Source organism: Panicum virgatum, chromosome 9K, assembly GCF_016808335.1.
Source record: "Panicum virgatum strain AP13 chromosome 9K, P.virgatum_v5, whole genome shotgun sequence".
NCBI lineage: Eukaryota > Viridiplantae > Streptophyta > Magnoliopsida > Poales > Poaceae > Panicum > Panicum virgatum.
Genome location: NC_053144.1, coordinates 17,615,545 through 17,823,333, shown reverse-complemented (window position 1 = coordinate 17,823,333; position 207,789 = coordinate 17,615,545). Strand labels below are relative to the sequence as shown.

At 46.5% G+C, this 207,789-nt stretch overlaps 19 protein-coding genes and 3 long non-coding RNA genes across 26 annotated transcripts; 11 read left to right on the top strand and 11 right to left on the bottom strand.

The window, feature by feature from the left end:
- Positions 1-3,601: 3,601 nt before the first annotated feature.
- LOC120650528 lies at positions 3,602-7,382 on the top strand. The gene is made up of 2 exons (XR_005665648.1): positions 3,602-4,248; positions 5,772-7,382. It is a non-coding gene; the product is annotated as an uncharacterized LOC120650528 (long non-coding RNA).
- A 2,045-nt stretch (positions 7,383-9,427) lies between these two features.
- On the bottom strand, positions 9,428-13,389 carry LOC120650527. Its single transcript, XM_039927678.1, has 2 exons — positions 10,164-13,389; positions 9,428-10,031 (listed from the first exon to the last, which is right to left on the bottom strand). Exons 1-2 carry the CDS (start codon positions 13,324-13,326, stop codon positions 9,694-9,696), a joined length of 3,501 nt encoding a protein of 1,166 aa, XP_039783612.1. The 5' UTR covers positions 13,327-13,389; the 3' UTR covers positions 9,428-9,693.
- Positions 13,390-19,375: 5,986 nt separating this feature from the next.
- Positions 19,376-21,888, bottom strand: LOC120647778 (la-related protein 6C-like). Its single transcript, XM_039924621.1, has 9 exons — positions 21,526-21,888; positions 21,082-21,163; positions 20,871-20,965; positions 20,710-20,781; positions 20,527-20,606; positions 20,315-20,405; positions 20,090-20,137; positions 19,735-19,989; positions 19,376-19,603 (listed from the first exon to the last, which is right to left on the bottom strand). The coding sequence occupies exons 1-9, from the start codon at positions 21,886-21,888 to the stop codon at positions 19,376-19,378; spliced, it is 1,314 nt and encodes a 437-aa protein (XP_039780555.1).
- A 1,497-nt stretch (positions 21,889-23,385) lies between these two features.
- Positions 23,386-25,742, top strand: LOC120650524. The gene is made up of 2 exons (XM_039927677.1): positions 23,386-24,171; positions 25,034-25,742. The coding sequence occupies exons 1-2, from the start codon at positions 23,515-23,517 to the stop codon at positions 25,391-25,393; spliced, it is 1,017 nt and encodes a 338-aa protein (XP_039783611.1). The 5' UTR covers positions 23,386-23,514; the 3' UTR covers positions 25,394-25,742.
- Positions 25,743-26,051: 309 nt separating this feature from the next.
- Positions 26,052-29,662, bottom strand: LOC120650523 (disease resistance protein RGA2-like). The gene is made up of 2 exons (XM_039927676.1): positions 29,202-29,662; positions 26,052-29,040 (listed from the first exon to the last, which is right to left on the bottom strand). Exons 1-2 carry the CDS (start codon positions 29,631-29,633, stop codon positions 26,182-26,184), a joined length of 3,291 nt encoding a protein of 1,096 aa, XP_039783610.1. The 5' UTR covers positions 29,634-29,662; the 3' UTR covers positions 26,052-26,181.
- On the top strand, positions 28,843-29,976 carry LOC120650526. The gene is made up of 2 exons (XR_005665647.1): positions 28,843-28,988; positions 29,248-29,976. It is a non-coding gene; the product is annotated as an uncharacterized LOC120650526 (long non-coding RNA).
- A 2,182-nt stretch (positions 29,977-32,158) lies between these two features.
- LOC120650521 (galactose mutarotase-like) lies at positions 32,159-37,671 on the top strand. Its single transcript, XM_039927674.1, has 5 exons — positions 32,159-32,740; positions 32,835-32,884; positions 34,779-34,905; positions 36,629-36,733; positions 36,813-37,671. Exons 1-5 carry the CDS (start codon positions 32,320-32,322, stop codon positions 37,433-37,435), a joined length of 1,326 nt encoding a protein of 441 aa, XP_039783608.1. The 5' UTR covers positions 32,159-32,319; the 3' UTR covers positions 37,436-37,671.
- Positions 37,672-38,222: 551 nt separating this feature from the next.
- LOC120650522 lies at positions 38,223-38,942 on the bottom strand. The gene has a single exon (XM_039927675.1). The coding sequence runs from the start codon at positions 38,808-38,810 to the stop codon at positions 38,469-38,471; it is 342 nt and encodes a 113-aa protein (XP_039783609.1). The 5' UTR covers positions 38,811-38,942; the 3' UTR covers positions 38,223-38,468.
- Positions 38,943-57,025: 18,083 nt separating this feature from the next.
- LOC120650520 (molybdate transporter 1-like) lies at positions 57,026-57,648 on the top strand. The gene has a single exon (XM_039927673.1). The coding sequence runs from the start codon at positions 57,052-57,054 to the stop codon at positions 57,412-57,414; it is 363 nt and encodes a 120-aa protein (XP_039783607.1). The 5' UTR covers positions 57,026-57,051; the 3' UTR covers positions 57,415-57,648.
- Positions 57,649-57,873: 225 nt separating this feature from the next.
- On the bottom strand, positions 57,874-61,958 carry LOC120650519 (protein FATTY ACID EXPORT 5-like). 2 transcript variants are annotated; one of them, XM_039927672.1, is made up of 4 exons: positions 61,800-61,955; positions 61,553-61,769; positions 58,524-58,611; positions 57,874-58,130 (listed from the first exon to the last, which is right to left on the bottom strand). In XM_039927672.1, exons 2-4 carry the CDS (start codon positions 61,749-61,751, stop codon positions 58,058-58,060), a joined length of 360 nt encoding a protein of 119 aa, XP_039783606.1. In that variant the 5' UTR covers positions 61,752-61,769; positions 61,800-61,955; the 3' UTR covers positions 57,874-58,057. The 2 variants fall into 2 exon arrangements, with proteins under 2 accessions (XP_039783606.1, XP_039783605.1); XM_039927671.1 differs by having other exon boundaries at positions 61,553-61,958.
- Positions 61,959-66,929: 4,971 nt separating this feature from the next.
- On the top strand, positions 66,930-68,760 carry LOC120650518. Its single transcript, XM_039927670.1, has one exon. The coding sequence runs from the start codon at positions 67,008-67,010 to the stop codon at positions 68,415-68,417; it is 1,410 nt and encodes a 469-aa protein (XP_039783604.1). The 5' UTR covers positions 66,930-67,007; the 3' UTR covers positions 68,418-68,760.
- Positions 68,761-68,904: 144 nt separating this feature from the next.
- On the top strand, positions 68,905-72,879 carry LOC120650517 (4-coumarate--CoA ligase-like 1). Its single transcript, XM_039927668.1, has 6 exons — positions 68,905-70,555; positions 70,769-70,961; positions 71,169-71,311; positions 71,968-72,035; positions 72,144-72,246; positions 72,463-72,879. The coding sequence occupies exons 1-6, from the start codon at positions 69,545-69,547 to the stop codon at positions 72,577-72,579; spliced, it is 1,635 nt and encodes a 544-aa protein (XP_039783602.1). The 5' UTR covers positions 68,905-69,544; the 3' UTR covers positions 72,580-72,879.
- A 12,581-nt stretch (positions 72,880-85,460) lies between these two features.
- On the top strand, positions 85,461-91,345 carry LOC120650515 (4-coumarate--CoA ligase-like 1). Its single transcript, XM_039927666.1, has 6 exons — positions 85,461-86,477; positions 89,241-89,433; positions 89,788-89,930; positions 90,627-90,694; positions 90,807-90,909; positions 91,116-91,345. The coding sequence occupies exons 1-6, from the start codon at positions 85,461-85,463 to the stop codon at positions 91,230-91,232; spliced, it is 1,641 nt and encodes a 546-aa protein (XP_039783600.1). The 3' UTR covers positions 91,233-91,345.
- A 1,159-nt stretch (positions 91,346-92,504) lies between these two features.
- LOC120650516 (purple acid phosphatase 18-like) lies at positions 92,505-96,669 on the bottom strand. Its single transcript, XM_039927667.1, has 5 exons — positions 96,294-96,669; positions 94,002-94,670; positions 93,286-93,474; positions 93,077-93,165; positions 92,505-92,985 (listed from the first exon to the last, which is right to left on the bottom strand). Exons 1-5 carry the CDS (start codon positions 96,531-96,533, stop codon positions 92,766-92,768), a joined length of 1,407 nt encoding a protein of 468 aa, XP_039783601.1. The 5' UTR covers positions 96,534-96,669; the 3' UTR covers positions 92,505-92,765.
- A 728-nt stretch (positions 96,670-97,397) lies between these two features.
- On the bottom strand, positions 97,398-103,542 carry LOC120650513. The gene is made up of 8 exons (XM_039927665.1): positions 103,474-103,542; positions 101,308-101,534; positions 100,891-101,190; positions 100,645-100,770; positions 100,375-100,557; positions 97,801-100,273; positions 97,602-97,688; positions 97,398-97,514 (listed from the first exon to the last, which is right to left on the bottom strand). The coding sequence occupies exons 3-7, from the start codon at positions 101,073-101,075 to the stop codon at positions 97,626-97,628; spliced, it is 3,030 nt and encodes a 1,009-aa protein (XP_039783599.1). The 5' UTR covers positions 101,076-101,190; positions 101,308-101,534; positions 103,474-103,542; the 3' UTR covers positions 97,398-97,514; positions 97,602-97,625.
- Positions 103,543-108,456: 4,914 nt separating this feature from the next.
- Positions 108,457-111,003, bottom strand: LOC120650512. 3 transcript variants are annotated; one of them, XR_005665646.1, is made up of 6 exons: positions 110,986-111,003; positions 110,587-110,668; positions 110,422-110,512; positions 109,917-110,061; positions 108,921-109,033; positions 108,457-108,688 (listed from the first exon to the last, which is right to left on the bottom strand). It is a non-coding gene; the product is annotated as an uncharacterized LOC120650512 (long non-coding RNA). The 3 variants fall into 3 exon arrangements; XR_005665645.1 differs by lacking the exon at positions 110,986-111,003 and having other exon boundaries at positions 108,921-109,832; positions 110,587-110,972; XR_005665644.1 differs by lacking the exon at positions 110,986-111,003 and having other exon boundaries at positions 110,587-110,937.
- A 4,748-nt stretch (positions 111,004-115,751) lies between these two features.
- Positions 115,752-126,619, bottom strand: LOC120650511. Its single transcript, XM_039927664.1, has 9 exons — positions 126,111-126,619; positions 124,059-124,351; positions 123,917-123,986; positions 123,515-123,570; positions 123,135-123,210; positions 123,009-123,045; positions 122,570-122,684; positions 121,316-121,583; positions 115,752-115,972 (listed from the first exon to the last, which is right to left on the bottom strand). Exons 2-8 carry the CDS (start codon positions 124,340-124,342, stop codon positions 121,373-121,375), a joined length of 849 nt encoding a protein of 282 aa, XP_039783598.1. The 5' UTR covers positions 124,343-124,351; positions 126,111-126,619; the 3' UTR covers positions 115,752-115,972; positions 121,316-121,372.
- Positions 126,620-128,508: 1,889 nt separating this feature from the next.
- LOC120650510 (pentatricopeptide repeat-containing protein At1g09900-like) lies at positions 128,509-130,761 on the top strand. Its single transcript, XM_039927663.1, has one exon. It carries the CDS (start codon positions 128,533-128,535, stop codon positions 130,483-130,485), a length of 1,953 nt encoding a protein of 650 aa, XP_039783597.1. The 5' UTR covers positions 128,509-128,532; the 3' UTR covers positions 130,486-130,761.
- A 1,604-nt stretch (positions 130,762-132,365) lies between these two features.
- On the bottom strand, positions 132,366-137,687 carry LOC120650509 (RNA-binding protein L-like). 2 transcript variants are annotated; one of them, XM_039927662.1, is made up of 8 exons: positions 137,483-137,684; positions 137,326-137,449; positions 134,898-135,375; positions 133,661-133,716; positions 133,445-133,575; positions 133,030-133,126; positions 132,769-132,939; positions 132,366-132,692 (listed from the first exon to the last, which is right to left on the bottom strand). In XM_039927662.1, the coding sequence occupies exons 1-8, from the start codon at positions 137,623-137,625 to the stop codon at positions 132,690-132,692; spliced, it is 1,203 nt and encodes a 400-aa protein (XP_039783596.1). In that variant the 5' UTR covers positions 137,626-137,684; the 3' UTR covers positions 132,366-132,689. The 2 variants fall into 2 exon arrangements, with proteins under 2 accessions (XP_039783596.1, XP_039783595.1); XM_039927661.1 differs by having other exon boundaries at positions 137,326-137,687.
- Positions 137,688-157,695: 20,008 nt separating this feature from the next.
- Positions 157,696-159,988, top strand: LOC120648554 (tyrosine N-monooxygenase-like). Its single transcript, XM_039925303.1, has 2 exons — positions 157,696-158,827; positions 159,051-159,988. The coding sequence occupies exons 1-2, from the start codon at positions 157,820-157,822 to the stop codon at positions 159,711-159,713; spliced, it is 1,671 nt and encodes a 556-aa protein (XP_039781237.1). The 5' UTR covers positions 157,696-157,819; the 3' UTR covers positions 159,714-159,988.
- A 24,060-nt stretch (positions 159,989-184,048) lies between these two features.
- On the top strand, positions 184,049-186,006 carry LOC120648553 (tyrosine N-monooxygenase-like). The gene is made up of 2 exons (XM_039925302.1): positions 184,049-185,144; positions 185,249-186,006. The coding sequence occupies exons 1-2, from the start codon at positions 184,125-184,127 to the stop codon at positions 185,879-185,881; spliced, it is 1,653 nt and encodes a 550-aa protein (XP_039781236.1). The 5' UTR covers positions 184,049-184,124; the 3' UTR covers positions 185,882-186,006.
- Positions 186,007-193,881: 7,875 nt separating this feature from the next.
- On the bottom strand, positions 193,882-196,965 carry LOC120647777 (protein DETOXIFICATION 40-like). Its single transcript, XM_039924620.1, has 7 exons — positions 196,960-196,965; positions 195,638-196,133; positions 195,477-195,534; positions 195,148-195,386; positions 194,816-194,934; positions 194,636-194,722; positions 193,882-194,146 (listed from the first exon to the last, which is right to left on the bottom strand). The coding sequence occupies exons 1-7, from the start codon at positions 196,963-196,965 to the stop codon at positions 194,072-194,074; spliced, it is 1,080 nt and encodes a 359-aa protein (XP_039780554.1). The 3' UTR covers positions 193,882-194,071.
- Positions 196,966-207,789: the final 10,824 nt, after the last annotated feature.

Sequence of the window (207,789 nt, the reverse complement as noted above, 5' to 3'; positions counted from 1 at the left end):
ACGGAAAAGAGGTGGTTTCCGGTAGTGTGTATGGCATCTGGTTTCATGACAGGGAATGTTTAGATGTAGTTAGGGGTGGTAAACGGCCGTGAAATTTGGCATAGATAATCTAAGGGCGGGACACTAATCCTATACAATTTTGAACTAAAAAAGTTAAATTGGGTTGTGAAGTGACCACTAGGGCCATGACCCATTACCACCCCTAGATGCAGTAATGATAACCATCTTTCTACAGTTATATAGCCAAATTTTTGGAGGTAGTGGTGTTCCCGCTTGCCGGAGAGGATATACTGTTCAATTAGTTGGAGGGCAATAAATAAGATATCAATATAGGTATTGAAAATGAAAACTAGTTAAATTCAGGACCACACGGGATTTTTTTTCTTGGAGGGGTCTGATGCAACTCAAATTAATTTATAAAATGGTACATGGCGGAAATTTAAACGTGTGTCACTTATATTTATTTAAATGAAGTACCTAGGCGAAATTGCTTTCTCCTTGTATGTACATTGACGTAGGGTGGCTCGTTGTTTCATGTTACGGCCTCCTCGCTCGCACAGCTTATCTCTTCCTTAATTTCTAAGTTTTTTTTCTTGCACAGTTTTGTTATATGTATTGTATTTGTTTGGGTTCATGACATGCATAATAACCAAGTGGCGAGGATTGTCAAAGAAATCACTGGGGTCATCTGACCATGATAGGTTACAGTGTCTCCATCCTGGAAAATCTATTCCACGCACGTGGACGGGCGAGCCCGAGGTGTTGGTCGAGGCGGCTTAGGGTTTCGGGTTTTCGGGGCTTCAATGGTCACCGGCCCTAGAGGAGGAGGTCGGCGGTGGCGGCGGCCCGACAGTGGTGACTCTTTGGCCGGTGGCGGAGGCGAGGCGGCACTCCAGCACCGCCGACTGCTCAGGGCCGGATATCCGGTGCGCGGTGAGCCAGCGGTGTGGGCGAGAGAAGGTCGGAAAGGGAAAGGTGGGTGGTGGGTCAGTGGCGCGGCGGCGAGAGGCGCCAGAGCCTGGGGAGGTAGGGAAGGTTGATAAGATAATAAATTTATGTAGCACCATCAACTTTGTGTTCGTTCACCATGCTATAATTGTGCAAGATATTGATTGTCCATGTTCCAATTAAGATTTCGAATGATTTATTCATATTCCTATTAGGATTCCGTTTGATTTGTCCGAACTCCGATTAGAATTCCGATTGACGAACAAAGGAACACTGCTTGCTTTTGAAATAGTAGAGATAAAACAACATAGCTCCATAGCCTACTATGAATCTTGCGGGAGATAAAAACAACATAGCTCCATATAATTTTTTTGGTAAATTTATGATATTTGGCCCAAGGCCTACTATGAATCTTGCGGGAGATACTTTGCCTGCACATCACGTAGCTCCATAGCCCACCCGCTTCAACGGTGATTGTAGCCCATCAATAATAAACTACAACACAGCAAGCTATTTATTTCTTTTATTATTTTTGTTTCTATTTCTTATTTCAATCTTTATAACTACTCGTGTCTAATGGATTATGATTTTGTACTTGATTCGACAATGTATGAAACCTAATTAATATTTTGGATAAACTTGTTCATCATTTTATGTTGAAATGTTGAAAGAACATATCCAGAATGTTGACATGTATATTCGAATATTAAAATTTTACATTCCAAATATTGATTTTTTTAAAAATAAATACATTCATATTAGATCTTATTTTGTTGCATTTGTTCTAAACAACATGGTGGACTAAATGAAATCCAAAATGGGAAAAGGTGCATTTCAAGTTTGAGAATTAATTAATCACACATACATTTCCTCCAATAAAAAATGTGCCAAATGCATGCTCATTGGCTTATTACCCCCACCACATCTCAACCATCCATTTACCATAGCACTATCAAACACTATGGTATTGTGGCTGTTTTCAACGTATATGCAACCCACTTGGTGGTCCAATGGGTTTGTTTATAGGCCTGTATAGGAAATGGAAAACTGTAACAATGAGGCATTGACAAGTTGTAACTAAAAAAAGTTAATTGTAAGGCCATTTGAGTCCCAGTTTTCCAAAGATGTCAAAGTAAACCTGGTTTCATTAAAGCACAGACGCCATTTTATCATCCGCGGTGACCAAGCCATCCGTTCCAAAATCCCAGAGGGTCCATCACATGTCCGCTGCTTGGAGTCCCAGCACAACCAAAAGTTTTTGAGCGTCTTCCCAGTTCTTGTCCCCATTACCTTCAATCCAACCCATGCAAGTCTCTAGACATGTAAACCATTCCTCAATTATGTTGTCTCTTAGCTAGATTATCCCATATGTTTAATAATTATGAGATATAAACAATAAAAAATAAGAATGTAAGCAATCGGCCATTTTCAGGTATGTAAGTAGGCACAAGGCCTACACCATAGGCTAAAGTGATAAAACTGAATAAATGGCTATACATAGTAAACATACCACCCCTCCCAACCCCCCCCCCACCCACCCCACACACACAGTGTAACATCCCGTATTTTCACGGAATGTTATATAGTGCAAAAATGTGAAATTTCAAAAACTTTTTGTGTGCATGTGTAATTAGGTAGACATAATGTAAGGTTGATCTCTCCTTCCATCTCGAATTCCTAGTAAATTAAAAGCAAAACAAATATAAGGATATAAATGTTAGTGTGTTATATTTGGAGTTGGAGTTTATTCGTATCTACCTTGTATAAATTTTGGTTTGAATGATTTTTGTTTAAAATTGTGTGGTGATTAATTTGAATTAGGCCATTCAAATTAATCACAAAAGGCTAAACAAAATCCAAACCTACTAACAGGCCTAAACCTGCCCAACCTCTTAGCCAGTCCAAACCCACATGCCCTTTCGGCCTGCTTCACCAGCGGGATTTTTTTCATTTTTGTATTTAAAAAAAATTAAAATTTCAAAAATATATGGCGATTTCGAAAAATTTTAAAACTATACCCCTGTCGCCTCTTGCCTGGGCGACAGGCCTCTGGCTGGGCGACAGGGCCTAAATGTAAAAAAAAATTACATTTAGGTCCTGGCGCCCGGGACGCATTAAACAGCGAACTTGTAAAATAGATATAAAATCGTAGCAAAATCTAAAAAATACAAACTCAACTGTTCTAGATTCTATGAAACAAGATCTACAACAAGATCTGCAAAATTGGTATTTTTATAGAATCCAGAACAGTTGAGTTTGTATTTTTTTTATTTTTCTACGATTTTATATCGATTTTACAAGTTCGCTATTTAATGTGTCCCGGGTACCAGGACCTAAATATAAATTTTTTTTACATTTAGGTCCTGTCGCCCAGCCAGGGGGCGACAGGGGTATAGTTTTGAAATTTTTCGAAACCGCCATATATTTTTGAAATTTTAATTTTTTTAAATATAAAAATGAAAAAAAAATCCTCACCAGCGAGCCCGACCAGCCTGCCCGGCCTGCTAACCCCGCTCGCGCGGCCCAACCCGTCGCGGCCCAGCGCTACCACAGCACCAGCCCAACCCAGCACCCCGCACCTCACCCTTTCGCCACGCTCGCTGACGCCCTGGGCCCGCACGTCAGCGGTGCCCCTGTGCCTTTTTCCTCTACCTCGCGACGCTGCTCTGCCCCGCCTCCGCTTTTCGCCTTTACCGCCGGCGCCGATGCCAGCAACCGCGCTCGCCGCCCCGCTTCGCGACAAGGCGCGGAAACCGCCCAGCCGCGCGCCTTGACCACCCCGAGACCCCAAAACCCTAGCTACCACGTGCGCCGCGCCGTGCGATGGCCGCCACGCGTCCACGCGCGCGTCCCCGGGCCGGACCGTCGATCCTCGACGTCCGTGCCCAAGCTGAGACCTAGAAGCGCCTATAAAACCCCCCAATCGACCTCTCCAAACCCTAGCCTCCTATCCTCTCGCCTCAATCGAGCGCCGCCGCCACCAAATCGAGAAAACAGAGGAGGGCGGAAGGAGAGCAGGAAGAGGAGAGCTCGGAGCCAAGGAAGAAGAAGGGGATAGGAGCTGAAGAGGAGGACGACTGCCGCCGCGGCCCGACGACGCCGGCCAACACCAGGCCAAGGAGGGAGGTGGAGACGCCGCCGCCACCACGTCAAGCGTGCAGAGGAGGAGGACGCCATCGCCGGGGGCTTCCTCACACCTGCGCCGAACGACGACACCGGCGCAGCGGTTCTCCCTGCACTGCTACGAGCCACCGGCCTCGACTCACCACCGCGTCACGCCTGACCTCCACGAGCCTGCCGGTGAGCCACCGTCGCGCCGCCCTTTCTCCCCCGTCTGCTCGCCTTGCTGTCCGGCCGCCGTACGCCGCCGATGAACCCTCCTAGTGAGCCATAGGAACCCCGTTTCCCCTTTCTTGCAGGGACCCGACGACCGTGCCAACACCGTAAACCCCGCTGCCCTACCGTCGCTCCTGCCCGCCGACCGGCACGCCACGACCACGCTCCGACGTGCGGGCTTGGACCACGGCCAAAGGGCCGCCCTTTTTCCTTCGCCTAGCAAACCTACCCCAAGCCGGCCACAAGGCCAAGGCTTGAGCCTCCCCGGTACCGCCACCGCGGTCAAGGCCGCCCAGACCTTGCTCGCACGAGCACCTTTGCCTCACCGCAGGCCCGTCCCCGCTCTGGCCTCGCCACACTCCGCACGAGCACGCGCCATGCTGTGCCGTCGCTCCGGCGTGCACACGCGCACGAGCCCCGCTGGCCACAAGGCCGCGTCTTGGACCTCCCCCGGGTCGAAACCGAGCCTTGCCATGACCGTGCCGTGCACGTGGCCGCGCGAACGCGCTGCACCATCCGTGCCCGGCCTCGCCGTCGCCCTGACGCCCCGTTCCGCCGCGCCGTGGCCACGCCACGACGCGCACGACCTCCTGCACGAGCCAAGGCCCCGCCTTTCGGGCTGGCCGCGCGCTCACCACCTCGCTCGTCCTGCCTTGCCGCCCTGCCACGTCGCCGCCGGTGCGCCGAGGTCCCGCCGCGGTACGTTGACGCCGTGACCGCGCCCAGCCCCTGTCCACGCCGCGACGTCGCGGCGTGGTGAGCAACCAGCCGTAGCGACGTTCTGTCGAGCACCTGCAGAGCACACACCACCCACACACCCACGGACGCCACGCGATCGACCACACCGCACGAGAGCCGCACCGGATCTGTCTTGCCGCACCAGATCCGCCTCTCCACTGACAGGCGAGCCCCGCTTGTCAGTGGGCGAGGGGAACCCTGCCCCGTGGGCCATGCCTGTAAGTGAGAGAAGAGGGGAGGAGGTGCCGACTGGGCCGTGGCCTCTTTTCCAGCCCGGCAGGCCGAGCCGCCCTGCAGGCTGTTTCCCGAGCCGGCCCATTTTCCTGAGCCGTGATCCGAGCCGGCCCGTTCCTAATCTGAGCCGAGCCCTTTTCCTTTGAGCCCAGCAACCAAGCCAACCCTTCCCTTTTTCCTTTAAACCCAGCTGACACGCGGGTCCCACGTGTCATCCTCAGGGTGAGGCTGACAGGTGGGACCACTAACCTGTGGACCCCGCTGACCAGGCGTTGACCGTTGACTGTATGTTTTTTCTTTTTCTGAAATGATTTAATAATTTCAGAAATAGATTTAGGCTTCAAAAATTTATAATAAATTAACCGGAGCTCTAAAAATTATGAAACCAATTTCATAATTTTTCTAAAATCATGATCTACCCATTATAGTAGGTTTTGGTGTGATTTGGATCTTATTTGGATACTTTTATGCACTTTTGCACTTTAGCGCCCTTAGTAATTCGTAATTACAAATAGGCCCTTAGCGAGGAGGAGCTGATCGACGCCTCAGACACCCAGAGGACCCAGGAGGACGTCCCGAACTACGAGAAGACTCCGAAGACCTAGAACGACTATGAGAAGTCTCAGGTTCACGCCCATCTATGATTTGATTACCTATTAGACATTGCTTGCTAGAACTGCTATCGCTTTATTACTGTTATGAGATGAACCTGCATAGCCAATTGTGTGCCCTTATTCCTTGAACTCCTAATATAAACCATGTTGAATGGTTGATATGCTTGCATGTGTATGTGTGGGATTTCCTCGTGATATGATAGTCTTGGCGTGAGTGGAGATCCACCATATCAGGAGTTGGTGATTAGGGTTTTTAGCTGGGGGCGAGCAAGTTGACTTTGCTAGGGGTGTGTGTTGGGCACACCCTATGAGCACTTGTTGCGGGTGCACGTTGGTGTCATTGGACACGATTAGACTCTTGAGGTGTTTTGTGGGGCCTTACCTGTAATGGGTGCCATTCGCGGACCGTTGCGACGGATACGCATGAGGACGGGGATGCTCGCCCCGGCATATAAGGAACCGGTTGGTGTAGCTATGATTAGTGGGACTTTGTGAGCGTGCACACCACTTATCCACTATGCGGGTGGATCCAGTTCGAGGCTAGTAAGTGTGGTACCAAGCCTGTAGGCGGATGTAGTATCGGTGCAGGGGGAGCAGGTGTGGACCTGACGTTCCCCGATTCGCGGGATTCATGGGAATCCTATTCTAGATGGCTTCACAGTCTCGGGGCGACCTCTTGCGAAAGAACGAGCCCAAACCCAGGAAAGCAAGATGGTGCCATGGCTACTAGTTCTTGTTCTCAGTAGACCGGTGTCTCGTTGTCTGTCGGCTGGCCTCTGGCTGGCAGTGATTCGAGTGGGTCCAGGTGTACAACCCATGCAGGGTGAAATCTATACGTATAGCCACGTACTCGGCCATGTACATTCCTACTCTTCCGTTACTTCCATTAGTTAGTGTGCCTTGATACTTTTCTACCTCCCTCTAGTCTACTTTCCTGCTTGGACAGCAGCTGAGGTGCGAGGAGAGGGAGTTCTCGCACCGACTTGGTTGGATATCAGGGACTTGGGTGAGTCTCGGAGGTGTGAGTTGACCGGGAGTCTGAGATGCCGGAATGGAGTCCGGGATGCCGGAATGGCCCGCGTCAGGTGACTTGGCAGATGCTATACTTTGTTGATGCTACGTTTAGGAAACCTTAGCCTTATCCGTTGGCTATTTCTTTATACCATAATGCATCCACTTAAAAGCTTGCATACGGATGGTGACATGAACCTATCCCGTCTTTGGGGATAATTTGGTAGATACAGGATCCGACTCGAAGATCGACGACGACTTTGAAGGAAGGACTAAGGACGACTCGTGCTTCGCTCAAGTTTGCCTGTGAAGGAAGGACATCAAGATGGAGGTTGCCCCAGAAGTCTAGCTACCGCTTCCGTGTTCTGTTTGTTTCCTTTTGGCCCAATGGGCTTGTATCTGAATCTCATACTACAATCCGCTGGATTATGTAATAATTAAACTTTTATTGTGTTTAAACGCGAAGCATGACTATGATATGTAATTGAAATGAGTTCTGTATGTGATAGCTATTGATCCAGGGACTATCACGACGATACAGGGAGTCGGGTTGTCCGTTCGACAACCCGGTTCGTTTCACACAGACACACTGCGCCGTGCATGGTAAAACAGTGGGTCATATGAGAAACAATTTCTTCAGTAGTCCATGTTGGGAAATTAATCACAGATAAAAGATAAACCCAAATGCTAGCAATACTTCACAAGAACTAATCTGCCTACGAGAGCTGGGCCTTCCTCTCCAAATGGGTACTCCAGTTTTGTCAATAACAGGGTGTATATCCCCTTTTCTAAGCTTTCTATGGTGGAGAGGAACTCCAAATTAATTCAAAGGAAAATGACTAATCTTACAACAGAACAGGAGGCAAAAGCAATAGCATTATCGTAACTAACATTGACGAGAATCAAATCACATTTATCTGATAACTGTTCAATAGACACCAAAATCTAATTTAAGTTTTTAGCATTCTACGTTAAAGCCAAACAATATTTTCAATGTCTAATTGTGTTTTGGATAGTTTGCTTGTGGTGATAATGATCTCGGATGATCTGTGTGAGCGGAGCACCAATGAATGCATCAACAAATTTTGTACCAAATTTTACAATGTGGGAAAGAAAAACTCCATGAGCATCCTCCAACAACTATAATAAGCTTTTAAAGCCCGAGATGCAGTTAGGCTTCAACAAACTTTCAAGCATATCTATCAAATATTCAAATTTACATGATAAATGCATTTGCATATACATAGCATGTTGCAAAAACATGACCCGCAGAAGTCTCAATTCTAAGAGAAAATAACATACCGTACATAAACATCTTCATTGGATAACATCTTGCGCAGAATTATAAATATACCTTGGCATTGTACTTGCATTTTCCTTTTTTTTTATCTCAAAGAGTCATCAGGAAAAACTTCATTGTAGGACAGGAACCCTATGATATCACCATCCTGCACTGGGTCTATGCCTATTAAGAACTCAAGCTCAGATTCAGGTTGCATGAGATTAGTTTAACAGCTTCTTGCAATCTTCATGGCATGCATACCGGTAAAGCTCAACAATTAAGCTTAGATTACTGATCCACACTGAAAAGCTGCAGCCTGAATGCATCTGACTTATGGCAGTCACCAAAAATGTGAAAGGGGTTCGATACTTGAATATGGACAAACCTAAAATTTCAGATTTGATACTTGAATATGGACAAACTTAAAATTTCAGATAATGGATGATTATATGAACTCATTCAGGTGCTTAAGGTTTGAGATCCTCTGCAGTCTTGGAGGCTGTGACTTTGCCACTGACACGAGACCCACATGTCGGTAACAAAGCTACCATGAAGTCAACTGCAGAGGAGCTTCTCCCGGTGCTTAAAATTCTGCAATTCCATGTTTTCTGGGAGATACTTGGCAGTTGCCTGTACTGTATCAAATGCTAAGTTCAATAGTTACAAACCACCCTAGACCCAAGGTTCAGAAACAGAGCTACGAACTAAAGTCCTAGTCCGAAATAAAACATTGAGAAGAACCTCTAGTACTGAGGGAAAACATTGTTGAAACATGTTCATTTGTGTAAACAGGAGACCAGCAGGATTGTTCAAACATATTTCGGCCGGTACTGTTCTTTTGGCATAGCTGGAGTCCCCAGCAGGATTGTAATAACTTTGACACGTTATCGCTTTCTTTAAAAGCAGGATGAGTTCTTGATAATAAAAAAAGTTCATTTGTGTAAACACAGTGTGCCACTTTTTATGCAAAGGCAATTTCTTCTGCTATTTTATTCTCATCACCTTAATATCAGGTGATTATGCAGCAGAGGCCATTCATGTGTCAGAATAAGCAATTAATCCAATTATGCAAATGGTAGCAGAGGCCATTCTTCACCAAAGTAAGCAACAAAAAAGCTACCTTATATCAAAAACTATTTGGTGTTGATTCCAGGTTAACATCAACATTAGGTTAATAGCTATTGTAAGACTTGCTGCCCAGGAGACCAGCAGATCATGAGAAAGGTATATTCTAAAAGTCAGAAGAGATCCCGAGAAGACCAAATCAAGAACAGTAGCACTTCTATTCCATATATAAAGGCAGATCACGTAATTAATTACTATTTACTAGTCCGTCCATCCTACGAACTAGTAATAGGAGCCTAACTGGATTGAAGCGCTGCTGTTATTTCAGTACTTGGATCCTTGGACAAAGTCGACAATCGATAGCTACAGTCCACAAAAGAGACTAATTTCACCAGCAAGGCTAGCCTATTCTATTACTAAACTTAATCATCAGGACACGTTTAGTGTCTTATAAATAGCAATATGCTAGTATATTTCAAGTTGTGTTTTTCTATTCGGGGGCTCCCCTTGCCCAGCTCCCTCTAGCACCAGAATCTGTTCCTTCAAATTATGAATCTTTTTCTTCAACTCAGCAATTTCGGCATGTCGAATCGCAGATGCCTTTTTTATCATTTCCATTGTACCAACTGCTCTCCTTGGCAAGTAAACATCTTGATCGGTGCCTGTACTATTTGCATCTTTGTCCCAAGCATCTCTCACCCGATCAAACCGACTAAGATAGTAGAGCGTTTTAGTGCAAACTTCACTGCTAATAAGTTCAGTATTTCCATTTAACATCCTGCTAGAGGACCTCTCACTGTCTCCTGCAAAAGAAAAGGAGGCAAAGAGAAAGGAGACATTTCACTGTCTCCTGCTAGAGGACCTCTCACTGTGGTATTTGATTTCCATTTCAAATAATTTGGAAGGTAGGTCTGCTGTTTCAGAAATTTTTATACCTGATCCATTTCTGTTGGCTCCTGTGAAATCTTCCATAGGAGATTCTAAATCTCGGTTTGACACTAAGTTACCTTCATTTCCTTTCTCGTTGCAATCCAGAGAACCATTTTTTTCCTTGGACACCTTGTCTGTATTGTCAAAATCTCCTGTGGCAGTACATGTATGCAATTCTTCAGTTGGTCCTTCTAAGAGGCCATCATTGATTTGAATAGTAGCGGCATGAGTTAATAAATCTTGCTCTTGTCTGAGAGTTATGTTATTTGGAACACTTGCAAGTTCACAATCACGCTTGTTTTGCACTGTAACTTCCTTCACTACTAGGTTGTCCTGCTCATCGTTTGTTTCGCCAACCAGCTGATTTTCTTCATTAGGTTCTTGTAAGATGGACCATGTTGCTTCTATCTTGGGGCACTTCAGATGCATATCCAATCCATCTTCCTTGCTCGTTGCTTCATCGAATGCCATATCTTCCTTGCCCACTTCTTCATCAAGATCATCATCACTGATTTCCACAATGCTAACATGATTTGTTTGTGCAGCCATTTTCTCCACAACTTGGCTGTCCTGCATGTCGTTTCTTGCATCAGCAAGCTGGTTGTTTCTGTTTCCCACAGATTTCACAAGCATTGCATTCACCTGACATTCCTTGCCATTTGATTTATCACACTCTTCATTAGGTTCTTGTAAGATGGACCATGTTGCTTCTATCTTGGGGGACTTCAGATGCATATCCAATCCATCTTCCTTGCTCGTTGCTTCATCAAATACCATATCTTCCTTGCCCACTTCTTCATCAAGATCATCATCACTGATTTCAACAATGCTAACATGATTTCTTTGTGCGGCCATTTTCTCCACAACTTGGCTGTCCTGCATGTCGTTTCTTGCATCAGCAAGCTGGGTGTTTCTGTTTCCCACAGATTTCACAAGCATTGCATTAACCTGACATTCCTTGCCATTTGATTTATCACACTCTTCATCATCACTGATCACCAAGCAGTCTTCATGTGTCGGCAGCATATCAACTTCAGTCCTAGCTCCAGTAACTTCACTGCTTCCAGCACTAACTGCACCAGGGATGATATTAGGGAGCAGGACATCACAATTCTCTATTTCATTATTATTCTCCTCACTGGAGATATTAAGATTCTCCTCTCTACTTTGTTGGGAACATATGCCCTGTGCCTTTTTAGTAACTGGCCCATCGGACGATCCACCAACTACATCAGCCAAAGCTTGCCCAACATCTTTGTGTAAAACTTCCTTCTTTGATCCAACACTTGCAGATCTTGGTTGCATGCTTCCAACATTTTGCTCCTGGTCACCACCCTTCACCAAACATTCTGTGAGGTGCTGCTTAGGCATCTTAGTAATGCTATTGAGCTTTTCAGAAAGAGGAATGTGATCAAGCGGATCACTGGATGCATCTGGCGCAGGCTGAGGCATCCCAGTGGCAGCAGTGGCGGGCATTGCTTTAAATCTTAGGTGGGGCGGACAAGCACGGAGAACAAACCCTGGCATTGCCGCAGCTCGCCTTCTTGCTGCCTGGCTGGCTGAGGAGTGGGATGGGTAGACATTAGAACCAGTCAGTATGTGGGGCGGCCGGCCCCGGGTGGCAGGGTCCACATGCCGCTTTTTGCCTGAATTAGCTGCAGGAACCCCTTCTGTTTTTCTTTTCACCGGAGTAACAAAATCACGGCGATCTTTCATCTTTGCAGCATCAGAAACGGCAGTGCCACATGCTGATGAGTAAGGCTTCCACCACCGTTCATACTGAACCGTCACACCAGGCTCGTGATTTGGCACGATAAACTCAGAACTTTCGGCCTCTATGTTGTATGTATCCCATGCTTTCTCCAGATCTGAGCTTGCGCAGGGAACCATCCTGGGAATGTCCTGATCGAAGCCAAGCTGCCTTGCAACACGATGAGGACTGTACAACTCAATGCAGTTCATGCCGACAAGCTCACAAGCATGCAAACACCGCGCAAAGGACAAGAGCGCTTCACTTGTTGCAATATCCTGGCTGCGGACCCAAGAGCCACTGGTTTCTGGCTGCAGAGCAAAAAAACTGCAACTTCCATAGGGCCTCCACTCAAACTCCTTTGGTGACATGAACACTGCGTGCGCGTGCTTGGTGCTAAACCTTTTGACAACATCGTGCCACCGGGCAGCCCTTGGCATGTCATGGTTGCCGGGCGCAGGGGAGCTCACCGGTTCAGGGCGAAGCTGGGGAAAACGCTCCCAGACCCAAAGCTGGACGATGTGCACTGGTGCCGAGGCCACAAACAGCTCCTTTTCCTTGCCCAAGCTTATGTGGCGTTTGAGCGCGGAGAGATCATGGTAAATGCTGGCGAGCGCGGCAGGCGCGAGCGCGACGCTCTGGCCGAGCGCGAGGCGGGCCGCAATGGGGAGCACCTCTCGGCGAACCACGTTGAACGGCGGCCCCGGGAGCACGAAGAAGGAGAGCCACATGGCCAGGAACGCGCCGTGCTCGACCAGCTCGCGCGCCTCCCCAGCGCCGCCGCCGACGCCCGCGTCCGCGGACGCCGCCGCCTCCTTCTCGGGCGCGCGCTCGAGGAAGTGCTTCACCCACCCGCCGTAACTTGCTTTCTTCTTCTTGCTCCGGTTGAGCACGGCCAGGACGGCCTGGATCGCGCCCACGTCCTTCTCCAGCTGGCCCGAGACGGGCGCGCGCAGGGGGCCGCCGAGCAGGGGCAGGCCCGCGAGCGCGGCGACGTCCTCGAGGGTGACGGTGGCCTCGCCCCAGGGGAAGACGAAGGTGCCGGTGGCGGCGGACCAGAAGGCGGTGAGCTGGAGCAGCGCGCGCTCGTGCTTGCGCCGCCGCACCCGGCACGTGCTGGCGAGGACGCCGCCCAGGATCCCGAGCTCCCGCCACAGCGCCTCGTGCCGCGGACGGAGCCTGCCCACCCACTCCCGCCACCTCCGGGGCACGCACGCCCAGCCCCTGAGTTCCGCCTGGACCCCGCGGACGCGGGGCGGGCCGGAGCCGGGGTCGCCGGGCGGGGCCGGGAGAGGGGCGCCGAACCCGGCACGGGGCCGCAGGAAGAGGGCCGGCCGGACGCGGGGGCCGGAGGGGTCGGCGGCGGAGGCCATGGGGACCGTGGATTCCTCGACCAAGGGGTGCTCGCCGGCGGCCATTGCGGTGGTCGGCGCCGGCGGTGGGGTTTCGTTGGGGTTTGGAGAGCGAGGGGGGGAGTGGGAATGGGATCGGGGAAGAGACCACTTTTTGGGCTTCATTAAATGCCACACGGGGCTTTGTTATGCTGACCGTTGATTGTTGTCAACCACACCTGAGACTCTGACGATTCGTATTTTAAAATTTAAATCGCGGGGGAATTAGCTTACAGTTCAGTACTAGTACTACGAGTACAAATTCCGTCAGAGGAGGGACCACAACAACTTTCTATTCTTTCGCAAAAAAAAACAACTTTCTATAGATGCGGAAGGAGCCAGACTTGAAAAACATTTTTTTTGGGGAAAGCTTGTAAAACAATTTGTTTTGATGCGAAACATAAATATTGGAGGAACAAGCGGCCGTCGAATGTGAAATTTGACTTCACCATGTTGAGTAGCTCGCCAAGAAGATTGCAATGGACTTCGGGTCACTTGATTTGAAATCCGAATACAAAGTTATAACATTCACGTGGCACAAGCTGAAAGATGTTGATCCGCCGGTCCAAAACTTTTCACCGCCTAACTTGAGAAGGCTCACCAAATAGCACCCAAGTATTTGAGAAATGAGATCAGCGGAGAGCCTAATCAAGTTCAAAAGCCCGGTCGATCTTACATCCACGCCGGCTGTCTCAACAGCTTCATCAATCTTGGTCGGCCTTTCTAATACTAACACGTGAAAGAAGCACAACTCGGGACAGCACTAGGTATCTTTCTTTACTGAAACCGCGTCGCGGTGCTGGCCAGGGAGATGGGCCACGTAGGCCGGAAAACATCGGCCGTCGGATCGCGACGGCCAGAAATAGATAGGGACGTAAATTTTGCAAAAAAAACCCGAGCTTTATTAAAATGAACACGGAGTCCATCAATTTAATGGAAAACCCCTCGGACTTTATGGAGCCTTACTTTACAAAAAAACCCCTGAACTTTTAGTAATCGTGACGTACTCCGTGAATTTTGTAAAAAAACCTGGAATTTGTTAAAATGATTCTGAAGTCCATCAATTTTATGAAAAACCCCTTGAACTTTTCAGTAATCGACCGGTACTCCGTCGACGCCAAATTTACCAAATAACCCACGCAGTCTACCAATTTTACGAAAATCCCCCCGGACTTTTTGCAGTTCAATTTTTTAAAATAAAACTGAACTGGAGGGCATATTTCTACGCGGCAACGCCGCACAATGTTCTAGTTGGATTGAAAGCCGGTACAACGGAAAGTTGGGTGGCCTTTGTCGCATGAACTGCACAACTTATATCACCCGCTCCTAAACCTATCCACACATGGCGAGCATCCGCCTTGCCAGAATTTTTGTTTGCTAAGTTGAACATGCCATTTTCACACTGTATGTATGGTGGTAGATTTGATGAAGTGCAGAAGATACATCAGTAATTTTTTGATGTTTTAACATAGGAATGTTTTAGAAAGAAAAAAGTCTAAATTACTCCCCTCAACTATAGCCAAAGTCTAGATAACCCCTTAAACTATTGTTTGGTTCATTTTACCCCCCCCCCCCAAATTATACCATTTGGTTCAAATTACCTCTAATATAATTTATATTTCTTATTTCTCCATTCATAGGTGGAGTTTTAAGTTGAAATTTTGCAACATAATAGTACATACCATAACGCATATTAGAAAAATAATCATATTTTTTTATTATTATTTTGATAGGTTAGGATATTTCATAATAAATTAATCATTGGAATTCAAAATTATATGAAAACTAATGGCAAAAAGTTATGAAACTTTTTTCAAATATGCATTGTGATGTCCACTACTACCCTACAAAATTTAAAATTAAAATTCAACTTGTGTATGGAGAAACAAAAAAGATAAATTCTATTATGGGGTAAAATAAACTAAATGACATAGTTTAGAGGGTAAATTGAACCAAGTTATAGTTTAGGGGGTTATCCAAACTTTAGCTATAGTTGAGGGGGTAAATTGAACTTTAATCTATAACATCCCAGTTAATGTTAGATGGCTTTCAAATTTTAGGAAAACTTCACAATCCTCAAGTTATATTATATTCCCTCAATCTAAAAAATGTAATCCTAAAAAATTTCGGACAAAATAACAAAATGTGAAATAAACTTTCTTGTCCCTGTTATTATTCATATTTAATGCTAAATGCTCACGGCATTGCACTTACGCGTAATAAAATGGGGTAACAATGATAAGAACTGTAGGACAAGTTTCAAATCACACAATGATTTCTTTTTGAACGGAGTGAGTATGCATAGAAGCAACGCACGGCCTGCACAAAAGGAGCATCGCAAATTCTAGGTGGCCAAATTAAGAAAATGCCAATAGTAAACCACATGGAAAATGAAAAGAACCGAAACCCGAACTGAAGTTTCTAGATGACGATTGTTTATGGCTGAGAAACGATGAACAACACGTCTGTTTAGGTTCTTTCGTTGCTTGTCAGCAAGCCTTCTAAAAATTATTTACCCGCGCAAATTAAACGAGCCTCAACTGAAATCCCCAATTAAAAAACAAACCAGACTTCATGAGCAACCCTTGCTCATCCTATTACCGTATCATTAGTATATACTCCCTCCATTTCAAATTATAAGACATTCCAACAATCTTGGAGAGTCAAAGTTTTTTATATTTGACCAAATTTATATAATACAATAATGACATTTATTATATAAACTAAGTACCATTAGATTCTTTATTAGTTATATTTTCATAGTACATTAATTTGATATCATAAATTTTTATATTTCTCTCTATAATTTTGGTCAAACTTGAGATTGTTTTGACTCTCCAAAATTCTTGGGATGTCTTATAATTTGGAACGGAGGGAGTATGCATTATATTGATGTGCAGCGGTCTAAATATAGACTCCGTGTTTGAGACTTTGAGCCACACAACTTAACAAAACAAGTGTCCTGCACACCTTTATCTACAATAAAATAGAATAGACTAATGTACACCAAGTGCTGTGTACTAATGAAGGATCAAAGAGAGCTTTAGCTCATTTTAATAGTATAATTTCGAACATTCCAATAGTATAATATTTATTTTAAGAAATTTGTTTCTTATTCTCTTTTATTATGAAACACATAATACAGACGCAAACGATGTACGCGGACTCGGTCTCATGCGTACAGAAGGCAATCTAACCTCCTATAAGCACCTTTTCGTAATATCTATCCTTTTTTATTCTAAGTCTTCTTCTTTTTTAAAAAAAGTTCTACTTCCTCTATTCTCAAATATAGCGCATGGTCAGAATAATAATTCTTTTGAAACGCCTTAGGCCATTCCAACCCATAGTGTCCATAGATGATGTCTAAAGAAAAAAGAAAGCAAGAAACTACCTATAAACACTACCTTTCCAATGCATAGTTTTTATGATCCTGTTTGGAACATTAGCTTATGGCTAATTTTGAGAGCTAATATTTAACCTTAAATGGGTGGGCTAAGAATTAGCCCAGAGTAGGTTGTTTGGATCCGTTTGGATGTATGGGCTAATGCCCACATTCTCTCTCCTATTCTCATGTCTAGGTGTGTGTGCATACTCACATTTTTGAGGGACTATACAAAATTAGCCCTATTATCACCCCTTGGAGGGCTAAGGATTTAGGGAGGAATAATCCACTTTAACCCAAAATTATCCCACCTATTTGGATGCATGAGGGATAATTTGGGGATAAAAGGTGAGGGATAACTATTATCCCTATGTATTCAAACAGGTCTTATGGTGAATGAAGAAAATAAATCTCATCTAATCCTCTCTCTTATCTCTTATTGCCTCACCCTATCACTCTTGTCCATTCTTAGTTCTTGTGTAGACATGGTGTCTTCATGTCTCTTTTTTCTCATTAACTCTCTTACTATGTCATAAAATTGCTTATGTGGCAGCCTCATTAATACTATGGAACCATCCTACTAGGAGGGTTTGTGATGATCTCAACGATTCCAACTTTATTCGGGTTTGTTTACCGGCATTGTCGTTCGTGTAATTAGGGCGCGTTTAGTTCCCAAAAATTTTCACCTCCCCTTTAAACACATATATGAAGCACTAAATGTAATTAAATAACAAAACTAATTACACAGTTTGGATGTACATGACGAGACGAATCTTTTAAGCCTAATTAGTGCATGATTAGTCATAAGTGCTACAGTAACCCACATGTGCTAATGACGCGGTCAAAGGCCTCAAAAGATTCGTCTCGTGGTTTCCAAGTGAGTTCTGAAATTAGTTTTTTAATTACTATCCGAAAAGTCTTCCCGACATCCGGTCAAAGTGCTGATTTGACATCAAAAAATTTTTGGATGGAGAACTAAACGCACCCTTAGTCAAACTGGACACTTCAGTACTTCACCCGCCACTAGCTGTAGCCGCAGTCTTTTTCCCTCAGCTTGTCCGAACACATGGGCCTTGTTTGGCTCTCTGGTACTAGCTGTATTAGGAAATTTTGACCATTAATTGCTGGTATTAAGGTTCTGTTTGGCAGGATTCTGGCTCCTCCAAAAACGGCTCCGACTCCTCTAGTGGAACGGCTTTTCTGATGGAGCTGGAGCCGTTTTGGAAAACATTTGGCAAAACAACTTCACATGTTGAACTAATATTGTAAAATGTCTAAATTGCCTTTTTTTCTTTTCTTTTTCTCTCCTCTCCTTTTTTTTCCAACTCTCCTCTTATCCATTTGCCCGTCTCCTTCCTCGCAATTTAGCCAGCCCCGTCGCCTCCTCCTCCTTCAAGCGGCGGCGGCCCGCGCCTCCTCCACCCGCTGGCGGTGGCCCGCGCTTCCTCCTGCTCCCAGCGCGGCGGCCCGCATCTCCTCCTCCAATCACGGCGACCCGCGCCGCCTCCTCCTCCTCCTAGAGCGCCGGCGGCCCGCGCCTCCTCCTTCCTGCGGCTGCCGCCGGCCACCTTCTCCCCACGGCCCCTACCCGCGGCTGCCGCCGGCCCCCTTCTCCCCACGGCCCCTACCCGCGGCGGCTGCCAGCCACCTCCTCCTCGGCCCCGTAGGCCAGACCCTACACCCGCAGCTCCGCCAATCTCCTCCTACGCCTCCTCCTTCTGCTGCCAGCACCTCCGACCGCCGGCCGCCACCGTGAGCTCCCACCGGCCCTACACCTGCCGCCACGAGATGGTGCGAGGAGGGCGCGTGGGGGCAAAGGGGGCAAGAGACATGGAGAAGCTCCACGGAGCCGGACGGAGCCACCTTTTTCTAGCTCCGCCTCCCCCAAAGTGCTCCAGAGAGCGTGTTTTTCGGGGCTCCGGAGCCAGAGCCGAGAGCAAATCACCCGTTTGGCAGGGCTCCGGTCGGAGCCGGTTTTGGAGCCGCTCGTGGAGCCCTGCCAAACCGGGCCTAAATGAAGACAGTTTGCAAAACTAAATCTATAACCATGTGCTACTTCATGAGAGCAATCTAATGAGGCCTTTGACCGCGTAATTAGAGGATGGTTACTATAGTATCACTATAGCCAATCATTAATTAATTATCATCATTAGATTCGTCGCGAAAAGTTACACCCATCCTTGAAAAGGTTTTGCAAATAGGCTTCATTTAATACTCTATGCATGCGAGATTCTTTTTTTCGGAAAACGTGCATGCTAGTAACTAGCGTGATCCAAACAAGGCCATGAGCAGTTATAAGAATACACCATTTATTCATCAAAACAAAATCAAAACTGTTTATTCAAGGGCAAAAGGAAAACGAAAGAAAAAGGCAAAAAAACACTGTCACTTGCATCCTCTCCCCCGAACCAATCAGAGCAAAGCTTATAAAGTCACCTGCTTGCCGACGAAAAGAAGTTCCAATTCAGTTGGGTACTGTGTTACGTATTATTCAATAGCCGTGGCCTCCTTTCTTGCACGAAAGCGACAGCAACCAATTGAGAGTGGAAGCGGCGCTGGCGGGCCCAAACAGTGAATCCATCCGCTAAATGTTGGCGTCTAGCCAGATGACGGCTGGCTTCTCTCTCATACCTGCTCTCAACAAACGCTTTGAGCGGTCAGACGACACCACCACGGAGCCGAACAGCTGGCGACCTACACGACCCGGACAGCAGCCGCCGCCGCTGCCACGGCCAGCGGCGGCCTCCCCCGCCCCATGGTGAACCCGCGCGTGCCGTCCGGCATCCTCGGCCCCTGCGCCGCGTGCCTCGGGGCCGCGGCCAGGGACTCCAGGTGCGCGGCCGCGCCAGCGGCGGCGGCGGCGGCGTGCGGCCTGCCGCGCCCTCTGCCCCACGGCTTCCTGGCGCCGGCGTGCTGGTCCTCCTGCTGCCGCCGAGAGGTCAAGGAAATGGCACGGCAATTAGTTAAGCGGCATGCATGGTCGGTCGGTGATGTTTCATAAAAAAAATGGTCGGTCGGTGATAGCGTGCCGGGGCGCGGCGGGTTGGGCTTACGCTGTGGTCGGGCGAGCGCGCCGCCGCCGGCGTCGGGGAGTCCGGCGAGCGCTCCTCGTCGGAGGCGGCGAGGTGGTCCAAGTCCGGCCGCTTCAGACGTGTTGCCGGCTTGTCCTGCAGCGATTTCAATGGCCAGTGATCAGTCCAGAGATCGGGCGACAGCTGATGAGGGGAGGCTTCGGTTACCGGCCGGCGCAGCACGGCGCGCACGCGGAGGCCCTTCCTCCAGTTTCTCCCGTCGTTCAACTTGTCCACCTGGCGAAACACAAAAACAGATTCCAAAAGCACAAGTGGAGTGAGTCACGGGAACTGGAAGAAAAACTTTCGAGTTTCTTCTTGCCTGAAATTGACTTACTGCTCTGTCGGCTTGCTGCGAGGTCTCGTACTCTATGAGGGCATGCAACTGTGACAGAACAGAAAAGGCAGTATTTTCAGAGGACGAGATGAAAAGGAAAACTGAATTTGGAGTAAATTAAAGAACGGCTTAGAGAGTTTTAGAGGGCACCAATGTCTGCGTCTGCAAAGCGTGTCAGTACTGAAGTAAAAAAGAAAAAGTGTGCGAGTGCTGACTGGTGAGTACCTTGTTACTGACCAGCAGTGGGTTCGCGTCAGGCTTTGAAGATCTGGAAGAGCTGGGCTCCTGCGGATGGCAGATCCGGATGTTCTTCACACTGTAAACTTGTTGCATCGCGTGTCACACGGTTAGGCGACGGCACATCGCATACATACACTGTACACTACGACAAGTCGCATTGAGATCAGAGAGGAGCTGTTTGTTCCGAGTTTCCTGACCTGCCAATGACGCCGAAGATCTTCTCGAGACTGTTCCTCGTTGAATCGTCTGGCAGATTCTCCGCGATGACCATCCGGGACTGCACGAATCAGGGTTAGTCTTTAGATGGCTGATGGTGCAGCAGTCTCCATTTCAGGAACCAGAACCTTGCCATAGTTGTCCATTGCGAATTTACTACTGACCTGCAGCTCTTCTTTGTGTCTCTCGGTGAATGGCTGCGCCCGCCGCACTCTCCTGCCGTCGTCGCTGACAACCTGAAGCCAAGAAATCAAACTCGAAAGTGTTTCATGATACTGCATATGGTTACCCTTTTTTCGCGAGGCGGTAGAGATGGCCGGCTTACGAGCTTCTCCGAGGTCCGAAGAGCCCTGACCAGCAGTTGGTTTGTCACCCCCATAGCCTTGATCTTCTTCCATGACGAGATCACAGACAAAGGAACTGGCCAAACGGTGAACACACATTCAGTTTTCTGTTGAGACTTTTCTTCGTTGATCCTGCATTTAGCTAGGGTCGTATATAATCCATGTGTGGGGAATTTAATTGTTGTCCCTCACCATAGCCCTCAGGATCCTTGTTCATGATCTTCGTCAGGAAATCATTCGCAACCAAATTAGTGTCGCTGAATTGGTACTCAACCTGCACAAAGGCCAGCCACTCCAAAATCAAGAAACAGAAGGAACATCGTGAGGAAAAGAAAAGGTCAACAGCACGATCTGCACAGGTCCGAAAATCACGAGGATTCGTCTGATAACTGAAAATATCGTGAAGACATAAACAGCAGCATCAAAGGTTTCGGATGAGGATCAAAACAATCTGCCATGAATTCTAAGGCCATCTCCCTAATCTGTTGGCACGGAGATGAACTACATCATCATACTCTGCATTTTCAGTTTCTGTCTTTCAGGATCCATGTACATCTCTGCACGCCTTGATCCATCGGCATCAAACAATGGATAATTAATGTACACCGGAAAGAACAGTGGAGATAGATCATCTACGGTTTTCCAAACCTGCTTGATGTCGGCCGGACTTGCGCCCTTGGGGTGCCCGGTGATGCCCGCAGCACCGGCGATCTCGGCGTGTCCAAAGTCCGGCAGGAAGAACGTGGGGTCCGGCTCGGCGAGGAAACTCCAGTCCGCCGCGCCCAGCCCAACGCCGCCGCCGCCGCCGCCGCCGCCGGGCAGCTGCAAGAACGGCGGGTAGTAGCCGGCGGCTGCCAGAGCGCCGGCGCCCATGGGTCCGGCCGCCGGCACGAACTCCCGCGCGTGCACGTTGAACCTGAATGGCGTGGAGCAGCCGCTGCTGCCCGCCGACGCCGATGACGACGCCTTACTGGAGCTCTCGCAACCGTCTTGCGCCATTGCCAGTTCGGTCGGCCGGTGCAGAGTTGTGGTGTGCCTTGCGATCTGGATTGCCATGTGAATTTGTAGTAGTATCCGGAGGTTGGGGGATGGGCTGTGTCCATGTGTAAGCCTGTGGCTTGTCTGACCGCTTCTTCCCAAGCGTTTGTGTGGCGGGAGTGTTTCTTGCGCAGGTTGTTTCGCTGTCATCTCCCGTTACGTGTAGGGGAAAGTCGTTGACCACAGTGCAAATTACTCAGTCTGTGAACCTGCTAGAGTAGATACAAACAGGCGTCACCAAGTTATTTTCAGCTAATAGACTTTGCGACCCACGACCAACAATGCTGAGGGATCTAAACAACTTCGAACTTTTTGTTAGCCAACTTTCTTTATTAGCTAGTACAGCTTATAAAAAGCTGAATACTACCATGAACCTCTTTACTTGCCAATATTTAACAATTTTGGAAATTTTCATGGAGACCTTTTTTGCAGTTTTTTTCTTCAAAAATATTCTCTCATAAAAGTTTCCAACATTTTTAAAGTAGGGGGTTTCAATTTTTGAAAACACAATTTTGAATAACTTTGGGGAATTTTTTAAGAAGAGGAGGAAGGTAACATATGACAGTTTTGGGCCGAGTAGGGGAGAAGGTGACGTATGACAGGTTTGGGCCGAAAGAAAAGGTATAGCGAAACCGGCCCACAAAATGAAAAGGAACAACAGTTACTTCTCCTCTCTCCAACTCTCTCGCCACCTACAGTTGAGAGCAGGAGACCGCGAGGCGATATGCGTCCGGCGCCGATCTCCGGTGGCCGGATAGGCGCCGGAGAGGACGGGGGAATGAGGAGTGAGGTGGTCGGTGTACAGGTACATATCTACTATAGATAACTCAGCCTAGGCAGCTCTAGCACGGTGGAGGCGGGACTGTAGCGGCGGAATAAGAAACTCCGACTTCTTCTCCACCTCGCTGGTGAGTCTTCTGATGTCAGTGATGAGCCGGAGTGGTGTGTGTCCCCTGGATCTGGAAGTTCCAGGTCTCGTTGGGTTCTTTTGTCCCTCTCTTATCGTCGTCGATTTAGAGAGGTTTGCTTACCAACCAGAGATGAAATCGGGTTGGTTGCTAGTTACCACCTGTCTTGGTGGTTCAGTTCCCTTTCGGGGTTCTTCGTCGTCCGGCGGATTGAAGGTTCTGCAGGTTCTTGGGGCGTCAGGTTCTCCATGGTCCGACGATGTGTTGGCCGCCGGTCATCTTCTACAGCCGGATCATTCAACGACAACAAAGCATGTTGTTTTCAATATGCTGCTTAAGACGACAACAACAAACTTTCTTTCTTCGCCGAGGAGGAGGCCGGCCTCAGGTCGCAGATGCCAGTCGCTGGTGGCGAGGAAAACCGGGAGATGGTTATAAAAATTGGGTTGTAATTTCTATTTCTTTCGAGAGTATCTTTGTAACATGGGCTGTAATCACTAAGAATATAAATGAAATATCAACCCGGTTTTTCAAAAAAAAGAAAGAAAAGGAACAAAACGAAAACTAGAAATCCCGTATCAGGTTGCGTCACCACCGGAGCAGCAGCGCAAAGCCAGGCGCCGATTTGCTTGCTGCCCCGCTCACCGCCGGTGGCTGCTCCCCCAAACTCCCTTCACCAATGCCGGCGCTGCCCGCCTCGGCGTCGTCCAACTCCTCGTGGCGCCGGCACGCCAGCCCCGCGTCGGCGGCGCTGTCATCCACCCCCAAATCCCTCCTCCTGCTCCTCCCGGTCTTGCTGCTCCTCCTCTTCGCGCTCTCCAGAGCCCCGGATCTCACCTTCTCCAGCGCCTCCACGGACGTTGTCGCGGCCGCCCACTCCTCCTACTCCTCCCGCCACCTCCGCCCCTTCGACTGCTACGCCTCGCCGCAGGCCTCCCCGGTCGTCGCCAACCTCGTGGAGGGCGTGCCCCGCCCCTTCTTCTACTCGCTCGCCGACATGGGAGCCCTCCCCGACCGCCCCCACAAGAACATCGCACGCCTCCTCAAGGGCAAGCGGTTCCGCAAGCCCGACATCTCCGAGACCGTCCAGGGGCTGCTTGCAGGGGAGGTGGGGAGGGGCGGGCCGCCCGGCGGGGTGGTGGTGGACGTGGGGGCCAACGTCGGCATGGCGTCGTTCGCGGCCGCCGTGATGGGGTTCCGGGTGGTGGCGTTCGAGCCCGTGTTCGAGAACCTGCAGCGGATTTGCGACGGGGTGTACCTCAACCGGGTGCGGGACCGTGTTGTGGTGTATCACGCGGCGGCTTCAGATCGGGTTGGGAACATTACTATGCATAAGGTAGTGCTTCTAACCCTAGCTTTTATAACCTACTAGTTTTAATGGCTGTTTCTTCAATGGAGTATATTGTATCATAACTGCCTGTTGTTTCAGTTTGTTGCTACCGCAACTACGAGAACAGCATATAGATTACTTAAGACAGTGCAGAACAATGTTTCATTTCTGAAACCATTACATCACTCCTGAAAGGATCAACTGAATATCCATACTTTTTTCTGGTCTATTATGGGCATAGAGGAGTATCTTATTATTGATGATGGTGATAGACACTCATATGCAAATAAGTCTCCTGTTTGATATACTGAACTTGTGAGCTTGATTTTCATTTACACATTAACTTATCATTAGAGTGTTGAACGCATTCATCTTCTATCGCTGTGCTATAATTGCTACATGGAGTCACTTGGAAATGGAAAATGCTACGCATTTTAGGAATGAATGGGCACCTTTTTCATACTGACCTATATAATTCTGGTATTTTTTCTTGTTCTTGTGAACAAGCTTACATAAATGTCATCTAACTGATGGAACAAGTTTATATGAAAAATCAATATTCCAGAGTCATACAGTTATATTTTGATTTTATTAAAATGACACAATGAACTTTGCATTACATGATTACCATTTTTCTTGGTAGTTTATAGCCTGTCTATTTTTTAAAACGTTCATATGGAATAATTAGAGGAGATATAAGTGTATAAAAGACTATGCATGCACATAAGATGTTACCGCTTGCCAGTTATTCTAATTCTTATCTTCATGAGGTTATTGATATTGTAGAAATCTCAGATTCCTTTCTATGTGTCTGGATAGTGCTTCTATCTTGCCTTATACACAACTTATGAGTATTGTTGTAACCTAGGTGATTGGCCGACTTGACAACAGCGCTATTTCTGCAACTGGTGCAAAGTTAGCATTTAAGTCTAATGAGGAAATTGCTGTTGTGGTTTCCACAATCCCATTGGATGATGTCATTCCAGATACCGAGCGAGTTCTTATGATCAAAATTGATGTTCAAGGTTGGGAATACCATGTACTGAGAGGTGCATCAAAATTGCTTTCAAGGACAAAAGGTGAAGCTCCCTACCTTATATATGAAGAAGATGAACGCCTGCTGCAGGCAAGCAACACAAGCTCACAGGAGATAAGGGCATTTCTGTCTAGTGTTGGTTACAATCACTGTACACAGCGTGGCACTGATGCTCACTGTACAAAAGAATAGACAAATTGGTTTCTGAATGGTGCTCTGATGCTCCTAAGCTCAAGTTGATCAGACCAGGGGTTTAGAAATTTCATGTGTCCAATAGTTAGGTTGCCTTGAGTTCCATGGTACTCTTTGTTCTTTTACCTTTTAGGTTAGTTTGTTAATTGCTGGGTCTTGGTATAATAGCAATTTTAGCCATGATTATGTAGCTTATTTCGTTAAATTTACACTCTTTATAGAAATATATGTGGTCACATTGAACATCATGAATCATAGCGGATGTTTCCAGATGCTAGGGCATTTTTTTTATCATGACCTTGGAATGTGTGCTAATTACTGAATATTATTAATATAGATGTTTCAGTTATCCAGTGTCTTAAGAAGCATCAAGGAGTTTTGTCTAAAATTGAATAGCCAAACTAATTTATATTAACTCACTATTTGGCTTACCACACATTTCCTTTTAATTTGCATAGGTTACCCAAGTAACTTGATCATTTTGAATTAGATTTGACATCACTTTTACCTTAATGCTAAGATCTGACAAGCTGGATTTTTTTGTCCTGAGAGGACAGCATGAATGAATGGTTAAAAAAAATAACAGCTGCACTTACCTGATTCTATCATTTTCAGAAGTATTATGATAGTTCACATATTAGTACTTCTTCTGAGGCTCTGAGCTAAACTAATCTTTTTTTACTTTTAGAAGTATTTGGCTCACCAAATTCCTTTCCTAAAATCAAAGTAGCATCAACATGACAATATCTATCGATATTGAATTCTAAGTTTCAGATCGAGAAAATATACTATTTTCCTATTTGCAATTTCTGCTGCAGAATTTCACCATCTATTTCGACCCAAGGAATGTGTGCAATCTTCGGCCAGTCAACGCCATGTTCTTTTTTCAGTCTCTCCTTGAGCAGTGGGTGACAGAGTGCAACTTCAATCTTCCTAATGGATAGTGGCAGTGGTTCCTCTGGCAGTGATTCCAATGCAGGGCAGTTCCATAAGACCAACTTAGACAGGGACTTTATTCTGGAGAGGGTTGAAGGGAGTGAACGCAGAGTATTGCAACCACTGATACATAAGCTTTGGAGTGACTTTAGCTGTAGGAGAATATCGTTATCGTCTGCGCTGAAGGAGGTGATTTCCGAGCAATCTTGGATATCTAGGCTCTCAATGAGCTCAAGCCTTTCTCTCAGAAGAGGACACTTGAGTATTATCATTTGATCAGTGATAATGCTTCTAAGTAACCCAAAGCTTGCAGTGATTTCAATGGTCATTGGTGAGGATAATCTTGCAAGTAACAAGGGACAGTTGAATATGCAAAGAGATGAGACACTGGGTCTAGCAGTGGTTGCAGGTGCAAACTTTACATCATGGTGGTATGGCATCCAGTACCCCTTCCTTGCTGTTGTTATCTCTGTAAGGTTAGGAGGTACTGGAGGCAGTGCTTTGAGCTTACTGCAATCCTTAATCACAACGTTATGTAGATTCCTCATTGTATGGCCACTCCACAACCACTCATTGAGTTCTGACATGTCATCAAGCACCAGCTCTTCCAGCAAATGGAATGGCTCCTGTTGGCTGCCACTGCCATATGCCTCTGGGCCTATCTGCCTTAGCATTTTCAAACGCTGCAACCAGATTGTTTTGATGGAGGGAAGTTGACCAAGTGGTGGAAGCTGCTCCCATGCATTGCAGCCACTTAGGAAAATATGCTTAAGATTACTTAGCCATTCGTTCTCAAGCCAACTAGGGGATTTGACTCCCATCCAACCCATGATGTCTAATCTCTTTAGATTTTCGTGTGGTTGGAGAGCTTCTAGCACATCCTCTTCCTTGTTTGTATTTACCTCATCTAGATCAGGGGCCCACATTAGCTGCAGCACAGATAGTTGGCCTTTCTTACAGAGCATGGCTTCCTTTGCCTCATCAGGAGTATTGATATTCTCAAGGTTTCGGATCTGGAGGGATCCTTGGAGCTCTAGTAGATACCCAAGCTGAACTATGCTTTGTGTTTGCTCTCTGGTAACTTTAAAAATGGGCAACCTCTGAAGGTATTTCAACCTGCCAATGTCTGTTACGGAGGAAACAATTTGATTAGCTGCTGTGAGATGTCGTAGATTAATCAAGTTGTTCATTCTGGATGGCAATTTTCCAAGCCTGCAACCTGCTAAGTTCAGAACCTGTAGGTGGTAGAGTTTGCACAAGAATTCTGGTAGTGTGGTGATCATAGTTGATGAGATATTTAGGTACCGGAGATGCACACATTGCCGTATGCTATCAGGAAGTTTGTCTATCATGCATGGTGATAAATCCAACACTCGGAGGCTTCTTACATTATTGAGAACCACTTGAGGGATGGAAGCTTTGATTGGAGCCACTGTTCTGCTATTGAGGAAAATGAGAGTGCGCAGATTCTTGTATGGGATTGTATCATCAAGTGCTGAAAGGCTATCTAGATGCACTGACAGATGGCGTACTGATGAGGGGATTCTTATCCATTCATCATCTCCTATTCTGAAGCATTCTTCTGCTGCAACTGATTTTGCTAGCTTATAAATTACAGGAGGTATCACATAATAGCTGACAAATTCTTTCTTCTGAACTGTGAAGAATGACTTCTTGCACAGATTATTTATGTATTCCATCCCAATGTCCTCCACTCTCCTGCAAGCATCTGGGCGTACAAAACCTTGTGCTATCCACTGGAGAATCAGCTGCTCAGCTTCAAATTCCCAGTCCCTGGGGAAGATGCTGCAATATGCAAAGCACTGTTTTAGGTGTGGTGGCAGATTGTCATAGCTCGTTCGTAGAATTGGCATGATTTCTTCCCATACTGCATTTCTCTGCAAGACTTGTTTCCACTCATCTACACTGTGTTTATGTTTCAGGTGTCTAGCTACAACCTTTGCAGCAAGAGGAAGACCACTGAGTGTCTCAGCAATTTTCCTTCCAATGTTCTCCAATTGTGAGTTGATGTTGTGGCTTGTCTCATCAAACATAGAGGACTTTATCAGGGACCAGCAGTCATTAACTAGCAAGGCCTCCAAACTAATTATATAGGACGATTGCAGCATCTCAGCCACCATACTTGACCGAGTTGTCAGAAGTATCTTGCTCCCCTTTGCTCCATCCTTTAGGGGGGCTAGCAGCTTCCGCCAGTTCTCTTCTTCTATTGCTATTGTAGTGTTGTCACTGTTCCAAACATCATCTAGGACAAGGAGGAACCGTTTTGAAGCAAGCCTTGCCTTGAGCGCCACTTGAAGTCTATTGAAACTTGTTGTGCCATCATGCCTAAACCGACTGCTGGAAGCTGACTCCAGCATTTCTTTTGTGATCCTCAACTCGTCAAAGAGATGAGTAACAGAGATCCACATTCTCACATTAAAGTTCTCAGTTATTCTAGTGTCATTGTACACATGCTGTGCTAAAGCAGTCTTGCCTATGCCACCTACCCCAACAATAGAGACAACAGACACTGGATTCTCGTCCTGAGAGCTTGTTAGAGTGGTTACCAACTGTTGGGCTTTGAAGTCGCGTCCAATGATTTTCCCAAGGGCTATTGAGCTAGTCATGATGTTGCGATTGTTGCTCCTGATGTTCCTGGGTAGGCTGAGTGCTTCACTAACTCCACTTGCAACCTGCTCAATACGCTCCAAAGTTCTCAAGGCGGTAAGGCGGACGCCTAGCAAGGTGGGGCGTCTGGACGCCTAGGCGGAGCAAGGCGGGCGCCTAGGCGAGCAAGGCGCAAATCAGTGGACGGCGCCTGGACGCCTAGGCGTCGCCTAGGCGACGCCTTGAGAACAATGATACGCTCCAATAGATCTACCATCTTATTCTTTACCTGGGTTGATCTATCCCAACAGGGCTCCGGGCTAGAGGCTGGGGCACCTTGGTCACGAAACCGGGAATGCATGAAGGCGCTGATTGGGCTACTGCTGCTCTCGTTTGCACTGGATTCTTCCATTTCATGATGGAGGCGGTTGTACTCAAGCTTGTCTAGGAGATCCTCTGCATGATACATGACATCTCGGAGCTCCTGCATCCATGGAAGAGAGCTGTGGGGGAGTGTGGGCGCCAGCTCAGTTCCATGGAGAACTGACTGTGTGCGAAGCAAAGCAACACGAAGCCTGTCTAGCTCATGGTCGATGCCACAGTTGGCTGCCCACCTCCGGAGCTTGTAGGAAAGATACTTGTCGAAGATAACCTGGATGAACCAGCCACCTACAGCCAGGTAGCTGGAGATGTCCATACTGCTGATTGTTGAACTTGCTGTTTTTCTTCTTAAGATCAATATTGATATTTGCTGCCAGGCTACCAGGTCAAAGTCTTCCACCAAGTCTTTGTGAAGTTATACCAGGGGCTAGTGGAATCTATTCATTTTCGAAAACGACTCATTTCTCAGCTTTAATGATTTATTACGTCTCTATGAACTTTAGTGCACTCTTTTAACCTAACCCTTGTTGCTACATTGACCTGTTGTAACTTTTTATGTTAAGTATTCAGTATCTAGTCCTAGAATTTGTTTGGATGTTAGATAGGCCTCTGAGTATCACCAATTTACTTTTAATGGAATTTGGGACAAATTCTTACAATTACAAGTGGTCGCTGCGGTTCAGACATTATGTTGTATCCAAACGGAAAGAGGAAGACATATCAGAGACATTAAGGTAACAAACAATTATAGTTCTGTCCATATACCACTAGTTAATTCATATGATAAATAAATTGTTGAGATTCAAATTTCCAATGAAGAATCGGTTCTTTACCAAGTTACAGGAAATTCTAACTGTACCTATGAATAATCTGTTGTGACTATTGGATACTTTGTTACGAAGATAAGCTGGAAATACTAGCTGCATTTTTGTGGTCACCGATAAAGTACATAGCATCTGCCTTTTCAGTTCTTTCCATTTTGTTGAATTTGTGTGGAGTACATTTTCCAGGAGTTCTGGTTTGGAGACTACAAATTTGTTTTGGTTGACTTTCTTCACTGGTGGAAATACCAGCATCCTGCAAGGTCCAATTGTCTTCGGGCTGGTTCTGCTGCTATTAGTTGGCCCTTTGGAACATGTTGGGCCTATAGACCCTGCTGCTGCGTATACAAAAGTAAAAAACTTGTGTTGTTCTACATTACTAGGCCAATAGCGCGCTTCGCCGCGCCGGCTCTCCATCCACTCACCTCGGCTCTCTCCAGCGGCGGAGGGCGGCGGTCGGCTAGCCGTCAGCGCAACCCTCTTCCCTTGCCAGCCTCCAGCTCCCTCCCTCCTTCCTCCCAGCCTAGAGCTCCCTCCCTTCTCCCTCCCGACCTCGAGCTCCCTCCTCCCTCTGCAGCGTGGCGATGGCGGCGGCCATGGCGGCGCGGAGGCGGCACGACGAAGGCCCGCGCGCGGCGGCGGTCCGGTGGAGGCCTGCCTCAACCTAGGCCGCCTCGAGGTCAGCCGCTTCGAGCTCGGCAGATCTGCGAGCACGGCCGGCTCTGCTCCCTCTCTCGCGGCGGAGCCGGGGCGACCGCGGCGGAGCTCCTCGGCTGCGGGAGGCAGATCCGGGCCTCCCTCTCTTCCTCCTCTCTCACGCCGGCCTCCCCGCCCGTGATCTCCCCGCGCCACCGCTGGACCAAACGCCGGCGGCCGAATCCAGGCGTGCCCGGCCGGATCCAAGTGCTGCCGGTGCCGGTCACCGCGCGTACTTGGGTGAGGCGTCCCCGAGAGCCGCGTCCAGGAACCGGCGCCTCCGCCTCCGCATCCAGGAACCGGCACCTCCGCGTCCAGGAACCTACGTCGTTGCCGGCCCTTCCCACCTGCCCCTCCGCATCCACGGCTGGCCGCGGCACTCGCCCAACCGTGCCCCCTCCTTGGCGCCCGGATGCGGCCGCCGAGCTCCTCTCTCCTCCGATGACGGCGAGGTTCCCAGTGGAGGGAGAAGATGCGGCGCCCAGTGGAGCTGGGTTGAAGGGGTTCAAGCGGGTCAAGGGGGCCTCACCTGTGGCCACACGTGCGAGAGGCGTTGGAGACGGTGGGGCCAAGTCGCCGCGGGCCCGGCACGCGGTGACAGCAAAAGGACGCCCCGCGTCGGGCGTCCCCTCCGACAGCGGCACGTGTCGACACCGGGTGAGAGGAGCGCCGAGAGGGCTTCCTCTCCACGGTGTATAGAGTATAGAGTATTACTACTCTTCCAGGACCAGGAGAACACATGATGGAAGCCATACTAATAAAGAAAATATATTACACCAAGTGATGCAGAATCTAGGTCCCTTGAGGAGGGATGGTAATATTTAAATATCCCTGATGTTATGGAATCTTGTTAAACCGTTCTAATTTGTACTGAATAGTTTGGTCAAGTGTTATCTCTTTTTTTTGAGATTACACAGTACAACTCAGACACTTACAACGCACGCACAATTACACCCCTATGAGCATATTTGAAGATTGAGCTGGTAAACTCTTGAGATTGACGAAGTCACCATAGACGCCTCGCTATCGATGAGAACGTTGCTTATCATTGAATGTAACGCCGTTAAATTTTAAAATATTCGCTCTCACGGGGAGTCGAACTCAAGATCTCATGTGCTGCCTTATAACCACTAGACTATATGTCCTTTCGCGTCAAGTGTTATCTCTTGAGAAAGGATTCCTTTTGGACTGTAATTTTATCAGATATGGAGTTTCCCTAATTAGCGGCATCGGATGGCTATTTTCAAAGCACAGGTCAGCAGCCAAACTCCTTTTTTTTTTCCTTCCCTCACTCAAAAGCATGTGACGTACTGACGTGCCCCCACTGCAGTTGATTTCTGAGCCCGTGGAAGAACACGGGGTGCGCCAACGGCGTTCGCTCCAGCGCCCTCCGTGTCCCCTTGGCGGGCGCCGGCCTCGCCATTGGAGATGATCCGGAGCTGAACCCAAACCCCCGGGAATTCGGGACGCCGAGCGCCGGAGCAAATGGAGCAGCTGGTGGGGGTTCACAATCACCACCACCACCACCACTCCCTCTCCCCTCGGACCCCTCGCACCCCGACCCGCGCGCAGCCGCAGCCGCAGCCGCTCCTCCACCACCTGCCGTCCAACCGGTTCCGGGATCCCCAGTCCCAGATTCGCGCCGCTGCCGGCAGGATCCTCCGCGCCACCCCGCCCTTCTTCCTCGTCCTCCTCGCCGCCGTCTACCTCCTCGCCTCCGTCACCATCTTCTCCGCCCCCACGCCGCTGCTCCGCCTCCGCGGGACCTCTCCCAGGCCCCTCCTCCTCTCCATGCCCGCGCCGCCGCCCGCGCCGGAGTTCTTCGAGCTCCACGGCGGGGGGCTTCGGGTCCGCCTCACCAATGTCGGCGCCGCCGTCACCTCGCTCCTTGCCCCGGACAAGAACGGTGCGTTTTTCCCTCCCGAGAAGTTTCTGCTTGCTTTTGCCGTTTGTGGTCCTGAATCTTTTGGTTCACGGTGTTCTGCTTGTTTTCTTCCCAGGGGTTCTCGCTGATGTGGTGCTTGGGTTCGACTCGCTGGATCCGTATCTGGTGAGTTCTTGATGCATGCATTCCCATTTACAGCCATTGATCAGCACATTTGGCTCATTTCTCCGAGATCACGCCGGGACTAGAGTTAGGACTGCAAGAAGATATTTTCTTGGTTTCGGACTTTTGGAAGTCAACTTGTGCTATAGCCTTGTTTTTTCTGTATCCAAGCACTGCATTTTTTTTTGTTAGCTTGTGTAAATGTCCCTGCGTTTGTGCTAAGGATCTCTTTCTTTTTGTTTTGGCTCGTAGGTTACTTCAGTTAAAGCCTGCGTCTTGTAATAGTTAAGTATACTGCAATAAGATAAAGTAGTAATTTTAGTTTTTCTCGCCAAAGTGCAGCAAATTCATTGATTCATGTCTTGAAATTTAAATTAATGTTAGTACCTAGTACCTACAGTATTATAATGTAAATCTTTAAAACACTTTTGCCAGTAATAAATGCTTTAATCTCTGTAAGTTCTACTTTTAGCATCTGCTGTGTTAAGTCAACTCTACTAAAACATTTGGTCATTCCATTGCCGTGATTAATGTTTTTTCCCCTTCTCTTCTCTTCTCTGTTTTTATTTTTTTTCTTGAATTTTTCTTCATGGTCAAAACGATGAGTGGTGAAAAGGAATATGGTGCAGGGGTAAATGACAAGTGTCATTTTGTAGAAGTAGATGTAGATGCGATAATAGAGGTTTGTTCAGTGGCAAAAGGAAAATCTTCTTTTGAAGTTGAAGTGTAAAAGGTAATTCTAAACGTGAACCTCATTTGGTTTAGATACGCCTCACTCTTGTATCTTATAGCACTAATAATACATCGTGAGTTCAATGATTATGCCTCTGGCATCATAGTGCTATAGGCAACTTTGACTTCCTATGATCTGAATTCTAGCACCATTTTTCTTAAAGATTTAACAATTCCTTAAGTAACATTTCAACTTCCCAGTATAAGTTTAGTCATAGCGTTTAATTTGGAAATAGCATTAAAATAATTCAATGATCAGTCACACTTGATTATTGTTTCAATATGTGTTCATTACTGTAGCTTGTTGTTGGAGTTTTATTCAGTGACTTTTAAGTTATTGTACATATTTTCCTATTTCTAAAATCTTTAAGTCTTGCATATTACTTAATGGTAGTATGATTTGGTGCTCCAGAAGCTACTTTCGAAAAAACAGGTGGAAGATTGTGGCTGTGTGACTCTTCCACAAACCGCACCCTTTTTTCAGCTTGAGACACACTTTGCCAAACTGCATTGTGTTGGCCAGCTGGCACTACTAGCAAGGAGTCAACATTTTGTGTACTTGCTATAGAAGTAAATGCTTTTGATTGTTTGGTGATAGAAACCAGGAAATAGTGTGGTTACAGACAGAACTGAATTCTGAAGTTTGTTTTAAAAATACTCAAATTCCTCATAAATTTTATTGAACTGTATATGGAAATTCCAGTAGAATGTAGTGGTCAAAGTGCCCATCAAATACCATGCCATGTCCAAAATGTCTAATTTTCTGACTTGAGACAGTACTTTGCAAGTCCACTAGTCTTAACCTTTTTTTTGTTTTTATCTTACTTTTCAAAATCTGTACATTTAGTTCTTCTAGTTCAGGCTAACTTGTATTGCTTTTAAGTGCTGCAGTCTTAATTTTCTTGATGTCTAGATCACTGTGTGTTGTTGCATTCTTCTGAATTGTCACTATGAAGTATTACATATCTTCAAGCAGTTACCTAATTTCATGCTAAAATTTTCTGAAATGAGTAGTTCTCTATTGACCACTAGCTGTCTTCAGTTTAAATTGGTATTTACATATATCTCAGTGATCAAGAATTGCTTTGGTGCTAAGAGAGGAAATATCAAGAATTGGTATTTACTTTGTCCCAAAAGTAAGACTGTTGTTTATCTCTTTGATCAGAACGGAACTTCACCTTACTTTGGCTGCATTGTTGGTCGAGTTGCAAATAGAATCAAGGATGGAAAGTTCACTCTAAATGGGGTGCAGCACAATCTGAGTATCAACAACCCACCAAACACTCTTCATGGTAAGACAAATCTTGAATGTTACATACTTACATTTCATTAGCGAAATATTTAAATTTATTTCAGCGTGCAAGTATAACTGATGATGAATAATTTCTTACAACAATCCTGATACTAAATGACTGACAAACTGGGATGCAACTGCTATGATTGTTGTATAACAAAGGCTAACTTCATATCCACGTTGTGTAGTTTGTACAAAGCTTTCAATGGGGATAGCTTCTTATTGGTGGTATTAATTGTGATGGGCATAGCTTTTTATTGGTGAGCTATTAATTGTAGCCATACAAAGCTTTCAATGTCCACACTGTAAAATTTTCATTTCTCATCAAACACATTGTTGGTTTACCCTTAGAATAGGACAATTGTGCACTGTTTTTTTGGTAATCACTTATATGTTGAAACTGTAAATTACTATCATGGATACGGTCGTAAACCAAGTAGTAAAATGACAACAACAAATAGCAGCCGCGCCACCAGGACAGGATAAGAGGAGGTTGGGACTTGTTTGATATTAATGTATGCTTGAATAAAAACATTGTCTCATGGAGGCCTACAGAGGCAAACCACTCATAAAAAAAAACCTTGACCGGTGGGGGAAAGACTGCCTCCACGGCATTGCACTAAGAAGAAATCTCAGCCAAGCCGGCCGAGAAAACACCCGAACCCCGGCTTCACCCTATATGGCTGCACCGAACCTGGGCTAACCATGACCCATTGGGTTGGCGACCACTGCAACTACCCCTTGGTAGGAGGGCCCAAACCAACCACAGGTGCCACAGGCCGGCGCCTTGCCACTATTTTTTGGGTTGCCAGCGAGGGAATTTTTTGCTGCCACCAGGATGAACCCTGGTTGGTGCCTTCCTCAACTGGGAAGCTTACCACTACACTACAGGAGTGTTGGCAGGCAAACCACTCATAACCGGCCTCATGAACGAAATAATCTGTAATTAAAATCTGAGAGGGTTTGATGGACCCAAAAATAGTTTAGCGGGGAATAAAATGCTGTTGCCTTGATACTTTTTTTTGCTTGCTGAATGACAATAACTGCTGCCCGTTCTTTTTGGATCTAGTCTGTAGGCATGGCCATAAGAATTGCACTCTAGAATTTCCCAAACCACATATCAATTGTTTAAGCTGATTAATAACCATGGACCCAAGCCAGTCATCAAATACCAAATGTTCTAGTCAAATAACTAATAGGATATGCTTTCAAAGTAGATAACGAGGCTTATCTTAGAAGTAGATAGGATGGGACACAAGTAGCAATTTACCTTAGGTCCAGTTGAGGTAAGGGATTGACATTTTCATTTCTATAGGCAAACAATAAGAATGAATCGACCTACTTGCACTTCAATCGTCAGTCTGAACCTCCTTAGCATGAGATTGAACACTCTTGCAAGAAGATGGTTATGACAAAAGAGAAGGCTGGGGGAAGCGCATGCCAGCGCTGCTGTAGGCAGCTGCTGCCAACTACAACAGCCATGGTGCTAGCAGTCTCTGCTTTTCCGTTGCCCACTACTGAACTATAGGCAGTTAATATGTGTTTATTATCAGATACTTTCTGTTATATGTTCTCTTATTGATATACCTATTGCGTTGGGGATGCTTCCTAACCTCGATCAGATGCATGTTTGGATGTAGAAAAAAAAAATGATATCTATGTCACTTCAATTATTTTTGCTTCCATGTTCCATTCACTGATGCATGCAATTCCTTATTCAGGTGGATTTAAAGGGTTTGACAAAACTGTATGGGAAGTTGCGGAATATAACAAAGGGCACAACCCTTCAATCACCTTTAAGTATTATAGTAAAGACGGAGAGGAAGGTACTGTGACAATTAACTTCTCTAAACAATTACTGTCTAAATGTCTTAATATGATGAATATTATTGCTTTGAAAAACAGGTTACCCAGGTGATGTTTCTGTTACTGCGAGATATTCCCTTCTTCCAAGTGCAACACTGAAGCTTGAGATGGAAGGCATACCATTGAAAAAGGCCACACCCATCAGTTTAGCACAGCACACCTATTGGAACCTTGCAGGCCACAACTCAGGAGATGTGCTTTCGCACTCGGTCCAGATATGGGGCTCTCAGTTAACTCCAGTAGATCAAACCTCAATACCTACAGGCGAGTTCATGCCAGTTAGCGGTACTCCCTTTGATTTCTTGACTGGGAACATGATTGGAAGCAGAATTGATCAGGTCCCTGGTGGTTATGATCACAATTACGTGCTTGACTCTGGTGAAGTGAGGTTAGGCTTGCGACATGTGGCAAAAGTAGCAGACCCGTCAAGCTCAAGAGTCCTAGACATTTGGGCAGATGCACCTGGAGTGCAGTTCTACACTGGAAATTTTCTTCATGGCATTGTGGGCAAAGGAGGTATGGTCTACGGGAAGCATGCTGGCCTTTGCCTTGAGACGCAAGGTTTCCCAAATGCTGTTAATCAACCTAATTTTCCATCTATTGTCATTCACCCTGGTGAGAAGTACCAGCATACGATGCTGTTTGAGTTCTCTACCGAGTGATGTAGCCCCTGTAGATATACACCATTTTTCTTGTGTTTTCTGCTTGTCATTAGTTATAAGCTATGGTGCGGCAGTTGTTAAATTTATTCTTGATAGGGCTAGATATATAACAGAATGTAACAAAATTAGTAGGAATGGGGCGAATTTGCTGCCATGAAAGTGTAGGTGTTTCCATCTCATGTGAACCCTGTACTTACGAGTTAATGATAGTTCATCCAGGATTACTGGATTAACAATTCTTGCATGGAGTAGGTTAAAGTACCATTTTCTATCGAGGAAAACTAAGTGAAACATGGGCTATCCTAATATTATAAAACCACCCAGAAAAGGAAACTAAGTGAGAAAGGTATCTTTTTTTTCTTCTCACAATTATAACCGTGACTCAAAATTGAAATGATTCATAGCTGGTCTTCTCCATTATGTTGTTTGTGGATCATAAATGTATTAAGCACTCTGTGAATCATGTCTGATGCACAGGGACTTGTATGCATCATCTCATCATACACCTTTCTGGCTTTCTCCATTCGCAACACTAAGGGGTTGTTTGGTTCGCGGCCACACTTTGCCTGCGTAAAGTTCGGCAAGCCACGGAGCCAAGGCAGCTGTTTGGTTCAGCTTTTTGCTGTGGCTGCCACAACCCACAAGTCGTTGCTCTCGTTGCTTCTTGCTCCTGTCGTTTTCTTTCTTATGCTCGTCGTTTTGCAGTGTGGCAGATTCGCCGCCACAAGATGCATGGCGAGCGTGTGGCAAGGCTAATGATGGCCACGAACCAAACAGCCACTAACACTTGAGAACTGAAGATGGTCGTATGGACCTGCTGTTATGCAGCCATGGATACAAGTTATGAGAAGCCATACATGATCCTCTGATCTACTAGTTGTAAACAGTGAAGATATGGAGGGAAAACCAAAAGAAATACACTGAGAAAAAGCAAGAAAATCACCCAGTACCCATCGGCACATACACTTCTCAGGATCTGGCGCAGAATGCTCCACCAATCCATCCTGTATGTCCTCTGATCAGCAGCTGCCTGCTAGTCCTCCTGAGGCAGAGCGTCCCCTTCCTCCCCGAGAGGCCGGTACCGGACCCTCGCCGGCCGCTCCCTCCGGCCGCTGCCGCTGCCGGGTTCCTCCGCCACCTCGGCCGAGGAGCACATCCTCGGCAAGAACGACCCGCTGCCTGCGCCGCCGCCCTTATTCTTCTTCGCCTGCTGCTTCTTGCTGCTGCTCCGGGGGCTGCCGCCGCCGCTGGCCGCGACCTTGCTGCTGCTCTTCTTGCCGTGGCCGCCGACCTCCACCCTCCGGAAGTACTCGACCTCCCGGAGCACCAGCGAGCCCACCGTGCCCCGCGCGCCGACCTCGACCGGCGCCGCCATGCCTGCCGCGCCCGCCGGCGCAGTACGTGCACTAGCCACTAGCTAGCAGCCTACCACCACTGCTAGCTTATGGCTGGCTTGGGATTATTCACTTCAGTGCGAGGTCTGCCCACAGAACAGAACAGTGGTGGTACTTGGTGTAGGGAAACGGGTAGTCTACGCTAGCATCACTACCGCATAAACCCAAGATACTTGCGAGTAGAAGATCATAGATCGTTACCACTAGACGCGCAGCACAGCGGAAGAAATCGCGCGTCGATGTAGAGGAAGTAGTCGATCACGTCCCACGAACCGAGCTCCTCGTACTTGATCCCAGCAGCCGATCAGCGCAGCAGTCGCAGCAGCGCCTCCACGGAGTCCACACGTACGGGGATGAAACGCCGGGCGTCGGTGTGCTAGCACCGCACGCACGGCAAGGGAGGCGGCCGACAGAGAGGGAGGGGCGGCGACTAGGAAGGTGGTGCGGCTCAGGTCATCGCCCCCCCTAACCCCTCCCTCATATATATAGGGCGTACTAATGGGCTTCTATCTCATAGGCCCATTAGTAACCCTAATCCCTTTTGGATCAATATCCACTTGGGCCTTTAAACCGTATTGTGATGATGGGCTCTTGGGCATATCACCAACAATCTCCCACTTGCACTAGAGACAATCATACATGCAAGCTTTCCAACATTCCAAACCCCTTAAGTGTGTGACCCGTTAGTTTCATGTGTAGGTGGTCGTGATCGGAAATCATTTCCGAATCACAAGTCAATAGCGGCACCTAGCAGGGCATAGTGACTCACAAATACACATAAAGATCATATCGGCCGAACCATAAATATACTCATACACCGATCCCTTTGCCACACGATATCAGTCAAGCTCAAAGCGAGATGCGTGCCACCTTTGTGATAGCTCGACCATTCTCTCGATCTAATAGTGGATTCTATTCATAACTAACCTTTAGTCATCATGATTAACTCTTTAATCACTTTGGCATGGCCATGCACTTTCAAATCCAACTATCTCGAGGGGCCCAGAGATATCTCTCCCGTTACCTAGGAGGGGCAAATTCCATCTTGATCCGCTCACATCCCATTCCATGTTTCATGACATACCTGTAAGCTGCTTTTGTAACTACCCAGTCACGGAGTAGCGTTTAGCAGCCCCAAGATGCACCACTACACACAGTGAGAAACAATGGCGATCTCAGGTCTAAGGATTCAGTAGGTATAACACTCAAGAACAACTGATGGCACATACAAAATAACAATCCCAACATTGTCTTGGAGTGGGTCAATCCAACACCATGTTCACCAACATGTGTCCACATCATTAATCCGATATCTCCATATCCATGATCCGTGAAACATGATCATCAATTAATGCATGTGCTAGTCTCAACGTCGTTGTTGTCCCACACAACGACATAAACTAGGAATAATTTAGAATCATATCATTTTCAACAAAGAGTTTCACGAACAAGTCACAAACTTGATAATCAATGTAAAATAATCATCCATGGAATAAATAACAATTATTTATCATTACATAAACATACTCATGACACAAAATCTCCCACGCACACTAGAATCACTGATGTAAGTATCTAATACCCATAGATCTCATGTGCGCCTCATGCTTTGGTTGTGGGAGAGGCTTCGTCAACGGATCAGCAACGTTTGAATCCGTGTGCACCTTGCAAACCTTCACATCACCTCTCTCAACAAAGTTACGGATGAGGTGATACTTCCGCAGTATATGTCTGGACTTCTTAGTTGTTCTAGGCTCCTTTGCTAGTGCAACGGCACCACTATTATCACAATAGAGGTCCACTGGACTGGACGCACTAGGAACAACACCCAAGTCAGAAACAAACTTTCTGATCCAAACAGCTTCTTTTGCAGCTTCGAAAGCTGCAATATACTCGGCCTCTGTCGTCGAATCAGCCACCGTATCTTGCTTCGAACTCTTCCAGTTCACTGCCCCACCATTGAGGCAGAAAACAAAACCGGATTGCGATTTGGAGTCATCTTTGTCTGTTTGAAAACTAGCATCGGTGTAACCCTTTACAAGGAGCTCATTTTCGCCTCCAAATATTAGGAACATATCCTTAGTTCTTCTCAAGTACTTAAGGATACTCTTTACAATTGTCCAGTGAGGTTCACCGAAATCTGACTGATACCTGCTCGTAACACTTAGAGCAAAGGAAACATCTGGGCGCGTGCAAAGCATAGCATACATGATCGACCCTATGGCTGAAGCATAAGGAATCGTACTCATCCTCTTTTACTCATCAGGTGTCGTAGCACACTGACTCTTGCTTAGAGTAATGCCATGTGACATTGGCAAGAAACCTTTCTTGGAATCTTGCATATTGAACCGATTCAATATCTTGTCAATGTACGTGTCTTGGCTCAATCCAATTAGCCTTTTTGATCTATCTCTATAGATCCTAATACCCAGAATATAAGCCGCCTCTCCTAAATCCTTCATCGAAAAACTCTTTTTCAATGAGGTTTTAACGGCTTCAAGCATTGGAATATCATTTCCGATCAGTAATATGTCATCCACATATAGGACCAGAAACACAAGTGCGCTCCCACTAGCCTTTTTGTAAACACAAGGCTCATCTTCATTCTTGATGAAGCCAAACCCTTTGACTACTTCATCAAAACGAATATTCCAACTCCGAGATGCTTGCTTCAATCCATAGATGGACCTCTGAAGCTTACATATTTTCCCAGCATTTTTAGGATCGACAAAACCTTCAGGCTGTGTCATATACACATCCTCACTTAGATGTCCATTAAGGAAAGCGGTTTTGACATCCATTTGCCATATTTCATAGTCATAATATGCGGCAATTGCTAGGAGAATCCGAACAGACTTTAGCATTGCGACGGGCAAAAAGGTTTCATCATAGTCAACACCTTGAATTTGTCGGAAACCTTTCGCCACCAATCGTGCCTTATAGATGTGAACATTTCCATCCATGTCTAATTTTTTCTTAAAAATCCACTTACAGTCGACAGGTCTTACACTGTCAATCTGATCGACCAAGTTCCAAACTTGATTATCATGCATGGATTTTAACTCGGATTCCATGGCTTCAAGCCATTTGTCGGAGTCGGGTCCCATCATTGCTTCTTTGTAGGTCAAGGGCTCATAATTTTCCATCAATAATACATGGCGCTCCTCCGTAATAAGGAGGTTGAGCTTGTCAGTAGCGCGACGTGCTCTTATAGACCTTCGTGGGGCTGGTGCCTCAACTACGGGTTGTGCAATATCTTGCACATCCCGTGGATCTTCAGTGGGTGCTGAAACAGTTTCGGGTGTTTCTTGAATTTCTTCAAGTTGCACCTTGCTCCCACTAAATCCTTTTGAGAGAAACTCCTTTTCTAAGAAAACACCATTGCGAGCGACAAACACTTTGCCTTCCGCCTTATTGTAAAAATAATATCCTTTGGTTTCCCTAGGATACCCCACAAAGAAACATTTGTCTGATTTTGGAGTGAGCTTATCTGATATCAAACGTTTGACAAAAGCCTCACATCCCCAAACTTTGAGAAAAGATAATCCGGGACGCTTCCCAGTCCATATCTCATATGGTGTCTTCTCAACAGACTTACTTGGAACCCTATTCAGTGTGAACGCAGCAGTTTCAAGAGCATAACCCCAAAATGACAATGGAAGATCAGCTTGGCTCATCATGGACCTAACCATGTCCAACAAGGTTCGGTTCCTCCGTTCGGATACCCCATTCCATTGAGGCGTTCCGGGCGGAGTTAGCTGCGGAATAATTCCACATTGCTTCAAATGATCACCAAATTCAAGGCTCAAATATTCTCCTCCACGATCAGATCGCAGAAATTTAATTGTTTGCCTAATTGATTTTGTACTTCATTCTGAAATTTTTTGAACTTTTCAAACGATTCAGACTTGTGCCTCATTAAGTAGATATAGCCATCTACTAAAGTCATCAGTGAAAGTAATGAAGTACTGAAAACCACCTCTGGCTATTGAGCTCATTGGTCCACATACATCGGTATGTACAAGTCCCAACAAGTCGCTCGCCCTCTCACTCTGACCAGTGAAAGGCGCTTTGGTCATCTTTCCAAGCAAACAAGACTCACATGTGTCAAATGATTCAAAATCAAATGAGCTTAACAATCCATTTTTATGTAGTTGTTCAATGCGCTTCTCATTTATATGACCTAAGCGACAATGCCAAATAAAAGTGGGATTCAAATCATTTGGTCTAAGTCTCTTAGTATTAATATTACAGACAGATTTATCCTCAAGATTAAGAACATATAATCCATTCACCAATGGACAATGAGCATAAAAAATACCATTGCAAAAGATAGAACAACGTTTGTTTTCAATTACAATCTTAAAATCACCAACTTCTTCCAAACATGAAGAAGAAACAATGTTCTTACTCAAAGCAGGAATGCAATAACAATTATTTTATTCCAAAACTAATCCGGAGGGTAGAGACAAGTGGTAGGTGCCGACCGCCAACACCGCAACCTTTGCGCCATTGCCGACCCGAACGTCCAACTCGCCTCTTGCAAATCTTCTAGTCTCACTTAGACCCTGCAACGATTTGCAAGTGTGAATCATCGATCCAGTATCAAATACCCATGATTCACTAGAAGATAATGCAATATTTATTTCTATAACATTTATACCTGAAGTGGAAGTCTCACTTCCCTTCTTCTTCTTCTTTTCTTCCAAGTACTTCTTGCAGTTCCTAGACCAATGTCCCTTTTCATGACAGTGGAAGCATTCATCTTCAGAAGTAGGGCCAGATTTGGCCTTAGGTGCTGGCTTTAGCTTAGAGCCCGAGGACTCACCACCGGAACTCTTTTCCTTGCCTTTACCTTTGGGATTAGGAGGCGTCCAACGCTTTCTCTTTTTGTTCCCCTTCTGAATCATCATCACATGATTGGGATTCTTCTTAATGCTCTCCTTTGGTGTTTTTAGCATCCCATGCAACTCACTCAATATTTTATCCAAACCATTCATCTGAAGTTCAGAACCAAGTCTATCCAAAGTCTCAATGTAACCAACCATTTTAATCACATGAGGACTGACTGGGCTACCTTCTGCCAGCTTGCACGCAAACAAGGACTTTGAGATATTGAATCTCTCAGTCCTGGTTTGGTTCTGAAACATCCCACACAGCCCCTCGATCATGGTATGAGCATCCGCATGCTCATATTGCTTCTGCAGATCAGGGGACATGGTGGCGAGCATCAGACAGCTGACATCAAGTGAGTCATTGCAGTGCTTCTCATAAGCTCTGCGATCAGCAGCAGTTGCATTGTCAGGGAGATCATCAGGATATGGCTGCTCAAGAACATACTCCTTTTTCTCTTGCCTGAGAACAATTCTCAGGTTGCGGTACCAATCAATAAAGTTTGTTCCATTCAACTTTTCTTTCTCAAGAACAGAACGCAAATTGAAAGCGGAATTGTTATTGGCAGACATGATCTACAACATTAAAGTAAAGCAAGATTTCAGCACTAAGTTTATGTAAAGACTTTCATTAACTGATTTAACAAAAGACAACCTACTATATCAAAGTCATCTTCCCTCTAATGACATATAGTGGTTCAAGATCCATAATCACTAAAATTCTAGTGAGCTTTAGCATCACGGCTAGAAAAGTAGTGATACAGGTAAGTAACAAATTACTAATCACATCTCTATGCGACTCTTGTTTGTTGGGTGGCATCCAATGCCCCGGCCCCAACCCTATGCCTTAAAGCCCAAAACTGTTTTGATAGCTTTGCTGAGTAAACCATTACTATGCTTGTGAATGTCCGACATCCACCCTATACAAAAGTGATAGCTGAGGGTACTCTACTTTGGTAAACCTACCACACAACGATCAAAATTTATAGGTGCAGCTATTGGTAAAAGGCATCAAAAACTCAAACTTTTCTGAGGGAAGCTATTCTATCATGATTAAAGCATCCACCATATGTAAAAGCATGAAAGAATAGTATGACAGGAAAATAAACATCACAGGCATATAATCATATTATATTGTGAATAGTATGGCCTCTTGCATCACAATGGGCTCCATCGCCATGGCTCCAAGGTGACCTCCATTGCCATCCGTCCTGTCTTGTGGTGATCATCATCGCCATCATGATTGAAACCTCTATGAAAAGATACTAAGCTACTACATCTAATAGCTAGTGAAATAATTACATGAGGATTCAAACATCACAAGTCGACACGCAGGTCGTTATACAATAATGGTGCAACCTCAACCCGGTTGTGTTAACTTGCGACACGCAGACCGCACAAATCATCACATACATCATCACATGACATTGAGGCCATACCATTCACATCACACCCTGCAAAAACAAGTTAGGCGTACGACGTGTTCTACCAAAGTAGCGCTTGGGAAGCCGCTACAGCGAGAAAGCAACAGCGAGAAAGCAGCGCCCTGAAAACCTCACGGAATTACACAGATCGCATTTATGGAATCCCTATGAAAATCTCATCAGAGTGATCGCATCACCTCAAATCCGAGCCATTCATAATGCCTCAATTTTCACTAGGTCAATCACCTTGACCGTGCAAACTTTTCACTTGAGAAGACTGCATCTACACATGACCTTGATCTGTTGGTTCAATCTGCTGACTATGCACACAGTTAGTCCCGATGGTGATTCCAGCCGGTAGGGACATGTCGTATGCATAACAGAGAAAGAACACAAACTAATCTTTTGTCACATGCCGCGCAATCAACTCGCTCCAATTTTAACCCCTTATGACCAATTGATCTAATCAAACCGTGCAAAAGTAATAGATCCAATCTACTACAACAACATATCACCTATATGCAAAAGATCCAGACAAAAAACTACGCAAGATGGCTCTGGTACCACTGTAGGGAAACGGGTAGGCTACGCTAGCATCACTACCGCATAAACCCAAGATACTTGCGAGTAGAAGGTCATAGATCGTTACCACTAGACGCGCAGCGCAGCGGAAGAAGTCGCGCGTCGATGTAGAGGAAGTAGTCGATCACGTCCCACGAACCGAGCTCCTCGTACTTGATCCCAGCAGCCGATCAGCGCAGCAGTCGCAGCAGCGCCTCCACGGAGTCCACACGTACGGGGATGAAACGCCGGGCGTCGGTGTGCTAGCACCGCACGCACGGCAAGGGAGGCGGCCGAGAGAGAGGGAGGGGCGGCGGCTAGGGAGGTGGTGCGGCTCAGGTCATCGCCCCCCTAGCCCCTCCCTCATATATATAGGGTGTACTAATGGGTTTCTATCTCATAGGCACATTAGTAACCCTAATCTCTCTTGGATTAATATCCACTTGGGTCTTTAAACCGTATTATAATAATGGACTCTTGGACATATCACTAACACTGGCAGTGCCAGCCATGGTCCTCTAGCGGCGAGCTTTTTGGGCGCATGCTGGACGCTGGAGGTGGAGGCGTGGACGCTACTCCAGTACCCGACGATCTGCACGCGCGTGGTGTCAAGCGCAAGTGGTTGGCCCCCCCGTGGATGCATTCGTTGGAGACAAGCAACCATGGGCCATGCGGCCATTGGAGGACCGACGCCCAGCGTGTGGGGATCGTCGTAATGAGGCCCGCCGTACGCCGGGGCCGCGGTGTAGGTGGCCAGTGGAGGACATGCCCGTGTGCTTCCATGTGGCAAGTAGTTCACGAACCTGCCTGGAAGGGATCCAGCTAAGGGGACCATGGCCATAGCCCATAGGTTGCCTGACCTTATGTTTCTTTAATTTTTTAGACCAGTATTATCCGTGCATTGCTACAGATAATATAATAGACCTACATAATACTATTATTCATTTACTTCTTGTACAGGCGGTGCTAGGATTATACGAGACATTGATTGTTTGTATTCCGATTGGGATTCCGATTGATTTGTTCGGATTTCTATTAGGATTTTGATTGATTTGTTCGGACTTCGATTAGAATTCTGATTGATGGACTAAGATAATATTGCTTGCTTTAGAAATAATTTTTTGGAAGTAGTGTTGTTTAATTTGTGGCGAGTGTGGCACGCCACACTGTATAAATATTTCGCACAATGGTAAGCTAGTCAGGAGGTGCCATAAATCGGAAGCCCCAACTTTGTGTTGGGAATTTTATAACACGTAATTTTGTTGTAATAGGTATGAGCTGATGTTGTAGCGAAAAAGGCATTCCAACTTCAATAATGGTTTTGTTGCAAGACATATGATAATGTTGCAGCCAGAGTTTAAGTTGATTACTAATAATATTGCAGCAGTAGTTTCAATTAATTATTGATGTTGCAATAACTATTTTATGATTGTTCAATGGGTTGATCTACAATGTTGCAGTGTTCATTTTCAGTATGTTTGAGATGTGAGATGATGTTAAAAAAATTATTCTAGAATGTTTCATAAATTTATTATAGATATGTCGGTGTTCCGTCCCGGGGTCCGGATCCCAACTAGTAAATGCTGCGTGTTTCCTCGTCCCAGATGTTGATGCAAGAGGCAACACAGTAACGCACTGGTTTATCCTGGTTCCGGCCACGGGGCCGTACGTCCAGCAAAGGAGTATGCGAGGGCACTGTATTATCTTGCACCCGGAGTGATTGTAGTAGGGGGTACAAACAAGGCGAGAGAGGGAGGGAAGCTCCCAGGTCTCTGCTAGAAAAGGAGTTGGTTGAGATGAGTGCGATGATCGCGAGTGTGGATGACTGTGTTTGCTGATGTCCAGAACGTCCCCCTTTAAAGGAAGCCCGCCTCCTACTTTTATAGTCACAAGGAGGGGCGGTGTACATGAGTAGGGGAACGTAAAAGTCGTCGTCTTTCCCCCGAGTCATGGGGGTGCAGTGGTCGAACACTGTGGGAAGTACACTGTGGGGCATGGCATCGGGCGTGGCTGTCGTCCTGGATGTCGTCCGTGGTCTTGCGGAGATCGTGCCGGCGTCCTGCCAACTCCAGCAGGGGGTGTGGTCGTTACTGTGGAATGTTCAGTCCTCCAGATGTGGCGTTCCGTGGGTCTTGCAGGTCAGGGCCCTGCGTGTTCCAGCGTTGGCGGGGCACGCGTCGGTCCCGGACCCCCTAGGACGGAGTGCAGGCGTGCACATCAGGAGATCCGGGGGACACGTGGAGGTCCCGGACCCCTCGAGGGGGGAGGTCCGGGACTCCAGCTGCGTGTGTTGTGTGTCCCTCTTGGAGGGGCACGTGGCGTCGCCGGACCCCTTCCCAAGCAGGAGGTGGGTCCGGGGCCATACGTGTGATGAGGTGGAATCCGGTCGGCCGGAGTTGGCAGAATAGTGCAAGAAGCAGTGCCGAGCACGCTGCGTCCCGCGTCGTAGGTCCCACAGTGCTGCCGCAGAGTCCGGGATGGCGGAGCAGTGACAGGAGTTGGCGGATGGGACTCCGGTCACAGCCACTGTGAGGAATGGCGGCCTGACGCCGTCTGTCCTGAGCACTGTGGAGGATTGGTTGGTTTTCAATGCTTTCGTACGGCGGGCGATTGAGCGGCGGGGCCGTTTGTCCCTTACGCCAAGGGGTGGCCTCGAGCGAGACGGAGATGGGTTACCTGCTCGAGGGAGATTCGCTACCCTCGAGCGAGGCGGAGATGCGGGGCGCAGTCGAGGGTCCTGATGGGAGCTCTCGACTAATGCGGAGATCGTCCCGTGGGCCCGAGAGGGGTGCGAATGGGCCGCATGCTGGGCTTCTTTGAGTCTTTTCCTTTCTTCCAAATGGGAAGGAGGCTGTGGGCTTCCGTGGGCCCAGTTGTCTTAACACGTGTTTGTGTTTTCTAGGGTGATCTTAGTACCCCAATTAGGGTGTCCCTAATTGTGGTATCCGACAAGATATTTTAATAGTTGATTTGCTATGTTGCACATTTTAATCTAATTGACTAATTCAATTTATTTTATTAATTTTCCAACAAAAATATATTTTTTAAAAAATAATTTTTGAATATTGCAGTTGTAATGAAAAAATATCGCAACTATAATGTTTAAATGTTGCACTAGATAATTATTGATGTTACGGAACTCTATTTTTGCATATTATCGTTCTTATTAGATGTTGCATTAAACATAATGTTATGTTAAGTTAGAAAAAAATTCTTTCTACACTCGCTTTTAGCTGCTCGAACATGTGTATATCATGATGTAGGACCTATTTGACTCTATGAAAAGTATATACGCGCGAGCCTAGATAATGTATGTCTACATTTATATTGCAAGTGGTGATTATATTTTAACTGTTGCAATAGTTGATTTATGATGTTAGCTGGGAGCATTCGACGGAAAATTTTCTACCAGGCGTTGTTCTCATAAATTGTAGGGAAGTGTTTCTAGTAACAACAAAAACGTTGGTAGGCGAGAACGGGCACTAGCCCGATTGGTAGCTGGCTTAGGTGGGAGCGCTACCCGCCCGAGCTCGATCGCTGGGATCAGACCTGGGTGTCTCACCGTGTGGTACTGTTCATATGAATAGTTACTCCTTAGTATTATGTGCGCATTTCTCCCACGCGTGGAACCACAGAGAAATTACGACGCGTCTATCGTCTACGGAGTTGGTGGATTCTGGTGATCCCAAGAAGGACGCGGTTTAGATCTGTGTGTAGTTTTAGATTTATTTGTACACGAGTGGTGTGTGTATAATGTGCGTGTGTATAAGCAGATACTACTACAACTGTACCTAGATGAGAGGCACTAAAAAATGTTGGTGGGCTAACGATACTTTGACGCATCTTTTCCATAGGCTCGTGTTGGACGTGGGAGCTGAAGTGGAATGGGGTCGTAAGCTGCAGTGGAATGGGGCTGTGGGCTGAGCAGCAGGTAGCTTGGTTGGGCCAATGAGGAATATGTGACAAAAATGATATACGTAAATCTTAAAAAAGAATAAAAATTCCTCTTTACCATCCTAAACTACCACAAAAGTTTGTTTTCCCTTCATTCAACTACAAAACAGGACATAATTGCTCCCTCATCTCTTTAAAACTGGATACATGATCTCCCTAGTTGTTTTTCTTTTATGTTTACTTCGGTTGAATCTTTGAACACTCATAGTAAATCATAAAATGAAAAACCCAATTTTATTGAATCTATGCAGTGAACATATGCTATGGTATACTTTAGTACAATATTTTTGCTGTAGCTTTAGATATATACTTTTATGTAATTAATTCATAGCTACAGTTTTTGTGTTCTAATTATGGTGAAATTTTTTATGGTGGGCTAATTATTATTTTCTTGAACTTTAGTAAAAATTTCATGCTCACTAGATCATATATGGCCAAGTTATAGATTTGTCTATATAAACCTAGATAAATCTATTCATAAATCTATAACTCATGCATACCTGATCCAATGGGTATACAATTTTTTCTACAGATAAAGTATGTAATTATTGTTCCACCATAAAAATTTCACCTTAATTGGACCAAGGAACTATAGCTATGAATTAATTACCGAAATGTATATACCTAAAGCTACAACAAAAAAATTATACTAAAGTATATGATATCATATATTCATTTCATAGATCTACTCATGTGGAGTCCAACAAATTTATACTTTTTATTTTTTTGAATTTTTTTGTGATTTATTATGATTTTTTAGAGATTCGGCCGAAATAAACATAAAGAAAAATAGAAAATCCATTTAGAGAAACCAGTAACTATAAATCATGCATAAATTTTTTACTAACGCTCAAACATATAATGGTTAGCACACCATAAAAATTGCACCGTAATTGGACCATGTAAACTGCATCCATGAATTAATTACAAAAAAATATAGATTTAAAGCTACATAAAAAATTTTATAATAAAGTACATCATATCATTTATTCACTGCATAGATCTACTCATACGGAGTCTACTAAAATTGGATTTTCTATTTTATTATTTTTTATTTACTATGATTTTTAAAGATTCAGCCAAAGTAAACATAAAAGAAAAATAGAAACCACTAATAGCAAACGGCCATGGAGCTCATGTATCCGGTTTTAAAGAAACAAGGGAGCAACTATATCCTGTTTTGTAGTTGAAAGAGAAAAAACAAACTTTTGCGATATTTGGGAGAGGTAAAGAGGACTTTTTCCAAAAGAAAATGATGTCTCAACGCCGACGCTAGGAAAAAAGCTAGAAATCTTACATATCAGTATGAAACAGTAAAAATTTAGTCACCAAAGTGAGAGAGATTAGGCTAGTTGGTACGTGTGGTGAATAAGATCCTGTTTGTTTTCAGGGGCTAAAGTTTAGTTCCTGTCACATCAAAGAGAATCTTACTATTTAAGAGTATTAAATAAAATATGTTTACAAATTTTTTTGACGGATAAGTGCCAATTCGCGAGAAGAATTTAATAAGCCTAACTAATTCATAATTTGCTACAGTGATACAACAGTAACCATCTTCTAATTATGGATTAATATATCTCGTTAGATTCGTCTCACAGTTTAGCCCCAGGATTCTGCAATTATTTCTGTAATAAGAATTTTTTTAATATCTCAAAATAGTAATTTTTTTGATATGATAGGGACTAAAGTTTAGTCCCTGGATCCAAACAACCCCTAAGGGCAGCAATAGCCTGCTGTAGCATCATCATACAATTTACCTGAAGGAAGCTGCTAGCCGACAGCCTTTTCTTGACTTGTTAGTCGTATGCAAATTACCCTGCAACCTGTAGTTGACGTAGCTTGTCGAGGTCGTTGTCTACTACCAAGCTACCAATGCACACCGAGAAGACGATCACTAGAAACAAAAGAACTGCAGACCTTACCAAGGCGTTTAGTGGTTTGAACACATGAACTTTGATGCTTCAGAATATAATTATTGTAGGACCCTTTATTAGAGCCCCTCCAAAGTCTAAACCTGGTATAGCAGTAGCTTAACCTTGATGTATACGGACCATGTGTTTCAAAAGCCCATCAACACACTACTACAAAAAACTATTTATGGGGATACATTTTTCAGGCCAATCACACTTCGGGGCCAGCCTTGAAAATAATAATCAAGTAGACCCTCCTATCGACGAGGGTTTGTTCGCATATAGAGAGAGAGGCAGGTTTTTCCATTTAGTGATTTAGACATCAAATTAGCTCAAATTTTCAAGCAAACTTATTTCAAATGAGTATATTCACAAGATTTCTCACATTATTATGTAGCAACAATGTCAAGTTTTTAGGCTCTAGAGGTTTGCTATGAAGACTTTTGATCTAACATTGAGGGGTGGTGGTGGTGGATGATCTACACTTGAATGGGAGACTAGTTAGACTATAGACTAGACCTACAGTTAGCCCAATAATAGGCCATGTAACACATGCTACGTTCTTTTCTTCTTCGAGGAACCTGACTGCCACGAAGTAAAAAAAGCAATGGGCACAGCTAAGTAAATGGGTCCAAACCGACGAGGAAGGCCGAGAAACTTTAGTAGTTGTTTCCGAGAAGCTTTAGTAGTTGCTTCCTTCTTCTAACATCTTCTTAATGTGAATCTTCTTTTTAATATAATTAGCAGCTCTTCTCCTGGTAGTTCTTGTTTTTTTAAAAAAAAGGCATGAACAAAACTGTGTGTTACGCGCATACACATATATATCTTCTTAAAAAAATATGTCACTCATATGGTGTTTGACTTCCATCTTGGTGGTGGTGTTGATCACTCATTTTCATGGGCCTTGAGATGCGTGGCGGCAGATGCCATTCCCTACTCTTCAGCAGCTTCCTGCTGCCACTTCAATCACTTTCTCGAGACGGCGACAATAGGCAGTAGGGCTAGTGTAAGGAACATGGCACTATTTATGCCATTTCGAGTGATTTTGGTGATCGAATGACAACACAACACTTGGACTAATATGATTGTTAAGATGATCATTCTCAGGCTTTTAGATTCAAGTGATGACAAACAGAAAGACAAAATAGGCGTAGCAAGGCCCGAAGGGCAGCCCCTACGGGGGTTCCGCTACCCGGTTAGCGGACGGGGGTCGAGGGGGAGCCGCCCCTCGCGGGTCTCAGGGCAGCGCCCTGAAACCTCTTCGGTCAGTAGCACCGGAAGAACCGACGCCATGGGCATCGGAGCATCCGATGGTAGTCGGAAGAACCGACGTCATGGTAATTTGGTGCAGAAGGGAGTCGAAGCCAAGTCAGCCTATAGGCACCGGTTGAACCGACGGGTCAAAAAAAGGCATCGGTGCATTGGGCGTCCTATGTTCCAGAGACGATACAAGTCGCGCAAGAGACAAGTCTTCAGCACCGGTTGAACCGGTGTGGCATCGGTGCATACCATCGGTGTAATGACGCCAGCGCACAGGAGAAGATCCTTAAGCACCGGATGAACCGGTGATGCATCGGTACAAAGCATCGGTTCAACCGGTGGCAACTGTGTCAGCTGTCACAAGTTCAACGGCTACTTCGTGTTATGTGTGACCGGTTGAACCGACGCTACCCCTGCCAGAGGCATCGGTTATTCCGGTGATACGCAGATTTTCAGCTGACCGTTGGAGCAACGGCTACAAGACTTGGTGGCCTATATATACGCCTCACCCCGGCCATTTGAAGATTGCTGGAGTCCCAAGACACCTCATACACATTCAAGAACATCTCCAAGCCATACAAGAGCTCATAGATCATATCCTTAGCTTATAGCACTAGCTTTGTAAAGTGTGAGTGCTAGATTAGCTCTTAGTGAGTGTCATTGCAAGGCCTTGAGTCTTTGTGCTGTGGTTCTCTAGTGAACCAAAACAAGAGCTTGGTGCGCCGGCACCTTGGAGCGTGAAGCTCATCGGCAACGTCATCGACCCTCCGACTTGGTGTGGAGCGGCGACGACATCCTTGTGCGGGGGACGTGGAGACCCCATCCTTTGTGGAGAAGCTCCTTAGTGGAACCCGGGGCCAAGGTGACCGTGATTGTGTTCACGGAAGAGACTTGGTGGCCGAGTAGCAATACTCTTAGTGAGTGCTACAACAACGTGGATGTAGGTGTGCCTTTGTGGCTAACCGAATCACGGGATAAATACCCGCGTCAAGAGTTTGCTATCCTGATCTTTAAGCTTCCGCATTTCATTCTAGCAATTTGTGTGCCTTTACTTTTATAGAATAATTTCTTGATAGGAAAGGCTATAGGTTGCTAAACTCTTTTGGGGTAGGGTTTTCACACTAGAACAACGTAGTTGCACATCTAGATAGCATGTTTTAGTTTAAGTTTTGTGCAAACTAGTTGGAGCTATAGGTCTAAATTTTTAGAGTGCCTAATTCACCCCCTCCCCCTCTTAGGCTAGAGCACCCGATCACTTTCAGCTAGCTGTATGTAGCATGATCACAGCCCAGCAGAAGATTTGGAATTCCCTTGCCGTCTCGTCCCTTCCCTTCCTTTATTTCATTTCCACCCAGAAAAAGACACAATACTCCTCCTAGTATTTGCATCTGCTTATTAACAGACGGACGGCTCGTAATCAGTCTCGATCTGTTGCGGTTTTGGCATCGAATCCAATCGATGGAATGGAATGTGTCGTCGAGCCTTTGCATTGGTGCTGCTGGAGTGCTAAATTTACATCCAATCAACCTGTCTGGATCCCCTACAGTTTCAAAAATAATGCATGATTATATTTTTTTTGAGACTACACAGTACAACTTAAATTTGAGGTGCTACCGAAGATCTCGTAATCATAGGTCTGCTTGGCGGCGGCGGCACCGGCACCGGCGGCGCCTTGCCTGCCTCTTTGGGTCATTGCGCCCCCACCCCGGTGGCGGTGACGCTGAATTCATGGCCAGTGGGGCCAGTTTCGGCTTCGCCGGAGGGTCCTGTTCCGGCTTCGTCTGTGCGGCCGGCGGAGTTAGCCTGGTGGGAGGTAGGTTGCTCAGCTGGCGGCCTACGGCTTCAAGCAGACTGCTGGCTTGGGACCGGCAGCGAGCAGGGCATTAGCTTCGGCGATGGCCAACTTTTTACGCTGGCGTGCGGATCTTTGCTTGGTGAGCGCAAGGAGAAATCTCAGCCGGCGTCAAGCCGCCCAGCAACGGTACTGCTTGTTACAGGGCGTTTCTCGTTGGAGGTTTGTCGATGTGCTAACCTAATTGCAGATCCGTAAATATCGAGTGACATGAGAAACCGTTTGAGGATATTTTATCCGGCGTAGCGCTGGTGCATTGGTGACACTATTTGGTGCCATTTCCTCCTTAGAGGCGATGTTGATATATCATCCTATCCTTGCGCCAAGGGAAGGTTTATGTGAAGAGGATAAGCTACAGACCATTCGGATATCAAGCTTCTAAACTCGTGATTACAGTGCAAGATTGAAGCGAGAACGAAGAAAAAATTTGAAGCTTAGTCTTCTAAATTTTTTTCTTTATTTTATTAATTTTTCTTGTTTTTTTCTAAATAAAATAAAACTACTTATATTTATGAGAATTTCTCTCATCAAAATACAGCTTGCCGTAGCCGTTGCTACAAAAGGAGGAAGATCGCTCCGTGGACGACGTTGTATGCCTGCCTCTTAGGGGTTCCCATGGGGCACTGCGCGCATGCTAACTACTTGCCCATCGTCCGTTCCTTGCAAAGTTGTCTTAGCATTAATTCTCTTCTATACTAGTACGTCATGAAGTTGACCTGTACTCTAGCAGTATAAAAGTGCATATTCCATGAAGGATGCTGTCAACTGAGATGAGGTGAGATAAGGGAACACCTACACTGGATAAATTCATGCCTTCGATCTGTTTTTTTTTATATATATATATAAGCATCCTGTCTTCTGTTGTGTGTTAACTTGACAGCATCAATCAAATTGTATACGCGCTGCGTTGGGAGGATAACATTGTTGTCTTCTGTACTTGGAGTAGTTTTATTTTTGGGTAATAAATTGTCGTCTCGATGCCTGGAACCAAAAATGAAAAAAAAACGAGAGAAACATTCTTCAGTTTTCACTGATGGTAGTACATGTCTCAGATTTTTCTTTAGGTGGACGCATCCGACTCAGAGACTCCACACCAGACACCACCAAGAAAGAGCTAGTGCATTAGGGTGGTTATTATTAGCTTTTTTTTGGTCTTGCCCTTGTTAATTTGCAGCTTAGTTGAATGTGTTTATTTGATGCATACTATCTTCTCTGTTTGCCTTAAAAGATCGTATTCCCTCAGTTCCAAATTATAGGTCGTTTGATTTTTTAAACCTCAAGTTTGACCACTCGTCTTATTCAAAAATTTTATGCAAATATAGTCAAATTTAAGTCATTATTTGAAGAATTTAGCCACAACTAAAAAAAGTGATATTTTATACAAATTTTTAAATAAGACGAGTGGTTAAATTTGAGGTCAAAAAAGTCAAATGATTTATAATTTGGAGCAGAGGGAGTATGAAAAATCCTATCTACTGACGCCAACAACAAATCCCAGGTGGCTCAGGTCCGATCACTAAAATGGAACATATGGTGATGTCAGAACAGAATTAGAACAGAACATGAACCAGGTGCCTTCACCTCTTCTCACTTCCGTGTATAGTCATCATGGTTATTTGTTCAACCGAATCAATCCGTCGTTTCTTTTTTGTTCTCATGCTCGTCAAGTTCTTCTCCACTGTTTCAGAAAGAAAAAGAAAAATATATAAACGGCAGGTTTTTTTATCATATTCAGTGACGTGGCCACGTGGGTGAATGTATATTCGAACTGAGCACACATTCTGACGGATAACCATGTCATCAGGCTTTGACTTTTGGTGTAAACATGAAGCAAATATAAATCCTACACGAAGGATCGCAGTGCATTGTACTCCTAGCTAGTCACGACGATGCAAACAAAAAAATCGTGAAAAAAATGGTCTACGCTTCAAAGATCGAAAACAAAAAATTGATCCGCGTATCATAAAGGAAAATGAATATGAACTGAGGGAGTGCGTGAAAGCGAACCTTGGTGAGGCGAGCAAGTTAAGCCGATAATCGATCAAGACGAGCTCAACAAACCGCCGCCTATAAATCCTGCGGCGTCGCCGCTATTTCGTCTCATCACCAGGTGATCAGAGGCGAGGTCGAGCCATGGTGACCACCGTGAACCCTGACCCGGAAGCGGCGGCCGCTATTTCTTCCCGCGGGAGGCGTGGAAGCGGGGGTTCCTCAAGGGCGCGGTGCCGCAGATCCCGCTGTCCGTGCTCAACTCGGTGGTGGCGGTGTGCAAGCTGACGCGCGACCTGTTCCCGGAGAAGGCGGCGTCGGCGACGTCGGTGTCGGTGACGACGGGCGCCATGAACCTGGTGGGGTGCTGGTTAGGCGCCATGCCGTGCTGCCACGGCGCCGGCGGGCTGGCGGGGCAGTACAAGTTCGGCGGGCGGAGCGGCGGGTGCGTGGCGGCGCTGGGCGCGCTGAAGCTGACGCTGGGGCTGGCTCTGGGCGGCTCCATGCTGCGCGTGCTGGCGGAGTTCCCCGTGGGGCTCCTCGGCGTGCTGCTGCTCTTCGCCGGCGTCAAGCTCGCCGTCGCTGCCAGAGACATGGCCTCCAAGGCCGAGGCGTTCGTCATGCTGCTCTGCACTGCCGTGTCGCTCGTCGGCTCCAGCGCCGCGCTGGGCTTCCTCTGCGGCATGGTCGCGCACGGCCTGCTCATGCTCAGGGCATGGGCGATGGGGGTCAGGCTGAGCTAGTCACTAAGCAGCTAGCGCCAGTGATCCTCATTCAGGATCAGGTCGTGTGTGTTGTAAATTGTGTGTGAATTGCTCTTACTATGATTGTGAGTGATTCTGTGTCTGCATAATGTCCCAATCCTGTCACTTCTCGTTGACTGGGCAATTTCATCTTCAACAAGGTTATCACTACAGCCCTCTCCATGGCTGAATGAACAAGGGTGATGCTTCTTCCGCGGCTGCACATCGCCGCCTCTTGCTCTCGCTTTGTGCTTGTAACATGAAGCTCCTAGCGTGCTGCCTTTCTCAGGAGAATTGGATATATGATATCTGAAAAGGGTTCTTCTTTCTCTGCTGCCTCCACAAGGGCAAGGCAGAGAAAGATAGATTACTCGGGTCACAGCCCCGACCCCCACAAACAGCTTCCACGGTTTCACCCACCACAAGCAGCAGACACCATGATCAATCACACGCGCCACGTTCGTTTTGTGAATCACATCTTTAATCTTTATTTCTTGTACAAAGTTCAGAGATCCATGGTACAATCTAACAGAATTACAAATGGAGAGCATCACTAGTCCCTCAAGTTACCGTGCAACTAGACAACACAATCGGTCGTGATCTTTGAGTTCAATCAAACATATATTACAAGTTAAACATTGGTTTACTCTTTCTTTGGTGGGATGTGGTTGCCGCCAGTTGCAATCTTGAATAGATAGAATGCAGACATCACGGCGCTGCAAGGAAAACATCACGTTAGCTCAGTGAAGCTATTTTTTATTTGCAGGAGGAAAACAAATGGCAGTGTGTAAAAAAACCCAAGTGTTGCATCCAAAATGTCCTCCTGAGGCGCCGGTGCGTAGTGGGGTTCTTGAGCAGGTCGATAATGTAAAGAGGGGTAGAGGTAGACCTAAACTGACTTGGGATGAGTCGGTTAAGAGAGACCTTAAGGATTGGAATATCTCTAAAGAGATAGCTTTGGATAGGAGCGCTTGGAGACTAGCTATCAATGTGCCTGAACCATGACCTTTATTTGTTTTGGGTTTCATCTCTAGCCTACCCCAACTTGCTTGGGAAAAAAAGCTACGTTGTTGTTGTTGTTGCATCCAAAATGTCAGGGCTGACATTACCTGAGACCAGCAACAACACCAGCTGGCATTATCTTCGAAGTTTCTAGGTATCTCTGTCCCATAACGTAGGTCAAGGCGAATGCACAAACTGTTTGGCATAAAAAAAGTTGCAGTTAGCACAGAATCGATAAGCGTCAAAGCAATTTGCAGGCAGGCGCTGAAAGGTATCTCATTCGTTCATTATGCACTCAGCAATTGATATTTCGTCTAAGAGCACAATGCCTCAGTGAATCCTAATTATGGTTTCTAACAAAAGTTACCATGTTAGGTAACAAGAACTGACAATCTTTAAAATACAAAATATGCCCAAAACATTTGAACACTAGCAAGATAGGCAATCATAAATGTGGTGCTAAGGTAGCCATGTTGCAGTCAATGCTTTTAAAGCATTATTGAATCCAACACAGCAGGGGGCATAATCTAATAATGGGCCCTCTTGTGAGGCCTCGGGACTTCAATTGAGATTAAACTTTAAAGATGTGGATGATCCTATACAGGATTCCATATGCAATAACTGTTCGCTACGGAGGATTCAGCCCTGGACTAGGATTTTAGATCCCCCCTCCCCCTATTTCAATAAGTAAGTAATTCTGCAAACTTTCGTAGACTCAAGAGAACATGAAATTGTTTTGGCAGTTTCTTGGGATGAATCACAAAATTGCAAAAAAAGGAAGAACTGAATTGTCCAACAGAATTTTATAAAGGAATAATTAGGGACTCAAAATCAAAATGCTCATAAAAATGCTTGGCCAAAGACAATTAACACAAATTAATGGGGCAGTGAGCAGAATCTGTTGACATCCTTGCAAATGTAACACATATAAACTATAAGGGTGTTAGCCGGACATTTAGTCAAATACATTTCAAGTAACAGAGGGCGACGTAGCGGGTGCAGTTATATGTCACTTAAGATGATATATAAAGGTTGTGAGGTGTTGTTAGTGTGCTGAAACAATTGGACTGGAGAGTCAGCCATAGGAGGGACAATAGTTACTATTCTCTTCAGATAGTTGGTGTACTTCTAGGACTGAAGTTATCGATCTGTCAAAGTTTAGATGGAAATGAAAATCTGAGAAATGCAGAGTGGGCAAAACTATTTAAAACTGAAATAATTTTTTTTTTCAAAGCAGATGTTGTCGGCTGTGGACTTTTTTGGGACAGATAAGGTCCAATTTCAAAAACTTGCAAGTGCAACTGTACTCATGACAAACATGAAGGCCCTATGTGTTCCTGCAAATTCCACTTAACTGCTAGTAAATTCCACACACTTCTAATTCCTATACATGCAGGTTGCGTGGTGTTGGACTGTGAATAGAACTACAGGAGTACATGTATGGATCTATCCCTGTTCATACCACGAAAAGCAAGAATATTTCGCTTCATGTCTCATATCGGAACAAAACTGTGTGAATGCTCACGAAACTGGCCATTAAGAAGCCGTTACAAACCTTGAGTTAAAAGATAGTAAATAGTATGTCCGCGGCATTGATGATTTTCTACTCTATATACCAGTCAGTAATCAGAGGATGATTTGATATACTAAAAGAACTGATATCATGCCAAAAGCAATTGATATACCCAGATAAAGCATCAGGAGGAACCAAATGACCATTAAGTTGGCATTGACATGGCATAACCTATTGGTATAATTCAATGCAGCATTTTAAACAAACTCACTCCTATCAGCCATGAGCACACACCCAGTGTGTTGCTATGATTGGAGCCCAAGGAGCTTTTAGCTATGAAGAAACAGCTGATGTTGCAGCAAACTAATGTCCTCATGTTCCGAATGAGGCAACAAGCAAGAGGCTCTGACGATGAGCAATACAAACCACACTGAAAGGTTATGGAGCTATTGGCGGCGGAGGTGCAATCACCCACTGTGTAGACCCTTTCCACACCTGTACTATTGAGACAGCAGCAAAAGGAAACAAATTTGCAGGGATCCCTGAGACCACCGCTGCACCGCATGGTGTTTGAACTGTCAGCAAAAGGACAGTTGTGTGCATTTCTCATACTTTCGACACAACCGACACGGGATATCCGCGAGCATTTCCGACTGCTTAGGCTTGCTCCAACGGCACCCTGTAAACCGCCCCCCACCGTATGTAGGGGGAGCTTTGGGGGGAAATTCCCTCCAACGGTTCCCCCCAAAGCTCCCCCTATATACAGGGGGAGTTGAAACTCCCCCCATATATAAGGTGAGTTCCAACTCCCCCTATATATCTAATCACACCGTTTCTTCGCGATATTAATTCTGTTTGAGCCCCTGTTATTAAAACGACGTTTTCACGACGTGAAAACGACGTTTTCACGAGAAAACGTTCATGTGAAACGGACGTTTAAACGTTAAAACGGACGTTTAAACGTTAAAACGTCCATCGTTTCATTAAAATCTACCCTCCATTCGTTTCAACGTTTTATCGTGCTAATAACCTTGGTTTGAGCCCCGTAACATGATTATTATGACAGTATAAATACTGTATGATTTTTTTTAAATTCAAAAACGATAAATAAATAGTTAGTTAATGAGTGATAGTATATAGAGGGAATAGATATGGGGGGAATGGTTGGAGAGAAGGAGTTATAGGGGGAGGAATCTTTCGGAGGAAGGTAGTAAAATATAGTAAATACTACGTTTGGGGGGAGTTGGATGGGGGGAATGGTTGGAGATAGCCTAAGGAACTCTGAAATTTGGATCCCATAAGAGGTTCCCAAACGTGTCGAGCAAGGAGGAAACCCAGAGAATACTATACTCGAACAAATCAAATCACTACACCTACCGAACAAATCAAATCGCTAGCTTATTAGTTGCCAATTTCAACAAAGAAACCGCACATCATGACGATTCGGCGTCGCATAAACCCCGCAATGGCTGCCCATCCACGACAATTAAGCTAGCGATCCGCCGCCCAATTACAAGAATCAAGTAGGTCCCTCTACTCCGAGGATACGGTCGCACAAATCAAGAAACGTAATAAGCAAACCAAAATGCGGGGCCGGGAGTGAAGCGGGGGCGCGGTGCGTACGGGTCTCGAGCGCGAGGGCGAGGTAGGAGTTGCGCCGCTTCTCGAAGGCCTTGAGGCTGACGAACCCCGCGAGGAGGAGGAGCGCGCCGGCGCCGGCGCCCCCCGCCAGGGACGCGGTGCTGCCGCGGCGGAGGTAGCCCAGCACGCCGCCTGCCAGCACGGCGAACCCGTAGGGGATCGTGAAGCAGAAGTCGTGCATCTTGCGGGGGCCTCTCTCAGTCTCTCTCTCTCTCTCTCTCTCTCTCTCTCTCTCTCTCCCAGATCTCGCGGCGTGGCTTTCTTCTTTTGGTTTGTTTTCTCCGGGGGCGCGAGGTGGGAAGGGAGGGAGGGAGGGAGGAGGAGGAAGTCGTCGTCGACCGGCTGGGTGCGCGCGTGGCGGCCCGCGGGGTTGCGGCGAAGGAGCGGGTGGCGCAGCACAGAGGCGGAGGGGCAGTCTGGTCATTTTCGGAGGGTTGGCGACCAGAAAAGTGTGCCCACCACTCGCTCGCACAGCAACACGGCACTAGCCAAATTAAAAATCCAACGTTCACATGCTCGTGGAACGTTCACATTTTATTTTTATTTATTTTTGAAGGAAAGAACGTTCACATTTTACTTTAACGAGTTTCGTTACCAACACTGCCATTCCATACGAGTTTTTAAAAAAGTTTTATGAAACTCGCACGGAATGACTTTGTTATTTTGTTAATGCACTCTTGTTTATCATTTTGCATAGAATAACTCCCTAACTATTCATGATGAACTACTCTGCCCCCAACTATAAAACCGGATATTCTATCCCCTGAATTTTCTAAAACCGGTCAAATAACCCCCGAGGTGATTTTACTACAGTAGCACAGTTTTGTCTTATTTTTTTCCTTTTATTTATTTTTTGAAATTTTAAAAAATCATATTAAATAGCAGAAAAATTATAAAATAGAAAATATAATTTTGTTGGAATCCACATAATTATATCTACACAGTGAACATATAGTATGGTATTTTTTAATATAAAGTTTTTACCATAACTTTAAATCTATGCTTTTCTATAATTAATTAAAATAATTCATATCTCCAGCTTCTTTGGTTCAATTATGATGAAATTTTTAAGCTTGGCATATTATTGTATGTTTGAACTGTAGTAAATATTTCATACTCATTGGATCACATATAATTTAATTATAGATTTATCTAGGTTTATGCTTGTTAAATCTATGCTTTATCTATAACTAATTGTGACATCCTGAAAATTCACTAAACAAATCATGCGCTAAGTTGTTTTTCGTTGAGCTCGACTCCCCTTAAACCCTGAACCCAAGTCCCAGAGATTCTCTTGAACAACCCGACACCCGGTTTCAATTCGCGTTCCATCCATTTTTCTTCTATCCGACGCGATGCGCCGCGACCGGACGCCGCGAATCCCGCCCCCTTCTTTTTTCCTCTCTCCCCTCCGACCGCGTGCCCCACCTCCCGCAGCCGCACGCCCTGCGTGGCCGACCGCGGCCGCAGTCGCCGCTGGCGCGCACCACCCCCCTCCTCCTTTCTCCTTTCCCTCTCTCTCCCATTTTCTTTTTTTTTTCTCTATTTCTTTTTCCCATTTCTTTTTCTTTTTTTTCCTTTCTCTTTTCTCTCTCCTTCCTTCCTTTCTCCCTCCTCTGCGTCGCTCCCGAGCCGCACCCCGCGCCACCCCTCACTCCCTGCTCCCTCTCCGGCCTGCCCCGCCCCCCTGGCCGCGACGCCGCCACGCCACGGCCGCCAGCTCGCGCTCCACCCACTCCCCGCGCTCACACGCTGCTCCCCACGCACGCCTACGCGTGCGCACCCACGCACACCCGCGCGCGCTCGACGCATCGGGGCACACCGAGCGGCGCACGCTCGCCCGACTCGGCGCCGCCGCGCACGCGCGAGCGCCCCTGCACCTCGGCCACCTCCACCACGCCGCGCACCACCCAACCCTGCCGCACGTCTCGCCTCGTGGGCGCGCACGCGCACTGCTGCCCTCGCCGCGCCAGGCGCTGCTGCGCGCACGAGCTCGCTGCCCCGCTCGGCGCCGCTCGCGCGCACGCGCCGCACCGCCTTGCCCTGCACGCCACGACGCGGCCACCTGACCGGCGCCCCGCCATCACCGCCCCGCCGCACGCCGCGACGCCCGTCGCTGGCGTCTCGCCCCGGCCCCGCTCGCCCTGTGCCCACGTGCAGCCGCCGCGCCGCGCGACGCCTAGCTGCAGTGCCGCCGCAGAACCGCCGCCTCGCCGCTCGCGCCGCCGCCGTGCCGAACAGCGCCTCCCCCACGTGCTCGACGTCGGCCTCGGCGCCCACGCCCTCGCCGCACGCCGCGTCGCGACGAAGGAACGCCATTAATGGCCGCCGCAGAACTCGCGACGCCGGCCACCTACCCCGCCTCTCCACCGGCCTAATCCGGCTATAAAAGGCCCCCACGACGTCGCCGTCCCTCCCCAAACCCGGCCGCCACTCCCAGCACCCCTCCCTGCTTCCCTAGCACCGCCACCAGAGCCGCCAAGCGCCGCCGCCGCCTGCCCTCGTGAAGCCGCCGCCTCACTCCACCATAGCCCGAGCTAGGTAGGGGAATCGGAGCTCCTCCCTCCCCTCTCCCTTTTCTCTCTCTCCCCGGTCGCCGCCGTCGCCCAGGCTGCCCGAATCGGGCCGCCGCCGGCGAGCCGACGCCCCTCCCCTGTTCTGCGATGGGAGGGAGGGGATGAGTGGTCATTTTGCGTTTAGGCCCTCCCTCTCCTCCCAATCTAATAAGGACCCTTTTTCCATTATAACCCTTTTTCCAAAAACACCCTCCCTGTTCTCATATTTTGCAAACAAACCCTCCATTATTCAAACTTAATAATAACCAGACCCCTACACTATTCTAATAAGCCCAAATATTCTTAGAAAATCATAAACAGGCCCCGGGTTCTCCCGAATTAATTACAAATAGGCCCCTGACCCCTTAACCGACCCACAAACCCTTATAAAACCCATCATTTCATGTAACAAACGACCTCTGTTCAACCCGAAACTTCACCACGCCTCTCATAACTAAGTCTTGGCCATGCCTTTAGGAAACCATTCAAAGATGTTACTTCTATCTCCGTATTTTATGCGTTTCCGATTCGAGCTCAACGATAGGTCTTTGTATTGATTGGATGCTTGTTTGTGTGTGCTGAAGACCGCGGAGTGAACGAAGGAGAGCCCGTCAACGAGCAGTTCTGTGAGCAGGAGAACGAGGACCAGTTCCGCGACCCCGAGCCCGAAGGACAGGACTTCCCCGAAGGCTACGAAGACGGCAAGTTCAATCCCATCCTTTGATGCATGTTTCTGTCCTAGTTTTTATGAACACAACCCAATGGCCTGTTTTATAAAGTTGCATATGTTTTACTTGCATGAAAACACGGTTGGATAGCCACCCCTTGATTTGTGTTGACCATTCCTTGACCACCTAGATTAATGTCTGATTTTGCTTGGACGTTAATCGATATTAGAACGCTTAGGACTCTACTCATAATATAATTTATTTGATAAAGAAAATGTGTGCGTGTGGGGAGGGAATAAAATGTGGATTTTCGAAAGATGAGTATGGGCGAGATGGACGGTATTTCTGCGTGATTTGCCGATTGGTGTGCTTGTGCCTGTGTGGCAAGGCAAAGAAGGGAGATATCCATCTTGTCGCGTCTAAGGACCGAGTTGGTGTGTCATCTCACCTAACTCCACTATCGTGCAAACCACTCGACCGTTGTATGGGCAACGGCGTAGCATAAATCCCACTAGTTGGTGTGGTAGCCATCAGGAGAGCTGAGAGCAACGGGTGACTAAGGAAAGGGATAAGCCCTGAGCGACTTATGCCCGGTTATACCTGAGTGAACGGTCGATGACCCCTTGGTGCATCCCGTGATGGCTAGTCAGGCTTAGCTATGGTGGGTAATGGCGATGTTGGGATCTACACCGACACGACGGTGTTCGAGTTGTGGTATCCTACTTGTGGGCAAAGTTGCACACCTCTGCAGAGCTATGAATCTATTCGAATAGTCCGTGCCCACGGTATTGGGCGAGTTACGGTGTGGTCACATAACTAGTGTTTCTTTGGGATGGGCTGGTGTGAGTTGTTTTGGATTTGTGTCCGGCCGTTGTGCCGTGTGCTACGACGGACGGGGAGTCCGGTGGCAGATTTAAGATGTGAATTCCGTGTCGCTACAAAAACCGGTTTCCTAAAGGGACTTTCTTTAAAATCAACCCTGCTTAAAATATCGTTTTTCTGTAAATTAAACCATAACCTTACCCTTGATTTACCTATGCATATTATCCTGTTTTAACCCCCCTCCGTGGGTGTGGTTGGACTTGCTGAGTACGTTTGTACTCACCCCACTCTTACTTTTTACAGAAGAAGACCCGGACTTCGTACCAGACGACGCCGAGTAGGGTTATCGTTCTACACCCAACCTTGCCTGTGGAACCGGCCCTGTTGAGATGCCTCCGCTGTCGCAGTACTCTGAGCCCGTAGTAGACCCTATGTGGTTCGCGGTCTGGTGTTATGTCGTAACCTGGTTAATTATTATTATCATCTGTATCGAGTGTCCGCCAAGGTTTGTAAGGTTTTGAACCATCTGATGTAATAAATGTGGCATCAGCCTCCTGGGACTGATGTTTTGTATCACATTTAAGTCTTCTCTTATGAGGGGACGCTTCACTAATTTATATGTGATCCAATAAATATGAAATTTTTACTATAGTTCAAGCATAAAATAATTTGCCAACAATAAAAATTTCAGCACAATTGGACCATAGAAGCTCCACCTATAAATTGTTTTAATTAATTATAGAAAAGTATATATCTAAAACTACGACAAAAACTTTATATTAAAGAATATAATATTATGTATTCACTGTGTAGATCTACTCATGTGGAGTCGAACAAAATTAATTTTTTAATTTATAATTTTTCTACAATTTACTATGATTTTTAAAACATTCAAGGAAAATAAAAAAAAGATAAAACCATTGTTATGGCAAAACCACCTTCCAAAACCATCTAGGAGGTTATTTGATTGGTTTTAGAAAGTTCAGGGGTAGAATATTCAATTTTATAGTTTGGGAGTGAAAGTAGTCCAACTTAAATAGTGGGGGAGGAAGGGGTTACATAGACTTTTTCCTTTGCATATTTACTCAAGTCTATGATCAGATAAAGTTATGAGATCTATAGGAGCATTATTTGTTTTATTTACTATCTTCCAAATATTAAGAATAAAAATATAAGCATATAACTATCTTTCATTTTTTTAGGAGAGCCAAATCATACAAATTTGAATTTCCTTGCTTTCCAAATCTTTCATAAATCCAAACAAAAACATTCCCCAATACTGTATCTTTGAGGCTCCAAAACCCTAAACTCGGCCAAGCGCCCAAACCCACAACAAAGCGCCGACACCTCTCCTCACCCGGGCGGCCGCCGCCTGTCCCCTTCAGCCCACCCATGGCGGCGGCGAGCCAGAGTGACGCGCCCCGGCGGGAGCCCGGCCAGCGCCGTCCCATGTGCGGCGTCTGCGCGAAGCCCCTGCGCCTCTGCCTCTGCGGCCGCCTCCGCTCCCCGCCGGTGGACACCGCCGTCGGCGTCACCGTGCTGCAGCACGCGATGGAGGCCCACCACCCGCTCAACTCCACCCGCGTCGCGCGCCTCGGCCTCCGCAACCTCGCCGTCGCCCAGGTCACCGACGTCAACCACCGCGCCCACTTCATCCTCACCACGCTCGAAGCCGGCGGCGCCACGGCGTCGGGTCCTGGAGGCGGTCCTTTAACCGCCCGTTCCGGAAATCTTGCATTTCCTCGTGATGGGGCTTGTGGGAAATCAGATGGACAAGTTGGTGCGAGCTGCGATTTTGAGGAGCCGTGGTTGAAACCCTCTGGTGATTTGGGTGTGGAAGACGTCAATTTTGGTGGTAGTGCTACAAGGGACACTTTGAATCTTGGGGACGGCCATGACGGGATCTTCTGTGATTTCGTAGGAGAGGTTGATTCTCCTGATTGTGCCCACAATGGATTCGAGAAGATGAAGAGTGATGGACAACCTGCAGATCTTGAAAGGCCTAGCTCTGCTGCAAACCAGATAGGGAACTCTGCTGTTGATTCCGTTAAAGGTGAAACCAATCATCGAAGTGAGGTGGGGGTGACATCTAAGGTAAATGGTAATTTGCATCTTTCTGTAGTAGCAAATGGCTCAGAAGTTCATAGGATGTCCAATGATTGCAACGGTATAGGTGTAGAAAAAATTGAAGTTGGTACTGATATTGGGCAAGATTGGACCAGGAAAAGCATGGATAAGTGCACTATTGCATTCACAGACAAGGAACTAAGGATTGATATTGAGCGTGGTGTGAAACCAAAAATCAGATGGTTATCAAGAGGCCCGCTTGGTGAAGCAGCTGTCTCAAATGGTTTTGTTGTGACAAAGGTACAAAAGAAGAAATGTAAACTCACTGGGGAAGTAACAGAGTTTGAGGAATTCTCAATCACCATACCGCCAAAATCAGCTCTGCTATTTCCGTGCCAGCGGGCAATCAGCGTTGATGCTTCAGGTTGTCAGGTACAGCATTTGATTGTGCTGGATGGCACTTGGGCAAAGGCACAAAGGATGTACCATGAGAATCCATGGTTACAACTTCTGCCGCATGTGAAGCTGGAGTCAGATAGGGTTAGCTTGTATAGTGAGGTGAGGCATGAGCCAAGGGCTGGGTGCTTGTCTACTATTGAGAGCATAGTTGTTGCCATGAGGAAACTGGGAGAGGATTCAAAGGGATTGGATGATCTCCTGGATGTTTTTGAGTCAATGATTGCTGATCAGCGGCGATGCAAGGATGAGAATGTGAAGCAAAAGCTGAAGTCCTAATCGTAAAAACAGGTCCTATCGGTAGCCTGTTGTCTAACTTCCTGATGACCTCTGGATGCATTTTTCAGTCCAGATGGCATATATTTGTTACTTCATACTGAGAACTTTTCATTGCTACAAATTCATAGGAGATGTTTTTTTTATTTAAGCTTTATCTCCATTTCCTGGATACAGGGCAGAGCATATCATTGTTGTTTTAACCTTACCTATGATCAGATGTAACTCTTTTTTCATTACTGCTAAGCTGGCATGCTCAACTACGTTGTATTAGAATTGGACCGATGGTACTCCCTTGAACGGGATGATGATTCATCATATATGTAATGTGGCACTGCATATCTTCTACCTTTTTTTTTCTCCTGTTCTGCAAAAAGTTTAGCTGCTTACATCAACATCTTTGTGGATGGTGATTTTTTCTATAATTTTTTTATGAAAGTTAAATAAGTTTGATTTAGGACAAAACTAAAATAAACTATATTTTTTTGCAGAAGGCTTTTTTCATTGCTATGAAATAGAAATAAGGCTTAGCCACATTCAAAGAACAAGATAACATATATTATGGTAGAAGAAAGGGCCAAATGAACTTCAACTATCAATAACATTTCATATACCCAAACAAAACCTTTAAGATTTGTCCAAATTATAGCTCGCTTTAGATTTGTCCAAATTCAAACTTCCTTAACTTTACTAAGTTCATAGGAACAACCATAAATACTTGCTACATCTAATTTGTTTTATTAAATTCACCGTGAAATATGTTCTTATAGTGCATTTGTTTCGATACTATAGATGTTATTACTACATTTTTCTAAAAACTTCGTAAAAATTAGAGCAGTTTGACATAGGATAAACTTAGAATGCACTACGATTTACAATGGAGGGAATAGAAATCATTGTTTAACAATAATGTTACTATCTTATTGTACTTCTCACAAATAAAACACGTAAGACAAAGTTAATTGCCAAATTGCATAGAACAGACCGTAGATCTCGCTGTCCTTTTCTGACCATATGACCGTTTAGCGTCAGTCACAGACCAATAAGATCAGGAGAGGAAGGAAGGCAAACCGGAGCTCCATCCCCACACTCTCTCTTGTCGCAGCACACCAAGACAGAGGCAGGCAACCATGGCGGGCACGGCGTCGCCGGCTGCGGTCTACGGCTCCGACGGCATCTACCGCTCGCCGCGACCGGTGGCGCCCATCGCCGCCGATCCGGAGCTCTCCATATCCGACCTCGTCCTCCGTCGCGCCGCAGCGTGCCCCTCCGCGCTGGCGCTCGTGGACGCCGCGACGGGCCGCGCGCTCACCTTCGAGGCCCTCCGCTCCGCGGTGCTCGCCACGGCCGCGGCGCTGTCCTCCCGCGCGCGCGTCCGCCGCGGCGACGCCGTGCTCCTCCTCGCGCCCAACTGCGTGTTCTACCCGGTCTGCTTCCTCGCCGTCACCGCGCTCGGCGCCGTCACCACCACGGCCAACCCGCTCTACACCCCGCGGGAGATCGCCAAGCAGGCCGCCGACGCCCGCGCCAAGCTCGTCGTCACCGTCTCCGAGCTCCTGCCCAAGATCGCAGACCTCCGCCTCCCCACCATCCTCCTGGACAGCGACGGCGCGTCCCTGCCTGACGTGACCCTCTACTCGGACCTCATCGCCGGGGTCCAGGAGACGGAGTACCGCCGCCCTCCGACGCGGCAGAGCGACACGGCGGCGCTGTTCTACTCGTCGGGCACGACGGGGGAGAGCAAGGGCGTCGTGCTCACGCACCGCAACTTCATCGCGGCGGCGACGATGGTGACGTCGGACCAGGACCAGCTCGGCGAGGGGCGGAACGTCTTCCTCTGCTTCCTGCCCATGTTCCACATCTTCGGCATGTCCGTGGTCACGCTCGGGCAGCTGCAGCGTGGCAACACCGTCGTCGTGATGGCCCGCTTCGACGTGGACGCCGTGCTTGCCGCCGTGGAGCGGCACCGTGTCACGTACCTCTTCTGTGCGCCGCCGGTGATGATCGCGCTCGCAAAGCACGGGAGCGGCGGCAGGTACGACCTCAGCTCGCTTAGGTGCATCGGCTCCGGCGCCGCGCCGCTCGGCAAGGACGTCATGGAGGCTGTGGCCGAAAAATTCCCCAACGCCGAGATTATCCAGGTGACCGAGCATTTGGAACTGTGCAGTTTTAAATTTAGTAAAATTCTTAAATTTAGTAAAATTCTTAAATTTAAAACTTTGCATTAGTACACCGGCAGTGTTTCATACTCTTGTAACAGTAAGACAGTTTAGACGCCTAAGCTAGCAGAGCACTTTTTTCATGACATAGCGGCAATACTTTTGTATCATGGGTCATGATGCGACCTCTTGCAGGGTTATGGTATGACTGAAACTTGTGGGATCATATCGTTGGAGTACCCACGAAAAGGACGTACCCGTCAGTTTGGTTCAACTGGAGCTCTTGTCACTGGAGTTGAAGCAAAGATTGTCGATGTGAAGACAATGAAGCATCTCCCTCCGAATCAACTAGGAGAAATCTGTCTTCGTGGACCAAACATAATGCGAGGTAAATTAGCATAATGTGAGGAGAAATTTGGCTTTCTGTATCAATGGGTAGTAATTGGCATGTTTAACAAGGACAAGTAGCTTTTATATCAAGATACTTTACCTACAAACTTGTCTGACATGAGTTACTGTATCTACATTGTTGTTCACCGGGAACTGGCCAAAACACCTTGTCAGAGTTTCTCCTTACTTGTTTGCGCATATATAGGATATTTCAACAATGTGCAAGCTACTGAATTCACAATCAAACAAGGGTGGTTGCATACCGGTGACCTTGGATACTTTGATGAAAGAGGCCAGCTTTATGTTGTCGACAGGCTTAAAGAGCTGATCAAGTACAAAGGCTTCCAGGTAAAGACATTCATTTATTTTCTGAAACTACTTTTCAGTATTAGTAAGTCCTTTTTATAATTATGCAAGGGAAAATTAAAATTTCCTTATACCGAATTTTGGCCCATTGTTCTAAGTCTGTTGTACTCATGCCATGTGTCCGTTGTAAGCATTATTGAAATATCATACACCATAGAAACATTCGCATGACATCTACATATATAGCTCGGTATCAACAAAAGATTTAAACAATGTTTCTTTATTCTTGTTGTCAAAATATCAGGAGTTTCATTACATCTATATGAGTATATGACATCCTTCTGGAAACAAACAGGGTAGTACTACTTTAGGAATATTTGTAACTGATGGAAATCTCAAGTGAAACAGAATGTCGGTAGGCTCACTCTTTCAGTAGAACCATGGCCTAAAGAGAAGTTTTATAAAAAAAAGAGCAAACTCAAGCATGGTAAGCTCAAGACGAGTTGAATAAGTCAACAAAAGGATGTAATAATAAACGAACAACTTGAGAAGATATCACATTTTTAATTATAAAAACATTTAACTGTATGAGGTACATTTGGTCAAACCGTCAACCTTCAGTGAAACTTCTTATATCTTTTGTAACATATTAATTTTATCATTTAAGGAAGTTTATATCTTTCTTTATTCACTGGCAGATTGCTCCTGCTGAGCTTGAAGGATTGCTCCTGTCTCATGCAGAAATTCTTGATGCTGTTGTCATCCCGTAAGCTAAAAATCTTAGATTCTATTGTTTATAGCTGCTTAAGGATAAAAAAAGTCTTCAATTTTGTTGTTTACTTGTCTCTTATTATGGAAGTCTCCTTTTGCCCAGGTATCCTGATCCTGAAGCAGGGGAAGTTCCCATTGCCTATGTTGTTCGATCACCTAAGAGTTCACTGTCCGAAGTTGATGTCCAGAAATTTATCGAAAAGCAGGTAAGGCTGGTTAGAAGCCTGGCTTAATTGTGACCAGCAACTAGTTTAACTCTATAAAAATATTACAATATCTCTCCCACTAGAATGAAATATATATAATTCCTGAATGGACGATGTTCTTTACCCTCCATTAACTGATTGTTGTTGTGTACCCCCACATCATCTGAATGTGGCACTTCTAACACTGTAATGATATTTTCGTGAACTACATTTCAGGTCACATACTACAAGAGGCTGAGGAAGGTTACGTTTGTGGACAGTGTACCAAAATCTGCTTCAGGAAAGATTTTGAGAAGAGAGATCATCGCCCAAGTCAGATCATCCAAGTTATAGCAAGTTAATCTTCTCAATTTCAGAACAGTCTTGTCACTAGGTTCCGCTAGACGATTTAGCACAGAGTTTAGATATCAAGTCACTATGAGGAACCATACATCCAGTATAGATACGCACTAGGTACTAAGGTACATGTCACACCCGGTTTTTAAAAAGAAAACCGAATGCATAACTATATGTATGTCAGAAACAAGTTCCGTACATATAGTGATGTCATAATGGAATAATGAGCAACAATGTCATGTAAAAGAGACTTACAACACTAACCGACTATCAGAGATGTACAACTTCTCCTGGAAACGAAGGCTCCACACCAGGTAATCGACCGGGGGTTGCGTACGCCTAGAACACAACAATATCTTCAACTTCATTGCAACTTTCTTCTCTGAGCAGTGTTGGTATAGCAAGAGTGAGTACATGTCGTACTCAGCAAGTACATTGGAAATAAATGACATGAAAGACTTAAAGCAAGGATATAGGCTGGCTGAATAAAGCGGTAAGCATTTTAATTAACAGTTGAGCATTAAAGTCTAATTACTATTTATGAATGAAACCATCCCATATTTATGAAAAAGAAATTGATAACATTATCATATATCAACTTGGAACATTAAACAACTGAATTAAAGTTATGATTTCAATTAAGTAGACATGTGAGGGTCCGAGCCGCTCTTAACCATGAGCACGGCTGATATATCAGTTTTCACTCTGCAGAGGTTGCACACTTTACCCACAAGTCGCGTAAAAGTTCAAAAGAACTTTGGACCCAACCATGTTGTGCTAGCTAGGCACAATACCATACTTCCTTAGGTGTGAGTGCATAGGGACACTACGAGGTCTTTATAAAGACTCCCTAACAAGTAGTAGCCCGCTAAAGTTTCAGCCGCTAGGCGAGTGCACCCTCCCCCAAAGCGAGTGTACCCCGTAGGCGTACCAACCCCTTTGGCAGGCCGAGTACCCCTCTTAAACCTAGTCCCCCTCTTGCGCCTTTCGGTAAGCTACTAACAAGTTAGAGAAATCTAATTAATCAGCCAAGACCAGAGCCATGTAGTCTTTGTGGTTGCGCTATTTTCCCGGGTGGTCGCTGCATGATTGATTTTAATCAAGTTCACAAATTCTTCATCAAATTGTTCCAAAAAGTTATCAAGTATAGTATCCTGTCTCAAGAATTATTGTTGTAAACCACCCATAACCATTGTTCAGCAGCTAAGCAAACTACCCAAAAGATTTTATAAAAGAAACCCGGCTATTCAAGGACATGGATAAACAAACATGATAATAGGTACCCATCAATTTAATGCATGCAAGCATAAAGTAAATATTATTAGGACCAAATATGATCAAGGAATATACTTACCTTAAATCTAGATAATAATTGCTCAGAGTCTTCAACTCTTGCTCTTGCAACTCTTCATCTTTATAGCTCTCGAACTGCGTTCCTTTCTACTCGCGACAAGCATCGGGACAAACATACAAGAAACAAGTAAAACAAACACAACTAAGAAAAGAGCACTAAGTAGAAGAAAAGTATTACAAGAACACTATAGGATAGGGCTAGAAGCTACTATCACAAGAGCGTAGGAAACATTAAATTCAGACTTAAAATGAGGAAGATATAAAGGTTTAGGTAAATCTCCTCCGACGAGAAGAGTATTTTAGATATTGCATGTGAGATGATGGTACAAGGATAAATCATTAGAAAGACATGTGCACATTAGAAAGTAATATATCACTTTAATAATCTAATTTCATACTGCGGTATAATGGCATAGTAATAATTTGATAATTAAATACTATACCATGGAAGCAATACAAAGCTAGTTATTAATATGATATCAATCTGTAGTGTCCATGTAATACTTAACAATGAAATGATATTAGAAATAATAATACCACAATATGTTTAGGAGAAAAAGTGGTATCAACTAGTGTTTGCATCCAAATTCTAGAGTGAATCCTTATTTTCTCAATTTTAGCCCCAAATTCTATATATTTAAATCATCAACTAGTGTTTGCATCCTCTAAGCAATCATAGCAACATTGAATATTAAATCAAGATAATCAGCTCCAACCATCACTTAAATTCCATAACATTACTACGATGCGGTGCTGCGATCAAGGTGCTCATAACCGAGAGCGACTGACGGTGAATCGATCCGATTTAACCTTGCAAGGTGAACCTAACCAACACGGCACGCAACAGCCCCGTCGGACCCCACGCACCAACATTTCCCCTTCCCGCCTCGAACTACAGGAACCAGGAACCAGCCCAATGACATATAGTCAGCCGAGCCCTACGTGAGACCACTAAAAGTAAACATACGCAACCCCTTTCTCCGCGGCCACTCGACTACCCTAGGAGTTGGGTGCGGGTTCCTGTACTTTCGAAGCAAAGCAGTACTCGGCTTACCGGTTTCGACTACCTCCTACTCTCGGCATGCAGTTAGTACAATTCAAACTCGATCACAGGGCCAGACAACGGACGGTCCTTAACCGACACAGACGGGGCTAACCTTTCCCCACCCGATCTCCAAATTCTTTTCCTTTCCCGCATAATACAATATTCCATATATCCAAAATATAGAGGTATCATATATCTCGCGAGTGACTAGAATCACTCGACTTCTACCGGGATCTATTAAGCATAGCATTTCTATCATCCCATACATACTAGTATAACTCAAGGGAATCTAGGGATCATGCAACTAGGGTTCCAAACAACTCCTAAAACTTAATGCACAAGTAATAGATACATATATAGATATCATAAATTTAAATTAGTAGTTTGTGCATCGGGGCTTGCTTTGAGTCTGCTGCTAAGCACTAGGGTCAGCTGGGCCTTGGGCCGACTCCTCACGAACCTCCTGCTGTGGGGCTTGCCCCTGCGACTCCTGTGGCTCCGCAACCACCTCGTATACGACCTCCTCCGCCGCGGCTGCTACACGTGTGCATATGCATGTGGTATCAGAATGCATGCATGATTTATAAAAGTAACAAGTAACCCATAACTAAACTAATTTCTACTACACGCACTAACTACCACTGATTTAACCCTGCTCAGCCCCTGCTATACCGGTCAGACCGGTACACCCGACCGGTCAGACCGGTACACCCGACCGGTCAGATCGGTCCCATATAACCTAACCAATCTACCGGTGAGACCGGTCCATCCGACCGGTCAGACCGGTCCTACCCAGACCAGCACCTAGAATCCATGTCGCGGTGAAATCCGCCCACCAATTCTAAAACCCTTCTAGGAACTAGTTCAGGGGGTGCATTTGGACGTTTTTGACCAGAGGAAATCACCTAAGATCATCTAGAAAAGGAAATCGATCCACTCCTAGCTAAAATACCTTGGATGAATCCTTTCCCCATGAATAACTTGGATCCACGGCTCCTCCAAGGAGAGAATCGCGAAGAAGAAGCTTCCCCACGCCGGTTTGATCCTTCCTTGGCCTTGAAATCAAGTTAAAAGGGAGGATTTGGGGAGTTTAGGGTTTGGGGCGGGATGAGCTCGAGAGAGAGTGAGAGAGAGAGAGCTGACGGTGAGAGAGTAGGAGTGAGAGAGAGTGTGTGGTTTAAATATTGTGGGGCCCAAAACGGTTGAAATCAGCTCAACCGGTCAGACCGGTTGCTCCGACCAGTCAGACCGATCTGGCCCGGGCTACCAAGCAAAGTTTTGGTTTTGTGGTTTGTCGCATGAACTGGGACTAATGACCATGATTAACTAAATTATGGAATGATTAACACCTAATTGTTACACCTGGTGTGCGTGATAGCCAGCGTGGGCAGAGGGGCTACCCAGCAAGCCAAGGCACGCATGACTGCTCGACTACCAAAAGCAGCGGCAACAACGAACATGGAGAGACAAAATAGAGGAAGAGAAAGTCATGGAGGGGTTCTCACCGAGATGCTACCGAGTCGGAGTGGTGGTCACGAGGAAACGGTTTAGCTGCGGCAGCACCGTGGGCGGCGGCGGCGGCCGGCGATGAAGGGCCGACCAAGACCGGCAAAACAGGTTCGTCTCGACGAGGGAGTCGTCGTGGTGGTGCTGGATTGGTCCGGCGGCCAACGAACGTGGCAAATCAGCGGCGAGCACCGGTTGACTGCAAGCTTGCGGCGGCGACATTAGGGCGTGGAGTCGAGGGCACGCAGGGCCGGCAGCGCGGCGCTGGATCTGACGCATCTGGTGGCGGCACAAGCGGCGCAAGGAGACTCGCGATGTTCCCGGTGGCTGCTGGGGCTTTCCTTTGCTGGCATTCAAGAGCACGAGAGATCATTGTGAGATGGGGAAAAGACAGAGGAAGATGAGGGAAACTCGTTCAGGGCTAACCGGCGGCGGGGGTCCTCGGGATGGCCGGAATCGAGGCCGACGGCAGCGGCGGCGATCTGTTCCGTGGGTGACGACGTTCCGACACGGCACGACAGGTGATGGCTTCTGTTCCTGCTTCCTGGGCGGTGGCGCTTGCTTTGGCGAGATACTGCAGCGGTGGCCGGCGATGGCTTGTTTCTGTTCGAGTAGAACTAGCTGGCGGCGCTGTGCAGAAGGGCGATGGCCTCCTGGTGACGGCGCTGGGTGGGACGTGGGCATGCATGCAAGGCTGGTCTCTTTGCCCCTTTTTTTTTGTATGCGTGGTGCGGTGGTGCAGGGTTGCAGTGGGGCACGTGGGCAACCTAGGCAGGGCCCCTTGTGCCACGCGAACACGACGAGAGAGGAGGATGCGTAGGGTTATGCAGAGGGGCGTCGGCAGCAGGGAGTCGACGGGGAGGCCTGGTGTGCGTCCCGTGGTCGAGTCGGGCTCGACTCCATGAAACGGGTTCGGCTAGTTGGGCTCGAACATCTTGCAGGCCTGTAAAAAGAAGATGGAAAAAGAAATTGACCACGGAGAGAAGGAAAAGGGACAGAAGGGACGACATCCAAGTGGGCAAGATTAATTTAGGCCTATGCATAGAAAGCTGGTCACAATGAGAAAAATAAACAGAGAGGGAAAAAGGCTAGGCACTTGAGGTAGATTGATTTGGTCTACGGCTTTAGAGCGATGGTCCTAGTCGGAGGTGAACGGGCTGTTCGAGAGAACGAAACAGAAAAGCGAGAGATCGGTCAAGATCGTTAGCGGTTACGATAACTTAGCATTGTTAGAACAACACCGAAAATGATCCATGCAGCATCGTTTCAGGCATCATTTGATCGAGGTGAAAGGTTAGAGATTCAGTAAACTCGATGGAGGAAAAACCAGTTGAATCCAGATCGGGAAGATAAGGGAAAGGATTTGAATCAGTCAGAATATATTTTCAGGCTTAAAATAAATCTAGAAAAGTCTAGATAAATATTTTAATTCATGAGAAATATATTCAAAAAAATTCCCAAGAATTCCAAGAAAAATCCTGGAGATATTTTGAGACACGAGAAGTCCAAATAAAATACTTGAATCTTGTGGAAAAGATTTTAGAACTTTCCATTAAATGAATTTAGAACTAGAGAAAATGAGAATAATTGCCAAAAAATTCTCGAAATATGTAGAAGATGGATAATTTTATTTAAAAAGATATTCACAACCCAAAATTGAAGTTTTGGGGTGTGACAGTACAGAACTACAGATCAAATGATGTTCGCAAGATACTACATTCAAAAAGGAATGGAGCCATCCTATCAATCTCATGCTTATTTTTTTTGTTATCGTTCATACATCGATAACTCTTCCTTCCTATAATCCTGTGTAGTCGATCATACAGTAGGTTAGACATTTCTACATGATGGTTATGATTGGAAGTTAAATTACTGTAATCATGCATATTTGAATGCATAAAATAAAAATCAGAAATAAACTGTCCTGAATACTGAAATACAGTGGGATGATTTATCGATAAGTAATATTTGATTTCTAAGTTGTAGCTAAAACCCCATTCCCCGAGTGCCTTTCTGCAAGAAACTCGAATTCCTCAAATGAAGTAAAAAAACCAAGGTGTAAAGTGCAAAATTATGCAGTGCACTGGAACCATGAGGTTTGTTTAACAGAGATTTCCTCCAAAAATACCATTCTAGGCTTTTCTTATTTTTCCTTATGCCCAACCCCAATCTATTGCGAGCATTTTAAAAATATTTTATTTCGGGCCGAACCATCTTTATTGTGTATCGATATTGAGTTGGCATGTTTCGCCTAGGCAATCGTGTATTCGTGTGTGGTTGCAAGGGTGCTGCAATAAATCCAAAGAGATTTCAGAATTTCTTCATCCCGTTGCAAGGGTGCTGCCGCCTGCCGGCCGGAACGGTCGTGTCTCGACAGCATCATGGTATCCCCGTCAGGGTTAAAATATCTGACCGGTTAGCGGTAATCGCCGACCTCCGGTTCCGGTTTATCGGACCAGTTTGACCGGTTACCGGTAGAAATCGGTCAAATTCAAATTTGAATTCAAATGACGCAGTTCAACCGGTTCGTACCGGTATACCGGCCGGTTAGACCGTCAGGATTAATTTTTTTTCTTTTTTGGTTTAAATTCAAATACCCGCAAAGTATACTAAATAAATATTTGTATAACATATTTTAGTTTAAATGAACCCTCTAACCCTCTTTTATACTACTTTTACATTGTATTTGTATACTTTTGTATGCACGTTTTTTTATTTAACTTCAAATCCCCGCAAACTATACTAAATGAACGAATTTTGAAAAAAAATTGACACCATTAGATTCGTCGCATCTTGAAGTATTTTTAGAAATTTTTTAAAATTTTTCATTTTTTTGAATTCAAATTTAAATTTTGAATTTGGACCGATTTCATACCGAACCAAACCGAAACCGGTCCGAACCGGTTTGACCGGTAACCGGTCTACCGACGGTTTGGTGAACCCTGATTCCCCGTACGTTTTCCCGGCCCCCAACCTCGTCCTGTCCGCTCATCGGCGCCGCCGCACGCCGTCCGTTCCGTCCACTGACCACCGCGCTGCAGCTCCGTCGTCCTGACCTTGCAGTACGGCATAGTATAAATAAGAAAAAAAAGTCTATAAATAATGTCGACGTACGGCTGGTCGTCATCATGTTGTGGTCAAAGTTTGAGGACATGCATGATGCATATGTAGGGGTGGTAATGGGCCATGGCCCTAATGGCCTCTTCACAGTCCAATAAAATCCTTAAAATTTTTAGTTCAAAAATAATTATGTTTAGAGTCCGGCTTTTTAGGACCCGATCCTTAGATTTTCTAGTTCAAAATGTTGGGCCCTTTACCACCCTATGCATATGCATATGCATCTCCACCTTCTACTGTCTCTCTGCTGCTGACGCGACGACGAAACCTTTCTCTCCCACTGTTCCTCGAAAAAAAAACTTTCTGTCCCACTAATTTTAAATTCTGAGTTTGTTTATCATATGAAACTCTCACAGAACGCCTACCGGCCAAACAGGACAAATACAAAAGTTAATAAAGAATCATTTTTTGTGCCCAAGCAGTTTTGTGATATTCATGCGTATCAACCAAAGCCCTTAGCTAAAACACAAACATGTACGGATAAGATGCATGTACGTATTCCCTCCGTTCCAAATTAATTGCAAGTCATTCTAATCCGTTTGGAGGGGTCAATGTATTTCAAATTTGTTCAAATTTATACAATAAAATACTAACTTTTATGATATCAAATAAGTATCATTAGATTTTTTAATTAAATATACTTTCATAGTACATCTATTTGGTTCTATAAATCGTTTTGTTTTGGAAGAAGGTTCTATAAATCGTTGTAATCTTTTCTATAACTTTGATCAAATATAAAAATAGTTTAACTCTCCAAAAAAGTCAGAATAGCTTACAATTTGAAACGGAGGGAGTACTCTGTACTCGCATCATTTTCTCAGCATTTATTAGAGAGCACAAACTTTCATATATGCCTTCATTCTCTTCCTTAAAAGAATAATGATACAGATTAGAGAAGTATTATGGTAGAAGGTCTTACCCGTTGCTATATATGTAATAGAAACGGGGCTGAACCTGGTTTAAAGGAAAATAACAAATTCTATGGTGGAAATTAGAGAAAGGCTAATAATATGGCCACCTGTTCGCTATATCTTATTACCATATATCATCCTAAATCAATTTAATAGCCAGCTCATGAATAGTTGGCTATATACGTGGACTACATCATTAATATATATACTCCCTCCATTCACTTTTGATAACTATATTTTAAAAATTCAAAATTTTAAAAATGATAGCTATATTTGCTATTGGCATGTGCTGTGGCAATAAATAGCACTAGTAACGAGGAGTTTTCAGTTAAAATATTGGAAAACCAACAAAAAAGTCTATGTTGCATTTATTAGATTGACAAGCACATTTGGAGCCCTGGTTCATTTTGCCATATGGAAATACATCAATAAAAGTTGAATGGAGTGAGTATATGATTCATCTTCCCTCTCTCATTCTCTCACCAAGTTTATTAGAGTCCGTTTTACAATCGGCTGAGAGCATACTATAAACTTGCACTCCGCTTCTTCTCTCTCCACTTCTCTTCCCTCCAACTTAGCAAAAATACGATGTGACACTCCATTTAGCCCGTCTACGTTTAAGGGCTAAACAAAGTTGGACTATCAATATCATATTATATATCGAAAGTATATAAACCTTTAAGAATGAGAGGAGTTAATCAATGCGGTTAGGAACCAACCAATCGAGTTCAAGTCCTAAACTTCGTTCCTTTTGAGGGCCGGGCACGTGGGACGGTGGGAGTGCAGAGTTCAAGTCCTAGACTCCGTTCTTTTTTAGGGCCGGGCACGTGCACGTGGGAGTGCAGCCCGTGCGACTGCACAGGGTCCCTATTTTTATAGAACATCTATCAGTCCACTAGCCCAGCAATATTCTCCATCTCGTGCAAGTCCTGACACCCAAGCAATATGCTAGCGTTACTGGGCGAAGCTAAATCAGCGGTCGAGCGCTGATTGAGAAACCAACGCGCAACGCACATGTGTCCAGACGACCACCCCATGAAACACTACTGCGCGCGCCCCCTACCTGGCTACCTCCCTCTGCCCAGATTCCGTTCACAGTGCTGCACACGTCCCCCCCGCCCAGATTCCATTCTCTTTCTGGTTTCCCCTCTCTCATGTTGTCTCGGGAAAATAACATTTTCTTTTTTCTCTAACATTTACTTTTCCATATTTTGTGCTTCAAATTTTGTTCCTATTTTTTCTCGAATATTATTTCAACAACTTATAAGAAAAATATTCCAAATGAGATGTTTACCGTCATTATATCGTGTTTCCGATATATTTTTTTGACAAAATTTTCATAGAAAGTATGCTAAAAAGTTACCTCGAGAAGTTGTATTTATTTTACAATCTGTACGGCAAACTTATTTATCAAAGTTGTGTGAAAAGTTTTTCTGATAACATTCACATGGAAGTTATGTTCAAAATTATTCTTTAATAAGTAGGCTGAAAAGATTATACGTAAAAGATGTACATACCGTGATATTGTGTTAAAAGTTAAGTGAAAAGTTTTTTTTTGACACAATTAATTTACGGCCGGGCGTAAAGTAGACCAGCCGTACGGCCGCGCCGACAATGGGTGTATGCATGCATGTGAGAGACAATGAGAGAAGGAAAAAGTACATGCATGAACATAATTTAGAAGATAAAAATATTATAGTTTCAAAATCGAGCATCGAAATCAAAATCCAATTGTACAGTTGTGATTGTTTTAATAAAAACTTCAAAATAAGATCTCACACCACTATATTTTAATGATATATTCTTTTTTGAGAGAAAATACTTTTTTATGTATTCTAATTTGCTTATGATATTTGCGAAAATTGCTTATGGATTTACATAATATTGCTTTGCATGCTTGAGTTCAGTTAAGTGGGTATTAGTGTTATATTGTTGTAAAGATAGATTGTTTGATGTTATTAGCGGATAAAGGTAAACAACTTTGTTAGTAGGTGAATATTGATTGCATGGATCAATACTAGGCAACTTTAGCAAATTGGTTTAGCATTTTAACTAATTCATTTTGGCATTTTTTCATTGTACATAAAGCAATTTATGTGTCTTCGAAAATATTGTCGAAACATATTCAAGTGGGGTCTTGTTTTGAAGGTATCATCGAAAGATATATAGTTGTGCAATCGGAATTTGAATTTGATGTATAGTTTAGAAATTACAATTTTTTTAAATTTCAAAATTGTTTGCACGTGCCACTGTCCGTGAGTCGGAGTGCCAATTTAGACTGTCGTGCAGTAGAGCAAACGTACGGCCAGCCTTAATAAAGTCATTACCTTTTTCTTTTACAGTTTGTATAGCGAACTTATGTATCAAAGTTGTGTGAAAAGTTTTTCTGATAACATTCACATGGAAGTTAGGTTCAAAATTATTCATTAATAAGTAGGCTGAAAAAATTGTACGTAAAAGATCTATGTATCGTGACAATTGTGTTAAAAGTTATCCTAAAAATGGATTGGAAGTTATAAATAAAAGCCATGTTTAAAATCGCGAGCTAAGACGTTTAGCAGAACTCCTTCCAAAAAGCTAAGAGAGTTATAGCGAAAATTATAGCGGAGCTATCTATTTAACGGTTTGCAAAAAAAATAGACTCAATACATACAAAATAGAAGCATCATTGGTCTAACATTCTAAAATAGACTCAATACGTCTCTTGACTGCCTAACTGTGCCCGTGCTGCTTTGTCTATGGTCCACCCTAGTTATATTGATTCTTTATTTCTTTTGGCTACATCTTTAGTGGAAGTAGCAGACATAATTTATTATCACTAAATCCTGTAAAAATCCCTTTAGCGGGCATAGCGAATAAATGTTGTAATATAGCGTAATGATAGATCTCTTAAAAAGCTAATAGCAGACTATAGCGGGCTATTTTGTACATGGGATAAAAGTTATGCAAATCATAAAAGATGTGTTGAAAATTTATTGTCTAATAGTTATGCCGGAAAACACCATCCAATAGTTATTTGGAAAAAATTATACCGGCTCATAAGTTTTAACTTTCTAAAAATAGAAAAGTAGTGGAGAAGAAAACTTTCCAAAAAAGGAAAATTCGGTTGCTGTCCGATCGAGCGCTGGTTGCCCTCCCAGCGCGCGCTCGCCAATTAGCAGAGCCCGCGTTACTGGCCGGCGAGGGCTCCTCCCGGCCCGCTTCGATATTCTTAGCCACCTGCAGCCGTGGATGCTTGGACGATCGACGGTGGAGGTTCTGGTCGCTGGCCTGACCATGCTGCACGTCTAGTGTTTGAAGATTTTTTTTTCAAAGAAATCTAGTGTTTGAAGATTGAAGCTACGTCTTCCCTAAATCTAAATCGGCCCAATATATATGATATATATTATCACCACCGAAAGATTGAAACTAATAAAGGTTATGCAACTAGAATTGACTAGGTACAATCTTTTTATATATCTTTTTAATACATTGTACCATTATCTTATTTTGTTGGTCAACTTTGTTAGTCTAATTGTCCCTGCTCGCAGTTTCGTACAGGCCCGTTGCGCCGGCACAGCCTAGTCGTATTTGATATGAATTCTTTAGTTAGCTTGGACTGTTAGATCGTCTTTATAAACTTCAACAGTGCAAATTCTTCTTCTTTTTTAGAGTAACGTGGAAATTTCTTTGATCTTCTCAACTACGTGGTCGTTTTTTTCTTATCTATATCTATTTCGCTATTTCTAAAGCAAGTAAGGTTTGCACCTCCATTTTTAGTTTGGTTCATCTTGTGCCATTGACAGTTGGGCCTTAGCCCATAACATATGTGAGTCAGACCAGTCCCCTCCGTCCATGACTCAATCACTTAGATTTCTACAAATTAATGTACGAGCACATATACTTATGTGATACTTATATAAACTTTGTTCATAGCAATTCCGGGACATAATTGGCAAGTTAATATAATTTGCTTGGCTATCCAAGGCTGGAAGTCAACGTGCCAATGTTAAAACCAGCCATTTGACCACTTGACCACTTTAGAAATAGTTATAACTAAAGTTTCCATTTAAATTTTTATTTTGGTCCATCCTATATTATTGACAGTTGAGCCTTAGCTATAACATATGTGAGTCAGACCAGTCCCCTCCGTCCATGACTCAATCACTTAGATTTCTACAAATTAATGTACGGCACATATACTTATGTCATACTTATACAAATTTTGTTCGTAGCAATGCCGGGACGTAATTGGCAAGTTAATATAATTTGCTTGGTTATCCAAGGTTGGAAGTCAACGTGCCAACGTTAAAACCAGCCACTTGACCACTTGACCACTTTAGAAATAGGTATAACTAAACGTGTAATGTTTCCATTTAAATTTTTGGTTTGGTCCACTGTGTCATTGGCAGGTGGGCCTTAGTCCATCCCATATGTAGTTCGGACTAGCTCTTTGTCCAATACAGATCCTTACAAATTAACGCATAGACAACTTTATACGTATTCGCTACTTATACCAACTTTGCCCGTTGCAACGCACGGGCAAATTTTCCTAGTCTCTATCTATATCTATATCTACATCTCTATCTCTTTCTCTATCTCTACTATTTTTAAAGCAAGCAATGTTGTTTCCTCAATCCGTCAATCGGAGTTCTAATAGGAGTTCGGACAAATCAAGCGGAATCTTAAATGGAATCCGAACAAATCAATCAAAATCTTAATCGGAACAACGATGATCAATGTCTCGTACAATTATATCACGACATGTACATCAAGTGAACGACCTACATCCAGTGAACGAACATAAAGTTGATAGCACTATATAGAACTATTATATTATCGGTAGCAACGTACGAATACTATGCTAATAATATATATCGCACCAAACCAGGAACATCCGGAGAGGAAGATAGGCAAATCAGAGCTCCATTCCGTTGCAGCAGCGACAGGAGGCAGGCATGGCAACCATGGCGGACACGGCATCACCGGCTGCGGGCTACGGCTCCGACGGCGTGTACCGTTCGCCACGCCCGGCGGCACGCAACGCCTCCGACGCGACGCTGTCCCTCCCCGACCTCGTCCTTCGCCGCGCCGCCGCGTTCCCCTCCGCGCCGGCGCTCGTGGACGCCGCGACGGGCCGCGCACTCACCTTCGAGGCCCTCCGCGCCGCGGTGCTCGCCACGGCCGCCGCGCTGTCCTCCCGCGCGCGCGTCCGCCGCGGCGACGTCGTGCTCCTCCTCGCGCCCAACTGCGTGCTCTACCCGGTCTGCTTCCTCGCCGTCACCGCGCTCGGCGCCGTCGCCACCACGGCCAACCCGCGCTACACCTCGCGGGAGATCGCCAGGCAGGTGGCCGACGCCAGCGCCAAGCTCGTCGTCACCGTCTCCGAGCTCCTGCCCAAGATCGCCGACCTCCGCCTCCCCGCCATCCTCCTGGACGGCGACGGCGGCGCCTCCGCGCCTTCGGATTACGCCAGCACCGTCACCCTCTACTCGGACCTCGTCGCCGGGGTGCAGGAGACGGAGTACCGCCGGCCGCCGACCAGGCAGAGCGACACGGCGGCGCTGTTCTACTCGTCGGGCACTACGGGGGTGAGCAAGGGCGTCGTGGTCACCCACGGCAACTTCGTCGCGGCGGCGACAGCGGCGACGTCGGACCAGGACGAGCTCGGGGAGGGGCGCAACGTGTTCCTCTGCTTCCTGCCCATGTTCCACATGTTCGGCATGTCCTTCGTCACGCTTGCCCAGCTGCAGCGCGGCAACACCGTCGTCGTGACGGCCCGCTTCGACGTCGACGCCGTGGAGCGGCACCGCGTCACCTACCTCGTCTGCGCGCCGCCGGTGATGATCGCGCTCGCCAGGCATGGGACGGGCGGCAGGCACGACCTCAGCTCTCTCAGGTGCATCGTCTCCGGCGGCGCGCCGCTCGGCAAGGACGTTATGGAGGCCGTGGCAGAAAAATTCCCCGACGCCGCGATTATCCAGGTGAGGGAGCATTTTCGAGATTCTGTAGTTCCATCAGAGCTGCCCGCCCCTCCTCCCCCGCCCCCCCCCCCCCCCCCCCCCCCTTTTTTTAAATGAAGAACATTTTTGTATACTACGTACGCTATATATCCCGATCTAGTATGTCCCTATGAGGATAAAGGAGTGAATTAGAACAATTTAAAACATTAGCTTATGACTTGAACTTAAAACATTCTCAAGATCAGGACCGGCCCGGCAAAATTAGGAGCCTATGCCAAACTCTAAAATGGGACTTGCTATATCTTTAAAGAAATAGAACTACAATAATCAATGTACAAATGCAGAATAGTTCTAGCTCGTACGAAGGACTTAGTAGATACTCCAACAAAAAGAGATAGTTAAATTACTTCTCTAGCATGTCTGGAGTATTTTTCCGGCAGGCAGTAGGCTGAACTGAAACCAGGACTGGAAGTCTGAAATTAAGGGCGTGTTTGGCAGAGCTCAGCTCTGGAGCTGCTGCTCCACCATAGAGCAGCTCTAGCGCGGAGCTAGGCTCTCATTGTGGAGCTAAAGAAATGCGTTTGGCAAAATAACAGCTCCAGCTCCAGAAACAGAGGTTTTGATCGGATTTCCCTTTTTTGCCCTTGTTTTTTTTGTTTTCTATTTTTTTTCTTGTTGCGCCTGTACTAGTGCATGGAGCAAGGAGGATGTCTTTTTTTTTTTGCAAATATCAAATAAACATGCCATCCATTTGATCACATAATAACTTTGATCATCACAATCCGTTAACACACATCAATTGTTCAAATGCTAAGAAGTATAAAATTTCACTATTCCATTACAAGCTAGTTCCAACCAAGAGCGAGTGTTGTGGCAAGTTCATCCTGAAAAGTATCCATACAAGTGACACTGGCTTCCGCAGTAGATGTATTCGATGCGTCTGCTGGAACGGCAAATTGTTTGTACCTTTGCGGTATTGTAGGCATAAAATTAGGATCACGATCAAATCGAGCGAACAACTTGCAAACAAGTGCGGTATGCTCATCATTCCAAGCCATTTGATCACCCTATCCATGATTCTCGAAAACATTGTTGAAATTTGCTACCACAACACATGAGTGAAATTCTAGATAGAAGAATAATATACCTCATCATCCCTTGATTTTTTGTTGGAGCGTCTGTTACCCCTGGATGTCAATGCCGCACCCACCGGAGTTCCGGCCATGTCGCCCGGGCTGTGCTGGCCGCCGGCCACGCCCAGGCCGTGAAGGCCAGCCGCGCCCACGCCCTGCAGACCGTCGGCCGCGCCAAGGCCCCCAACGGCGGCCGCGCCAAGGCCGTCAAGGCCAGCCACGCCCAAGCCGCCATGTCCGGACACGCCGCCGCCAGCGGACGCTGGATGACGAAGGCCTACCCTAGGGTTTCTTGGGGGTTGATTGGAGGAGGAAAACGGCGGAGGCGGTGGAGGGGGAACCGAGTTCGACATCCCGGCGGCTCGCCGGACACCCAGATGCCGTGATGGTCTACGGCGCCGGCGCCCAGGGGAGGAGATCGGAAGAAGAAACGTCGGGGAGAAGAAGCGTCGCGCGCCGGAAACGACGGGAAAAAAAAGGGGAAGGGGTATGTGTGACGGATGGCAAAGATGGATAATTTTCACCAACTCCATAAAACTGAGTTTTCAAAGCACTCTTTGAGATGCTCTATAGAATTGGTGGAGTTGGGAGCTAGATCCATGTTTTTTGCGGATCTGGAGTTTCTGGAGCCGAGGCGTTTGGCTAGAAAAATTTGGAATGGAGTTGTTTTTTTAGGATCTGGAGCTGTGCCAAACACGCCCTAACTATCAGAAGTCGTTGGTCAGATTCCAGAAGTATGAAATAATAAAAATTTTCTAGCATATCACCTTGCGTCCCTGGGTCCAAGTCGTATGTAGACTCTGGCAGATTAGTAGCAATACGATTGGTCGATCAACGATCATCCACGGCGGCTGGCTTTGGGCAATTATCGTGATGCACCAGCAAGGCAGTCAGCTACCACTTTGGAAAGCCAGCAAGGCGGCCTCGGCAACAAGGAACGCTGGTGATTTGAAAATAGCATCACAGCAAGACTGATTAGGACAACAAGCAACGAACAGAGTCGTATGAGGATTTATCCGTGGTATCAATGACAAATATCACCTCTAGTCTATCATGAAGCTCCATTAAAGATATAGTATGAGAATTTATTCCATGCTATTGATGACAAATGATACGTCTAGTCTATCCTGAAGCTCCATTAAATATATACTTCCGATGATCAAGTCTCTCATGTAAAGATTTTGAACTGCCGTAAAGACGCCACACATGTAAGTTTAATAAATCAAAACTCATAAAAGGAGCGAATTTTCTAAGATTTAACAGTGTTATGCATTCAGTGGTAGGCGATGTTTCCGTCGACAGCGAGGCGTCTGTGGTGACTTTGTCAATATTAAGGAGCCAGCTCAGTCTTCGAAGATGCTCATAGTGATTGGGTTTGCTTATGGTGTTCATAGAGGTGTGAGTGTACGTGCGTGGTGAGTGTCTGAGTTATACTGTGTAATTAAAAAAATTCATCATAAACTCTCTTTCGATCGATCTCGATCAATGATATCTCCAATATGGAGGTTCTTTGTGAATGAAAGGCACTCCCCGCAAATGGCCACCGTTGCTTGATACTTACCAAAGGGTCGAGAAAGATATTAAAGTGCCAGTGCACCGAGCTTCAAGAGCAGTTCACACTTTAGACTAACCTGTGGTGCTCCTCTTGCAGAGCTATGGTATGACTGAAACCTGTGGGATGATATCGTCGGAGTACCCGCTAAAGGGACGTACCCGTGAGTTTGGTTCAACTGGAGCACTTGTCAGTGAAGTGGAAGCAAAGATTGTCGATGCGAAGACAATGAAGCATCTGCCTCCGAATCAACTAGGAGAAATCTGTGTTCGTGGACCAAACATAATGCGAGGTAAATTCAGATTGTAGTGGGCAGGTGTTGCTTTTAATCGTTCTCTGTGTATTTTATGATCTGGAGGGGAGCTTTATTCGCTAAAGATACCAATTTCTAGATCAATTACACACTACCAAGTTCATTCAAATGATATTACAAGTTTACAACGGTCACTGCAGCTGTTTATTGATAAAGAACAATTTATCAATGGCTAGTGATTGGCATAATAATTAAAAAAGAAAAGACAACTAGCATTTGTATAAAGATACTACACCTATTCCCTGTCATAATTCTATACTCTTGTTCACAGACTATGGGCCAAAAAAAAACTGGTCAGATTTTTCTCCTTACTTTATTTGGGACATTGTATAGGATATTTCAACAATGTGCAAGCTACTGAGTTCACAATCAAGCGAGGATGGTTGCATACTGGTGACCTTGGATACTTTGATGAGAGAGGCCAACTTTATGTTGTCGATAGACTTAAAGAGCTGATTAAGTACAAAGGTTTCCAGGTAAAGAATTTCATTTTTTTTAAAAAACTAATTTTTAATTTTAGTGAGCCATTTCTTATAATAATGTTAGGGAAAATTAAACTTTCCATTATACCAAATTGTGGCCTATTTCTTTTTATGTCTGTTCTACTAATGGCGCATGTGTGCTGTAACTTGTAAGCATTGTTGAAATATCATACGGCGTGATACATTCACTCAAGATCTATACCCGTAGATAGCTCGATATTAACACAAGATCTAAACAATATTTCTTTATTCTAGTGGTCAAGGTATCAAGAGTTTTTTTTTGAAGGACAAGGTATCAAGAGTTTGATTGCACGTTAACATATATATGATTATATGACATCCTTCTGGAAATAAAGAGGGCAGTACTTTAGGTATATTTGTAACTATATGGAAATTTCAAGTGAAAGAGAATGCAGGCGCAATCTTTCTGTAGAACCATGAATGAAAGAGAAGCTTTACCAAAATAAGCATTGAGCAACTTCATCCGGCGGTAAGCTGGAGACAAGTTGAATAGAATGGTCACCATAATTCACAAATGACTTAAGAAGCTCTTACAGTTATTGTAAGAATTTTATCTGTATGAGGTACATTTGGTCAAAGTACCTCATAAAGTCAAACTTCTTATTATCTTTTGTATCTTATTTTATTATTATTTAATGGAGTTTTGTATCTTTCTTTATTTACTGGCAGATTGCTCCAGCTGAGCTTGAAGGATTGCTTCTGTCTCATGCAGAAATTCTTGATGCTGTTGTCATCCCGTAAGCTGAACAGTTTAGATTCTAGTGTTTATAGCTTTTTTATAGAAAAAAAAACCTTCAATCATGTTGCTTTCTTGTCTCTTATTTTGGAAGTATATCTCCTTTTTCCAAGGTATCCTGATCCTGAAGCGGGGGAAGTTCCCATTGCCTATGTTGTACGATCGCCTAACAGTTCACTGTCTGAAGTTGATGTCCAGAAATTTATTGAAAAGCAGGTGAGGTTGGCTGCAAGCCTAGGCTTAATTGTGACCAACAACTAGTTGATCTCTAATAAACCTCCCACTAGAACGAAACATCTGTGATTCCTGAATGGAGTATGTTCTGGACCCTCCTCCACTAACGGAATGCTCAGTACTCCCACGTTAACTGAAATATGACCCTTCTAACATCGTAGTGACTTTTTTCGTGCACAACATTTCAGGTCACGTATTACAAGAGATTGAGGAAAGTTACGTTTGTGGACAGTATACCAAAATCTGCTTCAGGAAAAATTTTGAGAAGAGTGCTCAAAGCCCAAGTCAGATCATCTAAGCTGTAGCAAATTAATCTTCTGAATTCCAGAACAGCGCTTGTCTCTAGGTTCTACTAGATGCATGATGGAATAAAGGTTCTGCCTATCCCAATCCCTAAAATCATCAGAAGAACTATGGTGTGAACACGATTATTTAGTCTAGGAAAAAGTCTATATCACCCCCTCAACTATGGGGTTGGACTACATAACCCCCCAAACTATGAAATGGTCTAATATCACCCCCCCTGAACTTTTCAAAACCGGTCAAATTACCCCCTAAATCAGTTTTGAAAAATCATAGTAAATCACAAAAAAATCATAAAATAGAAAATCGAATTATGTTAGACTCCAAATGAGTAGATCTACACAATGAACATATAATATGATATGCTTTAGTATATTTTTTTTGCTGTAGCTTTAGATCTATGTTTTTCTTCATAACTGTAAAAATTTGTACTAAAGCATACCATATTATATGTTCATTGTGTAGATCTACTCATTTGGAGTCTAACAGAATTTGATTTTTTATTTTATGATTTTTCTGTGATTTACTATGATTTTTCAAAACTGATTTAGGGGGTAATTTGACCGGTTTTGGAAAGTTCAGGGGGTGATATATACTATTTCATAGTTTGGGGGGTTATGTAGTCCAACCCCATAGTTGAGGGGGTGATATAGACTTTTTCCTTTAGTCTATATTTTGGAATCTTGAATTTACCAAGTATCATTGCTGTAATGGGATTATTGAGAAAGATTAAAGAAAAGAAGAAGAGAATGGGTCTTAGAGTCAGAGTATTTGAAGTCCTCAATGAAGCAAGGAACGTCTATGTTATAAATATTGGGTGACTAACATTTTTCGTACCAACCAAATCTTACGTCCTAAACAAATATTCCCTCTATCCCAAAATATAGTTACTTTTAGGTTTGTCTGAAATCAAACATTTTTAACTTTAACTATAAATAGCAAAAATATTATAATGATGTCAACATAAAAATGATATTAGTATATTCATTATGAAACCAATTATCATAACATATATTTTTTCCAATTTAAATGATGATATTTACGAGTAGAAACAAAAAGGTAGAGAAATTTTATGTGATCATGCCAGCCTACATCACCATAGCTTTTGGAACTTTTACATGACCATTCGCACATTGTTTGCCTGTCTGGCTGTGTCCTTTCGGTGTTCCGGTTCATGTCTCCCTGTAGTCCATTGATTCGTTCCTCATAATTCTATTCCTGATGCAAGATCACAATTAGAGCAGTGATTATTTTTATTTTCTACTCCGGTTAAGTATGTCGCACGCCCTTTCTGAGATATCAATTTGAGTCCATTACAGCATCACAGTATACAGAAATATTACTTGCTACAAACATCATATTACACAACAAAAGTGCTCCGCGACAATCACCCTTGATCAACAGTCTACAATATACAGCACAACGCTTTAGTTTCTCTTTTCGGTGTTAGTTTATCAAGTCGTGGAGATATATACAATACATGGCAGGATCTTTTAGACTGAGTTGTAGCGAATCGCCAGGTGCAGCAGTTGTTCTCAAGGAGACATTAGAATCTTCCTCAACTCACTGCTGCCTTCCTGGATGCACCCGGAACCAGCCAGCGAGTTTATCCACACGTCATCCGTTCTCACTGGCTCTTCATCGTCGTTCCTGTGCCAGGTCCAGTGGGCATGGGTGGAGTTCATGATCTTTAGCTCGCCATGACCAAAGCTCGCTTCCCTGAAGACTGACCAAGCTGGCTTCGGATTACGATACCTGAACATGCCAAGAAGCAATTAACCATATCTCTAATGATGCTGAAATGCCTAAATTCAGAGGCATATCTACAGTGATAGTCAGGTGGTACCTGTGGGCCAAGCCTTCACGGTTTCCGCCATCCCCGATAGTTATGTGAACAGCACCACAAGGATCAAGCCTGCCATTGTAGACGCGCTCCTGCACAAAGAATGATCTAACATCATATGGATTTTCCATTCAGATCAACTAAATGGTCACAGTGGCTCAAATTTGAACAATCATGCAGACTGAAGTTTAGGGATTTATGGGGAGTCATACCGCGCGTTCGTAAGCATGCACATGACCCGCTATTACCATATCCACATGAGCAGCATAGAGCAAAGGCTCCATCGCAGCCATCATACTGTCACCTTCACCCTGATGAGCCCAATTGCTATTATACCACGGGGCATGCAACAATACCATAAGCCATGGTGTTTTCTTCCTATCAACCTTGGCAAGATCAGCCTGAAAAGCGGAGAAGTCAATGCATAAAATATCTTATGTATTGTCAGCAAGAATGACTGAGTAGGGATTTTGAAGTTAAGACATCCTCTTCAATACACAAACAAATATCCATGGACCATAAATAACCACTAACTAATACTCTGTCTCAAAATATAGTTACTTTTAGGGTTGTCCTAAGTTAAACTATCTCAGGTTTGACCAAGTTTAAAGAAAAAATTATTATTCAGATCTATGGAACCAAATAAGTATACCATGAAAATATATGACATGATTGATTGCATGGGACTAATTTTGTGCTATAGATCTTGATATATTTTCATATAAATTCGGTCCAATCCAAGATATTTGACTTAGGATAACTAAAAGTAGTTATATTTTGGGATGCAGAGAGTAATTAAAATTAAAGATGACTGGTACACTGTGTATGACTTGGAATCATTAGTATATTCTTAATCCTAGTAAACGTAATTTAGCGATACCTTCATTCCTTTAAATGGAGAAGGGATTTCAATAATGAAGTTTCATACCTTGAGCCAAGCATACTGATCTGAGCTCTCATCATAATCTGTGTAGGACCCAAGCATTATAATGTGTGCCCCTGCAACCTCAAAAGAGTAGTACAAATTTGAGGTAGATCCACTCTCTTCATAAGGCATTTTCCATCGTGCATTATATGACTGAAACCCTGACTCAAGAAACGGAATGTGCTCCTTCTCATGGTTTCCTTCTGTCACCATCCAAGGTCGTGTGCTAGCAAGTGGCTCAACCAATGTACCAAAGGAATCCCACAAATGTTGCATAAAATCAGCGTAAGAGAGATCACCAGGGAGTAAAAGCATATCATGCTCACACTGCTTAATGTGATCCAGAGTTGATTTTGTCCAACTAGTCTGCCCAAGATCACCAACAACAGCCAATGACAACGGAAATTGGGATGGAGGGGTCTTAAATTGGAATTCCGGACCTTGCCCTCCACATCGGTAGTAATAAATAGTGTTGTCCTCAAGAGGTCCAATAACTACATGATGAATTTTTCCTGAGCTATACAATAAGTAGCTGTAGGATGTGCTTTCTCCTTGAGATGTCATTGTGTATGCTCCTTCTTTGGTTCCATAGTCCACCACAGAGGGGGCAGAGTTATCATCTGTAATCCATGTTATTCTCATGTGCTTTTCTCCCGCTAGCGATATGTGCACCTGTAGAACATGTGATTACATACATTTGAGCTGTTCATGACCATTTTTACGAGCATATAGTATTGAGAATAAAAGAAATAGTGCAAACAGGATTAGGTACTAAATGCTCATGAAATGCACAAGGGCCTTCTGCAACGAATTTCAGCTTTAGGGATCAGAATCTCAGATACATTAATGCATTGCTTAACATGGATAATATTCTGGTAAGCTTCTAAGAAACGACAATGAAGATGGGGTAACCATCAAGAAAATAGGAAAAAATCCAAAAAAGAAAGCCTAAGCCCTCAGTATGGCACATTAACAGATTACCCATGAATAATAATAATCCAAGTCTATAACATGAGACTTATCACCTAATTGTTTTTATGTATCAAATAAGTAAATTTGTTATCAACAGGCCTCGTGAAATTTACACTCACTCAACTTCATAATATAAGGTAACTACACTTGTACCACAGTTTAAGAAATGGTGATATTTATCTGACAAGTCTACTCGTACCATATGTGCACCTAGAAACCCAATACACTCCTATAATTAGGGAAATATTGATGAAATGAACCTTGAATATAGGAGAGGTCTCATGAAATGAACATAGGTACCAATGAAATTCAAGTATTCAACTGATGATGCCAAGTTACAAATCTTATAGAAGATATACAAATCCAAGTTATTTTTCAAACTAAACAATAATGCTGAGAGATCTGCGCTGGGTACTCTATTCAACATAAAGACATCATTGTGCATGGAGTAAGTAATATTTGGGCGCAAAGCCATCAAAACTAGCAGAGAAGCCTTATCAGGGAGTATGGCCATACAAACGAAGGTAACGATACAGAATCAGTATATAATATATATTATAAAAGAACGATCATAACTGTGTGCCAAGTGGAGAATGTTACTAAGGTCTATTTGACTCATAAGTAGGCAATTGTCATGGCATTCAATGATATTGAATTTCCGCATTATCATACCGGAAACTGGAACATTAAAATGGCCATCAATGTGGTTTCTTGGCCATTCCCACAATTATGGGCCCACCCAGCAGAGCTCAAATTCTTGGACTAATATGGATGCTGCTTGTCCAGTTAATCAGTTGTTGACCATATACTAGAACTGACAAGTAACTATGTAATTCAGAAACGCAGCATACTGCATCTGTACGAGTGGGATGACGTCACCCACGAAAGAGACATAGACTGAGGGGAGAAAAAATTCAGAGGATTAGAGATGAGCGGGGAGCTTAGGAGCTATTCCCTTCTGATTATGGAAACCGAGACAGAACGACTCAACATACAGTAAATCAGTTGAACCCTTCTTTTGAATTTGACTAATTGCAGTTAATCAGGGGAAAATGTCGATAGATGGCCACGAACAGCACCAAATCGACTACTCCGATCCAAACGGAGCTATCCAGATCAAGAACCAACCAAGAAACCCCCTGGTGGCTCTCGGTTGCCGCCTAATCAAGAAAGGAAGGGCCCTTTCTTGGACCGATCCCACACCCCCAACAAACACTCCCCCCCTGAATCGATCCCAACTCATCAATTCGAGAATGGCCGGACCCCAGGCCGCGGAGCCAGCAGCGGACGACGCCGCGTGGAGTTGGAGGGAGCAACCCTCACCTGCTGCGGGTCGGATGCGGAGGCCTCCTTCTTGCTCCAGGGGAAGATGCTCAGGAGCGCCTTGCGGTGGGGCCGCGCCGGCGGCGGCCGGACGTAGTCCTCCCCCACCACGCGAGCCCCGGCCGCGGCGGCGCGGGAGAAGGATACGGCGGCGAGCAGGAGCAGCAGGAGGAGGGGCGGCGCGACCATGGGGGCGGGAAGGGGAGGGCTCGTGCGTGCTCTGGCAGCTCGGGTCCCCATCGTGCTCTGCTCTTTTCTGCCTCTGGGGCGCGGCACGGCAAGCTTGTACGGCGGGCTACCTGGTTCAGTTTGAGGTCAGGGTCAGGCCAGTTCTGGTAGAGCGAGAGCACGGCGGGGGCAAACAAACGCTGTAACCATCTCTGGCCGCCGCCGGGTCAACGCACTGATTTTTCGGGAAGGTCTCGTTGCAACCAGTGTGAACGGATCATTTTTCAGAGAAGCCAAGATCTTTTTCCTTTTTCGCGAGGTAGAAAAACAGCAAATATTATAAACTTAAAAAAGCTGGTAAAATCCGACGTAGGAAGGTTTTTTTTTGCGTCTAAATAGGAAGGAGTTGGGAGAACAGCCGAACGGGTGCCTCGCAAGATACCAGTAAAAAAATGGGTAGTCAGTCTTCCACTCCCATACTTTCATGTCGCAGTTGAGCATTAAATTTTAGCGAGCGTATTCATTAGCTTTGCTCTTAAACGATGGAATAGAAATCTACACATATATATACCTCTTAATAAATATTAATCGGTTTTCGGAACAAATTGTTTGCAACCGAGTCACCAAAGTCTCTTTGAAACGCAGTTATGTAGTAGAATTTAGTATAAAAGAGTTAACCACGAGGACAGCGCGCCGCCAAGGAAAACTACAGAGTAGTAGATCACAAGGCCAGGCAGAACTACGGAAGATATTGGGAAAGTAATTAGGCTAAAAAGCCATCTAAAGGTTGCCAGACAGTCTCCACCAGCACGAAACATGCGTAGCAAAGCAACGTTGCTCAAAAAAGCATCACGCACCACCAGAGACAGCGCCCATGGAAATTAGGTGAAATGCGCACCATCACATGCCGTGCCGCGGCCCAGAACACACCGACCACACCACACCACAAGCAGAGAAGGTAAACATGTTTCAAGTTTTCATAACTCAATTATCTTTCCTTTCCATGGACCATTGGCGCTTCACAGCGGCCTAGCAAGCCCCTGCTGGAGCTACCTGTAGAAACAATACAATTCGTCACTGGCATGTAACAACTTGACTACCTGAGAATAGGGAGAAAGGTATATGGGGCCAGGAAAATACTTGCATTGCGTTTCGCTGGACCGCTCAGACACTACCGGGGTTAACTCTTTTAAGAACTTCTCTTCCCACGTACATATTCAGGTACCCCTGCAAAACAAGCAATATATGTTACGTTAACCAGTTCGCTGCAGTAGAACGCGTGATTTGCACAAATGGTGAACAGGACGAGCAACATATGTTACGTTAACCAGTTCACTACCTGAACAAGCCTATCTATATTTTTAGCTTCATCGGACAGGATCCTTGAGATGGCCAGTTCTGTGGATGGAGCATTCGAGGCCCAAGTGCCAACCACTTTTTCCACAGCCTTCTTCACTACGATCTTGTGGACTTCCCGGGAAACAAGCCCGTTTTCCCACAGAGGCTTCAAGATATTTTTGACAAACTCAATCAGGGCACACTTGAATGCATCCGTTGGTGCGCTGCTCTCTTCGACCGCGCTTAGCTGTGGAGGCCCGGTATTAGATTCAGAGATCTCCAACGGAGCTGCCACTTCAGAGATGCCCTCCTTTTTGCAGGTATCACTGATGACTTGAGTTGCCTCAGCTTGCCTACACTGTTGTTCCTTTACTTGCTCATACTGCTGTTCCTTTACAATTGGTCCAGTCAACGAAGCTGAAAGACTCTTAGTAACATTCTGAGGTTCGAAACTGCCTGCAGTTACCTGGCAAACCGGTTCCTTAGGTGACACAAAATCTTCATCACTGAGCATACTAGGAGAGCAATTTAAGTCTGGTATAGAAAAACGTGGGATCCAATCACCTTGTTTAGCAGCACCAGAATGTGTTGTGTTAGAAGTACAATCATCTGTAGTCATCTGTCGATTTGATGTATTCTCAACACCAAGAGCTTGAGGTTCACAGTCCTTTGTATCATCATTTTCATGATTTGGAGTACTTCCACTCTCATGATTTGGAGTCTCTAGTGCATTTACCTTCAAATTTCCATGCATTGAGCAACGAGCAATAGTCTCTTGGTCCAGCAATGTTGGCTCAGTATACAAACTAGTAGATTGTTCAGCCCATTTCGCACCATGGCCTTCTGCTTTCTTTTCACATTTTGCACCTAGTTTCTCTTTCCTTCTGTCAGCATTATTTGTCTCCTGATGAGAAATATTCTGATGTGCACGATTATCACAATGAGAAACAGCAGCTTCATCCATCATACTAGCGTCAGAACAACCATTCAAACCACCATGCACCAGGGCATCTGGATGATGAATAGATAGTTGCCTCCTGTTAAGAATTTTTTCCTTTTCTTTCTGCTGTGCAAGTTCAAGAGGATTTGCTTCTGGTGGAAGCTTAAGACTACACTCCAGTCCTTTCTCAGCAGTAGCGTTTGGAGGGATTTTGTTGCATTTACTGTTACTATGGAATTTGAGGGGGCCCTTTAACTTTTTGTTAGCTCTTCCATCACCACAATTTTGTAGTCCATCAGATGATGTTGCACTACTGAATTGATCAGAACACCCCAATGCACTATCATCCTCATCATCACTTTCTGAGGGAGCAAAAGAAGCAGGTCTTCCGTTCCTCGCTCTTCTGCCAGTTGACACCTTTCTTCTTTGTCCACTTTGTTGTTGATCTGCTTTCACAATTTTGTCAGCCTTAGCAGCATTAGCCTTTCTTAATTGTCTTGCTCTCCATAGGATCAAACAATCTTGGCGAAGTGCCTCGGACTGAGAAAGGTTATCTGATTCTCTCAATTCCACATTCCTCTCTGTATGGGTGACTGGAAGATGATGTAGTATACCCCTTTCAGTGCAAACATTGACATTGGACTCCTTGTCAGATTCTAGATCCATGTCACAACTTCCTTCACTCAGTTCCGGTGTGTTCGCTGAAGCAACAGTTTTGCTGCACTTGGGACTTAACTTGTCTGAGTTCTCATCACACTTGGTTGAGACAATCGCAGCAGCAGCTGTAGCATTCTTCTTTGGATCGCAATTCCCTTTTTCTCTGTTTCGACCCACAAACTTGGTTACTTCAGCGTTTCCCTCCAGACTACGATTTCTCCTCTTGTCAGTCTCAACCTGCTGTTTCTGGTCCTTTTCACTTTGCCAGCGAAGTCTTTTAGATTTGTCCTCGTAAGCCACATTCTTCCTTTTCTGGGTACTGTTTCTCCCATATTTACTAGCACCAGCACCATTGTAACTGCTTTCATGGAAACCCTGTTTTATAAACTTCCTTTTTACCATCTTGTCATTATAAGCATTTCTGAAATTTCGATGGCCATCCATGCATTCAGGAAATTTCTCATTGGGAGAAAGCTCAAGTTGCTCATGGTGGAGGGAACGAAATTCATAAACTGGTCTCGTCGGGTGAGCTCTTTCTTCATCTCCTCTTTCTTCATCTCTTTGACACGATCGACCATGTGAGGTGTGAACAGGAATATTTAATGTAGGATCCTTCCAAGAGTGTCCCTCATGCTTACTACGAGAGTGAAATCTGCGCATATAAGAGCGGTGCATTTCTGCATCTATCTCAGAAAAATGACCATCCAGGAAGTCATGTTTACTTGGAAGATATCTATCATCACGATAGTGTCTATTCTTACTGCTACTCCCCTGGTTAGCAGAAAAATTCTTCCTACAACTTCCTGCTTGAAATATCTGTCTGTGAGCTCCTTTTGCACATTGATGACCATGACCAAAGGAAGGGCTTCTGTTGGTCCTGGATTAGAAACAAACCATTGAACTAGACACAACTAAATAGTACGAAAAGTTGTCACAAAAGCATAACAACAAATATTTTATGTCAGAACGAGAGATTACCGGTAAGATCTGATGGGATGAAGTGCAGGTGAAATGTTGTGCTTATTGCTGACACAAGCATGATCTTTACCATGGCATCCACCATAAGAACAAGAAGATAGGTGGCATTGTCCACTTCCTCCATTTCTTGGGCCATGAATCTCGGAACGTCCATGACCGTGTGATGCGGTATATTTCCCCAGCCTGCATCCAAAACATATTAGCTCCATAAAGCTGAAATATTTGGTGCAAGTAATAATGAGCATCACAAGCTTGACAGTGGATGTATACCTCTTTACACCACATGTAGCACAGTTATAATATCTATTGTTCACAATTTCTCCTCGAGTTCTATGCAGATCATAAGAACCTCTAGGTGGATGTGAAATTTCATTAGCAGTCACAGAATCTTCTACCCTGTTTCATACATCACAAAATTCCACCAAGATAAGATAAATCTGAACCTATATAATTAAAAACATGATTATATAGCATGGAATTTGAAATTTAATTTCATGTACTGATGAAGAGAATAACCTGCTAGGCATATCCAGAGAGCAGTGCAGGGTTGCATCATAATCAGGTTGCTCCCTTGCTGCTTGCTCACTTTGATGAAGGGATAAGTTTTGCCAATCATACTTCTCAGTGCATGAATAACCTCCTGATGCTTGTCCCAGAGTTTGTCCATGTACTGATGACGATAATAAGCTTTTTGAACCCATCTGTTATCTGGCAGCACTTGAATGAAGAGGGCAGTGACAACGACAGCTCCAATATCACAGATAAGACAGGGAAGCTGGCTTGAATCCTTTACTCCTTGGGCGAAGCTTTCACAGGCTAAAAAACAGATGGAGGTAAATCTAAGTTATTGTCAGAACTTCCATGAAAATGTAAAACTTTAGTTGACAATAAGAAATAGGAATGTCAAGACTTGGCACCCAAGGAGACACCTACCAATAGAATATGAATGTCATCAACAGGTATTGCATCAGTTATGATTCTCATGTCTTCTCCCTTGCTTCCTAGCAACTATAGAGAATCATTGGATATTTTGGATAATTCTTGCAACATGTCCCTTGATAAGCAATTTAGCAGATAAAATACAAAGTTATACCAAGGATTTCCTTTTAGTTCATACTCCCTAAAACATCCTTCAATACCAGCACTTGGTCGAACCACCCCTATACTTTCAGCAAAGGAGAACAGTAATCAGTAGACTTGAATGGTCGAGTCTCCTCAATAAATAGAACTGTATAATCTGGCATATCTGCTAGAGAGTCCCTACATATCTTATATAAGCCATGCTATCATTGGCCGTAGAGGTGAAAGAGCATGTGGAACCAAAAAAATGGTAGAGGAAAATAACTGAAGTGTTTGTGATGCTAATGTCTTAGCAAGAAGGGGGAGAATAGTTGTGTTGGTGTTTACTCAAAATGTTGAACAACATACAGATCAATGATAGAAAATGAAGAAAGAGAATAGTTGTGTTGGAGAATATTTCAAATGGCACGGAAACCTTGCATTTTGAAGCAAAATGGCAAAAACAGAAACTATACCTTATATCTTGGAACAGCTTGAATTTTATGTAAGAAACAAATAAATACAAAATTACATAAAATCTCTTTTGTTACGGAGTAATTATGTATCGACAAAAACAATATATTCATAAATCCTCCAATCATGCTTACTACTTTAGTAATTAAAGGCATATGAACCTTATGATGGCAGATATTAAGTCCATATTTACTGCAAGCCCGCACCAGCTAACATGCTTACCCCTTTGGCCATGAAATTAAATCAATATAAAAAGATAGTAAAACTGTGAACAGTATCATCAAAGTCATTATCAATGTATGCCAAAAATTTTAGGTCAAAATTCAACTTTCGTTATTTTGATTAACAAAAAGAATCACAGACAAATCATAATGAAAGATTTTTTTAACAAAAAAAACTTCTGTAGCGCATGATTAGTTTGAATGTGAAAAATTATTAAGCAACAGGTGAATCGAAGGACTTCTGTAACATTGCTTAGGATTATTTTTCTTATTTGTTCCCTTAACCAAATAGATATATGAGACTATGTGAGGACCCAGGAATAATTGGCCGCAGATACCATAGTACATGTCATATACAAAGTAATCTGCGTGCCAATCAAAACAGCAAATAGTTCAGCTACATCTATAACTCTTCTTCCATTCTACAGAAGATGACAAATATAACCAGACCAATAGAAAATACCCTTTTCCAATATTAGAAATTTATCATTAATCATCTTCACTCTTCTAACTAGCCTGCATTTAAGTTTTAATAATTAATTTCACCCACGAGGCAGTCTCTCCATGTTTGTGTATATAATTCTAATGTCAAACCAATCCCAGATTTGTAAAAGGTTGCAATCAATCTGGGTTGCAATCGAATACTACCATCATTTCTGGATGATAAACTGACAGCTAGGCTGCTACAGCATTGCCTGTTGCATAAAAGCACAGCATGATTTTGGATTAAAAATTCTATAAGACTTAATTCCACGTGTTTCAGTTGGTTCTTGTAAATGCTGATCTCATGGTGAAAATCATATTACTTTCACATTTATAGTTAGAAAACTTATCCATGTGTTTGCTGATAATAATAGCACAAAAAAGCCAGAAGCATGTCCTTCTTAATATATAACTATAGAAAAATGTGTGACAATACAAAATCAAGTCCTTTGTGCTACCGAACTCTAAACTTGCCTTACACATTGGACAACAAATGAAAGCCTAGCATGTAGCATCAGTCAGGCCTGGCCCATGCCTTTGTTCTCCCCCAGGTAGAGAAACAAAGAGGGGGCCCAAACTGGTTAGTTGAGCAACAGAAAAGTGCACACTCGGCAACGAAACAGCACCGCAGCAGCATAACGCCCAATCCTTCAATCTTTATAATTTATAAAACAAGCATGGAATTTATGATTGGTCCCAAACAGGAAAAATGTCCAATGTATGATAAGGTACTGAGACCGGTAGGTAGAGAGCGACGTAGATGCCAGTAGAGTGAATCAATGCCGAAGCGGAGCAGAACTAGGAACAGTCAATACATGATTCGTGCTTCATGCATGAGGCCATGGAGAGAGAAGAGCGATACCTTGTCCCCGCAGTCGATTTCTGTTCGCAATTCGCCATGGCCTCAAGTCGTCAGCGTCACAAGTTAACCTGAGATCCATAGAGCATCAAACAACTATTGCAATAGGGTATGCGATTCACGTGACACAAAATCAAACCCCCACAAAGGACTCAAACATGAGGAGTAAAACTCGAAGCATACCGATGATGCAAATAAACTAAACATCAACAGAGAAAAATTAAATAAAGTACAAGAGCGGCAATTTTACAAGAAAGGAAAGGGAAGCCGGCAAAAAAAGGAACTCGATTTCGACATGGGGAAGCATAATCAATGCAAAGAACTCTCGCATCTTCCCTACAGAAGTGCTAGTGTTCTCGAGATTTTTAAAGAAGATGCAAACAAAAAAAGATTCGAAAAACCGGAGCACAGGGGGGGAATAGGATGCTAAGCCACAAGCAGATCCCTCCTTTGAGGTTATCGGCACTTGGAAGTTAAACCCTAACACACCCAACAAAAAACCACCTGCGGTTGCACCAGCGGGAGAAGCGAGCCAGGACCCAGGAGCACGCAGCGGTCCAAGACGAACGAACAGGACGATCGGTCGATCGCAAGTGGGGAGGGCGTTACCGGCGGCAATGCAGTATGGAAGGGAAGCCTCGGCGGCGGGCGGCGGGCGGCGCGCGCGAGGTGTCCCGACGTCGCGAAGAGCGGCGGAGGGGTGGGAGAGCAGTGAGAGGCGGTGGGGAAAAAAAAAAGTGGAGCACGGGGGCGGAGCGGAGGCTGCGAGAGTCGTGTTTTTTTTTTCCCAAAGTACCCCGCTTGTGTAGTTGTGTTGTTCTCTCTCTCCACGCGGTTTCTTCTTTCTTGCCTTGCGCATTTAGGTGTTGTTTGGTTTTAGGCTTAAATTTTAGTCAAAAAGAATTTTAATATTTAGAAGTATTAAATAAATATTAATTATAAAACTAACTATAGAATCTTAGGGCTAAACTGCGAGACGAATCTAATGAGGTATATTAATTTATAATTAGTGGATGGTACTGTAGCACCACTGTACCAAATTATGAATTAATTATGCTCATTAGATTCGTCTTGCGAATTAGCACTCACCTGTCAAAAAAAATTATAAGCAAAATTTATTTAATACTTCAAAATAGTAAGATTCCTTTTGATCTGACAGGACTAAGAAAAAATCTTGGGAACCAGGCCTTACCACTTTATTGAACCGGTTTAAGACACCTCTATTTCGAGTTAAAAAAAACACCAATGGTCAGCTATTTACTCTTCCTAATTTACACTATTCAAGCAATAATTGTGCGACGTAAAATGCCTCGAGACTGGATCAGTAGCCTTTTCATTAGTTTGTCATAATAGGTATGCAATCAATGTAGAGATCAGATATCTTTGACTATATTTTATTGTTATAGAAAAAATTCTCCTTGTTAAGTCGAAACCACATCTTCTTCCTCTATTCTCTCTACTATCAACAAGGTCTCGCATGTGCTAATTATAAAGTTAGCTCATATTATCCGCCGTAACTAATTAACGGTAAAAATCACCTTCTCCTATATATAGTGTTGTCGACTCAATAAGCTAACAGTGATAGATGTGATAGTGTCAAAGGCTCAAAGCTGAGCTTAATCAGAGCAAAAGCTAAAGCTTGATGTGGTATCTATTGACATCAATAAATTTGATAGATAAAATTAAATAACAATCGATATTGTCTGTTGTCACTAAATGACTGCAGGTCTCGCCTCCTTCTATACGATGCCGTCATCTCAAAGAGATATCACTATATCAGTGACAATGTAAAAGCTGAACTTAAGCAGAGGGGAAGCTAAAGCTTGATATCGGCCAGGCCTAGTTGATATCAATAAAATTTGGTAAACACATATTACCTCCATTCTAATTGTAGTTTGATCCTAAGTTTGATCTCTTGTCTTATTCAAAAAAATTATACAAATATTTTTCAAATTTAAATCATTGTTGAAGATCTTGTATTAATAAAGCAACGCGCAACAAAAGAAGTGATATTTTGCACAAATTTTTGAATAAGATGAGTGGTCAAATTTAAAATAAAAAAGTCAAACAACCTATAATTTGAAATGGTGGGCGTAAAATAGTATCCATATATATGGGTTGACTCCATATTCTAATGGTGGCTCTATTGGCAGGCTCCAGCTCAAAGTTTAGGACTCATATAGCTCGAAGTTGAGAGGACATCAAGATGTGGCGTAGGATCATTGGTTTTATTTTTTTTGGGGTGGGGGGGGGGGGGGCGAGAATATATACCACGATAAGGGAAAATACGGGTCGTTTTAGAAATCGCGGAAGGTGAGGCGGTTTCTACATTGCTATAGGTGTTTGTAAACCAAATTTGTACTCCAGTTGAAGGTAAAACCAAATTTGTACTCCGGTTGAAGGTATTATCTCCGTTCTAAATTGTAGTTCGTTTGACTTTTTTGGCTCTAAATTTGACCACTCGTCTTATTCAAAAAATTTATGCAAATATTATCAAATTTAAGTTATTTTTGAAAATCGTGTATCGATAAAGCAACCCACAACAAAAAAAGTAATATTTTACATAAATGAATAAATTGAGTGGTCAAATTTAGAGCAGAAAATGTCAAACGTCCAATAACTGAAAGTAGAGGGAGTACTTGAATACGACGTTCAAAAGTTATTGTACTGACTAGAGTTGCTAAATATAGATAATAAAGGGACGAGTTGTACATGACTCGATCTGCAGTTGAAAACACGTTCTATTTGTTGAGAGTTGAGACTTGACGGGTCGCGCAGCTGTAGCTGCGCCGGAAAAACCGTAGCTAGTAAACCCGGCCGGATTGCGTTGGACGACGGAGAATGCGGCTCGAATTGTCCCGTGACACCGACGGGAGACTCTTGATGAACAGGGCCAGCACGTACGGCGCGCAGCTGCGGTCGCCTGGTCGGAGGCCGGCCGGCCGGGGGCTCCGTCGGTTGGAAAGCAAGGTCGTCGTTGCAACGAATTGAGGGGGTCTTTGGCAGGGCTCCGCGAGCGACTGCACCGCCGGCTCGGGCAAGAGCCCTGCTAAACGGGTGCATGGACTTCAGGGGGAGCACTTTAGAGTGGAACTCTTTTTCCGGCTCCGGCTCCACCGGTTGGAGGAGCTCTGCCAAAGACCCCTGATTGGATAGAGAGGCGGGCGGGTGGCGGAGCGGAGGCGAGTGCCGCCGCGGCGTGGCGTGGCATGAGCGCGGCCGTGCTCGCGGCGGTGCTGTGCGGTCAGTTTCAGGGGTCATGTCACGGCCGCTGCGGCGGTGCTGCAGGCGGATCCGTGCAAATCTTTTGCTTGCTCGCGTGGTTTTGCTGCCCCCGCTAGCGGCTGGCTAGGCCGGTAGCCGCTGCAGCCTAGCGTCTGGCCGAGTTGCCGTGCGTGGGAGAGCGTGCTTCTGCGGCTCTGATCTACTAGCCTCTACGGGACTGGAGCACGAGGAGCGGAGCGCGGCGAGGGAGCTGGGGACTGGACGTCAGCCGCGGCAAGCCGCCCGGGAGGACCGAGGCTTCCCCGGCCGGGCGCTGCTGCGCCTCGGTAGCTATCCCTCCTAGCTATAGATAGCTCTTTGGGCCCCGAGCCGGGAGCTCTGGCATGGCATGCCTTGCCCTCAAGGTACGTGTAACTTTTCTGTACTGCTGCTGTACGATGATGCACCTCCCCCAGTTGCCCGACTCGCCGGAGAGGACTCACGACTCGCAGTACAGCCCAGCCCCCTGGATAATTACACTCACCCCGCGTGGCCCTGGTATCAACTTCAATTTTCAATTGGATTTTACAAGATGGGGCCTGCGGGTTAAGCATATGCTTCCGCCGTCTGAAGTCTTCCTTGCTCCTCTGCTACAAACGTTTAATATCCTGTGTTGCCATCGTAGATGCCATAGTCATCAAAGTTGCTGTTAATCTTCCTGCATGTCTGTTTGTATGGAAAAGCAACGGCTGATTGCAATGATACTCACATGGGCATCAACGGCTACTTGTATGGCTGTTATTGTTGTTGAAACCCAATACTCCCTCCATCCAACTATCCAAGACCTTTTTGTTAAGCACTCAAAGAGCAAAGAGAAATTAATAGAGCAACATCGGCATTTAGACCAGTCTTAGTGGAGGTTTTATGGAGAGTTTCATGACATTAAATATCAACAATTTTGCTGACGTGGCAAGAAGAGAGAAGGATGAAGTTTCATGAGATGTGAGGAGAGTTTCATCACCATGAAACTCATCTGGCACGGTTTTCCAGTCTAGGTATCTGTGTTCATGAAACTCACACTGAGACTGGTCTTAGTCTTTCCTTGTTAATCACCATACGTCATTAAGTTCTCATTAATTGGTTGGTCTCCATGGATCTGCTGTGCACACGCCATCGCTAAAAAAAAAGTGCGGGGACCATCTGAAAATCGCGCGCCATCATCGTCACCAAAAATACGACCCCCATGGCCATCGCCCAAAAAACGCCTATTTGCTCCCCGAAAATCAGACGGATTGTTTCATCCCTGCCATGGTCATCGCCTATCGCTCAAACTGGTGGGCAGTTCCTCTGTGCTAACGAGGGAAGAGATCGCACCAAGTTTAATGCATGCCACGACCAGCTCCTCTAGGCGCCGCTCCTCACCACGGCACGTTTGACGGTGGGTGAGGATCGCAAGTAGGAATTCATGAAACTCCCGTTTAGAGATTCGGCAAGGAGATGAATATGTTGTAAACTCCTGCAATAGCTTGTGAAGAAATAAAAAACACATGGGGAATTTTTCACCCAGGTTTAGGCCTCCCGGAGAATAATAGCTCTACGTCATGCTTGTCTATATATTTTGTGGTTCTATATGAATCTAGTAATACATGGGGAGAGAACTCGAGCTCGAGCTCTAGAATCTCAGGAGGGTTGAGGGAGTCCCTTTCTCCATGTCCTGGGTCTCCTCTTTTATAGTCCACTAGTAAGGGTGCCCGTGCTAACGCTACGGATAAATTTCAGGCATACAAAAGACATGATCTATCTATAGTCCAAAATGAGAAATATTGACAGTGAAAATGAAGCATGGCGCATTAAGCAGCAACATCCAGATCAAAATCTCACTGCTTAAATGGAAATAGAAAAGTGGGATGCGCAACACTCATGTTACTTTCCCTTTGGTTAAGCCATCCATGAAAAACAACGACACAATTTGCAGGTTTATTCTTTTTGCTTTCTCCTCCAACTCCTGGCTTCTCTGCCATATATTTATCAACAGAGTCAGGTCCACTCAACAAAATGCTATGAAACATCAATAATATCATTGTTTCGTCTAAGCATATGAATTATTTGTAGATGGCAAATCTCACACAAAGATGTTGATACGAACACAATGATATCAATATCATAAAAAACATTGGCATGGAATTTGATTTGCAGCAGCGCATGGCATGATATAGCAAAGGCAATTTGGGGGAATAGATGCTCACCTTGTGTGTTTGCTAGTTCCTTGTGGATATATCATCCATTCGAAAGCATAACTCAGCTCTGATTTTTTTCTCCTGCAAATTTGATTGTTCAATATCCTTCACATGGATTGCCTCTGCAAACATTGGGAACAAATAAGAAATGGTAAAATTGAGGACAATGACATCTAGTTACCAAAAGTTCCCATTTTTGAAACACCGGCACCATGGTTGAAATGGTAAAATTATGCTGCCTTGAATTGTTCCGTATCTCTGTATAATTTTTAAGTTTATCGGAGTATAAAACAGTAAGCCTTCGGTGAAGTGGTGAAATTGGTAAAATAAAAACCAATCAAGCAATCAGCAGCACAAGTGCCAGATTCATTTTTTTAAGCAATTCAGAGCTATGAAATGGCAGATCAGCCTCCATGAAGCTTTAGATCAGAGAATGCAACTATTGTCATGAATTAAACTGGGCTACCTCTTTAGATCAGCGCAAAGTCATTGGTTGGTCGTGCTAGAGCTAGTTACAACATTCCTGAAGTGAACATGATTCAGCTGGGCACAAAAGAAATCAGCAATGAACCAAATAGCAGCACACAAATGCAAATTTTACCTCAGAAATAGATGGCTGAAGAATTTTAATGTTCAACCATTGAACCATCTATTGGTCCTACATATTCAGCATGCTTGTTCTCCTGGACAATCTATTTTTGGAGAAATATTATGGTCTGTAATCCATATTTTTTTTCAAATAGCTACATGAAGAAAAATGCATTCAAAAAATAAACCAAGTGGGCCAGCTAGCTTATAGCATTTTGTTATCATGAGGTCAAAGGCCGATGCTAGTACAGAAAAGAGCCCCCAAGTATATAATGGTACTTCGCTATGTATACATCTTCTGAGGCAGTTTTACGCAAGTCACCTATATAATGCCTGGCAAGAAGATACAAAATATGGTAACATCTTGTCAGGCATAGTATGGAGTCTTACAGCAAAAGGAACCATATAATGTATTACCTTTGCCCTCTTTATTTTCATTTTTCTTTCTTCTTGCTCTGTTGCTCTGTCATCTCCATGAGCCAATTCCCGAACAGTGGTAAAACAACATTTTACCCTTCCGTCGGACTCTTGATGCATTGACCCGAACACTTTATTACTTCACCTGGGCATTGACAAAATAGCCACCGAGTATTTATGTTCCAGCCAGGCAATGTCGACAAACAGGCAGTGAAGGAAAAAAAACATAATCTCTCGCAGTCAGAATTTAGCCGATCATTACACGCCAATGCTAAAGGCAAATGCTCCCCTTGTACTTGTTGCCCTTGACTACACAACATCACAAAATATAGCACATCTAGATTAGCAATAAAGCAAAACTTTCAATGGTGTTTTTGTTTAGAATCATACTTTGCTTCCCCTCCTCATCTCTCTCTGTCCTTAAAACAATTAACACAAGTCTTAATCATCTGCACAAACGGAGTTTGCCAGAACAATGCTCTAATTCGCATTATATTTGTCAAACCTGGCGAGGTGACGACCTTTTCGAGATTGACGATGTTCTGGTGATGCAGCTTCTTGAGGATTTTAATCTCCCTGATGGCCGTGATAGGGAACTGGCCCCAAATTCAAGAGAGATAAGAGCCGTGAACCGGTACGTATTTCCAAATGCAAGCAAGGGAATACTTACATCATCTCGCTCGTTGTCCATGCGGATCTTCTTGACTGCCACGATTTCCTTCGTCTCCATCTCCTTTGCCATGAATACTTGCCTAGCACCAGTCACAACAAAAAACAAATCAGTGGGGGCATGGACATACCTTCAAATTAGAAGTACCATCATAACTGACTTGCACATATGCTCAGAAAATACCATGAAAATTCTCAGATCTAAATCTTAAAAAAACACCAATGACAGCAAACAACATGTACAGTCTGTATCACCAGTTTTACAAGGGAGAGGGTAAGGAGTGCATTTTTGCATATACCGAACGAGCAGTGGCAGGACTCCAAGCAGCAATGGGGGACAAGCTTTGAAAAGGACAGATTTGCAACCACGAAAAAGAAGGAATAAGAAGAAAAAAGGAACCCCATCCAGGAACGTGGCTTCTTCTCATCTCCAGACCAGTCAAGAACTCAGACCCCGTCTAGCTGCAGTGAGTTGTAACACAAAACAGCACGGATTTATGAGATTTGCAATAGCTATTAAGATTGCAGATGAAAAAATCGAGGAAAAGTGAAGGGGAATCGAGAGATTACTTGCCCGTGCACAACAACCATGTGAGGAATCCGCACTACAAAGCAATAGGAGAGAGGGACGGTCAGTTACACCTTCAATCGATGCAGACCAAAATAAGCAAGAGAGGAGAGGAATAGAAAGGAGAGGAATGGTTGGAGTGACGACTCGCACCCGACGAAGAACCGGAGGCCTGTCTGCCGGCGCCTCGCGGAGGCGGAGCAGCGCGCCGGCGGCGCTTGGCGCCGCCGCTCGCTGTGTAGCCCCTGTGCGGCGCTCGGACCCACCTTGGAGCGCCTGCGGGGCGGCCGCTCGCTGACCTCCTGCGGAGGATCTAAGGAGGCGTCGATGGGAGGGAGCTTTGTGGATCTGAGGAGGGGGACGAGCGGGGCCAGGGGAGGATCTGAGCAGGGGCTTGCGGCGGTGAAAAGCGCGGAGGGAGGGAGAGAGGGGCGACGGCGGCGGAGAGCGGGAGTGGAGCTAGGCGCCGCGGCGGCGGCAGCTGGGGCATGGAGAGCGAGAGGGTGTCAGGGTGGATCGAGTGGAAAAAAGAGCGCTCGCGAACTCAGGCCGTCACGGGAAAGGGAGGTGGGGGAGCGGTGCGTGGCGTTGAAGCCTCCCAGGGGGCTGCGTTGAAGCCTCGCGGGTTGGGCCGTCGGATTTGAGATAAATCTAATCTAGACCGTTTGTTTTGATGTGCGGGATTTTCTGGGTACATTTTCATTGGTAGATATAGTTGGGTTCTCTCAGTGTGGGATATTTTTGTTGGGTGGCCTTAGCAAAGAAAACTTCATGCCTTATAGGATGGAGGAAGAGGGATCCTCACATCGGGCTACGTACAGAAAATACGTGAGGGCTACGTACAGAAAATACGTGAGGTGTCCTCCTGAGGTGACGTGTCTTTTTATGCATGTGTTTTTTCTTTTAATACTTATAGGTGCATGCAACATCCTCCACATTTACTTGAGTGTGACAGGAACTCATATCACCTTGGAGCCCGTGCAGCAAGTGGGTAAGAGAGAGATAGCCTTTAATGTGCATGCCCATTAATAAAAAGTGCATGCACATAAAAAAGAATGGGGTGGCCAGGGCATCCCGGGACGCATGCTGCATTCACCCCATTAATGGGCATGCATCCTGAGGTGATGCACCCTATGAATGGTCATGCAGAGATAAGAGAGAGGGCACATAAATGCCTCTCTCTTTATTAAATGTCTTGTCTTGTGGCCTCATGTATTGTCATGGAGAAGTCCTTTTTGGTCTTATTTTGTGCTATCCTGACGCATGCATGCGTGCAAACTATCCAACTGTACACTTGCAAGAGCTGTTTAGTGATGACTGTTCTAAGAGGTGTCAGAGTATTTTCTTAAGAGGAGAAGGTAGTTTCTCATTCCCGAGATTCTTTTATAGTAGTATCCCAGGGTCCTCCGAGCACCCTGAGCTTGAGCGTGAGGCTGACCTTCTTGGCGGCCCAGCCCGACGGGGTCTATTTGTCGCGCGCGCGGCTGCGCGTTGCGCCGTCGCAGAAGCGGCTACGCGTTACGCGTTTTGTTTTGTCTTCTTGGTTTCAGTTTCGGAGGCCGGAAAGATGGCCCCCGTTAGCGTTGTTCCTCTTTTTTCGTTCATCACTGGTTCGCTTCTCCACACCAACGACAGCAACGAGGTGATAGCTTCTTTGACGATGAGATTATTAGACGATTAAGGCCAGTCCCAATATAGACTCCACTCATATAGTCTAAGTTTCAAAGACTCCATCACAAAAAAACTATACTTTCCAATGCAAAGTGTATTACTTTAGTTTATATGGCACACTTGTCTCTCTCACATTCATTCTTGATTTGCGTAAAGACTTGGAGTCTAAATAAGACTTGGAGTCTTGATTTCTCTCCCTCTCTCTTCCATAAATATACTACCACATCACAAAACACAATAAATATGAAGTTTAGACTCCATGGTAGAGTCTGGGTTGGAACTGCCCTAATGAATGGATATAGTTTCTCATCACACTCTCATTCTGATGATGATCCTGCTCTGATCGGTAGGTAATTATTCATCGATTCTTCCTCATTCCTCCTCTTAGTTCTATTGGTTCCTTTTCCCCAATCCTTAGCGTGGAGACATATAAACTACATATCGAACTAGGTTATACATATTTCATAGGTGATTTCTTTGGATTTCATTTTTTTTCGTTGTCTTTCTCGTAGCAATATCTTTAGAACAACATGAAATGTTCTTGAACAAATTTGGAATTTGTTCTGCAAACAATTTGGATTTTTTTCGAACAACATTTTTTGAGAACTTTTTGGATAAGCATTATATATGCAACATTTTGAAATGTTTCCAAACAGTTTTTAATGTTCAGAAACATTTTAAAAAGTGCAAAACTTTTTTCAAACATTTTTGGCATTTTTTATTCGGAACACTGTGAATTGTTCTCAAACAAATTTAGAACTTTATTTTTAGAAAACTTTTTGATTAAACATCTTCTGCAGAACTCTTTGCAATGTTTCGGAACATTTTCGATTATTTGGAACATTTTGGGTAAACATTGTTTCCACGGAACACTCTGAAATGTTTCCAAATAAATTTTGAATGTTCAGGAGCATTTTAAATATGCAAAACTTGTTTTCAATTTCCATACATTTCCAGCAATTATCTAGAACATTATCAATTGTTCTCGAACAAATTTGGAATTTGTTTTAGAAACAATTTTAAGAATGTTTGATGAGCATTTTTTTGGGAACCTTTTGTGTAAACATTTCCACAGAACACTGTGAAATATTTCCAAACAAATTTTGAATGTTCAAGAACATTAAAAGTGCATGACTTGATTTCAGAACATTGTCGTCATTTTGTTTTAGAACTCTGTTAATTGTTCTCAAACAAATTTAGAATTTTTCATAGAAACACGAAGAAGTAGGAGTGAACTTGTAGATCACGATTTCGCTTTTTTGCTTCTAGCGCTGCAAATGAGAGGCTTTCGATTAACATTTCAGCCCAATAAGCTTAATGGGCCACCTTCCCCATTCGTTTCAATGATTCCGAACACTCTAAAATGTCTTCAAACGAATCTATTCTGATGATTCCGAACACTTTGAATTGTTTCCAAACAAATCTTAAATATTTTCAGTAATTCGGAACATTCCGAAATGTTTAACAACATTTATTTGGAACCTTTTTGTGTAAAACATTTCGAAGTGTTTAACAATTATTAGGAACTTTTTAAACAATATTTTAGTACACTTTAAAATGTTCTCAAACAAATTTGAAATGTTTCCGAACAAATCTAAAATGTTTTGGCAAATTCGAAACATTTCGAAAAGTTCTTTTTCATTACACTCTAAAATATTTTCAAACAAATCTGAAATGTTTCAATGATTCCAAACATTTTGAAGTGAACATAAATCCAAAATATTTCTTCAGATCAATTTGAAATTTTAAAGTGAATATAAACTGAAACCAATGGCAGGCCTAACATTGTACGTCCAATTAGCTTGATGGGCTGGGGCCAACCTTCTGCGTCTGCTTCCGCACGCGCGCAGCGTGCCGTCCGCGCGGCGCCCGCCTTCCCGCGAACGCTTCTGCGACGCGATCGCGTGAAGTCTCGTAAAGCGACAAATAGACTCCCCCCCAGCCCCCGTGTGACATGGCAGACGAGCGCCTCCACCGATCTCTTGCGCTGGGGATCCACGTTTCCTTCACGCCGACAACGTTGCTCCTCGTTGCCGGCACGTTGCTTGTCGTTGACGTCGCGTGGAACCTCGGGAGCGGGCTGCTCCTGGACGGGTCGCTCATAGTCGCCGTTGCGCGGAACCTCGAGAGCGGGCTGCTCCTCGGCGCACTGCTCACCGTCGCGGTCGCGCGGAACCTCGACACCGGCCGGGCTGCTCCTCGGCGCGCCGCTCGTCGTCGCGCGGCACAGCGATGGAGCGCTCATCGACAATCATTGCCAAACGAACAAGGATGGGTAGGAACTAAGGATGGGTACGAGCAATAGATGCACACGGGAATATAAGACGAGGGTCGGGAGCAGCGGATCAATGAGGAAGAGAGTCCAAGGCGCGCGTGAGAGGGAGTAATTGCACCACCGATCACGGAAGCGTCGCCCCGCATGCCGTTTGGAGCATAAAAACGGGAATAGGCCTCAGATAGATGGATTTTTCAAATTCCGTAATGGACCTTGGATAGTTGGATGGAGGGAGTAGTATATAAGAGATAGCAACAAAAATATCTTGCCATTTTACCTTCACTTAACAGCCATATAACTATGTGTAACAGCAACGGTACAGAAGAGATAAGAGTTAAATTTTCAAGGGCATTATGGGGATTGCTTAATCTTCTATGGTATGGAGGTGATGGGATAATTTTTCAATGGCATACACTCTCTAATATTAACATTCAATCCAACGGCTACACATGCATTCCTTCCTGACGCGACATAAGCTAGGTGGGCATGGCAGGCCTGCCAGGAGGAGCCCAGGGCAGGCGCTCGATGGGCCGACTCAGCCGAGAGCCCGAGACCATGGCCGAAGCTCCTTCACCGTGCCGTGCCTCCGTTCTACACAATAAACAGCATACCACCACCCATCCTAATCGTTTTGCATGAAACAAACCAAAAATAGACCACCAAAATCCAACTTGGATAGAGGGATGGGATAATTATACATCTGAATCAAACTACTATCTGAACCATATTGGTGCTGGTGGTATAAATAAATGTCCAAAAAAAATTAAGTCAGTGCACTAAACTTCATTCAGAAGAAGACTTTTCCACACTGCAGTGGGACATCTAATTCATTCCGCCAGTGGAGCGTACCTTCCCAAACTCGCCAGCGTACATCTGTAATTGAAATGCATTACAAATTTCAATCAAATAGGCGGTCAGTGCATGATGATCACTGCAGACTTGTTATGCACGGCAAACTATACGTGAGGCGCAAGAAGAAGGAGCAGGCGCTGTCAGCCGTGCCGGACGGGGATTGTTTAGCCAATCAAAGTGGCTAAATTTCAGGAGTTTGTTTCCTTTTAGTTGGATTATGTTAAGAGATGAGCTCTAGGAGTTTGAGTTGGTTACGTAGAGCTAGCTTATATATAGTCTTTGGCTTGTAACTAGGGATTTTATCAATCAAGTCATATCCCAGATATCGTTTCTCCCACATTCAAGGGAGCAGTCCTGCCCTCTGGCTGCCGCTCCGCCGACGACGGCGTCGAGGCGGCGACCGAAGGGTCCAGACCCGCGGCCCTCCACCTCTCACGAGTACAACCTCCGCTATCCTCCTCCCTCCAACATCCCCGTCCATAACAATCTGGTATCAGGGATGCCGGGGTGACGATGTGGATGCCGCGGAGTCCCTCAACAAATCCATCCAGAAGCTCTCGGATCAGATGACCAGCCTCTCCAAGGATTTCAAGGCCTTGAAGCCGCTCATCCCGGCGGTGAACGAGCTGGTCAAGCTGCCCGCTGCGATGAAGTCACTCGCGGGCTCAGTCAAGGACGCCGAGCAGCAAACCGCGGCCCTCAACTTGGCAGTATCCAAGCTCGAGGGCTCCGGGTCAAGCAAGATCGCCAAACCTTCTGGCAAGGAGAAGAAAAAGCAGATCAGGCCCGTGGACGGCGATGATGCGGAGTATGGGCCGTCCGAGTCCGAGGGCGGGGGTGGCGATCCGTCCGACCCATCTTCCTCCTCCGAGGGGTCACGTTCGCCGTCACCGCGTCGTCACCGTCGTGCGGACCGTGACCGGGACTCTCGCTGCCGCTTCCGGGGCGAGGGCGAGGAAGACCGGCTCCCGACGCGAGTCCTCAAGATCGACTTTCCGACATTCGATGGATCTGGTGACCCATTGATCTGGCTAAATCGCTGCGAGATCTATTTTCGAGGCAACAAAACCCCGTCACGTCGGCGTGTATGGATGGCATCCCTACACATGACGGAGTCGGCACAGCTATGGTACTATAAATATGAGATGAACAATGGCGAGCCGTCGTGGCGCGATTTCGTCCGACTCGTCCAGAAGCGGTTCGGACCAACCATGACCGACACGCCGCTGGGGAGCCTTGCCCTACTACGCCACGCCGGGAACGTCGTCGACTACTCTAACAAGTTCATGCACTTGGCATGTCGCGAGGCGGAGCTCTCTAAACTCCAACAGGTGCATCTCTTTGTGGCTGGACTCCAAGAGCCGGTGAAGACTGACGTGGGCCTCCGATCGCCCAAGACGCTGGACAATGCCATCATGTACGCCCGGGCGTACGAACAGCGCCAGTCGGCGCGACCGCCGTGGCGCCCGTCGCCCCGTACTGCCATGCAGACCAGCGCCTCAACCACAACAACGGAACATGCGACAACACCGGGCTCGGGGGGCTCGCTTCCGCCACGGGGCCCCATCCGTCGTCGGCTCACGCCGTCCGAGATGGATCAGCAGAAGAAGGACGGCCTCTGTTACTTCTGCGACGACAAATACGTTCCCGGCCACAGATGCAAAAAGCTCTACCGAATGGAGCTCGTCGCGGACCACAACCAGGACGACGACGATCAGGAGGGGGAGGCGAGCGACGGAGAGCACTCCCTGCATGCGCTCCTCGCCCTTCAGACCCCTCTCGCCGCAGATGGTCCGGTGGTCTCCGTCCGAGCATTCACGGGCGTGCGTTCTCCTCAATACCGCACGCTGAAGCTGCACATCCACCTGGGCGGCCTCAAGCTCGTTGCGCTCGTCGACACGGGCTCCACCAACAACTTCATCGACGAGCTCGTGGCGGCACATCTCGGCTTCACCACCCTTCCCGGCACCGGTCGCAACGTCCGGATCGGCAATGGTGACCACGTTCGGAGCACGGGGGTCATTCCGGGCGTGCCAGTGGTGGTGGGTAGCCTCGCAGCGAATGAACGCTTCGACGTCGACTTGCACACCCTTCCGCTGGGTGGCTACGATGTGATCCTCGGCGTCGAGTCGCTCGGCACGCTGGGGCCGGTGCTCTTCGACTTCCAACGCCAGACCATGTCCATCGCCAGAACCGACCGTCGCGTTCTGTGGATGGGCTTGGATGGTCCTACAGTACCAGTGTGCAACGCCATAGACAAACACCTCGACGACCTGTTGCGGCTGCTCCTCGACGATTATGCAGCAGTGTTCCAGGAACCACACGGCCTGCCTCCAGAACGTCACCACAACCACCGTATTCGCCTGGTGGCCGGCACCGACGCGATTGCAGTACGACCGTACCGCTACGCACACCTGCAGAAGGACGAACTGGAACGCCAGTGCGCCGACATGCTCCGACAGGGGATCATCCGTCCAAGTTCATCAGCGTTCTCCTCTCCGGTCCTACTGGTGCGCAAGCCGGATGGATCCTGGCGTCTCTGCGTCGACTATCGCGCGCTGAACGCGAAGACCCTCAAGGATAAGTTCCCCATTCCCGTGGTGGAGGAGCTTCTCGATGAACTTCGGGGTGCCAGGTTCTTCACCAAATTAGACCTCCGTTCAGGGTACTACCAGGTTCGCATGTTCGAGGGCGACATCGACAAGACGGCTTTCCGCACACACCAAGGGCTGTTTGAGTTCTTAGTCATGCCGTTCGGGTTGTCGAACGCGCCGGCTACCTTCCAGGCGTTGATGAATAAGGTACTCCAACATTTCTCCGGAAGTTTGTATTGGTTTTCTTCGACGACATCTTGATCTACAGCACTTCCCGAGCCGAGCATCTACGCCATGTCTGCCTCGTCCTCGACACCCTGCGCCAGCACCAGCTTTTCCTCAAGCGAAGCAAGTGTACCTTCGCCCAGACGTCTGTCACGTATTTGGGCCATGTGATCTCAGAGCATGGCGTGGCCATGTACCGCAGCAAGGTGGACGCGGTGCTGGCATGGCCCCAGCCCCGTTCAGTCCGGGCTGTCCGCGGCTTCCTCGGCCTCGCGGGCTATTACAGGCGCTTCATAAAGGACTACAGGGCCATCGCGGCTCCCTTGACGAAGCTGCTACGGAAGGAGGCCTTCCACTGGACAGAAGAGTCCACGGCTGCCTTTCGGGCTCTCCAGAACGCGCTCACCTCCGCCACGGTGCTCCAGCTGCCGGACTTCTCGCAGTCGTTCGTCGTGGAGTGCGATGCATCGGGGTCGGGATTTGGGGCGGTGCTGCATCAGGAGGGCGGGCCGATCGCCTTCTTCAGCCGACAGATCGCGCCGCGACACGCCAAACTTGCCGCCTATGAGAGGGAGCTTATCGGCCTTGTACAAGCGGTGCGCCATTGGCGGCCTTATCTCTGGGGCCGGGAGTTCGTGGTGCGCACGGACCACTACATCCTCAAGTTTTTGCTTGACCAATGTCTTGCCACGATCCCACAACATCAGTGGGCAAGCAAACTTTTGGGTTTTGATTTCAGGGTGGAGTACAAGCCAGGCGCCCAGAACGTGGTGGCGGACGCGCTGTCACGTCGCGATGCTGATGGCGAGGGCGAGATGGCTGCACTTTCTACTCCGTCCTTCCAGCTCTTCTCCGAGCTCCGGGACGCGGTTGCGGCTGACGCGTCTTTGGCCGAACAGCACAGCAAGGCAGATCAAGCAGCAGAGGGGTGGAGCTGGGTCGATGGCCTGTTGCTCCGCCATGGCAAGATCTACATACCGGCTTCACTGGACCTCGCCAACACATTGATCGCCCAGGCACATGGCGCGGGTCATGAAGGCACACAGAAGACACTACTTTGCCTACGTGCCGACTTCGCCGTCGACCGAGATCGCGCACGAGTGCGTGACTTCGTCCGGCGTTGCGAGGTGTGTCAACGTAACAAGACCGAGCACCTCCGTCCGGGCGGCCTCCTCCAGCCTCTACCGGTTCCGTCCACGGTATGGGCTGACATCGCCATGGATTTCGTCGAAGGCGTCCCCCGTGTGAGCGGCAAATCCGTCATCCTCACAGTGGTGGATCGGTTTTCGAAGTATGCTCACTTCATGCCGCTCGCCCATCCCTACACGGCGACCTCGGTGGCGCGCGTGTTCTTCGACGAGGTGGTGCGCCTCCATGGCATGCCGGCTTCCATCGTCAGCGATCGCGACACCATCTTCACCAGCTCCTTTTGGCGCGAGCTGTTCCGTCTGGCCGGGGTGAAGTTGCAATACTCTACAGCATTCCACCCCCGGTCGGATGGGCAATCGGAGGCAACGAACAAGATCATCATGATGTATCTACGGTGCTTGACGGGGGACAGACCGCGGCAGTGGCTTCGCTGGCTCCCATGGGCGGAGTATTGTTACAACTCCTCCTATCAAGCTTCCCTCAAGGCGTCACCGTTCAGAGTTGTGTATGGACGTGACCCGCCTACCATCGCGGCATACGGGCCTGGTGACTCCAAGTTACCGGCGATGGTGCAACAGATGCTGGAACGTGATGAGTTCCTTGCTGAGATCAGGGATAGGCTGGAGCAGGCGCAGCAACAGGCCAAGTCCCAGTATGACAAGACACACCGGCAAGTGGAGTTCCAGGTGGGCGACTGGGTGCTTCTGCGGCTGTTGCATCGGCCGACGACATCGCTCAATGATACACGTGGCCGAGGGAAGCTAGGCTAGAGATATTTCGGTCCATACAAGGTGCTTGAGCGGATTGGCTCGGTCGCATATCGTCTTCAGTTGCCAGCGGGAGTACTCTTGCATGATGTGTTCCATGTGGGACTCTTGAAGCCATTCATCGGCGAACCTCCGGAGCAAGTCAGGCCGCTGCCTCCTGTACATCATGCTGCTTCTCCAGGGGGGAGAGATGTTCTGCACGGCAAAGTATACGTGAGGCACAAGAAGGAGCAAGCGCCGTCAGCCGTGCCGGACGGGGATTGTTTAGCCAATCAAAGTGGCTAAATTTCAGGAGTTTGTTTCCTTTTAGTTGGATTATGTTAAGAGATAAGCTCTAGGAGTTTGAGTTGGTTACGTAGAGCTAGCTTATATATAGTCTTTGGCTTGTAACTAGGGATTTTATCAATCAAGTCATATCCCAGATATCGTTTCTCCCACGTTCAAGGGAGCAGTCCTGCCTTCTGGCTGCCGCTCCGCCGACGACGGCGTCGAGGCAGCGACCGAAGGGTCCAGGCCCGCGGCCCTCCACCTCTCACGAGTACAACCTCCGCTATCTTCCTCCCTCCAACATCCCCGTCCATAACAAGACTACAGAAAATTCTCAACAACTTATTTGTGAAACATATTACCTTAACAGTTGCTTCTGGAATCTGGATACAATGTATAAAACCATGGTCAAAAGTGAATCACAGTTCATCATAAATGGGAGGAGCGGGAGCTGGAACATTGGTTGCAGCAGGTCCAGGCTGGGCTTTTGCTACGATGTCCTCAGCTGATAATGAACCTGATCTGACGGCATCAGCCAGCTTCCTTTGCAGCGTCAACAGACCAATACGTCTTGAAACAACATAGAGAACCGCCAAGGAGAAAATGATAAAGCCGGCAGTCAGGATGACCCTGGGAAACAGATCTGATTAGCAATTGCACATGGCACACAGAAACACAGAATTGAAGAAAATTATCCTGCAGATAGAAATTGATTGCATAGCACAAATGCACCAGACATATATACTTCAAAACAACTTTTTCCTAATCACTTTGAGATGACAGGTGAATTGCTGGGAATGAGCCAATGAGGAATAAAATAGTCATGTCAGGAATGTTACTGCACTAATCCACCTTCAAACAATGATATCATGCATCCTTACTTCACGGTACAGATTCTTGGAGATGCAAAACACAAGTAATAGAACTTCGAGGATTGGACTTATTTGATCCATTCATGACACTTTATGCTCCATAAGAACTTAACAAGACACCTCACGACCCTACTTGAAGCAATCCACAAGATACGTGCCTTTCAACCTTTAACAGGCAGGACTGCACCACTGACTAAGGATTAAGGAATCATATCAACAAGGCCCCAGTGCTCATGCTCATAGACGAGGTAGCAATGTTTATTCAATGAAAATCTGATGATTATGGTGTGCTTTGGCGTTACACATACTTCTTGAGTTCATAAATGCTTTTGAATTGAAGTATAAATTCACGCACCTTTTGTACAATATCAAACTTGTGATAATATGCAAATCAAATGGTAGCATGTTTCCTGCAAGTCTAATGAATCATCATTTCCTACTTCACTATGAAGATAGCCTAAGAATACTGTGTTTAATATGAAAAGTATACTGGCTCGAATGATCCTGACAAGATAGTTAAGTGCTGTCGTTATATAATTCATCACCATTCCTACGGAAGGAGCCATGGATGTGGTTCAATTTGTAATTGTGCAAAACGTGAATAAAGCTGCTAGTAGGTGTACACATTATATAAAGATATGTCTTTCGGTTAAATGGCTTGACTGTAAAACAAGAATGCGGGCTATACAACCACATTATACACTGATTTGCAGTTACGCTGTACAAAAGAGTGAAAGTACCTACCTATCAAGAACATCTTGCCGTTGCATCGTGGAGAGCAAACCACGGGTACGCATCAGCAAAGAGCGGTGTCCTTGATATTCACCTTCAGCCTTCCGGAGAACACTTGTTGATTCATCTGCAGAAGTTTATAAATTAGTTTGCATGTTGCAATTTTACCATGACAATCCTAAAAATGCAGGCAAATAAGAAAATTGCTAATACACACACTATGAAGTACATGAACGTGCTATAATATTTCAACCATAATAGAAGAGCATCCTATAGTAAAGTAATGACAAAGAAAATACAACAAAACCACAAATGTAAATAAGTGCATGTCAAAAACCAAGCAGTTTTATTTTCTCCATTGTGACCTATCACGTAAATAACTACAACAATTGCCAAGCCATTGTGAATAAGATATTCTATACAGATTAAAGGCTCAATTAAGAATGCATACCAAACGTTGCCAAGGTACTTGCACTTCTTTCCACTTCCTGTAAGCATTTATATCAATTGGCTTCAAATTAACGAGCAATAAGCCATTAGCATACTAGCTAATAATTGAACAAGTGGACATGCTAACCTGAACCATCATCTGGCGAGACCGTCGGAGGCTCTCAGTGATACTTTCAGCAGCAGATGTCATCCCAGCCTTTGTCCTGCACCAAATCACATTATACAACTAAACTGGATGTTGCTTGGACTACAATGTCGAAGGATGGGTTATTCATTACTGTGATGCAAGATAACTGATATGAACATGAATAGAAAAGGACAGCCCATTCATTAGTACAATCCATTAACACAGAAACTCTTAAATGTCACTCCACAATTCTTAGTTTAAAATATAGAACAAACTAGAGCCATAGCCCTTATCTTGTTCTTCAAATCATAAAAACTCCTTAAATATCCTATATATTATATTGTCTTAAAGGAAAGATGACTTCATGCAAATCTACTTACTGAAGATTACGCCTGCGGATAGTAGACTCTTCTCCACCCCCAAGAAGAAGCTCCCTCTAGAAGAAAAAAAAAGACAATTAGAAATTGATAGCATTAAGTTGTAAGGGCACCTACAATGCTCTAAAAAGGTGGCAGGGTTTCTTGCCAATTTTGCAAGAGAATATGCAAAAGCTAAAGCCATAATAGTTTTATTGGTGCTTCTGAAATGTGGGTACATAAACATCTATGAGAAAAGATACTTGCATAAAAAGAATAGATCCTAAGACTAAGTTATTTATTATGAGTGGCATCATCTTACACTTTTAAACATCCCTGGTATTGGTAAAGATCTAAAGAAGTATGTAATTCTCAGACAGCAAATCAATCAGATTAATATCATGAGATTGAGGGAAAATCACACACCTCCTCTTGAGCAGCTTTTCTAATGTTCTCTTTAGCTTGTAAGTTAGCATTCCTCAGACTAGCACGCAGCCTGCAAACACAATCAAAATTGTTACAAAAGAAGCATGCTAAGGACAAAGGGATAATTACAAGACTATCTTACTTCTTGTATTGTTCATCCCATGACTCTAAGGTTGCTTGGCCAGACTGCACTTCTTCAAAAGTAGGTAGCTGCTGCGCTAGAAGATCAAGCCGAAACTGCAGTGACTTGAGCAATTGCAGAGCATCCTGCGCAGAACCATTCAACCGTGGAAGAGAATTTGCTTCCTCTGTCCCTTTCCCTGTTTTTCCACATGATTTGATTGTAGCAATGCTCTCCTCAAGCTGTGAAACCGCTTGGCTCCATTCTTTCTTCAGATTTTCAACAGCTTGTGTAACTTCATCCATCCTTAATATCTAAAGGGATAAAAAATTCAGCAGACTTGCCATGCTGGCATGCGAAGAAAGACAACTGACTACTTGTAACATAAACAGAATCTAGCTTCGATACATAAATAAATGAGCAACTCCTCAAGAACTAAGTTCCTTAGAGAAAATATCTTCGCAGAAGAGGAGGCCTGTTCCTTAAGCTGTGCATTAATGAATAGGCATGACATCCGGAGTACATTTCAGAGAGTGCAAAATTTGTGTATATTATTTTGAAATAAATAAGTCTTATAATCCAACTACACAGCATGTAGCACCATCCCAAGCCCCGACCGTAACCTAATGAGCCAACACATCGTAGCCCACAAAACACTAGTGTCTTATTACTCCTAGTTCACCATCTCTTGTGTGCACCGTTCCTTCTTGGCAAAAAACTAAAACGAATTCCCACCAAGCACTGAGAAACCATAATTGTCTTTAACATTCAGCTAGCAAACATTACAGAAAAGTTCCCAGCACGCATTTATGTAACTACCAGCTTAAAAATTTCACCACGACACATAAGTCAGAATAAGTTCCCTCTGAAATCTATAAAACCTATAAAGTTAATCCCCACTAAGAGTCATTAACTCTATTTCTCTCAACATGCAAGCTATCCACGTCATCATCCACTAGGACCTTCTATTTATGTCTTCTATCGATTTTCTGCAATGTTCAACAAGGCGGCGTTCCGCGCTCACCTAGGCGGGATTAGTCGCTGGGCGGAGGGGTTCCGCCTCGTCTAGGAGGTAGGCGGTGCCCTAGGCGATGCCCCCACGTCGACAGCAAAGGGAAGGCGGGCTGGGACGTCGGGCGACGGCGGCAGAGGCTCGGAGGAGGTTGCAGCGGCGGCGGGGAGGTCGGCTTGTGGCGGCGGCGGAGGAGGAGGCAAGGATGGGCCGGGGGAGAGGCTTCGGCGTCGATCCGCGCCGGCGAGGGTGACGGCAGCGGAGGAGGAAGCAGGGGAGGGTGGGGGCGGCGGTCTGGGCAGCGGAGGAGGAGGCAGGAGCGGGCAGGCGCCGGCGGCGGCTGCGCAGCAGAGGAAGAGGAGGGTGGAGGAGGAAGCAGAGGTGGTCAGGTGGGGGAGGCATCGGATGGAGATAAGGTAGAGTTAGGGTTGGGACTTGGGTTGTGCTGCTTTGATGGGCCTTTTGTCCAACTTTAGGCCCACTGCCCCCACTAGTCTTCAGATTTTCTTTTCTTTTAGAGATATAATTGTTGTGTATAGGAAGGTATATACACATGTACAACACCGCCTAGAAAACCGCCTAGAAACGCCTAGGCTCGCCTAGGCTCTAGGCGATGGGTCACCGCCTAGAAACCGCCTAGCGCCTAGCCTAACATTGATTTTCTGTGCACAACCGCAAGTCACTATTGTAAGCCATCAATTCTAGCACAAATGATTCCTCCACCACAACAAACACACCTAAAAGGAGCTGAAGAAAACCAAAGGCCGTCACTGCAATACAAACCCAAATATCGTCCCTACAATCGAGTTTAATAAATTTCACCACGACACAGAAGTCAGAATAAGTTCCCTCTGAAATTATAGATGATACTAACCAGGGGCGGACCCAGCATAGGACATGACTGCACACATTTACACCCAATAATTTTGGCAAACAAAATCGACGCTAGTAGGTGCTAAATATATTGTAATTGGGTCAGATCCGAATACAAATGGCTAATATTAGGGTTTGGGGGTGCTCCGTTTCGCACAGCAGGAAGGGAAGAGAAGGGGAGGGCATACCTCGTGGGCGCTCGTCGCCGGCAAATGGCCCGGCGAAGACCGAATTGCGCCGCCTCTCGCCCAGTCGCCGCCACCAGGAAAGGAAGACCGAGAGAGACTGGGAGAGAAGGGAACGGCGAAAAGAAGCAGAAATGACGGGGGAGGGGTGAACCGTGAACGCCCAGCAGGCACGCGCGGCGCAGTGCGGGTGGCCGCAGCGGTGGTGCCGGCGCCCGGCGGTGTAGGGGAGGCCGGGGAAGGGAGGGGAGATGAGGGGCCGCCGACCGCCGTCGAGCTCGGTGGAGGGAAGCGGCGGCCGCAATGGGACGGGGATGGCCGGAGGGAGCAAAGCGCGGCGGTTGCTGGGGAGCCCTGGGGCGTCTCGGGGCGCGGGCGCGTGGTGCCGCGGCCGCCTGGGCGCCTGCTGGAGGGCGGCTGGGCGCGGATCCGGTGAGGGAGGAGGGCGGCGGCGCAGGAATGAGAAGCGGAGGGCGGGATTGGGGTCGGGGGCTCGAGCGGTCGAGCCTCGGGAGACGGCCGCTCGGGAGTCGGGGTCTCGACTCTCGAGTGTCAGGCGGCCGGGAGGAGAATTGGCTTTCAAAAAAAATTGCACATTACATTAAATATTCGGACACATCTATAGAATATTAAATACAGTAAAATAACTAATTATACAGACTAACGATTAACGATTAGTATAAAATGAATCTTTTAAACCTAATTACTTTATGATGGAATATTATTTGTTAAATAACAATAAAATGTGCTACAGTACCAAAATCTAAATTTTTTCACCAATTAAACACCCCCTAAAAACCATAGTTGCTTCTTGATTTCTTGTGAATATTTTTTTTATTTTATGATTTTTAAGATTTATTATTAGAATTCGTTGGATTGGTTTCCATGTTTCCACTATGCATATTCTCAAATCTCAAGATGGGTGAAGCAAAAATGTCAAATCCTCCATTTGTCACTATGGAGAAACCAAACGTCCGAACTCTTAACCTTAGATTATTAGGAAACTTGGATGTAAAATTAATTGAAATACTAGTAACCAGGAAACTAGCTAGGACGTTTTGTCAGTCACCACCGTCTAGAATACCCGAGTGAGCAAGGTAGAAAAAAAATACTAATGAATCAGTGGACTAGTTATTATCACAGACGATAGGCACCTGGTACTGGTAGAATTATCGTAGGGTGTTTACATTACATTACAATCGTAGAAACAATTTGAACATTATCTGGGCACACATCATACATGTTGTCTCGTTTGCTTCCCAAAAATATCTTTCTCAGGCACTGAGATCCCGTGCAGTCACTGCACGTGCAGTGACTGCCGTTGACATGTGGGCCCATGTGCCGTGGGGCCCACGTGTCAGCGGCAGTCACTGCACGGGAACTTCGTCCTTTCTCAGCGGGTAGTATTTGTCCATGGGACGAGGCTCCGCTGCAGTTGGCCGCCGTGCAGTTGAGTCACTGCGTGTGGGGCCTGCACGCGTGGGGTTCATGTGGCAGTGACCCAACTACAGGGAAGGTAACTGCAGCGGATCCGGTTCCTTGTCCATGGCCGTCAGTACGCTGTACACACAAGCGGTTGCAGGTTGCAGCTCAAGGTCGTATTTGTCCATGGCCGTCAGTACACTGTACACACAAGCGGTTGCAGGTTGCAGCTCAAGGTCAAGGGCTGTGTTTAGACGAGGGGAAAAGGTGGAGAAAAAGTCACATCAGTCACTATAGCACACTGTAGTATTTTTCGTTTATTTGTGGTAAATATTGTCCTACCATGACCTAACTAGGCTCAAAAGATTCGTCTCGCAACGTATATCAAAACTATGCAATTAATTTTTTTATTTAACTACATTTATTACTTTATGCATGGATTATTTGCTATATTTAATGTTTTGATGTGATAGGAGATAGATGAACGTGATGGAAAATTTGGAAATTTTGTGGTAACTAAACACAACCAAGGTGAGGTCCCCCAAAACCAAACCAAAGCCCTGTTTAGTTCGTTTTACTTGTAAACGCAAATTTTTTTTGCGTGGGAATCTTGCCAATTTGAAGTATTAAATGAAGTCTATTTACAAATTTTTTTGCACAGATGGGTTGTAAATCACGAGATAAATCTAATGATGCTAATTAATCCATGATTAAGCAATAATTAGCGGATGGTTACTGTAGCATCACTGTTGCGAATCATGGATTAATTAGGCTCATTAGATTCGTCTCGCGATTTACAGCCCAACCATGCAAAAATTTTTGTAAATAGACTTCATTTAGTACTTTAAATTAGCAAAATTCCTTTTTACTTTAATGCGTTTATGGCTTTTTTGCGTTTACGGGGTGAGAACTAAACAGACGCCAAACCAGAGACCCACTATCCGTATCCGGTCTCCGCACCGCATCCTCGCCTCGCGCTTGAATCGCCATTCGCCCTTCGCCGATGCTCACCTCGTCGCTCCCGCCGCCCACCATCCCGGGCTCCACCAAGCCCGCCGCGGCGCCCAAGCCCCCCAAGCTCAGGCCCGCCGCACTCTCCGCCTCCGCCCCCGCCCCCGCCCCCGCCCCCGCCGCGGCGCCCGCCGACGCGGCCGGGGCCGGCGGCCGCCTCTCGGCGCTCATCCGCTCGCTCTGCGCCGCGGGCCGCACCGCGGAGGCCGCGCGGGCGCTGTCCGCGGCGGGGCCCGGCGCGGGCATCGTCGCCTACAACGCCATGGTGGCGGGCTACTGCCGCGCGGGCCAGCTGCCCGCCGCGCGCCGCCTCGCCGCCGCGGTGCCCGTCCCGCCCAACGCCTACACCTACTTCCCCGTCGTGCGGGCGCTCTGCGCGCGGGGCCGCATCGCCGACGCGCTCGCGGTGCTCGACGAGATGCCCCGCCGCGGCTGCGCGCCCATCCCGCCCATGCACCACGTCATCCTCGAGGCCGCCTGCAGGGGCGGCGGCTTCCGGAGCGCCGTCCGGGTCCTCGGGGCGCTCCACGACAGGGGCTGCGAGCTCGACGCCGGCAACTTCAACCTCGTCCTCAACGCCATCTGCGACCAGGGGTCCGTGGACGAGGCCGTCCGGCTCCTCCGGGACCTGCCGTCCTTCGGGTGCCAGCCCGACGTGGTGAGTTACAACGCGGTGCTCAAGGGCCTGTGCATGGCCAAGCGGTGGGGCGACGTGGAGGACCTCATGGAGGAGATGGTGAGGGTCGACTGCCCGCCCAACATCGTCACCTTCAACACCCTGATTGGGTACTTGTGCCGGAACGGGCTGTTCGAGCGCGTGCACGAGGTGCTCGCGCAAATGGCGGAGCACAGGTGCACGCCGGACATCAGGATGTACGCGACCATCATCGATGGGATCTGCAAGGAGGGGCACCTCGAGGTTGCGCATGAGATTTTGAGCAGGATGCCGTCATATGGGCTGAAGCCCAATGTCGTTTGCTACAACACCGTGCTCAAGGGCTTGTGCGGTGCCGAGCAGTGGGAGGAAGCTGAGGAGTTGCTGGCTGAGATGTTTGACAAGGATTGCCCGCTTGATGATGTCACGTTCAACATACTTATTGATTTCTTCTGCCAGAATGAGCTGGTCGACAGGGTGATCGAACTTCTGGAGCAGATGTTGGAGCATGGATGTATGCCAGACGTCATCACATACACTACAGTGATCAATGGCTTCTGCAAAGAAGGGCTTATCGACGAAGCTGTCATGTTGTTGAAAAGTATGGCAGCCTGCGGGTGCAAGCCGAATACCATAAGCTATACTATTGTGCTCAAGGGTTTGTGCAGCGCGGAACGATGGGTGGATGCAGAGGAGCTGATGTCTCAAATGATTCAGCAAGGTTGTGCTCCAAATCCTGTTACGTTCAATACGCTCATCAATTTCTTGTGTAAAAAGGGGATGGTTGAGCAGGCCATAGAACTTCTTAAGCAGATGCTAGTGAATGGATGCAGTCCTGACCTGATTAGTTACAGCACAGTGATTGATGGGCTCGGCAAGGCTGGCAAGACGAATGAAGCATTGGAGCTGTTAAATGTGATGGTCAAAAAAGGGATGAGTCCAAACACAATTATTTATTCATCAATAGCTTCTGCTCTCTCCAGAGAAGGCAGAATCAGCAAGGTTATTCAGATGCTTGACAGCATCCAAGATGCCACAATAAGGTCCGATGCAGTGCTCTACAATGCAGTTATTTCGTCGCTCTGCAAAAGAGGGGAAACAGATCGTGCTATTGAGTTTTTGGCTTATATGGTGTCCAGTGGATGCATGCCCAACGAATCAACCTACACTATACTTATTCGGGGCTTAGCAAGTGAGGGATTTGTGAAGGAGGCACAGGAGATGCTGAGTGAGTTGTGCTCCAAAGGTGCTCTAAGAAAGCACTTGATGAAGCATTTCGGCATTGTATAAAGCATAAACAATTAGTTATTACAGCCAAATGCTGGTGTTGTTAGGAAATCAGTTTCTTGTTAGCCTGAAGGTGGTATTTGCTCCTCGACTTGAACTTCAGATTTTAGAGGTTGGGTATGATATTTATGCCATTCAAATGCAGTTCGTGATGGGTGGCCACATAAGGTCAGGCTGAAAGACTGTCTCCATGATTCCTAATTAGTAGCAGTTTGCGAAGCCATTCAAACTATTTGGTTCCCTAGTAGAAGATTTAATCTGACATCAAATTTGAAGGGAGTAGTTTTAAAGTTGTTTCAATGTTTCAGTAGATGTTGAACACACAATTAACTGTTGTATCCAGTTCCATTCTTTATGGAAAGAACTTCCAAAAAATACTAACAATGAGAAAAAGGAGGAAATGGAAAGAACCCCACCTCTGGGTGTGGGTGAGTCGAGTAGTTTGAAATTATATTCGCATGCTTTACTGCTTATATAACTGCAGATTGCCTCACTATCACTCACATGGTAGAAAGACTTTTGATTCTGATGAAATTACTGTTGTTTATGCATCAGACCAGTAAAAAATGTTCATATATACCATAGTACTTCATAGGGACACGTGGAACTCCAAAATATCCCTACTTTTCAATAGCGACATAGCGTTGTGATCTTAGATCTGTTCTGACATCTGACTACTGTTGAATTGTTCATTGTAGCTTCGTATTGTCTCTCTTTGCACCAATTGTTTAGATCACTGTTCAAAGTTTCAAGTTTAATCTGCAGAAGAGAACTTTGGGAAATCCTGAAGGAGTGAAGGAATGTGTGTCCAAAAAGTATTGTGCAGTGAACTGTATGTTATAGGTTGCAGATGTTACTATAAGAAATCTTGGTTGTGGCACCTACTGTCATACGATTGTTGAGCTGAGCACGAAGGTTTAATCTGTTTGGCCTACAAACATGCTCCAAAACTGGATTTGTGGCACTCCCTCAGATGAGGATTAACCTGTACCATGCTACATACTAGCAATTGTACAAGTTGATAATTTTGTGCAGTTTCACACACAGTGTATGTTGGAGTTCAGAGTTATCTTTTCCAGATGCACTTCATATCATTTATAATGCCTTTAACTAGGCACGCGAATTAAAAAGATTATAATATCAAGGAAATGGTAGATAGGAATAGCCAATAATATCCCTGTAACAGTGTCTTGGAAATAAGAAAAATAGTTTGCAAGAATGGATTATGAAAAGAGAAAAGTGCAACTCTATGTAGCGAAAAGGTGCTGCTAAACATTATTTTCATTCAGAATGCATTTAGTAAAATTTTGAGAACTCATGACCAGTATTATGCAATAGTCAGTATACATCATATGTTCCATATGAGAACTATATCAATAAGGTTAATTATTGTCAAGAGTACCAATGAGCTATATGCTTCATTATCATCAAGGGTATTCCATTTCCATGTGAGAAGATATCAACAAGATTCAATATCATTAGGAGTATTAAAGTAGAGAACATATCAGGTGCAAACTAACTCATTTATGCAAACTTCAATCTGGATCATCGGATGAGGTGCGCACAGTTAATTTTAAAATTATCCAATCCGCCATACCCTTTGGATATTGATCCCCTCGGATATTGATCCGATGGTCTTGCACATTTACACGAAGGGATTCATTTGCAACAGACGTTTACACGAAGGGATTGATTTGCACCAGATATGTTTCCATTAAAGTAATGTGGACAGACACCTCCATGCAACTAGTATGCCCTAAATACGGTAAGACAAGTAAACCAAATTGGATGTAGTATTCTAATATCATGGATGGAAACATGTAGCCTTGTAAAACCAAGCAAAATGTCGATACTAGTGCAGACACGAAATGCAGGCAGAAACAAAGCTGTAACTTTCTCAAAGATTTTAGCAATAAAAGAGCGTAGCAAATTAAAACGATACTCAGTATTCCTAAATGGCACGAGCAACACAATAAATCCTCACCACAAAACTTCTTGAACAGTGGGAAAATGTCTGACCCAGTTACAGCTGAAACACTAGTCACTCTAGGCCTCAGCAAAATCTAAAGTTGGCTACGTGTACAAGGACGTTGGAGCAATATAACACAAGCAACAGTCACAAAATTTCTCATGCCCATGCACCTAAGTTGCTGCCCCAACTACCCCATTGCCAGATTGCGAATGATGATCCTCCCGAGCCATTAGTCTTACTGCACATAGAAAAACTTATCTTAGCAGTGCAGAAACAATACAAGTCGTATGAGGACCCTGAGGAACATGCTTAACCTGTTGTGGTGGGGGCTGCTGTGGTGGCTGCTGCTGGTAATTTCCATACCCTGGATATGCTGTATAAGCATACATGGCAGGATCTTGAGGAGGCCGAGCATAACCATATGGATCGTATCCTTGGGGATACCCATAGTAGCCGCTGCTCCATTGGTTCTGCTCTTGCTGAGGCTGGAATAAAAAATCCAGCAAAGAACATCTGATTATTTTTGTCTAATGAAGCACTAAATAGAAGGCACGCTAATTAGATGCAAAAGCTACCTGCTTGTTTGCAGGGCTACGACCCCATGAGAGTCTTACACTCTGACCTCCTAACTGGGTTCCATTTAGCACCCTTATGGCCTCCTCAGCTGATGCCCTGGACAAATAAATTTTTTTAATCATGACAAATCCATACAGGGGTGTGCTTCAGAAAATTACAGCAGCATTTCCACTTTAAATTTCCAATCTTTTCCATGTCGTTAAAATTTTACACAATACACCCAAGTAATGTGGAATTACTATATCCAATTGGATGCCCTCTTTGGCACTACAATATTTGCAGAGAAACATTTTGGTATAGAACTGGGATACTCAGGACACCAAGCAATGAGGTCTGTAAATTGCCCTGTACAGTGTACTAAACTGAAATAAAATGAGGCTATCAAATAACTACTGAAAAAGATACCCTTAATACCTGTTAGAATATTGGACAAATCCACAGCGCTTTCCTACAGGTATTTTGACATAGAGAAGCTCTCCATATGGACTGAAGGTTTGCCTCAGAAGCTCATCAGTCACACTCGGGTCAAGACCACCAACAAATACCTGCGAGCAATGAAACATGCCTAAAAAAATAAACGTCCATTCACGATTCAGCTTGAAAAGGCAAAACTATTTTTTGTATACCCACAGTAGTATTGTTTAGATCATTGTCAGAATCAGGTCCTTGTGTATTCTGGTATGTAGCTGCAGAAGAATGGCAAGAGTGAGACAATTTACATTTTGACTGTAGTCATAGATTTGTATGCAAGTCATGAATGTGCAAACTGTTATCTAGTGATTCATAAACATTTGAGGTTTCAAGTTTTTTTACAATCTATCATGGGTGGTAGCAACACAAGTATTCCACGTGTCAACCTGGTCAGATCATAATCATAACAGATAATAAAAAAAGTAATCAACAAAATAGTCCAACTGCAAGATGCAAAACACTGTGTTTGACATTACAACAATTCAAACAATATCATGGTGCAAAACAAAATATTGCAACAAAAATAACAGTTCAACCAAATTTGTTGCACAGCTGAAAAAAAGTAAGATCCAATAACAGATATGGCAGAAGCTGTGATACTGATCATATCTGAAAAGTCTTAAATGGCGGGCCTAATAAAGATTTTATTATTTGATTCTTCCAGTACGAAGTCTGTAAAACAAAATGCTACAGAGAAATGACCACAGGTCAGTTGTTGGTTATCTGCCATCAACAAGATGACAAAAAAATAGGAATGTCAAGGATTCGAATGGAGATTAGACAAAGGCACCACAGCTGTGGGGCAAGCCCAAAAGGTGGAATTGAAAATGGCTTGAGCAGTGTGATGGACATAACCATGCTATTGTGTTTGTGACAGGAACTTCAGCAGTGTGAAACTCAGAACCATGGGTCAGTGTCTGGGGATGTATGTTTAACTGATTTACCAAGGTCAACATGAGAATTTGAGTCTTTGAGAAGCAAGCAGCCAAGCACAACTATGTTCCTGTACTTTCTTCTCTTCCTCCCCAATGATTGTGTGAATATCCTAGCTTGCGACTGATAACTCAAACAATATAATAAGTGAAGCCATCTGAGGTTGTTATAGGGCATCTGATCTAGTCCATATATGATATATCTACAAGGGGATTCAACAATTCATCTGTCCATCTAGTTATTCAATCAATTAACTTAGTGGCTGTTCCAGACTGACGCCATACTAAGTGAAGCAATAAATATAGCAATATTCAAAATGAAACATGGTGAATCAAAAGCTCAAGTAAATGAAGATAACAAAAAAAAAGCATCCCTTATCTACCACAAACCATACAAAATGAGGAAATTCTTTACAAGTCCATTGACAGTCAAAAATGTCCTAGTGACAAGTAAGCTAACATACCACTTGGTGGCTGTTGTTGTCCACCAGTATTCTTCTTGTTGGATGCTGGTCCAAGGCGCATGGGCCTGCTAGAACAGTATTGTCCATTCATTTCAGTCATTGCTCGTGTCTGTTCATCCAAATCTCCAAATTTAACAAAACCATAGCCTTTTGAGCGGCCGGTAGTTCTGTCAAACACAACTTTTGCACCCTTAACTGATGGATAACGACTCTTGAACGTATCTTGTAGAATGAAATCTGTAACATCCGAGGCTAGATCCCCAACAAATATAGTATAATCTGAACCATCATCTCCACGTTTCTCACCAGCCCCACTTGTAGCCCAATTCAATTTGAAAGGTTGGTTACCATTAGGCATCATTTGGCCATTATAATTCTGGAGAACTTGTTCAGCTAAAGCATGGTTGCCAAATTCAATAAAACCATAACCCTCAGGTTGCCCAGTCTGCTTGTTCCGAATTATCTTCACCGAAATAACCTGAACATTTTCAACAAAACATGAGACCAATATACCACAATGGAGTTTCTCATGCAGTAAACTTGATAAAACAAGGAATGAAATCTCTGATATAAAATGAAATACATCTGCAAATGTAGAATTATTTTTAATGATGTGTCCTAAAAAGGAGGCTGTTTTTATTTTTAGTTATTTACTAGTGGGTGACACGCTATGAAATATACGTTGTTCGTATAGAATATATGTTGCTTCAAATAGGATGCACTTAAAACTTTCTAACTGTATGAGGATATATACATAGATTGAACAAGTGACAGTAATTTTGACAAGTTTGTCATAAAGAATCCTTTATTTATGCTGCATGTCCACATCTCCATAGGTTTTACCAAGATAATGTGACATATCAATATATTCAAAGTTCCCACTTGCAAAATGCATATGTCCAACTCAGCATACATGTATTATGTATATGCAGAGGGGGCACTGATTTTTACAATTCTATACTCATGAAAAATAAAAAATGTCTAATGTATTAATGCCCATGCCATATCCGATTCAATAAGCAATGCTAAAACATCAGTGAATGATACGTGAATGGCCAACAAGAGACTGTTTACTAGTAAAAAAAGATGCAATCATACATGTAACTGAACTTGTGGCAGACTATACTGTTGATCCATGCACAGACCCCATACACAAATCCAAATGCCACATCCAAGCAAGCGTAAAAAAACATATGTATAATAAAACAGGGTGGTAAAATTTCAAGAAGACAAAAGTATAATTTTAGTGAAGTAATCAAAAGGAACATTTATCTAGCACACTCCTAGTTGTATCAAGCTATCGATAAATACAACTGAAGCAGAGGTATAAATAAAAAAAATCACAATCAACGACTCCTGAGTCATGACATAATATAGATCATGTGAAAAGATCTCTGTAAACTTTGAAAGCTCATTGAAACCATAAGTGTTTGCTAACAATGTACCCAATCATTTGAGTCCCTTACTGAATACGGTCAACATGAACACACTAGCACATATGAACAATTTGCATTATTAAGTTCAAATATAGCAAATACATGAAAGTTAGAAGCAACTCATTTTATGAGACAACCAATCCTGCATGAAGAGAGTGAAAATTAAAAGTGCAGTACAATAACTTCCAGTGATCTAAGTAGATCTTAACTGAGAGTAATCATGAATGCATGGCAAAAAAAATTGTCAAACTCTACTAAGAAAAGATTAATTGATTATATTAGACATTAGCTAATAGAGCCTAACAGCTAGAGTGAACTGACAAAATTACTATTGTGCTTCCTGAAACAGATTGAATCTATCATCGCAATCATTACCCAACGGGCAATACATATAATAATATTAAGAACCATGAGAAAAATCGTAACATAAGCTCCCTTTCATTAAAAGGTTACTATAACACCAGCTATTTGGTGTTTCCATTCAGATGCAGCCCATAAAGGTATATTATCATTCCTGAAGCGGTGAATTAATTCTTTTATGCCGTAAATATGTAAAAATTATGCAATATCGCAACATCCCTAAATGAACCACCCAAACCATTTGCTGTAACAGTGGAAGTTTGCTTAGGGGCTACATTCTCAGGTTTGCCTGCTAGCTGAATAATGCTACTGCCAGTTCTACATATGGTCCCTTATCTACTACAGCGTACCAATTTTGTCCCAAGTCTGAACCAAACAACATCAACCTGACCGACATAGATTAGCATCAAAATCATGTTTTTAAACCACTACTCGATAATTTGGCACTTCAGAATTTGCAGATCCTGTTGTACAATTCACTGAGCTGGCAAATCCTAAAAATATCACTTTTCACCACGCACACAAACAGAACTCACGCACAACTTTCCTACTCTGGTACTAGGATTGAATACCCAACGACCAATCGAGAAACGGTTAAAGTAACGAGCAGGGAGATGGCGGCGGCGCATCACCTCGCCGGCCTGGGAGAAGCAGCTGTAGAGGTAGTTCTCGTCCATCCAGTACTGCAGGTCCCCGATCCAGAGGGTCCTGGCCTCGTCCCCTCCGGCACCTCCGGACGGTGCCGGCGCGGGCGCCGGAGCTGGCGCCGCCTGCGGCGGCGGCTGGCCCCACATGGCGGGCGGCGGAGGCCCCGCCTGGTAGAACTGCGGGGGCGGCGGTGGGGGGTGCCCCGCCTGATAGTACTGCGGCGGGGGCGGGGGCGCCATTGCCCATAGCTGTTGCTGCTGTGCCGGCGGCGGCGGCTGCATCATGGCGGCGCGGTTTAGGAGTCAAAACCCTAGCGACGGGCGACGCCGGGGTGAGAGAAGAGGGGGGAGCGCGTGGGCCAAACGGATGGATAGAAATTGCGGCTGCGGAGGTTGTCTCGTGAGTCCGATCTGGAGCGGACGGCCGAGATCGACCAGAGCGGATCTAGCGGAGGAAAGTGACTGCCGGTTTTGCCAAAGAAAGCAAAACCGCCGCGCACCCTCAATTCCGGAACGGGCTAGAACAGTCCGGGCAATGTTTGGGATGGACTTTTTTTTGGCAAAATTTACTCCTGCTTTTTCTTACCAGTAACTTAAGTCTATTTTGAGGCATTGAACTATAGACTACGTTTAAATTTGGCAATGCAACTCTAAAATTAGACATCCGCAGTCACTCAACTCTCAAAACTGTTCGTATTTAACCGGACGGTTTTGGTGGGTGGTTTTTGCTGACGTGTACCACACGTGGCAATGGGACCCACCTGTCATCACCTCTCACTTTTCCATCTCATTCTTCTGTCCTCTCCCTCTCGCCACAAGCTGCCCGCCCTAGCCTTTCCAGCGCCGCTCGCCACCGCGTCGTCATCGACAGTGCGGAGCCGCGGTCGACTCCGGTCCACCGCACACGCCCCCAGCCGTAGTGCACCGCCAGCCGCGAGAGGTCGAAGAGGATGTGAGGGAACTATGGGCGCGATCGATTTGAAGATGGCACAGGAGACGGGTCGGATTCGGCTAGCGGGTTTGCTCGACTCGGTTCGTGCTTGACCGTGGCATCGATGCCATCGCCGACGCCGAGGCTGTAGCACCTATCCTTCCTCTTCCGCCGCCTCTCGCTCCAGTCCGTGGCCGCTGTGGGGGTGACTGATCCTCGTCTCGGGCTCCACGCGGTCGCTTAGCCCAACGCTGTCCCGCCCCATTGTGTTCAACCCTTCGCATCGTCGTTGCAGTGGTAGTTCAGCTCGCGGTTCATGTTGATGTCGCGCCGGTGGTGCGCCGCAGGGCCAAGACGGAGGGCGGGCAAGTGGGAGCCGCCGGCGGTGATGATGTGGAGGAGGGTGTGGAGGCAGAGGCGAGGAGGACCATGTGGACCAAGAAGGCAAGCATCATCTCAAACAAAGATGAAGAACGAAGAACCTGGGCTGCCGCCATCACCAACCAACGGCACGCTCATGTACAAGCCTCAACTAGATCTAAAGCTCCGGTGATGTCTCCAAATCCGACCAGGACGAACCCCACAAGCTCATCACCGGCCTCGGAGCTCCTCACTCGCAACTTAAAAAAGGTTCATGCTACATATACTCACACGCACTTTTTTTTACACTTACCTTCCAACAAATGGGTTATCACCATATACCTCCAAATTCTCATTTGATAGGTCTTCATCACCTCCTTGGAAGTCTTGAGGTAGCTCTTTTTGTGAAGGTCGTGATCGCCTGCGTGCCTTGAAAAATATTAGTATGGCATTACTTTTGCACAAACGTGCGTGTCACATTGCGTAGTAATAAGCTTGTGGACATTATTGATCTCCATTATGTGTTATTGCATCTGATGAATGTCTGCATTCCCCGTGTCCCATCCTCGCCATAGACCCATAGTGCACCGGCCGACACCTTTCGGATTGGCTTCCCACGTGCGGTGCTCTACAAAGACTTCAATTCCGTTTTCAACGTGCATATCCTAGCTAGCTATTCCTTTTCGATCGATCGACTATACCCCCTCCAGCCGTAAACAAGCTAAGTGATGTCTTGGATACCAGTATGGTCGTCGTCTCCGATCCACCAGGGCACAACTTTGGTACGCAGTGCCTTTTGGTTACGATGTACTACATTCATTTCAAATTATAGGTCGTTTAATATTTTTTATCTCAAGTTTGACCACTCGTCTTATTCAAAAATTTCTGCAAAATATCACTTCTTTTGTTGTGACTTGCTTTATTAATACGAGGTCTTCAAGAATAACTTAAATTTAATAATATTTGCACAAATTTTTTGAATAAGATGAGTGGTCAAACTTGAGGTCAAAAAAGTCAAACGGACTACAATTTGAAACGGAGGTAGTACTTGTAAATATAAAAAAAACTAGCAAGGTGGCCTGCGCAAATAGCGCGGGTAGCTAGTTTTTTTTCTAATCTCTATATTTTTTGATAATGTTGTTGTAATTCGTTTTCCAAATAGTTCAAATTGAGGGTCATCTATATCATTTTACATCATTTATATTTTATGAAATATTTTTAGAACATGAATTTAAGAGAAAATAGAATCTCTTATGTACAAACATATATTTTTATATTTTCATTCTCAAGCTTTAATATTATATGTATGAATATTTTTAAATTTTTTGATTGGCGGTGTATACCAGTAAAAGCAAGTAGTCTTCTTTCTTTTCTTTATTCTTCAATTGCTGATTCCAAAAGCTCCATGTATATGACTATTTCATCTTTTTTTTGTGTCACTTGTCGTCCATACGCGGTCTACAAATTTAGTATTACTGCTGGCAAGGTACAAACTTCTCCTTTATGCTCACCACTCTTACACTGTTCGGCTGACTGCAAGCTGTTTGGGCTGAATTCGGCTGGGCTGACACAGCCCAACTGTTCGGTTGGAAGACAGCAGTCGTTCGGCTGGCCAACTTGCCAATTAGTAGCCTCGATCGCCGTCCGTCGCTCGCTCACTCAGTCCGGATCCAAAATGGAGTCCACAGCTCGCTCACACAGTTCACGGCGGAATCAGCAAGCTGACTGCTCGTTGACTACGACGGGCTACAACACCTCCCGTCCAGACCAGTCGTAAGTTGACCAGCCGAACGCAGAGTCTGTATATTCGTCATCACCCTCTTAGAATTCGAGAAATTTTATTTTTTTCTCTCTTTTGTTCTCATCGTAGTTGTTCCATATAAGATACTACGGTTAAGCTGTGCTTCTCCACAGCCACTCCAATGATTTTTCATGGTTGTTATTAGCACGCTCTCTAAATTGCACAATGATGGTCTGTATGGTAGGTTTTAAAACCTTCAAAAAATAGTTTTAGCTTTGGTTTCATTTATAAAACTACTTTTTTGAGTCGAAGTTATTTTTTAAAAAATATTTAGCAAATCAGCTTCTTAATGATAATTTGGTAATTCTAAGAATATTTTAGAGCTAAAGGAAAGAGGATAAGTGGATGAAGCCGCTTTTTAGCTGTTTCGCTCTTTTGTAAGTTATTTTGGCAATCCATGTGGGCTTATTGTGTGAAGCCGTTTAATCTTTTTAACTTATTTGGTAGGACTTCATCTGATGTTAAAAAAGTCCAGTCAAATACACCCTAACAATCACAAGGATTACTTGTGGTATCATCAACAGTGTTGGGGATTGGACCTTCGGATCAAGCCCTCACCCTCGGAAATGCTCCCTAACTTGTTTGCAGGGCTCCAACGAGAGAAAGGCGAGCATACCCGAAGGTGACAAATGGTCACTCAGAAGCACAAGCATAAAAACAAAAACCTTCGGTGTCATGAAGGATATCACCTTCGGGTGGCCGAAGGTGACAAATGGTCACTCAGAAGCACAAGCTCGAAGACCAAGACCTTCGGTGAATGAATGATCTCATCTTCGGGCAGCCGAAGGTGACGAATGGCTACTCAGAAGCACAAGCTCGAAGACCAGGACCTTCGGGTAATGGGATCGCCTTCGGGAATGAAGGTGACGGCCGATCGCTCGTTGACGAAACCTTCAGGGCCGTGACCTCCGGAGCTTCCCGAAGGAAATGAAGACCTTCGTTTGATGCAAGCATGAGTGTAAAACGTGAATACGTGAGAAGGTCGGGTTTGTACACCTGAATATGTGAGAAGGTCGGATTTGTACACCTTTAATCTTGTAATTTTACCCCAAAACCAGTTGTAAGTGAGCTGTAAATGAGTTGGAAGGGGGCAATTTAGGAAAACCTGGCCGAGGGCTAGAGGTATAAATAGCCCCCTCTCTCCACAGTGTAAATGGTTGAATTTTCTGGTTATTACTGTAGAATTAAGTGCCTACCTTCATTGCCATTTTCATACTGTTCATGCTCACTGTTTGGGTATCTAAGAAGCTGAGATCCCAACAGCGGCGCCCACCGTTCCAGCTCGAAAAACAACCTTCGATGGCCCCAGCGAAGAAGAAAGCCTCCGCCGGCACCACAAGCAACACCACTGAGCAGCACGAGCAGCACGAAGAATCCAACACACGAATGGAAGACATCAACAACGAAGCTGTTCTTCATGGAGATCCGGTTGATGACACCGAAAACACCGAAGCTCATCAAAACCAATCCGCGGAGCTCACAGAAACAGCACTCAAGCTAAAGGCCCTTAAAATGAAGAAAAGGAACATCGAAGCTCAGCTCGCCACCAAAAAGAGGGCACTGGACCAGGCAAACAAGCTAGCTGAGGCCAGGTGCAAACTAGCAGAAATGGAGGCGGAAGTTGAGAATTTGCAGAGGGCATACCAAGAAATGCCCGAAGGTTCCGTCCAACAAGAAAAAAGCATCATCCACCGGATAACCTTCGCTCACAATGAAGACCGAAGGCCACCACCGGTCAACCTCCCATATGACCGAAGGCCACCACCGGTCAACTTCATGGCCGCTCGGCTACAAGCCTACACAGCTCCCCAAGTACAATGCAACAACTGATCCAACCCAGTTCCTCATGGCCTATGAAGCAACCATCGCTTCGGCCGGAGGTGACGACTCAACCATGGCCAAGTCATTCGTCATGGCTTGCGAAGGTTCTGTGGCCAACTGGTACTCATACCTTCCCCCACAATTAATCAATAACTGGTACCAGCTGAAAGGAAGGCTCCTCCAAGACTTCCAGGGATTCAGAAGGCTAAATAACAACACTGTGAAAGATTTCAAGTGCCCACAGCACGACCGTGAGCCTTTCTATGACTATTTCCGGAGGTTCGTTCAGAAGAAGGCTCAAATCCGAAACTTCCCAGAGAAAGATGCGATCGAGAAATGCATCGAAGGTCTCCTGCCTGGCCAGCTTGCTTCTCATCTCACAAGAGAGCCCCCGATGACCCTGGAGGAGCTCTACACAGAAGCAGAGAAATACGCGAAGTCAGACGCTGACCACCGCAGAAGGGTAGAGCAAAGAAGAATCATGCGCCAGGCAGAAAAATACAATCAGCAAACATGGCAGCAAGGGAAACAGTCAGCTCAGCAACTCATTTTACCTGTGGAACCCTCACAAGATGATGAGGAACAATTAACCTTCGATCCCTTCATGATACCCCCAGTATCGGAACCTCAACACTCAAATGACAAGCAATCTTCGTCCGGACCACGGGGCAGAGGTCGCGGCAGAGGAAGGGGCCGAGGTCGTGGACCTTCGCGTGAGCCCAAAAAATTCTTCTGTCACTTCCACGGGTCTGACTCCGACCACAGAACAAACCAGTGCCCGGAGAAGAAGAAAACCCTTGACAGAATGGAGTCTGAGAAAAAAGCCAAGCTAGTTGGGCACACTACATGGCCTCAGACTCCACAAGCTACTCAACAAATACTGTACACACAACCTTCGTTCGTTCCACCCCCCTTTTACCCAAGCATACCGCCCACCCCATGTTTAACTACAACTACAATCACAACTGGCAGCCGCAGCCAAACCCGCAAACACAACCCAGTCAACCCACCACCCAAGCTCAACCAACACAAAAAGCAGCTACCACCACCCCCAGCCCACCCACCAAAACAAGAAAACCAAACCACAAATGGCCAACCCGCGGCACTACCAACCTTCGGGATGATCATGCCCATCTCCGGAGGATCCACCCTGGACTTCGAAAACAGGAGACAGCGCAGAGACTACTTCAAGCAAGTCCCTTGCATCGTCTCCGAAGGTCCAACCAAGAGAACCCAGTGGTCACACTCTCCGATCACCTTCTCCGAAGAAGATGTCAACCTCATCAGCTACCCACACACAGATGCTCTTGTCATCGAGGCAAACATTCAGGGCTGGAGGATTGGCAAGATACTGGTTGACACTGGCAGCTCTGCAGACACCATCTTTTCCGACACCTTCGACAAGATGGGCATCGACCGAAGCCTGCTTCAGCCTTCGGATATCCCTTTAATGGGCTTCGGAGGAAAGAGAGTGAACGCAATCGGCAAACTGTCGCTCGCTGTGTCCTTCGGAGACACGGCCAACGCAAGAACAGAGCACATCACCTTCGATGTGGTAGAGATGCCCTACCCATACCGCGCAATCCTAGGAAGGTGGACAATCAACAAGTTTGAAGCTATCGTTCATCAATTGTACTTGTGCATGAAGATTCCAGCTCCCGCGGGGGTCATCACCGTCCGCGGGGACCAGCAGCTTGCGCGGGACATAGAGCGGGGATACACCCCAGGCCAGAAAAATGTCCACAACCTTCAGACTGAATCAAAGTCTTCTACCTTCAAAGAGTAGCAGAGGGACCATGAGAAAGCAACCTTCGAGGAAGACTGCGAAGTCAAGAAGGTCCCCCTTGACGTACAGCTACCCGACAAAATGGTAACCATCAATGCAACCCTCGAACACGAGGAAGAAAAAGAGCTTCTTGAGTTCCTCCGCAAGAATCAAGATGTTTTTGCATGGTCCGCCAGTGACCTACGGGGCGTCAGCAGAGATACCATTGAGCATCGCTTGGACATCAACCCAAACATCAAGCCAAAGAAGCAGAAGCTTCGCAAAATGACAGATGAAAAAGTCGCAGCAGTCAAGGCCGAAGTCCAGAGACTGCTAGATGCAAATGTTATTCGAGAAGTCAAATACCCAACATGGCTGGCAAACACCGTGCCGGTCAAAAAGAAGAATAGCAAGTGTCGCATGTGCATCGATTTCACTGACCTCAATAAAGCCTGCCCGAAGGATGACTTCCCGCTACCAAGAATCGACAGAGTCGTCGATGATGCGACAAACAGTCAACTGATGTCTCTGCTGGATTGTTTCTCCGGATACCATCAGATTTGGATGAGGAAAGAAGACGAAGAAAAAACAAGTTTCATAACCCCCTTCGGCACCTACTGCTTCGTGAGGATGCCCGAAGGATTGAAAAATGCAGGACAATCTTTTTCAAGAATATCTTCGGTGGTCCTGGAGCACCAACTCAGAAGAAATGTACTGGCTTACATTGATGATATTGTAGTAACCAGTTCAATAAGAAGTAACCATGTGGCAGACCTGGCTGAAACCTTCGCAAGCCTAAGAAAAGCAGGGCTGTCCTTGAACCCCAACAAGTGCATCTTTGGAGTTCACAAAGGAAAGGTGCTTGGATGCCTCGTGTCCACCAAAGGCATCGAAGCAAATCCTGACAAAGTAAAAGCTCTCTAGAACATGGAGGAGCCAAAGTCCATCAGGGACGTACAGAAGCTCACAGGGCGGATAGCAGCCCTAAATAGATTTATCCCTCGCTCTGCTGACCGAAGCCTACCATTCTTCAAGGTCCTTCGCAATGCAAACAAATTCGAGTGGGGCCTCGAGCAAAGCGAATCCCTTCAGGCACTCAAAAACCATCTCCAGAACATGGTCAAAATGATCTCACCTGACCCGAAGGATGTGTTACTCCTGTACATCGCGGCATCCTACTCTGTTGTCAGTGCAGCGCTCGCGCTCGAGAGAGAAATCGAGGGAAAGAAAAAGCAGCTACCTGTTAGCTTCGTATCCGAAGCTCTTGGATGCTCGAAGCTCCTGTACTCAGAGCTAGAGAAAATTGCATATGTTGTAGTCATGTCTGCCCGGAAGCTTCGACACTATTTCTAAGCTCACAAGATAATCGTAGTTACAGATCAACCTCTGCATGACTTGTTTAACAACAGAGAGGCCTCAGTCAGAATTGCTAAATGGGCTTCGGAATTCTCTGAGTTCTACATAGACTTCGAGAGAAGAACACCCATTAAATCACAATTATTGGTAGACTTCATTGCCGATTGGACATCCCCAATCTTTAAGGAGGAACTTTCGGCTGAAACCTGGATCGTGCACTGTGACGGGGCCTGGTGCAACGAAGGAGCGGGTATTGCTGCAATCATAGAATCTCCTTCGGGAGCAAAAACAAGATATGCGGCGCGCCTAAGATTCGGCAACCTCGAATCATCAACCAACAACACCACCGAGTATGAAGCTTTGCTCCTGGGCCTTCGCAAAATGAAAGCCCTCGGCCATCAAAACTTCATAGTAAGAACAGATTTGAAGGTTGTCAGAGACCACATTGAAAAAGACGCAGAGGCAAGAAAACCAGAACTCATCGAGTACCTCGATGCCGTCAGAGCCATGGAGAAGCATTTCAAGGGCTTCGACATCGTCCATATCCCGAGGCATATGAACGACGAAGCTGACAAACTGGCAAAAGCAGCATCTAGAAAGGAACAATTACTCTCGGATGTATTTTTCGAAGAAATCACAGAACCTTCAGTTAAGCCGAAAAAAGAAAAACAAGTTTCAGTCATCTCAGCCGAAGATTGGAGAACACCTATAATGGAGTACCTTCAGGGAAACATCGAGCTGCCAAATGAGAGAGAGAAGAAGAAAATGTTCCAGAGAGCGAGGGGCTATATCATCTCCAAGGGAGAGTTGTTCAAGTTAGGCGTCACCAGCCCATGGTTAAAGTGCATCTCAACAACCGAAGGAATCGAGCTCCTTAAGGAAATTCAATCCGGGTTTTGTGGATCCCACATTGGCTTCAGACAACTTGTCTCCAAAGCCTTTAGGCAAGGATTCTTCTGGCCAACGGCGCTGAAGGACGCTTAGCACATAGTGAAAACATGCCAAGCATGCCAAATGATGGGCCCGAAGTCCTCTAAACCTTCGGAGTCAACTCAGCTGATACCTCCGATCTGGCCTCTCCAAAGATGGGGAATTGACCTAGTAGGACCTCTGCCCACAGCTCAGGGCAATTACAAGTATGCAGCAGTTGCTGTTGAGTACTTCACAAAGTGGATCGAGGCCAAGCCACTCATCAACATCACATCAAAAACAATTAGAAAATTCTTCTGGCAGAACATCATCTGCAAGTTTGGGGTCCCAAGGAAGATCACTTTCGATAACGGCAAACAATTTGATTCACAGCTATTCAGAGAATTCTGTTACAGTGGGGGCACGAAGGTAATATTTGCCTCGGTGTACCACCCGCAATCCAACGGGCCGTCGAAAGAGCCAATGGCATCATCTTCGGCAGCATCAAAAAGTGCCTGTTTGATCAGAAAAAGGGCAAATGGGCCGATGAACTCCCGAAGGTCATTTGGTCCCACAACACCTCAGAATCAAGAACAACCAAGTTCACCCCATTCAGGCTATTCTATAGTGTCGAAGCAATGACACCGGAGGAACTTAAAAACCGAAGCCTAAGGGTCACCCACCAAGTTGAGGCCATCCCCTCGGATGACAAAGACCTCATGGAGCTAGACATCCTACAAGCCTCGGAAAACCTAGAAAAGTATCAACAAGAAACCACGAAGTGGAGGTACAAGAAGGTCGTGAAAAAGAGCATCACAGTCGGAGACTGGGTCCTAAAAAGAAAGCCAAACGCCGAAACCTCCGGCAAACTTCAATCCAAGTGGGAAGGGCCATTCCTAGTAATCAAGAGCAACAGGCCAGGGTCATATCACATGTCCGACGCCGAAGGCAATGAGCTGCAGCATCCTTGGAATGCGGGCATCCTTAAAAAGTACTACATTTAAGCTTGTAAAAAGGCTGCATCGCGAAACTATAAGCGATTGCGGACCTTCACAGATATTTTCAGTTCTTTTTACATTATAAAAGGGCCGTACTCTTTTCCTCACAGGGGGAAACTTCACACCAGAGGTGAGGTTTTTGACGAGGCGGACCCATTGTAAACTATTTCAATGCAATGAATTCCCCCCTAAGATACTGTCACATTCGCCTAAGCAGTCCAAATGGCAAGCTTCGGCCAGCATCTACATACTACATAAGACAGTAAGTTAGCAAAGCATGCAGAATCCGCAAACTTTACATACTTATCAAAACGAACGCCAAGGGGCTTCGACCTTTCAAAATGTCCGAACCAAAAAACCTTCAGCACAAAAGGCACAAAAAGTGCAAAACGAACGCCAAGGGGCTTCGACCTTTCAAAAGGTCCGAACAAAAAAACCTTAGGCACAAAAAGCACAATAAGTGCAAAACGAATGCCAAGGGGCTTCGACCTTTAAAAAGGTCCGAACCAAAAAACCTTCGGCACAAAAAGCACAATAAGTGCAAAACGAATGCCAAGGGGCTTTGACCTTTCAAAAGGTCCAAACCAAAAAACCTTCGGCATAAAAGGCACAAAAAGTGCAAAACAAACGCAAAGGGGGCTCCGACCTTTCAAAAGGTCCGAACCAAAAAACCTTCGGCATAAAAGAAACAAAAAGTGCAAAACGAACGCCAAGGGGCTTCGACCTTTCAAAAGGTCCGAACCAAAAAACCTTAGGCACAAAAGAAACAAAAAGTGCAAAACGAAAGCCAAGGGGCCTCGACCTTTCAAAAGGTCCGAACCAAAAATAACCTCGGAAGAATCGAAAGATGGATGCCAGAAAGGGGGGGAGACATTTTTCCATCTGAACCCTCGGCACCAATCATTCGATCTACCCGAAACAAAAAGAACAAAACCCCTCAAAGACAACAACGCGCAAGAAAGGGGGGAGACGTTTTTACCCAAAATACAAAATTTTCGCGCATTGCCTCGATTAGTAAACAAATTATCTATCGAGGATCCAGAAAGGAAAAAAAAACCCCTTTTTATTAGTGCCGACTCGTTAGGAAGGGGGAGACATTTTTCAAAGAAACACAACCCTAACGAGCATCCCTCTGACGACAACAACTTCTCGAAGGACACATCCGGCAACCAACAAAAGCAGACAAATTTTTACCGAAGGGAACTTGCCCCTGCAAAAAGCAAACTTTGAAAAGATCCCCTGGGACAACACGCTGGCAAGGGGGGAGACGTTTTTCTCCAAAAACAAAATCCTCGCGTGTCGCCCATTCCCACATTACCTAACAAACCTCCGGGAGGAATGTACCAGAAAGGGCGGAGACGTTTTTCTTAAGACACCTCACACATCCCACAACAAGGCACCTCGAAGGATGCACAAAACACAACACCTCGAAGGATGCACATAACAAGGCACCTCGACGGATGCACACATCAAAACACCCCGAAGTATACACACACGTACAGCACCTCGAAGGATGCATTCAAAGAGTCATCTCGAAGGATGCCCGCACAAAGGCATCTCGAAGGATGCACACAGAGAGGAAGCCCGAAGGATGCGCAATAAGAAGCCCCGGGAAAGGCAATCGCGAGAATACATACATGTCGAGAAGCATCGCAAAGGTCACTTTCGGACGAAACAGAAAAAGAGGTTACAATGAATCACGACCGGACCAGCATAAGTATTATGCAACGCTACATCTGGGACGAGCAAGGCTGAAAGCCTCCCAGCTCATCGATACCTTAGAGTTGTTTGCATCCTGCAGCATGGGAATATTTACAAACAAATTCTAAAGCTCCCAAAGCAAATCCCTACAAGCTAATCTTTACACCTGAGCCCTCGGCGTTCCATCCGCGTCGCGTCCCGAAGGAGACCCGCTGGCCTCGGGCGTACCACAGACCCCAGAAGGTTGATCAGGATTTAATTCCTGCACAAATAACAAAGTTTTACCACAGGAAAGCAAAAAACCAAAAAGCGCAGAGCCAGCCGAAAGAAAAGCTTACCACTGTCGCAGCAGCCGCGAGGGTCTGAACAGCGACCTTGCCCGAAGGTTCCCAGAAACGCTCAAAGTATGAAATCTTGACATCCTGAATCTTGTTAACCTCCTCGGACAAACCCTCGTAGGGGACGTACTGAAAGCCCCCTTTGAGCTTAGAGAGGTCGACGGCGCCGGCGCGGAAAAGGTTCCCTACAAGCCCCTCGAAGGAGACGGACGCCGCGTTATCGTTCGCAACGATCATCACCTCCCCGAGCCCCTCAAACTCCGACTGCAACCAGTCCAGAAGCTGAAGGATAACCTGAGAACCCTCGACAGGCTCAGGCAAGGGCAGAGGCTCTACTCCGAGAGCAGCAAGAGCCTTCTTGTACTCTTGGTACACTACCTCGGCTCGCGAAGTGACCACAGCGAAGACTTGCTCAAGCTCACCCACTTTAGCGTGAACCTTCTCCAATTCGACGATCCTTCCCTTGAGGGCAGCCTTCTCGTTCGTGTCCCTTTCCACAGTCTTCCGAAGGCTCTCTAGAACCTTCTCATTGTCCGAAGCAGTTGTCTCCAGCTTCGAACACTTGGCCTTCATTTGCTTGTTTTTGTCCTTCAGAGCAATAACTTCCGCCTCAGCCCGCTGCAGTTTGTCCGCCATACTCAATCTCTCAGTGGCGCTCTTGACCCGAAGGTCCGCATCCGCCTTGGCTTTCTGCATCAAAATACGGCTGGCCTGGGCAAGCTTCTTGCTCAAGTCAGCAACGATGAAGGCAGCATCGGAGGTGGATGTTTCTGCCATGGCCGCAATAAACTCTGAATCAAACACAAAATCACCTTCGGGGACACCAAAAATTGAACAAAAGCCAAACGTAGTTAGGCCCCGCCTTACCCTTTTCAGGAGGGAGAATACCGGACGTGCCAGGCCCGTGCATCACGGCCAAAAGCTGCTGCATCGACGCAGACACAACTGCAAAGACAACAAAAAGGGGGCCCTCAAGTCTCAAACAAACCAAGCACCCACGCAAAACAAAGTAACGAAGCTTACCGGGTTCGTCGTAGTTTAACCCCTCCAGCATCTCCAGCTCGTTGTCCGCAGGTGGAGCCGAGGACCCACCCGGGATACCCCCGCCCCTAAGAGAGAGCAGCGTCTCGCCAACCAAAACCTCCCCCTCCTCGATGCCAGCCGAAGGGGTAGGAATGGCGGCCGCCGACACTGGCGCCGGAGCCTTCGGAGCACCGGCCGCAGGCCCCGTGGGTCTCGGCTCAGCCGGCTTCGGAAGGTCCGAAGGCTTGGCGCCAGTCTTAACAAGACTCTGGATCCTCTGACGTTTTGTTATACCTTCGGGGGGATAATAAAGGTTAATCAGTGCCCTCGCCACCTCAACCCGACGGTCGGAACCAAAAAGTATGGTCCCGTACACATCGCTAAGATCATAAGGGATCTAAAAAGCCTCCCCTCGGGAACTACAATCTCCCTGCTCACTGTCCCCATGAGCTCTTCCATAAAGGAGGGCGTACCACTATCTCCCGAAGAAACCTCCTCGTCTCGCGCCTTCCTGTTAGCGCTCTCGGCCCTAGCAACCGAAGCCTTCGAGCTCGAAGGCTTCCTCCCCCTTCCGCGACCCCGACCACCACTCCCGCCACCTTCGCCAGAAGTCCCCACCACCTCTTTTTTAGCCTTGCCCTTGGACTTCTTCGACGCCACTTCAGAGCCAACATTGCCCGGAGGCGTCATCCTCGGAACTGCACCCGCAGGCAATGGCCGAAGGCCGTACTCCACGTCCATCTCCGCCAAACATCTGTTCAAACGAAGGTTCCTCTTGCAAATCTCGACTAAGGAAAGATATTCCTTCCTGTTCCAAGGCCCCAAAATTTCCGAGGCCTCCCGGTCCAACTCGGCAACAATCACCTCATCGCTCGAACCCTCGGGCCTCCGAAGCCCAAAAACTGGAGAGGTCAAGTCATACTCCATCCCAGCAAAATGCTTTCGCTCGAACCCTCGAGGAGCCCAACCAGCGGACAAAGGCCAAATCCCCGCGGCCAAAAACTCTTCCACCACATCTCTACCACCGCAAACCTGGCAAGCTGTCATGAAGGCTTCCACACACGGCTTAAAGCCCGGCGCACGCTTGTTGTACGCAGGTTGATAAATGTGATCGAACGCCTCGATATCCGAAGCTAACAAATACTTCTCCTCACTTGAACTCTCGGGATCCGAAAAACCGATTTTGGCATAAAACCAATACCCCAGCCAGTTCCCCTCCCATTTGTTTCTCTGTGCTGCGGCAAGAACAACCTTCATCAAGCCTGTCTTCTTGTTGGACTTGCGAGGGATGAAGGTGCAGCACCCATTCTTCACCTCACTCTCTTCTTCATCATCATCCACAAAAACCTTCTGAGGCTGACAGTGCAACTGAAACAGCCTACAAAAGGCATCAACGGACACCCCACCTCCGAACGTCCTCACAACCCACAAAATTTTTGACAACGCTGCTATCCCGTTCGGGGTGAAATGGTGAAGCTTCACGTTGAATGGCTCCAGTAGCTTCGGAACTACAGGATCCATCGGAATGCGCAACCCAGCAGTAAAAAAATCCTTAAAAATGACCACCTCTCCAGTCTGAGGCACCAAGAAAACCTCCGGGCCAGGAGGGCGACACACCCCCTCGGGAAAATATCCTTTGGAAACATAGAAATCGATCGTACTCTGAGAGATGACAGATGGCTCGAAGAGCAAGGTCTTATGCTTCTCAGGACCCATCAGGTCGGAAACACTCGCTGAAACCCCAGACAGACTTTTCGTTGGCCTGTTCTTGTTGGACTGCCGGACGCGAAGCCTCGGATCCTTCGGGGTGCTCAACGGGATCAGAGTCTGCGCGGAGAACCGCCCTCTTAATAAATGTCATATCTACATGAAAACGAAGAAAGCCATATTAGAAAAAAGGGTTCAAACGAACCTTCGACCATCCTCGCTGTTTGCTTAGTACGAGCCATGAACCGCTATCCTACTTACACCGAGAAAAATGAGCAGCTTGATCACGCACAAAGCGGAACCTTCGGAAAAAGCGCTTTATAGCAGAAAGCGTCGAAGGTAAGCAAAGCTCGAGAGGGCACAAGTTTTACCCCCCCCCCCACCCCTCCGCTTATATAGGCGGGGGAAAGCAACAGTACCAACGGCAAAATCGAGGAGTCGGCCGCCCAAGCGACACAATCGGAGTCTGACACGTGCACAACCAAAAACGACCGTTGCAGCCGATGGTTCGGGAGATGTTTTTCCTCGGGAGCTTCCCGAAGGTTACACACAATCTTCTTCTTTAACGCGGGTTCAGACCGTCAGCTTCGGACCTCGCCCTCGAGGGGCTACTGTTGGGGATTGGACCTTCGGGTCAAGCCCCCACCCTCGGAAATGCTCCCTAACTCGTTTGCAGGGCTCCAATGAGAGGAAGGCAAGCATACCCGAAGGTGACAAATGGTCACTCAGAAGCACAAGCATAAAGACCAAAATCTTCGGTGTCATGAAGGATATCACCTTCGGGCGGCCGAAGGTGACAAATGGTCACTCAGAAGCACAAGCTCGAAGACCAAGACTTTCGGTGAATGAATGATCTCACCTTCGAGCGGCTGAAGGTGACGAATGGCTACTCAGAAGCACAAGCTCGAAGACCAGGACCTTCGGGTAAGGGGATCGCCTTTGGGAACGAAGGTGACGGCCGATTGCTCGTTGACGGAACCTTCAGGGCCGTGACCTCCGGAGCTTCCCGAAGGAAACGGAGACCTTCGTTTGATGCAAGCGTGCGTGTAAAACGTGAATACGTGAGAAGGTCGGGTTTGTGCACCTGAATACGTGAGAAGGTCGGATTTGTACACCTTTAACCTTGTAATTTTACCCCAAAACCGGTTGTAAGTGAGCTATAAATGAGTTGGAAGGGGGCAATTTAGGAAAACTTGGTCGAGGGCTAGAGGTATAAATAGCCCCCTCTCTCCACAATGTAAAGGGTTGAATTTTCTAGTTATTTCTGGAGAATTAAGTACCTACCTTCATTGCCATTTTCATATTGTTCATACTCCCTGTTTGGGTATCTAAGAAGCTGAGATCCAAACAAACAGCACTGGTGTTTGAGACGTTACCAATATGATGTATGTGCACATCAAGGCTTGATGAACGCCATGGTCGAGCCTCAACTTAGCTACTGATCTATGACGATTGATTCATAATGTATTTCAAACTATATTGTAGAGTAAAGCTTGATGTTAGAAGGTAGTAATTACTATACCGTAGTTGATGTACTCCACGATACTGGACAATTGGTGAAGCAAGCAGTACACATACGCAAATGGACATGTGCTTTTATTTAACTAATTTGCTTCCAAATATTAATGGAAATAAAACATCATTTTTCATTATATATTTTGTAATATAATCATATATTCATTTGATATTTACATGGAATTTATATTTTTAATTCCTTTCAAATTCAAGTAAAATAGTACAATTTTTCTATTTTTTATTTTCAAGTTAACCCATATATTAAATATATTTATAGACCTTTTTGCATTAACCTAAACCATTAGATGATTATAAAAGTAACATTGTAAATATTTATCTATTATCTTGACGATTCAACCCATACTTTTGAATGTAGCTTAAATAATTTTTCTCTATATGGACTATTCACACATGTCATTTTCTTTCCCAACTTAAAATAAATCAAAATATCTATTTTTATTATTTTATTTCCAAATCTAGTTCTTTATTAATTGTAGTTCACAGATACTTTTATGTAGACATTTTTTCCTAAAATTCATATACAAATTAACTGCTTGTTTTATTATTTTTATTCTAGATTTAACTATTTATAAATTAAATTTGATATGAAGTATTTAGTGAATTTGTAGTTTCTTCTTAACTTTAAATTTGTTATTTATTAGTTATATTTGACATATACAATTTATTAAACTATTTTCCTTCCTAATTGGTATACAAACTAACTACTGATATATTATTTTTTAAAATACAAAATTTACTCATTAGTCATATTAAAGATGGTCTCTTCAGTCAATTGCTAATATTTTTATATTTTTTGTTTGTACTCTTTTGTCAAATGCTATTTTCATTTTTTAGTTCCTAATTTAGCTATTGGATATTCTAATATTATTTTTCATGGACTCTTTGGTCAAGCTGTTTCTATTTTTTAAATTTCGAATTTATCTATTTAGTAAACATATTTGGCAATTATTATGGTATTTGATATAGATTATTTGTGTTAGCCTAAACAGGTAAATCCTTATAAATGCAATGGTATAAATTTTTAGTTTTCTAGAATAACATGCGAGTTTTAATACATTTTAGCAAATGTGGTGGCTTTCTTTTAACGGTCCATCGGTCCCTCGGCACCGCAGCCGAGGAGGACAGACGATCTTGGGCGGGATGGCTGGGTCAACCTTGACGACCTACGGTGACTTTCTTTTAACGGTCCCTTGGCACCACAACCGAGGAGAATAGATGATCTTGGGCGGGATGGTTGGGTCGACCTTGAAGACTTGTGGTGGCTTTCTTGTAATGGTCCCTCAGTTTCTCGGCACCGTAGTCGAGGAGGACAGACGATCTTGGACGGGATGGCCGGGTCGACCTTAACGACCTGTGGTGGCTTTCTTTTAACAGTTTCTCGGTCCCTCGGCATCACGGCCGAGGAGGACAGATGATCTTGGGCGGGATGGCCGGGTCAACCATAACGACCTGGGTCAGATCGACGATAATGCTCGCTAAAGTTGGACACACCTAAGAGGTCATGCAGCGGGTTACCGGATGGTGCCTTCATGCCGCATCCCGGGGGCCAAGGTCGCTGGCATTGAGCTGCACATGTTGTTGTGCTTGAATGCGCAATAGCAACGTCAGCACCACCATGTTGTGGGCGGCGAAGCCCTCTACCGCTCTACGTGCTTGCCAACGCTCTCCACCCTGCTGCATCTCTGTGGACGCAGAGATGCCGTCGTCAGCAGCCGTTTTGCAGCACGCGATTATTGTTTTTCAATGAACAAATAACACATTGGTTTACATACCCATACATAGGTCTCGTGGCCTAAGATTATTCTCCGAATGCTGGCGCCACCTATATATTTTTTTAAAAAAACTTGCTGGCACCACCTAGGGATAAGGTGAGAATGAAGAAAACTCGGATTGATCATGAGCTGCGGCCACTGGGAATTGGGCACCATCTTTACATTAGCCTGCCAGTGCCAGAGGTGATGCAGGTGTGGCAAAGCGTGGTGAAGATGATCCTAATGCATACTCCTGTCTCGTACGCTCTCAGTGGATGGACGACGATCTCCTTAATGAGTGCTAATTATTTTTATTTTTAAATTCTGAATTTAGCTATTAGCTATTCTAATCGTATTCATTATGGACTCTTTGGTCAAGTATTTTTTTAAATCCCGAATTTAGATAGTTACTTGTCATATTTGTTAAGGACTCTTTAGGTTAGTCTAGACCGTTATATCTTCATAAAATCCAATGGTCCAAATTTTTCTCTTTTCTAGATTAATATGGGAATTTCTAACCTCTCTCGGCGAACGTGGTGATGAGAATGAAGAAAACTCGGATTGATCATGAGCTGTGGCCACTGGGAATTGGGCACCATCTTTACATTAGCCTGCCAGTGCCAGAGGTGATGCGGGTGTGGCAGAGCGTGGTGAAGATGATCCTAATGTATACTCCTGTCTCGTACGCTCTCCGTGGATGGACGACGATCTCCTCAATGGATGCTAATTATTTTTATTTTTAAATTCCGAATTTAGCTATTAGCTATTCTAATCGTATTCATTATGGACTCTTTGGTCAAGTATTTTTTTTAAATTCCAAATTTAGATAGTTACTTGTCATATCTGTTAAGGACTCTTTTGGTTAGTCTAGACCGTTAGATCTTCATAAAATCCAATGGTTCAAATTTTTCTCTTTTCTAGATTAATGTAGGAATTTCTAACCTCTCTCGGCGAACGTGATGACTTCTTCTAACACTCAAATATTTATATAATAGATAATATGAATTTACATTCAAGACAAAGTCTACTCTCATCTTGTTTTACGAATACACAAATACACAACTGAAGTTTGTAATAGTACGTGGTGACAACCCCAGCTAGATGACATCACTTATTGGTAACTACTAGAGGGGGTGTATGCTTGTAGCTGAATTCACAATTCAGATTCCATTTTGTTATTAGATGTGCTAATCTTATAACCCGACTAACTCCTCCGTTTCAAATTATATGCCGTTTGACTTTTTTTGACCTCAAATTTGACCATTCGTCTTATTCAAAAATTTGTGCAAAATATCACTTTTTTGTTGTTGGTTGCTTTATTAATACAAGATCTTCAAAAAATAACTTAAATTTGGCAATATTTGCATAATTTTTTTGAATAAGACGAGTGGTCAAACTCAGGATAAAAATGTCAAACAAACTATAACTTCGAAGGGAGGTAGTAATATACATTTATACACTATACTACCTACCTACCTAAAATAGGAAAAGACGATGATCACTAATTAAGCAGCATATACCAACTTTGTTCACACCTTGACGTTTGAACAACTCGCTTCTGAACTATCCCGTGTACTATGCATGCATGAATCTTCCAGCAGCAAGGCCTCTCTTTTCCTACTCGGTGCATCATCACCATGGATGAATTGAAGCTTCCAAGCTGATCTCGATCAATCCCGTAGCTTAGCTTATTACAGCAGCTGAACATGCACGCTCAAGGCCGGTGGGACCGACCGGCCGGTCCACCGGAATGTCAGCATGTTCTCACTCACTCTCGTTTTCCTCAGCCGACAGGGTGTCCATCACCCGTGCGTGGCGCGGGCCCGGCCGTCGTTGACAATGGCTCGCGCCATTCTCCACCCTCCGCGTCACAGCCCTCCGGCCTCCCGCGACCGCCGTCCCCGGACCCCACTACCAGCCTCCGAGATCCGTTTCCAAGCTCCCCCGCTGCAAATCTTTGAATTCCGGCCGCGGCCGAGCTCCTGCCGCCACAGCTCCAGTTTACCGCGCGCGCGGATCGATCAAATCTTCCGGCCGGCCGGCCGGTCAAGCCTTGCATTGACTCCGGACTTCTTTTGCTCCCCGGTCAGAATGAATGCGGCGAGGAAAATCTTGGACATGGCAGAGATTTTTTCCCCTTTTTTTCTTTTACATGTGATGATGTCCTCCGTCGCAGCTGGAGTTGAATTGCAGTAGTGGGTGTACTTGTCAGGAGTCACTGCTGTGGATCACCACCACCTGTCCATGGCGGCCGCGCGCGCACTGGCGCTCCCGCCCCGCCACTGCCACCACCTGTCCCGGAGTAAACGCCCGCCCCCCTCCGCCGTCCGGATCGCGGATTGGGTGCATGGGCCGCCCCCCGGGGTATAAGTACGCACCCGCCGACCCCGCCATTGAAGGTGCTCCAAACCTGCAGAGCAGGGCGCGCGCTGGATTCTATTCTCCCGCATTTACACCGCCCGCATCCGCATCGCAGTAACCAATGCCGCAGGCGACGAGCTTTGCTGACGCCATGCCGTCCCAGCTCGCTGCGGCCGCCGTGTTGGCTGCGCTCGGGCTTGCGGTGGTCCTCCTCCTCCACCGGGGAAGGAGAAGCGAGGCGGCGGCTGCGGTCCCCAAGGGCGGCGGGCTGGCGCTGCCGCTGCCGCCGGCGCCGCGGGGGCTGCCGGTGCTCGGCAACCTGCACCAGATGCTGGCCAACCGGCCGGCCCACCGGTGGCTGCACCGCCTGCTGGCGGACGCCGCGGGCGGCGTCGTGCGCGTGCGCCTGGGCCCCGTGCACGTGGTCGCCGTGTCGTGCCCGGCGGCGGCCCGCGAGGTGCTCCGCGGCCGGAACGACGCCGTCTTCGCCGACCGCCCGGCCACGTTCGCCGCCGAGTCCTTCAGCCTCGGGTACCTCAGCGCCAGCATCTCCCCGTTCGGGGACCAGTGGCGGAAGATGCGGCGCGTGCTCACCGCCGAGGTCCTGGCCCCGGCCACCGAGCGCCGCCTCCGCGCCGCGCGCGAGGGGGAGGCGGACCACCTCGTCCGCTACGTCCGCGCGCTGGGCCGCCGGGAGGGCGGCGCCGTCGATGTGCGCCACGTCGCCCGGCACTTCTGCGGCAACGTCATCCGGCGGCTCACCCTGGGGCGGCGCCACTTCGGCGGCGAGGCGCCGCCGGCCGACGGCGGGCCCGGGCGCGACGAGGCGGAGCACGTGGACGCGCTCTTCGCCGCGCTCAACCACCTCGACGCGTTCTGCGTCTCCGACTACTTCCCGGCGCTGGTGGGGCTCGACCTCGACGGCCACGAGCGGGTGGTCAGGTCCGTGATGCGGACGCTGGGCCGCCTGCACGACCCCGTCGTGGAGGAGCGCGTGGAGGAGTGGCGGCGGCTGCGCAAGGCCGGCGAGCGCCGGGAACCCGCCGACTTCCTCGACGTCCTTGCCTCCCTCGACGACGCTGCGGGCCGGCCGCTGCTCACCGTCGACGAGATCAAGGCGCAGACCATCGTAAGCTATAGCTCACTGCTCGTGCCGCCGCCACGAATCAAACAAATTAAACAAGCTTCTTAATTAAAGAAAAGCAGCTTTCCGATCGAGGCTGACAAGAGCTTGTTAATAACTAACGCCACGCCGACGAACGAACAACGAACAGTAACGTGCACGTAGGGATCTTGATGGCTGACGCATCTATGTCTGTCCTGCCAATGCCGCCATGGCCACCGACGCACAGGACATCATGATCGCGACGGTGGACAACCCGTCGAACGCGGCGGAGTGGGCGCTGGCGGAGATGGTGAACCGGCCGGAGGTGATGGCGCGGGCGGTGGCGGAGCTCGACGCCGCCGTGGGGCGGGGCCGGCTGGTGTCGGAGGCCGACGCGCGCGGCGGGCTCGACTACCTCCGGGCGTGCATCCGGGAGGCGTTCCGGCTGCACCCGTACCACCCCTTCAACCCGCCGCGCGTCGCCATGGCGGACGCCGCCGTCGCCGGGTACGCCGTGCCCCGGGGCAGCCACGTCCTGCTCAGCCGCGTCGCGCTCGGCCGGAACGCCGCCGCGTGGGAGGACCCGCTCGAGTTCCGCCCCGAGCGGCACCTGCCCCCCGCCGCCGCCGCCGGGCTGGCCGCTGGCGGCGGCGTGTCTCTGTCGGAGCCGGACCTGCGGTTCATCTCCTTCAGCACGGGGCGGCGGGGCTGCCCGGGGCTCTCGCTCGGCACGCTCATCACCGTCACGCTGCTCGCGAGGCTGCTGCAGGGGTTCAGCTGGAGCTTGCCGCCGGGCGTGGACAGGGTGGAGCTCCGGGAGGCGCCGGCGAGCCTCGAGCTGGCCGAGCCGCTCGTCCTGCGGGCGACGCCGCGGCTGCCGGCGCACCTGTACGACGAGGCCAACAAGTGATGATGATATCATACCTTGCAGGAGCTGCGGCTCCTTTTGCTAGGTTTTACGGGAGTGAGTACATGGAGGAATAAAAGTTGGCTCATCATCTGCATCGGAGGATCTGTGAGACTGATGTTCTTCATCAGTTCTTGTACCGAATATTGTGCGTGCGTGTACTTCGGGGTGGTTACTGTCTTCAATCCATGCATACCGTAGAACTATGTCACTGTAGCAGGTTGTATTTAAGTTTGGGAGACCCTGGTGCGAAATATAAAAACCGAGATTTTATGTGTAGAAAATAACTTTGTTCGGTTGCAACCAGCCAACTATATTTTTTTCTTACACCAAACTGGCATCAGCCACCAATATTTTTCTCTCACAACAATCGATACCACCCACCAGCCACAACCAGCCGAACATAGTGAATGTAAATAACCATAATATATTAAAATGATTTCACCGTGTAATGTTACCATAAGCTAATAATAAAAAAAGAAAAATTGATACGGTTAGTAGAAATAATTGACAATATAAAGTGCAGTTTAGTATCTATCTTCTATCTTCTTCTTCTTCTATCTACACTATAAAGAACCAAGACAATTGAAAACACTTCCCACAAAAAAACATCCTTGTACCCCTCACAATAGCCCCACTTGTCAGGTAAAAGGTGGAAGAAAGTTCTATGGAACAGAAAAAACTGTATCCAATGCAACAAAATACTTGTGCCCTTTGGCCACTTCTTTTTTTTCACCGCACCAAAGTCGACCCGCCCGCCGTACCCACGTGGACCCGCCTCCGTGAAACAAGCAGCTTCCAATTTTGATCGTGCCCTCCCACCCCCGTCCGTCCATGTCTTTCCTTTTTTCCGTTCCTCCGCACATGCTCCACCCACGCCTCCATCCATGTCTTTCCTTTTTTTTCGTTCCTCCGCACACGCCAGAATTTGAACCTGCCGCGAGATCTAGCAAGGGTTTCAGATCGCCCTCGCCGCCGCATCATAAGCCGATGCCCTCGCCGCGGCGTCGTCAGCTGAGGCTCTTGCTCGCGCCGCCGCATCGTCAGCCGAGGCCCTCGCCGCGGCATCGTCAGCTGGGGCCCTTGCCTCGCCGTGAGCTCGCCGTCCGTCTTGGCCCTCCCAGACGCCGGGGCCTGCGCCGCCTCGCCGTCAGCTGTGGACCACCACGGGATGTTTGCTATAATCATGGTCTTTTGTGAGTTTACCAATATCCAACGTTTATGGGATAATCATTTTGATGCAATGGCCGAGGACTATCGCCGCACCCATGCCATTGATGCAGCAGTGCTTCAATTAGTGTTGAAGGACATTGCAAATATTGTAAAATCTATGGGCAAGGATATAAAAAACTATGGCCAACCAGCAGTGGCGTACCTAGGATTTGAGTAAAGGGTATGCCGTGATATTTTTTTCACTTACAATTCGGTATATTGTCCATATACAAACGGTATATTATCTTATATAATTCGGTAAAAAACTCTTAAAATTCGGTAAATAACATTGCATATCTTAAATTCAACAATTAAGTACCAAGGTTCCGTAAATTATAATGCAAATGGTTCAAATATATTAAGTTCAAATGAAAAAGAAGCTTACATAGGAAAGTTAATAGATTATTACCATGCTACTTCTTGTCTGGACTACGGTTTCTAGAACTCATGAAACTCTCAATTATATCATCTTCATTCACCTCAAAGAAAATATCCCGCTCAATGAAAGTCTGTAGACAATCATCCAAAAGCTCATCGCCCAACTTATTTCTTTTCTTAGTTTTGACTAAAGCCATTGCAGAGAATACCCTTTCAACACTTGTCGTCGCCACGGGTAGAAGTAATAAAAATTAGAATTAAGAGATTGAAATAAACCTTTCAGCCTCAGAGCCTCAAAGAGCTGCAGCCTGCAACTGCAAGGGACGCTGGCCTGCAGGGGGCAGGGCAGCCGGGGGCGCCGTCTCGCGCCGAACTGCAGGGAGGGCCGCCGAGCGCCCGGGCCGGAGGCAGACTGTCAGAGGGGGCAGCGCCGGCGAATTCCTGCAGGAGTCAGGAGGGAGGGGGCACGGTTCTAGGATTAGGGATAGGGATTGGGGAGAAGAAATCAAGGGAACAAACCGGATCCGGAGGAGGTGTCACCGAAGAAGGCAGCAGCGGGGTGGCGCGCCGGAGTAGCGAGCGGGCGGCCAGGGCGCCAGGCGCAGGCGCCGGCAGCCGTGCGTCGCGCCGTCGCGCGTCTCCCCTCTGCCTGGGCGTCAGGCGTGGGCAAGTGGGCAATGGGAGGGTGAGAAGCGAGCTTCTGTTACCTGTTGAACACGGGTGGGTTTGGGATTGAAATTCAGGAATTGAGATGAGTTTTTTTTTACTTGATGGGCCCAAACTTTAGGTATGCCAAGGCATACCAGGCCCACCCATTGGGTCCGCCATTGCCTACCAGAACTGCACGGTATTAGTTTAATAATTTTTTTAGAGCATTGTATCAGTACCATTTATTCTGTTTGTAATGCAGGTGTCTGTATAATATATATTATGTTCTGAAATCAGCAGATAGCATTGTTATTTAATTTAATATAATAATATAATATTAGTTATACAAATTCAGTTTTGAGTAACCAGTGCAATATTATATGCAACTTGTTAGTAGCTGTACGCATATCTATTCTAGGTGATTAAACACACACACTGTGTGTGTACTGTATGTGCACTTGGTTATACTTATGATATTTTATCGCTTTGTTGTTCATAAACACAGATGATCCATCATGGGACTATTATAGAGAGCTAACCGAAGAGAGGAAAATTGGATATGACGAGGAGGATCTGAAACTCATAGAAACACTAAATAGTGAGCAGTCTCATGGTTTTAGTGAAATATTAGATCATGTGGTTAAAAAAAAGGAAAGTTTTTTTTGTTGATGGCCCTGGTCGTACCGGCAAAACGTACTTATACAAGGCATTATTGGCTAAGATCCGTTCTCTCGGCGAAATTGCTATTGCTACAGCAACTTCTGGTATTGCAGCGTCCATAATGCCAGGAGGTCGAACGGCACACTCTAGGTTCAAAATACCAATAAAGTTATGAGATAATTCCATATGCAATTTCACCAAGTAGAGTGGGACAACAGTTTTATTAAAGACAACTTCTCTAATCATATGGGATGAAGTCGCAATGACACGGAGACAAGCAGTAGAGACATTGGATAGATCATTGCAGGATATAATGGGTTGCATGGAACCTTTCGGAGGGAAGGTAATGGTATTTGGAGGTGATTTCAGATAAATAATTCTAGTAGTTCCTTGTGGAACTAGAGCTCAAATAACAGATGCTACGCTGCAGCGTTCGTACATATGGGAACATGTGCATAAGATAAATCTTGTTCAAAACATGAGAGCTCAGAGTGATACATGGTACTCAGAATTTTTATTGAGAATTGGTAACGGAACAGAAGAAACCTACATCAATGATTATGTGCAGCTCCCAGAAGATATTGTGATCGAGTATGAATCAGATCAGAGCATCGATAAGCTTATTGATTTCGTGTATCCAGATCTCAAAGGTAACTATTCATCAACGAAATACATGCGCGAGCGTGCAATTCTTTCAACCCGAAATGAGCATGTTGATGGAATGAACACTATGATGATTGATAGATTTCCTGGAAAAGAGAAGATTTTTTATAGTCACGACTGTGTTGAAGATGATTCTCATAACCATTACCCTCTTGATTTTCTCAACTCAATCACGCCAAATGGGTTACCACCTCATGAGCTCAAGATAAAAAAAATTGTCCCGTGATTCTTCTTAGAAACCTGGACCCTCACAATGGCCTTTGCAATGGTACACATTTAGTGGTGAGACCCTTTGAAGATAATGCGATTGACTGTGAGATTGTCAATGGTCAATATGCTAGAAATAGGGTTTTCGTACCAAGAATACCTCTATCTCCATCGGAGGACATTACACTTCCATTCAGATTCAAAAGGAAACAATTTCCTATAAGATTGAGTTTTGCAATGACTATTAACAAGGCTCAGGGTCAAACTATACCAAATGTTGGAATATACCTTCCGGAACCGGTGTTCTCACATGGTCAACTATATGTTGCACTGTCTAGAGGTGTATCTCGTAGGACAACATGACTGTTAGCGAAACCTAACAAGGAAATTGATCCAAGTGGAAAACATACTAAAAATATTGTTTATAGGTATGTTTTAGAAGGATAAACAAGGTAACTAAGTTTCTCATTGTTAAAATTTTTAAAAATATTATCGATGCAGTTTCTTATACTTAATAATTTTCTCATGACAGATTGGGATGCAAATGCTAGGATTCAATGTAGCTTCTAATCCCCACACGTCTTGTGGTACGTCTTGGTGATTTAATCGGATGGTGATTTAATCGGATTAAAAGACGACATATGGCGTTAGCTTTTGTCGGTGTCCCGACCCGGGGGCCCGGATCCCAACAAGTAAATGCTGCGTGTTTTCTCGTCCCAGATGATGATGCAAGAGGCAACACAGTAACGCACGGTTTATCCTGGTTCCGGCCGCGGGGCCGTACGTCCAGCAATGGGGGTGTGCGAGGGCACTGTATTATCTTGCACCCGGAGTGCTTGTAGTAGGGGATACAAGCGAGGCGAGAGAGGGAAGAATGCTCCCAAGTCTCTGCTAGAAGTGGAGTCGGTTGAGATGAGTCCTCAGTAGTCCCTGAACGTCCTCTTAGAAAAGAGAAGCCAGAGAGAGACCGGAGATCCGCCTAAAGGGAGTCCGCCCCCTCCTTTTATAGTCACAAGGAGGGGCGGCGTACATGAGTGGTAGGGGCGTGGAAGTCGTCGTTTCCCCCTGAATTGCGGGGGTACAGTGGTCGGATATTGTAGGAAGTACACTGTAGGAAGGCGGCGTGCGTCGCTGTCGTCCTGGATATCATCCTTGGTCCTGCGAAGATCGTGCCGGTCGTCCTGCCAGCCCCTGCAGGTGGCGTAGTCGTTACTGATGTATGGTCTTCCATATACGGCACGGTGGCATCCAGTGGGCCCTACGGATTAGGGTCCTGCATGCACCAGCACCAGTGGTAGCAGGGCGCGCGGCGGCCCCGAACCCCCTGGTCGGAGTGCGGGCGTGCACACTAGAGGGTCCGGGGGACACGTGGAGGTCCCGGACCCCTAAAGGGGGGAAGGTCCAGGACTCCGTCCATTTTGTGCTAGGCGCCCCTTCCGGAAGGACACGTGACGTCGCCGGACCCCTTCCCCAGTGGGAGGTGAATGCGGATGGTCGGTGTCGGCAGAACAGTAACAGGAGCAGTGCCGAGCCTGTCTTGTCCCGCGTCGCAGGTCCCAAGGTGCTGCTACAGCATCCGGGATGGCGGAATGGTGATCGGAGTCAGCGGATGGGACCCCGGTCACATCTACTGTGGGAGTGGCGGCCTGACGCCGCCTGTCCTTTGAGCCGTGGCGGAGTGGCTGGCTTTTAATGCCTTCGTACGGCGGGCAGTTGGGCGGCGGGGCTTGTTTGTCCCTGGTGCCGAGTGGTGGCCTCGAGCGAGGCGGAGATGAGTCACCTGCTCGAGGGTAGATCCGCTACCCTCGAGCGAGGCGGAGATTGGTCACCTGCTCGAGGGTAGATCCGCTGCCCTCGAGCGAGGCAAAGATTGCCCAGCGGGCCCGAGAGGGACCCTCGAGCGAGGCGGAGACCGTTCCGCGGGTTCGAGGGGGGTGTGAATGGGCCGCACGCTGGGCTTCTTTGAGTCCTTTCCCTTCTTCCGAATGGGAAGCAGGCCGTGGGCCTTTGTGGGCCCAGTTGCTTTAACAGGTGTTTGCATTTTTAAAGCGGTCTTAGTACCCCGATTAGGGTGTCCCTAATCATGGTACCCGACAGTAGCCCCCGAGGCTTTGGTCGAGTCAGGGGATTCGGCCAAAGGGTGATTCGGCGATTTCCCCTTTTGTCGTGATCGAACGATGCCGCGCACCCGCCTGACGCGTCTGATCGTCAGCCTGGCGGATGTGACAACACGCCGGTCAGGGTAGTACGCCCGCGGGGAGAGTACTTCGAGGCGCGCACCTCTTTGTTTGTTTGTTTGGAGGACAAGACGTGTCCGCGCGCTGAGAGGGGCCAGGGCGACGGTGGCGCCCGCTGCCTGGCAACTGGCGCTTTTGTCGCAATGTCCCGTACCCAGGGCCTTGGCCCCGGCGTTCCTGGTTGCTTTGCGGTGCGCCGTTCGAGGGCAGCCGGCCAGAGCCGATGCTGCACCACTTAGCGTCCAGGGGCTCAGCTCCGCTTTATTTCGTTCGGTCGTGTCTCGGCATGGTGACCGAGGACATCCTTTGCTCGTGGAGTGCCGCGTCGTCATGGGCGATACAAGCCTCCGCTCTTCGACAAGCTTGAAGCTTTGTGCCCGGCGCAGCTATAAATAGGGGTCGTGGGGTTCCCTTTGTTCTCCACCCTCCCAGCTCCTTCTTCCGGCATTGCCCAACTCTTGGAATGTTTTCTTTGCCTTTTTGTGACCGGCCCCCAGATGGGGTGGCCTGGCTTTTTTAGGCTTTTGGCGCTAGAAGAATGCTTGCGAGCGGTAGGGGAAGACCGGAGTGGGCGTGCGCTCCTTCCCTCAGGTTAAGTGGGATCAGCAGAAGAGCATTGGGCCCGTGGTGTCCTGCTCCTGCGATGTCCCCTAGCCCGAAGGGGAATGGAGACTCCTGACCATGGCACTGGCGCCAGGTCCGGCGGCTTATTTTCGCATTGTCCCCCCCGGCAACAAGGTTGCTCTCGGGGAGACGGTGCGGAGGGCGCTGTCCACCAGCTCGACCCCCCGCGTGGTCTTCGGTGGAGGAGACGCTAGAAGAAGGCTTGCGAGGAGGGGCCCTCGCTGGTCCCGTGCGGCCTGGGGGCTACTCCTCGCATCCCTAGCAGCCTCGCTGTTGCATCAGTTAGGGGCCCGGTGCCTTTCTTCGTCGCTCGCTCCTCCCCAAGACAGAGAAAATTGCCACGTAGGTGGCAACGTGTTGTATCTTTCGACGGCTTCGCGCCGGTAACCCTTTGTAATCTTTATTTGCATTTGAGCAATAAAGTCCCCTTTCTCCTCTACGGGGAGGATTACCGAAGGTATAGGGGCATACAAAGAGTTACGAACCTCGAATATGTGTAAAGTCTCCTCCGCGGGGGCGCGTCAGCGCACCCGCGGGTGTAGCCCCCGAGGCCTTGGAGGGGAGTTTATGCTCGTCCAAGGGCTATAAACGTTGTCCCGCTGGTAGCTTTACTGGGGTGGCTGTCCAGCATCTTTTTCAGCCGGCATCGGCACTCTTTCAGCCGGCCTCGGCGTTCTTAGTATTGGTACGGCGGCCCGTCGTTCAGCTTAACCATCAGGAGGGTGCACGTCTACAACGGAGGGTTTGTTCAGACACGTGGAGCTTCACAATGGACGGTCGTCGACTTATTCGAGGGGTGAAGCGCACCATGCTACCCTTGACTTTGATTATGACCCTCGTCGCCCTTCCGCAGGGAGGAGGGGTGAAGCGCACCATGCTACCCATTCCCGGGCCGCGAGCTATGGCTGCTTCAGTGAGCTATTAGCGGGTTGTTCAAGCGGACGTCCGTGCCCCGTTCGATAGGGGTCGGCTCGTGGTCCATAGACACGTCACATAAAGCGCTTGCGAAGGTTCACTAGGCGGGGCTCAGACCCATTCAATAGGGCCCGAGGGCTCGATGCTCTCCCTCATTGGGATCCCCCTTCTAGGCACCCTCGACTGTTCTTGAACACTGCGTAGGATGTCTCGAACTCCGCGTTCAAGGGTAGCTTGTACGGCACATCCTTGCAGTCCCAGACTCTGGTGATCTGGGGCGCCTGTCGAACCTTCGCAAGGCCAGGCTTTGAACCCCTGATCAGTAAGGCCTCGAAATGCGATTCCTTCGAGGGTAAAGAGACCCCTAAAGGAATATTCCGTCTTGATTCAAAAATGACGCAGAGTCGCGAGTCACGCGCACGGGTCTTCCGCTGGTAGTGGGCGACGTGGCTCGATTTGTGCGGTGCGGTGCGGGCGCGCCTTTTCAGGCGACAGCCTCGGGTAGATGAAGCGGCGTGGGCGGCGGCTGACTGCTGGCGGATGGGATAGCGCAACAGTCGCGCCTTGCCCGCCGGTTACCGTGCCGCATTTATTGCTGCGCGCGTGCATTGGAGACTCCGCGGTCGTGGGGCCCACCCATCAGTGATAGCAAAATCTACCACATTCAATGCGGTAGATTTGGGCCGTGACTGCGGATGCGCCCGTCATGGTGAATAAAAATGAAGAGAAAGGGGGTGTTTTGGGTTCACCTGGCCATTTGCTTCCATCCTGCTTCGCCTTCTCCGCCTCCCCTGCATCCTGAGCCCGCAGCCAGGAACGGAAGGAGGAAGAGAAAGGAGAGAGAGAGAGAGAGAGAGAGAGAGAGAGAGAGAGAGAGAGAGAGAGAGAGAGAGAGAGAGAGAAAGGGAAAAAGAACACCTTAGCCATCCCAAAGCCTTCGCTCCCACATTCCCCCTCGGATCGAAGATATGTCGGACATCCAGGAGCCTTTGCCGTGGGGGAAGTCCTCCGCCACCGTGGCGGTCCTGGAGCAGTTGGTCGCCGACCAGCTGCTGCCGCGGATCACCGACTCGGGGGCGCCGGCGTGGATTTCCCCGCGTCCGGACGAGACCGAGCCGAAGCCCCCGCAAGGATACGTCGTGAGCTTCGTGCGCCTCCATGAGCGAGGCTTCGGCGTCCCCGCTAGCAGGTTCATGAGGGCTTTGTGCGAGTACTACGGAGTGGAGCTGCACAACTTGAGCCCCAACTCCATATCACAGGCGGCGGTCTTCGTCGCCGTCTGCGAGGGGTACCTCAGCATCGAAGCCCACTGGGACCTCTGGATCCATCTGTTCCGGGATCCATCTGTTCCGCGGCGAACTCTTCGTCGAGAACACGCGGGGCCAACCGAGGCGGTTCGTGCGCGCCGGCGGCCTGACGCTCCACGTCCGCCCAACCCGGAGGAATCTTTACATCTCGAACAAGATGACGATGAACAACGCCGGGTGGAGCCGAGGGTGGTTCTACCTTCGGAACTACCATGGCGCGCTCCCGGCGTTCACCAACAGGGTGCTCCGGGAGCGACCGGCGAAGTGGGATTGGGGGTGTCGCCCCCATCGCAACAAGCCAAGCTTGAGGGCCTCACCGACGCGCTGGTGCGTCTGGCGAAGAAGGGGCTGACGGCAGCGGCCGTCATCGCGAACTTCCACTGGCAGAGGGTTATCCCTCTCGTGGAAAGGGCCCTACCAATTTTCGAGCTCACCCCCGGGAGCCAGGTGGAAGGCTCGAGGACGTCGAACAAGCTGCTCTCCCACACCACCGCCGCCCGGAGGGCAAAGTATGTGGTGGCGGAGTTCCCCCAAAATCCTGAGGATCTTTGGAGGATCAAGATGCGCCCCGAGCCGGGGTACATTTCTCTGGTAAGTTTTGACTTCGAATCTGGCGTGCGTTGTGTAGCCCTCTTTTCCTGACTCCATCTCGGGCGTGCTTTGCAGGGGTTGAGGAGCGGCATCTCGAAGCCTCCGGTCCCGGAACAGCGTCTGATCAATCGCCTCCACGCGGAGAAGATGAAAAGGCGGAAGGACGCGGCGGAGGCAAAGGTCGAGAGGAAGAGGAAGAGGAAGGCAAGGCACGACAAGGCATGCAAGCTCGCTCGCGCGGAGGGGAAGCCACAGCCCGCCACGCCCGAGTCCTCGGAGAAGGACGAGGAGGAGGCCTCGAATGCCGAGGACCACGCTCTGAGGGGCGACGGGGAAGGTGCGGGCGCGAGCCCCCCACCGTTCTACCTGTGGGACGAGGACGAGGGGGAGCCAGCGGCGCCGGAAGAGACAAGGGCCGTTGCCTCGGTGCACCCATCCCTCGAGGGGGCTGAGCTTGGGTCATCGCCTCCGGCAGCCGGTGAGGAGACGCCCGCGCCCGAGGTGCCGATCGGCGGCGACGAGGCTGCAGCGGGCGAGGAGTCGTCCGTGCAGGCAGCCCCGAGTCACCAGGCCGACACAAGGAGGGCGCCCTCGGGGCAGTCTTCGAGGGGCGGCACGGTGACTCGAGCCCGAAGAAGCGCCACGAGGAAGCGGAGCATGAGTGCTCGATCCGGGTAAGTAAACTTGGGTTTCGTTTTTGTTACGTGTTTGGTGGATTTCTCGATCCTGTTGTCCTCAACTCGTGTTCCTTGGTTTCCAGCCCAGGGGCCATCCCCAAGGATGCGGTGCAGCTCGCTCCGGCTAAGGCTCTCAAGACCGGGGCACGCAGCACGCCGCACACAGCGCCGCAGCTTCTGCCTGCTGTGGATCTCGAGGCGGCGGCCACGAGGCTACGGGAGGCCATGGCTCGAGGGGCCCAGGCGGCGTAGCAAGCTCGGGCACAGGAGGAGGGCGACGCCAGCCAGAGCGATGCCAAAGCGGCCGCTCAGGCTGCCAACGCCGAGGAGGCCGGCCAGGGCGGCGTGGACGGCGCCGCCCTGGCCGTCACTGAAGTTGAGGCTGATCTGGTCGACGCGGCCAGCGCCGCCCGACCGGATACGGAAGGAGGAACTGGCGGGGGCGCGCAAGAGCGCCCTGCCGACCGTGTAGAGGAGGAGACCCTCATCTTCGGGCCTTCGAGGGCCGAGGGCAAGGGCGTCGCAGAGGAGATGGCGCAGGAGGCGCCAGTTGCGGAAGGAGCCCCCATCTCGGAGCCCACCGAGGCCCGGGACGAGGGTCTCGTTGCTGTAGTGCCTATGCCAATGGCGCAGGGGAGTGCGGCGGCGGTGGTGGAGCTGCCGGACAGCAGCGAGGAGTACGGGGACTCGATGGATATCGACCCCGCTGCTGCGGCAAGCGCCGCCGCGCACATCGCCGAGTTCGCGTCGGCAGCGCGGGCATGCTCGAGGCGGGGACATCCGAGGGGGCCATCTCGGGGCGATCGTCCCGTCCGGGGTCCCCTCGGAGTTCCTCCGCAAGGAGCTAGAGGAGGAGGAGGCCTAGAACAAGCAGATGAACATCGATCGCGAGATCTTGCAAGCCCTCGACCGCGCCTTCCAGCTCAACCAGAATGCGGATTACCAGGTCAGCCAGGTAAATATTTCCCCCCGAAAATTGCTCGGATTCGGTTTTAACTTTAACGTGCCTTGACCTCGCGCGAAAAGAGCGCCGAGATGACCCGGCTGTACTCCCAGATGAGCCAGTTCGGGCAGCACAATGCCGAGCTGGTACTCAAGAACATCGACGCCAACACAAAGATGGCGGATCTGGGAGCGCGTCAGCAGGCGCTGGAGGAGGAGCTGGCGCGGGTTGCTGGTGAGCGGGACGTCCAGAGGGCGGCAGCGGAGCAGAAGGCCCGGGAGGCCGAGGTGCAAGCTGCCGAGCTGCAGCGCCTTCGGACGGCGCTCGAGGAAAGAGCTCGGGAGGCTGAGGCGCAGAGCGCCGAGCTGCAGTGTCTCAGCACCACGCTCGAGCAGCAGAAGGCCGAGCTCCTCCACAAGGAGGTAGCCGTGGTTGCGCTCACCGGGACCCCCGGGAACAGGGCGAGGCCCTCGAGGAGAAGGAGGTGGCTCTCCAGAACATGGGGGCTACCCTTAAGGAGAAGGAAGACTCCTTGTCCTTGCTCGAAGAGGCCGCTCGAGCCCAGAGGGAGGAGGCACAGAGGAACATCACGGGTGAGTACCTTCGAGTTTTCGTCGATTTGTTTCTTTTCGTAGCTGACGTTGATTTCCTTTGCTCAGTGCTGAGGCAGAAGCTGGCGGATGAGACCGCGGTGAAGGAAGCGGTCCACACCGCGCTCACGGCGGCACAGATGGAGTTTGCTGAGCTGGAGCAGACCGCCGTGAGTGTGTGTCAAGAGCTCGAGGGGGAGGGTGCCGTCTCGGGCAGTTCAGTGATCAGCCGCCTGCGCGCGCTCGGCGGCCGGGTTGCCGAACACGCCAAGAGCATCTTCCACCTTGGTGTCCTGCGGGCTCTCGCCGTGGCCTCGACGCATTACCTCATGGATCTCCAGAGGGTGTCATCGGGGTATGTCGTTCCCGATGATGCTGATGCGGTCGCCACGTCGGTCATCATGGATGAAGCCGACGCAGCCGCGGAGGAGTTCGCCACCGTCCTCGCCGAGAAGCTCGAAGCAGACATCCCTCCCATCGCCGAATTTGACGCCCCTGAAGGCCCGCAAGGGGGGATGGTAGCCTGTAGGAAAACTGGGCCTCGAAGCCCATGTAATAGATTAGTGAATATATCATGGTCGCGCTTTGTAATCGCATCCTATGAATATAAGAGATTTTATTTTCGTAATTTGAATGTGTGGCCCGTCGAGGCCTTGTGCGTTAGAGCCTATATTTCTCTACTTTATTTCCGTGTTCTTCGTATGCGACTTAGATAAACATCTGCGAGGAAGTTCGCGTTCATAAGCAACGTAGGAGTAGGGTGGTGAGGGGGGTGCCGTATCCTGGAGGCGTAGGCGGCCCCACGACTCGGCCAGCCCCGTACCGTAGTTGCTTACGCCTCGCGTCCGTTTTTTCTAAGGATACGAGAAGCTTAGGGTCGAGACAGAAATATTTCGAAAAAAGGTTGGCGACTTTTTGGGGACGTTCGGGGGTTCCCCCCGTAGTAGCCCCCGAGGGAGGCTCGGCTTTGCCGAGGGTAAAGCCGTGCGTACCTCAGTGTTAGCGCGCATCCTAGCCTTCGAGGGCCCGGATGGTTCCCAAAAATAAACAAGTAAAGCGTACTTCTTTATGATTTCGGGAAATTGAAAATGCGAGTACAAACGATGTACAAATAGCTTGAAATTTTAAGGATAGAAGCGACGTAGCTGTTGTATGTTCCAAGCGTTGGTGAGGACTTCGCCTTTTTCGCTCGCCAGCTCGTACGTGCCGGGTTTGAGCACCTCGGCGGTTATGTACGGCCCTTACCATGGAGGTGAGAGCTTGTGGCGGCCCCTGCTGTCCTGTCGAAGCCTCAGCACCAAGTCCCCCTTCGTTGAGGTCTCGGCGCCGGACCCTCTGCGCTTGATACCTTCGTAAGGACTGCTGGTAGCGCGCAGAGTGGAGGAGCGCCATGTCTCGAGCCTCGTCCACTTGGTCCAGCGAGTCTTCGCGAGCTCGTTGGTTTTGTTGCTCTTGGTATGCCTCGAGCCTTGGCGACCCATACTCCAAGTCAGTGGGGAGAATGGCCTCGGCGCCATAGACGAGGAAGAACGGGGAAAAACCCGTGGCTCTGCTTGGGTCGTCCTCAGGCTCCAAATGACCGAGGGTAGCTCCGTGAGCCATCTCCGGCCAAACTTGTTCAGCTTGTTGAAGATTCTCGGTTTCAGTCCTTGGAGGATCATGCCGTTGGCACGTTCCACTTGCCCGTTCGTCTGTGGGTGTGCCATAGCCGACCAGTCCACACGTATGTGGAAACTGTCGCAGAACGCCAAGAACTTCTTGCCTGTGAACTGGGTGCCGTTGTCGGTGATGATCGAGTTCGGGACCCTGAACCTGAAGACGATGTCGGTGAAGAATAGAACTGCTTGCTCGGATTTGATCTTGCCGATGGGTCGAGCCTCGATCCACTTGGAGAATTTGTCGACCGCCACCAGCAAGTGGGTGAAGCCCCCGGGCGCCTTCTTCAGCGGACCAACGAGGTCTAGTCCCCACACGGCAAACGGCCACGTGCTGGGGATGGTCTGCAAAGCATGAGCCGGGAGGTGTGTTTTTCGAGCGTAGAACTGCCAACCCTCGCAAGTCCGCATGACGTCGGTGGTGTCGGCGACCGCGGTGGGCTAGTAAAAACCTTGCCGAAACGCGTTACCCATGAGGGTGCGTGGTGCAGCGTGATGGCCACATATGCCGGCGTGGATGTCGCGGATCAGCTCCTTACCCTCGGGGACGGGGATGCATCGCTGCATGATGCCCGAGGGACTGCGCTTGTATAGCACGTCGTCGATTAGAATGAAGGACTTGGCCCGCCTAGCGAGGCGCCGCGCCTAAGCGCGGTTCGAGGGTAGGACCCCTCGAATCATCCAGTCAAGGTACTGGACGTGCCAGTCTCGCGAAGTGGGGGCCTCGTCGACTTCCATTGCTTCGGCCTCGTCAGCGGAGGTGGTCCCGAAGTCAATGTCCATGGGCTCGACCCCGTCCGCCGGAGGGTTCCCGCCGGGGGACTCGGTGGACGAGAGGCCCGGCTCCGCCGGATCCTTGAATTCGGCGGAGGGCTTGGTGATGTCGCGGGTGAAGATGTTCGGGGGGACGGTGGTCTGCCCCGAGGCTATCTTGGCCAGTTCATCGGCGTCCTCGTTGTACTTGCGCGGGACATGATTGAGCTCAAGGTCGTCGAATTTGTCTTTGAGGCGGCGCACTGCATTGCAGTACGCCTCCATCTTCGCGTCATGACAGCTAGACTCCTTCATGACTTGATCGACGACGAGTTGAGAGTCCCCGCGTGCGTCGAGGCGCTTGACGCCGAGTTCGATGGCGATGCGGAGGCCACCGAGGAGGGCCTCGTACTCCACCATGTTGTTCGAAGCAGGGAAATGCAAGCGTATCACGTACCGCATGTGTTCTCCGAGGGGTGAGATGAAGAGGAGGCCGACTCCGGCGCCGGTTTTCATCACCGACCCGTCGAAGTACATAGTCCAGCATTCGCTCTGGATTTGTGGTGAAGGTAGCTGAATGTCCGTCCATTCAGCCACGAAGTCGGCCAAGATTTGGGACTTGATCACTTTGCGGGGGGCGTAGGCGAGAGTTTGTCCCATCAGCTCCACAGACCATTTGGCGATTCTACCCTCAGCTTCCCGATTGCGGGCTATCTCTCCCAAAGGGAAAGACGAGACCACGGTGACGGGGTGGGCCTCGAAGTAGTGGCGCAGCTTGCGCCGAGCCAAAACCACTGCGTAGAGCAGCTTCTGAATCTACGGATAGCGTGTCTTAGTTTCAGACAACACCTCGCTGATGTAGTACACCGGCCATTGGACGGGCAAAGCATGGCCCTCCTCTTGTCTTTCGACCACGATCACCGCGCTTACCACTTGGGTCGTCGCAGCTACGTACAGATAGAGGGGCTCGCCATCTGTGGGTGGCATAAGAACGGGAGCATGACTGAGCGACGCCTTCAGCCTTTCGAGGGCTTCTTGGGCTTCGGGGTTCCACGTGAAGTGCTCGGTCTTCCTCAAGAGTCGATACAGGGGCAAGCCTTTCTCGCCGAGACGCGAGATGAACCGGCTAAGGGATGCTAGGCATCCCATGACCCTCTGTACCCCCTTTAGGTCTCGGATCCATCCCATCCGAGCGATGGCCGAGACTTTTTCAGGGTTGGGCTCGATGCCTCGCTGGGAGACAATGAAACCCAAGAGCATGCCTCGAGGCACCCCGAACACGCACTTCTCGGGGTTAAGTTTTACCCCTTTGGCCCGTAGGCAATCGAATGCGATCCTGAGATCGGCAACCAGGTCGTCCGCCTTCCTGGTTTTTACAACGATATCATCGACATATGCCTCTACGCTCCGCCCGAGATGGTCCCCGAAAACGTGGAGCATACACCCTTGATAGGTAGGTCCGGCGTTTCTGAGGCCAAAGGGCATCGTAACGTAGCAGTACATGCCGAAAGGTGTGATAAAAGAAGTTGCGAGCTGGTCGGACTCTTTCATCTTGATTTGGTGGTAACCGGAGTAAGCATCAAGGAAGGATAAAAGCTCACACCCCGCAGTAGAATCTACAATCTAATCAATTCGTGGCAAAGGAAAGGGAACCTTCGGACATGTCTTATTTAAACTAGTGTAATCTACACACATCCTCCAGTTTCCACTCTTTTTCTTCACTAATACTGGATTAGCTAGCCACTCGGGATGGAATACCTCTTTGATGAATCCGGCCGCCAAAAGTTTCTACAACTCCTCGCCGATCGCCCGGCGCTTGAGCTCGTCGAAGCGTCGTAGGCGCTGCTTCACCAGCTTGGAGTTGTGTCGGACATCAAGGGAGTGCTCGGCGACCCCCCTTGGTATGCCAGGCATGTCCGAGGGGCTCCACGCAAAGATGTTCGCGTTGGCGTGGAGGAAATCGACGAGCACCACTTCCTATTTGCCGTCGAGGGTGGTGCTGATATGCAACGTCTTGTTGTCGGAGTGGCTTGGGTCGAGGGGCACCTTCTTGATACCCTCGGCAGGTTCGAAGCTCCCAGTGTGTCAGTGCGTGGAAACCAAGGCCTTGCTTGCCATTTTGTCGAGGGTGGCTGCGAGGGCCTCGTCCTCCGCTTGAGCCTCCGCGCACTCAACGCACTCAACGTCGCACTCGTAGGTGTGCTTGAATGAAGAGCCGATGGTGATGACGCCCTTTGGACCCGGCATCTTGAGCTTGAGGTAGGTGTAGTTGGGGACGGCCATGAACCTGGCGTAGCAAGGCCGACCAAGGATGGCATGATAGGATCCTCGAAACCCCACCACCTCGAAAGTGAGTACCTCCTTGCGGAAGTTGGCTGCTGTGCTGAAGCATACAGGCAGATCGATCTGGCCGAGGGGTTGGACTCGCTTCCCCGGCGCAACGCCATGAAATGGCGACTTGCTGGGGCGAAGCTTGTCCAGTCCGATCCCCATGAGCTCCAAGGTGTGGGCGTACATGATGTTGAGGCTGTTGCCTCCGTCCACGAGCACCTTGGAGAAGTGAGTGTTGCCGACGATGGGGTCGACAACGAGCGGATACCGTCCCGGATGTGGGACGTAGTCGGGATGATCCTCGCGGCCAAAGGAAATAGTGTCCTTCGACCAGTCGAGGTAGGATGGCGTGGCCTTGGTGACGGAGAAGACTTCCCGGCGCTCACGCTTGCGCTGCCGAGATGTCATGTTCGTCGTTGCTCCCCCAAAGATGAAGAAGGCATTCTCCACTGGGGGGAACTCGTCATCTCCACCTTTGTCGCCAGCATCCTTCTTCTTGTCTTCGTCGCGATGCGCGACGTGGTTATAATACTTCTTGAGCATTTCACACTGCTCGAGGGTATGATTGACCGGGCCCTTGTGGTAAGGGCACGGCTTCTTAAGCATGTCGTCGAACTGGCCACCACCGCCTCGAGGGGGGCGTCGAGGTCCTTTGCGGTCTGGGGCGGCAGCGAAGGCCTCCTCGGAGTCCTCTGCCTGCCCTGACCCGTGCTGGTTCGGTGGGACCGGCTTCTTTCCCTTCCTCCCCCGCTTCTGTTTCTTCGCGGGGGCATTGGGCTTGACGTTGCCGCCCTCCGCGGGTGCATCGTCCTTGCGCTTGCTCGATTTGTCGTCGAAGATGGCACCAATAGCCTCCTCACCGGCGGCGTAGTTGGTGGCAGCGTCGAACAACTCATTGGTGTTGACGGGTCGGCTTCTCGCAAGCTCGTGCACTAGGTTCCTGCACGTCGTACCTTCGAGGAAAGCGTTGATGACCTCGACGTGGGTGACGCTAGGGAGCTCGGTGCACTGCTTGGAGAAGCGTCGCACGCAGGGACTCGCGGGGCTTCTGGCGACACCCTTTGAGGTCCCAGGAGTTCCCAGGGCGCACGTACGTGCCCTGGAAATTGCCCACGAAGATATGGACCAGGTCGGCCCAGTTGTGGATCTGATCCGCAGGCAGGTGCTCGAGCCACGTTCGTGTGGCGTCAGCAAGATGAAGAGGAAGGTTGCGGTTGATGACCGTGTCCTCCGTCGCACTGCCTAGCTGGCACGCTAGGCGGTAGTCGTTGAGCCAGACTGCAGGATCAGTTTCGCCCGAGTATTTGACGAGGGTGTTGGGTTGTCGAAAGCGCGGGGGAAAAGATGCGGTTCGGATCTCCCGGCTAAACACCCGGGTGCCCGAGGGCTCCGGGGACTCACCCTTGTCGTGCTCGGGGTCGAAGCGTCCACCCTGTCGAGGGGTGAACCTCCTGCCGTCGACGATGCAGCGGGCGTCGCTATCGCCGGCATGCCCGCGCATGTCACGGATTCGCTCCCTTACGGGAACTTTCCCGATGCGCTCGTGCACCGAGGGTGCCTTCGCGCCGGGCGCTACGGCTGCCTTGCCCTTCCCTGCTGGTGGTGTGTGCACAGATGCCTCGCGGTCCTGGTGCGCAGTCCCACCAGGCTGCTCCGGGGCTTTCGAGCGCATACGAGATGCAGAACTCTCGGCCTGCTGCACGGCAGCTTGCTCGATGAGCTCCTGTGCCTCGCGGCGCGGGTTGCGACCCGAAGGCGTCGATGGCTCGGGCATGGCTTGGAGTAGATAGGCCGCAGCGACGAGTTTTTCGCCGGCCGTCTTCAGTTCTGGGGATTTGTCGACGTTGTCGTCGGCCAGGATGCGCTCCCGGGCAACACGTCCCGCCGCCTAGGCGTGTGCACTGCGCGCAGGACACTGCTGCTCGAGTGCGGCGCGCAGCTCCAGGGTTTGTCGACGCTGCTCATCGAGCTTGGCTTGAAGCTCATTGAGCTGTGCCAGCTGAGCTTGTCGCGCCGCCGAGCTTGACGAAGAAGGGGCTGCAAGCGGCACCACCGGTGGGTTTGCCTGCGCGTCCGCCCCGCCGTCCCCGTCGTTGCTCGGGGCGTTGTCGTTTTGCTCGTCCGCGAGGTCCGCCATGAAGCACTCTCGGGAAGGATCGAAATCCCCCTCGCTGGAGTCTTCGGAGCAGGTGAGGCAGTAAGCCGTCGCCAGCTGGAACATGCGGAGAGCATCGGGGTCGCGGACCCCGGAGTAGTCCTCGGCCTTCTCGGCCGTGAAGTTATTCATGAAGAAGTCGACGTCGTCGGCGATCGAGCTCGCCGTCTCGGGGTAGGATTCGTCAGGAGACGACGCGATGACGCTGCGGATCGACAGAAGATGATGACCCGGCAGCTCCTCATGCTCGATGAAGTTAGCGCTGGTTGATGAGGCGTGGGCGGCAGCGTTGCGCATCCCAAAGGGGAAGGGCGACGCCGAAGTCAAGCCCCCCCTGGGAGGCACTAGTGCTGCAGCAGGTGACGATGTCGGCGCAGATGACGCCGAGACACGTGATGATGAGGCGGTGGCCCCGCTAGTCATGATGCTGAGTAGCGACATGCCAGCCTCGACCCACGTGGGGGAGTTGTGGCGTGCCTGTCGCGAACGTTGGCCCGAGCGCCTGTTGCACCGGGCTGGTGAAGTTGGAATGACGGGGTTGCGTCCGGGCGAGAGGAGCTGCATGAGGTAACCGTTGCCGGTTGCTCTAAACTCGAGACTCCCGAACCGGATCCTATGTCCCGCCGGGAGCGGATCCGAAACACCCATAGGGTATGGGTTGGATCTGCTCGCCATCTGTCGAGGTCAAATGGGAAAAAAGAGAGAAAAAGTCACGCGGCCCCCCTACCTGGCGCGCCAACTGTCGGTGTCCCGACCCGGGGGCCCGGATCCCAACGAGTAAATGCTGCGTGTTTCCTCGTCCCAGATGATGATGCAAGAGGCAACACAGTAACGTACGGTTTATCCTGGTTCCGGCCGCGGGGCCGTACGTCCAGCAAAGGGGGTGTGCGAGGGCACTGTATTATCTTGCACCCGGAGTGCTTGTAGTAGGGGATACAAGCGAGGCGAGAGAGGGAAGAATGCTCCCAAGTCTCTGCTAGAAGTGGAGTCAGTTGAGATGAGTCCTCAGTAGTCCCTGAACGTCCTCTTAGAAAAGAGAAGCCAGAGAGAGACCGGAGATCCGCCTAAAGGGAGTCCGCCCCCTCCTTTTATAGTCACAAGGAGGGGCGGCGTACATGAGTGGTAGGGGCGTGGAAGTCGTTGTTTCCCCCTGAATTGCGGGGGTATAGTGGTCGGATACTGTAGGAAGTACACTGTAGGAAGGCGGCGTGCGTCGCTGTCGTCCTGGATATCGTCCTTGGTCCTGCGAAGATCGTGCCGGTCGTCCTGCTAGCCCCTGCAGGCGGCGTAGTCGTTACTAATGTACGGTCTTCCATATACGGCGCGTTGGCATCCGGTGGGCCCTACGGATTAGGGTCCTGCATGCACCAGCACCAGTGGTAGCGGGGCGCGCGGCGGCCCCAGACCCCCTGGTCGGAGTGCGGGCGTGCACATTAGAGGGTCTGGGGGACACGTGGAGGTCCCGGACCCCTAAAGGGGGGAAGGTCCAGGACTCCGTCCATTTTGTGCTGGGCGCCCCTCCCGGAAGGACACGTGACGTCGCCGGAGGTGAATCCGGATGGTCGGTGTCGGCAGAACAGTAACGGGAGCAGTGCCGAGCCTGTCTTGTCCCGCGTCGCAGGTCCCAAGGTGCTGCTACAGCATCCGGGATGGCGGAATGGTGACCGGAGTCAGCGGATGGGACCCCGGTCACATCTACTGTGGGAGTGGCGGCCTGACGCCGCCTGTCCTTTGAGCCGTGGCGGAGTGGCTGGCTTTTAATGCCTTCGTACGGCGGGCAGTTGGGCGGCGGGGCTTGTTTGTCCATGGTGCCGAGGGGTGGCCTCGAGCGAGGCGGAGATGAGTCACCTGCTCGAGGGTAGATCCGCTACCCTCGAGCGAGGCGGAGATTGGTCACCTGCTCGAGGGTAGATCCGCTGCCCTCGAGCGAGGCGGAGATTGCCCACCGGGCCCGAGAGGGACCCTCGAGCGAGACGGAGACCGTTCCGCGGGTTCGAGGGGGGGTGTGAATGGGCCGCACGCTGGGCTTCTTTGAGTCCTTTCCCTTCTTCCGAATGAGAAGCAGGCCGTGGGCCTTTGTGGGCCCAGTTGCTTTAACATGTGTTTGTGTTTTTAAAGCGGTCTTAGTACCCCAATTAGGGTGTCTCTAATCGTGGTACCCGACAGCTTTGTTGATTGGATCCTATACATAAACTTGGTGTACTTCTTTATAGTGTAGAAAGAAATGTATGCATGAATAACTAGAATTTGTCAGTTTATGAAGTGAAGCAACGCCATGAGCGTGCACACTTTTTTTTTGGAATGCGTGGATCTGAATAATGAGGTAATATATTCCTAAATATATATATAGTCCTCAATACTTCTTTATTAGTTCAAAAAAATATATTCTAAATACTAAGATCTCGTTGCTTATTGTCTGCACATAATATATTCTTAATTTATATTTTAAACGAAATTTAGCGTATGCATTTTCTCGCAATATTATTATACAAACACGTGTGTGCCGCACGTGCATTCTCCAAGTTACAAATAAACAATTGAATCATTGATACGGTTGTTGGCCATTTAGGCTTGCAGGCCTGGTACGGTCGGCCCACTTGCACTGGGCCATATACGGGCCTGCACTATAGCAATGATAAGGGTGATGTGTTACATCTCATGCTTGTTTTTTTTTTCTGGCATTCTCAATAGTAGTAGATGAATTCGTCCAATGTATTGAAACCCGACAGTCACCTTCTTTTCTTCTGATGCTTGTTCCAAAGGTCACTGCTTTTTTAGATTATGGAAAAATTCCAGTCTTGATCATTCACATATGAATGACTATGACCAAACGAGTTACAAGAGTTCTTAGACTCTAAACCTCGAATGAGGAATTTCACAAGAAAGCTATAAAACAAAGAAAAAAAGCTAGAAGACTAAACTTCAATCTTCTTATTCGTTATCGCTTCAATCTTGCAATAAGTTCACGCAAGGTCAATCCATCACATCTCTCGTCTGCTTAGAAACTTGATGTCTGAATTGATTGTTGCTTGTCCAATCCTTCCTGCAAATTCCCGCCTAGCTCATAGGTGTGAGGAGATATCAACATCGTCTCCAGCAAGATAGTGGCATCAAGAGATGTCACCAATGTCGACACCAGAATAATGCCAGATAAAATTCCTCAAAACAGTTTCCTATACCACCAACATGGACTTGCAGCTAGGGTGGCGCATCGGCAAAGCCTCCAACGAGGAAGGTGGCGCAAGAAGCGTCACCTTTGTCGACCGGCCTGAGGCCAGACTTGGATTTCTCCATGCGCGCTTCGGCAAGAATCCCATGGCACGCCCATGAACCGTCGTAAGGTGACGTAGGGCAGCAGTAGAGCCTCGCCGGCGGGGTGGAAGCACAGCCCTACGAGCTGACAAAGAAGCAGCAGGAAGATGGGGTATGCCCAGACATAGCAAGTGGCGTCGGTTACCATAGAATTGGGGTTGGAGGGTGCAGATCCGAGACGGGATGTCACAGTCAGCGGCCGGCACCACACGACGCAGACGGCAGCCCCCATAGGGGGCAGCGGGCGCGTCGCCCGACCAACATGCAGTCTCCACTCCCCGAATGCCACAGCCCCGTCGCGACAGCCGCCGCCGTCCTTGAGCCCCGGCTGACTTCCGAGCGAGGGTCTCTCTGGCGGCGGCGAGAGGAAGGGCGGAGGGGAAGGGGCTGTAGGCGGCGGCGGCTGACAGCCCGAGTCGCCCCGGAGAGGCGACACGAGCGTCGGGAGAGGAAGCGTCGGGCCAAAGGTCGCTGCTTAGCATACGTTTATATCTCCACGCTGGCGCGGGTCTGCTCCTGCTTTCTGATGGCTTTTCAGAATACATAACTGTTTTTTTACTTCATACTCTCTCTGTCCCAAATCATAATTCGTTTGACTCCAAGTTAGATCACTCGTTTTCAATTTTTTTTGCAAACATAGTTAAATTTAAGTCATTCTTGAAGTATTTGTATTAATAAAGCAAGCCACAATAAAAGTGATATTTTGCATAATTTTTTGAACAAAACGAGCAGTCAAACTGTGAGTAAAAAAAAGTCAAACGAATTATAATTTGAAAGGAAGGGAGTACATAGAATATATGCAAGGTAAATTTCTTTAAAAAAACACATATGCGTAAGACAATTATAGAAGGATAATTTTAAGAAAGTAGTACAAGTTTTTACCCATTGCACAAACATACCGGAGGCGGTGAGAAGCTTGAGATTTGCTGTTTCCGAAATGGGAACATGGCGCTGTCATCAATATGTCCTGCACTCCTACTATACCTATCCTTGTTCACCATAAATCGTTAGTTACTCAGTTACTAGCATCATTATTAATAGTTCAACACAATTATTTAAACATAAGCACTGACCAATTGGATTCTGGTGTCACAAAAATCCATGGAACGCTAGCTGTGTCCTGTCGATATGGTGTGGATGTGTGTTCAGTTGATCTGTAATTTGTTTAATTTCAAGGGTTGTATATCTTCCATGAGATGATGCAATTGTGGAATCCAAGAAGTGCAAATGTTGAAACTTTCAAAAGGGATACCTTGTGAACTAAGCTTTGTCTAGATGCATGCATGCATGATGCTTCAATTGTCAATCATTCGCATATAGATTCATCTAACTGTTCCCTTCCATATTTCCCCCCTTTTTTGGTTGACTGGACCTAGTAGTTATGCTTTTGTGTTTTCCATATGTGCCGATTATTTGGCTCACACATAGTTCTCTTAGATCATACTCCGTCCATCCTAAAATAAGGGTAGTTTTAGCATTCAAAATTTGTTCGACAAAAACACGTAGTTTTAGCTTGTAATGTGATCCATCTAATTAAAGCAATAATAAGTACCAAGAAAACATTGTATAGAAAAACACATAGTGCCAATCAAATATTCATTGAGAATCCAGAAAATCAAATAAACAATACAGTTTTCTATCATAATTGCTAGAAGTAATTAGGGGTAACAAAGTCATTTCTTTGGATGAGTAATGTGTCTGAAATTTTTTAGAACTACACTTATTTTGGGATGGAGGGAGTATGATATTGTAAACTACAATCAATCTTATGTCCACGCGATGCTTACGTGTCAGCTACATGGGTAAAGCAAATCTTGCAACTTGATCCAGTAGGTCTTCTTCCGAGTGTGTGAGCTCTATTAAAAGTGTGTGTTTGGAGCCTTGCTGCCTTGGAGGGCAAAGATTGGATGGGATAGGACAACTCTAGCTTTACAAAGCTATTGAGTTAAACTAAAGTCTCCAACATATAGCTTTGATGGGACCTTCATATAACTGACTTTTTTTGTGGAAAAGAACAATAATGTTATTATGAAATAAAATAATGGCGAACAAATTTTAGGCTTATAGGATCACTTAATAAAGTCTTCTCTCGGAGCAGCTCGTTTTGCTTAATATTCATCGCTACTGCTACACAGGTAACAAATAATTGAAATAAACCAATGCATTGATGTTTGAATGCCTATCCCGGAACTGAAGGCGGAAATACTCGGTCCAATGTACAGCACTACTTATCTCTTCCATGTTTGACTTTAGGATCGGAGTAGCTTGCAGCCCAGGTAGTCTTTTGAGGTCATAGAATACTGTAAAACCATACATAATATCAGCCATTACGTCCACATGCTTATGTCAGCTACAACCACTGTAAAACAATGTGAGACTTTTTCAAGACAGATTTAAGTTTATGAGTTGAATCACAGCCCCCTCTATCTATAAGTATACTCACAACTATGTGAGATTATTCAGTGTTCTGCAACACAAAATTCTGACACCACATATAATTCCTCCCTTCAAGCTAGCTGTTCAACACCTACCTTCTCTAGCAGATCGAGTAGCAATATGAGCCCACAAACGATGTCCAGATGCACAACACCACCACTACTCTCACAAACACTGCCTTCTCCACACATCGCCGTTGCAATTTTGGTGACCATGGCTGCCACTCTGATGCTCTTGCTGCTCCATCGTCACAAGAGAGGAGCCGCGTCCAAGAAAAGGGAGGCAGGCCGGCTACCCCCAGGCCCGGCCACGCTGCCGTTCATCGGCAACATGCACCAGCTGATCTGGAACAAGTCCTCAGTGTTCCGGTGGATCCACCGCCTGCTCGACGAGACGGCCGGCGGCGCCGATGCCCTGACCCTCAAGCTCGGGTCCGTCCATGTCGTCGTCGTGGCGTGCCCGGAGATCGCTCGTGAGGTTCTCCGCAGGAACGAGGCGGCGTTCTTCGCCCGCCCGGCGACGTTCGCCTCCAACCTGTTCAGCTACGGGTACAAATCCACGAGCCTGACGGTGGTCGAAGACCAGTGGAGGAAGATGAAGCGGGTGCTCACCTCCGAAGTCCTCTCCCCGGCTCTCGAGTGCCAGCTCCATGGCCGGCGTGCCCTGGAGGCCGATCACCTCGTCAGGTCCGTCCATGGCCAGCTGAAGCTGACACCAGAAGGCGGCTGCATCGACATACGCCATGTGGCGCGCCACTTCTGCGGCAACATCATCCGGAGGCTCGTCTTCGGGAAGAGGTGCTTCGGCGACGGCGAGTCGCCGGCGGCCGACGAGCAGGAGCACGTCGACGCGCTCTTCACACTCGTGAACTACGTGTACAGCTTCTGCGTGTCAGATTACTACCCTGGCTTGGTTGGCCTCGACCTGGATGGTCACGAGAAGGTTGCCAAAGGCGTGATGAGCACGCTGGATCGGCTCCATGGCCCCCTCATAGATGAGAGGGTCCGCGAGTGGTCTCAGCGTCGGAAAGCTGGAGACGACGGGAGAGATGTCGCGGACATTCTTGACGTGCTGGTTTCTCTCCAAGATGCAGATGGACAGCCAGTGCTGTCCATGGATGAGATCAAAGCACAAACAGTGGTGAGTTTCATTAACAATTATTCTTCCAGAAAATAAATTAGGATTGTGTTGTTCATTATAAGGATTGTTCTGCGATTTATCTTCAATTAATTGATCCTTTGCAGGAGCTGATGTTTGGATCAGTGGTCTACCCATCGAATACAGTTGAGTGGGCACTGGCTGAAATGATGAACAGACCGGACGTCATGCGGAAGGCAATCGACGAGCTCGACGCGGTCGTTGGGAAAGAAAGGCTCGTCCAGGAATCTGACATCTCCAAGCTGAACTACCTCAAATCATGCATCCGGGAGGCCTTCCGCCTGCACCCCTACCATGCCATCAACGCGCCGCGTGTCGCCATGGAGGACACCACCGTTGCAGGGTACCTGATCCCCAAGGACAGCCATGTCATTGTCAGCCGGATCGGGCTGGGGAAGAACTCCAAGGTGTGGCCCGAACCGCTCGAGTTCCGGCCTGAGCGCCATCTCGCCGGCGATGGGGCCGCCGACGTCGTCGTTCTCGCCGAGCCGGACCTGCGCTTCATCACCTTCGGCACCGGGAGGAGAGGCTGCCCCGTCGTGTCGCTGGGCACCGCCTTCACGATGGTGCTGTTCGCGAGGCTTCTGCAGGGATTCAGTTGGGCGAAGCCTCCAAGCATCGACAGGATCGATCTGCAGGAGTCCCCTACTAGCCTTGCACTAGCAGCACCCCTTGTTTTGCAAGCAGAACCACGCCTGGCTCCACATCTCTACGCGTAGATTTCTAGTATCAGTACTGTCTACTGTGTGTCATGCATATTATGGACAGAATAATATTGTCGTTGTCAGCTTATCAAGTTATCATCTATTTAGCCGTGCACTGTGACGAACTAAATTACTCTACATTTAAGCACTGCTCCATGTAATACTCCTAGTTTGCTAAACCCAGAACTTTTTTCGCTTTGCTTAAAAGTCTAAGATGTAAGGTTTTGCCTAGCAAAAAGCCCTTCCAATACATTCAGGTAGGGGATTCCCTCCCCCTCCCATTGATCCTCAGAAAAATAAATAAATAATGCATGATCCTGAACTTTGATGTATGCATTGAATTTTTTTCTCCTTGTTTTGCCATTTTAGGATAATTTTACCTACTTTTCAGTTGATAGCATGAGGATAACTAATGTTTATAGGTCAGCCTGGTTGGAAATAAGAGCACTTCAATGATTGGTTCTAATGCTTTATGTTAACCTTCCTTAAAAGGGAACTTTAGGTCTAACCCATTTGTTTGGTTTAAAATATGTGATGGGCACTCGTACTACTTTGCCTGGACTACGGAATTAATCAATTGACAACACTTCAATACAGATTGTGGGGTTCCATGCAAAGGAGAAGCGATATGATTCCCTGGCGAGTCAATCCGTGTGAACCAAGAGAGGTTGCTTCTTATCCTCCCGCTGGTTCAGTCTCTTCCTTCCTGGCTTCTTCGAGCTGCGCACAAATACACAAGAACTTGACAAACTTGTATGTTGCAAACTAATTCTTTACCTAAACTTCCACAAATTATCCACAAAATACCAGAACACAAACTCTCTGTTCCAACCATTTGATGTACCGTGATAGATGAAGATTGTTAACATCGCCTACGTAAGGCAGTCCTTTTGTTATCTAGAGTGCCTACTAGTATGTTCAAATGACAGGCCTAGTTAGTTGATTTTGTTCTTTAGTCACCTCTCGACGTTCTGTCTCAATGTCTCATTGAGACTGACTCCACCTTTTTATTTTTGGTCTCTGCCTTACTATTATTTGCCCAGGTGCACGAGGTAATTCCAGTGCTGCATTGGGAGCAATTTTTTTTTTCTTTTGGAGCACAGATGTCGCAACCAGAATTTTCGATCGATGACCCCATTGCCCGCAATAAGCGACAGGCGCCTGATAATGGGAGGGCCAATTTTGTGCCAAGACAGACTTTTACACCAAGAGTTCCGAGAGTGGATTATCAGAAACCCATCTCTAAACAAGTGGGTAATAAGCGTCATGCTCAGGAAGCAAGTCAGTCTGATGTGGAGGTACAGAAGAGAGTGGCCGACCTCAGTAAGCCGAAGTTTTGTTTCCGCTGTTTCACCAAAGGTCATGATATGTTGGAATGTGAAGCTTCGATTTTTTGTGAAATTTGTGAGAGTGAGGAGCATGTGAAACAAAAGTGTCCGACAAAGAAACCGCCGAAGAATATTGTTTAATGGGTCGGTCATGCTTTAGACGGTAATGGTTTCTTTCATATTCCACATGCACCTATCAAGTCTGTAAATGATAATAGAATAGCCAAGATTATTTTGGATGGGGGTAGTCTGAGCACTAAGCAGCTGATCGCAGAACTTCAAGCGCGCATCCCTAGCCAGAGTTCTTGGAACTGGAATGTTCGTGTGGTGGAGAATGATTTCATTGTAACCCTCCCATCTGCTGATGATCTGGAAAGGGTTATTCGCTATGGGGGTTTTTTCATTAAAGAGAAGAAAATTCATTTGAATTTTGAGGTTCGGTCAGAAGAACAGGAAGGGCTTCTACTTCCAAAAATTTGGATTCGTATTCTCAAGGTGCCTAGCAAGCTGCGGGAAATCTCTGTTTTGTGGGCTCTTGGTTCGATGGTGGGAGCCACACAGATGGTTGACATGGTAACTTCTAAAAATTCTCCATATGGTAGAGTGCTTGTTACAGTGTTAGACTCAAAAGCGATACCAGAGCAACTATGTGTTGTCATTGGAGATCGCTGGTTCGAGTTCCCGATCGAGGTAGACAGCATTATTCTTGGGGTTGAATCATATATCGGGGAAAAAGACAATAACAATGATGATGAAAATGATGATCTATTGGGAGATGATGATCTGTTGGGTGGGAGAAATACCACGGACAGGCAGCATAATGCAAGTTCGGGTCCCAAAAACAATTCTGATGTTGATATGGACACATGTAACAATGCGGAGCAGCCAAGTAACCAAACTTCTGGTTTCCAACAAAAAAACTTTGAGGCTATGGCACATGAGATTCTAGATATGGTTACAGGTGATCTTTTTGAGGAGATTGCAAATAGGGTCATGGCTGAAAATGATGGCAATGAAGACTCAGTGATGGAGTCGTTGGGTGCTGATGGCAAGTTTGCGTGCAACAGGGATGCAACCACTTATGAGGGAGTTACTGGCGAGGCTGTAGCTTTCAAAGTTGCGCCTGCAGCAACACCTACACAATTGCAGCAGTTGGACGCTTTCGTTGGGAGCACAGACATGGTGGGCGACATGGCCATGGATGCGGCTGATTTACACAAGGTGGGTGGGGCTGACCAGGAGGGCTACTCTACCACTGAGTCTGGCGCAGAGGCTGTTTCATTGGGTGTCATCGAGATGGATGGTCGTGAGGAGGCTTTGGTGACGCCAGTGAAGGCGTCTTCTATGCAAGCCCAGCGACCTAGTCGCCGCTCTAGCGCGAGAAGGGCGGGATCTCTCGACGAGCACTCATTGGCAAGGGCGTAACAGCTTACTGCAAAACGCAACCTTGATCAAGGTACTTGCTCGGGCTCTTTCTTATGCCTTTCAGATAATCACATTGTTAAAAATATTACCAACCTAGGTGCAATTTTGGGTAACAATGATCTTGCAATTTAAAAGGTGACTAGGGAGATTAGAGATTTCGAACATGGTAGGATAGCCAATTCGCCGATATCTAATTCCAAAGTTAAACGAGATCTTATGAAAGATCTTGATGAATTAGATACACTGGAAGATGATGGTCTTGACCATGTCGGTTTGAAGGATTTTAATTGTGATAAACTGGTGGATGGTCCGACAGAGAGCAATAGTCAATTAGATGATATTTGTCTCTCTACGTTGACACCAAAATCCAAGACCAGCAAAGGAAAAAAATATTGAAGGTCACAGTTCATAAGAAAGGGACCAAAAAAATTAAAATTAAACATAAAGTTGCTAAATGAAAGGCATTTTTTGGAATAGCAGAGGTCTTCGGGACTTGGCTAAATTTAGATTTTTGTCTGATATTACCAAGGAGCAGAATCTTGATTTCATTGCTCTTCTGGAAACTTGTAGAAAGAATTTTACGGATACGGAATTAAATAATATTTGTGGTGGTAAACAATTTTTGTAGAGCTGGATTAACCCCAAGGGGCATTCCGGTGGAATCCTGTTGGGTATTAATCTATCCATCTTTGACATTGGTTTTATTTCACAAGGTGACTACCACATTAAATTTCGATTGAGAAATAAATTTGATGGTTTCCAGTGGAATCTAATCGCAGTCTATGGAGCAGCTCAAGATGAGCATAAACAAAGTTTTTTGACTGAGATGGTCCAATGTTGTCAGAATGAGTCTTTACCATTCCGTATGAGGGGTGATTTTAATATAATTAGAGGCCCAAATGAGAAAAATAATTATCGGTATGATGATAGATGGCCATCTTTGTTCAATGCGATCATTAATAGTCTAGATCTAAGAGAACTTCAATTGTCTGGCCGCAAATTCACTTGGGCTAATTCTCTGCCTTAGCCTACTTTTGAAAGGTTAGACAGAGTTTTGGTTTCCACAGATTGGGAGGTCAAATTTCCACGAGCCACCGTTCAAGCCTTACCACGTGAAATTACTTCGGATCATACGCCACTCCTTCTTTCTTTCGGTGACAGACGAGGTGCAAGCCAACCAATTTTCAGATTTAAATTAGGTTGGTTAACTCGAGATGATTTTCGGGAAGTAGTAGAAAGATCGTGGGCGTCTGTTTGTGAAGGAAAGACGGCCATTGATTTGTGGCAAAACAAAATAAGAAGGCTAAGGCAATTCTTAAGAGGTTGGGCCAAAAATAAAAGTTGACACTACCGGAAAGAGAAAAAAGAACTCATCTCTAAACTAGATATGTTGGACAAAAAAGCTGAAACCCAGACACTCAATCAATGGGAGGTAGATCTAAAACAGACCCTCAAATCGAGATTAATCCAACTCCTTCGGGAGAAAGAGATTAAATGGTACCAAAGAGGGAAGACCAAGAACTTACTTTTTGGTGATATGAACACCAAATATTTCCATCTTATTGCAACTGGGAAACATAGGAAAACGAGAATTTTCCAGCTAGAAGATGATGGAAAAATCATTAAAGGGGGTGAACAATTTAAGAAATACATCACTGATTACTATCGCGGTCTATTTGGCCCTTCTGACATCTCTCCTTTGACCATGGATGAGGGTAGAAGGGAGGATATACCACAGGTGACAGATGATGACAAAGAGAAATTAAATAGCGAAGTTCTCTTATAATGAGGTTAGAGAGGCAATTTTCCAAATGGAACACAACAAGGCACCTGGTCCGGATGGTTTCCCAGCTGAATTTTATCAAGCCTTCTGGGATCTAATCAAGGATGATTTAATGGCTATGTTTGTAGATTTCCACAATGGGACCCTTCCTCTCTATAGTCTTAATTTAGGAATTATAACCCTTCTTCCAAAGAAGGATAATACAGTACAAATTCAGTAGTACCGTACTATCTGTCTCCTTAATGTGAGTTTCAAAATTTTCACAAAAGCGGCAATTAACAGACTGATGCAAGTGGCGGATAAGATCATCCGACCAACACAATCTACTTTCATGCCAGGGAGATACATCTTGGAAGGAGTTGTAATTCTACATGAAACATTACATGAACTTCACAAAAATAAGATGAATGGGTAATCTTAAAACTGGATTTCGAAAAAGTCTATGACAAAGTAAAATGGTCTTTTCTGCAACAAACGTTGAAAATGAAAGGTTTTCTCGAGAAGTGGTGCGCATGGATTGAATCTTTTGTGTCTAAGGGAAGCGTTGGGGTCAAGGTTAATGATGACATAGAAAAAATTTTCCAGACTAAAAAGGGACTCAGACAAGACGATCCATTGTCTCCTTTGCTTTTTAATCTTATTGCAGATATGTTAGCAGTTATGATTGCTAGAGCAAAGCAGGATGGACAAATCTCGGGTCTTTTGCCCCATCTTGTAGATGACGGTATTTCAATTCTACAATATGCAGATGATACTATTATCTTTATGGATCATAATTTCGATAAAGCCAGAAACATGAAACTCATACTGACGATCTTTGAGCAGTTATCTGGTCTCAAAATAAATTACCATAAGAGTGAACTCTTCTACTTTGGTGAAGCAAAGAAGGTAGAATCTGACTACATGAACATTTTTGGATGTCAGGTAGCGGAAACTCCTCTAACTTATTTGGGAATACCGTTAAGCTATAAGAGAATAAGTAATAAAGACTGAAAGATCATAGAAGACAGATTTGAACGTAAACTGAGTACATGGAAAGGCAAGTTGCTCTCCTATGGAGGCAGGCTTACTCTCATAAACTCAGTTTTAAGCAATCTATCTGTCTATATGCTTTCTTTCTTTGAAATCCCAAAAGAAGTTCTCAAAAAACTAAATTTTTATAGATCTAGATTCTTCTGGCAAGGGGATGGTCACAAAAAAATATATAGATTATCTAAATGGGATATACTATGTAGACCAAAAGAACAAGGTGGACTGGGAATTATGGATTTAAAAGTCCAAAATAAATGACTTTTAAGTAAATGGTTGTTCAAACTTACTAATGAAGATGGCATTTGACAGCAGATACTCAGAAATAAATATCTTAAATCCAAAACCCTCACTCAGGTTGAGAAAAAACCTGGTGATTCACAGTTTTGGTCAGGGCTTATGTCAGAAAAACAAGAATGTCTAAATTGGATGATATTTAAAGTACAGAATGGGAAACAAACCAGATTTTGGGAAGACAAGTGGCTGGGGAACTCGGCCCTTAAAGATCAATATCCCAATTTGTTTAATCTGGTTCATCGCAAACATGTAACCATTCATACAGTGCTTAATGGAGACTCTTTGAATGTCTCGTTTAGGAGACACCTTACGGAAAATAACCTGAGGGATTGGATGGTTTTGGGACATCGTGTTGCTAACATCCAGCTGGGAGATAATAAGGATATAGGAATCTGGCAACTTCAAAAAATGGCCAATTTTCAGTTCGCTCTATGTACTCAGCTCTTTTAGATGTTCAAGCTCTACCCATAAATAAGCCCGTATGGAAATTGAAAATTTCTTTGAAAGTAAAATTTTTTATTTGGCTACTCCACCGTGGGGTTATCTTGACAAAGGATAATTTAGCCAAGCGTAATTGAAAGGGGAGCAAACAATATTGTTTTTGTATGAATGATGAAATAATTGTGCATTTCTTCTTCGGATGTCATATGGCTAGGTTACTTTGGAGGATAATTTTCATCACCTTCGGTCTTACAAAACCTAATATTATTGTGCATTTATTCGGGGTCATGGCTGCAGGGTTTTATGTGGGAAAAGAAAAAAGTTATGTTCACGGGCTTATGTGCGCTTCTCTGGTCAATCTGGTTATCCAGAAATGATGTAGTTTTTCATAATACTCAAAAATAAACTGTTCTCCAGATCATTTTCAGGTCCACTTATCTTACCAGGACATGGACGATTTTGCAAAAGGTGGAGGACAGAGACTTGATTGCAGATGCATGTCGCGCCTTGGAAGTGATGGCGATGGACATCTTCGCGCGGAACGGGTGGCAGTTTAGTAATAGGCTTCGTGGCTTGTAATTTGCTTTCTGTTTAGCTTTCAAAGTTTGTAATAAAGGCCGGATATAACTCTCTGATATAGAGGCCTGGATATTGTTCGATATTCCTTTATCTAAAAAATATTATTTGCCCAGCCGGGTTGTCTGTGTTATTGGTCCATGTACATACCTGTTTGTTCCAGTCTGTCCTGAAAAGTGATCCAGAATAGGATAATCGTCTGTATGCAGGTTGTAGGTGCCACCGAATTCCTTGTCAAGCAAGTCAGGAACAGGTAAAAATTTTGCTCATTTTTTTTTTGACATCAACCATACGCTAGAAAATAAAATGGAGTAGCTTTGCTCCAAGATGGAACTTGATGCCAAGGAGCACAAAAATTCTCGGATCGATAGATCGAGGAACATAGAACGTGATATGTGATACGTTGTTTAAGAGTGATTTTAATATTATTGAAATAAAAATATACTCGCGTTCTCGGTACAGAAATATGAACATCGTACCACGTTCCTGGTGACTATGCGTAGAGGACGAGCATGGCGGCGAGGAGCAGGCAGAGGTTGGAGACGAAAATGGCGGGCCACCACGCCTCCCCCTCCGTGAAGATGCAGCTGATGCGGTCGCGGAAGGCGAGGAACACCGCCGCCATGGCCGCCATCATCAGATCACGACACGAAGTCACGAACCACAGCGCCATCACCACCACCACCACCGAGAACGTTCTTGCTGACGGCGTCTCAGTGTTGGTGGGCCAGAGAGTTGGTCCTTTGCCAGACCCAGACCAACCCAGCAAACTCATGTTTCTCGTTTGCCCAGCGAGAGTTCTCCATTGAATTTCGGCCAGTGCTGCAACTGGGCCGAGCATAAAATTCCCGCTTGTGTACTGGGCCGAGTCAGGACGGGCCGACAGCTTCCCGTTCTTTGGTTGGGGGGCGAACATATCGAATGAGGCGAAAACTCAAAGGAGCCCAGTGACGTCCGAGGTAGTAGATCATTTTTTTTTGGAAATAAAGGGTAGTACATCATTTGATCAACCATGGCAAACCTAAGCACAGGCTGCTCTACAACTACGACCAGCGTATGTATTTCGAGATCAGCAACTTGTATGTGGGCCCTTTATGCCACTTATATACTAATATGGCACTTTATGACAACCAGGGTATTATTAATCTTAGCTCTCTTTTTTTTTTTCGTTTTCGAGTTTCAGTTTCAACCAATTCGATGCCCGTGCGAATGACCTTATTACATCGTGGCAATCTTTTTTTTCTTTGAAATAAAAATAAATGGCAATCTTCGGTACCACGTACGACATGGATAGTAGATCAGCACGTGCACCATGCATGCAACTTTTCAGTCTTCCGCCAAAAGGGGCGTCTTCTTGTCTTCTCGTTCCCATTTATTTAGCCTCATGCGCGCCTGTTGTACCTGTAGATCCAGTTAAAGAAAGGTTAAATAAGTTCTTTTTTTAAGAAAAAACAAATGTTTTCGGCCTCTACAACCGCGCACAGTCAAATTTTAACAAAATTCTCAGCACACAAACTGAAAGAAAATAGAGGAAAAACTACGCAAACGACTCAAAGAAATCAAAAAAGCAAAGTTTAGATTGTTAAATAAGCTGACCGCACATTTTTTTTTGTTCTTCAAAGAACGCCAAAGCGCTATTTTGCCAATACAAAACGAGTAAAACTGAATAGTACTGCACACACTTCTGAGACATCAACTCCTAATAATCATTATTCATTTGCTACATTTGTTCATTATTCCAAATTACTGACGGTACATAGTAAACTCTTATGAAAAGTGTGTAAATATAAATCAGAAATCCGTTCCATCATTTCCATAGATGTTATGGGCTTACGGCACTGCAAGGAGCTGAATGATCGCATAAGGTTGTGTGAGAATTGTCTAGCATACCTCTTTATCCCAGTCGGTGCGAAGTGTGATCCAGATAAGTGTAAGCGTCTGAGCAACCAGTCCACCGACCATCCCGCCCCATATTCCCTGCACGTGGAGGATCACATAGATCTCAACCGTTGATTATCTCCTTCGATTTTATTTTTTTATCCAAAAAAAATCGACAAGAAGCTAGGTTACCATGGCGCCCAGGTCAAAGTGGAACCCCAGGACGCAGCCGAGCGGGATCCCGATGCCGTAGTAGCACGCGATGTTCACATACGCCACGAACGCCTGCCAACCGCAGCCAACCGCCACACCTGCAAAAATTCCAAGAGGTAGACGCATCGCAAATTAATCAAGGGCTTTTTGATCGATCTCATCTTTTCACTGGCCTAACTACTGTTCTCCATCGCAAATCAACCGCCACAAGTTGATCGAACCAGTGATGATTAAGAAAAATCCTTGTAATAACACGCAACAGCATGATTGATGAGCAATTAAAGCTTGGAGCGAATGATGTATGCATATACCTGACAGGACGGGCTGGATGCCGTCGAGGACGATGGTGACGGCGAGCAGCGGGGCCATGGCGGAGGCGGCGCGCGCGACGTCGTCCCCCTTGGTGAAGACGTAGCCGATGCTGTCGCGGAGGCACATCACGGCGGCGGCGATGGCGCACGCCACCGCCACCGACGCCGCGGTCACCACCTCGACGGAGAAGGACGCCGCCCTGGCGTGCCCGGCGCCGAGCTCGTTGCTCACCCTCACGCTGCATGCGACGGGAGAGATGATCGATCGATATGCTAGCTTGTCGTCAGCACCAGTGCCACTGTGCCGTGCATCGAGGTAAGCTACTTACCTCGCAGCAGCGTTGAAGCCTACCGACACCATGAACGACCATCCTGACAAGGACATGCTGATCGAGAGGGGAAAAAACGAATAGTAGTGACGCCGACAGTAGATTGATGATCGTGTCGGCAGCAAGCAATGCAAAAAGGATGGATTTAACAGAAGCCTATCACACCGCGAGCGAATCGAGCGCGATCTCCGGGTCCTTGAGCAGCCCGGCGATGAGCACGGTGATCTGCGTGTACCAGGTCTCGGGGCAGAGCATGACCGCCGACGCGGCGGAGAGCCGGAGGAACTCCGGCAGGCCGGAGAAGGCCCGGCACGAGAACCCCGTCCACGTCCGCCTGCACCGCGGGGACGCCGCGATGTAGGCGAACTGCCCGGCGACGACGGCCCACCAGCTGAGGCTGAGCACGAGCGACGCGCCCAGGAGGCCCAGCCCGAGCCGGTAGACGGCGAGGTAGCTGAGGGCGAGGTGCGCGGCGAGCGTGGCGGCGGAGATGCAGGCGCTCGGGAGGACGATGCTCTGCGCCTGCAGGAACTTCTGGATGGGGAAGTTGGCGGCGTACGCGAAGATCTGCGGGATGAGGCCGAGGACGTAGACCCGGGCGGCGCCGGCGATCCGCGCCGGCTCGCTGAGGAGGACGAGGATCCGTGTGACAGAACGCTAAGTTAAACGCTTTAATTAAGCGTAATGACCATTATTTGAATGCATCAGTCGCATTAGTTTAATTAAGTGTAATTTAACAGACTGTTTTCAACCCACAGGCCGATCAAAACACACCAAAAGTCTCGCGCGATGGCGAGCACAGACGGTACCAGCATAATATAATTTCACAAAAATAGACAATAACATAAATATTTACAAAAAAAGCTTTAAATTTAGAATTTATATAAAATAAATGACAACAGCGGAAGAGAATATGACCTGAGGGCAGGAAATTTGATTGAGAACCAATAAAACAAAACAATAACTATGGAGACGTGAGGACGTCACATCAAGCCCACTAATGCGAATCCTGATTAGCTTCTATATCTGAAACAGGGTAAACAACAAACCCTGAGCATACTAATACTTAGCAAGACTTACCCGACTTTTGGGTATACTTAGCCCACATATCTAGACATGCAAAGCTTTCTGGCTGGTGGATTTATTTGCAGAAAAGCATCTAAGGGTAGATCCTTAATTTCAAAATTTTAGCTCCAAATCATAGTTATAAAGTTGCTACACATCTATGATTTGCAGATCTATAACAATCAATGTGAAAACATAATTGATCAAATAACATCAACATGTATCATATCATTTCGTTTCATTTCCTTACTACGATGTGACTCGGAGATCAAGGTGCTCATGTCCGAGAGCGACTGACGGCGAATCGATCCGATTTAACCTTGCAAAGTGGACCTAAACAACACGGCACGTATTTGCCCCGTCGGACAATACGAACCAACCATTCCCCTCCCCGCCTCGAACTACAGAACCGCCACACCTGCATTTAGTCAACCGAGCCCTACGAGAGACCACCAAAACTAAACATATGCAACCCAATTTTGCGCAGCCACTCGACTGCCTTAAGGGGTGGGTAGAAGTTCTGTACTTTCGAAACAAGGCAATATTGGCTTACCGGTTTCGACTACCTCCTACTCCCGGTATGCGGTTAGTACAATTCAAACATGATCAGCAGGGCCAACAACGGTACGGTCCTCAATCGACTCAGACGGGGCTAAGACACCCAGGAACCCTGTCCTGCTGTCATTCCTATACATCATCATCATTCTCCGCCGATCTCATATTTCCATGTCAATTTCAACAACTCGGGTACTGTATATAAGTATATAACATATATCTCGCGAGTAACTGGAAATTACTCGACTTCTAAATATCCTATATCTCGCGAGTGCAAAAAGTCACTCGACTTCTATCGAGAAGTATTAAGCCTAACATTTCTATCGTCCTATACATGCTAGTATAATTCAGGGAAACCTAGGGATCATGCAACTAGGGTTCCAATCAACTCCTGAAAAGTAATGCACAAGTAATAAATACATATATAGGTGTCATAATTTCAAATAATGGGATGTGCACCGGGGCTTGCCTGAGATTAACACTAGGTCAGTGTTTGTTAGATGACACTCGCTTGGCGAGTATTTCGCTCCAAGCATGTACTCCTGGTTCTTTGCCTCTTCTGGATATGTCCACCAAACATCGCCTTCGTGTTCGGTTCCAATATCACGTCCTTCACGTGGTTCATCTATCGTACCTAAATGAAGTGCAATAATGCATATGTATGAATGCACAGAGGTAAAATAGACAATGCATCAAAAAGAGCAAGCAAGACAGACACAAGGTCACGACTGAGCATCCATAAGCATGAAGGTCATGAGCTAGCTTTAGCAAACATGCAAATAATATCAAGCTTAAACAAGAGTTGCATGAGCAACATCTAACATGTCATACATGACTTATGATCACCAGAAAACATAGCATCCAACCCCAAATTAATTTATTTAAAGCCTTTCTTAATTTATTTAGATAATAAGACATATAGGCATATATATATATATATGATCATACATGTAAAGTGCACAATAAATACTACCAAAATCACAGTAGATCACCAATACTCCTAATAGTCTACTGCACAAATTTCACATGCTCAGGTTTTATATTTTATTGATTATAAAACAGACAAATCTTTATTGCACTTAATCGTGTGAGAGCAAGTTAAATGTAAAACTTCATATTTTCTGTAAACACATGTCCATATTATATTTTTTAGACCAAAATAACATCATACAAGGGCAGTGGAATCACATTTTCCATTTTTACACATTTCTATTATTTATAAACTATTTACTTAGCATTCAACAAGTTAAATAAAAAACTTGGTCATACTGCCCTCAATGAACTTGAAATTTTACCACAGCGCACACATCACAAGAATAGCCTACCATAAAAATTTCATATCATTTAGAGCACTATAACTGCAGTTATGAAAAAGACAAGCAACACTAGCATTAAAACCTTAACAAGCATAAATCTATTTTTACAGCAAATAGTTTCAACTAGCACCCATAATATTATGATTCCACTACATAGATCTACTCACAAGGATTCCAAAACATCTTAAATTGCTATTTTACGATTTTTCTACTATTTTCTATGGATTTTCAAAGTTTCAAGCGATTTGGTCCCTGAAAGACTATTCATATGAGTCTATGACAATGCAGAAAACCCCCTGGACTTGCTTCAATTGCTGCAGGAGGTCCCTGGGCGCAAGTTAAAGCAGAGGAAGCGCTCAGGGGCTCGATTCCGGTGAGAGAAGGCCATAGCGGCGGCTTGGAAGTGGTGGGGAAGCACGAGAGGTTCGAGAACTACCTGTGGGTGGTTTCGGTTGGGATCGGGGATGACCGGAAGTGGGGGCGCGGCGGAGCAGTGAGCGGCGGTGCTCAGCGCGGCGTTTCCGCATGCCGGCGAGACCAGGCGGCGGCAGGGCGGCGCGGTCCTGTGACCAGAGCGGTGGCGCGAAGCAGGTGCGCCCGTCGGCGCTGCGCAGGGGCACGCGGAGGCGGCCCGCGGCGTGCAGCAGCATGACGGCGGCGGCATGGCTCGGGAACGAGCACGGAAACGACGTAAACGTGATGGAACGAGGCGAGCACGAGCATCAGTGAGTCGAAGGGAGTTGATTCTTATACCTAGGTTGGAGGGAGAAGGGCCGGAAGGACGGATCAACGTGCAGCCTGAGTTTCGTTGAAGTTTAATGGAGGCCGGCGGTACGGGGGCTGATTTCTGGCCGAGGTAGGCTTCGGCCGGGCTCAGGGAGGGGCAGCGTAGGTGCGGAGTGGGGCGAGACGGTTTGGGGCGCGCCGAATCGGAGCGGGGCAGTGGCAAATGGCCGGTGCGGCGGCGGCGGCGGACATGGCAGCCTATGGCCGCGGCGAGCTAAGCAGAGGGAGGGAGAGCGTGCGTGCGAGGGGGAGGAACAGCGCAGGGGCTCAGTCCCAGCCTTATCCGCGTGACAGGGGCGGGGAGCAGCACGGTATGGCGAGGGACGCGCAGCGCTCGGCGTGCGCACGGATGGTGCCGTGGCCAACTTGGCCACGGTGACCACGCACAAGGATGAGAGAGCAGAGAGAGCTACACGTGGGCTTGATATTTTTGACCCAATTTGAATCTTCAAATTTTCTTTTAACACTTCTAATTGAGGGCTAATTGAGGGGTGTTACAATCCTACCCCCTTAAATGAATCTCGTCCCGAGATTCAGGACAAAAGACTCTTAATGGAATAGAAGCAGATCACCCATCAAAAGCGGCGGGAAGCAATCACACCATAGAAGATCGATGTTGATGGTAAAAGCCGTTGGAGATAAGGATTGTGAACTTAGAAAAAGTTTAAGAGAGCAGTATGGTCAGTTAAGAGATGCAACATCTGCATCAGTGTTTGTCTGGCTGGTAACTTGTCCAAATTTAAGTAGGGTATAACCTCTTGTTCCAACAATGATGACATAGTTTGCTTGATCATCTTGGTAGATCAAACAGGGTCCCTTGTCTACCACTTCTTGCAGTCTACTAACATTTTTGTCTAGTAGCAGTTTTTTTTCGAAGATTATCCTCTTGGTGTCCGATATATAGATCTCTAGACAGAACAACGAATGCTAGATGCGGGAATGGCCCACAAGGAGATAACACACCGATGTAGTGGCATAAGGGGTCATGACTGTCATTCTCGATACCAGCGCATGCCAAACAGCACAGCCATGTGTCGATCACCCACAGGAGGCTATCGATTTTGTCGATGCACCATCAATCGTTAATCAAAACACCATTACCGAGCATACGACGAGAATTCTCATGTAGCATAGATAGGTCACGCATGGATAAGCATTATGAGAATGAGGGATAGCAAGGAGGTGATCTAAAAACAGAGGCATGACATGAGAGCAACAGAGACTAACCATCACAGACTGCAAGAAATAAGACTCTTGCTTAAGTTTCACATACAGCTTGCGTCCGCCGACAAGATTACCGGATTAACAATCAACATGAGATTCAGTCCGGCTGGGCAGCAACAGGAGATTAAGACCGATAACCATTCAGGAACCTTAGAGAACTATAAACGAAACAAGCAGGATACATGGAACAAAACCGATATACTATCCAGAGACTTGGCTGACAGAGCAACGACATGAGTTACAAGGAAAAGATGCTGAGGCTACGATAGAAAAAGAGATTTAACATTGCACTAGATCATCTTTAAGATAAGCGACAGAGAGGTTCAACAATGAATGTCAGATATGATTTTGTCCAGAGGTACATGAGCATACCACAGACATAGGCAAGTATTGAGAAAACTTAGTTGGGATTAGCGAGTCAACAAAAGGTCTACATTATGCATAAATTTTGATTTTTGCAGCACAAACAACTGTAACTAGCACTGCATATAAGAGTTTATAGCTCCAAACCTTGATCAGGGTCATTTATAGGACTGAAAAGGATACACACACATTTTGAAACCAGGATTTTCTATTAGTGAGGAAGGAGATTCCACTTGCAAGTAGCTAGGGACGCCTCAGAATGACAATGATGCTTTTAAGCAAACACCCGAACTTGATTCTTGCACGGCTCTTCAAATAGATTGGATAACTGAGTGATGTAAGGTTTTTCGATCAAGAAGAAAAGATCAAACAAAACAAAGAATGATGATGAGACAAGGTGATCAAGTTCTCATAGAGCTAAGATCACAACATAAGGAAAACAAATGTCGGCGAGATTCATCACAAGACTTATGGATAGTAAGAGAGGATAGTACGAGAGATTGATTTACGAGTGGTGTTTGGAACATCCCTGCTCAGAGTTTATTATCTAAATGATTTGCATGATGCTAGTTGTAAAATATGTTCATTTATACCAATGCAATGCCAGTGTAATGCCATGATGGGATGTTCCATGCACAAAACAAAATGGTGCATATGACATGATGCATTTGCCATGATGTCGACTCAATGATGCATACATCATGATGCATAATAACAATGCTCTTGAGTGATGCTCGCCATGAGATGCATGAGTATGATGCACGCATATATGAGTTGAGGATGCACATGATTCACCCCGTAGCCGTTCTCGCAAGACTACCACCTGGTTAGTTCTGTAACCTCGAGGAAGGATCAACAGATAGGACACTAGTAAGGTTGCATAAAAGGGGATCGCAGTGAGTTACGTCACACATACCTAGACACCAGCGCGCTCCTAGTGGCTCAATCATGTGGCTGCAGCACACATGAGGCCCTAGGTTCCGTCGCGGCATCAGGGTCATGCAACTAAACACCACCACAAGAGAAACCAAGAGTAGCAACCCAATAGTGCCAGCAACGACAAGATAGGCTAGAGGGAACCGAAGACAACCCACGATGTTATACTCGGACGCATACCCGTTAGTCAGTCTACGGATTCCCGTTGATGATGCGACACCATGCACCGACTAAAGATGTGATATGATGGGATGTGTGACTATTGTAGCAAGAACTGTATCCAAAAAGTTATTAATGTCATGACCCTTTTTAATTTATCTAGGATTAACTAAGCAAGTATAACGGTACAAGGTTCAGGGGTTGAAATCAAGATAGCCAGCGATATAAGGTACAACATCAAGAGAGAATAGAATGATCATTGAACGATGGATTCAAGGGTTTTTGTGACAAACATCAAGGATTAGTTACTAAAAGGAAAGTGAACAATGCTTTTGCTGGAACAGATTCAAGGCTTTGATCACAAGTTTGATTGGAATGACAAACTGAAATGTAAGGTTCACATAAGACCCAAGCCACTGACTTGCAAAAGACCTTCTCAACCCAAGATTAGGCTAGCAGATTATGTTGGCTTCCACTGTACAACACAAAACCTAGGAGGATATTTAGGTAAAAACAACACATTTTAGTAAAATGACGTAACCAGCAAGGCGATCAAACCAACCAAAGATGAGATGATGCATGCATGTTCTATTCGTTCCTCACCCAAACAATTGCCAATACTAGGCATACGGGGACAACTGGTGGCACTGTACGTACTCTCCCTATATATACTAGCCGTTCTTACGATCATAACTTACGTGACGTGGTTAGTGTACCTGCAGAAAAAACACAACATATAAAGAGATATACAATTCCATTTCTGGACCCTTCGTGCCAGCACACACGAACGGTCCCCATGTGTCCTACGCCACACGGGTAATGCATATGCAGTTTCCCACATATTCACACATACATTACCATCCACTATAGAGATGGCACCCAAACGTTCGACGCTGAATGGGCAGCGCTTCATACGTTACCGGGGCAACATATTCACTTCCCGTACAAATCGCCTTACGGGACACCCAAGGGTACACGTGTCACAAGGTACACGGTTATGTCTAACCACATAACAGGTCTTCACCTCGTAACATTGCCTTACGAGATGGCCGTGATTACAATCACACGGTGGGAAATCCGCACTCCATATCAGGCGGCAGATAGCGATAGGCTCGTTTGAATTAAACCTTATCACCTCCTCGTATGCTCATCATACGGGACCCGCGCACGTATGAAACACGTGGGCTATTCTAAGGACTACCAAGAATGTTCACCTTGCTTACCTTAGCGTAGGTGCGTCGTTACAATATTAAGTAAGGGTTATGCAAGAATTTAAGGTTTAACAGAAAGAAATGTGCTGGAGGTCGGTGAATATAAATATTGCCACCAATTTATAAATAACAAAGTACTATGTAGGGCTTAATATGGATTTAATCGTAAAGCGCGATTGAAATGATTTGCTTTATACCCCAGAAATTCGTTTTTAATCTTGAAAATCTAGAAAATAGTCACATCCATACCACCCCTGGTGTATTTCGGCTCTGATACCAGCTGTGACAGAACCGCCAAGTTAAACGGCTTAATTAAGTGTAATGGCCATCATTTGAACGCATCAGACGCATTAGCTTAATTAAGTGTAACCTGACAGACTGTTTCCAACCCACAGGTCGATCGAAACACACCAGAAGTCTCGCGCGATGGCGAGCACATACGGTACCAGCATAATATAATTTCACAAAAATAGACAATAACATAAATATTTACAAAGCAGCTTTAAATTTAGAATTTACATAAAATAAATGACAGCAGCGAAAGAGAATATGACCTGAGAGCAAGAAATTTGATTGAGAACCAATAAAACAAAACGATAACTATGGAGACGTGAGGACGTCATATCGAGCCCACTGATGCGAATCCTGGTTAGCTTCTATATCTGAAACAGGGTAAACAACAAACCCTGATCATACTAATACTCAGCAAGACTTACCCGACTTTTGGGTATACTTAGCACACATATCTAGACATGCAAAGCTTTCTGGCTGGTGGATTTATTTGCAGAAAAACATCTAAGGGTAGATCCTTAATTTCAAAATTTTAGCTCCAAATCATAGTTATAAAGTTGCTACACATCTATGATTTGCAGATCTATAACAATCAATGTGAAAACATAATTGATTAAATAACATCAACATGTATCATATCATTTCGTTTCATTTCCTTACTACGATGTGACTCGGAGATCAAGGTGCTCATGTCCGAGAGCGACGGACGGCGAATCGATCCGATTTAACCTTGCAAAGTGGACCTAATCAACACGGCACGTATTTGCCCCATCGGACAATACGAACCAACCATTCTCCTCCCCGCCTCGAACTACAGAACCGCCCCACCTGCATATAGTCAAAAGAAGCCCTACGAGAGACCACCAAAACTAAACATATGCATCCCAATTCTCCGCGGCCACTCGACTGCCCTAAGGGGTGGGTAGAAGTTCTGTACTTTCGAAACAAGGCAGTACTAGGCTTACCGGTTTCGACTACCTCCTACTCCTGGTATGCGGTTAGTACAATTCAAACATGATCAGCAGGGCCAACAACGGTACGGTCCTCAATCGACTCAGACGGGGCTAAGACACCCAGGAACCCTGTCCTACTGCCATTCCTATACATCATCATCATTCTCCGCCCGGTCTCATATTTCCATGTCAATTTCAACAACTCAGGTACTGTATATAAGTATATAACCTATATCTCGCGAGTAACCAGAAATTACTCGACTTCTAAATATCCTATATCTCGCGAGTGCAAAAAGTCACTCGACTTCTATCGAGAAGTATTAAGCCTAGCATTTCTATCATCCTATACATGCTAGTATAATTCAGGGAAACCTAGGGATCATGCAACTAGGGTTCCAATCAACTCCTGAAAAGTAATGCACAAGTAATAAATACATATATAGGTGTCATAATTTCAAATAATGGGATGTGCACCGGGGCTTGCCTGGGATTAACACTAGGTCAGTGTTTGTTAGATGACACTCGCTTGGCGAGTATTTCGCTCCAAGCATGTACTCCTGGTTCTTTGCCTCTTCTGGATATGTCCACCAAACATCGTCTTCGTGTTCGGTTCCAATATCACGTCCTTCACGTGGTTCATCTATCATACCTAAATGAAGTGCAATAATGCATATGTATGAATGCACAGAGGTACAATAGACAATACATCAAAAAGAGCAAGCAAGACAGACACAAGGTCACGACTGAGCATCCATAAGCATGAAGGTCATGAGCTAGCTTTAGCAAACATGCAAATAATATCAAGCTTAAACAAGAGTTGCATGAGCAACATCTAACATGTCATACATGACTTATGATCACCAGAAAACATAGCATCCAACCCCAAATTAATTTATTTAAAGCCTTTCTTAATTTATTTAGATAATAAGACATATAGGCATATATATATGATCATACATGTAAAGTGCACAATAAATACTACCAAAATCACAGTAGATCACCAATACTCCTAATAGTCTACTGCACAAATTTCACATGCTCAGGTTTTATATTTTATTGATTATAAAACAGACAAATCTTTATTGCACTTAATCGTGTGAGAGCAAGTTAAATGTAAAACTTCATATTTTCTGTAAACACATGTCCATATTATATTTTTTAGACCAAAATAACATCATACAAGGGCAGTGGAATCACATTTTCTATTTTTACACATTTCTATTATTTATAAACTATTTACTTAGCATTCAACAAGTTAAATAAAAAACTTGGTCCTACTGCCCTCAATGAACTTGAAATTTTACCACAGCGCACACATCACAAGAATAGCCTACCATAAAAATTTCATATCATTTAGAGCACTATAACTGCAGTTATGAAAAAGACAAGCAACACTAGCATTAAAACCTTAACAAGCATAAATCTATTTTTACAGCAAATAGTTTCAACTAGCACCCATAATATTATGATTCCACTGCATAGATCTACTCACAAGGATTCCAAAACATCTTAAATTGCTATTTTACGATTTTTCTACTATTTTCTATGGATTTTCAAAGTTTCAAGCGATTTGGTCCCTGAACACTACAAGAAATCCATTGATCCATGACGAATTTTTTGTGACGTTTATGAACACCGTCATAAACAGGCAGGATCTATGACGATTTATGAATTTTCGTCACAGATTTGTAAAGAGCCCATATGGGCTCTAATATGGGCTTAGTTTCCATGACAAACCTCTGAAAATGTCATAGAATGAAAATAGAAATCGTCACGGATTTGATATGGTGCTCAAACCATAATATGTTGCTTATTTTAAAGAAAATAAGATGTGTTACTTTTTTTCTTAAAAAAATGTGGGTGTTGTGCAAGGTAGGAGATTAAAAAATAAGTTGCCTTCATTTGCATGTGATGGAAGAAAAAAATTCTCCCGCAGAATTGGTGATAAGAAAAATAAAGAGCTGCTCACAAAAAAAAAGATAAAAATTGGGGTAAGAAAAGAGAGAATGGAGCTTAGTTTCCATGACAAACCTCTGAAAATGTCATAGAATGAAAATAGAAATCGTCACGGATTTGATATGGTGCTCAAACCATAATATGTTGCTTATTTTAAAGAAAATAAGATGTGTTACTTTTTTTCTTAAAAAAATATGGGTGTTGTGCAAGGTAGGAGATAAAAAAATAAGTTGCCTTCATTTGCATGTGATGGAAGAAAAAAATTCTCCCGCAGAATTGGTGATAAGAAAAATAAAGAGCTGCTCACAAAAAAAAGATAAAAATTGGGGTAAGAAAAGAGAGAATGGAGGGTTCGAACCCTGATCACCAGGACCAGACCGCTGTGCCTAACCACTGGTCCGCGCTTTCATTTGTGAAATAGTTTGGTATTAATTTCTTTATATCTAATATCGATGCTTTAATTTAGAAAAATAATAAAAACCTGCGCTTGTAGGGCATCGAGCACTGCGGGGATTCGAACCCTGGGCATGGCGGTAAGACCAGGGTGCCCTACCAATGCGCCAGGCCTTTGTTTGTGATTACGCTGAATAATAAATATTTTATATAATAGTGTTGCAACGTGGCCCTACAGTGAAGAACAAATGTGTGAATCATCTTTTTCTTTTTGATCCCGAATTAAATTTTGTAATTGGTATTTCTTCCTCATATGAACTCCAAATTTGATGATTCTTTTTTTTTTGAAGTTTTCTAAAATCTGGATCTTTTATTTAGTGGCTTTTTTTACATTAATTGCTATATCTAGATTGTTTTCGTAATATATTTTTTATTCCAATTAAATAGAGAATTGAAAAACATGTTTTTGCATAACAATTGCTAATGTAATTTCATATTTTTCATTGTTATGGTCAACATAAGGTGGTGTCCAAATTTGAGGTACATACAAGTTCGAACATTTTATGAGGTATTCAAATATCAAAGTTTGACTTGAGATATATGAAACTATGTGAGAAAGGTATCCATTTGTGAATAATGTATAGTGACATATTATTAGAACTACTTGATTTTTTTATGGGAAGCTAAAAGACCAAAAACATGTTGTCATATCAATTTATAGAATTTTTTTGACTAGATTTGGATATTACTGTAATTATTATATGGTAATTTGGAAAAAGAAGTTTGAATTATCCCTAGAAGAAAATTGAATTTTTCATCCATCTCCGACACTTGGGGACACAATGGAACATATGAGCCTAAATATAATTTCTTTACAATTTTTTTGTATCTTTTTGGGGTACACACAGTTCAAATTGTAATTACTTTCAATAAATATGCAGAAATTCATTTAAACCATGGAAAATAGTAAATGAGTTTGAAAATTATTAAAACTTCTACCAGACAATTTATATGTAGTCTATTATATTCAGAAAATATATTAGTGTATAGAAGATAATTATTTTTATATGTTACTTCATTATGGTGCAACAAAATGGGAAAAATA

Excerpts from the sequence above, each read along its gene's own strand:
- LOC120650527 (XM_039927678.1), bottom strand. The coding sequence starts at position 13,326 with ATGGCCGCCGGCGAGCACCCCTTGGTCGAGGAATCCACGGTCCCCATG. Across the intron at positions 10,032-10,163 it reads AGCCAACAGAAATGGATCAG|GAGACAGTGAGAGGTCCTCT; the intron begins GTATAAAAATTT and ends TTTCTTTTGCAG.
- LOC120647778 (XM_039924621.1), bottom strand. The coding sequence starts at position 21,888 with ATGGCGCAAGACGGTTGCGAGAGCTCCAGTAAGGCGTCGTCATCGGCG. Across the intron at positions 21,164-21,525 it reads TCAAGCAGGTTTGGAAAACC|GTTGAGTACCAATTCAGCGA; the intron begins GTAGATGATCTA and ends GCCTTTGTGCAG. Across the intron at positions 19,604-19,734 it reads CGCGCTCGCCCGACCACAGC|GAGGACCAGCACGCCGGCGC; the intron begins GTAAGCCCAACC and ends CGGCGGCAGCAG.
- LOC120650524 (XM_039927677.1), top strand. The coding sequence starts at position 23,515 with ATGCCGGCGCTGCCCGCCTCGGCGTCGTCCAACTCCTCGTGGCGCCGG. Across the intron at positions 24,172-25,033 it reads GGAACATTACTATGCATAAG|GTGATTGGCCGACTTGACAA; the intron begins GTAGTGCTTCTA and ends GTTGTAACCTAG.
- LOC120650523 (XM_039927676.1), bottom strand. The coding sequence starts at position 29,633 with ATGGACATCTCCAGCTACCTGGCTGTAGGTGGCTGGTTCATCCAGGTT. Across the intron at positions 29,041-29,201 it reads AGAATAAGATGGTAGATCTA|TTGGAGCGTATTGAGCAGGT; the intron begins TTGGAGCGTATC and ends GCCTTGAGAACT.
- LOC120650521 (XM_039927674.1), top strand. The coding sequence starts at position 32,320 with ATGGAGCAGCTGGTGGGGGTTCACAATCACCACCACCACCACCACTCC. Across the intron at positions 32,741-32,834 it reads CCTTGCCCCGGACAAGAACG|GGGTTCTCGCTGATGTGGTG; the intron begins GTGCGTTTTTCC and ends TTTTCTTCCCAG. Across the intron at positions 32,885-34,778 it reads ACTCGCTGGATCCGTATCTG|AACGGAACTTCACCTTACTT; the intron begins GTGAGTTCTTGA and ends CTCTTTGATCAG.
- LOC120650522 (XM_039927675.1), bottom strand. The coding sequence starts at position 38,810 with ATGGCGGCGCCGGTCGAGGTCGGCGCGCGGGGCACGGTGGGCTCGCTG.
- LOC120650520 (XM_039927673.1), top strand. The coding sequence starts at position 57,052 with ATGCCGTGCTGCCACGGCGCCGGCGGGCTGGCGGGGCAGTACAAGTTC.
- LOC120650519 (XM_039927671.1), bottom strand. The coding sequence starts at position 61,751 with ATGCACGACTTCTGCTTCACGATCCCCTACGGGTTCGCCGTGCTGGCA. Across the intron at positions 58,612-61,552 it reads CGCCCTCGCGCTCGAGACCC|TTTGTGCATTCGCCTTGACC; the intron begins GTACGCACCGCG and ends TATGCCAAACAG. Across the intron at positions 58,131-58,523 it reads GGTGTTGTTGCTGGTCTCAG|CGCCGTGATGTCTGCATTCT; the intron begins GTAATGTCAGCC and ends TTTTCCTTGCAG.
- LOC120650518 (XM_039927670.1), top strand. The coding sequence starts at position 67,008 with ATGGCGGCGGCGAGCCAGAGTGACGCGCCCCGGCGGGAGCCCGGCCAG.
- LOC120650517 (XM_039927668.1), top strand. The coding sequence starts at position 69,545 with ATGGCGGGCACGGCGTCGCCGGCTGCGGTCTACGGCTCCGACGGCATC. Across the intron at positions 71,312-71,967 it reads TCAAGTACAAAGGCTTCCAG|ATTGCTCCTGCTGAGCTTGA; the intron begins GTAAAGACATTC and ends ATTCACTGGCAG. Across the intron at positions 72,036-72,143 it reads CTTGATGCTGTTGTCATCCC|GTATCCTGATCCTGAAGCAG; the intron begins GTAAGCTAAAAA and ends CCTTTTGCCCAG.
- LOC120650515 (XM_039927666.1), top strand. The coding sequence starts at position 85,461 with ATGGCGGACACGGCATCACCGGCTGCGGGCTACGGCTCCGACGGCGTG. Across the intron at positions 86,478-89,240 it reads CCGACGCCGCGATTATCCAG|AGCTATGGTATGACTGAAAC; the intron begins GTGAGGGAGCAT and ends CTCCTCTTGCAG. Across the intron at positions 90,695-90,806 it reads CTTGATGCTGTTGTCATCCC|GTATCCTGATCCTGAAGCGG; the intron begins GTAAGCTGAACA and ends CCTTTTTCCAAG.
- LOC120650516 (XM_039927667.1), bottom strand. The coding sequence starts at position 96,533 with ATGGGGACCCGAGCTGCCAGAGCACGCACGAGCCCTCCCCTTCCCGCC. Across the intron at positions 93,475-94,001 it reads ATCAGTATGCTTGGCTCAAG|GCTGATCTTGCCAAGGTTGA; the intron begins GTATGAAACTTC and ends TCCGCTTTTCAG. Across the intron at positions 92,986-93,076 it reads CGTGAAGGCTTGGCCCACAG|GTATCGTAATCCGAAGCCAG; the intron begins GTACCACCTGAC and ends TGGCATGTTCAG.
- LOC120650513 (XM_039927665.1), bottom strand. The coding sequence starts at position 101,075 with ATGGGTTCAAAAAGCTTATTATCGTCATCAGTACATGGACAAACTCTG. Across the intron at positions 100,771-100,890 it reads TCTCTGGATATGCCTAGCAG|GGTAGAAGATTCTGTGACTG; the intron begins GTTATTCTCTTC and ends TGTATGAAACAG. Across the intron at positions 97,689-97,800 it reads ATATAGATAGGCTTGTTCAG|GGGTACCTGAATATGTACGT; the intron begins GTAGTGAACTGG and ends CTTGTTTTGCAG.
- LOC120650511 (XM_039927664.1), bottom strand. The coding sequence starts at position 124,342 with ATGGATGAAGTTACACAAGCTGTTGAAAATCTGAAGAAAGAATGGAGC. Across the intron at positions 123,211-123,514 it reads ATCCGCAGGCGTAATCTTCA|GACAAAGGCTGGGATGACAT; the intron begins GTAAGTAGATTT and ends GATTTGGTGCAG. Across the intron at positions 122,685-123,008 it reads AAGTACCTTGGCAACGTTTG|ATGAATCAACAAGTGTTCTC; the intron begins GTATGCATTCTT and ends AAACTTCTGCAG.
- LOC120650510 (XM_039927663.1), top strand. The coding sequence starts at position 128,533 with ATGCTCACCTCGTCGCTCCCGCCGCCCACCATCCCGGGCTCCACCAAG.
- LOC120650509 (XM_039927661.1), bottom strand. The coding sequence starts at position 137,625 with ATGATGCAGCCGCCGCCGCCGGCACAGCAGCAACAGCTATGGGCAATG. Across the intron at positions 133,576-133,660 it reads ATGATCTAAACAATACTACT|GTATTTGTTGGTGGTCTTGA; the intron begins GTGGGTATACAA and ends CATTGCTCGCAG. Across the intron at positions 133,127-133,444 it reads TTTGTCCAATATTCTAACAG|GGCATCAGCTGAGGAGGCCA; the intron begins GTATTAAGGGTA and ends TTATTTGTCCAG.
- LOC120648554 (XM_039925303.1), top strand. The coding sequence starts at position 157,820 with ATGCCGCAGGCGACGAGCTTTGCTGACGCCATGCCGTCCCAGCTCGCT. Across the intron at positions 158,828-159,050 it reads AGATCAAGGCGCAGACCATC|GACATCATGATCGCGACGGT; the intron begins GTAAGCTATAGC and ends ACCGACGCACAG.
- LOC120648553 (XM_039925302.1), top strand. The coding sequence starts at position 184,125 with ATGAGCCCACAAACGATGTCCAGATGCACAACACCACCACTACTCTCA. Across the intron at positions 185,145-185,248 it reads AGATCAAAGCACAAACAGTG|GAGCTGATGTTTGGATCAGT; the intron begins GTGAGTTTCATT and ends GATCCTTTGCAG.
- LOC120647777 (XM_039924620.1), bottom strand. Across the intron at positions 194,723-194,815 it reads ACTTTGACCTGGGCGCCATG|GGAATATGGGGCGGGATGGT; the intron begins GTAACCTAGCTT and ends CTCCACGTGCAG. Across the intron at positions 194,147-194,635 it reads GCACCGACTGGGATAAAGAG|GTACAACAGGCGCGCATGAG; the intron begins GTATGCTAGACA and ends CTGGATCTACAG.